General features: G+C 34.4%; 17 protein-coding genes, 2 long non-coding RNA genes and 1 other non-coding gene across 93 annotated transcripts; 10 read left to right on the top strand and 10 right to left on the bottom strand.

Moving 5' to 3' along the window:
* Positions 1-8,066: 8,066 nt before the first annotated feature.
* Positions 8,067-8,654, top strand: LOC18427694 (Integrase-type DNA-binding superfamily protein). Its single transcript, XM_006836743.3, has one exon. The coding sequence runs from the start codon at positions 8,067-8,069 to the stop codon at positions 8,652-8,654; it is 588 nt and encodes a 195-aa protein (XP_006836806.1).
* Positions 8,655-10,854: 2,200 nt separating this feature from the next.
* On the bottom strand, positions 10,855-16,617 carry HSD5 (hydroxysteroid dehydrogenase 5). Its single transcript, XM_088851057.1, has 6 exons — positions 16,410-16,617; positions 15,443-15,635; positions 14,115-14,200; positions 13,609-13,740; positions 13,195-13,359; positions 10,855-11,401 (listed from the first exon to the last, which is right to left on the bottom strand). The coding sequence occupies exons 1-6, from the start codon at positions 16,590-16,592 to the stop codon at positions 11,123-11,125; spliced, it is 1,038 nt and encodes a 345-aa protein (XP_088707183.1). The 5' UTR covers positions 16,593-16,617; the 3' UTR covers positions 10,855-11,122.
* A 13,064-nt stretch (positions 16,618-29,681) lies between these two features.
* LOC18427692 (putative serine/threonine-protein kinase At1g54610) lies at positions 29,682-40,167 on the top strand. 4 transcript variants are annotated; one of them, XM_020663366.2, is made up of 9 exons: positions 29,697-30,050; positions 30,616-31,560; positions 32,773-33,057; positions 33,639-33,956; positions 34,303-34,530; positions 35,491-35,591; positions 36,215-36,320; positions 36,653-37,150; positions 39,133-40,167. In XM_020663366.2, exons 2-9 carry the CDS (start codon positions 31,120-31,122, stop codon positions 39,346-39,348), a joined length of 2,193 nt encoding a protein of 730 aa, XP_020519025.1. In that variant the 5' UTR covers positions 29,697-30,050; positions 30,616-31,119; the 3' UTR covers positions 39,349-40,167. The 4 variants fall into 4 exon arrangements, with proteins under 4 accessions (XP_006836804.1, XP_020519025.1, XP_020519024.1 ...); XM_020663365.2 differs by having other exon boundaries at positions 29,700-30,050; positions 30,494-31,560; XM_006836741.4 differs by having other exon boundaries at positions 29,682-31,560.
* A 3,149-nt stretch (positions 40,168-43,316) lies between these two features.
* Positions 43,317-48,325, bottom strand: LOC18427691 (electron transporter, putative (DUF179)). Its single transcript, XM_011622660.3, has 3 exons — positions 47,933-48,325; positions 45,611-45,729; positions 43,317-44,241 (listed from the first exon to the last, which is right to left on the bottom strand). Exons 1-3 carry the CDS (start codon positions 48,174-48,176, stop codon positions 43,591-43,593), a joined length of 1,014 nt encoding a protein of 337 aa, XP_011620962.1. The 5' UTR covers positions 48,177-48,325; the 3' UTR covers positions 43,317-43,590.
* Positions 48,326-60,616: 12,291 nt separating this feature from the next.
* On the top strand, positions 60,617-76,948 carry LOC18427690 (Thioredoxin family protein). Its single transcript, XM_006836739.4, has 10 exons — positions 60,617-61,424; positions 62,486-62,524; positions 63,233-63,356; positions 64,521-64,582; positions 65,756-65,823; positions 66,104-66,153; positions 67,654-67,723; positions 74,873-74,996; positions 75,541-75,657; positions 76,653-76,948. Exons 1-10 carry the CDS (start codon positions 61,080-61,082, stop codon positions 76,752-76,754), a joined length of 1,101 nt encoding a protein of 366 aa, XP_006836802.1. The 5' UTR covers positions 60,617-61,079; the 3' UTR covers positions 76,755-76,948.
* A 209-nt stretch (positions 76,949-77,157) lies between these two features.
* Positions 77,158-85,468, bottom strand: LOC18427689 (uncharacterized). Of its 10 annotated transcripts, XM_088851054.1 has the most exons (11): positions 85,239-85,468; positions 81,571-81,701; positions 81,287-81,456; positions 80,988-81,146; positions 80,588-80,684; positions 80,256-80,326; positions 79,412-79,463; positions 79,268-79,316; positions 79,005-79,142; positions 77,590-77,709; positions 77,158-77,466 (listed from the first exon to the last, which is right to left on the bottom strand). In XM_088851054.1, the coding sequence occupies exons 4-11, from the start codon at positions 81,126-81,128 to the stop codon at positions 77,334-77,336; spliced, it is 801 nt and encodes a 266-aa protein (XP_088707180.1). In that variant the 5' UTR covers positions 81,129-81,146; positions 81,287-81,456; positions 81,571-81,701; positions 85,239-85,468; the 3' UTR covers positions 77,158-77,333. The 10 variants fall into 10 exon arrangements, 3 of the variants coding, with proteins under 3 accessions (XP_088707180.1, XP_006836801.1, XP_020519013.1); XR_016043736.1 differs by lacking the exon at positions 81,571-81,701 and having other exon boundaries at positions 80,256-80,397; positions 80,516-80,684; positions 81,287-81,461; XR_016043737.1 differs by lacking the exon at positions 81,571-81,701 and having other exon boundaries at positions 77,590-77,768; positions 80,516-80,684; positions 81,287-81,461.
* Positions 85,469-87,134: 1,666 nt separating this feature from the next.
* On the bottom strand, positions 87,135-94,037 carry LOC18427688 (zinc finger/BTB domain protein). Its single transcript, XM_006836737.4, has 3 exons — positions 93,737-94,037; positions 90,135-90,249; positions 87,135-87,447 (listed from the first exon to the last, which is right to left on the bottom strand). The coding sequence occupies exons 1-3, from the start codon at positions 93,950-93,952 to the stop codon at positions 87,374-87,376; spliced, it is 405 nt and encodes a 134-aa protein (XP_006836800.1). The 5' UTR covers positions 93,953-94,037; the 3' UTR covers positions 87,135-87,373.
* A 96-nt stretch (positions 94,038-94,133) lies between these two features.
* LOC110006715 (uncharacterized) lies at positions 94,134-110,618 on the top strand. 14 transcript variants are annotated; one of them, XR_016043729.1, is made up of 9 exons: positions 94,177-94,267; positions 96,171-96,546; positions 96,681-98,609; positions 99,626-99,776; positions 103,232-103,301; positions 103,619-103,687; positions 107,394-107,498; positions 109,998-110,095; positions 110,300-110,618. XR_016043729.1 is itself a non-coding variant. In XM_088851047.1 (8 exons), exons 4-7 carry the CDS (start codon positions 103,628-103,630, stop codon positions 110,017-110,019), a joined length of 306 nt encoding a protein of 101 aa, XP_088707173.1. In that variant the 5' UTR covers positions 94,181-94,267; positions 99,616-99,776; positions 103,232-103,301; positions 103,619-103,627; the 3' UTR covers positions 110,020-110,095; positions 110,300-110,618. The 14 variants fall into 14 exon arrangements, 7 of the variants coding, with proteins under 7 accessions (XP_088707178.1, XP_088707173.1, XP_088707175.1 ...); XR_002279916.2 differs by lacking the exon at positions 109,998-110,095; XR_016043728.1 differs by lacking the exon at positions 109,998-110,095 and having other exon boundaries at positions 99,616-99,776.
* A 3,832-nt stretch (positions 110,619-114,450) lies between these two features.
* LOC18427685 (26S proteasome non-ATPase regulatory subunit 12 homolog A) lies at positions 114,451-129,655 on the top strand. The gene is made up of 11 exons (XM_011622658.3): positions 114,451-114,780; positions 116,921-117,112; positions 122,273-122,380; positions 122,471-122,575; positions 122,756-122,812; positions 122,958-123,154; positions 128,389-128,488; positions 128,570-128,682; positions 128,832-128,985; positions 129,071-129,148; positions 129,363-129,655. Exons 1-11 carry the CDS (start codon positions 114,778-114,780, stop codon positions 129,582-129,584), a joined length of 1,329 nt encoding a protein of 442 aa, XP_011620960.2. The 5' UTR covers positions 114,451-114,777; the 3' UTR covers positions 129,585-129,655.
* Positions 129,656-130,877: 1,222 nt separating this feature from the next.
* On the top strand, positions 130,878-130,979 carry LOC148779956 (U6 spliceosomal RNA). The gene has a single exon (XR_016045115.1). It is a non-coding gene; the product is annotated as a U6 spliceosomal RNA (small nuclear RNA).
* Positions 130,980-131,806: 827 nt separating this feature from the next.
* LOC148779955 (uncharacterized) lies at positions 131,807-134,418 on the bottom strand. The gene is made up of 3 exons (XR_016043727.1): positions 133,501-134,418; positions 132,687-132,812; positions 131,807-132,092 (listed from the first exon to the last, which is right to left on the bottom strand). It is a non-coding gene; the product is annotated as an uncharacterized LOC148779955 (long non-coding RNA).
* A 14,412-nt stretch (positions 134,419-148,830) lies between these two features.
* LOC18427723 (disease resistance protein SUMM2) lies at positions 148,831-151,766 on the bottom strand. The gene is given in 3 exon segments (XM_088850643.1): positions 148,831-149,761; positions 149,797-150,947; positions 150,950-151,766. Coding segments are annotated over 3 exon segments (2,649 nt in total). The 5' UTR covers positions 151,650-151,766; the 3' UTR covers positions 148,831-148,963.
* A 13,752-nt stretch (positions 151,767-165,518) lies between these two features.
* On the bottom strand, positions 165,519-172,330 carry LOC105420155 (protein ABIL3-like). Of its 2 annotated transcripts, none has more exons than XM_011622657.3 (6): positions 172,176-172,330; positions 171,865-171,959; positions 171,186-171,336; positions 169,817-169,919; positions 166,866-166,908; positions 165,519-165,920 (listed from the first exon to the last, which is right to left on the bottom strand). In XM_011622657.3, exons 1-6 carry the CDS (start codon positions 172,251-172,253, stop codon positions 165,653-165,655), a joined length of 738 nt encoding a protein of 245 aa, XP_011620959.3. In that variant the 5' UTR covers positions 172,254-172,330; the 3' UTR covers positions 165,519-165,652. The 2 variants fall into 2 exon arrangements, with proteins under 2 accessions (XP_011620959.3, XP_088707170.1); XM_088851044.1 differs by having other exon boundaries at positions 169,843-169,919.
* A 4,239-nt stretch (positions 172,331-176,569) lies between these two features.
* On the bottom strand, positions 176,570-178,684 carry LOC18427851 (glucuronoxylan 4-O-methyltransferase 1). Its single transcript, XM_006836730.4, has one exon. The coding sequence runs from the start codon at positions 177,821-177,823 to the stop codon at positions 176,891-176,893; it is 933 nt and encodes a 310-aa protein (XP_006836793.1). The 5' UTR covers positions 177,824-178,684; the 3' UTR covers positions 176,570-176,890.
* Positions 178,685-197,804: 19,120 nt separating this feature from the next.
* Positions 197,805-208,475, top strand: LOC110008488 (uncharacterized). The gene is made up of 3 exons (XM_088851043.1): positions 197,805-197,967; positions 200,391-200,623; positions 206,981-208,475. The coding sequence occupies exon 3, from the start codon at positions 207,264-207,266 to the stop codon at positions 208,206-208,208; it is 945 nt and encodes a 314-aa protein (XP_088707169.1). The 5' UTR covers positions 197,805-197,967; positions 200,391-200,623; positions 206,981-207,263; the 3' UTR covers positions 208,209-208,475.
* A 6,055-nt stretch (positions 208,476-214,530) lies between these two features.
* On the top strand, positions 214,531-229,636 carry LOC18448486 (uncharacterized). 36 transcript variants are annotated; one of them, XR_016043721.1, is made up of 21 exons: positions 214,531-215,512; positions 219,961-220,245; positions 220,359-220,424; positions 220,506-220,646; positions 220,724-220,856; positions 220,962-221,041; positions 221,274-221,346; positions 221,506-221,609; positions 221,703-221,898; positions 221,994-222,028; positions 222,126-222,179; positions 223,403-223,591; positions 223,881-223,955; positions 224,247-224,297; positions 225,002-225,044; positions 225,322-225,385; positions 225,470-225,612; positions 225,885-225,992; positions 227,891-227,950; positions 228,106-228,177; positions 229,307-229,636. XR_016043721.1 is itself a non-coding variant. In XM_088851039.1 (21 exons), the coding sequence occupies exons 3-21, from the start codon at positions 220,210-220,212 to the stop codon at positions 229,517-229,519; spliced, it is 1,896 nt and encodes a 631-aa protein (XP_088707165.1). In that variant the 5' UTR covers positions 217,385-217,450; positions 218,787-218,838; positions 219,961-220,209; the 3' UTR covers positions 229,520-229,636. The 36 variants fall into 36 exon arrangements, 20 of the variants coding, with proteins under 20 accessions (XP_088707153.1, XP_011628628.1, XP_020531738.1 ...); XR_016043719.1 differs by having other exon boundaries at positions 227,888-227,950; XR_016043722.1 differs by having other exon boundaries at positions 224,931-225,044.
* Positions 229,637-230,892: 1,256 nt separating this feature from the next.
* LOC18448485 (uncharacterized) lies at positions 230,893-242,623 on the bottom strand. Of its 11 annotated transcripts, XM_020676128.2 has the most exons (8): positions 242,370-242,623; positions 242,158-242,239; positions 241,643-241,722; positions 238,565-238,709; positions 233,959-234,090; positions 231,956-231,968; positions 231,744-231,823; positions 230,893-231,216 (listed from the first exon to the last, which is right to left on the bottom strand). In XM_020676128.2, exons 1-8 carry the CDS (start codon positions 242,405-242,407, stop codon positions 231,073-231,075), a joined length of 714 nt encoding a protein of 237 aa, XP_020531787.1. In that variant the 5' UTR covers positions 242,408-242,623; the 3' UTR covers positions 230,893-231,072. The 11 variants fall into 11 exon arrangements, with proteins under 11 accessions (XP_020531787.1, XP_006858608.1, XP_020531785.1 ...); XM_006858546.4 differs by having other exon boundaries at positions 231,744-231,968; XM_020676126.2 differs by lacking the exon at positions 231,956-231,968 and having other exon boundaries at positions 231,744-231,860.
* Positions 242,624-249,772: 7,149 nt separating this feature from the next.
* Positions 249,773-258,455, top strand: LOC18448484 (ras-related protein RIC1). 2 transcript variants are annotated; one of them, XM_020676144.2, is made up of 8 exons: positions 249,773-250,480; positions 250,568-250,640; positions 250,736-250,783; positions 250,971-251,018; positions 254,055-254,126; positions 256,620-256,775; positions 257,144-257,178; positions 258,036-258,455. In XM_020676144.2, the coding sequence occupies exons 1-8, from the start codon at positions 250,467-250,469 to the stop codon at positions 258,127-258,129; spliced, it is 540 nt and encodes a 179-aa protein (XP_020531803.1). In that variant the 5' UTR covers positions 249,773-250,466; the 3' UTR covers positions 258,130-258,455. The 2 variants fall into 2 exon arrangements, with proteins under 2 accessions (XP_020531803.1, XP_011628625.1); XM_011630323.3 differs by having other exon boundaries at positions 257,075-257,178.
* Positions 258,456-261,282: 2,827 nt separating this feature from the next.
* LOC110008473 (uncharacterized) lies at positions 261,283-263,353 on the top strand. Of its 2 annotated transcripts, none has more exons than XR_016043708.1 (3): positions 261,283-261,562; positions 262,402-262,430; positions 262,972-263,353. It is a non-coding gene; the product is annotated as an uncharacterized LOC110008473 (long non-coding RNA). The 2 variants fall into 2 exon arrangements; XR_016043709.1 differs by having other exon boundaries at positions 261,284-261,562; positions 262,722-263,353.
* A 2,928-nt stretch (positions 263,354-266,281) lies between these two features.
* On the bottom strand, positions 266,282-272,597 carry LOC18448483 (ras-related protein RABA2a). Its single transcript, XM_006858544.4, has 2 exons — positions 272,389-272,597; positions 266,282-266,953 (listed from the first exon to the last, which is right to left on the bottom strand). Exons 1-2 carry the CDS (start codon positions 272,551-272,553, stop codon positions 266,447-266,449), a joined length of 672 nt encoding a protein of 223 aa, XP_006858606.1. The 5' UTR covers positions 272,554-272,597; the 3' UTR covers positions 266,282-266,446.
* Positions 272,598-279,087: the final 6,490 nt, after the last annotated feature.

The raw sequence follows: 279,087 nt of genomic DNA, 5'->3' as shown, positions 1-279,087 counted from the left end.
TTATGAATAATTGGTTCTTATGTTGTACAATGAGTGATGTTTTGATATCCTATTAGTTTTATTTTACTTGTTTGATATTTTTTCATACTTGTAGATGGAATATTTACTAATTTGGACTTATATTTTGTGAAGAGTTAAACTTTAGATGAAATTGACATTTTGTGAATGTATGATATCCAAAATTAAATATTATGGATATTAATTAATGAATAATAATTATATTCTAACTTGTATCTTAATTCCTATGTGAATTCTCCCTATCCATCCCAGTCGACGGCGAGGCCCCCAAAACACATACGTGCTGTCTATGCTTTTTTTTACAATGTTTGAGTCATGGAAGTCACTCTATCTCTCTCTCTCAACATAAATAAAAGGAAAATATCATTTACAAAATTCTTAAAGGGATCAAATATTTGAAGGGTTATTTTTTCTTTTTCATTCTTCTTAGATACCTCTCCTAATAAAATCTTGAAATTTCAAAATTATCTTTATTCAAGATTCGGAAGGAGAAACAATTAGGGGAATTTTAGTAATTTGACTTCCAGGAGGTCCCAACTGAATGTAAAAAATGCCTTAGCTTGTTGAAATAAGAAACACAATGTTTAGGATCAGTAATAAAGAACAAGTTGGAATATTTTTTTAAGGCATTTGGGCGCCAAAAGATAAAAAAGCCGTAGTTGTTCTTCACTATTAATCTTCAAAAGTGCATTTCTTATTTGCAACCTTAAAAAAGTAGAATTTTTTTTGTCATTCAGTTGAGGCTTATTGGGGATTAAATTATTGAAATATCCGTAATTGTTCATCCTTTGCAACTTTGAAAAGGCCAAAGGAGCATTTGACCTCTTCAACCTTAGGCCGCAAATCTTAAGACTCAAATGCCTCCCGACCCTACTCGTTTAATAAATGTTGGGAAAATATCTTTATATCCCTCATTTTTAAGATTTATATCTCAATAAACTCAAGGTTTCAAAACATATATTGATTCATAAAAATTCTAAGCCTTGTATCTTTTAGCCCCTTAAGCTAACTTTATCCCCTTTAAACTTATTGTTTTGTCTCAAACAAATATAATAAAGACATCATTTCTAAACACCATCATTTTTCTCTAATCACGTAATTTTCTCTTAAATCTCTCTCCATAACTTTTCCCAAACTTTTTTTCTCTCTCTCTCTCTCCCTATTTTTCCACTCTCTCTCCATGGTTTATTTTTCTTTATACATTTGCTTGATTTCTATAGATTTTTTCTATTGATTGGTTGGATATTCTTTGCATGGTGATTGACTGTATGTAGATTGTGCCTGTTTTGGAATCCAAAATGAAAGAGAGGGTTTCAAGAAACATGGTGTAGAGAGAGAGAGAGAGCGAAAGACCTAGAGAGAGAAAGTCGGGTAAAATGAAGAGAGAGAAGGGATTTGGGAAAATCTCATAGAAGAGAGAGAAATTTGAGGGGAATATATCACATAAAGAGATTTAAAATGAGCATGTTTTTTTTATATTTGTTAGGGCCAAAACAATAGTTAAAAGTGAGAAAAGTTAGTCAGGGGATTAGGAGATATATTTTAAATTATTGGGTCTATTGAGCTATGAAAACCAAAAATAGGGTGTACGGGAATATTTTTCCATAAATGTTTTATATTTATCCAAAATTATAAATAATATTTTTAGATATTTATATGAAAATAGTTTATATAAGGTTGCAACTTTAAAATATAAAACTAAAGATACACTTAAAAAATCCTTTGAAACATGTTGCTTTAATGTTATAAACACATAGCGAGAAATTCTCTCCCTATTTGTGGATTATTATTTTTATTTTTATTTGAAACAGAGTGGTTTACATAAAGTGTTAACTATACACAATTAAGATATGGTGCACCTCTAGACCCAACCAAAAAAAGGATCAGTTTTTGTGTTAGAAATTCGTATGAAGGCTTAAAAATATGTTTTCACCCTTGCGATGAAATTTAAAACTCTAAATGTAGGGTATATCGAGAGTATCTTTAAACACTTGAAAATCTTGAACATAGACAATCCAAAGGATGTGTTATAATAATTTTCATGACTTGATTTTTTTTTTCATATCCATAAACCTCGAGGTTGAAAGGACCAATTAAAGGATTTCCAAACATTATAATAATGTTACATATGCACTACTTTCATAGTATAAGGTTGACGCCTTATATAACCTTCTTCCTTCTTGAAAACATTATCCTTAATCTTCAAAATTAAAGGACTTTTTTCAAAAAAAAAAAATTTATTTATATGTAAAGAAAAAGTTTATATAAGGTTGCAACCTTAAAATGTAGAACTACGGATGCAACTCAAAAATCCATCGAAAAAGGTTGTCTTAATATTGAAAAACTTTCTAATTGATCATCTTGACATCGAGATGTATGACTATGAAAAAAAAAAAGGATTTTGAGTCCCATAAATAGGACATCTTATAACACATTATCAAGACCATCCATTTTCAGGATTTTCATATTTTTATAGATCTACTTGATTTTAATTATTTTAAAATTTTATCATTAAATAAGAAAATAGATTTTGAGATAATTCTAAAAATATTTTACATGAAAATTATAGGTCAGGACAAATTTTGAAGATGCACCCTAATTGGATTGTTTAAGGTTGCACCCTTATGGAAACCACACCCTCAATAATTGCTTGCTAGTTTATTTTATTTGATAAACTGACAGGGCGGCATCATTGAGTGCTTTCTAAACGACCTTCCGGAGTTGGAACTTTCTGTTTGCTTTTTCATTTCCAAGTTTCAAAGATTTCTGGATCCTACCGGAACATACTGTTTATTTATTCCCTTGGTTGAAACCCCATATAGGAGTAATTGTACTTCTAAATTTTAGAGATAATATGTTTTCAACTCATAGACTAACTTCAATAAAAAGAATTCAAATCACATTCTCTATGCACTTTGAAAAAAAAAAAAAATGTCTCAAAATTGACCAACGACCGCCTATTTTTCTAACAAAAAAGCTTATATAAGGATGCTACCTTATAATGTAGAACTACGGATGCCCCTTAAAAATCCAAAGGAAAAGGTAGTTTTAATGTTGAAAAACTCTTTGATTGATCATCTTGACATTGAGATGTATGACCATGAAAAATAAAAAGAATTTAACTCTAAAAAATAGTGCATTGTACAACATATTATCTACACCGTCCATTTTCAGGATTTTCATGTTTATATATCTACTTGATTTTAATTATTTTTAAAATTGAAAATTTTATAATTAGATATAAAAATAGATTTTGAGATAATCCTAAGAACATTTTACATCCAAATTATATACCATGATAAAATTTGAAAGTGCACCTTACCTCTACACCTACGGATGCATCCATATGCAAAGTGCACCCTTTTTCAAAGATGATATCTAAGTACTAGAAAACTTACAATTCAATTTTTCTTTTAAAAATTAGCATATAGGATTCTTAGGTGGTTCCCAAAATTTTAAATTGAAAATATCCTCCCAAGTCCCAAGGGATTAGTTATATAATATATATGCTCTTTCACTGGTACAGTTCACTTCAAAATACATAACTTTTGTAACAATACCGTCAGTTCAGGAAAACTGGTACATATTTTTTTATCTATTAATACATTTTTTCCTTCACATGAACCCAATGTTTAAAAGTGGGAAGAAAAATAAGTACAGTGAGAATTTCATTCATCGTTGTCGTAAATAGAACAAATAAGGTGAAGTCTTTCACTTCAAATGATCAAATGAAAAAAAGAAAGGAAAGTTTTTTTTTTGGCAACATCCATAAAAAGGAGTTATTAGCTTGTCAAATGGCTGTTCCAATTCTAAGGATCCTTACCTTGATAGGAGAGATATCTACACAAAAAGAATACCAAGCTAACTATCTATATGAAGTGGAAAATTGTGTGCCTTAATCTTAAAGAGGAGGTTCTTGGCATTGGAAATACCCCTGATTTCAACACTGTAGGATTGATGAAGTTTGTGGAAATACTCCTGATTTCAACACTGTAGGATTGATGAAGTTTGCATGGAGGATTTTATATAATCTATTTTCTTTATTAGCACTCTTCTCCAAGCACTGATATTTTAAAAATTGTTCTATATGGAGGGCTAAGAAGAGGAGGTTGTTTTTATGCTTGGAAGGGGATTCTACATGGACTAATTCATTTCAGAAACAATGTCATATGAGTAATTGGCAATTGACGGTTAACGGATTTCTGGGGAAACTCATGGTTATCAAAAAAATCCATTTGGGAATTTTATGATGCAAATGTTCATCAAGACTTTGGATTACTTGCTAAATCTAAGGTATCAGATTATTTAGAAAGCTTCCCTCGGACCCACTCCAATACCGGGTCATTTGATTAATGTGAAGGGTTTCACTTTCCCACTATAACCACAAAGAGATCTTTTATTATGGATTTACCCCTCCAATAGGTTGTTTTCGGTTAAAGCAGTGTGGGATTTTATTTGGCAAAAAGGGACTTCTGAGCTTCAAAATGCAACCTCAGAGCCAAGTGGCTTTCTTTGTTGGCCCTTCATCAACGATTGCCCACTTCATTCCTTCTTCAACACCAAGGACTCTGTATATACCCTTTATGCAGAAATAATGATGACAATATTCGGCATCTATTGTTCCAATGTGCTTTCTAACCGTTTCTAGGGAAATCAATTGTATGGAAGTGCAGTAAGCGTTTCATTTCAGGTGTATCCATTACAATAATGAGGAGTTGGATTGCCTTCATATTCAAATCAAATGGGCTTCTTAATGTCTGGCAATCTTTTTTTTCACCACAATTTGGTATATATGGGAGGAGCACAACCATAGAATTTTTTAGATGAAAGTCTTAAGGAGAGAACATTTGCTGAGAAAGATCATCCATCATGTTTGTGATTGGTTGATTCAAAATCTTGGGGACTTTCACATGTTAGGAAAGACAATAATTGAAAACTTATAGATCCCATGGTGCCAACAAAAATCTAAAACCTCTGTCTTGGTTGCTTGGTCTTTCCCTCACCCTCAAAATTTTAAACTTAATGTTGATTGGGCTTCTTTTCAAAACCCGAGTATGGTAGGTGGTGGCGTTGTCATCAAGGATAACAATGGTGCCTTTATTGTTGCCTTTTGCTACTCCATTTGGTGTTGCATCAAACAATTACGTGGAATTTTAAACTTTGAAGGTGGGCGTTGATCTGGCTATTAAACTTGACTATTTTTCAATCCAAATTGAAAGTGAATCATCATTGTTCATTTTCACATCTATCAAGAGGCCAACATGGTAGCAGATACATTGGCCAAAAAGACAACACCTTTATCTGATGCTACAGTTTGGCACTTTAGACTGCTAAATTTACATTGGCCAAAAAGACAACACCTTTATCTGATGCTACAGTTTGGCACTTTAGACTGCTAAATTTATCTTTACTGCATGATTTGGTACAATTATCTTATTCATAAAGTTATGATCTATATTCCTTCTATTTTTATTAATGAAAGGGGTATGGGCCTTATTAATGAAACCGGTAACGGGCAAACCCCCCCTGCCTGCCCCCTCCCTCAACCCCACCACACCACACCACACCACACCGACTTAACTAAAAAACAAACTTCCCCTTTTCAAGTGGGCCTTCACTCTCTCCCTCTCTCTCAACTTGCACTGTGTGGATTTCAAAATGATACACCAAAGTCATTCATGTATCCGGTTGAGGCGAATAAAAAAGCCTTTCTTTACTCTCAGTCCCCTTTAGGGGTGAGAACGGGTCGGATCGAAGCCAGATCTTATTGGATCTGGATTTAAATCCAAATGGTAAGCATGAGATCTAGGTCAGATTTGGGTGCAAACCGGATCCTAGATGTTTGGAACTAGATCCTAATCTGAATAGTATATATCGGATCCGGATCTAGATCCAGATCGGAATCTGAATAGTTACATTGGATCCAAATCCATATTATATATTATACTATTCTAAAAACCGGTGCGGCTTGTATAGAGCCAAGGCTCTAAACAATCAAATTAGACCCTACCTTCAAATAGTATCAAGAAATGCGGTTTCAATACTAGAAATCTTTGTGATAGCCTTAAAATATATTTTTATTTTTATTTATAAAGTTTAACGCTTCAAAAAAAAATGTAGATCAACATATTTATGAAAACTTGAAAATTTTGAAAATTGAGAGTCCAAAAATACATTATAAAATACACAATTTACAAAACCTGAAATCCATTTTTTTCTCACGTCCATGTATCATGATGTCGAGATGATCAATTCGAAGATATTTGGGCATCAAAACAACCTCTTATAATGAAACATTTTAGGTAGGCTCTAACTTGATTGCTTAGAGCCTGAGCTCTATATAAATTTGTCCCTTTAAAAATTTATATATATATATAATTTACTATTAAAAAAGGTGGATGGATTTGGATTTGGATTTGGATCTGAATGTGGGTTAGATCCATATCGGATCCACTGCACGTGGATCCAATCTAAGTTTTAATTCGGATCTGAATTTTTAATTCAATTTTTAGATCCATACGAGGATCCGAATAGGGTCTAAAATCTTGATTTCATATCCGAATCGGGTCAATTCTCACCCTTGCTCCCGTTCTCTCTACTCCAAGAGAATCAAGAGATGACTTTCTTTAGTCAATCCCCCTCTCTCTCTTGATGACTTTATTTAGTCAATCTCTCTCTCTCTCCCTTTTAAGATATAAGTTGAATTCGGTGCTTAACATCCAATTAGATTCTCTCTCGAATTAACATCTCCACATTAAATTCAACGCTCACGTGAGTAATACTTGGAGCCACATGTTGGTCGTACATCCATTCAACGAAACCTAAACCCAAAAGTTATGGACTTTGGTTTCCGGCATCAAATCCTCACACGCTCAAACTCTTGTGTTTCTATACCAAAATTGTAAACAAAATATATCGCAAAGAAAAAAAAAGGAATCCCAAATTTTTAAAATCACATAATTCAAAATGATAAAAGCTAAACTGTGTGCCCAGCGGGAGCACGACGTGCATTCACTTTGGGTACAACCGACTACATTATCCAACTAGTTGGATTAGGTTTCAAAAAAAAAATAAAAAATAAAAAAATAATTAAATTAAAATAAATACATTAAAAATTTGTCCAACTTTTTTAGCTACTGCCAAAACCGGGGAATCAAACCTGGTTTTTGGTGTGGATCAAACAAACCGACATTTATTTATTATACCAATCGGACCGAACCCGTTCAGTGCTAACCATACTAGGCGGTGTATACGTGCCTGAAAAAAAAAAAAAACTTCTAGAGATCCCACCATAATGACGTGTTTTAAAACCCAAAATCCAACTATTTTATTGAAAGTAACCATCTAGTGATTTAATCACAAATTTATTTCTCAAAAAAAAAAAAAGCTCTATTTTCTTTTAGGAGTAAGTATACAATATGCTCACGGGGGAACAAGCCCTACACACAAAAAGGAAATTTGCTTTGGATTTAAAAAATTTGACCGCGTACTTTTCCAATTCAAAGTAAAGCATAGGTTTCAAAGGACTCCAACTGACCGACATGCACCCCTTCAACGCTGACTTTCCCTTTCTCAAACCCTACAAAACCCTTCACATTTCTCTCCCACTTCCAGCCAAACCTCACTCAAGCCAGCCACCGGAAAACTGACCCACAAAGCCTGCACGTACCGGAAAACTTACCCACATAACCGCCCCTTGTTGAATATTCGACCTGAAAACTGACCCACAAAGCTTCTTGTACCTGGAGACTGATCCACATAACCTCCCCTCGCGACTGGATAACTACTAACATAGCTTCCCCTGCCACAAAGTATCCTACATTGCCTTCCTCTCCCAAAACTGACTCGCAAAGTTTCCATGCAGGAAGTTTGAGCTGAAAACTGACCCACATGACCTTCTCCTGTTAGAAATTTGGTCCGACAACCGACCAATATAACCTTCCGGTGCTGGAAATTGGACAAGGAAAGCGACTTGAAATAGCCTTCCCCTGCTGGGAATTTGGCTGGAAATCACCTGTATAGCTTTTTCATACCAGAATCCAGCGAGCATGGAGCAACCCAATGCGTGCCGGAAAACTCGCCTGCATAGATCGAAATCGGACCCATGTAAACCACGGTACAAGGGTATCAGGCAACGACAATGGGGGAAGTGGGTGTCTGAGGTTCGGATTCCCAAAACAGGAGAGCGACTATGGCTCGGTACTTATAACAATGCAGAGGCTGCAGCCACGGCTCACGACACCGCAATGCTGTGTTTGCGAGGCCCAATAGTGGCCCCCAAGTACTTGAACTTCCCAAATTTCTCGATTGAGGATTCAAATTTACCAAATGGAAGCTCGAACTTTTTGGCGGGAAATTCAAATTTTTCCATGGTGGGTTCCTATATGAACAGGTCCCCAACATCTATAAAAGCGGCTGCAAGGGATGCTGGAGCTGCTGCTGACGCCGAGCTTGAGAGAAGATTGCGAGAAACCGGCATCGGGTGCGCCGTAGATAGTGGGACACATGGGGAGAGAACGCCCCTATCTAACGCACCATTATCTGTTGAGGAAGATTACTTGGAGGATTATTTGAGAAGCAAGGGTGAGGGAGATGGACTGACTTTCTCTATTGATGATATAGAAATCTACATGTAACTCTCATGCTTAGATGAAGTAATACTTAGATGAAGTAATATTAATATTGTAAGACGATCCGAATTAATTTGAAAAAGGCTTTGACCATGATGAGCTAAGTAATGTTGTAATCGTAAGGACAACAAGTGCAGTAATGTTGTAATAAGGACTACGAGTGAAGTAATGTTTGTAATCGTAAGGACAACATGATCCTTAGGGTCATCACCCTTCTAGGAATGATGGACAGGCTTTGACAATGATTAGTGAAGTAATATTGTAATCGTGAGGACTACATGATCCTTAGGGTCATCACCTTTCAAGGAATGGTGGACCGGCGACAGACAGAGTGGGATCCTCCAGGAAAATACATAATTCTAGGATCTACCAACTTTTCATGAGCGTCTATGGACTATGTGGAATATGGTTTCTCCATACTCCTTACGATAGGAAGGCTTTCCTTAATAAATAGATTTACATGTAATCCTTGAAGTTGGTTGTGCCCTCTTGCATCAAGGGCAAACCATAGGCTAATCTTCCTCATTCCTTGAGTTTCCATACATAATAAGCCTTCTAATGTAAGAAACCATAATCCATAGGGACTACAAAAGAGTTGCCAACCTGAGAAATCCATACCCTTCAATAATTAAAGCCTTGTACCAAACCAAAGGAAAACCAACCCTATATTTTCCTTGGACATGATTGCTGGCCTACATATCAAAGAATGCATGGATCCAAATATCCATGTGGTTTGAGCAAGAAACATAGACCAAATGACTTCAACAGTGTAGACTAAATTTAACTATAGGCAAAGCTAGTGCTAACATGTGTTTTGTGAGAGAGAGAGAAAGAGAAGCTCATAGGCTAACCCTTGTGTTTGTACCAATGGTTTAAAAACCGGATCGGTGACCCGGATCGGGCTTTTCAAAAACCGATCCGGATCGGCGAATCGGCGATCCGGATCGGAATCGGGTGAATCGGTCAGAATAAAGCTTCAAAAAAATCCGAAAAAATTATTAAAATTCATTATAAATATTGGTTTTTAGGAATTCAATAAAAAATGAGGGTACTCCATTAAGAATTTTCATGTTTTTGAATGAATATACGAATATTGATATGTTCTTTCCCTGCATGAACCGCCATTCAGCATTTAATTTACAGTATTTCGTGCTCATCCCTACACTATTGCTGTTGGGACTCGATATGTGAATAATATGGCTGGGATAAGGTGGCCTCAAAATCATCATCTCTCTCGTTTTCTCTTTGAATAATATGGATTAAAAAAAAAAAAAACAAATTTTCAAAAAAATCGATCATGGATTAAAAAAAAAATCACAAATTTTCAAAAAATTCTATCATGGATTACAAAAAAAAATTCGATCATGGATTAAACAAAAAAAATCACAAATTTTCAAAAAATTCAATCATGGATTACATAAAATTCGATCATGGATTACATAAAATTCGATCATGGATTACAAAAAAAAACAAACAAAAAAAACAAAAAATTCAATCGTGGATTACAAAAAAAGAAAAAAATAGTTCGATCATGGATTACAAAAAATTCAATCATGGATTACAAAAAACTCTATCATGGGTTACAAAAAAAGCAAAAAACAAAAAATTCAATCATGGATTAAAAAAAAACAAACAAACATTTCGATCATGGATTACAAAAAAAAAACAAACATTTCGATCATATATTACAAAATATTCGATCATGGATTACAAAAAATTCTATCATGGGTTACAAAAAAAAAAAAAAAAACAAAAAAATCGATCATGGATTACAAGAAAAGAAAACAAACATTTCGATCATGGATTACAAAAAATTCTATTATGGGTTACAAAAAACCAAAAAATTCGATCATGGATTACAAAAAAATCTATCATTACCAAAAAAAAAAAAAAAAAAATTCCGTACGGAATCGCCGATTCACTGTTCGGACTCGCCGATTCCGTACAGTGAATCGGCGATTCACTGTACAGAATCGTCCAGTTCTCTCTAGAACCGGACGATTTCCGATTTTTGGGCGATCCGGTTCCTTTTTCACTATTTCCGAGTCGAACCGGGCGAGTCCGGTTCGACTCGGCGTTTTTTAAAACGCTGGTTTGTACACATGATAAACCTTGACTGCAAGAAACCATCATCCATAGGGACTATAAAAGAGCAGCAAATTTGAGAAATTCACTCTTCCATAACTAGAGCCTTGCACTAAACCAATTTCTTTTGAAAAAAAAAAAAACATATATTTACCTTGGACATAGCTCACAAAGTCCTTATTGCTGGTCTACAAATCAAATAATGCATGAAATGCAAATATCCAAGTGGCTTGAAGCAAGAAACATAGAGCAAATGATTTCAACAGAGCAGACTAAATTCTTTAAAAAGCAAAGCCAGTGCAGGCATGTGTTCAGAGAGAGAGAGAGAGAGAGAGAGAGAGAGACAAGGGGGTAAAAGGCATTGAAATAGGGAGTGGAATTAACAGATATTATTGTTGAGAAGAGAAGGATGATAAAGGGCTTGTGAGGAGCTTCCTTGGAGAAGTGGTCTCTAAGAGGGGCCTTCCCCCTCCATAGTGGGAGGCTTTCCTTGTGGGTTGAGTCACAAAGAGGAGGCGAAATGTCCAACCCAGAACATCAGGTGCAAAGACCCTGTACACCAAAAATATGTCATACCAACTTGGGTATTTGGCATATGCATCTCCTCTACAAGCACATGACACTATCAGCCTTGCAAACTCCTCCACCTTTCTACTTGACACTGGTACCTGAAAATGGACACCAGAAATCACCATTACTGCCCTCTCTCTCTCTCTCTCTCTCTCTCTCTCTCTCATTCATAAGTAGAAAAATAACAAATAGGATCATTCATCTTAAGCATAAAGAGATCACAGTAACTTTTTTCTTCAATAGATATATCACAGTAAGTCTTTCTTGATAGATTTGAAATGGGGAAAATATACAAAGATACCATTTGCTTTTTAATACGAGGAAGTTACAATTATTCTTGTCCATCATATTTCAAATTTAAAATCAAGAAATCATGAGTGTGTTATTGACTAGACTCAATTCAAAAAAACATTTCTCAAACTTTTTTTTACACCCCAAGCCATCAAATTTGACGACCTCCTTGTAACAAAGATAAATAGTCTCACAGCATACAATCCCTTTAAAATCATGCAGCTGAAGTGTTCTGACTTGACTACAAAGAATTGTCTCCAACCTTGTGACACACCGTGAGTTGTCTATTTTGATCACCTCTAGCCATTAGATTATATACTCCTTGTACCAGAGGTACGTGGTCCTATAGAATACAGCCCCTTAATAAACATATATTACAACTTATAACTAAAAACGATTATGGGTTCCTGAGGGAGCACATGGTCCATTCACTCTCTGGTAAAATCATAGCTATGATTATTTTAAGACCCCAACTATTGCGGATTAGCCTCCTCAATCTAGCAAAGAATCATAGGACCCATATATGCTTGGAAAAAGTAACGCCTTAGTTTTTATCTTTGGAAGATCATTTCTAAGTGGTTAGGAGCTCAAAATTCTTTTTTTTGTTTGTTTGTTTAAATACTCATCACATGAATCAAAAAGTGGATCCCAAAATTTCAAACGGAAAACTCTTAGTAAGACTTCTGCCCAAGGGAGCAAGTGTATTAAGTGCTCTAGCGGGAGTAAACTAAGGGCACATTTGGTTTGCGAGAAAATATTCACCCGAAGTATTTTTGTCATGTGGTTAGGGGTGGTTAGGGGTGAGTATTTTCCTATCAATTGGCCCCAATGCATTTTTTCAAATCAATTGGCAACTAATTAGTGTAAAAATGCTCCAACACCTAACCACATGTGGGAGTTTTTTCATGTCAAAGCCGCTCATTCTAAAGCCAGAGGGCTGCGCTTGCGCAAAGGTTTGAGCCCAAAAAATAACTAGGCCTTGGGCTACGGTTTGAGCTCAAAAAACAACTAGGCCAGTTGTGCCTTGATGACCTTTTTTAGTCCCATATTAAATTTTTGGCAAAATAATGTGAAACTAAATTCATTTGGAATCAAATTCTAAAACAAGTTTAAAAGAATGAAAAAAGGAACAAGCTTTCATGGCTGGAATAATAAACCGTATAACAAAAGCATTACTTCTCTGGGGGTATATATTTTCTCATTTGGGCTTTTATTTTCTTGAGGCTGTGGAGTGAAATGAAGAGAGTTAGCTTCTAGTTTCGACTTAGATGGAGTTTGATATGTAAAGACATTAGCATTTAATGATTCTAGGCCTAATCTTTAGGGCAAACTAGAAAAGGCAAACACAATAGACAGGGGAAGTATACAATAGAACTATTTACTTTTTGTATAAAGTTGGAAATAGTTAGCTAGGCTCTCAGATGTGAAATCGACCACACTCAAGGTCCGAGATAAAAAAAATTTCACTTCAATAAGAAATCACACAATCTTGGCTGCCCAATTTCACATCCAATGACTAGTGGTGATTGTAACCTTTTTTAGCCGAACCAAAATGGTCTTGTAACATAAATTCTTATTAGATTGTCAAAAAGATACTCACCTCACTCTCTTCCCTCCATTGCATCTCAGCTCCCTCCTCCAACATGAACTTTCCCCTAGTCATTTCACTCCCTATCCAACCATGAGTAGCAATAGTTATCCCCACTACATCCATCACTTCAAACCTTAGTGTCTCATAGAAGTTTAACACTGCTGCCTTTGCTGCCTGAATGAACAACTCAAAACACCGTTAACATAGCAAGTACATGACAATAAACATCAATGCACATAAGCTAAAAGATAAAATGTGACAAACAACATTTGTGATGTTTTGCTCTATAGAGTGTATCCACGGCCAAATGATATGGACTTGTCGCTAAACAGTTATATATTTTTTCACTTCAGCCTCTTCCTTAAACCTTGAACCCTAAACCCTAAGCATAAGAGCCAAGGAAGAAAATATTTTTAAACTTACAGCATAAAGGCTCATTCTAGGCATTGGTAACCAACTCTCGACTGATGCATTAACGACAATCCGACCTTTGCTGCGCCTCAAATGTGGAAGGGCGAAATATGTAGGATAAACATTTCCCCAAAAGTTTATGTCCTAATAGTACAACCAACATAACATCCCAAAACAACACCAAAGAGTTAGAACAAATTTATGTATTCTTCTCTGTGACATTAAGAAGATATGCACATGATGAAATATTTAGTCTAGGAAAGTTATATTTACGAACAGTTATAACCAAAAACTTTTATTTTTTGAACGGTTAAAAGATAAGTTTCATTTACTACCAAAAAGTTATTTGCTAGTGTGTTTGGCTTTTTAATATAATGCAAACCTTAGACATAGGGATTAAAGTAGCATTAGAGAAATCAAAATTTTCTTAAAGGAGAAGTTTTATATTCAACAATGAGTATTCAAAAGCACTGGAGAACTCATGATATCAAATTATTCCACTAGATTCAAATGAATACCATCATATGGGGAAATACAGACGTGTCCGTTGCTTCTTCAAAGAAGAATGTATGCCCCAAGCTTGCAGTGTTCACTAGGTGATTCACTGCAACAAAAAAAGATGAAAACAGGAAAAAAAAAAAAAATCATCAATAATACCAATAGTCAAAAGATTATATTCTTCTATAGGAGCAAATCATCCTCTAGTAAAACTAGTGTTTAAAGAGTCATGGGTCTGGAACAGAAATCGCCGATCCAGATTGGGAATCGCCCAAAAACAAGCATATTATTTGGATGGATCAGTTCAAACCCCACAACATGTAGCGTACTCCTTTTAAAAGAAACTTCTACGATTTTTTTCTTTTAGGACTTTTAAAGATGAAGATCCTGACCCACGACCTAGTACCTCCAAGTGCACAGCCTAGCCAAGCCGACGCTTATGCTTATTTCTTAGAATATTTACATTATATATTATATATTCCTCAATTTTTTATTTTTTCTATTTTTTTCAAAGAATTTTGCTAGAACCAATTCTGCCAATTCCAATCGGGTGGACGATCCGCCCATCGATCCTTTTTTCCAAACAATGGAGTGAAACTCTACTTAGGAGTACTGTTATGAACCAATTTTGGGGATATAAGCTCCTTGACCTAGTGACTAACCTCAAAAAAAAAAAAAAAACCTGCGCTCTAAATGCGCCCCAAATATAAACGTCCCATGATTACATCGAGACTATCCAATTTTTGGATGGTCAGATCTTAGTATTTTGAAACTCATAAACTTTTCATTTCATTCGAGTACATATTTGGTGATTCTAAAGTGAGTCCCAAAACTTCAAGTTGAAAAGGGAGCATATTCATACCAATATATATTTTCCACTAGTTAAAACCATTTGTCTTATTCGTAATAAAAATGATAAATTACATTTTCTTTGTAATTTCCATGAAATATAATTTCAAGATTTATCTTGGACATAGTTTTTAGGCAATAGTGATTAGGAAACCTTGATAACCGAAGCATGTTTGTGATTCTAAGATGCTTTTGTGTGTCCTACTTTACCCTAAATGATAGAAAAAGGCAAATTTATCGAAATACCCTGAAGCTTGAAATATATTTTGCATTTTCTTAGGTATATTTTGATAAATTTAAAAACGACTTTTGATGTGGCATTTAATGAGCAATTTCAAATTTGATCAAAAGAATGATGGATTAAAAATATGGATAAATTGTTAAATAGTTCAAATCTTAGGGCTAGTTTGATAAATTACATAAAAAATGAATTAAAAATAAAAAAGGAAAAACAAAAAAACAAGAAAATGGGTTATTTAGTAATGATAGTGAAACTCACAGTGACCAAATTGATTGATGGTTTCGTCGACGAACCTTCGACAATCCTCTTCCTTGACAACATCTGCAGCCTTGACTGTAACATGCCTCGCACCTAGTGCCCTTGCATTTTCTTCAATTCCCCAAAGCCTATCCTCTTTCCTTGCCACCAATACTAAATTGGCTCCCCTCTTTGCATACTCATATGCTATTTGCTATATTTTTTGACAAAATTAACAACAAATTCACCATTTAAACTCACATAAATACATGCATGCACACAGATTACTTAGATGTGTATACCTAAAATCAAAGTTATGTAATAAGATCAAATTCATAGCAAACACTTTCAAAGTTCAACTCCTATGAGTCATAAAAGCTTGCTTGAAAATTGAAAGAATTAGATGGACTCCAGACATAAAGAACACCAGGTTTAGAAGAACGCTTAAAGAATAATATTAAATGTCAAGAAATTATATGCTCCTGCGGGAACATATCCTAAACAAAGTTTGGGATGTTAATTTATCAACCTAGTAACCAAACTTGACCCCCCAAAAAATTTATATTTATATACCCTATGCCTAAAAGAATGTCCTGCGATTGAACATAAGACTGTTCAATTTTTAGCCAGTTAAATCTGAGTATTTAGGAATTGAAAATCCAGTTTTATTTTATGAAGACCCCATCTGATGATTCTAAACCGGATTCCAAAATTTCAGATCGAGAAAGTTCCTCAATCTCAATCCTATTAAGTGGGTCCTTTTTCTGAGGGAGCAGACGCATAGTATGCTCCCGCGCGAGCAGGTTAAACCTACTCCTATCAAATATCCCAATGCAAGAGAAACAATGGATGAAGAAAGAGATCTGAGTAAAGACCAAAATGAAATAAAAATTTGCAAATTCATGAGAGAAACAAGAGACCATTCAGACCTACACCCAACGAAAAAAAAAAAACAAACTGGAGAAATCATTGGTTGTTGAAGATGTACCTCTCCAATGCCTGAAGAAGCCCCTGTGACAATGACAACCTTGTTATCCATATTCTCACTAAAGAAGTAGTGATAAACTCCCTCACATGCATGGAGGAAAGAGAGAGATGGCCATGCAAAGGCCAGCATAGCCAAGCCAGCAGGTGGTACCACCAAATCTAGCAGAGAGTTCAGCAAATCCATGATCAAGCTCAAGCTCTGCAAGGCCAAGGTCTGGAGAGAGAGAACTGCTATATATGTTTATGGAAGGTGATAAGAATGGAGGGAAGAGGGAGAAAGTAGGGGGAATTCAACCACCAAATGTTTCATGCATGAGGGTGTTTGTGTACACGTCTTGAGGTAGCTTTATGATATGATGACATTTGGAAGAAACTTCTCTAAATTTAGATATGTATTACGTAAAGTTCTTCTGAATTTAGCTTGAGAAAATAGTTAACCTAATGAAATGGTGATAGGATTGTGATTGGGCTGCCTAAAAAGATAAAATAGCTGAATAAACCCCAAACTAAATGCTGTATTAGTATACAAAATACCATGTCAGAATCTTTGTCAATGTAGCTACACTTGTAGGTTAAAGAGAGGAAGCGACAAACAGCCCAGCATGGAAAGTATTTTGTAGGCTTGACACTGCCCCAGTCGGGCCTACTTTTAAAAAAACTAGGGTTTGGGTCGAGTCAGAGGGTCAGGCGGGCCTGGGCTTAGGCTAGGCCTATGATAGGACTGGTCCAATTCTATCCGGCCCCAGCTCAATCTTCTTTTTTTTCCTTATTTTATTGTTTTTGTTTTTTTATTGTAGATGCCTTGGTTTGGCCTTAATAGGGTCAAGGCTGGGCATGGGCCAAGATCTCTAGGCTTGGTTAGGTTCAGGCCAAAGCTAGCCCAGCCCATTGCGTTCCTGATATTTTGCAATGGCACAACTTTATAAACTAAAAAAAGTTTATATTAGGGTGAGGTCATGAACAATCAAATTATGGAGCATCTCAAAAATTCACTAGAAGATTTTTTTTTGATGCCTACAAATTTTCTAATCGATCATTTCGACCTCAAGATGTACGAATATGATTTCAAGTATTGAAAATAACGCATCTTGTAATACATTTTCTAGACCATCAAATTTCAAGATTTTCAAGTGCTTATAGATCTGCTCGATCTACGCTATTTTTGAAGCTTTAAACTTTATAATTGGATATGAAAGTAATTTCTAGGCCATCACAAAGTTTTCCAATACTGAAACAGCATCTTTCGATACTATTTGAAAGTCTACCATACTTTGATTGTTTAGGACCTTTGCCTTATACAAACCTCACCCTTACAAATTTATATCTAAAAATCTGGCATCCAAAACCTGCAAACCGATCATCTTGATGTTGATAAACTCATAATTTTGAATAAAACTAATTTTTTTGGGTAAGTACAAAACATGGAATCCAGACTTAAAAATAGCCTATCTTGTAACGTTTTTAAACTATATATTTTTAAAAAAAATGTTTCTATCCGCGTTTTAAAAAACGCCGAGTCGAACCGGACTCGCCCGGTTCGACTCAGAAATCGTGAAATGGGACCGGATCGCCTAAAAAATCGGAAATCTGTACAGTGAATCGCCGATTCACTATATGGAATCGGCGAGTCCGTACGGAATTTTTTTTTTTTTTTTTTTTTTTTTGTAATCCATGATAGATTTTTTTGTAATACTTGATCGATTTTTTTGTAATCCATGATCGAATTGTTTTTGTTTTTTTGTAATCCATGATCGAATTTTTTGGTTTTTTGTAACCCATAATAGAATTTTTTGTAATCCATGATCGAAATGTTTGTTTTCTTTTCTTGTAATCCATGATCGATTTTTTTGTTTTTTTTTTTTTTTTTGTAACCCATGATAGAATTTTTTGTAATCCATGATCGAATGTTTTGTAATACATGATCGAAATGTTTGTTTTTTTTTTGTAATCTATGATCGAAATGTTTGTTTTTTTTTTTGTAATCCATGATTGAATTTTTTGTTTTTTGCTTTTTTTGTAACCCATGATAGAGTTTTTTGTAATCCATGATTGAATTTTTTGTAATCCATGATCGAACTGTTTTTTTCTTTTTTTGTAATCCACGATTGAATTTTTTGTTTTTTTTTGTTTGTTTTTTTTTGTAATCCATGATCGAATTTTATGTAATCCATGATCGAATTTTATGTAATCCATGATCGAATTTTATGTAATCCATGATTGAATTTTTTGAAAATTTGTGATTTTTTTTTTTTAATCCATGATCGAATTTTTTTTTGTAATCCATGATAGAATTTTTTGAAAATTTGTGATTTTTTTTTTAATCCATGATCGATTTTTTTGAAAATTTGTTTTTTTTTTTTTAATCCATATTATTCAAAGAGAAAATGAGAGAGATGATGATTCTGAGGCCACCCTATCCCAGCCATATTATTCACATATCGAGTCCCAACAGCAACAGTGTAGGGATGAGCATGAAATACTGTAAATTAAATGCTGAATGGCGGTTCATGCAGGGAAAGAACATATCAATATTCGCATATTCATTCAAAAACATGAAAATTCTTAATGGAGTACCCTCATTTTTTATTGAATTCCTAAAAAACAATATTTATAATGAATTTTAATAATTTTTTCGAATTTTTTTTAAACTTTATTATGACCGATTCACCAGATTCTCGATCCGGATCGCCGATTCGCTATCCGGATAGCCGATTCGTCGATACGGATCGGTTTTTTGGAAGCCCGATCTTGGTCACCGATCCGTTTTTTAAACCATTGGTTTCTATACTTCCCCTATTGCATAAAAGATATATATTCCCTTCCCTTTCCCCCACCTAGCCATCCAATTTAGATCAAGTGAGCCACTGACGATTAATCTAGATCCAACACCTCCGAATATTTTATTTTGAGTTTTTTCTGCAATTTATATAAAAATGGAATTTGGTAGGTGTATCATCTCAATGGGGAGTACATAAAAAAAAAATTAAAAATATTTTTTTAATAAAATATAATAACAAAAATACCCCTTAAAACTTTTAGGGGTATTTTGGTTATTTTATTTTATTGAGAATATTTTATTAGATTTTTTACATGTACAAGTTTAAGAGAGGAGTGGACGATCAAATTTTGGTGTAAAATTATTTTATAAAATAATAAAAATAAAAATAAAATAATGTAGAGACATGACATCATAATTGGGGCCATCTCAAAAAGCCTGCCCTATTTTAAATGTTCACAAATCTTACATAAATTTTAGAACATCAAATTTTTGTACTCCAATGATATAACAAAGAGAAATGATCCTATAGGACCCTCCTCCACTCATGTGTATAGGACCCCAAAAGATCACCATTAAATTTGGTACGAATTTATAGAAAAGTCAAGTCCTACACCCATATGATAACTTTTTTAGAGATCTGTATTAACTTTAATTGTGATCTTTTGGAGTCCTATGCACATAGGTGGAGGAGGGTCCCATAAGATCATTACTCTATAACAAATGCAAAAGTCATAAAGTTTCCAAATGCTAGAACTGTATTTTCTAGCAGAATTTTGTGATGGGATTTCGCCAAATATCATAGAACCATGCCCTTAAGAATATGAAGCCCCGACAAATTAGTTGACTAAGAAAAGGGAACACAACAAAATGCACGGTCTAGGAAATGTATATAATATGACTATTTGCTTTTTGGTACAAAGATACACAAAAATGTATATGATGTGGCTATTTCCGTTTGGTACAAGGATATTTCAATTATTATTGACTATTTGATGTAAATAAGGTAGTTGGGGTGTCATTGACTAGGAGTAAAATAAAATTTTTTAAATATTGTGATATACTTCAATATGTTGCATTTCACATCTAATGGCTAAAAATGATTATTCGTTATCCTAAAGTAAATGGGCCTATAATACAGAAAACCTTTAATAAATTATACGACTGATGCAAACTATAAAGCACAATTATGCCAGTGAAAGATATGCTGCCAAAATTATGAATTGGTGCTGCCAAAAGATACGCTGCTCCCGCGAAAGCATACAGTCCATTTGCTCCCTCGAGTAAAACCTAAGTTAGGATTATCATTTGAACCTTAAATTTTGGGAATGTAATCATGAAAACCTAGGGACGAACCTAAAGAAAAGAAATTTCCAAATCTGACACTCTATGTGCTTGAAAAAATTATCATCCCAAAATTAAACAAGGGCCATCCAATTTTTGGAAGACATGATCTTAGTGTTGAAGAACTCAAATTTTATTTAAATTTTTTAAAATAATAATCCAGTAATGTTTAGGTGGATCTCAAAATTTCATATCAAAAAAGTTCTCCCATGTAGCTCTTTTATCCAAGGGAGTTAATATACAATATACTCCTAATATACTCCTGTAGGAGCATTCTATACACACTCATTGTTGTTAATCCAGTGGACGCAAAAATTTGTTGAGGATAAGATGTAGAAGCCTGGCAATGAAATCTGGTGATAAAAAAGACCTGGTGCGCAATCCATCTAAAGCTTCAACGTTACTTTATAAGGATGATTACTATGATACATGTAGCATACTGCTATATGATCTTCGAGACAGATGTAACCGTTAAAATAGCGAAAAAATGTTTCATCTCATCCATCCGTTGTCCCTAAAACGCACTGTACGTTACATGTAACATATGTACACACCTATCATGATATACTTTGTGCTAATATATTATTTTGGGATTGTATATAAAGAGACCATTTACCTTTTATACAAGGTTGTCACAATTCCTTATAACCATTTGATGTGAAATTTGATAGCTTCGATGTGTCACAAATTTCAAAAAAAATTCTTTTGAAGTTTAAGCTTGATCAATGGAATTAATGCAGCCACTCAACTTTACATCTAGTGGTTAAGATTATTGTGACCATTTTGTATAAAAGATAAATAATCTCATTCTACACTTTCCCTATTGTTTATAGTGGAAGTATAGGGTCTTTTCTAAATAAGTCGGTGAATGGATCAAGACCAGGTCCAACAAACCTAACTTTGCAGATGAATTGTGGAGCCAGTTGGGTCTAGGTCGAGGGTACTTAGAACCCATATCAGATCCGTGTTGATGTATGTGAGTGTGGCGAAATGTTTGGTGGGTCAGGGGATGCATCAAATGTTCATCTTTTAAGATTTGTGACAAGAAAGAGAGATCCAGCCAAATTTTAATTTAAAAAAAAAGTGCAAAAATATTTTTAAAAGTACTTTTAAATTTATAAAATTAAAAAAATGACTTTTAACTATTTATTGTTCATGTATTTAGGGAGGATATTACTATCCTATGAAATTCCCTAAAATTTCATCAAAATTAAAAGTAATTTTTGAATTTTTCAAACTCATATTTAAAATTTGAAAGTAACTTAAAATTGCTAATATTCCCTTTTTCAAACAAGTTATTGCTTATGAAAATTTCTTATTTGTAAAATTATTTTATGATAAAAATTTCATGAATAAGAAACTCTAAGTTTAACTCTGCCTTGGCAATCCCAAGCCAAGCATGTCAGTCCCAAGTCCGGATAAAGGAAGAGGATTGTGTTAGGTATGGCAACCAATATAAAACTTTACCACATCTAGTTAATATAAAACTTTGCCACATCTTTTCATAAATCCTAGACTTATTAGGTTGACTAAGGATATGGCCCTTGATAGGTATAATGGTAGAGAAAGATTTGTGTAGCAAACTCCAAATAGTTGGGATAAGGTTTAGATAATGATGATGATGAAAAAATTCCAAGTTCACTATTAGAGTGATGTAACCTTGAATATTCATAGATGTCGATTTTATGTGCCAGTATGCCTATGTTGTAGAGTATACACAACGGCTACATTCATCGACATGACATGTGCATTTTCATCATTTGTTATTTTTTATGATTTTTTGATCTTTTTGGTGTCTAAATACTGTGCATTTCTCCTAAAATTTTATTTCAAAATATGATTTACAAGAAAATTAAATAAAAATACCCACACATCTTGCTCAAATTTCTTCCATCTGCTCTGTCTCTGCATTGGAATAAAAAAGAAAAATATCAAGTGGGAGTAGGACTTGGAGACTCTCTTTCTCTATGGGTGTGCTAAACAATCAAAGTAGGGTGCACCTTCAAATAGTGTGGAAAGTCTTTGTGATGGCCCGTAAATTCATTTTCATCTCTAATCATAAAATTTGAAGCTTAAAAAATAGTGCCTATTGAGCCAATTTCTAAATGCTTGAAATTCTTAAACATTGACTGCCTAAAAAATACGTTACAAGATGCACTATTTCCTATACTTGAAATTTATTTTTTATGATGTCCATACATCAATGGGTCGAGATGATTGATTTGAAGATTTTTGGGAGTCAAAACAATCTCTTTTAGTGAATTTTTGAGGTGCACCTTAATTTGATTGTTTAGGACCTCACCCTTATATAAACCTTTTCATATATATATATATAGGGGAAAGGTTTCTATACTTCACCAAAAACATAGAATATCTATGCTTCGCTTACCATCCAGCTGTCTAATTTTGATCAAGGAGCCACTCAAAGTATTTTATTTTTAATTTTTTTTACAAATTATATGAATATTAAATTTGGTACGTGCCATTTTCTCATTGGTACGCACCTATAAAAATATTAAAAATAATTTTTTTTTGATAAAATATAATGACCAAAATACCTTTTAAAATTTTCAAGGGTATTTTGGTCATTTTATTTTATTGAAAATATTTTTTTAATATTTGTGTTAGTGCGAGTTTAATAAAGGATTGGATGTACAGATTTTGGTGTCAAAATAATTTATAAAAAAAATTACAAATAAAATAGTGTAGAGACGTGACATTGTGATTGGGGCAATCTTAGCCCTCCATTCAGGATAGACGCTTGGATAAGGGGAAGTATACAAGTTTTATGTTATAGGGGAAGCATAGAAAGCTTGGCCTTATAAATAGTAGGTGTAGTTTGTATAAAGCAGAGGCTATAAACAATCAAAGTAAAGTACACCTTCAAATAGTGTCGAAAAATGTGGTTTCAATACTTAGATTCTTTGTGATAGCCTTAAAATATATTTTCATCTTTAATTATAAAATTTGAAGATTCAAACATAGTATACATCGAGCATATCTATAAAAACTTGAAAATATTGAAAATTGATGGCTCAAAAATGTGTTTACAAGATGCACTATTTTCAAAACTTGAAATCCATTTTTCTTTTCTCATGTCCATGCATCTTAATGTCAAGATGATCAATTTGAAGATATTTAGGCATCAAAACAACCTCTTCTAATGAAATTTTTGAGGTGGGGTCTAATTCGATTGTTCATAGCCTCGGCTCTCTATAAACTTTTTCCAAATATATAGAGAGAGTTTTTTTTTTTTTTTTCTTGAATCTCCAACTTTCTTTTTCTTTTAACATGTGAAACTCTCTCTCTCTCTCTCTCTCTCTATAGCCAACCAAACAGAAGGGATGGTGGGACCTAGACCCTCCCACTTAACTAACAACTCAACACTAACTGCCAAGTTCATGATTTTGGCAAAGAGTAGAATGCAAGATAAGCAATGAAGTCCCCACCATAAGAGCCCCTCTCCCCATACACCACCATCAACCAAACCAACAAACTCAAATTCCAAGCCAGAAGATGGAAAGGAATTTCACCCCCTCCATTGCAAATGCCTTCCTCTTTTTCCTCTTTCTATCACTATCTCACCCTCACTTGGCTGTTTCCAAGACCTCAAACAAATGGTCTGCTCTCCCCCCTTGTCCCCCTCCCCCTCCCCCTCAAATTATAAGCACAACATGTGTGACATGCCAGGACACATGTTCGAAAACTCCGCCGTCTCCTCCTCCTTTGTCACCACCGCTACCACCACCACCACCTCCACCATTGCCGCCGTCACCTCCACTTCCTTCCCCAGAATCTGCGCTAAATTGTCCCCCTCCCCCTCTGAATCCTGGCACTGGCATTTATGCCGCGCCTAACACTCCTCTGTATTATTTTTACTCGTACTCGTCTTGTTCAGCACCATATTTCGGATTGCGAGCATTTCTTCTCCTTCTTACGTGTGTGATCCCCTCGTGCTTCAATTGGATTGAGTTTGGATCTTACAGCACTCATTGATCTAGGTTGCAAAGATGTGTAGCAGGCATGGTGCATCAATTAATTCTTTTTTTCCCAAGTTTTAGTTTTTTTTTTTTTTTTCTCTCTTCTTTTTTCCTCTGTTTGTTATGTTAGAGTAGGAGCTCAAAATGGAGAGAGTCATGTGCAGAGAGACCCTTTCTAGTTTACAACATGTTTGGTTGAATCTTCGAAGGAAATCCTTGTTCATCTTATCCTCAAATGCCACTCATATTATGGAAATGGAACTCTCTCTCTCTCTCGCTCATCTCTCTCTCTCTCTCTCTCTCTGCGCGCTTGTAATGCCTCTCATTGGGTCACGAATAGCATGCTCCCACAGGAGCATACTATATATTGACTCCTTACTACATATGCTGTCCAAAAGATGCAAAGCGTCCATCTTAAATATGGATGCAAGTAGGCGCTCTATAAAAAAACAATGGAAACTAACGGTCCAAATGTTTTCTTACTAAAATTATTGTATTTAATTTTAAAAATTTATTTATTTATTCATATTCATGATCTCCATGTTAGAAATTACATGTCCTTAAAAATTAAGTCCCCAAATCCATCAAAAATAGATTTATCAAGAGGCCCACATGTTTACATATGCAGGCTTGGCCACATAGAAACCAGGTCCTTGTGTAGTTGCGTAAAAATAGTTATTTGAAGGGCTTTTCTTATTTAATTTTTTGGGATCCAATTAAGAATAATTATGATTATTTTCAAATTTTTTAAAAAATAATTTTAAATTCTTTAACACCTAGATCTTGCCAACTGAAAATTGAACATTCATTTTTCATTCTTAGGATGCTATTTTTTTTAAATACATAGAACACGCTATTTGAAAATTTTCTTTATTGAGGTTGATCAATACACTTAAGAGGTTACATCACTAAAATTTGGGATATTAAAAATATTCGTACCTTGAAATTTATTCGAGGGAGGAAATGGGCAATTGTTCCCTTAGAGGGCAGGATATCTTTTGGCTGTATTGAGTCGAATGATCATGCTAAAAGATATTCTACCCTCACAAGAGTAGAATGTTTATTTACTCCCTACGGTAAAAACCCACCAACAACTATTTTTATCACTCTAAATTTTGAGGATATAACCTCTTCAACCCATAATTTAACTTTAATAGAAAAATAATTTCTTAAATGGTGAGTTCTAAGTGTTAGAAAACTCAAATTTTAATTTTTTTTTTGAGAAAATCGTCTAGTAATTCTTAAATGGTCCCCAAATTTTCAAATTTAAAAAATCCTACCACACAAATCTTCTGAGGGAGTAGAAGAAAATTTGGCTTCCGAGGGAACATAGTGTACATGCTAATGATCATTATAGAAGGCAAGCCTTCGCTCCATTTTTTTTTTTTTTGGTTCATTTTCCTATTGCAGTGTTTAGTAATGCAGACTCATGCTCGGGCTCAAGGATCCAAAGTCCTAGTTAGTTAGAGAATAGTCGACTATTGGACCGGAGGCCGATTTTCCTATTAAATTTATCAGGAACCTCGGCGCACGAGGTTCATTTGTTTTCATATGACTCCCTCCATAATTGTTTGAATCCTGATCCTGAGCCAACTCAAGCGATTTAGAATCAGCTCCATGATTTCAAATTACTGTTTTATAGAAATCCTTTCACATGACATTTGTTGTAATTTCTCATAGAATGAGTGTAGCTAAGATAAAGATGTTTAGATGGATGAGTGACATGACAAGTAGGGATAGAATCTGAAACGAGTACATTCAAAAGAATTAAAGTGTGATACTAATAGTCGATTAGATGAGAGAAACTAAACTTGGTGGGCTAACCATGTGTAGCAAACCCAGTACATCACTTGTTAGGAGGTGCAAGTTAATTCAAGTAGAAATGATAAGTTCAAAAAGACAAAGGGTAAGCCAAAAAGACATGATTAAAAGTAGTCGAAAAAGATATAGAAATTTATGGCTTCACTCAAGATATGACTCTTCATAAAGCATAATGACATACCAAATTTCTTGTAGCTGGTGATCCCAGCTAGTTAGAAAATAAAATACAACGTTGACATTTGTTGTACTTTGATTACATTATGGTCTCCTTACTTTGCACTTGCTACTAAATGCCTATGTAAATTTGCAAGTTTTGTAGTTAAAATAGATTTTTCATATCGAATGTTAACTTGGGGCTGTGGTAGGAATTGAACGCTCGAGGTCACAATGTGGCGCCCACCACCTTGACTGCCTAAGCCCATTCACCATTCCTACTTGGCATAAATTACATTTTACATCTTTCTCATGCACACGTAAAAACCAAAATATCCTCCTAGCCAAAAGATTTTTATTGTTCTTTTATTCAATCTAAGAGTAATTCTAAGACCCAAAATTTTGGGATATATAAGCTTTTCAACCCATATATATTGATCTTAATAAGAAAAAAGGGGGAGGTTTTATTAGGTTTTTACCTTATACTATATAAGTAGAGCACCTCTACATTTTGTCAAAAGGTGTAGTTCAGGTGTTAGAAACCTTATGACAGTTTCAAAGTCTATGTTCAGCATTAATTATGGAACTTTTCAAAACGGTGCAAATCGAGCATATTTATTAACACTTGAAAATCATCATCATCATCTGAGACTTATCCTAACTATTTGGGATCGGCTATATGAATCATGTTATGTCGATCTGCTCTATCAAGGGCCATAACCTCAATTAGACTATAAGTCACTATATCTCTTCTCACTACTTTTACACATGTTTTTTTAGACTATTCATTTACCCTTTTAAAAGTGTTCTACTTGAACCAAATCGCTCTTTATAACTGGTGTTGTATTAGGTCTATGGTGCACATGACTAACCCACCTAAATCTACATTCTCTCACCTTATTGCCTATTGGAGCAATTATTAAATTATGTTGCATGTATCAATATTCATAAAATGATGTGATAAAGTTTTTCACTAATTGCCCTACTTGATACAACCTTCCTCTTTTATTAAAGCTTGGGACCGACATGACTAGTCATGAAAAGTTACTTGAAAATAAGAAACCCAAAGAGCTTGTTATAAGATGTACTATTTTTAAGACTCAAATTTTTTATTTTTTATTTTCATATCCATACATTTCGATGTTAAGATGATCAAATTGGAAGTTTTCAAACTACGAAACACTCTTTTGTATAGGATTTTTGAGTTGCACCTTACTTCCATAATATAAGATTACAACTTTATATAAACTTTTTCCAAAGAAATGAAGAACTCCAAATCACATTATCTATGCACTTGAAAAAAAACCTAATATCTCAAGATTCAACATGACTGTTCAATTCTTTGAGATGAGATCTGTTAGAAAACTTAAAAAAAAATTTGTGTTTTTTTTTTAAAATGTCTTCTACCAATCTATTCAAAGTAGGGAAATTTATCAAAATACAAGAACTATTTAACAATTTGCGCCATTTACGGCTATTCCAATTTAAGCCCATGTGTTTTTTTTATGTATTTTGAAATTAAATCAGAAGTTATGGATGAAGTGTTAAATTGTCCATTTGTTATGGGTACTGTGCTAAATTTCCAATATTAAAAAAAAAAAAATCTCCCTAGGTAACTCATCTGCCTGAGGCCGGAGCGAGTAGGTGTATGGAATGTCCCAAGGGAGCATAGACACGCTATGTCAAAAACTTTCATGCTCTGAGGGAGCATACTGTCCATTTACTCTCGTAGACAAGATCTAATCTAGAAGTATTTTTAGTACCCAAAATTTGAGTATGTAACTTATTCAACCCATATGCTATACTCTATAAAAAAACAATTTTAAAATTGTACTCTCCATGAGCTTCAAAAACATAGTGACTCGAGAATGAATAGATATTGTCAAGGTGATATCTAAGTGTTAGAAAACTTAAAATTTAAAATTTCTCTTTCGAGTATAATCATCTAGTGATTTTTAAGTAGTCCAAAAATTTCTAACAGAAAAATATGATCCCATCTTCTCCTCGGGGGAGTAAGTGTACAATAATGCTCCCACAGGAGCATAATATACACACTCAATATAACCAAGTGCTCTCTAAATTAAATAATCGATCTTTCTACTTTCCCTCTCTACAAATGGGCTAGATCACTCTCTCTCCTCTAGAATTAATGTAATAATAGTTTTGGAAACGCTGCCATAAACCTCTCAACAAAATCCACAAGTAACATAAAAAAACAAAAAAAAAATGTTTAGAGCCGAGGCTCTAAACAATCAAATTAAAGCCTACCTCAAAAATTTCACTAGAAGAGGTTGTTTTGATGCCCAAGTATCCTCAAACTCATCATGTCGACATCAAGATGCATGAACATGAGAAAACAATAGATCAAGTTTTGGAAATAGTGTATTTTGTAATACATTTTTGGACCGTCAATTTCAAGATTTTCAAATTTTCATAGATCTATTGATCTACACTATTTTTGAAGCTTTAAACTTTATAAATAAAGATGAAAATATATTTTAAGGCTATCACAATTATTTTCAGTATTGAAACCACATTTCTCGATATTATTTGAAGGTAGGCTCTAATCTAATTTGACTGTTTAGCGTCTAGGCTCTATATAAGCCGCACCTTAAAAAAATAAAGGTGCGGTTTGCATAAGGTTGCACCTTTAAAAAACATATTAAGACGCATCTCTAAACTTTGTCATGAGATATGATTTAGGTGCACAAAATATTTGGGATGGGGCACATATCTATATTTATCTCTAATTAAAGAATTTAAGTTAAAAAATAATACAAAAAAGTATGTCATTAAATGCATAAATATCTTAAAAATAGAATATTCAGATAATATGTTATAAGATGTAATAGTTTTAAGACTTGAAATCTCTTTTCTTCTCCATGTCTATCCATCTCGATGTCAAGATGATCATCAAAATAATAGTTTTTGATAGATTTTAGAAGTGCACCTTAATTTTATATTTTAAAGTGTCAACGATAAATTTATTTTTTTAAAAAAAATCAATCAAAGAAAGAGTAAATAAAATTTCTCTCCCTAGGACAAATAGTCTTCACGAATTGGCTTTCAATAGCCTTCATGAATTGGCTTTCTCTTTCCACAAGAATTAATTAAATATTGAATACATTTCCCAAACCAACCCAAATAAAAGGAAAAGTAAATCTCTCAAAAAAGATTATTTGACCTCTTTCCCCCGCCTATCTCTCTCTCTCTCTCTACACGCACGGAACGCGGCCTGCAACTGCCACAAAAATCCACCGCCTACAACAAAGCTCTCTCTCTCTCTCTCTCTCTAGTCAGGCTCCCCCATCTCTCTCTCTCCTCTCTCTTTCTCTCTCTAGTCAGGCTCCCCATCTCTCTCTCCTCTCTCTTTCTCTCTCTAGTCAGACACCCCATCTCTCTCTTTCTCTCTCTAGTCGGCCCCCCTATCTCTCTCTCTCCACCCTGTACCCAACCACCATCCATAAAACCCCGCTTAAAATCCCAAGGCCCCGAGTAGTTCTAGCGCCCTTTCGATCCGACAAATCCTCCTTCCAAACCAAAAACCTCTTTTTCTCTCTCTACACAGGTACTCTCTCTCTCTATCTCTTCCTCTCTCTATCTATCTCTCTCTAAAAGTCTTCCCCTTGTTTTTAAACTGGTAAAAGGGAAAAAATAGTACTAATGGCCGTTATCCATCGACGCACAGTCTGGAAGGTGATGGACCTCCCCCAACCCCTTTGAAGGCCTCTTGCTAGAAGGGGTTGTGGAATTTTTTTTTTCTTTTTCCCAAAACAAGACAATGCTGGCTGTTGGATTTTGATTAGGATCAATTGGTGGGGTTTTGGTTTTTTTTCTAGAGAGAGTGAGATCTTTTAGAGGAAAAAGGGGTGGGGTCTTTGTTTTGCAAGGTTTCTGAAACTTGGGTTTTGTGAAAGGAATCGAATTTGTTACCTTGTGCAGTTTTCGGGGTGTTTTGAGGTTGGGTGTTGATTGACTGATCTCTTTTGGTTGGTCTTTTCTTTATATCAGAGGTAGGGTTGCAAGGTTTCTGAATTTTGGGTTTGAGCTAATTCATCCCAGTAAGAGAGCAGAGAAGCAAAAGAGAAGATAATCGAGGAATGCTGATTAATTAGAGTTTTCTATAATTTCAGGATTTGGGTTTTCAAGAGGAGAGCTGGTTGAATGGCGCTTCTTTAGTTTGCTTTCTGAATTTCAATTTTCAAGAGAGCTCCTGATTTGTTCTGGTTCAAGTATTCATGAAACAAATTCTTGTTACCATTAATTCTAAGAAGAACTAAGAGTTTGGATATTTCAGAGTGTGAAGAGAATGTTGATCGAGAAGTATATTGGAATGCGTGACATGGGTTTCAAAGAACAATGCAGGTTAATCGAGGCCATGAGATTTTCAAAATTGAATTGGTAGATATTGTAGAGGATTTTGGATTTAAGACTCTGGACTGGGCTGATCAAGATCCTCAGACTTTGTCAGTAGAAAATAAGAGAGACTGAGAGAGAATCAGCGTTGAAATCCTTTCTGAATTTAAGTAGGGATGTGGCTTCTATCTTTGCCTACATGCATCGTGCATTGTCGATAGGTCAATATAATAGCGGGATTCTAACAAGAACCTGCACGTTTAAAGGGTGTGTGGAAGATTATGGGCTGTATTTGCTCAAAAGCCTCAACCACGGATGATTATATCGAGAACCGAACTGAGAAAAACTCAAGCAAATCCACTGCAAGGCGCTCATCCACCCCATCAAAGAGAGAGGAAGTAATTGTGGTTGATGATGGTGGTACTGAGAGAGAAAGTAGGGTGAGATTGATTTCAAAACCTGAACCAGTGGTTGTCACCCCTTTGTCTTCTGAGGATGGGGAGAAGAGGGTGGTTGAGGTTCCCCAAAAAGTTCATCAGAGGAGAGCGACTGTTGACTATGGTGTGAATGAAAATCATGAATTAAGGATCACGAATTTGCCTAATCATATCGAGGGGGAGCAAGTTGCTGCAGGATGGCCTTCATGGCTCACGGCGGTGGCAGGGGAAGCAATCAAGGGATGGATACCTCGTCGGGCTGATTCATTTGAGAAACTTCACAAAGTATGTGCCATCTGTATGGTCTTCTTAGTTAAATTATGATTTTCTTTTTCTTTTTTTTTACTTTATATTTATCCAACTTGCCTATTGTCTAGAGACTAGACAATTGTAGTTCGAGGAAGTTCATGAATTCGTTTTGGTTTCTTTTCCTTCATTTGTGTCTCTTTTTCGTTGGTATTTTGATATTTTCACAAATTGCTTAGACAATTTGCAACAATAATGAATGGTAATCTACAATATGAGAGCATTTTCAATAAGTAGTTTTCATGATTAAATAGCTAAGTAGTGCAATCACAATGCTATTCACTTGTGTAAAGTTGTCTGATGCATGTGGGACACATATAAGTTTAACATGTCAATAAACAGCGCCACTTGGAAGACATACACTGAAATTGAAATATGATAAAATAAACTTTTGTTGCTTGTGAGTTGATAGATTTCTTTCTCATTCAGCTACTATTGTTTATCTGAGTATTAGCCTTTGTCTTACTGGTCCGGGGAAAACTGCAGCCCACACTTTAATTCTATCTTTGCTCACCAAGAAAGTTGTTTTTAAGTGAAGTTTGCATGGTCAATTATTAAGAAAGCTGCATTCTTTGCATTGAGGACCAGATTTATAACAACATTTATTAATTTAATGATCAAAATTGTTTCCTATTCTTCTCAGAGCAACCAGATACAAAGCATTTGCATGTGGTAACTCTAAGAGTCAGGGGTGGTGTTTCCCATAGATAGACCTTTTGCTTGCGAGGGTATCTATGTTTCTGTTATTGTCGTTAAGCACACGATGAAGGGCGATGCTATGAGGCACTAACCTCAAAATTCTTCTTGAAGGTTTTTGCATGAATTCAACATTTTTATAGCTACAAGAAATTAACAAAATAAACTTGAAATTACTGTATATAAGTTCTCATCATTTGTGTAGATTGTATCACTACTTTTTGGCTTTTTTTCATAATCAGGAATACTTTCTAACTACTAAAGTAAGATGCGCTCTATTTTCTCACTGGATTATATACTAATGAAACTCATTCATACATATGACCCATACCATAAAAACAAAGGATATGTCCAGATATGGGGCTTTCTGACTCCATTTTGGTTGCCTTGAATGGGTTTCGATGATACACATTGTGCTCGAATAATCCAAACATGCTTGCCAACTTAGAATGTGTACAAAATGTTTGCTTATATATGGTACACACATATTTGCAGATTGGCCAAGGAACGTACAGCAATGTCTATAAAGCCCGTGATCTTGAAACTGGGAAAATTGTCGCCCTGAAGAAAGTGAGATTTGTCAACTTAGACCCTGAAAGTGTCCGTTTCATGGCAAGAGAAATTCATATACTTCGAAGGCTCGATCACCCAAATGTGGTGAAGCTTGAAGGACTAGTTACATCAAGGATGTCTTGTAGTTTGTACCTTGTGCTTGAATATATGGAGCATGATCTTGCTGGGCTTGCAGCTAATCCTGGTCTGAAGTTCACTGAGTCACAGGTAGTTGCTTTAAAGTCTAAGGGAAAGTATACTATATAGTCCAATGGGCTATGGAAAATGATAGTTCATTGGGTCATCGCAGTCTCATGAAATGATGGATGGTTACTAGGGGAGGGGGACTTACCACTGGAGTCCTGTCCTGTTTGGAGAGGTCCCACTTCCTCACTGTCCATCGTTTGATAGAATATTGATGACCCAAATAGCCAAATGGGACTATGGTCTTCACAGCCCTCTGAGTCATAGTTTGCTTAAAAATTTGTCCTCAGGTGATCATCTGTTTTTAGGTTTTTCTCAATAAAAGAGTGTCACAAGATTCGATTGTTTGGCAAATTTGTATCTATGAATTCTGCCTAAAGGTCATACCTTAATCTTGCCAGGTTAATGATGTTTTCCTGAGGAAAATATTAGCAACATTAAACCTCTCTTGTAGCAAGGTTCATTTAGAGTTAACAATTTCAAAGCTTATGTCCAATGACAGGAGCCTTATTTTATAAATTCATGATTGATTTTTCCTTTTCTTTTATTTTTTATTATTTTGAAATTTAGATTCATGAGTGATTTTAGGATATTGGTTTTGGCAGATTAAATGTTATATGCAACAATTGCTACATGGGCTCGAACACTGCCATAGTCGAGGTGTTCTTCACCGAGACATCAAGGGATCTAATCTCCTAATTGACAACAATGGAATTCTAAGGATAGCTGACTTTGGTTTGGCAACAATCTTCCATCCTGACCAGAAACAACCAATGACAAGTCGGGTGGTAACATTGTGGTATCGACCACCCGAGCTTTTACTTGGTGCTACGGAGTATGGGGTTGCTGTGGACCTGTGGAGCACTGGCTGCATCCTTGCTGAATTGCTGGCTGGCAAGCCCATCATGCCAGGAAGAACAGAGGTAACTCTGCTATGTTAAAATGGAGAGAGAGAGAGAGAGAGAGAGAGAGAGAGAGAATGCTTTGGCTTAACGAGAAATATAAAAAAGAAATGAGGTAGAACATCCATTGCATAAATATGCAATATGAAAATGATCATTATCTTTGTCAATTTCATAATAATAAAGGAGTAAGATAAGCTAATGATGCAGATTGCTCACTTTTTCTTTTCTTTTTTAATTCACAAATAAACAATTTTTTTTTTTTTTTTTTTTCAGGGGGGGGGGGGTGGGGGGGGAGAGAGAGAGAGAGATAAGACAGTTCGAATTTGCTGATGGTTGACTGCTTGATGAATTTCCTTGCTTTCAGGTGGAGCAGCTTCATAAGATATTTAAGCTCTGCGGTTCACCATCTGAGGGGTACTGGAGAAAATCAAAATTGCCACATGCGACCATCTTTAAACCGCAACATCCTTATGAGCGTTGTTTTGTGGAGACATTCAAAGAGTTTCCCTCCTCAGCTTTAGTTCTTTTGGATTCTCTTCTCGCCATAGAGCCAGAAGATCGTGGAACTGCATCTTCTGCCCTAAAGAGTGAAGTAAGCTTCTTCTTTTTTTTAATCTTTTTTGTCAGATCTTTCTTTTAATATGTACTGGTTTAGAATATTTATTACTTGATGAATAGTTTCTCTTTCTGGTTTGCTCTCATAGATTGTGGAATTTATCTTGAATCTCAACGATTCTTTTTTATTTTCTTTATTTTCCTCTAGGATAGGTTCCATAATGGCTTCTTCCTGTGCTGGACTTGTAGTAACTCATGGATTTTGGTAGCTGGAATGAGCCTTTTCTACATGATAATCAGAATAACGTTTTTTATAATAAATTGACTAGGAAATTTAAATTATAAAACATGAATTAGTGTGAAAGAAATCATTAATTTATGTTACAAGCTATATATATATATATATATATATATATATATATATATATATATATATATATATATATATATATATGAATGTTTCATTAATAAATAATTTATCACAAGCTATATAAAGCTATGAATTTCCAGTTAGAGCAAGGCTTAATAGTTCTATAAGAGTTGGACCCATGCTTTAAGGGAAGATGATTGTTTTTTTGGAGGGAAAGAAAAGGGCTTATTATGAGTTTCAGCTGGTCTATGCTAGTATGCATGAATGATGTGTGTGTGTGCATGCATTTCAGCTGGTTTATGCTAGCTGCTTAGGCTCGGTCATCTTTTGTGTGCATGAATGATGTGTGTGAGTATGCACCTATGCATACTGCATGCATGTCTGTCTGCATGTTCATGTGCATGTGCTATGAGAGCATAATTAATACATATTCTAAGATCCACAATAATAATTCATTCTCAAAAAAAAAAAAAAAATTGTGGATAATCAATATTTCTACAAGCATGTACTATTCTTCTGCTCTCTCAAGCACACAAGCACATGCATATGAATAGTTAAATGCCATTTTCTTCTTATAACCACTAAGGTTTGAGATCCTTATTTTCGGTGGGCTGTGGCCGTTTTCAGTTTTTTACAACCAAGCCATTTGCTTGTGATCCTTCGAGCTTGCCCAAGTATCCACCAAGTAAGGAGTTCGATGCTAAGCTTCGGGATGAGGAGGCTAGAAGGTAAGTTAATTTAATTTCTGTCCCTTTGTATCCATGCAAATGCAATAAAACAAGTGTTTATTATTTAAAATTTTGCTAGTGGCATGAAAACAATGAAGCAAGTCTAGAGTTCACACCAATCTCATGCAAACCTGCTATGTTTTACAGAAGTAAATCTAAACCCAAAAACAAATACACCTTGTTATACAGAAGTAAACTGATTAGATATATTGAGACTGACACTTTAACTATGTTTTGTGTTTCAATCATTACCTTTATGAGCAAGTGTATGGTACAGTGGACTCTGGGAAACCACAGTCCATTGTGTTATTATTGTTTGTCGAAAGGGAGTGGGACCACCAGAACAGGACATGACCCAATAATTAGGGTCCCACTTTCTCTCCATCACTGTCCATCATGTAAATGGAGGTTACAGACAAATGGATTTTAGTCAATTCATAGTCCATAAGGTTACAGACAAATGGATTTAGTCTTTTCATAGTCCGTAAGATTATAATATACTTGCTCTACTTCTATTGTACCATTTCTCAGGTTGGACTTGGAGTTTCCTCCTTGAAGCAATTAATCATAGTTGTATAGATATGTTTTATAAAAAAATGACAATTGTCTAATATTTTTGTCAGGCAAAGGGCAGCTGGAGAAAAAGCTGACTCTGTGAGCAAGGCTTCAAGAGAATCAAGAGCAGTTCCAGCACCAGATGCCAATGCTGAACTACCTTCCTCTGTACAGGTATCTATTACGTCGACAACATTTTTTTCCTCTCTTGTGGACATTAAATGTGGCATCCAAATGCACATGCCTGTGCTTTATGTGTTATTTTAAAAAATGTCATGACAAATTACCAAAAGTATAATAATCTGCAAAGGCCAATCAATATTGGTAAATGATGAAAAGGTCCACCATATATGGAGAAGGTTGTAAATTCCAGGTGTTAAATGACGACTAAGTTCACCATGTATGGAGAAGGTGGTAAACCCATATACTTTTGCGAAATAAACCATGAATGTACTTGGAATCATGAATGAAATAGTAACCATGAATGTGTCACATTTCTAATGCAGAAGAGACAGGCTAATTCCAAACCTAAAAGCAGCAGCGAGAAGTACAATCCTCAAGCTGACGACGTGGGGTCTGGCTTCCTTATGGAGCCACCAGGAGGGCCTGCAGGAGGGACTGCCCAAAATGGGTTCTCTCACTCAGGTTCATTGATGCACCCCAATGCCTATGGGTCTTCTTGGAGCAAGAAACCAAAAGAAGAGGAGGTTAGATTGGCCCCTAATAGAGAAGGGGGTGGGGCTCGAGATCCCAATTTGAGGACCCAGAGGTCTTATATGCCGCAGCCAGTGAGCAATATGTCGGTCTTTATGGGAAGGAGAAAGACTGCAAAGTCAGATAATCATCGAGAGAGGACCACGAATCAGCATTGGCCTGAGCATAGGAAGTTGAACCAATTGGAGATTGACGGGCCATCAGACAAGTCAGAGTGGACTCACCATTTGCTGGACCAGCCGACCACCTCTAAGAAGGACGAGAGGATGGGCAATAAGGACATGCCAAGCGTAAGATTAGAACCCCTCTTTTCATTCTATTTTATGTTTTTTGGTGTTTTTATAGTGGATTTACCGTGGATGCCATTTTTTTTAATAATTATTATATATCATTTTGGGGAACATATATAATCTGATGGAATGTTGACCTTTCATTTTTGATCTAGGAGTTTAAAAACTCAAAATCATTTTGTTTTTTCTTTTTGCTTTATTGAAATTGTGCATTTGGTTATAATGAGGCCATCTACAAAATGTATTGTCAAACAAATCCCCCTAAGGCCTCAATATAACACCATTTTTTCCTGTTGAAATGGATGGCATGTATTCACTGCATTTTCCCTCTCCTTTAAAAGAAACCATTTTCTTTTCTTTTTTGTTTTCAATTATTTTTCACAAGCTTGTTCACCAGGCGTGATTCGATTGTGTACATTTTGGGATTAAGCAAATTCCCCAATAGTATTTTTTTTTAAGAAGTGTTTTTGGGCTGTGGTCTAATGATGTAATTTTATTTTTTTGAAAGTGTTTTTGGGCTTTGGTCTAATGATGTCGAAGTTATCACATGGCTGTATGCGTGTGTGAAGTCATCATCATCTGAGCCTTATCCCAACTATGTGTGTGTGTGTGAAGACATCACCATCATCCTTCCAAACCTTATTCCAACTATTTTTGTGTGTGTGCACGTGTGTGTGAAGACATTTATAAAATAGATCCTTGTAAGTGCAAAAAGCTGGTGGTTACTGGGGTCTGGAACCTTTAAGAAGTTAGTTATACAAACAGGTCAAATGTACTAGTAGTACAAACACTGAAACATTGAAAGCTAAGATTTGAAATGCGATGTAATATATAATGAACCCATGTATTGTTTGAATATCAAGAAAGGTTGTCATCACCACTAGGTTCTGAATTGTCAAACAAGCACTTTATACTACTGAAGAAGGAAGAAGTTGGTTCCTTTACTCGGACAAAAAGATAAAAAGAAATAAATAACAGTGCTTCTTTTACATTGGATTTTAGACCATGAATTTTGTCATTGTAGCTTGAGTTTCTAAGATATTTAGGCTTGTAATAAGAAGTGCGACACGTGGATATTGCTAAAGTTTACATGTGCAACCCTTAATATTAAAAACCCTTAAAATGTAATGTGCCTTATCTAATCAAACTTGTGTTGGATCTCTAAAACCTTGAACTTGTACTGGTCACTTGGACTATCTGACATAAACATATAAACATGTGAAACATCTGAGTGTTGTTAAAACTGAATCATTCAACCCCTAACCTAATAGCCTGTATGATCACGCTGAATCATTGAACTGGTTTTTGTAACATGGTTTTGCATATTGTCCCCAAAATTTAACGACAAACATTATACTCCAGTCCTTGTATATTGGTTTTTAAACCTTGAATTTTGTTCTGTTGCCCTCATTTTTTTAGATTTGAAAATTCGGAACATCTGGTGGTGCTAAAAGTAACATTAAAACCTGAATCTTAGACCTCAATTAATGCCACAGGCCCTAGCTTTTGAATTAATAAACTGGTCCATGTTACATGGGATTTTAAAATACTAGACTTCGTATCAGTCCCAAACTTCAAATATTTGTAGCACATGAACATGTGAACTTTGTGCCAATGCCAAAACTAATTAATTAAACCCTAAATCTTAAAACCCATTTATTTGCATGAGCTCTAGGTTTTGAATTATTGAACTCGAAAGAGAGCTTTTGAACCTGAAACTTGAAAAGCATTAGAAAGGTTGATGCTCCTTACCATAAATTTCAGATTTTTAACTCACACATCTAGGGTTTTTATGGTGCTGGTATTCAGAATTTACAGATGACTTTGCAAGTAGTGATATGTTGTCTTAACAAAACTTTGAAATGTTAATATTCCGAAATGTCAAGATAAATAATTCAAATTTTATTTCCATGTTTTTGATAAATTTTTCAATTGAAACATGCTCTCTCTCTTTCTCTAACATGCAACTTTAATGGTGGCAGGGTTATGCCCCCAAGAAGAATAGGATCCATTACTCGGGACCTCTCCTACCTCCATCTGGTAACATAGATGATCTGCTCAAAGAGCATGAAAGGCAAATTCAGCATGCTGTGCGTAAAGCCCGGCTTGACAAGGTCAAGACCAAGAAGCATCAGGGAGAGATGACTCAGCTCGAAGCTCTACTTTTTCCTGGAAGGAATGGTAGCTCAGATTATTGAAAGAATTAACAATGATACACAAAAAGCTCAAAGTGCACGAGATAGAAATTTGGAGTGAAAAGACCCACAATTTGGGGAAACATAAGAAATGAAATTTAGAGAAAGAATCACAGTTGAGCATTGAAATTTTGAGAATCAGAGTTGAAAGATGCATGTGAGAGGACATTAGTTCTGGACTTTGTGAGTTCAGGTGAATTCTTATCAGACTGTAGATGAGGTTAGGACATGGTGATCTCGGGTTCTTCAGTTTTGTTTATGGTCTGGTCTGAATTGGTCCAAAATTATCTATGGTGCATAATGCATTTTGGGAACATGGGTTGCTAAAAATTCTTCACCAAGTCTGGTGCAAATTTGAAAATTGGAGACCTTAGGCAATTCCTTTAAGAGGTAATTGCTTATAGGAAGTTGCATTCTCCAAAGCCTCAGAAGGAATCAGCCTAAAGGATTATACATTGTGGATTAGCAAAAGCATGTTATTTCTCTATAGAAGTTGGTAGAATTGGCCATTGGTGGTTACGAGCGGTGATTTTCTTTCATAAATTTATCGGCATCGGACATTTCGGAGGTTGTTGTAGCAGCAGGTTGGGCATCTGCAAAAATTGTTGAACGGGTCTGGAAATGGTACAAGAAGTGATGGTTTTTTTATTTCTGCAAATTTAAAATGACATTGATGTATGGCAAAGCCATCTCTCCCAAATTGTATGAATCTATTGTCTATTCCAGGTTCGGTCTTTTATGTTATGCTAACGAGGTAAATTTATTCATTCATGTAATCGTTAGGGGTTCCTTAAAAAATACAAAATTCATTTTCTATTCTCATATAACCCCCCTTCTCTCTCTCTCTCTCATTCTAACGAGGGGAATAAGTTCATTCGTGTAAAGAAATTTAACCTACTGGGGCTCCCAAAGAGCACAGGTTCTATTTTTTTGATGTACTCTCTCTCTCTTTATATATATATATATATATATGTATATATATAGGAAAAAGCTTGGGTGAGCCCAATAGCTTATGGAATGATGTAAGTCCGATGGTCCAGATTTATCTGATCTGACGAATACAGATATCTAGTAATGTTTGAATTTTAATTTTTTTTTTTTACAAATTCAAATAATTTGAAATTTTAAGCGTGTGTTCTTCTCATCAAGCCGCGGTTAATAAAAATATAAAAAAATAATTCAAAAAAAATAATTGATTAAAATACCTTTTAAAACTTTTTGAGGGGTATTTTGATCAATTTACTTCATGTAAAATATTTTTTTTGATATTTTTTGCAGATTCACTTATTTTTGTATACATACGTTCCAAATTTCAAGTGATTTGAATTTATAGAAAAAAAAATTTAAAATTCAAACACTACTAGACATCTGTGATCATCAGATTGGTTCAGATTCAATCTGAGCTGTTGGGCTCATTTTTTCCTGTGAACTAATAGGCTCACCCTAACATCTTTCATATACTAGCTCATCCGTGTTTATCAGATTATTGGGTTTATACTATTCCATGAGCTAGTGGGCTCACCCAAGTTTTTTCTTTTTTTATAATCTCCAAATATTACAAGTCCTTAAAAATTACGTGCATAAATCCTTCTCAAAAAAAAATTTAATATGCCAGCTTGGACGCAAAGAAACCGGGCGCACACGTTTGTGTCTATAATTAGGTTGTCACCTAAAACGTATAGTTATCTCAGTTATGCTCCCAGGCGTCCGATTATGATCGACTGATTGTACCTTTGTCGATTGAAACTTTAGTTTTTAGTTTTTTTCCAAATCAATTTGAGCTAGAATATTGAACGTAATAACCACTGCACAACAGAATAATTAAGAAAGTATTTATGAAAAATAAAAGGGTGTGGTTTTTATAAGGTTGCAACTTTAAACAATCCAATTAAGGCGTACATCTAAATTTTATCATAATATATAAATTTGGTGTAAAATTTCTTTGGATTATCTTCAAATTTATTTTCATATGTAATTATAAAATTTCAAACTTCAAAAGTGGTTAATCAAGTACATCTATAAACATATGAAAATTTTGAAAATGGACGGTCTAGATAATGTGTTACAAGATATACTATTTTTAGGACTCAAAATCTTTTTTTTTTTCATATCCATATATCTCAATGTTGAGATGATCAATTAGAGCGATTTTCAACACTAAAACAATCTTTTCCAATGGAGTTTTGAGGTGCATAAGTAATTCTACAATTTAAGGTTGCAATCTTATATAAATTTTTCCAAAATAAAATGACCAAAATAATAAAAAAAATTATTACTCTTTTATTTTAAATTTTTTGATATATATTCTTTTAGTTGTGCCTGACATGCACAACCTCAAATTTTAGCTCAACATGATATGTAAAAAAGACATTAAATTCAAATAGCAATGCGTACTCTTGAGTGTCTAATCAAAATCAAACAACAGAGAGCTGAATTGAAAGTACTGCTCACTTTAAGTGACTCCTTTTAATGCTAGCTTTTTTATTTGCAGGATTTAAGTTATGAAGGTTGCCTCCATTTACATGTCATTAACAACGTAGTAAGTTTAAATTGGCAGTTGATTATGGCAAGTTTCACCAGCATTGTTGTGCATGAAACCAAAATATGATGACCAGTGCACAACTCAGGAGCAGGAGGAGACAGTGGTAGTCAAGATTTTTTTGTAAAAAAGAAAATATGTTTATTTTGAGTTGTTTTAGAAGATCACAAGCACTCTTAACTGCTAGATATGAAAACATTCTACAGGGGATAATATTTATTTCAGATAAAAAAAAAATTTACTCAGACTTTATACAAAGAAATGTTATAATGCACAGCTGTCTTGATTTACATCTGATGGTGATTGTATCCTGTTTCACATATGATGGCTTGAGGTGGTTGGGTCCTATTTCACATATGATGGCTTGAAGTGATTGTGATTTTTATGTATGAAAGGTAATATCTAATCCTCTACAATCCATTTCAAAATGCCAAACATTTGGACAAAATAGTAACACTAAAATAATAAATTAAACAAACATCTCGCCCTACAACCCCATACCTCTATGAAAATGTCTAACAAAAAAGAAAATTGAGAGTTAAAGGATCCAAATAAACCATTTGAAAAATTGAGAGTTAAAAGGATCCAAATATAGTATTTGAAATGGCAACAAAGTGTAATCATTAGGTACTTCCTATTTTGCTTATGGAAATCTTGGATAAGTACTGAAATAGTAACTACTCATCGAACGCTTGTGGACTCTTATTTCTAATATTGATTGTTCTTGTTGACTCTTTTCAGTGCTTTAGGGAGGCAATCGCTTAAAATACATAAGAAAACAGTAGCAATCCCATTGATAACATCACATCAAAGTGTGATAATCTCCTCTTTTCACATGTAAAAATTCCACTAAATAGTATCAATAACAAGTGAAACCCTCTTTAACTTCAAATATCCATCAATTTGTGCGCGCGTGTGCATATGCGTGGGCATGCACGTGTGTGAGAGATATAATCTCGACAACCTTGTGTTAATTTCTCTTTTTTTTTGGCAATTAAACCTCACTAAGGGCATGTTTGGTTCGTGTGAAAATATTTATCAAAAAATATTTTCATGTAAAAAAATTCTCTCATGTAGTTAAGTTGTGAAAATATTTTCACATTAAGCAATAAGACTAATTAATGTGAAAATATTTCAACACCTAACCACATAAAGAAGGAAAGTCTTTCATGTAAAAATATTTTCACGCGAAACAATCGTACCCTGAAGCAGCACCTAATAACAACCATAAGGATACCAACGTATTTCAATTCACTTTGTTAACCTTTAGAGAAACCACCACTGATAAGGAATCCATTAGCACTAATGAAATAGGGGTGAGAGCGAGAGAAAGAGAGACAGGGAGAGGAGAGGGAGTACATGACTCCAAAAATCAGGTGATAGTTTCTTATTCCATTAAGACTCTACGTATATAATGTAAAGTCCTCCGATATTCCTCAAATAAGTCACTTTATTTACTTTTAGGAACACAAGCAACTAATAAGAAGTCCATAAGCCACAACTGAATTAAGCAAGAGAGAGCATAAGCCTGTACATTATCTCAATAACGTAGTTGCCTCTTTCCTAACAAATCACAACTTGAAATTCCAATTGCCAGGAACCAGTACAAAGATGGGAGAGCAATCGCTGGCCAGCTTGTCTTGCACAAAAGAAGGCTCCCACCGTAGAAAACCAAAGAAGATGCATCACCACTCCAATGGCTTCATTCATGTATTATCCTTCTTAGGCTTCCTGCTCAGCTCTGAATATTGGCCCCCCATTAGCTGCAATATCTCCTCCCATAATCCAAACAGAGAATCCGATGTGCCCGTTACCAAATTTGAGCTACAAGCCGCCACATGCCAATAGTCCAACTCTATCTCCTCCTTCAATTGCTCAAATTGCCAACCAGAATACCCCAAAAAAAACCTAAAATCCTTTGCATCAAGCACCCCTCTCCTTACCAAATCAGCCGCCTTTTTGAGGTTATGCCGAGCCCCATACCACAGCCCAGGGATGACCCGCTCGAACCCGGCAGCCAATAGGTGCTCGCCACCTGTTGCTAAGAACATGCTCGCCTCGAGCGGCCCACCAAAGTGGAGAGAGCAATCAGAGAAAGTCGTGGCCAAGTCAGGGTTTGAGGGTTTCATGTCTTTGATGGTTTTCCGAAGAGGTCGGTTTATCACGACGCCAAAAGGGCCCTCTCGGGGGTCTGAGGGGGACCCCACACGGAGGAGGAGGACAACAGCTCGCTCGAAGCTGCGGGCCCCATCAAGCTTCTCTGTAGCCACAAGCACACACCCTGGCTCGGGGGAAGGGATCGGGTGGGCCCACTTTGAGCCGAGTGGCTTCGAGGGACCTGCTTCCTCAGCTGGGATCTTGGGAGGAACAAGCCAAAAGGGGGTGGATATTAGTGATAATGGTATCCGATTGGGGCTCTAGAAAGCAAAGATCCCGGGTTCGTAGGGCTTTTGATGCATCTTTTGGAATTAATCAAAAGGCGCACCATTCTTACATGAGCACACATAAATATAAACCTGAGTATCTGTGTGTGTGTAGAGAGAGAGATGCATGTTTGTGCATGGGTTTCTACATATCTATCACTACATTCACACATGCATGCATATATGTGTGTATGTATACATGTATGCAGGAATGTACAAACATATGTTTATAGAAAGATAACAGATAGATATATATATAGAGAGAGAGAGAGATTAAATAGATGAATTCACACGGGATGCATGTACATGAATGGATGTGTGTGTTTTGTATTCATCAGACAAGTGAACCAAACCTTAGAAAAACTTTTGATGTTATGCATGTTTTGACAAAGTTAAGAGAATGAATGACCACCTAAGAAGCCTCTGTGCTGCTGCGACTAAGAACATTGAGAGGATGAGTGACCACCTAAGAAGCCCTTGTGCTGCTGCCACACTTCACATGCGAGTGTAGAAAATACAAGATTCAAGTTTACCAAATTGGCGAAACAGTTAACACATGAGCACATATGTACTTGGCATCTTATTTCTACATTCAAAAGCAGGTTCCTGAACGCCTCTCAAAATCTCCCCAATTTCTACACCAGAATTAATTGTACCCATGATATTCAAAATAATCAAAACTTGCCTGAGGATCTTAGAGAACTACTACAATAATGTGAACTTTTACAAAAACATCAAAGGCAATCCTGATAATATAGAAATAAGAACCATGTTAAATGGAAGAGGAGTTCTAAAGCTAGCAAAAAGAGGACGCCCTGGTGTGAGTCCCTTGGGTTTTAAAATTTAGATACAAGTTTTAAGTCCTTCCACAAAACTTAGACTAGAGCATGCAAGCCAAACCCCATATATTCTAAACCTAGTTCTTTACAATACCTAATTTTCATCCCTACATGTTTCAACCAAAGGAAAAGATTCACATCATTTGCCAACCCTATTACATCCTAAACCATGCCTAACGACCTTAAGTTTCCTAAAACCAAACCCATCTAAATCCATAACACGATTATTCCAATTTCCATATACCCAATCTCAACACCCTATCCCACTATTGTGGGACCATTCTCTCTGTCCTGAATTAATAGGTATCTTGATCATTTTCCAAGAGCAATAATAGTTTTGTCTTTTTATTATTATTATTATAATTAAACAAATGATAGTTTTGTCAATTTTATGAAACAACACGCATCCAGGTTTTATTTTCCAAAACTAATGGCATCATAGAGATTTCCCAAACTGAAAATACCTGTTCACGAGCAACAAGGTTTGCTCGGAAGGTTCGCCAGTCGTCAGGTTGAGTTTTGCCAGAGTCATCTTTGCTTCCCTCTTGCCCATCCTCCTCAGGAATAGACCGACCGCTACTTCCTAAAACAACAACAGTACATAGAAACCTTAGAAAGTAGAGAATACAAATTATTACAAGGTTACAAATTAGAGTCTATAGATTATCGACAAAGGAACAATATTATATGAGAGGGAGAGAGTCAACAGTAAACCACATCTCTCAATGCCAAATACATGCAACAATGACAAAGGAAAATTGAAAAGAGGAAACCATCAGAAAAAGAATGAACTATATACAATGAATAATTAAGGAATGCTCAACATAAAGTTGAAACATTGCTGTTATTCATAAAAGAACAAGAGATACAAACGAAGAGAAAACCAATTATGAACTTATAATAACTGACTACCAGCCCCAGGTCATATTCCCTGTATTAAGAGCTACCCTCCCTCTGTCCCAGTCTCTAGCAAGATGCCAATGCTACCCTCGCCCATGAGTCAGTATCCATCCTCAAAATATACATTTACCAATAGTTCTCCCTTTTGACATGGATCCCCACTATTTCGAGGCCTAAGGCCAGGAAAAACTGGTTCTCCTTTCAAGAATATGAAGTTTCATTAGCTGAATAAATCTATGGAAGTAAGTTAGCACATCCCTTTTTAAACAACTCTTTGCAAGAACAGTAAACCAGCTCTTTACCTGAATTTGAAGGGACCTTGACCAAACTCACATTAATCCCATCCACCACATGCATTAACATGGGCAACCCATGCTACGAGGAATCATCAACATTATGTTGAGACTGGACACTTCCTCGATGAGAAAAACCACATTGTGTCTGCAGTGATGTATTCATTATCCTAACTTCTCAAGCAAACTATAAAATATTTCCAGTTCCAATGCGACCTTGTGGCTCAACATCTTGGAGAGCTGCTCCAGTCAACTCTAGGGCTTGCAACCTAAGACCCAATGAAATAACCGGAGCTTACAAATAGCCTAAGTAACTGAACCAACTTTCTACCACTTTCTATACTCAACCGACAACCTTACCAACAGGACCACCACCATCTATGACAATATACTCCATGGTGTTTTCCATTTAGAGCTACACCCATCAATTGTTCTCTTGCTGATCTAGATGAAACACTTAGTACCTCCAAAGACCAACATTAAAAAGAAGCAAATAAAGACTTATCTCATCAAAGTAATGACAGATTCAACATATAGCTTTTCCAACAACATTAACCACATACACATAAAATGAGACAAATATTGCACATGAGTGTAACTTTTTCTTGTATCTTAATATAGAGTTAGGGGGTCTGCTGAACTTCAGTTCCTGCTTTAGAGATAAGAGAGAGGCTCTCTATTACAGGAGGGGGAGAGAGAGAGGAGCATTGACACTCCTTCATGCTCCCATGGAGGCGTGATCATTTCTATACAATTCAATGTACAATGATGATCAATAATCTGTTCCATGTCCCAAAAATAAATTAACTTTATCTAAAAAACTTCCAAATTAGTTATGATGAATTCTTTTTCAAATGAAACCTAAAAACACCTTTAGTTTCCCTACAAGAGTAATCAAACAAATGCTTCTTATGGATTAGAAAAATCTCAGTGCCCTACTCATGTCGATAAATATACAATCATGCCATTTTACAGCAAACAAAATAAATAATTATAAATCATGCCAATTTCCCTTCAATCAGAACCCATTAAGTATTTTCATTATACCATTCAAACAAATACTTTTTTTTGAAAAATTACTATTGAAACAGATATTTACCAACTATATTTGTCCTATACATTTATTTACCAGAAAAAAATTATCCATGCGTTTCAGACAAACCAGAATCAAATGCAAATATGTGATCGAACCCCAAAAAAATCATATTTTTTGTTAAAGGTCTAGCAGTGTAATGAAAAGGTAATGCATTAGATAAAGAATGACCACTTGCTAACCAACAACTTAAATAACCCAATCACCACACAGATCTAATTAAAACTAAATTTCCAAAATCGAATTTTTTTTTTTTCTGTAGGTAATTTTAAGAATTGAATTTGGAATTAAACCAATAACTCCACACTGGTTTGAGTTAAATTCACAAATCCAATGGTTAAAATTATACTAAAATTCAGATAGATATATAAGGAATAGGAGAAACCCCAGCTCATTGACATTAAAAACCCAAATCAGAAACTATATTACGCCTCAAGCTAGAGAGAGAAAGAGAAAAATCAAACGAACAACAGAATCCTTGCGAATTATAAATGGCTTACCAAGAGAAGACGATCGTCTCTCCATCTTAATACTCTTCCTCTGCTTACTCCTCAATGGAATAGCCCTAATTTCCGAGAATCCACCATGAAACCCGCTTTCCTCACTCCCCCCAAACCCATTCTTTCCAAAATTACAAAAGTTTGGCTTCTCAATTTTGGAGCTCGCATGAACCAGAGGGTATGATCTGGCAGTGCACAAGCCGCCTCCATTAAATCCCTTCAGGTTGAGGGCCCATGCATCCATAGCTCTAGAAATGGATTTTCTCTCTCTAGGAAAAGCCTTGGCTTCTTTCCCCTTTAAAAAAGGCCTGAACTTTATCTCTCCTATCTCTCTCTCTCTCTCTCTCTCTCTCTCTCCTCACTCGACATTTCTCACACTAAAATCAGCGCTCTGCAAAATATGGGAATTTCTGGCGGATTTGAGGAATTTTACCTGAAATCTATATCAAAATAAGTGACAAAACTAGCCTTAGTGATTTCTAAAATGACAGAAATGCCCTGATACATCTTAATTCCATTTATGCACCAAAATAATTGGAATTTGAGCTCTTCCTTTCTTGGCATTACTTCACACTAAACATGGCTCTCTAGTCTGCTATTTGTATCATGGTTTTCCTTCTCTCTCTCTCTCTCTCTCTCTCTCTCTCTACTTCTCTCACTGAACATGGCTCTTTAATCTCCTATTTGTATCATGGTTCTCAGTGAACATGGTTCTTTAATCTCCTATTTGTATCATGGTTTCTCTCTCTCTCTTTCTCTCTCACACATACACAGATTGTATGTTGGTTTCCTTTTCTCTCTCAACTCCCTCTTTCTCTGATCTTCTATGTATATGCTGGTTTCCTTCTCTCTCATAGGGAAACCTTTCATCTCTCTCATTCATGTGAAAACCTTTCATCTCTCCCTCTCCCACAAACACACACACATCCATGTGAAAACCTTTCATTTCTCTCTCTTTCTCACACATCATGTGAAAACCTATCACCTCTCTCTCTCTCAAAATTTAATATGAATCTGTGCTGCTTTTTGTTTTACTTGTCACTGATCATGGCTCTTATGTATACTATTTGTATGTTGGTTTCCTTCTTTTGTATCACCTCTCTCTCTCTCTCATCCATTTGTAACTATTATCTCTTTCTTTCTCTAGCTAATACTCCTTTATTACTAGGAATCTTCCTTTGTGCACTCTGTTTATGGAAGGCAGTTTTCTTTGTCATGCAAGCATCTACTTTTATGGAAACCATTTTCTCTCTCTAAAATTTGATTGTTTTTTTTTGGGTAACTCTGAGATCTATTTTTTTTTACTACTGTGAGAGGATTAACGCTTCTTTTTCATATGTTTATTGGGAATTAAATATGGAGGTTGATGATTTAGCGAAACAAGGAGTCGGAAAGGCGGAGGTGCTTGTGCATATTTCTTGATTTCTTTGTATTTGTTTTGCGAGAGTTCGTTCTAATTATGTTGTTATAATTAAGTTTACTGGGCAGTTACGCTTGATCTCTTCACTTTCTGTTGCCAACAAACATTGACGGTGTGACCTGTAGTGTGTCACGTATCATTCATCGGCTATGGATAATAAATACCCTTCATAAGCCAAATATATCGAGACTTTTATTTTTTTGTACGAGGTCACAATTATTTTCATGCGTTAGATGTCAACTTGGATGGTTTCGGGTGAGTCCTGAAATCCGTGAATGTTTTTTTTTTTTTTGGATATTTATGTCTATTCAATTAATACTCTTACAACCATCCAATTCGAAATTTAAGGGACAATTGTAGAAAATATAAATGGTCTCATAGACAATCTCTAAAGTAAACAAACTTTTGTATACTTTTCCTTTCAATTATAATTTTATATTAGGTGTGTAATTTTGGTGAAAATTCTTAGGATTATCTCAAAATCTATTTTCACATCTAATTATAAAATTTTCAACTCCAAAAATGGTTAAAATCTAGTAGTTCTATAAACATCTTGAAAATGGACACTCTAGATAATATATTGCAAGATGTACTATTTCTAGGATTTAATTTTTAATTTTTTTTTTTCATATTTATATATCTCAATGTCGAGATGATCAATTAGAGGTTTTTTCAACATTAAAACAACCTTTTTGGATGGATTTTTGATGTGCATGTGTAATTCTAAATTTTAAGGTTGCGACCTTATATAATTTTTTTCCTTCCATTAAACGTTTAAAAACTTAGTTCTTATGCTACAATGTCTAGTGCCGCTGACTAGTGCCGCCTTTATACTTCGCCTAATGTATAGTTATGAGCAGGCCTTCTATTCTTCGCCTAATGTATAAAACTTATATACTTCCCCCTATCCAACAGTTCATTCTGAATGGGCGACTGAGATGATCCCAATCACAATATCACATCTTTATACTATTTTATTTTTAATTGTTTTCTAAAAAATATTTTGCCACCAAAATTTGGGCATCCACTCCTCACTTAAACTTGCACATGCAAAAAAATATAAAACAAATATTCCCTATAAAATAAAAAGACCAAAATTTCCCTAAAAGTTTAATGGTCATTTAAGTCATTTTATTTTTATCAAAACATTTTTTAAATATGGAAAAAGTTTGTATAAGGTTGCAACCCTATGCTGTTGAAGAAAGGTGCATCTCAAAAATCCTACAGTGGAGAGTGTTCCCAACTCTCCACATAGGATAACCCTCCAACTGATCATCTAAACTTTGACATGAATGGACATGAAGAAAAAAAAGATTTTTAAGTTCAAAAAATAGTACATCCGGTAAAAAATCATTTAGACGGTCTGTTTTCAAGATTTTTAAGTATTTATTTACCCGCTCGTATTATTTTTTAAATTTTAAATTTTCTAAGTGAGTGTAAAAAGAGATTTTGAAGCCATGATAAGATTTCGACGCTGAAATGATATCTCTAAGTCAATTTTATGTTGCACCTGACCTCTACATTGTAAGGAGGCATCCAGTCATGTATCTCTAATTCAAATAAATACTTTGCAATATTAACAGTATCATGGTCTCTTTGTTTCTCTCTCTAGAAGAAAAGGGTGAATATAATATTCTAAAACGGCACTTTCCAAATATTTAATTACTAAAGTCTGGGGATTAGAAACCTGTTTCGAATGGAGATAATAATATTCAAAATATGAGATAATCTCTATTAATGCAATGTGCATACAAGAGACTACATAAAGATATGGTATTTATTAAGATTTATTTATTTATATTTTTACTAAATTTCTAATTAAAAGAGATAAAGATTGAATTAGAATAAGAGATAAACTACCTTTAACTTTGAGTGTCCAAGTATCCTACTCTAAAATTTTTCCGTGGATTGAATATATATATATATATATATATATATATATATAGAAGATACTACAAAACGCCTATAGGTGAAAATGAGCAGTTAATTTTATATTTTTTAATATAATTTTTGTTTACTTGAGTTGGTACACGAGTATTTCGCTAGACAACTGGTTGAGTTTGAGTTACTCAATAGAGTATGAGTGGACTCGGTTGAGTTTATGAACACAAATTTGATATTTTTCTATTTTTATCTTTTTCACGAAATGAAATAAAGAGATTTAATATAGAGAAGTTATAAAAAAAAGAATGTATTGTTCCAATTTATGGAGTAATGGAGTGAATTATGGATATAGTTATCGGAATGTCTAGTCACAAAATAGCATTACAAGGCAGCTAAAGGTCTAAATAAGGACCTATTGACTTAACTTTTAGGACGGGGTTAGCATGTGGCCAAGTTCGCACATGTAGAAATGCTTTGACATAAAGGAAAAATATATAATAAAATTTTGTAGTATGCTTATTACAAGAATGTCGCAATTATCGTTGAAATAGAGCTTCCCAGCTAGTATCATTGATGAGGCTCAAAAATAAAATCCTAAATGATGTGATAGATATATTGTAATCTCACTTTAAAAACGAAAGGTGGTTGTGGCCTTTTCGAACAAAAAATGAGCCGATCTTCATTTTAAAATCTTTGTTAAAAACATCAATATGAGGGCAATTAGGTTTATTTCAAAGGCCTAGGTGAGTTTGACCTTAAACAAAAGTTACAAAAAATGGCTCACCACATACATGCTCTTATGAGGGAGACGATATATCCCCTCTCTCTCGCTCTCTACTTTTTATTCGTAAAAAATTGTAGGTTTATCGTTAGGAAAAAATATAAGGGACCATTTGCTTTTGATACAAAAAGGTCACAATTACTTTTTCTAGTCATATTTTACGGTACAATGAAGTCACAATCACTTTTTCGAATCAGATTTTTAAATCGGATTTTTACCAGCTAAATTTCAAATTAGATGTTTAAGCTATTCATTTGCACATCTAATGACCAAGAATAATTGTGACCTCCTTCTAATGAAAATAAATAATATGTAAATATGTAAATTTTAATAGCATAACAATTTTTTTTTATTTAAAAATTTTAAAAAATTTGGAATAGGACCTTGGGCATCGCATTACGGCTCCATTGCCTAATCACCCATGGGCAATCCCCGCAAGAATACAGGAACATTTCGAAATATATTTGTATCTCTCTCTCTCACAACATTTTTATTGAGTTTGCTACTCATTACTGCCTTTGGATACATTCACAAACTCACCCACTCACTCTCTTTTTCTTTCCGTTTTTTTGAGTAATTTAGTAGAAAAGACAGTCCCTACCCATTTTTCTCAATAGATTAGGAGTTAAGTTTTTAAAGGTTTTAGTGGAGAAAGTTATTAGTAAAAATGAAAATCACAATATGATGACTAGGTATGGAGATATTAAGATGCAAATAATATTAGAGTTATTTTAACTTTTTATTATTCGTTAGTTTATCTTTTCAGGAATAGGAGAGGACGTGTGCAAGGATGTTTGTGTGCAAGGATGTTTGTGGGCATTGAGTGTGAGTTGATATTTATGGATTTGGGTTAATTAGTTATCAATTGGATTGGGTTCGTTTAAGAGTATAAATAGATAAGGCTAAATTAGGGGAGCTAGTTTAGGAATGTAAAAGGATAAGGTTAAATAAAAAATAGTTTTTAAGCTTTGGATAAAATGGGATGGTACGTGAGGTTAAGGGAAGAGAGAGAAAATAAGGAAGAAACGATAAAATAAGAAAAGTGTAGAGAGAGTTTTTTTTTTTTTATTAATGTTTATTTTATTTTTAGTCTATTTACAGAGAAGTTTCTTTCATTGTAAAAAAGGTAAAAGAGTTCATAGAATTTGAGATTTTTGAAGTGGATTCCCTTGCTGAACTTAAAAGATGGTATATTCTCTCAACTTTTTATTTTTATTTTTATGGTTTTATTTTTTTACATCAATTGGTATCAAAGCAAGTTAGATCAAAGCTAGTCAAATTCAGAGAGCAAGTTAGATCTAGATAAGCTAGATCTATAGAGACCAAGTTAGATCAAAGCAGGTTAGATTTGTTATGGATGATCGTTGGAAACAAGCTAGAAATCATTGGGAAAGAGCTTATAGAAAAGTTTTCCAACATTCTAAAGGATGTTCAAACTAAAATACGTGAGAAAAAACAAGAGATGCAGCAGTTGGAGAATAATTTTCCTCGTGAAGAAGAAATTAACAAGCTAGATCTGCCGTGTTCTATAGAGAAGCCAGATCCGTAACGTCTTATAGAGCGACCCTGAAATTTTGATATTAAAATCGATCTCCCAATTTTAATGTCAAAAAAGAAGTGTATGAATTAATAAAATTTGGTCTCGTGGAGAAATTGTTGGGGTGGATTCCCTTGCAGATCTTGAAAGAGGTATATTCTCTCAACCTTGAAGTGAATTCCCTCTCAGACTTTGAAAAATGGTATATTCTCTCAATTTTTTTTTTAATTTTCATGATATTATTATTTCTTTGTATCAATCGGCGTCATATTACCACCATGATCTCAGCGGCTTTCCTACCCACTCAGTCTCTTAATAGGGAGAAAGAGAGAGATGGAGGGTACCTAATAAAGTAGGTTTTGTTTCATTGCATAAATAGGTCGTGGAAAATGTTTTGATGGAGGGTACTTAATAAAGTAGGTATTTCATGGCAGAAATAGTAATCGGAAAATGTTTTGATGGAGGGTACTTAATAAAGTAGGTATTTCATTGCATAAATAGTTATTGGAAAATGTTTTGATAGGATTGCAACCTTATCAAAATAAGTAATGGCTCACCTCAAAACTCGTCAAAAATTGCGGTTTTGGCATCATGAAATCTTCAATCAATCATCTTTACCTTGATCACTATGGTAGTGAAAAAAGAAAAAAGGGATTTCAAGCCATAAAAATAATAGAGCAGCTTTCTATGCTTCCCCAACAACATCAAGCTTATATACTTCCCCTTATTCAACCGTCCATTCTGAATGGAGGGTTAAGATTGTCCCCATCACAATGTCACGTCTTTACACTATTTTATTTTTAATTTTTTTCTACAAACTATTTTAATACCAAATTTTGTACGTACAATCCTCTATCAAACTCACACTAGTGAAAAATGTAAAAAATAATATTTCCAATAAAAATGACCAAAATACCCCTAAAAATTTCAAGGGGTATTTTGGCCATTATATTTTATCGAACTATTTTTAATATTTTTATAGGTGTAACCCAATGAGAATATGTCACATACAAAATTTCATATTCATACAATTTGTATAAAAAAAACTAAAAATAAAATACTTTGAGATGTCGGATCTAAGATCAAACAGTGAGTGGCTCTCTTGATCAAAATTGAACGGCTGGATGGTAGGGGAAGCATAGATCTTCTATGCTGTAGGAGAAGTATAGAAACATTTTCCAAAATAATATATGCTATAACATATTATCTAGACTGTTCATTTTACATTAAAAATAGTATTCACGCAGGTGTACAATTTTTTGAGCTCCAAATTTCATAGTTTGTAAGAAATTAGTTTTAGAGTTATCATATAAATTTATGATGGCCAAAGTGCTCTTTGGATGAGGACTCTAAGTGAAGCTTTACTTTGTTTTCATAAACCCTAGACGTTATAGAAATTGCATCAATAGTTATTTATATATATATATATATATATATATAGAAAAAATCTTCTCAACGTCTATAGGCAAAAATGAACAATGATTTCGTCTACCTTCATCACCGTCCAAAGTTCATCGTATAGTCACGATTGTCCAGTAGTGTTTCATCTTTCATTTTTTGTCTACAAATCAGAATAACCTAAAATTTGGAACAAGTTTACATTTTAGTGAGACGTGCTTAATTAAAATACAAAAAAAATAATTTACAAAAAATAAATTGACCAAGATGCCTCGAAAATTTTTTAGGGGTATTTTAGTCAATTTTTCATGTAAAATATTTTTTTGATACTTTTCGTAGATTCGCTTATTTTTTATGAACACATTCTCCAAAGTTTAGGTCATTCCGATTTGTAGAAAAAAAAATGAAAAATGAAACACTACCAGACAATTGTGACCGTGCGATAAACTTTGAACGATGATGAGGGTAGGCGAAATTCTTTCCAACGCCTATAGGCGAAAATGAATAGTGATTTCACATACCCTCATCACCGACCAAAGTTCATCACAAGGTCACGATTGTCTGGTAGTATTTTATTTTTTATTTTTTTTACAAATCGGAATGACCTGAAATTTGGAGCATGTGTACATTTTAGTGAGGCGAACCTAATAAAAATATAAATAAAATAATTTGAAAAAATAAATTGACCAAAATACCCTTAAAAATTTTTGGGGGTTTTTTTGTCAATTATTTTTATGTAAAATATTTTTTTAATATTTTTTTGTAGATTTTCCTATTTTTTATGAACACACACTCCAAATTTCAGATCATTTAGATTTGTAAATAAATAAATAAATAAAACACTACAGGACAATCGTGACCGTGTGATAAATTTTGGATGGTGATAATGGTAGGCGAAATCACTATTCATTTTCACCTATAGCCGTTTTATAGTATCTTCCTTTTATAAATATAAAATTATATTTTGGAAAAATATCTCCTTATCCCCTATTTTTAACTTTCATATCTCATGGGACCCAAGAATTGAAAGTATTACTTACAAGCAGAAGGTCTTCATCTTTTCTATGTTACAACCCCCTGGATCCCTTTGATCATAAATTTTTAACCCAAACAAACACTAAAATGATATCTATTCAAACTACATCTCTCTCTCTAAAACTCCATCTCTCTCTTCATTTCTAAGTGAGTTTACCAGCCAAGGGGTTTAGCTTGAGCACGAACACGAGTACACTGTCTTGTGTGTGAGAGAGAGATAGAGTTTTAGAGACCTAAAGATAGAGTTTGAGTTTTAGAGAGAGATGAAGTTTGGGTTTTAGAGAGAGATAGAGTTTGAATTTTAGGGAGACAGATGGAGTTTTGAGAGAGAGACGATGATGTGAGAGATAGATGGAGTTTGGATTTTAGATAGAGATGGAGTTTTGAAAGAGAGAGATGGAGTTTGGGTTTTAGATAGAGCTGGAGTTTTGAGAGAGAGACGATGATATGAGAGAGAGAGATAAAGTCCTTTTATAAGTTGTTGAGGTCAATAATACATAGTCAAAAGGGTTTAGGGGATCAGAAGATAGAAAAGATGGAATCATTTTGCTTACAAGTAATATTTTCAATGATTGGGTCTGATAAGATATAAAAGTTAAAAATAGATAATAATAGGATATTTTTCCTTATATTTTTTTATAAAGAACAATTTATTAATATTATATATATAATTTTGATGTTTCCATGATGATTTATGAGCTTTTATTGGCAACTACTATATTTTTATATTTTTCCTTTATTTAGATTTTTCTAAAATGTTTCCAATCATATAAATGAATATTCTCTAAATTTGTATTTTACATATTGTTTCATCTTAATAAGACTCTTAATGTTGTTTATGATTTATTTTTTATTTTTTCCATTTTTTTTGTTTTCAACAATTTTTTATTTCTTTAATTTTTAGCCCTTTTTAGGCTCAGACACTATTTGGACGAGTCACCTCGAACTCGCCCAAGATACTTGGCTTAGGCAGACCCTAAGCCTTGAGCTGAGTTTTTGAACCATGATCAAAATACATCTAACTCACCAAATGTTTTAACATTTTACTGTTTGACCTGAGTTTGTGAACCTCGACATTTACACCTTACTTATCAGTTGTTTACCATTTTACCTATTTTCGACAAGGATGAGCTTTTTATAAGGCACCTTCTTTATAGCGTAGAAGTAAAGCGTTTTTCTAAAATTTATTTGAAGATATAGTTATGAGGTTGGAAACCTTATGATGTATTGAAAATCTATTTTTCATTTTTAATCATAAAATTTAACATTTCAAAATTGGTACAAATCAAGCAGATCTATGGGCTTTTTGATATTAAATAAAAATAAATAAAATATGAAATAGTTCATCTTTTAGGTATATTTTCATATCTTGTACAAAAATATAAAGTTTTTTTTTTTTTTTACAATAAAATATACAATTATTATGATGCTTGGATATCACCTAAAGCCCTACAGTAAGTGAACTGACTGGGTTGAGTCAAATCATGTAGAATCCATAGCTCGGTACTATCCAGACTGACATAGTTCTAAAGCCCTTTAGGTATAAACAAACTCGAGCGATTCCTAATCAGCTCAATTTATCACTATTTAATGACAATTCTTGTGTTAAAGAATTGTATGCTATCCTCCTACTTGCTTTCCAGACGTGGTAGTTTTCAAAAACAAAATGGTTGCTTCCAAGGGTTTGAAACTTCTTACACAAGGGGAGCACTGAAGTTTACTACAGTACTCGAAGTTTGCTACAGTACTCTAACATTGCCCCAGCCCCTTGTGACACAACTAGAAGTCGTCTTCCTACATTGGACGATCGAAGTAATCTTAAGGTACTGTAGGAAACCTCAGTCTTCACATTGAACAAGCTTTTTATTTTTAATTTAAATTTTATTTCTGTCATTTCAGCAGATGAGAGGGCTGGATTGCTTAATTTCCAGATTTATTGTTAGGGCATGGGATATGCTGTGAATAGAGATTGGCATATGCGGATTCCATGTGAGATGATAATCTGCTAATGGACGGTCCAGATTACTCGAGAAGCATCTCATTATTGGATTTTTAATCCTACATTTCTTTCTTTAGCTTGTATGATGTTCTTGTGGGACTATATTGTACACTAACTTCCTCGGGCCAAAGAGCCACTTCAGAGTATTTTTTTATAAGAAAGATTCAAGATCTATTTAAGAATCGATTATTTTCAGAAAAAAAAAATAAAAAATAAAAATAAAAAGAAAAGAAAAGAAAAAGCTGGATTCTAATGTCTTTAATACTTAGATCTTGCCATTTCTTGAGATTTTATTTTCTGAGGGGCATCAAGCGCCCGATTTTAATTTCTTTTCTTTTTAAGGTTTGTCACTGGGTTATAGAGATTACAAAATATTTATAGGGTCCTAAAATGGCTTTTTGCCCGAGAGGACTAGAAGACAGTATGCTCTCGCATTAGCCAGAGATCAGTCCAGCTCTTTCATAATCCTATCATAGGAAACTTCTCTTGAAAACTTCTTTTTATAACTGGCTTTTCATTCTCTCACCCTCAAGATTACTTTCTATTTTCCTTTAAATGTAGTTTTGTTGTGTAAGATTACTTTTGACTCTTTTATGTATCTCTCTATCTCTCTCTCAAAAATATGAGAGTGAACAAGATGCTCCCAACCATAGATTTCGACACTTGTCGACGTATCAAGAATACCTCACTAGTGAACAGTGCCAACCACAACTTATCGAAACTTGTAGATACCTCACTGGTGAGGGACACTTGAAACTTAGGTCATCTTTTATTAATTTTTATTATGAAAATGTTAATATAAGAGTCCTATTTTTTTAAAAAAAAATCATATTTAGACATTTCATGCTTAAAATGTCAAATTTGATAGAAATATTCAGTCATAAATATAAATAATTTTAAAAAACATTCTTGAAAAGTAGTAAAAGATTATTAAAAATTCATTGGATGTGAGCAAGGGTACAAACCAAAAATTAGATCCTGTGTAAAACAGGGCTGGACCGATCTTCTTGTTTTTATTTGTCATTATTACATAATAATATTTGTCCCCTACTGATGAAATCAAGATTTCTGCCAACTTATTTTTAAGATATCCTAAATCTGAACTATAAAATCATAATGTTTAGTTGTTTCAATGCACTTCAAACAACAAACCATATAGCACTAGGGTTGTCTTTTTATTTTGAGAAGATCATGAATGTTTAGAGAGTTAATCTACGACAATATCACATGATAACAACCATCTCTACTGAAAGAAATCAATATGTATGGAGGATTTCAGACAAATTTGTTCTTGGGATATCTTGAATATGAACACTAAATTATAATCTCTACTATTCTAATGCACTTGCAAAAAGCAAACATAGAGAACAAGTTTGGCTTTTTCTTTTGAAATGAACTTGAATGTGTAGAGAGAAATGTGTCAAAAATTTTGTATAATAGAAAATAGCAGGTAGGGGGGAAGGAATAATAAGGTCGAGACTTTTAGATAAAGAATATTGACATTTGTTGATTTAATAAAGGGCGTCTTAAATGCCCTTACGCCGAAGAATATAATGGTAAAAAGTGGTTTTATATTGTAAAGTCTATTTTGGACCCGTTCGAAACCGGTCATTCACTCTAAAAGCAGGACAAGTGAGCAGGAAGGTCCAAAAATGGGCACTTGTATTTTCTTTAGGGTGAAGAACCAGTTGGAAGTGGAAACTTCAATTGTCTAAACCCTTAACCAGAACTTTAACTTATAAAAACAACAATTGTCTGGTTTCTCTTCTCTTAAGAATGAATTAATGGTTTGGGACTTCGATGTGCAAATCTTAGAACTTGAAGTTCCAAACTTGGGTATTTTGAAAAAATTAAAATTGCGTAACAATGAGACAGCATAAAATATGAAGTCTTTGAGATATTTTTTAAGTTCCACAAAATATAAAAATATAATTTTGAAATATTTTATATTTTTAAAATCTAATCCAAACAATTCGACTAACAAAAATTATATCGATTGCATCCCTCATTGGTTCATGCCGATCTATTCCTTATACCTACTAGGCATTAACAAAAGGATCCGGTTTCTATGCGGGCAAGGCCAGATATATAGAAATACGGGCCTTGTAATAAATCTATTTTTGAGATGGTTTTTAATATTTAATTTTTAGGGATCGTATACTATGAGACCATTTATATTTGGTACAAGAATGTCACAATTTTTTTTAACCGTTGGATATAAAATCAAACATATTAAAATTCGAGAAAAAATGGTTCGGACTTTGTGCTCAATTAGAGAAATATCATCACTCATCCGATTTCACATCCAATGGTTGACAATAATTGTTACCTTCTTGTATAAAAAATAAATGATCTTGTCATATATATTTTTCTAATTTTAAAGGACATATAATTTTTAACATGGAGATCATGAATATGAAAAAATAAATAAAATTTTAAAACTAAAAATAATAATTATAATAAAAAAACATTTGGACGGTTAGTTTCTATTGTTTTTAGACAGAACATGTACTTACATCCATCTTTAAAATGGATGCTTTACACTTTTTGGGCCGTACATGTAGAAATGCGGTCTAGCCCGCGTGAAACAATTTTCCTTATGAAAACACATATTACTTGGGTTGATACTCACAATCATCTCTAGCCATTAGATTTTTTTTGGATAAGTGGCCATTAAATTTGAAATCTAACCACTTGAATACAGGATAAAGTTCGAAAAAAAAAATTTTAACTTTAAATCTAGTCAGAACAAATGAAATCATTCAATTTCACATTCAATAATCAGGATTACTTGTGGCCTTAATATACCAAATATAAATAGTGTCATTTTATGCTCTCCCTTGTAACAGATCAGGCCATTTTATAATCAAATAAGCTAATAAAGTGAAGGTTGAGATTTTTTTCCATCATTTGCTCATATTTAAAATTCATTTGAAATTTTGTGACCATTCTCTCTATACCCTGTGCCCTTCAATTCTCTGTCTTTATTGCTCTCTCTCGAGCTCTGGTTATCCAGTATCAGCTGTCTTCACCTTTTGCACTCATCAATTTTGGATTTTGTACAGAGAAAAACTATATAGTTACAGAGAGCAAATGACATCAATCGCAAGCTCTCATGCTCTCTCTACACCACAATTCTCTCACCGCTTTCACTTCAATCCGCCAATCCATTCTCAATGCTTTACATGCGCCTCTCATTTCAAGGCCAATTACTCATTTGGGTCGTTGAGAAATTTGAATTCTAGAGAAAGAAGGAGCTGGAATTCTAGAGAGAAGGTATTGCATATGAATGGGGTTCGGGTGTTTTGCATTAAAGAAGAGAGAGATTTGGGCCAAGGCATCCAATTTCAGGGTAAAAGTTCTGTTGTTTCAAAGAATGCTGAGAACCCATCCAGCAATTTTCTTACTCTTCTCTGTCCATTGCTCAAGCTCTTCGGTGTAAGTTGAATATGGTTAAATTCTTGTTGATTGGTTTCTATGGATATCTTGTTAATTTCTTATCTCCCACTTAATTTACTGTTTGTTGAAAACCCATTTATCCTAATTATTTAATTTACCTTGGATGTCTTATTGTTGTTTTGATTTAATTTACCTTGCTCTTAAATTTGTTGGTTTTGAGCCAATGTCTTGAAATTGATTCTTGCTTAGTTTCTATGCTTCTTCTTTTTCTTTTCTTTTTTTTTTTTTCTTTTTTTCGTCGTGTATGTAGTGTTCTATGCTTTCATTACCTCTCTGTATGTCCGGAAAAACCATGGCTGTAAAAAGCTTTAAGGGACAAAATCCAAATTTTAGTAAAATAACTGTGAATTTTGGCCTGTACAAGTTGTATTTCCTCGGGTTGATATCAAACAGTAGCTGTTATATGCTCAGTCTAAGTTTGCACCAATTAATGCTTATCTCATTCTAAAAATTCTAGATGATTTTCTTTTTAGCCATGAGAGAGCGAGAGCTGTTGATTAGATTTGAAAATTTTGGGAAGAATTTGACGCCTATATTATCGTTCCTTGTATATCATCTTTCATTGTTCTGTGTTACTGTAGCAGTCCCATAACTAGTTTGAGTGAATCCAGGTTAGTTATCCAAATATGGCCTGTAAATTTCTGTAACTGTCTTTACTCTTAAAAGTTCAGATAGTGTTTAGAAAAGCTCAGTATTTGCAGGTTTGTCAAACTTTTTCTTATGTTCATTTTCAGAATTTTTCTTGTGTCTTTTTTCATATGATTATTTAATTGAAGAAAGGCAGCTTAGTGCAGTCATGATTTTCTGATATCAGTTTAAATTTTAGTTTATATCTTGAATTGTGCTCACGTAAATTACATGTTTTCCTCATTATCAACATATTACGAGTATAAGGGCATCTATGGTATCTACTGCTTCTTAAGTTAAATAATTATCATACTTTCCCTATTTCAAATTTGTATCTATTTCAGAAGATTGGCCTTCAATTAATACAACAAGGCCTTTTGATGTTCATCATGTGTTCTCTTTTTTTATGACAGGGAGGGGATCCATCTTTGCAGCGGAATGAGTTTTTAGAGGTAAGCCAATTTCATAGACATTGTGTATTCCACTTTCTTGCCATGTTTTGTATGAGGTCTGGATAATTGCAAGGGACCTTTGCAAATTGGTCTTACTTTGGTTTCATATTTTAAAAACTGTTATAGGGTTGTGGTATAGTATGGTTTTGTCAAGGTTCTAGTTGTTGGAAAATTCTGTGAAAATACGTGCCATTTGAAGTGTACAAGCAGCTAAGGTTAGTAGAAGAGATGAAATTAAGTTTAGTGATTATTTACCCTTTGGAAATCCTATTTTGAAAATGTATTAATTCATATCAAGATTGATCCTACTTTCATTAGGTGTACTCTGATTGCCCAATCATGTCCATAGCACTAGATTACATATAAATTCTTTCCTTCCACTTCAAGGTTCTCAAAAACAATCGTAATAGAAGACATGGGCGGTTGAGACCTTGAGATAACTTTATATTGTCCAATATTTATGTTGCTTAAGAAATTGATTTATGGATAAGAATTCTTGATCCTTTCTGTGTATTATGTATTGCAGCTATAGGCTCTAGATGTATGTTGCAAGTTGCAACAAACTTTTGCTATATAGCCCTCTGTGGAATGGCGGAATGTTTGTTTTGTTCATAGTATCCTTGTTGACATTTTTTCTTATTTCTGCATGATACGGGGGAGAACTTAACTTTTTGATGCCCTTTGTGACTACTTTTGGTAATCTTGTAGGTGGCAACATCTTCATTGTCAACTGCAGCAAGATTTCCTTGGGGATCAAAATCAGTATTGGAAAGTTCACATGGCTTTGAGACTGGGCAAAAGCCTCCTCAATATTTGAAGCTATTTGAATTTGGTATGTGCATTTTTTGTGTTTCACTTTTTTCTATTGAAGCTTTAGTTTCTGTGATGCACCCCGTACATGGATTTTGATGACACGCTCTTTATATTAGTTCCTATATTTGATTCTTTAGTCTATTTGCTATGATGCTTCCGAATATTGGAAGGATTTTTTGCATGTTAGTTTTCCAAGTCCATTGCCCATGGTTTGTGACTTTTTCAATCAATGAGTTCAGGCTTGAATTCATATTTGACCATTGGAAAAGAAAAGCCCAAATTGAAGACATGTCATTGAAGCTTGGTAGACATGTTGTTAATTGAATGAATGGATAGTAGATATTTAGAATCGTATAATGCATTGAACAAATATGCATTTGATTTACCAATTGTTCTCTAAATTCCTTCATTTGGTTATTGATTAATGCCTCCCTTCTTATGTCAAAACAATAGTTTTTGCCTGAGATCACATCCTAATTTGACAATTAACAACTTAAGGAATCAAGTTAAACTTGAGGAAACTGAGAAACCTAGATCTTCTCTAAACTCTGATTGACATGGTATTCTTTGGATGTATTCAAGTGTGATTTTGTGTAATTACTCCAAATAGCCCGAACATGGATTTAGATGATTGAGACATCTCTTTATATGAGGCTAATGTTATGGAGCTTCATGATAGATTCTTCCAGCCATGCTAATGAGTACCCAAAATGTCTAATTGACTGCATTAAATTTTCATATTTTGTGTCTTGTTATATCTGCCTCAGTATTGCTCAAACTATAAAACTGTATGACGATATTTTTTTTTTTGTTTTGAGTGAAATAATCATGACTGATGTATAATTTAGTCATTGAAATGGTCATATGCTTGTGTGAATTATCAATACAATTGCTTTCATTTATTTACATCAGGTGAAATGTCTTTATTTCAATTGCTGCCAGTCATTCATACTTTATCTTTCTTGAGAAATCTTCTCTAAAGTTGGCAACTTCCTGAGGATTCTTTGTCTCCCCCTGTAACTAGTTACTGTGGTAGAAAGATTGTTTAGTGGGCTCTTGTCAGTATTCTTTTGCTTCTCTGTAGATTTCAATTGTCTGTATTTTTTGGGGGTTTTCTAGTTTTGAGGTTTTCTCCCTTGTGCTCATTCTCTTTTGGCATTTTCTGAATAATAATTGTGAACAGAGGCATGCCCTTTTTGTAGGAGAGTCAGAGAGGCTATGACTGAGCTTAATCTTGCAGTAGAGGTGAGAAGTTGTTGGTACAGGACTTTCCTTGTGTTATTTCAACTAAAGAATTTTTAGATTTCCTAGTGTTCTGAAGTCGAAGCTTGACATAGCCTTACATCCTTGACGAGGCTGTGATGCCATATATTTTTGACTTTCTGATTAGTCTGTGGTTTCGTACCAGAGGCATTAGCTTACAGAGAGAGCAAAAAATTTGGATGAAACGCAAAAATCTGAATAAGAGAGAGAGAGAGGCATTAGCTTACAGAGAGAGCAAAAAATTTGGATGAAACCCAAAAATCTGAGAGAGAGAGAGAGCGAGAGAGAGAGAGAGAGAGAGAGAGAGAGAGAGAGAGAGAGAGAGAGAGAGAGTTATTATTCAATTAAATTCATGTCTGTCTTCATTATTGTTCCCCAAATATTTGGAACAAGAATATGGATGCCATGTTAGTATTATTTCCTAGGCCTATTAAGGTTGATTGATATCATAATGCATGAAGGTTTCCTAAGGATGCTAATTTAGTGATAGTTCATGTAGCCCATATATGGATTCCTAATGAGCGCATTGAATTTCAGAAATTCTATCCAAACATATTTTTGTAAGTTTAACATAGATCCATACATGATGTCATGGACATATAAAATGAGGCTGGTGATCAATACTCAAAACTTGAAATAATAATTTTTTTTTTTTGGAGATTTTCAAATCAAGAGAGAGAAGGAAGTTCAGAGCATTATATTGTGCAATAGATCAGTTTATACTAATTGAATTGTTTCTTGTGTTATTGATTTGCCTCAAATGTTTGTTTGCAATCTGAATGGCTTTCTCTTTATTGATGAACCTCGAGAAGAACTTCACCTCTTCTTGTTGCATAGATTAGTTTAAAGCTTGTTGTATGTTAATTTTCTTCATATAGCAAAATATTGTGGTGGGATTATAATATCTTATATTTCGAGAATATATGGAGAGTGCTTCTGTTCCATTTAAGTAGTTGCTTTGATGAAAGCACTGATAGAAAGGAAACTTAAGAACCAGCATGAAGGTTGTATAACCATACATTGTGTACAAGGATTAAAACTTAAAAAAGGGAATCTGTGGTAACATGGAATGTAAGAGTAAAAGTCTAAAATGACTTTGTTTTACTTGATAATTTTCCTATTATAACTGTCATCTCTTGGGTGAACAAATATTAGGTTTATCCTTGTCCAAAAGGCTCATTGAGACATCGGCAGATGGTGAAAACTCTTGGCGGAAAAGAGCAGTAAGTATTGAATGAGGGTTTTTGAAAGAAAAAGCAAGAAAGAAAACTTTGAGCAAATTGATTTTGTGTGTGCATTGGTGCCAGCATATGTGTGTGCCATGTAGCTGGATATCCACATATGTACTAATTACCATATGAATATAACATGCTTATGTATGTACCTCTACTAACATATGAAAAAGTCGAGAATAAAGTTTACATTTGATGCTTCACTTCCCCCTTTCATCTCTGTGAAAACATAGTGAAATAAAGATATTGAAACAGAGGATTTTTCATGCAGGTTTCCTTACCTTGTCGATCCAAACACTGGTGTCTCAATGTACGAGAGTGGTGAGCCATCAAACTACTATGTGCTGTGGTTTTGTACTTATTTCATGAGTGTAATATTGCTCTTAATGGAGTGCATGATGGAATTCTACTTATCTTGATGGTTTTGTTTATTTTAGTGGTTTCCTCTTACATAATTGACAATTATGCACTATTATAGATGGCAAATACGACCTTATCATTTTCTTGTACTAATATTAAATATTTGAATTTATAATATACATTTATGTAAATACATGAGATGTTAACATTTACACCTTTGCGTGGGAGAGAGAGTAACTTGGAATGAACTGAACAGTTTGCCCTAGTATTTGAGAGAGCCAAGAGGGTATGCAGGTCACAAGGTCATTGTGGTTTATAATTTATAAATTATATTTTTCTTTTATGGCTCATTCAAGATAAATCTCAAGTGCATACTAAGACATGTATAAAGTAAAAGTTCTGACGTGTACTTATTAAAAATTTATTATCGCAACTCTCAAACAAAATTTATTGGGACTATTTATTAGGACTATTGGGACTATTTATTATCGCAACTCTCAAACAAAATTTATTGGGACTATTTATGTGTGTGTGTGTGTGTTTCTTTAGCTTTATTTCCTCACATTTACATATAGGACTTGTTGATGCTTCTCTATCTAAGGACATTGTCTGCATATTGATATCGCCTAGTATATACCTACCATCACCATCTTCATAGAAGATATCCTCACCTAAATAACCCTGAATGAGACCAAATGCTTTTGGCTCATAGTATCCTTGTAGAGAAACAAATAAAATTGAGATGAAGCACTAAGAAAAGAACAAAAAAAAAAAAAAAAAGGAAAGAGAGAGAGAGAGAGAGAGAGAGAGAGAGAGAGAGAGAGACCTCTCTCATCAATGATAAACTATCTAACATTGATATATTTTATATTTGATTGGTGTGCATTTATATATTACTTAATTATCTCGGTACCACAGATTTCAATATGTGTATGCCATCATACTTCTTGAGTAATTGTTAATGAATGCTTTAATATGAAATACTCAAAAGCTTTAATGTGAAATACTCAAGACTAGTCTCTCTCTCTCTCTTTTTCTCTCTCTCTCTTTTTTTTTTTTTCTAATGTAGAAAAGTAGTCATTTTCTCCAATCGGACTCAAGGGAGTACTCCTTTCTTGAATAGAAGCTATAGCTTGTTGTTTGCTGTTAATGCTTTGAACTAAGCACTCATCATGGATGGTATAGTATGGTAGAAAACAGCCTTTTCTTCGTAAAATAAAGAAGATTGCTTTGAAGGAAGGCTTCTTAGTTATCATATGAAGGAAAGTATATTATTTACATTTTCTCGAAGCACTCCTCGTTAGTATAAATTACTCTGAGCTACAGCAGATAATTTTTGGTTTATTACTATTTTATTTGAGCTGATAAGACTTAAGCCTTGCTAATTCGATAGTTACATGCATCTACTCTCAAGGGTTGGAAGGATTAAATCTGCTCATTGGACTTTTTGGTATTGTTTAGGTGATATTGTGAAATACCTGTACAGACAATATGGTCAAGGAAGAAATCCCTCCTTTGGCCTCTTGGAAAGGTAAAGCACTCATTAATTATTTTCTTTTCTGCCTTGGTCTACTATTGTTTTCTAACAATTTGATGTTGAATTTCCCTTTCTATGATTTCTGCCAAGTTATTTTTCAGATATACTTTCCTGATGCTTCTCAAATTTACCCTTACTAAACTATAGCCTGTTGGAATAGAATGGTGAATTAGGGCAGAATTGTGAATGTATGATGGTACTTTAACCCTGTTTTAACACAGGTATTTAAAGATAGTATTTGCCCCTGACCGGGTATGTAACACTCTATAAGCGCAATTGGAGTTAACAAAACCTTTCAGGACACAACGTAATAGGAACAACGGATTCTCTCACTTTTCTTGTATGTGAACAGCGATACTCTATTATCTGAAAACTAGAGAGAGAGAGAGAGAGAGATCATTTTTAGACGAGGATTTACTCCCCTTTATATGGAGGTTCCCATCGGCTCGTCCAGAAGGAAGTGATAGTTGAGAAAGAGACTAACTCATCACAAAAGGGTCATCTCTCTTCACTACTGATATTCACATCAAGTCACCATATCAAGTTTTAGTGATAGTTGAGAAAGAGACTAACTTATCACAGAAGGGTCATCTCTTTTCACTACTGATATTCACATCAATTCACCATATCAAGTTTTGAACAATCACTAACTATATGGTAGTTACTGACACTCAAAATTAAAATTAAAGCAGTAAAAATTTTCCTTTTTACCTTGTTCAATGATTTTGCTATTCATTGAGAAAAAAATTATGCTGCTGTATAAAATGTTGACTTTAATTGCGACCATGTGTCATGTGATATGAGAAGTGCATAGTGCATCGCAGATGCCCTTGGCCCTCAAACACGCAGGCACATAAATGCATGCAGTGCATGCTTCATATGCTTCTGTGGAATTTTTGTCCCTCCCATGTAAAAGAACACAAAGGGGGAATGAACACATACAAACCCACCTCTCTATCGCCATATGAATCAATGTGTGACTAAAAGCCATGTGCATATTTAACTATCTTAAATGAATAATATAAACACAGGAGTTACTTTTTAGGGTGTAATACATAGTAGATAGTACCTATTACTTAGTTTTATACTGTTCTGAAATAACTGGAGCATAAGTTTAGTATTTTGCATGGGGAAATTCTTAGCTGTTGGTAAAGTGCTGCAAATTGGATGTAGAACTCCATGATACACAATGAACATGAAGATGAATATTTACATTAGCTGGAGTAGCAAAATGATGGGTGTCAAAGAAACAAATATGCATCTCCCATTCAATAATGGAGTCAGAGTTCATTGCCTTAGATTTTGCTTGTGAAAGAGCAGAATGCCTGAGCAAAATGTAATATAACCGAGTATTTTGCCAAAGCCAATTCTAGCACCAGCATCCTATTGTGATATTCAATATACAAGGTCTAAAGTTTGTAATGATATATATAATGGGAAGTTGACTAAGGGTCTTGCATGGGCATATACAGCCCATTAAGCAATCGCCAACAACAAGAGCCCAACCTAGTATTTTAACTATGAATTGTAGGTTCAGTAGAAAAGATGAGCTATTTAAATTGCTGACCAAGTTTTTTAGATTGATTACTTGATCACCAGATACAATTATTTATAGAGAGCATTTATAATAGGAGTAATGAACATATCCAAGATAGAGGTGCATGAAATCACAAGTTTGCCAAACACTCCAAACACATGTAAGGGCACAAGTTTTTCACCAAAGAGCTTAACTGGTGGAGCAGGTGGTACCCACCTGCTCTGACTGGTATGCCCCTATCCCCCAATATTTCAGAAGTTTCTCTCTCCAAACCCAACATCACAGCACTTTCACGATGTCTCAAAAGAGAGAGAAATCTCTCTCTCTCTCTCTCTCTCTCTCTCTCTCTCTCTCCTCCAACCCTCTATTCTTTCTTCAAGTTGCCACAGTAGGTACAGTAGAGAGAAAAGTCTTAAAAACTCCAAATCCTATTTCCCTTCCCATTTCTCAGATACCTCCCCAAGCCCATTATTCTCTCTCTATGCTGTAGTGATGGGTACACCTGTACCCTGATTTCTCAAAAGAGAGAAGTTTCTTTCTATAAACCACCTACTCTCTCAAGTCCATTTTTAGAACTCAAGCTTTCTCACTAGCCTTCTTTCAAATGGCTTCTCTCTCTCTCTCTCTCTCTCTTCTTGTTGACTTGTTGAGGCCCTGTTATTTACTCTCTTAGAACCCTCCATCCCCTCTGTTTAAACCCTTTGGGCAATGCCAATTTTCTCTCTGTCACTCTCTTGCCCTTATATTTCTCCTCCAAGGTTGCCTAGAGCTTTCTTGCTCTCTCACTGTTGTTCTCTCTACAAGCTCTTATTCTCATCCTTTTACTTTTTCTCTCTCTCTCTCTCTCTCACTGCCTCTCTCTCTAAAGCCTCTGAGATTCGCAATCTCTGGAAAGAAACATTTGGATGCTACCTAATGTGGCCTGGGTTCACAACCTACAAAATCAATAATACTCTCTTATTTATACGAGTCTCATTCTAGCGGTATCCAAAAGAATGGATAAATCTAGTGATGAAATGTGTGAAAGAAGTAGAGTTAAACTCTCAATGAGTCTATTGCGGACTATTAATATAGGGGTTCTTCTAATTGACTCACCATATAAGTATGGAAGCCCTGCTGCTGCCTATGAGATATAAGCATGTCTTTAGAGCATTTATTACATTGATGTGCAAGCACAAGAACCTGTAGATGCTGATAGATTACAAACACTAAAGACATGTATAATGTTTGTGTAGTATTGCCAATTGTTGTAAATGTTCAAAATTATTGGTTACTAGCAGTAAGCACCTAATCTTATGGTACATAAACTTATTATATAATTTTGGAAAAGTGGAGGATATGTTAGTATTCAGCACAGGAAAATACTTGGCCCAGTTCAAAATATTGTAAACTAAGCATTAAGTAATGTATTATGTCCTATACCTTTTCAAAAACAACTTTTTTATTTTCGTCTTATTCATTTCAAAAGGTAAAAATGTAGGCATTGTTTTTAATCCAACATTGGTTGATTTGGAGAAGAGAGATGGGTATATATGAAGTCATTCTCCATTCCTTTATGGTTTTATGTATGGGAGAGAGAAAGACTCCACATGTGCGTCCTCTTGTGTATGCTAGGTTACAATGGTGTTTGAGACACACTTGCATCATGCAGAGACACTCCAGGCCCAAATACGCAGTTTGTTTTCACAGTTCCAGTTCAAATTTTTAGACCATAGTATCCTTTTTGAGCAGCAGAAAGGCAAAATCATCCAACAAGATAAATTGGAGGTTTATGAGTGCTTTAATTTGAGTTTTAATTGTCATTAACTGCTTAGCAGTTAGTGACCACTGGGAATTCGAAGCAGGGAACTGATTTGACCGTTAACCATGAACTTATGTAGCTGTTAACTATGAAGAGAGATGATTCTTCTCTGAAGGGTTCTCATCAGTCACTTCTTAATGGGCGAGCCCATAGAAACTACATACATGGGTGAGTGAGCACTCACTCTAAAAACTCATACTCTCTCTCTCTCTCTCTCTCTCTCTCTCTCTCTCTCTCTTACAAATTAAGGCAAAATCTGGTGTTCTCAGTGTGTTTCATTGTTATTTGCAAGAAAGTTGGAGAATTTTTTGTTGTCATTATGTTCCCTGATCAGAATGGTAGTTCCCTGAACAGAATTGTAAGTGTTAAGTACTCAATCAGGGGCATATTCTATCTTGTGATAGCACTTACATATCATGCCTCAAAACAATGTCAAAGTGTCATTGTTCATTCACAATTCTGCCCTGTTCCATCATCCTGATCATGCATGGTCACCATGATCTGTTTGTGTGTGTCTCACTTATCAAGTATGCATCAAGTTGTACCAAGTTGTTTAAATGACACTGGTTTGCATATGAATGTTGAAAATATGGCCTATCAAGGCCTAAATTCCAGTAGTCTCTCATTCAGTGGGAGCGATTGAGATATTGAAATCTTGGCGTCTTGCGAAATGGAGCTCATATTCTTTTACCCCGAGTACGCATGAGGAATCGAGAATTTACATGTTGAGAAAGCAATTTTTCAAGGAGGTGTGAGGGTCACCTCCTAGTCAGGATTTATAGGTTAGCTTCATGTTTAGCTGCAAACGGTCAGGGCTTGGAGAATCCAAATGAGAAAAATAGAACCCGATTACTTATTGAGTATTCGCCATGTATGGAATGGTCAAGACTTATGGGACATAAGTCCGTATCCTGACATGAGACTATTACATGGCATGTGCATTTTCATTTTGTACGGGAAGCTACTCTTCCAATGTATTATCCGAGTTTGGAAGAGCCAGTGCACATGTGCCGAATGATCGGAAGTTCTAGCTCAACGGCTTTGATATGGCCAATTATGTGTCCCTGCTTTAGACTGTGGAACATAGGTCTATTGGGTCGATCTGAGACTCGACGGAACATCATTTGGGACTAGGCCAATGGAGTACTCCGATACCTATAGTTATTAGCCTGAGATCTCACTATATCTTTTGTCCGATTTTATAATGATGATAAAAACCTACTAATTGCTCAAAAATAGTTTAAATATTTATTGTGAATTTTAGAGAATTTTTCGGAATTTTATTTGCTAAAAAAAAAAAAAAGGGTTTTCATATTGTTTAGCTTAAATTCCACTTTAGTCCTGACCTGGTAGTGCCATGTGGTATCCTAGTGGCCATAGGGCTGCCACATGACACCCCACACCTCACTCTAAGATCACCGCCCAGCTGGGCACTGATCCCTAAGCGGAGGACTAGATTGGCATTTGTTGCTTGTTTTATAAGGGGTTCTGTTTATGGTGTCTTGTTATATTTTGTTATATAATGTTATAAATTAAATGGGTCATGCATGCATGTCTGAAGTTTAATTAAATTATTTATTTGATATTAAAGAGAAAATACATTTTCAAATTTGAGTTGAAAAATATCTTCACACACATGTGTGAAGGGGACAATATCTTTAAATTGATTGGTTTGAAATTTTAGATCTACAAAGTGATTGGCTTTGATAAAGAAGAATATCTCCACATGTGTGAGCTTTGCCAATTAGTTCTTTACCCTTTAGCCTTTGTGGTTATCTACTCTAATACATTATTAAAAAAACTAAGGGTATTTTTGTAAGGTCATATTGGATACAATTGGAACAAAAACATAGGCCAAGGACCAAATGGTAAAGTGGCATAACTTAGAGTTAGGGTGAGTGATAATGGTGTGAAATCCCATCCCTTCATTCTAGTGGTTGGATGGGGATGGGTGGCTAGGTACATTAGCCTCTCATGTGCCTTTGGATTAGTGCATCAAGGGTGTTGATTGAATCCAAAGTTACACCCATGTTATTAAAGCACATCATGAGATCTCAAACCCTAACTATCTTAACTCTTGAACCATTTTGGAAAATTGTTGCTCCCCTCTTTCTTCTAAGGTTTTGTGAGAGAAAATTGAAGAGAGAGAGCTTTTAGAGCTCCATTAATGGTGATCTTGATGGTGGTCCTCCGTTCTTATGCTTAAGTCCATAGTGTGCATTTATCAAGGTAAACTCCATTGAATTTTTCTTTTCTCATAAGATTATATCCTTGGCATCTATAGTTGCTAGAGTTCTGAATTTAGAAAAGCTTCATTGATCTTAGAATCCCCATTTGATCATCTTTTTCATCATGCTTATTCATAGTGTGGTCCTTCATGAGTTATAGCCTATATGCATGAGAATCCATGATCATGCATAGTATCCATTAATTACTTTGCTTCAAATCCATCAAATAATTTAGTGTCAGAGTGTCGCTCTATTTTCAAAACTTTTTCATCACGTTTTTACCTATGGGGGTTCATAATCTTTTCAAACATGACTGTTTTGGTGGTCCGAAGGACCACTGTGTGTAGTTTGGCCATAACTCTCTTGTTCTTTATCCGATTCGATTCAAACCTTTTGCATTCTGTTTTGGATGATAATGCCAGTATGTTGAGATCTTAAGAAGTGATATTAAGCTGTGTAATTTCTTCCCATTTGGATTAGACACTCTTGTGAGATTGAACCACTTTTGTACAATTCGAAGGGACAAAATTAAGTCCTTATAGGGCCCAATTGTGTGGCCCCGGCACAAGGGATTCAAAACATGGCTTCCCTATTTTAATTTGGCATTCTAATTCTACGTTTAGTTGATTTTATTCTTTAGAATTTTGTTTAGATTAGTTGCATGATGTATTTAAACTTTGGGACATAGTTTATATAATTTGTGCTATGAAAGTGTAATTCATAAGCTAGTATTTCTTTATATGTAATTGCCCCATAAGGGGTTGATATTTGAGTTTATTTACAGTGGTTATACAAGGTTAGAAATGGTTGTAATTGTTATGTAAAAAGATTGTAACTTATTCACTTAGCTTGGTTTTTAGTAAGTGGCTTGTTGAAGGTGTCCATTTTGCCTTGTTTTTCGGCTTGAAAATTTGCTCTAGTCTTTGTATCCTCTTTCAATGAAGGGAGCTCTTAAGATATACATAGTTATATGAGCCTCAAAATAATATTTTATTCCTTTGTCATTCCATCAGCTGAGATTGATAAATCTAATTTATTGGTGATATGTGGACCTTAAGCTTAGAAAATTGAATTTCCAGGGAAAAAATTGAAAGGTTGGGTTAAGCCATGGCTGGGTCTGTGTCTACGAGCAGAATTGTTAATCTCCATTTCAGGCTAATTACGCATACTTATTCTTGAGATGCAATGTTGGGTGCATCATGATTCATGAACATCTAGGATAGTCAAACAACACGTTATTGGAATCTTTTATGGTTCTTTTGTCCCATATTTATGGAAAACATAGTCCGTCGGGGCCTTGCTCATGAGTAAATGATGGATTATGGTCCAGAAAGCACCTAGCTGAACAGGGTACCTGCAATGGTGTTTCCCTTGTTCTTTCCTTCTCTATCATTTCATTGGATGTTCATGACCCCAATGGACCACGGTTTCCTTTTCCATATTCCATTGGACTTTGCTTTCGCATTCTGAACCATGGTTTAATATAAGTATGGCAATTATATATCAAATGTTGTTACCATGTATCAATTCAAAGAAATGACTTTCTGCTATATAATCATTTATTTTTGTTGGTTTAGCACATTATTCACAGGGTGGATGCCAACAATTCTTCGAGCAGGGAGAGGGATGACAATATGGGAAAAAGCTAAACCAGAACCAGCTTCTAGAATGCTGGAACTGTTCTCTTATGAAAACAACCTGGTAAGCTGTATGGAAATATTGTGTTGCTTCTCCACTTCAGAAATTTTGGGTCATTTAGTCATGAGTTTGGTTCTCCAAGATTTAGACACAAGGGCAGTAAATTTCTGTACCTGCTCAGTTTTGCTCAGGTTTTTCATTATCTAATGATAGGAAATTTCCAGGCCTAGTTGAATCATCCTCAATGCATTATTATATGACGCTATTATTGTGACCTCATAGTCACTCTGTTAAAAGTCTAATGATGGAAAAAACCAGTCTCTTTTAAAATTTTCATGACTTTCTTCCCTCCCTTTAATTTTTAAAGTTTAAATGTTCAAATTTCCGAGTGATGGTCATATTGCTCTTTGCATTTCTTATGTTAACAACTCTGTGAGCTGGAGTCATTAGTCTCTCTCTCTCTCTCTCTCTCAATTCTTCTGCTTGCTCTTGCAGTATGCCAGGATCGCTCTCTCTCTCTCTCTCAATTCTTCTGCTTGCTCTTGCAGTATGCCAAGATCTCTCTCTCTCTCTCTCTCTCTCTCAATTCTTCTGCTTGCTCTTGCAGTATGCCAGGATCGTTCGGGAAGCCTTATGTGAAATGGAGCTCCCTTACATCCTCCACAATGTTGGGGAAGGCTCTCCAAAATCCGAATTTTTATTTCAGGTCTCAGGTTCGAAACAGGTGAGTTCTAGTACATTTGTTTTTACTAGGAGGGAACATATTCCAAACGTTGTATGAGTATGGAATAGAGTAGTCAAGCCTAATCTCCACCGTCCATGTTTATGCAAAGATGGTGGGTGATAAGCTGTTATCACATCTTAAGTCACCCAATTTTTTGGTGGAATTAGTTTATCAACTCAATTAAGCATTGGATTGTGGATGCTGGGCATGAGTACTTGAGACGTACAAAATAGAACATCCAGTACCTTAGCATATTACTTGAATAGCACTAACATGAACACAATACCCTTGAATTTGTGGATGCATGAGACGAAGCATCATCAGAGCTTTATCCCAACTAAGGAGAGAATGATGATGAAATGTTTTACAATAATTTTATTATTTCATAGTTTTTCTATACACCCCAGGCACATGTTATCGAAAATCAAGTGAAATGCTAATAAAGGCAGCAAAGGATGCATCGATGCCTGGGGCTAATTTGGTCCTTTGATGAAGCTGAAGACATCTTTGTGATTTTCACCTCCCAATATCCATCACATGAATTTGATATTTCTCTATCCAGAAATTTTTAAGGCTTAAAAATATGAGAAAGTGTACAGTAGGACGTTTTTTCCTTCAATACAGAAATGTCACAATAATTGTAGCTGTTAAATGTGAAATCCGGTTGGAGGTGTGCTACTCACTGCACTCAAAAAGTTTTGGGAAAATTTTCCTTGGGACTTTGTGTGGGTGGTCCAACTGTCTGAAATTACATGCGACGGCTTTGGGTATTCGTGACCTTTGTTTATGAAGTTTATGAAAGGTAACAGTGTCATTGCAGAAGAAAGGAATATAGGATCCAAAACTACAAAGGATATTTAACGAAGAACTTAAGTTTTGGCATTGACATTAGGACCATTTTTCTACGTTGGATTTCCTCCATTTTTCCATTATTTATTATGTTAAGATAGTGCAAAATTTTGATTTTTTTTTTCTTTCTCTTTTCCTTGTGGCAGATACCTTTTCTAGTTGATCCCAACACTGGAGCAAAATTAGGAGACTATAAGAACATCTTATCCTACTTGTTCCAAACATATTCCTCTGCTTGTGAGAATTAGAGCCTTTGGAACTTTGCCTATATGGTACTGAATCTTGACCATGAAATTTTGTGTAAGCTAAGAAAATAATAGCATTTGCTGGGTGTAAAATCCAATATTCCGCTGTTAATGATAATCACTCTGTAATTCTATGGACTCGAAAACTTTTACTTTTACTTTTTTCGTAAATGAAGAAAATAATAGCATTTCGAGGAGATAATCGGCCTCCAAATGAAAAATTTGACAAATTGTTGCAGTTGGTTTTGAGTTTCTAATTTGAAAAGAATAAGAGGATTACTGAGGTTATGACTTAAAGAGAATAAGAGGAACGCCTCATCCCTACACTTCTCTCTCTCTTCCTGACCAAATTTGCCAAAATATATGCATGTCCATATGTGAGAGTCAACATTTCTGCTAAAGGGTGTTCTCAGAATGTTGGTCTCAATGAAACCGAGTAACGATCTTGAATCTGTTCGTGAAACAATGTCAAATTACAAAAAATTTCTCCATGTTGTTTCCATGATTTTAGCAACTTCTCTGTCGCGAATGTGTGTAAAGGAAAACTAAAATATTTTTGGTACAAAATTGCGAGAAATAAAATCAACAGCCTGCATGTGCAACAAGGTAACTCCGCCGCCCCTCGAGAAAGCTCTTTTGGAAGCTCTCGAACTCGTCTCTCTTGATTGCTTCCCTTATCATCCGGAAAAATCCCAAGTAGTGATGTGTGTTATGACTGCAAATCTCACAGAGAGAGAGAGAGAGAGAGAGAGAGAGAGAGAGAGGCCACTCATTACGAAACATGAAGTAGTAATTAACAAGAGAAGGAGAAAGGGAATAGGAAAGAAGAGAAAAGTACATTTCTAAAAGGATTTGGGCAAGCATCTCATGAACATTGAGCAAGTGATTGATGTAAGCTCTTGTGTGATTCTGGCAAGTATAGCAGTCACAGTTGTCGATTATCGGAGATAAATCTTTCCTGAAATGCAGGATTAAGCAAAAATAAATAAGTTGTCAATTATCGGAGATAAATCTTTCCTGATATGCAGGATTAAGCAAAAACAAATAAATAAACAAAAAAAAATGGACAAACAAATAAACACGAGGGAGGAAAAAATTAGCTTAGAAAATAAAGGGGACAATTTTTGTTCAATTATGGCTATTACTTGCGACGTATTAAAAAGATGCAGTAGTGAAATGACACTCAGAAATGGTTTCAGAATGATCACAAAGGCGACAGAACGGTTCAAAAAAAGGTAAAACTAACACGATAATTTTACATGAGAAAACAGTAGAGACAAATCTCTCTCTCTCCCCTGTGTATTTGGAGCATGGCAGGGTCGTTTGAAGGGTGATAACGGGGAGAGAGAGAGAGAGAGAGAGAGAGCTTAAAAAGTATATACTACATTTGTTGTCAGGTTTGCAATATCGATAGTTTAAAAAATTTCAGCAAACCAGGGAATGATTGTTCAGATGAAATTTTAGGTCGTGCCTTCAATAGCTTCAACAAGTGAAACAATAAAACCTCCAAGCACTCACTGATGGGACACCAAAGCTCTAGGTGCTAAACACCTTTCCATAATTCAAAACAGGTCCAGGTTAAAGCTAGCAGAGCTTTTACAAATGGAAAAAGTTTGGGTAACGTAAAAGGCTTTTTTGAAGTTGTAAAACCCTCTAATTGATCATCTCAACATCGCGATGTGTGAATATGACTGAAAAGCTTTTGAAACAAAAAACTAGTGCATCTTGCAACACATTATCTAGACTGTCCATTTTCAAGATTATTATATGTTTCTAGATCTACTTGATTTGAACTATTTTTGGAGTCTAAAATTTTATAATTGGAGATGAATTTGGATTCTCCGGCCATCATAAGAATTCTTTACACCAAAATTGCATTTTATGACAAACACTTGGTGGTGCACCTTACTTGGATTGTTTAAGGTTGCAATCTTATGCAAATCACAACCCTTTACCAATTCCATATATAACACCAACAAAATCACGTCACAACAAGGAGTATTTTCCCCATATTCTCAAAGTAGAGTGGTACGAAAATTTTGTAAATAACCTAAAAATATATATGCATCAATGCATTTACATGTCCATGCTCTTTTTCTTTATCCCTGATTGTTATGTTCCATCCATATTTACCTTTTCTTACTGATGGTTATAATTCATGTATGTTATGAATATACGGACATACATCCACATGTATAGATGTGTGCATGCATTCATATATGCATGTATGTGTGTGGATGGAGGTAAGCTTACCTATAAATGGTTGCCCTTAGATTTATCTTTGTATGGTCATCCCCAGCGTAGCCTAAAACAGAACTGTGGGCATAGTTTTCTTCAGTATCAAGAGCGAAGGTGAGAGCAAAGCCCCCCATCGTCAGATGATAAATATAACTGCAAATAATCATGAGTGGTTTTATTTAATGAATTTACTGAAAAGTATGATGCGTGTGTGTCACAGAGAGAGAGAGAGAGAGAGAGAGAGAGATAGAGAGAGAGATTGAACATGTAAAGCATACGTTGAGTCAAAAAGATCGACACCGGCAGCCACTCCCTGTAAAACTTCTTCTGCGAGATAAAAGAGGATAATAGAAATCTAAAAGATCCGTATGAAAATACAATGGAGGGTTTGAAGGTTCAACAAGTATCAAAATATATAATACCGGGTAATCCAAGCCCACAAATCTGGCGTGGCTTCTCAACTGGTAGATTATCCTGAAAATAAACCAGAACGACTAAATGAGATAAGCAAATTAGCCTCAGAAATTTATTGGCAAAGCCATCCTGGATGCCTGATAGTTACTTATGGTATATGAGAAAACATCATAGCCATAACTAGGAAAAAGTGGGAGCCGAAATAAGACAAGTGGGAAAACTCAAATCCCATCCAAATTATTGCAGCAAAGTTGTACATCATTGTTGGCATTTACCATAAATCTCACTAAATATCACATTACCCAAAAATGAAACTCTACTTAAATATCAGAGAAACATGAGATTCCAGGTCATAGCAAATGCATTGGATATAATTATTAAGCACAAACAAGATGCCGAGGAGGTTATTGTTTCTCAAAGAGAGGTTTAACAACTAGTCAATGTTGTTTCCCTCCACCAATAAGCAGAACTCTCTCCTAAAAGGAGAGACAAATTTACAGGAAAGTGTACAATAAACCAATGGCCCATGGAAAATGAGTCCATTGGGTTATTGCCTCCATTGAAATGATGAAAGATGAGGGAAAAGACTGCGAGACCCACTCACTGGATCATGCTCTGTTCTCATGGATCCCAATCTCTCTCCATCACCATCAATCATTTCAAGTTTCAACGGACAGTTACAACCCAATGTATGTATAATGGGTTTTCATACTTCATTAGTATACTTTACCTAACTTAAATGCTTCTAGTTGTGTTTCATATTGTAATATTGATGAGTAGCTTTATAGCTTCAAAACTAGAAGTTCAACAGCATCATTTTTTCATTTAAGGGCTTGAGGTAAGTGCACATACCGTAACTGCATTAAGAAGAGAAGGCCTTTCATCCAAGCTTTCTCCGAGTCCAAAACCTCCAATCCAATAACCTAAAACATGAGGCCATCAAAAGCACTTCACCAACATTCTTTCGTTGTCTATAGACTCTATAGATTTCATCCTAGAAAGGACAAGAGCTTTTGAAATCATCAACCATAAAGAATACGAAATTTATTGAGAAGAACAAACAACTCACTAGGATATTTATTATAAAAGCTCAACAGATAAAAACAACTAACATGGGTAGACATGTTTTTCCTTTTTTGAGGGGCAGACAAGCGATCGGCAACATCACAAATAGCTAGACCAACCTGCAACATTTCTAGCAGCAGCTTCATGAGCTGAGCGTCTCCGTTCATCTATACTAGATCCGCCAACAATAGCTCCTAGAATAGAGCTCCCGCCTGCCTAAATTCCGAAAACATTTGTCATTATCAAGCAGCTTTTCTTAAAAAAATCCATTCACAAGAACCGAGAGAGAGATGAAAATGAGAAGATCCATTCACAAGAACCTAAAGAGAGATGAAAAGGAGAAGATCCATTCACAAGAACCAATATTAAAATCACACTAATAAAAAAGAAGGATAATCCTATTGGTCTAAAAGGTTCTCCACTTCTTCTTCTTTTTTTTAACGATAGTTTAACAATTCACTGATAGAAAGATTAATGTATATAACCGCATATTAAAGAAAAAAGATGAATATTACATACCGGATCTAATGCGATGCAATCATCGAGCCAACGTATGGTTCGATCAACAGAGCTTCTATTCCTCTTCTCAGTAACCCAAGAAGGCACTTCATCTGCCAAACTAGTCCATAGGTTTGGCTTCAAGGAAGAAATGATCTCCATGTAGTCTCTGGGTTTTACCTGGATAAGATAAAGGACATACAAAACAAATAACAAAAGAGTTCTATACAAAAATTTATTTCTTTCTTGATAAGTCTCTGTGCTACTAAAGTTCAGCCAAATAGAGCTCAAGGGAGTGGAAAGGAGTGTAAGTGTATTACCAATAGGCGACCAGAAGGTGTCTCAAATGAAGCTCCAAATTTATTTGTGCCCTCACTATGAGGAAGGCAAACAATTGAATCCCTTGCAACTCCTATAAAGCTACAATCTTGCAAACCCAACAATTCATGCACCCCTCCAATATCAGATATTGTTTTTTCCGAAGGGCAACCTGCGCTGCAAAAAATACTTGAAATATTATAAAATATCTTGGTGACAAATACTATAGTCCCAGAGCATCAAGATTTCTGATAGGAATATGAATACTACGACCATCCAAACCTACCTTCACTCAAAATTTTCTCAATTCGAATTAATATTCAGTTGACAAAATATTAGTTCTACTTCAGAAACAAAGAATTCCAGCATAAAAGACAGATTTCGTCATTCATTCCTTTATTTTGTTTCATGTCATTCCTGCAAATAAAATATTAGGAGGGTCAAATAACCACATTCTGGATTAGTTAGATAGCTAGCTCAAAGTAAATTCCATTTGTATATCATACTTGAATTCTGAAAAATATTCAGATCCCCATCTCATCAACAGATTGAAGAAAAATATATTCCAGTCACAGGAGCATCTACAATAATAATCTCTTGATATTGCACACTTTTCAATGGTTAAAATGTACTGGATTTCATGAATTCTCTTTCATCTTTAGAACTAGGCATACTGATTTCACTAGCAAGCTATCATATGCTTATAAATTTCTCTCTCCATCCAACTCTCCTTAACCCGACCTTTTCTCTTTTTTTATTAACCGAGTAGATCAATTTCTTTTAAATGATTTACGGTTAGATCACTGTTAAACTATACAAGTATGTAGAATGTACAAAACAGTGGCCGATGAGAGGGCTCTGAGGCTAGGATCCTTAGTTTTCAACAGTGATATATGTGACAACTACGTTACTCCTCAAAAACCCCATCTCTTGCCGAACAATCTGCTAGTTCATAGGTTTCCTCAATGAGTGGTGGAAGAGCGGCTTTAACATAGAACTAAGATAAAAATGTTTGCAAATTGCCAAGGACACTTTGTTTTTCTACTTGCCCATGAAATGACATTGGCAGAATCCGCTTCAGCTAGAATGGGGCTCCAACTAGGATATAGACATCAAATGCCAGTAACTAACGTGAGAGCTTCAGCCTCATTGGAATCACAAGAGGTCAGCGGACCAGAGAAACTAGAAAATCCCTTCCCATAATTGTATAACACCGCCAACCCCAACAGGGTTGAGGTTCCTCATGAACTGCCATCAGAATTGAACTTGGCTGCTCCAGCAGCAGGAGGTATCCAACTTGGCGGACGGTCAACAAATTTGTCTGCCCCATGATATGGCATGCCACGAACTATCAAGGCCAAGAGAAGAGTATCAATTCCCAAAACTTCTTCGTCGCCATGACCCAAGACATGATCATGGACTTAATTTTATCCCACAGCCAAGATGCTGTGTTGTTTGATTGTTAAAAAAATGCCAATTACACTTAAACCAAATGAGGTAAAGAAATAGTGATGATATTGAGTGTCCATAATGTCAAAACAAGGAATTATATGCAGTTGATGCTACAATTTTTTTTTTTGGGGGGAAGGGGGTGGGGGGGAGAGGTGCTATAGACTCCCTTGTTGTGATGGACACCATGTCATACTAACCACCGTACTTGGCGAGAAAAAGAATGGTTTTAATTTTGGAAGCAGGGAGGCTAACTCCCCAATCTCTTCGTCTTTGATGTTATACTGAACAACAGTCCACGTTGCGTGGGTCATACCTTCAACCGACCGTACTACTCTGACAAAAGTGTGGGCAATGTATATGCTAGTGGTTTCGACTTCCAGAAAAAGTCTTTATAAATCTTGTTCTGCTGCCATATCCCACCTGAAACTTCATGTGTTCAATATATTGAACCTGCAGTGAAAATCGTGCCTTGGCCCTAGCTCTCTTGAATATATAGCCAGCTTGCTTAGCTAAAAGAACAATATATAGATGGATTCATGCTTTCCAATTTTTTTTATATCAAATAACCATTTTAATCAACATTTTCTATCCCATCCCACATCTACCCAAGAAGTAAGCGAGTTCATCAACATGGCCATCATAAAACTTATGAAATGGCAATCTAGCTCATAGCGAATAATTTTCTCTTTAAAAGGTTTCACTTTTATACAGAGGATAACATATCTGATGCATATCTGATTCCATGGAAGTGGTCAAGGACTAAAAGCCTTTTAAGGTCACGAGATGAGGATATAGAAAAATAAATTAGCTTCACAACACCATTGGAATCCATACCTTGATCTCCCGGGATATAAAAATACAAGCCCAAAAAGAAACAAGACCCAAAGAAACTAATAGTGGATGTCCTATCATCACAAAATCCCACCCATTTGCATCAAGGTGAGTTAGATCAAGGAAAAATAATCACGTAACAATTGCGAAACTATATTGTTTCTACCATCTCAACATGGCATTTGTAGGAATTTATGGTGAAGTAGTTGAAGAAGGAAGACTAGGCAGAAGTGCTTCTACTATCATCACTGCTATCATTACAAGTAATATGTCTGCAATTTCTGCTATTGGCACAACTACTCCTATTAGTACACACCAACGTTCAATTACACGGCTAGGCTAGGGACTAGGCCCTGTCTGAGAAAAGAGACTCAGACGAGTGCAATGCCCACATCATGTAAGAGCACAAAAAGGGCTAAAAAATTGCAAAAATATTTAAAATATATTATTTTTCAAATTAAACTAATAGTAAAAAACTAAAGAAGTTATGAACTACATTAGATGTCTACAAAAAACAGAAAAAAAATATATAGAAGATGGACTGTGGAAAGAACTGATTTATAGCATAAAACAATGCAGAAAAATCCTACAAAGGGGAAAAGAAAATAGAGTATATATTAAGAATAATGAATAGCCGACACCAATTAATTGGGAAAGGCCATGATGATGATGATTAAGAAAAACGAATATATTAAGAAAAATACATAACTAATCATAAAAACACAAAAATCATATAGAAACAAATTTCATGATGGTCTATTAGTGATTTAGTACAAAATTGTAATTTTTTAAGACCATTAATAAACCCAAGTTTGTCACCCGAACTTGCCTCTAACTTGGGCCAGTTTTGGAACACGGGTTCAACCAACAAGGACCACCAATTTTCCTACTATACAACCACGATACGAGAAACATATAAAGGAAAAAGTTTGTACAAGGTTGCACCCTGTTTGTAGAAGCAAGGTTGCAGTAATAATATATAGATTAGGTTCAAGTTTACACTATCCAACCAAAATGGACGGTGTTGAACATCGCAAGTTTGCTTGTACAAGGAAGGTTGCCGCCTTATGCAAACCGCAACCATAAATAAATAATACAGTTAATGAGATTTAACTCATATCGTTTTCTGTGTTGCTGTCAATATCAATATTTTCCAACTATTTCTAGTACTACTACTAACTTCCACCACTCCTATTACTGTGGAAAGACCCATTATGAGAATGGAAAACATTCACAAACACAGAGAAACATATATTCATATCAGGCTAAACCCAAATGAAGACTTCAAGACTTCATGAAATCATCAAGTAAATTTAAAATTCTGCATTAATAACGAATCGGGGACTGAACCGTAACAGATCGAGAGATTCTCACGCAATAATAAAGGCAATTAAGAGTCGAGACACCCCACAGTGAAAAAAAAAATGAAATTAGCAAATCAATAGTATTGATTCAATACCATTAATCATATGAATCATCAAAAAAAAAAACACACAAGCACACACATTTAAGCATATGATATAAGAAAAAGGAAAAAAGGACACACACATTTAAGCATATGATATAAAAAAAGGGAAAAAATGCAAGAAACTAGGGGCTTACAAATGAAGACGGCTCATTTAAGCATATGATATAAGAAAAGGGAAAAAATGCTAAAACTAGGGGACTTACAAATGAAGGGGGCTAATTTGCAAGAGGTGTGAGTTGTTATGGTTGTTGAGAGAGAGGAGGAGATCAGGAGGAGTGAAGAAGGGAAGCCCTTTTCTGGTTGATAAGAGGAGAGAGGGAGTCTCAATAGGGAGAGGAGAGCTTCCCACGGTAAAGACTCCTGTGCGTGCACCATTGCGTGAAGCTCTCACCATGAACGTCATTCCCTTTGGATAAAACCCCGTCTCTCTCTCTCTCTCTCTCTAGGTTCTCACCATAAACCCCTCCCTCATCTCTCTCTCTAGGTTCTCACCATAAACCCCTGTCTCTCCTCTCTCTCTCTAGCCCTGTCCCGCGGTTGACCTGAAAATGTTGGAGCTCATGGGTTTGGCAAAAATGACGAAAAGACCTCGTAACTTTTAGGGAATGTCAGAAATGATGACATGACAAATGCGGTTCATTACGAGGTGTGGCAATACTATTACCAAGCCCATGATGAGATCCCATTGAATTACTTTTGATAATGGTGACTTTCGGGTTAGTATATACCTAACTCTCATCGGTCTTTCACTCCATTCTCACCAAAAAGGGTTGAAGCCAATCTCACGGACTTATCACTTTTTTTCGAAAATGGTTTCGAAAGCCAATTTCACTGACTTGTCACGTTTTTTTCGAAAATGGCTTGGGCATCAACGGTGGTATTGTAGAACTTGACGAGGCCTTTGTCTCTATTCTTACCAAATTAAAAATAAAAAAACGTATCAGTTCAAATCCCTATTTATTTACTACTTTTAATAAATAAATAAAAGAAAAAAAAAGTGTACTTTATACCAAGCATGACTTTAATAAAAGACTAAAATAATGTGATTAATATATTAAAAATAATAATAAATAATTAAAGCCTCTCCCCCATAACTCAACAAAAATTGTTAGAAAACTCCAAGTTATAACCTCGACCTTATTGTGAAAAAAATAAGATTTTAAATTCTAAAAAATAATGTATATTGCAACGTATTATTTACATTTTTTATTTCTAAACATTCACGTATCCACAAGATATGCACCATTTTTTTAGCTAGAAATTTTATAATTAGTAGTAGAAATAAATTTTACGGTCATCTTAGAAATTTTTCTTACTTGAAAGTAATTTTCGGAGAAAATTTTGATTGAGGCTGCACATTTTTTTGTAAGGCATAGGCCTTATAGAAATGGCATCTGTAACTTTAAACATGTGCGCCTTCAAACCTTATTGAAAGACGTAATATTCATGTAGAGAATCCTTGACATGAATCAAGAAAAGGGTTGGGGTGTGGTGGTAGCATACCACATACAGTTACCAGATTGTTGTATCCATTCTTACCATTGATTTAATTGTTAGTATCAAACCTCCTTGTAACAAAGATAAATGATCTCATCGAGTTTTCTAAAATTGGCTCATAAAATGTTTGCGGACAAGACTCAACAAATTGTTGGCATATCCAGACCGTCCAATGCGATTGAAGGACGGTAATCATGAATTGTCCTGTATGGAAAAAAACAGTTATACGAAAGGCAAACGCTTTTGTTTTGTAGATTGTGTTGATGGCCACTTAGGATCCGTAATGCATTTAGGAGATAAGACCATTGTTATCGCTGTCCATTCAGTATCACAGACGGTACAGATGCTCAAAACTAAAAAGCTGGCCAACGAATTATGCTATGATTCATCACAACCGTTCACCGTACAATCATAAATTTCTCTTTTTTTTTTGCTGATTGGTATCTCTTTTATTATCAATTTCAGAAAATGACCCCAAAAAAAAAATTTCAGAAAAATGTGGTTTTTTTGTTTTTCATCGAAGAGTTTGGTAGAGCTTAAGAAAACATGTAGTTGCAAACTCGCACACATATTTAGCGAGAAGTATGAGAGGGTCCAAAATATGACCAGGTAATCTAACTTCATCATAAAATAATGTCAGTGGAAATTACATGTGCTCCCTGATATAGATAGAGTAGAAAGACTGAACGAGCTGCATGGGTATCATAGAACAGAGAATCATTGAGATAAACTCACACAAAAAAAAAAAGATCAAGCTTCGAACTCATTAAAAATTTCTTTTTACATGAATTAAACAGAAAAAAGATAGTACCGTTCAAAAAAAAAAAAAAAAAGATACTGTTCAACGCACATTGCGGACTTTCTGCTCCTGTCCTAACCCAAGCGATTTTTGCGCATCAGAGATACCTTTTGGATCTGTATCAAAAGAAACACACAAGAACATAACACATATAGCAGTGGTTGAAGTATAAAAATAACTCCATCAACAAATGGTAATGGTATTAAACACAAGGACACCATGAAATAGACAAAGAAACATAAAAAGCTGAAGCCGGAATAGGCTTAAGAAGAATGGAAAATTATCAAAGGTTGAAATGAACCACCCCTTTTCTGGTAGGTAAGTTGGGTCGATGACAAACTAAGGTTGTGACTGCAACTTGACAAGCACCTTGTAATTGAGCAATAGTTCCAGTAATTTGGTTCTTCCACCATTACTTCTTATCTATTGTTTTCATAGAGGTGAAAGGCAAACAAGTTTTCCAAGAGAGAGAGATCAAAATTCTTTTCAGCTTTGATGGAATTCAAAAGTGATGGTATCATATTTGGATTCACTTGTCCATATAGTAGTGTCATGGAGCTTGTCTCAAGCATTATGTTCAGGGTTTGAATCCTAAATGTTATGTTTTGGGTGTGAATCTTCCGCCCCAACCATAGGGGCTGCAAACAGGTTGGGCCTAGGTCAGGTTGGGCCTGGGTCAGGTTCAACCTGACCCAGCAAGGCCCAGTCTAGACCAGACCAGAACTGGGCCGGTTCCAGGTTGATCAAACCAAAACCCCCATCAGTTGTGTCTGGGTCGGGTCATTCCCAATCCACTCACCCCGACCCAACTCCAAAAAACACCCCGACCCAACTCCAAAAAACACAAAAATAAACAAATGCACATATTTTGGCATGTCATCGATGACTAGAGAAATACTACTAAATACTATATATGGATCAAGGTCCTAGTCTTACAAGTTACCCAAGAAAATTCCATTTGTAATGTAACGAGTAACAAATCTCAACAGTATTATTAGTTGCAAGCATTTCTTGAAAGGTGCAATCTTGCTAGTGCAGTGAGCAATGTTAATGAGAGGAATTAAACATGCATCCTGATTAACATGGAAATCTTTTGTTGATACTAGCACTTCTTTACTAACAGCTATGATCCCGTATGTCTCCAGGTTTTGGCAAAAGCAAGATTATACCCACCACTGCTGAATGTTATATGTTGCACAACAGGAGCACCACCGTCCGTTTTGGCTGAAAGATGGAAAAGATTAACCACCCAAGTGAATGTCCATCATTAGAATCAAGGTTAATCTCCACCATCCACCATCGCAAGCTAATGGCGCATGCCCCTGTATCATGTATCGTACACCAATGCTGTATGGTTCGCTTTCTCATTAAGTAAAAATATGTGGGTTAAGGAATAGCGCTCTCCACCATAGTTTCAAATGTCACCAATTTTGTATGAAACTTAATATGTAAATGCTCTAAGCTGAAACTTAATATGGTAAAAGAGGCATTTGCATGTAGTGTTACGATAAAAACAGGAGCTCATCATTGGATACAAACACCCTTTGCAATTTTTCTGGTGGCAGCGAGATACTTTTTTTTGTTTTGTTTGGATGCATATCAGTAAAACCCCGCCATTGACAGCATTTTGCCAATATGGAGGGTTTCATTCTATGAGTTGTGCCCATGAACAATGGCAAGTGAAGGTACACCACCTATTACAGCACAAGTTTATGGGAGTTTTATACCTAACCGGCTAACCCCAAAATAAAGACACTTGAATGGCGCCTTATCACGCAAACCAAGCTAACTAGCCAAATTTGTCTTCAAACTGTTCTTTCTCCTGATATTAATGGCTGAATTTCAGTCATTTCTTCTGAATTTTGCCTTCCTTAGAATGTTGTTTAGTTACTTTTTCAATAATTTATCGTCGTTTACAGATGAAATTCGGCCAAAGTTAAGAACCTAATATGGGATAGCTAATGAGATCTAATATTTTAAACCTCGTAATCAACTATATTGCAGATCTGCATGCCTAGTCAAAGTGGTATCTCACTTGAACACAATAGTAACTTCAAGCAAAAAATTCCCAATAAAGCAAAAAAATACCGATAGAACAATAACAAACCAATTTAAGTTATTGGTTATAAACTCTAAGCAAGATAAAATTCCAAATTTCATGATAGTAGTATTCAGAGTGGCTATTAACCTTGCGTGATACGCTGTTTAATTTGATTAGTGATATTCATAAGTTTTCAATTTATTGTGATTCCATTCTCATCAAATAATTATCTCATAATTTAGATAACCAATATATTTGCATCAAGATAGGTTGATATTGTAACGTACTCGAATGTGAATAAATTTATACATCTAAAATAAACTTATGAATGCACATATATGTTATGGTGCCAGAATTTCAACAGGTCTCAATGTTTGAAAGGTCTCAATGTTCAATATTTATCGAGATCAATACTGGTTATAAGGAAGGGGGACTTACAGCCAAAACAAATAATTTTTTAAAATTTTAAAAATAAAAATATTACCCAACTATTAAATAATTATTTTAAATCCTGTACTCAAAGTTAATGTTCCTATATATCATTTCACCTAAGTTGAAATCACTTTTTCTGCCTTGCACCTTTTTGCACATCAACATAGAGGAGAAAGCACTAAAACACCTCAAGATATACATTCCAGAGGACAATTTTACTTCTTTCCAAACCTGACTACTCTTTTTCTTGGAAAAGCAAAGATTTTGTATCAAAAGCAATCATTTATCATAATCCACAATAATGCAAGAAAACTAAAAGAAATAGCTTACCCAAGAATTGAGTGAAAATGCGAGTGAAGAAGCTCAAATTGCGCGAGACATTGTACGCCAAAGTGGGAGGAAGAGGTTTAACAACGGTATCAATACTAAAGACCCGTCTGAGAAACTGCATCATAAATAGGAATACAATCTTCACGTCACAAAAATTACTAACTCACACATGACATAACTAAATAATAACAATTCCTATGAATACAAGGAAAAATGAAATAATATTGACATACATAAAGAAAAAAGAAACATCATTTCCTTTCTGAAAAATAAAAATATAAGAAACATCATTTCAGAGTTTCATCTGAAAGGGATGCACATGTAGTAAATCAGGTACATGCAGGCACAAGCAAAATAGCAGTGCTAAAAGGAACAGAAATCCCCCACAATCATGTACACCATGGGAGAAACTTTACAAATATATAAAGTAATCCATTTGGAGCGAATTATACATATGAATTAACCTAGAGACCACAGAAAGCTGAAGGCACATAAGATAGGAGTAAATTGAAAAGAAAAACAGTTGTAGCCTTGTGGATCATCTTGAGAAAACCCTTGACACCCCCATATTTACCCACCTTCATGGGAACATTATCAATCAAATAAACATTGGCTTCGCAAGATCCTATTCCCTTATAAATCCATCATCACCTCAGTTGCTGTCCCTTCAACGACCATCTTCACCCAGCAAGATACTTGATCATTTAATGGTATTAGATACCACCAATCAGGCAACCACTTTCTCTATCATCTCTATATGCAGTCAATTCAACTTGATATAATCTACCTAAGGCGGTTGTAATGGAATACAATTTAAGATGGTTAGAAGCAGTTGGCCACGAAGTTATGGATACATCAATGGAGCCGGAAGAAACTTGAAGAAGTCAGCAATACATGTGCGCTCTATCAATTTCCTTAGGAAACCAATCCACGCTCCCGTCACAAAGTCACCCAGCCTTGGAAACTAAAGAAGTTATTATGCACTTAATTCAAGTGACAAGACAATTAAATCACCTAATGAAGCATCCATCACACATGACTTTCTGATTATAGTCTACCACTATTAGACAAGCCTTAACCACTCTCAATATCTTTGCATTCTTAAAGCATCTCCATTTAACCAAATGCACTCATGTTTCATCTACATGGATTGGATGAGGACATAAGTTCAGAATGACACAACTAGACATAATAATATTGTAATGAACCACCTCATGGATTATTTATTTATGTATGTATTTTGATTTGTAGCTCAACTTACACCAAAAGTCAGGCATCTATCATCAGTTTTGCATAAAAAGGTATGCACATCTTTTTCACATCTTTTGAGCCAGTAGTTTGGGTCTTTTTCAAAGATTTGTCGTTTCCCTTCATAATCTAACTTCTTCAAATATTGAATTTTTCCATTTATAACTCGTGAGTTCTCTTATGAAATTTGCAATTATGGGTTTTCTTAAAATAAATCATTTGGAAATTGACATTCCGTACTTTCATTCTCTTTTCCATTCATGATCTAAGAAGAGTGAGGACCTTAAACTTGCCCTTAACCCATCCCAAGCCCAGGTAAAGGAGGTGCGTTGCGTTAGGTAAGCAGCCAGTGTAGAACTTTGCCACATCTTCTCATAGCCGACCCCAATTGATTGGGATAAGACTTGGATGATGATGATTTTGATTTTGTAGCATTGTTCCATTTATTCCGTAAAGATGTACAAAAATGTATATTATTTAAAGAAGAAAAGGGGAAAACAAACGAGTACAAAATGAAAAAGATTAGAAAAAGAAAAAGACAAAGATAAGCAAAAAGAAAAGAATCAGATATCCACTCTTGGCAAAGAATCTGCATGCGTGTTGGATTCATGCCAAACACACATAATTTATACTGAGATAGGCTCATTGCACGTGAATTTCATTTATGATGCTCCTTATGGGCATGTTATTATATTAGCTGAGTCCCCTTCCAATATGAGGGTGCCCCAATATACCTTTTTATGAATGCTACTTAGCCATGACAAGGTCCCGACTCATGGGATTTCAAAAATATAGCAAAAACAGGACATCCAAATGCACTTGATCATTGACTAGATCAAGTAGCTCAAGACAAAGGATATTCAAACAACAATGTGATACTTCATAGATTTCGGAAAGCTATCAAGATATTCGTCCACTTCCTCTTTTTGACAAGGTAACATACGAATGGAACTTGAGATGGTATGCTATGAAAACCCAGTCTCTACCGTCTTGACTTAAGCCCGATTCCTTATTCATCTACTTCCTTAATAACCTCATAAACTTAAAAATCTCCTCCTTTCTCCACTCTTCTCAACCCAACACCACCCAAGTTGTTAAATATGTGGCCTACCTGGCTAGACATAGTAAATTCAATCATTAAACTATCCAGAAATCAATGCCATAATGGCTTGCTCTACAGACTCCCTTATAGAGAGAGCAGTGCTTTAAAAGTGGGCCTTGCCCTAGCCAATTCCATTGTAGTTGATTCTGATTTTTAAAGTTTAAAACTGCTCAACTCACTCTTATACAGTTCTGGCAAATTTCACCAAGCCTTTCAAAGAATCACCGATTCTAATATGTGACTTGGTGCCCAATACATGACTTGGCTGAGTCCAAAGTCTTATCTTAGTCTTGCCTGAGTCTGTCTTAGTTTCGTCAAAAAAAAGTATTTACTCTTAATAACACCAAAGCTTTATAATATAAGACTTGGCCGGTTAAAATGGGACCCTGTGAGTTGACTAGAGTCAAGTTTCAGCTGTGTCTGAGCTTTAAATATTGGACTTAAGGTTACACTCCCTTTACAACCCCTAAAGCCTATATCATAGCGTATTCAAACCCCCTCCGAAAACAAACGAACAATTTGATTTCATAATCTTTTCATCTTGGACCAAATTTATAATTCATACTAGATTGAATCTAATATAGTTTACTAATATATTATCCAATATCCAAGTCAACAACATTTAGCATCACTCCCATTCATGTAAGTAGAACATTGAATTTATCAAGCATTTCCACTTTGTAAGCGGTCACTCTCTTAATAATTCACTTGGAATTGTACAGAAGAAAGAAAGGAAAAATACAGGGGATTTTTGCAGTAATCCAATCAACAATAATTGGGGATATTGTCACTAAAAAAAGAAATAGAGAACCAACAATTTAAATAGGTCAAAAGTAAAAAATATAAGCCATGAAATCACAAAACTTACCATCAGAACAACCGAAATATAGCAAGCACTAGATGCTCTCTAAGAGCAAGTTGTATAACATTTGAGAATAGAGAAACTATGCTTCAGAGGTGATTCATTCAGATAAAATCCTAACAGAGGGAAGCATGACTATATATAAAAATAGAAAAGAGTCAATTGAAGGGAAAATGCAAATGGCTCTTGCATAAAGTTGAACATAAATTTCTCCTCCACAATACAGAAATTCAGAAACTGAAACACCATTTAGTTAAATTAAAGAAAAGGAAGATCTGCATAATGAACAAAATACACCACACTCCTCTTTGGACGCAATTGCATAAGCAGATATCCAGTAAAGGGAGAGAGAAAATGGAAAACTAAGAAGTTGGGTAGAGAGAGAAATACATTGAAATTCCTCTGGAAGCTATATCGGAGCTCGGGATCGATTTCGGTGAGAGAGTCTTTGTCCTGGGGGTTCTTTGAAGAGAGGCTTCTCTTGCGAGGAACGTACATCTTGGCCGTTTCTCCTGGTTGGTTCGTGACCTTCAGCTTCGCATCTTCAAACTTCTCTGATTTTTCCTCGTCTCTCCATGGGGCAGAAGACAAAAGCTTCTTCTTCATCTCCTCTCTCTCTCTCTAGCTCTAGCTCGTTACTCTCTCTCTAAACATCAGATGAATGCTAATAAACTTGGATAAGACTTATCCTACCCTTTACAATTGCTAGAAATACCCACAGCGAAAAAGAAATACCTTAACGTTTTTATGGGTATTTTAGTCAATTATGCAAAAGCCTGAAATTTCTCTGGTCACCCTTGACAAATTAAAAAAAAGAGAAACCCTTGGCTTCCCGCTATAAAATGCTATACAAAATGTCATTATTTCCTTCTTTGTTGCTTCGCTCAAAACCAGAAATCGACTGGAATCCTCATGAAGAAGGTAATCTTTCTCTCACTCTTTCTTTCTCTCTCTCACTTTTTCTCATTCTCTCTCTCACACTTTCTCTCTCTCTCTCTTCAAACTATTCTTACTGAGGTTTTCTTTTTCTTATTAGGGTTTATACTGAATTGCTATGTTCATACGATTCTTGTTAGTTTTCTGCTTCATTGCTAGATGTACAGCTCAAACTGATATTATTTACGGAATATGTTCATTTGGTTCCATTGGATATGAGCTAGAGAGGGAAATGAATGTATTTTGAATTTCAAGTGAGTTTATCTTTGTTTGGCGTCATTCAAACATTCTGCATGGATTCAGACATAGGGAAAATACTACAGTACTTGGGGTTTAGTGTATATTGTGAGTCTAAGAATTATTGGAGTTATCACATAAGTAAACTCTAGCTTTCAGGTTCTTATGGAAATAAACTGGAAAATGGAATCAATACATCAGAGTTTGCATTTTTGTTTTGGTAGAATGAAAGACTGCACTTTATTGGTTTCATATAGAAGGTTAATCCTTTTTTTTTATGGTATAAGTTTATACAAGGTGTCAACATTATACAATTGAACTAAGATGTTCCGATGTAAAAAATCCTCTAAAAGAGAGTGTTCTGATGTTAAAAAACCCTTCAATTTGATCATCTCCACCCCAAGATGTATGGACATGAAAAAGAGTTAATTTCAAATGTATGGACATGAAAAGGAGTTAATCAAATCCAAAAAATAGAATATCTTGTAGCAAATTATCTGGACTGTCTATTTTCAAGATTTTCAGGGATTTATAGTTATGTTCTATTTGTACTTGTTTTTTAAATTTTAAATTTCATAATGATAGATAAAAATAGATTTTCAAGCCATCGTAAGGTTTCTGACACTCGAACTATATCTCCAAACAAAATTTAGATGTGCCTTCTACAATATCGAGAGGGCGCCTTATAGAAACCTTACCCAATAATTATTGGTAAGCATAGTTGTAGACTACACACATTATGCGATGAATATGGTGGAAATAAATTCTGAGATTTTTGGTAGAAGAGAACCTTAAATTTATGGGAGTAATGGGGAAGATAGCCCTATGTTTCTGGGAATGGGCGCAAGGCATAGGTGGTCAGGGTGGTAGGGCAAGAATGTGACCTTTGAGTTCCATTCTTACCATTGCTAGGGAACCTTTTCCAAACTGAACTACCACCCACCCCCCCAGCCCAAAATATAGAAAAAAAATGAGAGTTTATAAACGGTTGGGCTAATCATCAAGAGAATCTCACATGTGTAATGTTATCAAGAAAATCTCACAAATGTGTAATGGTTGCGTATTAATTTGGGGAAAATATGAGTAATGGTGGATTGGGGTATTGGGGCTCAAAAAACCTCATATTTGGATCAGAAAACCACTCTAATGATAAAATATTTATACATTTCGATAGGGCTTTGCTAGTGGAATGAATTAGTCGTATTTTGGAACAAATTTGAAGTTTTTTGTTGAGATTTGAAGTAGAACAAGAAAGGATGGCGGATTGGGGTTTTTTGTGTTTGTTTTATTATTTTTTTGGTATGTGAAATTTCAATCTAATAGTTGGCTTATTTTTTTTATTCTTGTTGTCAATGATAATAATGAAGTATTAATTTAAGAATGAGATGAACTCATGAAATTTGACTAAATAGCCTAGCTTCCTTATTTGCACTCTTACGATAATTAACGTGGATACCAAAATAATTGTATGAGTTGATGACTAATTGTAAATGTATGGATTGCATAAAGTAATCGCTTGTACATGGTATTGAACATGTATTGAACATGTTAATTATTTTTCTTATCATTATTTTTTTTAATGAATATTTGACATGAAGAAAGAAATCTCTACCAATTATGTGGACCTTATTGATGTTATACTCCTCACCAGATTGATTCATGGTCACTAGTGGAGTGAGATTATTGGTTCGTCATGGTGGTTATTTTGAGAGTAACCAGGATGATAGACGGGCATATTACAAAGAGGGCAACTTAAAAGCCACGCTATATAATGGGGACAACTCACTACAACAACTAAAGGCTCATATGGGGTCTATATTGAGCTTTGACCCAAGCTGTTTGAAATTTATGTATCAAGAAGAGGACAAGCCAATGGATTTAGTTGATTTAATAGATGATGGAGATGTAATGTGTATGTTGATGGTGGCCTCCAATGTATATATATGTGTCGCAAACCAGACATCACAACCAAATCTAGTGGAGCATCAACCTTTCAATCATACATCTGCTCCATCAACAAGAGATAGGTGAGTGAGACAAAAGACCTTCAATTATGCATCATATTATTGCAACTATCTGAGTACTTCCTAAATGAATTTGAATTATATTTGAACTACATGTGGATCGATACTTACTAAATGCTCGAAATTTGTTCTGACAGCTGCCCTTCTGTACAAGTGAATGTCCCTACAACGAGTAACATAGCTGCAGAGCATGAGTCTGAATCCGAGGGTGAACCTGTGGCGGAACGTGATGTAGATGACACGACGCCCTTAGAGACCCATTCATATCAACACGTCCACGGGTGGACCTAGTTGTGGGACAGGATTTTGAGACTGTTGTGGAGTTACGTAATCACTTAGTTGATTATGCAATATGTCATAATTTTGTGATGAAGTACCGTAGAAATGATCAAGAAAAAGTGAGTGCATACTGTAAAGGAGCACTGGATTGCACTTGGAGCGTGCGTTGCTCTAGAGTCGGACAGTCAAAATACTTTAGGGTGGGAGAATTTATGAATGAGCACACTTGTATAGGACCAATGGGCAGGGCGCATCAACCATTGGCAAGAAGCCAATGGGTTGCAAAAAGGATTAAACCTCGACTAAAAGACCAGATGACACTCACAACTAAAGATATTGCAAATGGCGTTCAACAAGATCATGGGATCCAATTATCATACATGCAAGCTTGGCGTGGCAAAGAAGTTGCAAGGGCAATGATCCTAGGCTCAGAAGCGCAATCATTCACTGAACTACCTCTGTATCTTGAGAAATTGAATATCACTAACCCTGGAACTATATCAGTCATACAAACCGATGAGCAGAAGAGATTCAAGCATCTCTTTCTTAGCTTTCGTCCATGCCTCAATGGATTTCTACATGGTTGTAGGCCACTGTTAGGGTTAGATGGGACGTTCTTGAAGGGAACATATATGGGGATCTTATTGGCCACAATAGCTGTAGATGCTAATCATGACACGTTTCTTGTTTCGATTGCAGTGGTAGAGAATGAGCACACTGAAAGTTGGACATGGTTCTTAGAGAATTTAAATGGAGCATTTCATTAGCAGGTTGATATGGTTCCTCGTTTGACAATTGTATCGGACTGTCAGAAGGGTTTGCAAACTGCAATTCAGCGTGTATTCCCGGGATCATATCCAGCGCATTGCATGCACCATCTTGTAGATAATTTCAGGAGAAAATGGAAGAACACAGTATTCGTAAAGAAGTTTTGGAATGCGGCGGGCGCATTATCTACTAAGGGGTTCGAGGAAGAGATGTTGAAAATTAAAGAGATAGATGAAGGGGCTTACCAATGGATAATGGAATAGGGAAAAGAATACTGGACGAATGCTTATTTCAAGGGCAAGAGATATGATCATCTTGCATCTAATATATCTGAGCAGTTTAACAATTGGATTTTAGAGGAACATGACAAGCCTCTCATTGCACTGTGCGAAGGCATCAGAATAATGTTAGTGCATAAATTTGCTACACATCAACAGGAAGTTGAAATGTGGACTGGTGTGCTAGTGCCTAAAGCACAAGAAGTCATAGCCGAACAGATTGAGAAGTCAAGTTTTCTGCATACTGTTGTATGGGTCGCAGGCAAAAAATATGAGATCCATGAGGAGATGACGCACATTGTAGATCTAGATGCCCGTAGCTGCACTTGTAGAGTGTGGTGGAATAGCGGGTTGCCATGTACCCATGCAAGTGCAGCTATAGATCACTGTCACCTCCAAATAACAGACTTTTGCGAGCCATATTTCACTGTTCAAGCTTATAGGACTACCTATGCAACTGAATTCTGTCCTGTACCAGACTCAATGCCTCTAACTGGAGAATTGAATAGAACTGTATATCCCCCAAATACCAAGCGACCCAGGCAGGCCGATTAAGAAGTGTAGGCGGATAGAAGCCACAAACACCAAGGGTTATGCTTGTACACGTTGTAGTGACGTAGGCCACAACAGGAGGAGTTGTAGAGAACCAATCAATGGTCCACTTCCTCTGACATCTGACGGGGCAAGTGCTTATGGATCATACGTCCGGCCTTCACTGTCCTAGTGGGCTTGGTTCACTAGGTATTTGCTTGAATGTCTTATGTCTCAATTTTTTGGCTATGTAAATTGGTGTATGTGGTCTAGAAAAATACATTTGTATTTGGATGGTGTTGCTTGGTTTGAGATCAAAACTTATGTACTTGAATACTTTGATGATATATTTTGGCATTTCATTAGAATGTATTTTAATGTTGGGTTCTTGGGTACATGGATGACATATCACAAGTGTATATTTTTTATTCCTCCAAGTGTTTATGGATTGATATAATGATTGGATTCAGGCAATTTTAGAAAACTGTCAGTCCAAAATGTTGTCCGGTAAACTAAGTGTTGGACAACAATACAAAAACTAATGTTGTCCAGCTTTTGGTTTACCGGACAACATTTTGGAAATGCAGCAATTTATTCCAGAATGTTTTCCAGTAAAGCAAGTGGCAAACAATGTTTAATTCTTTTATTGTACACTTGCTTTACCGGACAACATTTTGGAACCGCAGCAAATTATTCAAGAATGTTATCCGTTAAAGCAAGTGTCGGGCACTTGCTTTACCGGACAACATTTTGGAACCACATCAAATATTTCCAAAAGGCTGGCCAATAAAACAAGTGCCAGATAGCAAATGTCTGCGATTGTGGCTTCAGCTCCACAGAGAGAGAGGGCTTTGGGTTGTAGAGAGAGAGAGGAAAGAGAGAGCGTGAGAGAGAAGAGAAATGATGGGAAGAAAGGGTGGACTGGGTTTTGGGGGATTCCAGAGAGGTGTACGGTAATACAAACACCAAACAACAAAGAAGCTAGTTGTCCGGTGATACAAACGCCGGACAACTCTTTGCATTTGAAATTAAAATAGGCCCTCCTGTCTGGTGTTTTCATTGCTGGACAAGAGGGCAACTTAGGAAAAAAAGGCCGCCGGGGGAGGGGGGGTTGGATGCTCATAATATATGGGAACAGTATCACCATATGGTAATGAGGACCTCCAAATAGTGTCTGTACGTAATTTGCTCTCTAATTTTTCAAAATTGCTGATAGAGAATGGCAGGTGACTAAGGAAACGGCAGAATGTGCAAGAGTTGCCAAATAAAAAAGAGAAAAGACCGAGGAAGAGGTGGACGTTATCTTTAGGAAAAGGGTGCTACAATCATTTCATATTTCCTCTTCATACTTCATTGAAAGTAGCGCACCAAAATCATGTAAGCTTTTTTTTGAAGTAGTAGATGAACTAACGTTCATTCTATGGTTTTATTGATTTTAACTTGAAGAAGTAGATGTAAGTTAGTTCATTCTATGGATTTATTGATTTTGGGTTTGTCAAGGAAATTGGGTAGATCAGTTTCTATATTTTTTATTTTAAATACTTAGGCTGTGGAAAGATTTACATGAGAGTTATGCTGTAGTTGATAGAGAAATTTGAAAATCATGCACATTCTTAATTTTGATTGATGTTCATCCTGTTAGTTATAGAAGGTGATCCTGGAACTTTTATCACTTGTAATGATTGTTTATATTTATGTTTGCTATTTTGCTAGAATTAGTTCCTTTTGTTAATGCATTTGAACTCAATTCGTGTTAAGCACTTCTTTTAATTGTTAGAAGAGCTCTTGAAATTACCGATCAAAAAAACAAAAAAAAGGAGCTCTTAAGCACTTCTTTAAATTGTTAGAAGAGCTCTTGAAATTACCGATCAAAAAAAAAAAGAGCTCTTAAAATTGGCAAAATAATCTCCTAAGTAATTGAGTTGATTTATTCCATTGAAATTCTGATAAACTTTTAGAGTTGTTTTGATATAATAGAAAAGATTTGAATCATATGAAGTCTGAAAAAAAATATCTAAGTCATATGAATGGTTTGTGAGTCCCATTTATGCTTCTGCTGGTCTATAATAATTGTTTTTATAGGGTGGATGGTAACTAGTGCTGCAGTATGCTGATGTTTAATCTTGGATAAAATGGGTATTGGAGACATATAATGAACTGTGAGTTGGAGATACCTTGAAATCATTATGATTGCTGTAATAAAGTTGCACAAGTATAAAACCTAAACTCAGCCTTATTGTTGAGCATTTATCATTTTATTCAGCTCGTATGCAAACACATTAGGTTTTTGAACCAGCAGAAGCACCAGGTGACTAATGAATTTATGATGTGAGTCATTGTTTTATTAGGAAGTTTGTGACGTCCATAAAGAAGTGAATTCTTTGGTTGTTATGTTGACAAATTCAGAGGTTGAAAGAGAGCCTTTGTGGCTTGTATTTTGGTCATTGCTCGTCTTTTATAGAACTTTTCTTTTAGTGAATGGATTATAATTTTACTTTATAAAAAAGCCTACAATTAGCTATAGATTATGGGACATAAACTAATTAAGGGCTGTGAAGTTATATTTTGAGAAATTTTGTCAATTATGGTCTTTTTTCTTTTATAAGGAAGTATGGTTTTTTTGTTCTATTACAAATTCCACCCTTATGAACCACACCAGTATGCCTGCTCTCATGACTTAAGAGACAAGTTTGTTCAATCTGTTTATACCTGCATCTTCATTGACTGCTCTGCCTCCATCTAGCAGCAACAGTAAGTGTCACAGATAATTCTTGGAAACTAGGAACAAATGGATAGATTTGGAGACAACAATCTGATTAACCATTGGGAATTATTGATGGAGAAATTTCAACAAGACCATTGACAAAGATTATGCTAATAGTTGCTCACACTAAGGACGAAAATAAGAATTCTGATAGTTTAATGGAATTACTTGAATTTAAGGCGAGAGATGACCGTTCTACATGACGCTCCATGAGAATTGCTTCGTAGATACAATAAGTGCATTCTTCAGTGTTGGTCAAGTCAACGAGCACGATCGTTGTTGGAGAAAGAAAAAGGGATGTACCATCCAAGTCATGTGGAACCGACTATCCTTTCCCCCTCTAACCCATTCATTGGCTGGTGATGACCCTCAAGACCAATTTTCAACTTAACTAGGCACCTGCAAGATGAGCTATCGTAGTATATGTTGTCCGCTGGGGACATAGTTTTGATCGATGAGACATGAGGCGGCGTCAACACAAAGAACTTTGGAGGGATGCTCTAGAATCCAAAGGTATTAAAACTAGCCGGACTAAGACAAAATATATAGAATGCGAGTCTAGTAATAATAGGAGTAGAGATGAGGTAGTAGTTAAGATTGACGACCTAGAAATATCAAAAAGAGTGCATTTTTGATGTCTTGGCCAGAAAAATGGAGAGATCAAGGAGAGGTCGCACATTGAATTAGAGCTGGGAAGGCAAGGTGGAGATGTGCAACTGGAGTTTTATGTGATCACCACATACCAATGAAGCTAAAGGGAAAGTTGTATAGGATATCTGTGAGACGAGCTTTGCTTTATGGGGCGGAATGTTGGGCAATCAAGAAACATCACACCCATATGATGAGTGTAGCGGACATGATGATATTGAAATGGATGAGTGGTAAGACAAGAAGGGATAAAATTCGACATGTATTCATTCGGGAGAACTTAAGTGTGGCTCCAATAGGTGATAAGATGAGAGAAAGTAAATTTAAGTGGGCTGGCCTAGTGCAGTGCAGACCCAATACAAAACCTGTTAGGAGGTGCGCGTTGGTTCGAGTGGAAGGCTCAAAGAAAGCAAGAGGTAGGCCTAAAATGATATGGTTGGAAGTAGTAAGAAAAGATATGAGAAGTTATGGCTTTACTGAGGGTATGACCCTTTATAGAGCAGAATGGCAGACCAGGATTCCTGTGGCCAATCCCAATAAACAAGTTGGGAAAAGGCTCTGATGATGATGATGATGATCTAGAGGGTCCAATGTTTTGTAGATCTAAAAGTATTTGATCTCTAAGTCAACAGAACATCTCCTTTTCCTCCCAATTTGACCACTAACTATAGCATTAAATGCACTCCATGCAGGTCATTAAACATAAGCCATCCTTGTGAATGGACATTTATTCCATTTGCTACTTGAAGAGGAACCTTTGTATGGTAATGAAAAGCAGCCTAGTTGAGCACTTAGGTTCCACCTTGAGGCAAGGCAACCGAAAGGTGCTTCACATAGGACTTCAATTAGGTGGAAATTTCAAGGTGTGAGCGCCAAAGCTTCGTAACCGAATTGAGTCACAGTCACGCAACTAGTACAGTCATTTTGACATTTGGTTCTCCCCAATCATTCTCCCCATTAGGTACCGAAAGGCATTGTTGGAGGGAGTGCACATAAGTAGATGATCAATAACTGGGACTGTTGGTGGTATTGCTAACTAAGAAAAGGTTTGAAGATGCAAGTCTTGCAACATGATTGAAGAAATGGAATTATTTTGCATGGAATGCACACATCCTGTTCTAAGGATGTGAATGGAAGACTCATTAACCTGTGATACACACTCTTTCTTTACCCAGATGCATCAGATCTAATGTAGACAAGTGAGGCTGTACTGTATGCCATAATCTTCTCCCTCCCCCCGCCCCCCCCCCCCCCTCCCCGCAGCACCAACCGAAAATAAAAATACTGTGTGCCTGCATCATGAGTGGGAAATAAAGTTAATCTCTCTAGACTGCTTTTCTTACTTTTTCTCAAGACTGCTGTTTTTTACTCTCTCTCTAGATTTATGTTTTCCCATTTAATTGGTGTTACATGTTAACAGATGACACAAGCAAAGAGATAGAGCGATATGCTGATAAGTTGAAGCCTAAGACCAAGGCATCATGCGGCTGGTCCAAAACGTCTTCGTTCTTTCTTAGGAAAATATACTATAGTCCAATATACTATGAAAAACATGTTCTGTTGGGTTCATACTTCATAAATTTGATGAGATGATGGACAATGATCGAAAGTGAGAGCCACCATTGATGTTATATCCTGTTTTGGTGTGTGGCCCACTCTCTCCTTAAGCTCCATCATTTCATTGGATGTTGGTGGCCTTAATGGACTATGGTTTTTCATAGTTCATTGCAATATGGCATACTTTCCATTAAAGGAATTTTAAATGATATGGAAGATTGCTCAGATAATCATGAGTGCTAATTGACAGGCTTAAAACATGAAAAACTGTACAAGGAGATTTCAGAATCTACATTGCAGCCAGACTCAGCTAAAAATGGTGACTTTCTCTTCACTCTTGCCTATGTTTTTTCTTTTGTTTTTTTTTTTTTTCACATTCGTCTTAATTGGTGGTAGGTACCTCTTTCTTTGAGATGTTTGGATTCAGTCTACCTCTCTATCTATTCTTGAAACTTGAATGACTAACAATAAAAAAAACAAATGAATAAACACTGTTTTGCCTGGACTACCGACCCAAGTCATGCATGTGCTCCAGATGTTTGGAATCTCAAAATAGTGTCTACTCTATGATAAAATGTTTGTTGTGATCATTTCTTCGAAGTTTGTTTTTTACCCCCACTTCCATCAGACAACTGTTGATAATTTTAGTGAAATGATCAAGGCCAAAATGAATTGCCAAATTGGAATGGGCTCAAGGCATAGGTGGCCAGGGTCGTGGGTGCCACAACATAATGTCTTGGGTTCCATTCTTACAACAAGCAGGGGACCCTTTCCCCATAGAATTATCCAAAACAACAAAAATTGCCAGATTCATCTACCATTTTGAGATTTCCAAGTTCTTACACACCTGCATGATTTACGCAGGTGTTCCCAACATTTGCTTTGATAACTTCACACATTTTATTTTTTTACCTTTGCCTCTGCATGTCCAACATCCATATGTCGTTGCGTACCTCTTTTTTTTCTTAAACTTTAGCAATAGGATTTGAAATTGAGATGTAGTATTTTAATCGTCAATACCTTAACCAATCAAACCCAAGCCTGAATCCTTACATCTTCTTCTTTTCATAGATGAAATTTGTGTTTGTTGATGTATGTTTTGTTTTTCAGTTGATATTTGGAAGCTGGAACTTGAAAAGGTGAACCTTATTTGCTAATCAGCTCTTCCTTGAATTTTCTCTTCAACATGATGTATCTTTTTGGAAGTTAGCTATTTTTCTTTCTGAATCTGCAAATTCACCCAAAAAGTCACTGGAGCTGCCCCCTTAGCATCTTTCAGTTTGAACTTGGTGATATTGCACTAATTCATATAATCCTTACTTTTATCAAACCATGTTGTTTCAATCACTATCATTACCATCATCCGAGCCTTATCCTAACTATATGGGGTGGGCTACATTAATCTTGTTCCACCATTATGCTCTTTCAAGGGCCATATCCTTAGTCAGATCATAAGTCACTATATCTTTTCTCACTACTTTCATACATGGGGCCCTTCTCCTTGCCTTGTAGAGCTTTTCTACTTGAACTAAATTGCCCCTCCTAACCAGTATTGTTTGAGGTTGAAGTGACAAATGGCCAACCCACCTGAGTCTATTTTTCCTCATCTTATCGCTTATTGGAGCCGTCCCTATGTTCTCTCAGATGTATTTATTTATTAAATATTGATTCAAACAAAGCCCCAAAGGGTATCATGCCTGATTTTGTTAAATATTCGGTTTTGTTTTTTTTATTTCTCCTCCCCCAATTAAAGTGTCTTTTGCATAATTTTTCCTTTTTTCCTTTTTTTTCATTTTTTGACTTCTGTTTCTTTTGGGATTTTAATCCATTAATTTTGCTCTACATTTTTTTTTATTAAATACTTCTTGTACATTCGAAGGAGTGCGGAGTTGACAAAATACACAATTGCCTACACTAATGGCTTCTTGACCCTAGGGGGTGGTAGGTACGATTAAAGATCATCTGGGGTTTGTCGTTTCCACTCTGCAGGCTGTTGGATGCTTTAATAAGCAGCGCCAAACCTATTTAGAAGACTTATGCCCCTTTATGACCCCAGAAATTGTGGTATTTCCACAATATGATGGCTTACAACATGCCCAAATTCAATGCTCATACCACGCTGGAAGGAATGCTGATTATCCATCCAATGTGTGATTGTGCAAATCTGTGACTCATTAAATGATAATACAAATAATCAATGATGATCATTCTTGGCACTCCATAAGTCATTTGAATGCCACATTGGAAATGCCAAATATTGATTCCCAAGTGTCCTTTTTTCTTTTTTTCTTGAAAATTGACTTAAATCATTAATGTAATCAAAGTGTACAAGTTTGTTTCCTGTACACAAAATTTGGCTCCTAGATTCCATGATCTCATTATGTCTTGACTAAAAGTAATTTGGTCCCATCTGCTATAGCTTGAAGAATCCTCAAAGGACCGGCATATTCAGGTCCAATGCTACTAGAGGAGTGGTTCTCGAGATCCCTTTACTGCAAGCCGGTTTGTTAACTTCCCTTCCTAGGTGGACTTTGACAGTGTTATGTTGCCAGTAAGGTGAAGTATTTCTCCCAATAGTTTCTAATCACTGCAGGGAATTGACGTTTTCCTTTAATCCATGAGGTCACATAATAAAAATATCCTGCAGTTTGTATTTACTTCCATTTTGGTTCAAGATTCCTTACCTCTATCAACGACACCCAAGCTTCCACGTCATTTGAATCCCATCTAGAATGAGAATCTGCCCAAGCTTTCGTCACATTGGAATCCTTCCAAAGTGATTTCGGATTACCCCTCCTGCGTCGGAAAGCCCCAGATTCCCCTTTGAACTTTCATCCAAGTAAAGTTTTACCATTCCTTCCTTGGGTGTTATCCAATTCCAGAACCCCCTTACTTGTATGAGGATTGCTATGTATAATTTCCTTCCAATTCTTTTTGAAATTCAGTGTTGCATGGCCTCAAAGTTAATTTTCATCCTCATCCACGGAATAATCAAAACCTTGATTCAACTATTTAGCCATATAATTCCATGGTATTTCTATGATTATTCCTCTCCTGCCACAATACCCATAAGATTGCCAAAATTGTTAGCACTACCAGCCATAGGTACTGGCAGGATAACCATGATTAACATTCCCTCAACTATAGGGATGTCAGTCTCTCAATACATTATCACAAGTAAGCAATCATAAAGTTATATGACAATTCTCATACTCTGAAGTGAAAAGTGTTCAAAGAGATAAAAATGGCGACTGAAGTACAAAAATATCCAGTGTTCTTTTTAGAAAAAGTAGGTCTCGGTACATTGGGACGTTGGAAGGAGTACCTCTAACCCTTTGTCATCCTTAGAGAGGGAAAAATTATCAAGTACCGTAAAACCGAGTACCATTTCCATCCCTGGGTGACGGAGGACCTAGGCGGGGCATGCTACCTGGGCCATGGTGAGGCAGACTCCAACGCATGGGTCTGCTTTTTAAGGTGACCAGACATATGGTGACCAGTGATATGGCTGACTCAGTGGCATGTGAAGGCATACACAAACAATGCCTCTATGTTGGGCCTAAACTTTCTCCCCTTTGATTTTGCTTTCTTTCTCTCTCCCCTCTTTCTTTTTATGTTTATGTTGGTCTCTTTTATGAAGTGCTACTAGATGCTCATGGTCTGTAACTCTGTATTTATATATCCTTCACCTTCCAAATAGAGAAGTACAGGAAGTCTTTGCAACGCATTGAATACTATACTCTTGGTTCTCCTATCTCTTAGATATTTTCACACTTCAGATTGCCACTACTAGGATCCGTATATTTTTTATTGAATATCGAATTGTGTAATGAATTCATATGGCTTATTGTCAAATCATCATATCACTTCCTGTACTATATATAACTCCTTTAATTTGATGTTAGCTTTGAACCACTCCAACTAAGTCTTCATTATTTGTTATCACATATCTCAAACAATTTCACAGTTTTTAGTATGTTTCTTCCTTATTCTGATAAGTGCACTTCAAATTCTTGGCTACTTAGGTGAAAGAAGGGAAGTCTGAAAAGGAAAAGAAAGAAGATGAGGATGATGAAAATCAGAAAAATGAAGAGGAAGAAGAAGAAATTGGCGAAGATGATTATCATCAGGTTCTCATTTTTGGTTTATTTATTTATGAGTTTTGTCTCTGAACTTAAGCAATGAACAATTTTGTAAAAAAAATCAATGACTTCTGATATCCATCCCCTATTTCCTTCCATTGGTTATGTACACGATTTGTTTGTTCGATCAGTTGTTGCTTTGGTTCTCCATGGAATTTGTATTCTGATAGCAGTATACGGAGACATTATTTATAAACTCAAAATTAGGTCTCAGACTCTCAATTCTGAATCGGTGATTGCATTTGTTCTGTTATTGTTATCATTTGTTTAATTTGCTCACTTTTTTAGCTGTGTTCCTTTAGAATTGAAAATGGCAGTTTATAGATGTCTGGCTCCTCTCGTAAAGAATTGGGAAAAACAATGATATTCAAATGGTCAATGAAAATGCCCATGTCCAATGGGTCATCACCATCCATTGAAATGATGGACAGTGTTGGAGACAAATCGGGGCTCGCCATTGATTCCATCATCTCAGTGGCCATGGATGACCCAACGAATCATGGTTTTTCATAGTCCATTCAGTCATGATATACTTCCCCAGGAAACTTTATGATGGATTCCCCAGAATGATTTGGTATTATTGCCAAGGGACCAAAATGAGAAACCAATTGGTCCAAATAAAATAAGTACCCAACTACCTCATCATTATTGATAGAAATTTTTTATTCTTCTATATGGGGTTTGGCAAAAGCTTGTCTAAGAGTGTGCTCTGTTTTCTTTTGAATGAGCGATTGTAGCCATCAGGTTAGAATAGCACTAACTGGTTATTATGCCTCTTATGCTTATATGTCCAACTCCAAAGTCTGCCTTAGTTTTTATGTGTATAGCAAATACACTACAAAGGAAGGCCCTTTCGTGTTGGTGGTGTTTTGGCCCCTTATGATATTGCTAAACTTAGGATTATGAGAGTTGTTATCTATTAAGGTGCTTTTGGATATCACGTGCATGTATTCTGCAAAAAAAAAAAAACCTTGCTAGCAAGTCTTTGGAAACCATTGTCTAGTCTTTGCAGCTAGCCCGGTTGATTCAATTAATGTAGCCAGGAGTTTTTTTGTTCATATTATTGTGGATTTGATGTTAGCCTCAGTATCTCCAGTAAATGGGGTGCCACTTTCTTGGCTTGGGATTTGTGGTCAAAATAAATAAGTCTGTTCAGAATCGGGTCAGTAATATCTTATTAGTAGTTTCTCTAGCCAACTGGTGGTATGAAAATTATGGTAGGAAAATATGGAGCAAGAACTAGGCTTCATGTTTACTGATTGTTGTGTTTGTAACATGACAAAGGGCTATGCTATGAGAACTGTATAAATTCTAATAGCTTCTCATAGAACAATACCAAAATATGTACATGAGGCTACACGAATATAAATGAAACTATCTTTAAACCTGAAGTATAAAAGTGCACCCAATTGGGAGATCATCTACGTATTACAACTTAAAGATTCTTTGTGCTCTCATGGAAAATTTAATTTGCTGCAATGTGAATATACATCAGGTTTCATTGAACATAGCCTCCACTGGGTTGAATATAATTTCCAAAAGGACAGCTTGACAAATTCCCTAGCATCAATTATGATTGTTCTTATTTTTTACTCTATACTGAGACTTTTGATTATTGTGTTCTTGACTTTTAGTTGCATATGTATGTCAAAATTGCAACCTAAATAAGTCCAGAAAAGTTCTTAAATTTTGTTAGCTTTTAGTATCCTGAAACTTAGGTCATATGATATTAGGAACTTCTAATATCCTGGGCGGCCGGCCAGGCGCCTGGGCGGCTGACATTTTTAACATAATGCCCAAATGTTTCTTGTATATTGTGGTGTCCTCTAAATTGCTATTGGAGTCACTACTCAAACCTTGATGCTGTTCAATAGGTAGTCACATGGATTGCTTCTAAACAATCCAATTTTGGTTATATGCGAAGTATATTTGCTTTGAGAGAGATTGATCTTAATAACAAATATTCACTTTGGGAGAGAAGTTTCATGATCAGGTAATTCAGCTTCAATGCCAATAAAGTAATTTAGCTTTACCTAATTGATCAATTATTCCAAATTCTCTCTTATGCAAGTATCCATGCTCAAGATTACCTCATCATTTTCTCTAGTAACAACAGTATGCTTAATTTGACAATGTAAGGACCAGTACTTCAATCATTTGTTTTTACCATTAGAGTGAACTCATGGAGGACTGGTGAGAAATCGATTACATTCATCTGCCTTGTCAAATCTCTGCAAACTAAGTGCATGGAGACTGTTTCAAAATATATTTGGTCTTTCGTACTCAACAAACTGAGTTCTAGCAGCCTTCAATGCTAGAGCTAGGTGACAGAGATGTGTAAAATTCCTTCTTTAGGTCCACAGAAAGGTGCTTTCCTCACCATCTGGATAAAAAGACATGAATCCGTCCTTTTTTTGTAGTAATGTATGGTATAAATCCATCTTTTTCATAAAGCAGTAAGAATTGAAGGATGGACCATTCTTTCAGGCATCCAAGAACCAGTGACTAGGAAGCAAACAAGATTTAAATTGAAGCTAAGGGGCAGTCTGATGCATATAGATGAATGGCCAGATTTTTAGAGTTGGGTTAGTCCTACTTGAATGCAGTTCTCTGTCATCAAAAAATTTAGACATGATCCATCTCCTTTATTTCATCGTGTTTTGCTTTTGGTTGCATGCCAACTTATATTTATTATCATCTTCATATTTTTATTGGACTTCTTGTTCTTATTTGTTCGCAATTTTTTTTGTTAAGGTGCTGATATTTAGTTCCTTGGGTTGCATTTTCAGAACTTTGAGTTTGCTGATGACGAAGATTATTTGGATATGTCCATGATGGTGGCAATGGCAAGCTTAAATTTGTGTCCATTTAATACTATTTTATTTAATAAAAATATTTATAATAAATTAAATTTGCCAATGTAGCCTTTGCTAATACAGTTTATCACTATCTTAATGGAAGATACCAGTGATCACTTCTAACCATAGCAAGCACAAGCGTTTGATATAGTCTCCAGTTTCAAGTAGGTTTAGCTTAATACCCTCAGGAAATATATCAATGTATAACGACTTTCTTTTTTTTTATGTATTGCATGTTTCATTAGATTTATCTGTCTTCTTCAGTGGTTGTGATGCCTTGTGTTTGTGATTTACTCTTGTGCAATTTTTTCTTTTCTCATTTTTTTTTACGAAGTCACCATCTACATAAAACAAAGTTGCCCGTATCAATATTTAAAGAAAAAGTTTATATAAGGTTGCAACCTTAAAAATGTAGAATTACATATGCACCTCAAAAATCTATTGGAAGGGTTGTTTTAATGTTGAAAAACCCTCTAATTGATCATTTCAACATTGAGATGTATGGAAAAAAAAAACGTTTTTGAGATTCAGAAATAATGCGTCTTGCAACACATTATCTAGATCGTCCATTTTCAAGATTTTCATATTTTTATAGATCTACTTGTTTTTAACCATTTTTAGAGTTTGAAATTTTTTAATTAGATATGAAAATAAATTTAAGATAATCCTAAAAATATTTTACAACAAAATTACATATCATGATAAAATTTGGAGGTGCGCCTTAATTGGATAGTTTAAGGTTGGAATCTTATAGAAACCACGCCCATATTTAAAAGACTTGTTTTCTTTCTTTTCCTTTTCTTTTTTCCACTACACAACAGGAAAACACGTTTTCTTTTCATTTTATTGGGCTCTTTTTCTTTTCCTTTTGGGATATTGAATGTCCACTTTGTATGGATTCAAAGGATTACTATGAAGGACAATTGCACCCTCTACCAGCATTATATCTGTGATGGCTTTGTCAACATAGAATTGTCGGTAACAAACAGAAAAAACAAGGGGGAAATTTATGTACTATATAGGTCATTGTTTTTTAAAAAAGGCAATGTATATAATGAGATCTTTCATGTTTTATACTGGGAGGTTACAATCATTATTAACCATTAGATTTGAAATCTGATGATTGAGAATGTGTCATTGTTTGAACACAAAGTTCAACATAAAATTTTATGAATATTGTGACACTTTCATTTATTTGAATCTTACCTCCAATGGCTAAAAATTATTGGAACCTTGTATAACAAATAAGTGAACTTTTAATATTCAATCCCTTCAAGAAAACTCAGTCTTTTATGAAAATTTCAAGTTCAATCTCACCATTTTATTTTACTTTACAGCAATATTAACACGTTTTTTAAAAAGCTCTTGAACAACAAACTCCTCACGAATTATATTTAAAAAGATCAAATCCTAAAAAAAAATTCTTAGAAAAGAGCAAGACTCTCTCTCTCCACTGCTGTGACACCCAAGGCAAATATATTAGGGAAATTATAGATATTTAAAATATATATATATATATATATATATATATATATATATATATATATATATATATATATATATATATATAACCTTTTTAAAGGGAAATTTAAGTTACTAAAATCGATTTTTTTTTCTCTTTGAGCAGCAAAAATATTTAATGAAGGCTTCGAAAGAGGGAGTTTTGAAGTTTTTATAGATTTTTTTTGTTGGTTTTTTTAAGATTTTTTTACTTTTTACATATCTGTAAAAAGGATATTTTGGTCCAAAACACTCTCAAAAGACCTGCTGAGAGTTTATTGAGAAAATCATTAGGGTTTTATTTGACATTTCCATAGAACATGGGTTTCAAAGGTCTCGTACCTTTGGCTCATGCATAAAGGGACCTTTACACCAAGTAAGGGTAAAAGGCTCGGGTAGGCAGCACAAAAGCGTGCCTTTGAATCCTGAGAATGGCTACTTTATATATAAGCTAAAGGTTAAAAAGCTAAAGATTAGGACCGTTTTCTGTCCACCCCTCCCAAGACCTCCTTAGGCGGACCAATAGTGGGTTACGACCCTTATTATGGTTTTCATATGAGTTTCATTCTATTATATTGAAAATTTTGGGATACATTTTAAAATCACAAATGAGTGTTTTCAAAAAGGAAAAAATAAATAAATTTTGAGCTCCTAAATACTTAGATTTGATTTTTCTAAGAATTAGATGGTCGTTTTTCAATATTAGAACATCGTAATTTTTTTTTCAGACAAGCTTTACATGTTTCCCCTAAAACATAGAAGTTATACTTTCCCCTTTATCGAACCATCCATTCTAAATTAAGGGTTAAAATTGCCCCAATTACAATGTCACATCTCTATACTATTGTATTTTTAATTTTTTTCTATAAACTATTTTGACACCAAATTTTGGACATCCATTCCTCTATTAAACTCGCACTAGCAAAAAATATAAAAAAAATATTTTCAATAAAATAAAATGACCAAAATACTTTTAAAAGTTTCAAGGGGTATTTTGATCATTATATTTTATCGAAAAATTATTTTTAATTTTTTTTATAGGTGCACCCCAATGAAACGATGGTACGTACCAAATTTCATATTCATACAATTTGTATAACAAAAAACTAAAAATAAAATATTTTGAGAAGTCAGATCTAAGATAAAACGGTGAGTGACTCTCTTGGTTAAAATTGGACGGCTGGATGGTAAATGAGGGATAGAACTTCTATGCTATAGGGGAAGCATAGAAACCTCTCCCTTCTTTTTCAAGTGTGCTGGTTCAAACATCCAATTTTTGTACTCATCTTCGACATACACAAAAAATAAAAAAATAAAGTGGGTTACAAGGACAGTTTAATAGTGGCGGCTGTTAGATTGGGCAGCAAGAGTGTGCCATCTTTTTTTACAAAATTTATGAAAAATTTTCTCAAAATTTTAGCGTGGTTAATAATACAAGCCTGACTACATGGTTTTACATTAAATGGCTATAGATGATTGTGAACTTTTTATACCAAAGATAAAAATTTTAATTATATATTTTTTCAAATATTTATTATGTTTTTGGTTCGGTTTATTACCACTAAAAAATGATAGATAAATTACCCGTACTACGTTAATACCTTTTATAGTTATAGGTACATAGAAGTTTTAACTCATGCGAAAATCGTTGCTTCACTTCCAAGTTCCAACTGATCAGAAGTTCCAACTGATCATTGAGCTGCTTAGAAAATTAGCGCGAAAAAAAAACAGTGATTTGCTCAAAACGAAATCGATGTTCAAAATTTAAAGTCATGACCTTAGATTTTTAATATCCCACAGTTCGTAGTAATGGAGGTTCCAAGCAATATCCGATATTCAAAATCCAAAATCTAAGTATAAGTTGGGAATTTGAACATCCGAAATTGCATAATCACTAATATATATATATATATATATATATATATATATATAGTTAGTAGGTTCCTTTTAAATCTCTCAAGTGAGGGTAAAATTGAAAAAAAAAATAAAAAAAATAAACGGTTAAAAAATTATGCATAAATTATAGAAAAATTTGAAAATATTTTGATAATTATAAATTTTAAAGGAAAAAGTTTGATAAGATTGCAGTCTTAAAATGTAAAATTAAAAGTGCACTTAAAAATTCATTATAAAAAGTTCTTTAGATGTTGGAAAAACCTCTAATTGATCATCTCAACATCGAGATGGACGAATACAAAAAGAAAAAACAAGATTTCGAATCCGCAAAATAGTTTATCTTGCAACACATTATTTAGGCCGTCCATTTTCAAAATTTTCATGTATCTTGATAGATTACCAAGCCATCTTAATAATTTTTATATCAAAATTATATTTACAATAAAATTTAGTAGTGCGCTTTAATTGAATTGTTTAAGGTTGCAATCTCATGCAAACTACACCCATTTGTAAATGAGATAGAGGGTAAATTTCTCTATTTATAAAGATTTTATAAAATTAAATAACAATTAAATGAGATAGAGGTAAATTTCTCTATTTATAAAGATTTTCTAAAATTAAATAACAATTAAAAAGTGGAGTATTTATTAACTTTTATGCGCTTCAAATCCCTTCCCTTTTCCTCCGTTGCTTGGCAAGCATCTTCTCTCTGTTCTCTTTCCCCTAAATCCCCTTTCTCTCTCTACAATATCAAACCTCTTTTCTCTCTCTACAAAACCCCTCTCTCTCTCTACAAGATCAAACCCCTCTGACTCTCTCTCTCTCTCTCTTTTTCTCTCTATCTTCTGTTTGCCCCCTTTCCTATAGAAAACATCGTCTCTTCTCGTTGCCCTCTTTACTGTAGAAAAGTTGGTTTCTCTCTCTCTCTCTCTCTCTCTCTCTCTCTCTCTCTCTCTCAGATCTCCTTTACTTGCACAAAGGACATAGCACAAACCGCGACGAGCACAGTTAAAATGGTAAGTTCCAGTCTTATTTGGGGTTTGTTTTCTTTTTCCTCCCTTCTCTTTTCCCTATTTGTAGAAGATCTATTGCTTGGCATTTATAAACAAACTGAATGCGTTGAACTTTTCTTCAGTTTTAGCTTCTAGTATCTATTTCTTTAGGTATTGTCTTAGCTTCAATTGTCTTAATTTTCACCTCATTTTCTTTCTGATTTTGTATCAGGAATTCTTCTCTTTTTTTTCTTTTTCTTTTTTATTTATGGAGGCAAGTGTCCATCTTTACCTATTCTCTAAAGATGGGATAACTTTTGTGCCAAATAATCTTAATATAATGATTAATAACTTGTTTCTCCTATAATGTGAACATAAACCGTAGAAAAATTATAGCATGCTATAACTATAGATGTTAGTATTGGGCTTAGTTGACTTAAAAGATTTTGGGTTTAAGCTCAGTTTCTGCCATAATAATGGTTGTTGGGAGCTAACAGTATGGCATTATTTTGATCTTGCGAAAACCTTCATGGCACAATTTTGAATTTTAAAACCAAAATAAACCTGAAATCTCAGTTGACTGCTTCATCTTAGAATTTAATGTCAATATATATGGTGATTTAGATATAACAGGTTTAAATGAACAAAACAGGCAACTCTACTTCTTCTTCTTCTTCTTTTCCCTTTTTTTTTTTTTTCCTTTTTTGTGGGTTTTGGAGTGGTGGGGAGTGGGGGGGATGACATGAAATTTGGACATTTGAGGATGGTTTTATATATTGTATGAACACGGTTATTGGTGTGAGTGTCAACACAGGTAAGGGTATTCTCCAAGTAGATCAAAGAGACCAAATGCTTTTCACATTTCACTCCTCTCTCTCTCTCTCTCTCTCTCTCTCTCTCTCTCTCTCTCCCTACCTAAAACCCAAAGTTTGCACTCCATCTCTCTATCGATTCTCTTGGACTCCCTTAGTCAATTTCTCCATCTCTCTATCAATTCTCTAGTGACTTGGACTCACTTACTCAATTTTCCCCAGCATTCCAGTATGCAAGTAAGCTCATGATTTACTTATTATTGCTGGAGTTAGTATACTGAAAATATTTAGAAAATTGGCTTTAAAGGGTTTTAAGAAAAGGAAACTTGTGCTCATTTGGCAATCATTGTGATGAATTATTTTATAGATGTTCCAGAGCCTTTATTATGGTGATTTTGTTGGGTTTTTTTTGGGGCAAATTCAAGGCTTTGCGGTGAATTTCATGTTTTTTTATTTGGTGGAGAGTTGGTGATTTGTGGGTTGATTCTTGATGTTTTTTTTTCCCGTAGTGTTGTTTGGTGGATGCTTTGATGGGTTTATTGTGGTGATTGTGTTTGTTCTCTTGGTGGGAGATTGGAACTTTTGGGATGGGTTTTTATCATTGGTAAGTCATTAAGAATCAGCGATTTGATGTTGATTCTTGTTGTGTCAATAAGTTTTTATTTTTTATTTTTTTTCTGATGTTGTTTTTGCTCCTTCTAATTTTTCAGAAATGTATGAAAGTATTTTAACAAAATGTTTTAGAAGTTCTCTATTTTATTTAATTTTAAAAATAATGCTTGACCTGCCTTACTAAGACTCGGATTAATCCAGACAATAGCAAAAAAAATGGAATAATTATGTGTTGAGTGGTTTTCTACTAGTTGCAGCTTGGTAGGGATCTTTTACCTATCATTAAAACAAGAACAAACTTACCAAAGACTAAATAAGAAAAAGGGAACTTGTATTGATCAAAAAGAAGAAGAGATGGCTTGTGTTCGATTGTGCATGCCATGTAAAATAAATAAGGAGAAAAATTTGTTTTTTGTGGAGCTTTTGGTTTCTTTATCTCTTCCTTTTGCACCTTGGAGAAGTTCTCACTTTATTATTTTAGTTTAGGGGTATTGTGATATCTGAAGTATAAAAGATGAACTTTGTGTGGTTTCATTAAATCTCAAGTTATGGTGATGACTTCCTTTTGTTGGTTCACTTTGAGAAACTGTTGTTTCTTCTTTGTTTAGCTGTTAATCAAGTTTGCCTGTACAACTGAGAGACATAAATTTTTCTGAGGTTGGATTACTTTTGAAATAATTGGTTAATCTTTCTTTTAGTACCTGCTTGTGTTAATTTGTTAATATTGCTTGTTATTTCAGGAACACAAAAATTTGGACGCAGCCATAGAATCTCTTCTAAATGTAGAAAAGCAAATGAGGCTTGCTGGCGATGTTGCCGGAACCAAAAAAGCGGTCATTGATATCGTGCAGCTTTGCTACGAGGCCTGTGCATGGAAGACTCTTAATGATCAAATTGTTTTGCTTTCAAAGAGAAGGGGTCAGCTTAAGCAGGTCAATCTTGTTTTCTTTGAGAAAATTAGTGTGCTTTAATAAGTCTTGAGGAAATCGCTCTCTCATCCTCTTTATTGAAATTGAAATACCTCCAAACATTATTTTCGATGATCTCTTGGCATTTTCTGAGATATTGATTCAACCATTTATGTAGTCATTTTTTTTTTAGTTGTTTGATTGTTATCTGACGTTGTCTGCCTTAAATTATTCTACGTGTGTTCCTTTTCTCACTGAAGTTTATTCTATGCATTATGTTTATGTGTTGGAATCTTCTAATAAGACATGCTTCATTTATGATTTCTCCTCGCTCCAAATTATATGATGACTAACATCAGCATTGAAAAAACACTATATTGTACGTGGATATATGTATTAGGAGAAAATGGTCTGTGTGTACGTATGTATATCTTACAGTAGAGTTTCAAACTTTAAGTAGTTTTTTGATGTTTTTGATTGGGTTGACACAATGAAGGGATATTATGTTAATGATTTTCAGGGTTTGTTTTTGTTTATTGCATTTCTGTATGTAGATATTAATGTGTGTTTGCATGTGATTTAGATGCATGTGAATGTGTATAGATATGTCTCCTCTTTTTCCATTCTTGATCAACATGGGGTCACTGAGTTATGCATTAAAATTTTTAGTCCTCAAAAATACTTCTAATCACTAGTCTCTATGAGTGTTTTAAAATTCTGTGAGTTGACTCGGAACTTACCCGATTCAATTCGTCTCGGGGACTCTAGTGAGTACTATGGCAATTCCACTTCACTTGCCTAAGTCTTACAGTTTTTAGCCCTTCAGTGTTTTTTTCCTGAATAGACTCTAGAATCAGTTGAGTTGATCTGCTGATTCAGGCTCAAGACCCTAGTGAGTCTCTACTCGAGTCAGTGCTTCAAAATACTTGTCTCTACATTTGTTTTGGAATGGTATTTAGAAAGATATGCAGGAATTTTGATGATCCTGGTGAGATCTCTTATCTTATGATGTACCCCTATGATTTCTTTCATTCATGCCATTGATTGTCACCCCTTCCATTTTTCTTTTTCTTCTGTTCGACAAAAGTTCCTCTTTATTCTCATCCTTTAAGAAATTCCCTTGTCTCTCATTCCAAATTCATCCGCAACCCAAAAAGAAACATGTGCATATCGCCGTGTTTCTATTCTTTATACAAGAGGTAATTGTCTTGGAAAGAATCTAGCATCCCTTTTTCCTAGCATGCGTATGCGCTCTCATACATGTGCATGGATGTGTATAAAAAAGGAGTAAGCATTGAAGTATGTGATGCAGTGATAAATTGGATGTCTTTTATATCCAGTGTGTTCATCTTTGTTTTACTTTGGAGTGGCAGGTAAGGTTTGTGCAATGAGGGTTGAGGTATGCCATGAATATTGAGAAAGGAGATCATCCCCAAAAAAGAGGGAGGTCATTTTCATCCTCGTACCAGAATTTTCCTTTAAGCATAGTTGTTGGAAGTACGAGTCACATTGAAATGATATAGGGATCTGAAGCATGGAATCGGGATGGCCAGAAGATTTCTGTGTGTAGGATACACCATCTGTAAAATGCCTATTCTAGGGTTACATTCCCGACCTTTTGGGGTCTTGATCCCATCCTTTTGGGGATCACGCTCCCAACCTTTTGGATCATGCAAAAAATTAAGTCCAACATTTAAGTACACAATTGACATTGAGAGCTAGAATTAGATAGTGTAATCTTAAGAAATAGACCTATTTTAAGATTACACTGTTTAATTTTTGAAACATTAAACAATGTAATTTTCATAAGGTTGTGATCACTCCCAGCCTTTTGGGATCTTGATCCCTAATAATGAGATTGAGATCCAAATAAAATCTAAAAATTGAGGTACCTTCAAAACCCTCTCCAAGAACACCGATGTTGCCACTTGGGTTGGACGATCCCGGCAACTATGCTTTTGATTTATTTGGCTGTGAAGACTAATAAAGGTGCTGCAAGAATGTTCACCTCATTTATGGAATACATATTTAAGGTAGATCATCATCATCCGAGCGTTATCCCAACTATTTGGTGTTGGCTACATGAATCCTATTTTGCCATATTGGATGAAGGTTTATTAGATCTATTGGATTTCACTATCTTCTTTGAAGGACCATGTTCAGTGTTGGATGGAAAAGGTGGATATAATATGTGTATCCTCCATGTCTTCGTCATGGTCAATAGATAATGGATCTCCTAAAGGTTCCTTCAGTTTCTTTGGAGGATTGCAATATGGACAGCCCCTCTTCTCCATCTTCCTAATCATAGTTTGGCAATGATTACTAGAGAATTTCATTGTGAAATCAAGAGGCTCATTTATGTCAGATATTGACTTTGCAAGCAGAAGTTTTCTCTTGCTATAATGCTACTCGCATAGGTGGGTAATATAAGATGATGAGGTGATACATAGATGCTATGAGATGGCCTTGCATGGTTGATAAATGTAAATTGATCCTAGGCAATGCAGTACTAAAGCATTGCATGATTGAAATGGCTCTGCCTTAAGAGCTATGTTTTGTGATATGAGTAAGGAATATCATGGGAATCAAGGGGTGGAATGGTCTGAGAGGAGGAAGGCATCAAAATGGCCAGATTAGATTCAACTTGTCATCATCACCGTGTCATATGGGCCATGATTACTCATGTTAACCAACATCATATCATCATATCATTGTTGCTCATCCCTTGTTTAATAGTGGAGAATATGAAAACATTCTTGAGAAAGTTCTTGTGTAGAGGTGGTATTCAGTCACAAGTTCCATTTATTCAAGTGGGAGGAAGTTTGCCAGGCTAAGAAGTCGGGAGATTATGGAAACATTCTAGAGAAAGTTCTTGTGTAGAGGTGTAATTTAGTCTCACAAGTTCAAAATATTCAAGTGGGAGGAAGCTTGCTGGGCTAAGATGGGAGCTTGGGTTACAAATTGTCAGAGTGATGGACAAGGCTCTTATTCTCAAGTCATTGTGAGGATATGGAAGGAATCTTGATGTCTTAGGAGAAGTCACTTTAAGGGTAAAATGGTTGCCTAGAAGCTGGGTCATCTTGATGGATATCTGCAACAAACAAGTATCAGCCATCTTCAACACTAGTGACACTTGTTATTGATCCAAAAAGAAAACCAGGGACTCTAGTTCCTGAACTTTTGGATCCCATTATATGTTTCCTGGGCCTGAGGTAATCTTTGTATGAACCTGTGGAGACTCTTTGGTTTTTCTGTTTCACTTCACAAATGGTTTAGGAGATCAACCATAGTTACTGGGTCGGGACTGGGATCACGACCCGTTCCGGGATCATATCTGGAGTGGGGGATTGTGAAAGGCTAGAAGATCCTAGTTTAGGGGTTGCTGTCTGTATACCTCTAAAATCAGGGATTTGGGGAGCTTGATCCCAACTTCTAAGATCGAATAATAAGTTCTACATGTCTGTGCTCCATCTCGTTAAAAATCGAGGTCCTTGAGTGCACTTAACTAGGGCTCCCTAGGTCGGAGTGCAGTCCATAAATATTTAATGATTTTTTAAATTCAAAATTTTATTAAAATGTAAGAAATTGTATCATTCTATTATAATTTAGTATTTTTGTATTTATGTGAATGTACTTTATATTTTAATCAAGTAACAAATTTTTTTATAGAAATTGAAACTTTATGAAAAACATAAGTATTGAATCATCATATAATATTTTAATTTTTCCATTCTTTGATTGTAGTTTATGACTTTACGTAGCATAATAACAATCATGGCCATTTGTCAAAAAAAAAGCAGTGAAATAAGTATTAAGTTGAAGACCAGGGAGGACAATGTAGTCTACCACCATCGTGAATTATGTGTATGAACAAAATATGCAACTAATATGTTACATAATATTCAAAAGTGTCAGCTAAGTATGCAGAATAGCCATTGCTTAGCATTAAGATGAAGATCAAAACTTGATTTCGTGGCACATTAAAGAGGAAAAGAGGGACAGTAGAGTCTACGGCCTAGGGAATCTTGGTCCCACATTGGTGGAACCTCGGTTCCATTACCTATGAACCCTCAGATTGGCACAAAAGAATTTGGATCCTATGTAACTTAGGATCTCTATCCCTAATAAGAAGGATCGAGATCCCAATGTTTAAGAATTGTAAAGGAGCGAGAGCCCTCCTTGGAGAGCAGGAGCGAGCTTCCGGACTGGAAGTGACCACCTTTGTTGGGAGGTTCTAGTAGCTATGAGGTCAGCTATTTAACTTCCGAAGCTGATGACCACTCTTGGACAACAACGGTTAATACTCAGTCTTGGCATTTAGAGGGAGATTGCAAGAAGAGTTAGTTATAACATACACGTGACGATGAAGCAGTTTATTATTTTTCAATCTATATATCTTTCTTTTTGTCATGGATGAAATTATTAATTCCTTAAGCTTAGGTCCAAAACATGAATCTCATTGTGATTCTTCTTATCGACTGACTGTTTTTACTAGATTTTTCCTTCATTTCTGAAACCTGGCACACCTCTTTACGTGCTTGGGTCTCTTGAATGTGGTTTTTGGTGCTCTTCATGTCTCTTTCTCTGTTAGTCATTAATACTCTTTAACCAATTGATATATATTGTATTTAGTGATGCAACTTCATTGTACGCTTTTGTCCTTGTTTTCTAAATGTTGCTGGCATTTCATGGTTATATTTAGCTATCTACAACAGCATTATATGCAACAAACTTCAGATTCGTGATGAGTCTACATCTCTTATGAGGACAATATCTTTAGTTTGTGGCTTCATGGAGTATAACTGAACTTTTTTATTTGCGAAGTCATATGTGAAATGTTAACATTTCTTGGAGGGATCTGATGTCAACTATATCTTCCCATGTGTAGCTCTCACACTTCTTTTTTTGTATATGGTTGTATTCATTCTAAGCCTTCTGTATTTTATAGTTTTATCTTTGATGCCATGTTATGGAAGTGCTTTGCCATGGTGAGATCCCTCAGTATGTTTTACATTAACCAAAGGAATAGTTCTCTCTCCCTCTCTATATCTCTCTCATTGCCCCAAGAATAATGTGCTACACTGCAAAAATTCATTTCTCATATGAATCCAAAAACATGAAGTATTGGATATGTTAACGGTTGCCCTTCATTTGTTTTTTTGATTTATTATTCTTGGCATCCAGGCAGTAACGGCAATGGTTCAGCAAGCGATGCAATACATAGATGAGACACCTGATATCGAGACACGAGTAGAGTTGATTAAAACATTGAACAATGTCTCTGCTGGGAAGGTGAATAGAAGCCCCTGAGAGCTTGATTTTTTTATGCTTGTGCTTCAGTAATTATCAACTTTTTCTTGAAACTGATGGTCTTTTTTTCAGATTTATGTTGAAATAGAAAGGGCAAGGTTGATTAAAAAACTTGCGAAAATTAAGGAAGAACAGGGCCTTATTGCAGAGGCTGCTGACTTGATGCAGGAAATTGCTGTAAGTGTGATCATTTGAAATGTATTTCCATGGGGATCACTATCAGTTGTTCGTATTTGTGAAGTTGCATGTGAATCAATACGTATTTCTTGTTTTAAAGATGTGAATGAAATGCTGTCATATTTATTAATATTGTTCTGGCCCAAAAGTTTGTTATGAATGAGGAGCATTGTATTGCAGGTGGAGACCTTTGGTGCTATGGCAAAAACTGAGAAAATAGCATTCATCCTGGAACAAGTATGACACATATTTTACTAGACATTTCCAGAAGATCATTCTTTTTCTAGCAGATCATTTATGTACTATGTTGACTAAATGATCATTGTCTTTACTGATCATGCTAATTTATGTGATTTTTCTTTCAATGCTAAAACCTGCACAGGTTCGCCTTTGTTTAGACCGCAAGGATTATGTCCGTGCACAGATTTTATCAAGGAAAATAAGTCCTCGAGTATTTGATGCTGACCCTTTGAAAGAGAAAAAGAAACCAAAGGAAGGGGATAATGTTGTTGAAGAGGCTCCAGCTGATATACCTTCACTACTAGAGTTGAAGCGAATCTACTATGAACTAATGATTCGGTAATCCTTTCTTTTTTCCTTTTTTTTTTTTTTTAACTTTCTGAAGCTTGCTAACTTAATAAGCCTAGAGAATATTCGAGGTTAGTACTATTACATGCTCTCAATCTTGCAAATCAGATTGTGCCCATTCCATAATTGTTGGAGCGGCATTTCTGTCATCATGCACACAGGACTGTGATTTGAGACATGAGATAATGCTATCACATGTCTTCTTGTAGTTATAGTTATATGCTTCCTAAATCTTGTTATGTAGCAAGTATTGCATACGTAGTAGATGTTTTCTTAAAAAACAAAACAAGTTGACATTGGTGGAAGTATGTTTGCTGTTCTTTTTCCATGGCAAAACCTTCTCTAACCTTTTGTGCTAACTAATAAGAATCTCATCTTCAGAGGTGTTATTGCCAGAGATCTACATTGCGGATAACTTTAAAGTTAGTTTTTCACATTTCTATGAAAGACTCGAAAGTTCTTTATGTTTTGTTATTTTTAAATTTGTGAAAAAATAACTATTGATAAAACAAGATATTTTTAAAATAACATGCATTTAAATTACATTTTTTTGATTGATGATATGCAATTGAAGTATTATGAGAAGGTAACAAGGGATTCATAGAGGCTCCTCAATACCACTGGCTGCAAGGCACTTACCTCTCAGATCCATCTTGCAAGAGTCGAAATGACACTCCTCAAAATGTGACTTCCTGAGGACCATAGTATGATGGTTTGACTTTATTGTCAGAACATGGACAGGATGTCAGCCTGCTATGGTTTTATCTTGTTGTCTTCACACACTTCAATCTGCCAGCATGTGTATGTTACCTTTCAATGTCCCAATCTCCCACCTCAAGCATAACTTATTTGGCCGTTAGAGTCCTCCCTAGACCCTTTTATACTCCTCATCTCTTAGTTGAAGTCATCTGCCTTATTTGTGGCAGTGTTCCAAATCGTTAGTAATTTCAATTACCTAGCTTAAATTGAGCATTTTTTCTAGCATGTAGGTGGTAGATACATGATTTGGAAATCAAAAAATCTAAGGCACGGATGCTGAAGTTAGGGGAAGTTGATTGGAGGTCCTTCTAGAGGATATTTTGTGGATGGAAGAATCTGGGGTTGATGAAGGATGGAATTATGCGTGGTTAATGAAATTTAAAAAGAAAATGAAGGCATGCCAAATTCATGTGGCTGGTTATTAGGAGACTGGAGACTCTGCTGGTAGACTGCGTTTTTTCTTATTCTGTTGAAAATGACTGTATTTTACCATATAAGGTTAAAGCCACAGACTGCATGTCCTTGTGAATGCTGTGAAGTGACTTGGGTGTCAGTCTGGAGCAAAAGGGGAGATAGAGAAAGGGGTTGGGGAGTTTATTTATTTATTTTTGGGGGTGAAGGAGAAGAGGGGGTTGGTGTTGGTTGATTAACTAAGAGTTAGAGTAGAGAAGGGAAAGGGATTTACATCCTGCAAGTTGGAACATACTGTTCCCTATGCAAACTTGTGTTGCCTTTCACAACTGAATAGAATTGCAGAGGTGGAGGTCGAGAAGGACAAAGATGGGGGTTGGGGAAGGGGAAGATGAAGGAAGGCAGCACGAAATAGGCCCCCAACAGGGATCTGAGGGAGGATCATCATCCACTGCCAAATATCTTCGATCGAGACATGCCATACTGTGTCAGGGACGCAACGGCGTAGCCTCAGAGGCCTGCCACACCTCACCACCCACATCGGGTACTGTCGGGTAGGTGAAACAGGACTGCATCTAGCTGCCATAGTTGGGCCATATCACGTCTGTGACATGACGGCGCAATGTCGAGACATCCCCACCACCATCACCCAAACGTGAATCATGTCTGGTGCTATGACAAACCGTCATCCACTGCCCCATGTCGTCGATCGGGACATGCCATATTGCGTTAGGGACGCAACGGCGCAGCCTCAGAGGCCTGCCACCACCCACATCGGGTCCTGTCGGCGCGGTGAAGCAGGACTTCATATGGCTACCATAGTTGGGCCATATCACGTCGGTGATGTGAAGACGCAGCGTCGGGACATCCCCACCACCATCACGTAGACGTGAATCATGTTCGAAGGCGAGATAAACCGTCATCCACTACTGAAGGCATGCCATATTGTGACATCCTCACAACTAAATAGTTCAAGCCCAAAAAATTGAACGTATACATGCTGGGAATTGAGAAATGGGTGGGGGAAAAAATAAAAGAGGAGAATTGGGGGGGGGGGGGGGGGGGGGGGGGGGATGTGTGATGTGCATGAGGGAGGGATTAGTGACTAATAACCTGAGAAGGGAGCCCCTTGCAAACCAATTAACAACTTGCACAACCTTGTTGAATGTTGATATTATCCAAAGGGAGTTGGGGATGGATGCAGGAGTGTGATGCTCCTGTTGGAGGGAAACACAAACGAGAAACTCAGTGGTGGATAAAAAATCTGCACGGATGAAACTGAAGTCACGAATGAAGAAAGAACGGTGACAAGTTCTGCAGGGAGGATTTTTGTAGCAGGGATGACCTACTCTAACTAGGAACCTCTTAGGGCTTGCAAACTTTTGGCTCAAGTCAGATTTTGGATTTGGACAAACTGAATAGTTGCTTTATACCTAACTGCAGACTCAAGCGTAACCGATTTAAAGATCCATCTTATGGATTTGCTGATTGGTTATGCAGAATTCCTCTTGGTTATCACACTCAAGGGGTCATGAATTGAGAAGTTGTGACAAGTGTTGGAGATGACATCTTTCTGGTTTGAGAATGCAACTAATTTACTGGGGTGGTGAAATATTGAAGACTGTAGCCTATTATTTGTCCTATATTTTCCGTATCTCAATGTGGGGGTTCTGTGCATATCATATATTCTTATAATTCATGGCAAGATGAAGGATTGACTGAAGAGTTCCGGAGTTTTGTTCTAAAATGAATAGGAGTATAAAATGGCCTTGCAACGGTTCCTTTATTCAAATGTTCTAAAAGTTGATCCCGTTTTGATTACCCAGCAGTGTGATCCACCCCAGGAATAATTAGTCATGGCAACACATGGGGGGACCAACTAATATGAATTAGAAGATATGCTACTACTTCTATACTCTTCCCTTGATGGCTGCAAGCATTGTTAAAAAAATAGGACCGCCCAGCACCTAGGCGGCCATACTGAGCAGTGGTCCTTGGGTGGCTGCCCAGGGCTTGCGCCCCGCCTAGAGGCAGAAAAGTGCTTTTTTTTTTTCAGTTTTTTCAAGATATAAAAGTTTAGAAGGATGGATTTTAGGTTCATTTGAAACCTAAACCCACAAGAATTCATCAGATATAATCATCAAAGTGTTTCTCAAAGTTTGGAGTTCGAGCAATCAATGTAAGTGCATTTTTTAGGTTGCTTATTTTATTTTGAGATGTCTTCTTCAAGAGTTAGTCGGAGTGGAGATCCGGGTTGGAAATATAGATACAACCCGAATCCAAATGACAAATATTGCATTAGATGCAATTTTTGTGAAAAAGATACAAAAGGAGGCATAAACCGGTTTAAGAAACATCTTACTAGTATTAAAGGGGATGTTTTCCCTTGTAAAAATGTTCCTGAAGCTATCAGAGAGGAGATTAAGCAATTTATAAGTTATGTAAAACAAAAACAAGAGCAAACTCCTTGTCATAGATCTATTCTGCTACTCTTAGAAAAAGTGATCCGGGTTGGAAGTATGGGTACAACCCAAAACCAAATGATAAAAATTGTATAAGGTGTAATTTTTGTGAAAAAGATACTAATGGGGGTATTAGCCGATTCAAAAAACACCTTGTTGGTGTTAGAGGTAATGTTGCTTCTTGTACAAGGTTCCTGAAGCAGTTCGGGATGAAATTAGACATCTTCTGAATGTTGAAGAACCAGAAAAAGATGAAAATAAGCTTTGTTTTATGGAAGTATCTTGTCCAGGTTCTAGTCGGAGTGGTGATTTGGGTTGGAAGTATGGTTATAACCCTAATCCAAGTGATAAAAATCGTATTAAATGTAATTATTGTGGAAAGGATACTAATGGGGGCCATTTACCGGTTTAAAAAATACCTTACCAGTATTAAGGGGGATGTTGCTCCTTGTAAAAATGTTCCTGAGGCTACCAAGGAGGAAATTATACAATATTTGAGTTTAGAGAAGCAAAAAAAAAGGGTAGAGTAGCCAAGACTCCTAGGGCCTCATCTGCACAGACTGCACATACTAGTAAGAGGAAGGTAGAAGAAGAGGAGGAAGAGGCAGATTCAAAAGAAATAGAGGAGGACAAGCGTTATATTGAAGAGGGAGATGACTTTGATGATGATGACCTTGACTCTGATGCATATGATGAGGCTTGCATGATGATGATGACGATGACGACGACGATTGAAGACTCTTGGTGCTGAGTGTTGAGTCTGTTGACTGTTGTGTTGAGTCATGAGTGTTGACTTTTGTTAGACTGTATATTTTCTAAAGTTCTGTATATATTTTTTTTTGTTGAATGTTGACTTTTATATCCTACACTTGTATGGTTTCATAGTTTGTTGTTTTAACAATATGGATTATCAAAATTCTCTTCTCGACGTCTATCTTTTTTTTTTTCAACTTGGAATATGATATATTGGTAATTGGTTATGTGTTTACTTTTTTTCAACTGGGCAGTCGCCCAGGTTTTCGGCGCTCGCCTAGGCGTTGGGGGGCCTGGACTCCCCAGGCCGCCTAGGACCCGCCTAGCGCTTTTTGATACACTGGCTGCAAGTTCGTTTCTAAATGGAGGACACATGAACATCATTGGACTGAAATTATTTACCCTTCCAAATCTAAATTCGGGGAAGATTCTTACTGGGCGCTTCTTAAATTTGGAAAAATTTCTGTAAGAGAATTTGATATTTAATACTTTGTCAATATTTCTGATCTGAACTATGGTGTTCCCCATCAAGACAACTCTTAAGTTTGTGATGGTCATTAGATAATTGTTAATGGCATGAGCTCGCTCCATAATTCATATGTAAACCCTTAATCTAGTGTTATAGTGATGAACATATAATAACTGGAATGTTAGTCATTGCAAGTCCTCTTTTTCTCTTTCACAAAGTTTATGTAGCAAAGCCCTTGGTGACCTACAAAGGCTCTCTCTCTCTCTCTCTCTCTCACATACACACATGCACGCAACATGTACAATTACATAATGGATCTCATTGTTGACTTTTTTCCGTGTAGATCTCATTGTTGACTTTTTTCCGTGTAGGTATTACTTTCATCATAATGATTATTTGGAAGTTTGTCGTAGCTATATAGCAATATATGACATCCCATCTGTTAAAGGAGATCCTGCGCAATGGATTCCTGTAAGGGTTCTCTTCTAATTATATCCTCTTTGCTCCTTTTGATCTGAGTTATTAGCCTCTAATTGGTTTATCAAATTGTAGGTGCTGAGGAAAATTTGCTGGTACTTAGCCCTGTCTCCACATGATCCCATGCAATCAAGTCTTCTCAATTCTACCTTGGAAGATAAAAATTTGTCTGAGATCCCTATGTTCCGGTATTTTTCTTTGAAATATTGCCAATGCATCTATTGTTTGTAATTAATTCTCTCCATCTTCAATTGTTAACGCTGTCGTCAAACTCTTCTTTACCCATATGTCATTTGGTTAATCTTCTTAATGGAGTTGGTTGCATTTGCAATTTTAGTTTGCTACTAAAGCAGCTGGTTACAATGGAGGTGATTCAATGGACATCTCTTTGGGAAGCTTACAAAGATGAGTTTGAGTGTGAGAAGGATATGCCCGGAGGTTCTTTGGGTGAAAAGGCAGCGGAGGATTTTCGAGAACGGATTATTGAACATGTAATTGTTTCATGACAGATAATGATGCTATTTGTACTCGAGCCAATTTTCATAATAAGCTAACAAATGTATGTTCAATTTGCAGAATATTCTGGTTGTGTCGAAATATTATTTGAGAATTACACTGAAGAGGTTTGCGGAGCTATTGTGCCTCAGTTTGCAGGTTCCTCTCCTTCATGTCGTCGTACCACCCAAAATTTTAAAATGAACTTACTCATTTACTCATTATGTCGACTCAAATTAACTTTCATTCTTAGATTCATTCTCCTTGAAATATATGTCAATGATTTTTTTGCATTTGGAACTACACTTCTTTTTTTTTAATTGATGTCTGGAAATGCACATTATATTACAATATTTTGCTGTCTTTGTTGTAGGAAACTGAGAAACATCTATCTGAAATGGTTGTCTCAAAATCACTGGTGGCAAAGATTGATAGGCCAGCTGGCATAGTGTGCTTCCAAGCTCCCAAGGACAGCAATGACATTTTGAACTCTTGGGCTATGAACTTAGAGAAGCTGCTAGATCTGGTTGAGAAGAGCTGCCACCAAATCCACAAGGAAACCATGGTTCACAAGGCAGCCCTCAAAGTTCAGTAAACGAGTATCATAAATACTGATGAGTTACATAGCACTTAAAATTTATTTGAAATAGTACATTTTTTGTCTGTTTTTCCTTCTTGATCTTTGGGTTTTCTTCCGAGGTTTAGCAACAATTCCAAGATGACCCGTCTCTTTCATTTGATGGGTCACAAAAGAAAGCTTTGAGAATGATATGTAATGATGGTGATTTGCGGTTTTATGATCTATGGTTTAGAAAATCAAAAAATTGGAGAGATTCTTATGTGGCGCCAGGTATTTGAGGTGACCCATCTTTTGCTATTTGTCTTGATGATATCAGTTGTAACCCTACGCAGGTGCAGATAATCTGTTGCCAGTGCACCGTCAAATGATATTTGAGTTTGAATGGGGAAGCTGGTGTAACTTTTGCTTTCACATAGAAGGTCAATTCTTGTATTTTGAGAAAAATAGTTGAATGGTGAAGCTGGTTTAACTTCCCTTTCACATATAAGGTCAATTCTTGTTTTTTGAGGAAAATAGATTCGAATGCTAAGTACCTGTAGTGACTTATGGGAGATGCTTTTGTTAGATGAGTTAGAGACCATGGTGTGCCAGTGTTGGAAAATGCTGTTAAACTCCCCCTGTTAATTGGCAAGTCATAACTGTAACATGTGAAAGTTTGGAGTGGGGAAAATAGTGATTTCTTTTCTGTTCTTCATATAGTTTTTACTTCGAGATTAGTTGCGATGCCAAATTTAACTATTATATCTGTTAATGGGTAGGATTTAGATGTGTTCGGGACCTTTTGCCTGATTTTTAACTCTTACCTCAGAGATGGATTTTTATCGAAAATGCAATTGTTTGGGTGGTGGTGGGGGTGGGGTGGGGCCGGGGGGGGGGAGGGGGGATTTGAGGCAAAAAGTTGAATTTGCAGTGATTTGAGATGTGTTCTGAGTCTTAAATCCTTTGAGAACTGGTGAATGCTCCAAAAATTTTTTTTTTAATTGTTTTTCTTCAAGCGAGTATTTGGCCACGATGTGGGTTCATTTTTGGATGGTTCAAGCGATTTTCAGGGCTTGGCAAAGAGGTGTTTCTGGACTTTTTCTGGTTCAAACGACGAATGCACTTCCTTTGCATTCCTAATCCTAGTTTTGGAAGTCACTTTCATTTTGTTTAGTTGGTTGCCCGCTCGCTTTAACTGACAGTAGTTTTGATAGAACCAGCACTTGACCTCCAAGTTATCTTATTTCTCAAGTTCGATTGGCGTCACGGAACCCAAAAAAAAAAAAAAGGGATTGGGGAATGTTTGGAAAATATTATGCATTTTGGGGGGTGTTTGACTAATATTAACTCTAGGGTTAGAACTATCTAGAGAAGATTGGCATGGCTTTTGCGCAAGAATTTCACACAAATCAAGAAATGGTCCAAATTTTTCGGGAAGGGGGCCGGGGTCGTAGTAGTAGCACCTCACACTCTATTATAGTTTTCATTCTTGCTACTAACATCACCTTTTGAAAAGCTAACTCTTAATCTACTTGAAAAAACTAATATTTTTGAAAAGCTAACTCCTATTCTACTTGAAAAATGGGTAGGGGCTGTCACCTAAGATAGTGTCATTAAGTAGGGGCTGTCACCTAAGATAGTGTAATTAATTAAGATACTGTCATTAATTTCATATCCTAAATTTCACGTCCTTGGATATAAACCGAACAATTTAGATCTAGGTATTTAAATTTTTTTTTTTTTTTATGAGATCGCTCATCTGACATTTTTAAATTAGACAGAAATGAGCATTGGTGAAGTATTTTGGCATATCTCCAATGCAATTGAATATTGTAATCTCATTGTTCCACCCATAAAGCATGAAGAGCTCGCCATATTGCGGAAGTAACTTAAGCCCAAGCTTTCTTATTTATTTGGATTTAAGTTTCTTTCAATATATTTACAAGACCAAAACTGGAAAGAAAAACTATAGAACGAGACCATTTCCTTTTAGATTTTTAGTACAAGGAGGTCACAATTAATCTTGTTGGTCAACTTTTAAAATCTTATGGTTGTATGTCATTAATTAAACTCACGGTTCAAAAAAGATTCTTGTATTTCATGATAAACCTCAATCTATCAAAGTGACACGGCTAAGAGTGTTTATGACCTCCTTATAACAATATTAAATAGTCACATTGAATACAATCCCAAATGACAATATGGGTACATGGCTCATGAATATGGTAACGGCATGATCACAATAGTAAATAGTCACATTGCATACAATCCCAATTTTTATTAGATTGTAAAATATGTTACAGGGATAATCATAAAACAGCCCTTGAAAAGGGAACACCACCAACATCATATAGAAGAATACATATTAAAAAAATTGGGGAGTGAGCTCTCCGCACAGTCCCTCTTCTTCTAGACATTGATTCCCACGGAATCTGCTGTCATATTCGCCTCTCCATAGGTGTGTAGGATCTACCATTGATGATTTGAAAAATTTTGAGAGTTCACATATGCAGTTCACCGTATAATAGTAGTCTCCATGGAGTCCTGCACCATCGAATCAGATAATCCACCAACAGTTTATAATCACTCTCAATCACCAAATGTACGCAATACGACTTATGTGTCGGATCAATCCCCTTTGATAGTGGGTATAAATTAGAATTAAAAATTTAATGGAAAGATTATGTGCTCCGGATCAATGATTCAAAAGTAAATCTGCTCTTCAGGGTAAAATCACAGTTTCAAGTATTTTCCCAGATGCAATCTACTCAATCTAGCAGTCAACCCAAAATTAAATGAATTATGTAAGCCTGGTTTGCTTGAATTATGTCCTGGGATCACAAATAGGTGTCTAATTTTTGAACAGTTCGATATAGGTAATTATGTATTTAAAACCCATTTCTTTAGATGCTTATGTATTCAAAAATACTTTTTATAAGTTAAGAAAAACAAAATTCTTCTCATAATCCAAAATTGAATCCCAAAACTTAACATACAAAAAATTGGATCCCAAAACTTTATATAAACGAATTCTCCAAGTGGGTCATTTTTCCAAGGGAGTAAATGAATTTTTCATTCTCCAAAAGGAGAATGCTATGAGCATTTTAAATATTGGGTAATAGAAATTTACTCGCATACCTCCTATGTCTTAAGGGTGGGTGCCATATATATATATATATATATATATGGCTTCAACCTTAAACAATCAAAACAATGTGAAACTCCAGAGCCTGTCGAAAGATACAGCTCATACACTAGCGGCCCCTGCAATATCATGAAAAACTTGTAGATTAAAGCTCCAAGAATTGAGCTTGGACATAGGAAGTTCTAGATTATTTGTTATAAAATAGATTATTTTATGACTTAAAATATTTTATTCATAGTTCTATATATTGCGGTCGAGATGATCACCTGGAAACATAAAAAACAACCTATTTGGGTGGGCTCTTGAGATATGACTTACATTTATAATTTATAGGATATGAATATTATGGGTGGCAATGGGTGAGGTAGGGTTCGTGTCAATTGGGGCCCGACCCAGATCTGGAACCTACCTAGCTAGGCATTACATGGCCCCAGACGTGGGTCTAGAAATTCAAAGACATTTAAGTTATATAGTATGTAATATATATGTTTTATTCTAGTCAAAATGACAATAAAATAAATAAATAAAATCTAGTGAGACTATATATGCTTTATATTTGTTATATATTTCATACGAAGTCAACTCAACTTGGTCCGACCGAAATCGATAGGGTCCATGCTTGATCTAGACCCAGATGCGACCCGGATCAGGTCGAAGCATCCAGATTTGAAATGCTGAGTCCAAACCAATCTTAATTGGCGATCAGACAATTCAATACGAGATCAACGGGTGGCCATCTGCCCCACTAATAGGATGTTTCATAGACTGGCCTTCACCATTGTTTTCATGAGAGAGAGAGCTTACAACCTTGGAAGGTCATGTCATGGATGAAGCCCCTTGAGAGTCACTACTGTGTCACCTTGTAATATACGTTTCTGAACAATTCGCAACTTAGAGAGAGGGAGATGTTGCATGTTTGCTAAGAAGGTTTTGTCCCCACAATGGGCCAAGAATCAAAGAGAGAGAAGAGTTGGTAGGCTCATCTTCCCACTCCAATCCCTCCCACCATTAACATTACCATTCTGTTTTTTTGATGAATAGCTCTTAGCATTTGTGCTTCTCAGAGACCTAGAGGTAGCCTTCTCAAATTCCTCCCAAAATGCTTTTCCTTCCATCAATCCACGAGTCCGCTGTCCAGCTTCTCCAAATCCAAACATGACAGCCTTGTTTTATGGATTTAAGATCACGAGTCCCTTATAGGTTCAGAAGCTTTAAGTTGCTCTGCCAATCTTTTGGTAAAGACAAATCCAGCACTTGGAGTTGCTCAAGTCCTCCTACACGAGCAACATCGACTAGGTTGTTGGCACAACCTTGCAGAGAAAGTTAATGGAGATTCTTCAAGTTGAATAACGATTGTGGCAGAGAGTGGATGCCAGTTTCACAGAGATCAAGCACATTTAGAGCTCCTCCGGAATGTCATTCAACTTTTCATTTTCTTTGGGTATTAATGTCGTGAGAGCCTGGCGGATTTGGAAGTCTCTTTAATGCATTACGCATCGGTGATATGCATTGGGCCTCTCCCCATTCTTCTACCCACCCTGCGTGCTTCCTTCACTCTCAATCCTGCATCCACAATAAACCCCCCACCCCGCCCTCTCTTGTGGAGCCAAATTATTCTTTTCAATTTGATAGTCCTCTGGGTATAGTGAGCAATACAAGAAACATTGCCTGATCTTTTCATCTTGTAATTGGTACAAACACAACACTTTCACGTTCCATGCCTTCAATCTCCATTGTTGCCTCCAATAAGGCCCTTAATGCATTCTCCCACACATTCTTTGACGACCTTACGAGCGATACGATCTGCCACATCTTTTGCTTTTTCATGAAACAAGTTCCACACATCTTCCTCTGTTAAAACATCCACTGTAATATTATGGTTAGTTTCCATCCAATTGCACACCATTAATGATCCGGGTGGTTATTACAACCTTGGATTTGTTTTCTTGGACTCCTATTATCATTCAAATCCAACTTCTCCCACAAGTCATCTAAGATGAGCATGAATCCATGTTCCTTTAGAGCAGAAGACAATCTGTCAACAATCATATATTCATCTTAAACTGTCATGCCCAATTTTTTCATGATTTCCTTTTGTATTCTAGTTATACTCACATCTCTTGATACTCACTAGACGATTATGATTTCAGGCATGAGAGTTGTCTTTCCAGCGCCTCCCATACCGTGAATGCCAATCACACCGAATTATCGTTACACGAGCATTCAAGGATCTTATTTACACTTTTATCAAACGGACTGACCTGTGATTGAAGGTGTAGGCATCTTCCTCTCCACTGGTGGTGGTCGATTCATGCTCCAATTCACAGAATTCACTCTATCGATCTGAAACGGATTTGTAATAGTTTCTTTGTTGCGCGTCTGTCCGACTTGTAGTTGGAGGGGCAATTTGGACAGAGCCCTCTAAAGCAACACTTGTTCTGGCTATATCTTTCAACTACTTCATCTGCTTCACGTGTCAATTCTCGCGCCCTATTGAACTACTGTTGTGCTTCACTCATGGCTGCCTGCTCACTTCTTTTTCTTGCTTCATTATTTGCCTCCAAATCAAGAATTCGGACCTTGAGTCATTCATTCTCATTTCTCAGTTCCTCAACCTTCTCCCGGCATTTGAAGAGATATCCGAGCTGCCGAGTGATGGGTTTAAAAAATGTAATCACAATTTCAAGCACAGAGGTAGCAATTTCCATGGTTGCTGGTAGCAAAAGAGAGACAAACACAATGAAATAGTTCACTTACATTTCAAGTGTCAAGTTAGGCACAGGCCTTGGGACACTAAACAAAAGCACCTTGTAGAAAGCCCAACTGGTTGAGAAAACCAAGTAGAAGGAAAGTGTCCTTTTGGCAAAGAAGATTAACAAAACCAAGGTGAACAAAGCAAAGCTCCGTGTTTTGGTGGAGAAGAAGATCAAGAAAACCAAGGTGAACACATGGAAAGCTCTGTGTTTCAGCCAAAAAAAAATATAAAAAAAACAGGGTGAACAGAAGGAACGCTTCTTGATTTAGTCTCTACATATAGAGAGTGCTAAAGAGGAAGAAATAGAGGTAGTGGGTTGGAACCAGCATAAGAAAGAAAGGAGGAGGTGCAGCAAAGAAAAGACGAGGAAGAAGTGGTGGTGTGGTTTTGAAGCATCATTCCACATGCCATTGACATTGTCATTTGAGGGATAGGTTGTGGGGTGCACCGATGAAAGTATTATTTAATTTTTACATTAGTTTGCAACCCTAAAACAATCAAAGTGAGGTGCATCTCCAAACACCGCCTAAAGATGTAAATTTGATTTCAAAAATTTATCAGATGGATTGAAAATACATTTTCATCACTAATTATAAAATTTAAAATTTCAAAAATGGTTAGGATCAAGCAAATCGATAAGCAAGTGAAAATCTTGAAAAACGATGGTCTAGATAATGTGTTTTAAGATGTACTTTTTGATATTTGAAATATATATTTTTTCCATATCCATATATCACGGGGTCGGGATGATCAATTAGAAGGTTTTCTATTGTCAAAACAACCTTGTTTGATGGAGTTTTGAGATATCATTGGAAACATAGGTGAATTTTCAAAAGACGACAATTTTGATGTTCCCACCTAAAACCAATGTGGGAATAGTGAAAATATGGGTGACAATAGCACCGTTCTTGTATGTCTATTTGTTATGTTAGCTGATTGAGCCTTAACTATGATAAGGCTAATTTCTGGACATGGTCAGCATGTGGGCCACAGACTAACATGTGGAAATGCGGACCCTTAATAATTTATTTTTCAACTAGAATTTTTTCTTAATTTTTAGGAAATATATAATCTTTAAATAGAGATTTTTTAATATGTAAAATAAAATAGATTTTAAAACTAGATATGATATTTTTTAGAGAAAATATTTGATCTATTAATTTTACGTTTACTTTAGAAGACTATTACTTAAGAGACCCGGTTTTGGTGGCCCGCATAATAACAGGTGCAGGCTTGGCCGCACCAAACAATCATGCTCAAGAACTCTTTCTCCAATGGAAGGCTAGTCAATAAATTGGTATAATGATACATAGAGTTGATGAACATTATTGATGTGAGACACGAGGTTTCAGTGCGTCAAAAAGCAGAAGATAAATAACAGTGAAATCGTAAAATGCTAGAGTAGGACCTGTGGACCACCATGGTTCAGCGAATAAAGTTGCACGCAAGTGGTCTCGTATACTGGCAGTGCACAAGGAAACCGCTTTAATATTTACCATACTTTGACCATCTTTATTTTCTTTAAAAAAAGATTTTACTTTAATTGGACATCCGCGGATCATCTATATATAGACCATTTACCTTATATACAAGGAGATCACAATCATTTTTGTCTCTTAGAATTCAATATGGATGGATGTAAGAGTGTCGTTGATTAGACACAGTTCCAAAAAAAAATTCCTCGGATTTGGTGATGACTCACTCTAAATCATCCAATTTGATATCTAATGAGTAGAAATAATTGTGAGCTTCTTGTACAAGAGGTACATGGTGTCTTTGTAGACAATCCCATCAACATGACTAACAGCATGTTGTCCCTATGTCATTTGAGGGATGGGTGAACCTGTGAAAATATTATTCAATTTTTTGCCATTCCCCTACCTTGGATGCAACAAATTGCTATGCTCATTGAAAACATGGGTGGAATAATCGAAAGACATCGATTTTGATGTTCCTTACCTATAAACTTTGTGGGAGTAGAGAAAATATGGGTGTCAATTGCACCCACCTTGTGTGTTTATTTGTTATGTAAGCTAATTGAGCCCAGATCGTGATTAGGGTTAAACTTTTGTGCTACTGAATCTAACACAATAAAATATGGATCCAAGATTACAATATGGGCATGAAAAAGTCCAATTGTGAGGGCATTATTTAGATACAATATGGTGAAGAAGAAGATCAAGAAAACCAAGGTTAAAAGCTCAAAAAGAAGATCCAAGGACAAGAAGGTGAAGAGAAGGAAGGCTCCTTGTTTTGGCCAAAGAAAAGATACAAGAAAACGAGGGTGAGCAGAATGAATGCTCCTTGCTTTAAAGAAGATCAAGAAATCTAAGAAGAGGTGGAGGGATAATTAAAGAATTAGATTAAAGTAAGATAGCGTAGTGTTATTAGATGAAGGAAAGCGATAAAAGAAGAAAAATCAAAGGTAGTGGGTAATAATCATCTATCCCATCATCCAAGACCAAATTAATGAAAGGACGAGGTTCAGTTAAAAAAAAAGAAAGAATGTGATATTTGTACTCACAATCCGTTGGGAATAGTAAGAATATAACTGCAAATAGTTTCCTTCTTTTGTGTTAATTTGTTATGTTAGCTAATTGAGCTCTAATCATGATTATGATTATAATTTGGTACCAATGAATCTATTGCGACAAATTTAAATATGGAGGTTGATTACAATATGGGCATGAAGTCTTTCTCCATTGGGAAGCATTATGTGGAGCCAATAGATCGGTATTATAATGCAAAGGATTTGATGGAAATTCTTGATATGTGAAACACATGGTTTCTCATTGTAAAACAGGTTCACAATAAATAAAATTAAAAGTGAAATTGTTGTTGTGTTCAGAAGCTCTAAATCCGATGAGTTAATTTTTAGCAAATAAAGTAAGAAAAATATCGAACAAGCAATAAGCAAGAAAAATAAACTAAGAAAGAAATAATAGTAAAAGAATACCAAAATTTATGTGATTCGTCATAGATGTAATTACATCTATCGATATTTTTCATTAAATCAAAGAAAAAAAATTACAAAAAACCTACTTGAGAGAATCTGATACACGAAATTCAATCTCCCACCAAGCAGAATTAAAAGAGAGCCTTTGGACCACCAACGTAATGTAAATAAAATAGAAGCTGGTCTCCTATTTTTATCTTGGCACTTACCCTCATCTTTATCTATCTATTTGCGAGAGGCAAGGAATGTGTTTTGCTTATCACTTTAGTTCAATGGTTTAAAAACCGGATCGGTGACCCGGATCGGGCTTTTCAAAAACCGATCCGGATCGGCGAATCGGCGATCCGGATCGGAATCGGGTGAATCGGTCAGAATAAAGCTTCAAAAAAATCCGAAAAAATTATTAAAATTCATTATAAATATTGGTTTTTAGGAATTCAATAAAAAATGAGGGTACTCCATTAAGAATTTTCATGTTTTTGAATGAATATGCAAATATTGATATGTTCTTTCCCTGCATGAACCGCCATTCAGCATTTAATTTACAGTATTTCGTGCTCATCCCTACACTGTTGCTGTTGGGACTCGATATGTGAATAATATGGTTGGGATAGGGTGGCCTCAGAATCATCATCTCTCTCGTTTTCTCTTTGAATAATATGGATTAAAAAAAAAAAAAAACAAATTTTCAAAAAAATCTATCATGGATTAAAAAAAAAATCACAAATTTTCAAAAAATTCTATCATGGATTACAAAAAAAAATTCGATCATGGATTAAACAAAAAAAATCACAAATTTTCAAAAAATTCAATCATGGATTACATAAAATTCGATCATGGATTACATAAAATTCGATCATAGATTACAAAAAAAAACAAACAAAAAAAACAAAAAATTCAATCGTGGATTACAAAAAAAGAAAAAAATAGTTCGATCATGGATTACAAAAAATTCAATCATGGATTACAAAAAACTCTATCATGGGTTACAAAAAAAGCAAAAAACAAAAAATTCAATCATGGATTAAAAAAAAACAAACAAACATTTCGATCATGGATTACAAAAAAAAAACAAACATTTCGATCATGTATTACAAAACATTCGATCATGGATTACAAAAAATTCTATCATGGGTTACAAAAAAAAAAAAAAAAACAAAAAAATCGATCATGGATTACAAGAAAAGAAAACAAACATTTCGATCATGGATTACAAAAAATTCTATTATGGGTTACAAAAAACCAAAAAATTCGATCATGGATTACAAAAAAAATCTATCATGGATTACCAAAAAAAAAAAAAAAAAAAAAAAAAAAAAAAAAAAAAAAAAAAAAAAAAAAAAAAAAACCGTACGGAATCGCCGATTCACTGTTCGGACTCGCCGATCTCGTACAGTGAATCGGCGATTCACTGTACAGAATCGTCCGATTCTCTCTAGAACCGGACGATTTCCGATTTTCGGGGCGATCCGGTTCCTTTTTCACTATTTCCGAGTCGAACCGGGCGAGTCCGGTTCGACTCGGCGTTTTTTAAAACGCTGCTTTAGTTGATGCTGTCTTTTTTTTTTTATTTTTTGGCTTGTTTGTTTCTTTCCTTAGAATGATTCTTCTTTAATCGATCCATTACGTGATTTAAGCGTGTTTGTACTCATGGGTCGTTTGGAACCTAGGTAAAATCCTTATGGAGTCCTTTGGATCGTCAGTAAGTTTTTATTTGTTTTGACCAATGTTTAAAGGGCAAGCTTTTTATGTTTGCCCTACAGTGTAAAACTTATATATATCCCCTCATCCAACCGTTCATTATGAATGGAGGGTTAAGATTGCCCCAATCACAATGTCACATCTCTATAATATTTTATTTTTAATTTTTTTTCTATAAACTATTTTGACACCAAATTTTGGTTGTCCAATCCTCAAACTCGCACTAGCAAAAAATATAAAAAAAATATTTTGAATAAATTAAAATGACCAAAATACCCTTGAAAAGTTCAAAGGATATTTTGGTTATTATACTTTATCGAAAAATTATTTTTAATATTTTTTATAGGTGTGCCCCAATGAGAAGCTGGCACATACCTAATTTCATATTCATACAATTTGTATAAAAAAAAACTAAAAATAAAATACTTTAAGACGTCGGATCTAAGATTAAACGATGAGTGACTCTCTTGATCAAAATTGGGCAATTGGATGGTAGGGGGAGGATAGTTCTCGATGTTGTAAGGGAAGTATAGAAACCTTTCCCATGTTTAAAAAATCGACTTGGCGGCCAGAACTTGTCATCTCCACATGTGAAAATATAGAGGCACATTTGGACCAACTCATGGATTTCACTAGAAGTACCAATGAAATTTTTCGCGAAACTTTTTGGCCTATCTAAAATTCAAAAATCGTTTTCCATCTCATTAGTTTCTCTTAGGCACGCGTATAAAGACTTTTTATCTTTTTTAGGAACTTCCCAATGGGCCGTTTAGGTACTTGAAAATCCATTCTGGTGGAACGGATTTTTGGAAAGTCTTTCATTTTAAACGTTTGGATAATTAGCAAATAAACGAGAAATAGATACAGATTACCTGTTATTATCCCAAAAGCATGAAATCTATTTTTTGCTCAAAATGATAAGAACTATATTACGAGCTACGACGGGTAATCTTGTGATCAGCCTAAGAATATTCATTTGCTCTATAACATTGATTTTAGTGTTTGACACCCAAACCTCTTTATTGTTCGAAAGTGAAGCTCTCTTTTTCCCCATCTTTCACTTTATGCATGCATATATTATAAATATTTTTCCCTATCTCTTTACGTCTAATCAAAACTTCAAACAGGTGTTCCAAAACGAAGCTTTTTGTCCCCCTCACTCTCTCTATAGTTTATACATACATATAATATATGGAAAAAATTTATATAAGGTTGCAATCTTATAATGTAGAGCTACCGATGCACCTCAAAAATCCATCGAAAAATGTAGTTTTAATATTGAGAAATATTTTGATTGATCATCTCGACATCGAGATGTATGACTATAAAAAATAAAAAGATTTAAGTTTCAGAAATAGTGTACTTTACATATGTTTATAGATTTTCATATGTTTATAGATCTACTTGATTTTAACCAGTTTTGAAATTTAAAATTTATGATTAGATATAAAAATAGATTTTGAGATAATCCTAAAAATATTTTACATCAAAATTATATACCATAATAAAATTTGAAGGTGCTCTTTACCTCTACAGCTACGGATGCATCCATATGCCAACTGCACCATAATATATACTTATCATTTTTTACTCTCTCTCTTCACGTTTCGTCAAAACCTCCCACATGTGTCACAAAATAAAGCCAATACAACCCTTTAAGTTATGTGCTTTAATTTAATATAAAAATATGCTTGTGAAATACATAATTTTGAGTCGAAATATTAGAAAAAGGGCAAAGTATTTAGTTAAAAATAATGTGTATTATGCTAAATACATAATTTTTAGCTTTTTTTTATAATTAGAATTGAATAGAAGTTATAAAAATATTATTAATATAGCTCCCTCTTCTCTCTATTGCTCAAAATTTCTTCACTTATTTTGGTTGTGGTTGACATTCTAGTTGTGCTCTATGTAGTGATAGTTCATAGGCAAGTGCATCTATTTGATTTCTATATGGTGATAGTTTATAGGCAAGTGCATCTTTTCTATTTGAATGGTGATTGGGAAGATGGTGTTGCCATTCATTTTTTCCTTTCACAAAGTTCAGGTCATATCCACATCAAATTTGTGTTGATTAGTTTTGCCATAGAACATGAATAAATATCTTGGTTTTGGTAGATTTTTTTTAAGGTGACTATTGATCATCATGATATAAATTGAGTCTGTGTTAGGTAGTTTTAATTTCAATCGATATTTTATTTTAAAAAAGGAAAATATTAAAAATATATAAAAAAGCGCATTACTATAGGTAAAATTCATGCAATATTTTCAAGCCAAAATGACGGTAATGTAATATATTTGATAGAGAATATATTTCCAAGCACCCAAACAGCCCCTATGGGATTTTCTTTCTTTTGTATGAAATATTTTTCGCTTTCGGCCAGGGTTGGATTCCCCGTGCAAGCTGCTGGGCTCCATAACTTGGAGTTCGGATTCTCTTTGTTCTATTGCTCGCTAGAATTGTTTGTCAAAAATCTGGTTCACAACTGTTTGTTATTGTATTTGGCAAATCTGATTTCTAAAGAAAGGACCAAGTTGCCGAGACTTGCATTTGCCACAAGACTCCCGCCAGGCCGGGGACGAGTTACTTGACCGAGTCCACAGGACTGATGGTGTCATGCACGGGGCCAAAAAAATAATAATAAATGAGAATGCTAAAAAATAAGGAAAGATTTAAGAAATTTTTGAAAAAATAAACAAATTGTAAAAATAAACTAAATCCAAAATGAACATTACAGAGTTAAAATAAGCTTAAGTGGTTGAGAAAAACGGATTTTTAAAAAAATTGTTTTACAGTTTGAGATATTTAAAAAAAAAAAAAAAAAGGAAATAAAAAAAAAAAAATTATGATTAAAAGAGCTCATCAATCCTAGACAAAAACAATTAAATCATATTAAAACAATTATAAAGCCATCTCACATTTTTTCCAATTTTTTTAGAATTTTTTGAAATTTTTTTATGTTCCTGAGTCGTACACACAATTTTATGTCCCTAAGTTGCACACACAACTCCAATTTAACCTAATTTTTATCCATAGTCACCCTCTCTCTCACACATATTAAAAAAAAGAAAAGAAAATATCTTTTTATCTCCTATTTTTTACTTCTATATCTCACGAGACTCAAGAATTGAAATTATTACTTGTAAGCAAAAAGCCTTTATCTTTTCTATCTTGTAACCACCTAGACCCTTTTGATCATAAATTTTGACTCAAACAAATCCTAAAATGGCATCATATTAAAACTCCATCTCTCTCTCTCTCTAAAACTCTATCTCTCTCTCTTCACTTCTCGATGAGTTTACCAGCCAAGGGATTTAGCTTGAGCTTGACCACGAGCACACCTTCTTATGTGTGAGAAAAAGATGGAGTTTTTAGAGAGAGAGAGAGATGGAGTTTGGGTTTTAGAAAGAGATGAAGTTTTAAAGAGAAAAAGAGATGAAGTTTTAAAGAGAGAAAGAGATGGAGTTTGAGTTTTAAGGAGAGAGATGAAGGTTGGGTTTTAGAGAGAGATGTAGTTTTGATAGAGATGATGAGAGAGATGAAGTTTTAGAGAGAGAGAGATAGAGTCATTTCATAAGTTGTTGAGGTCAATAATACATGGTCAAAAGGGTTTAGAGGGTTGGAAGATTGAAAAGATAGAGTTTTTTTACTTACAAGTAATATTTTCAATTCCTGAGTCTGATGAAATATAGAAGTTAAAAATAAAAGATAATATGATATTTTATTTTAAAAAACCTAAAACCTCCTCCAGCTCGACTTTCTTTTGTCTGGACATCCTTTGATTAGGCCTGGTTAAGGCAAAGAAAAAGGGTTAACGCGAAAGTTTGTAAGGCAAAAATCTCCGAAGATTGGAAACCAACGAGGTGCCCATGACAACTAGAAAGTGAATATACGGTGCATGGTATTTGGGCTGCCACGGGGCGGGCTTTTTAGGTCCAAAATATTGTTGGGTGGTCAGGGCTCAAAAAATGCTTATGAATGGGCCCTGGCCTAATCCGAACTTGAAGGAATAGGGCACGAACGCCTCAATTCACCTTATCCAAAATCGTGCACTTTGTATAGAGCCCAGGCTCTAAACAATCAAATAAAGCGCCCATGTAAATAGTGTCGAGAATATGTTTCAATACTAAAAAGCTTTGTGATAGCTTTAAAAGATATTTTTCTCTCTAATTATAAGATTTAAAGTTTCAAAAATAGTGTAGATCGAGAAGATCTATGAAAATTTGAAAATCTTGAAAATTGACGGTCCAAAAATACATTACAAGATGCACTATTTCTTAAACTTGAAATCCATTTTTTTCTCATGTCCATGCATATTGATGTTGAGATGATCAATTTGATGATTTTTTTAGGATTAAAATAACCCCTTCTTGTGAAATTTTTGAGATGCGCTGTAATCCGATTGTTTAGAGCCTCATATTTATATAAATTTTTCCTATTAAAAAACAACTCATTTGTTTTTTTAGGTAATTCAGTGGTGAATGTGGGCCGTGCTCATTTTTTCATATAATTTAGGAGTTATATTTTTTTGAAGGAGTTCGTGGGGTGGTGTCGGGTGGTGTCAGGGAGTGTGAGGGTGCTACCACTACGACCACAGCCCCTTTTCGCAATGACTTTCCGATAAAACATGGAGGCACTTTGTGGGAGAATTTTCAATGGCTAGTACTGCAAATTTACCTCAAAATTGAAAGAGAGAAACTCAAAATCATGGCTTCTTTCTCCTGAGGAAATAGATTCGTATGCTAAGTAACTGCGTTTGAGTTTGAGAGATGTTTTGGTAGATAAGTTAGAGAGCATGGGGTGCCAGTGTGGGGACAATGTTTTCAAACTCTTTCCGGCAATTAGCAAGTCATAACTCATGACCTATGAAAGGTTGAAGTGGGGAAAATAATCTTTTCTTTTCTATTCTATGTATAGTTTTTATTACCCTTTCTTCGGAATGATGATTTCAATTCTTTAAAGATCGTATGTTGTTTCTGAAGCTCTAAATTCATGAATTTGCAATGATTTGGGATGTGTTTCTGAGTCCTAACGATTTCAATTCTTTAAAGATCGTATGTTGTTTCTGAAGCTCTAAATTCATGAATTTGCAATGATTTGGGATGTGTTCCTGAGTCCTAAATCCTTTGAGAAATAGTGCATGCCCCAAAAGGTCTCTTTTTTTTTTTTTGTTTCTTGTTTTTTTTTTTTGTTTTTTTTTTTTTTTTGTTTTTTTTTTGAGTTAGTATTTGGCCACAATGCGATGGCTCAAGCGATTTTCAGAAAACCTGGCGAAGGGGTGTTCAAAAGACGAGTGCACTTCCTTTGCATTCCTAATCCTAGTTTTGGAAGTTACTTTCATTTTGTTTAGTAAAGTGCATTCCTATTTCCAGTTTTGGAATTTACTTTCATTATGTTTAGTTGATTACCGGCTCAACTTTAACTGGCGGTGATTTGTTTTAACTAGCACTTGACTTCAAGTAATGCTACTTCACAAGTTCGATTCCTACCACTAAATTGAAAGAAAAAAAAAATGTAAAATATTATGCATTTTGGGACTGATATTAGCTCTAGGGTTAGAAGTTCCGACCCAAAATACTGTCATTAACTCATATACTAAATTTCACGTGGGATAAACTGAACAATTTAGATCTAGGTATTAAAAAAACTAGAAGTCCGTCTTTTTTCTATTTTTATGAGATTGTTCATAAATGATAATTTTAAATTGGATAGAAATGAGCATTGGTGAAGTATTTCGGCGTATCTCCAATGCAATTGAATGTCGTGATCTCATTATTCAACCCATAAAGCATGAAGAGCTTGCCATTTTGCCGAAGTAACTTAAGCCCAACCTTTCTTATTTATTTGGATTTAAGTTTCTTTAGATATGCTTACAAGGCATAAAATGGAAAGAAAAAAATATAAAAAGAGACCATTTAGTTTTACTACGATACGAGGAGGTGAGAATAAATCTTGTCTGTCAAATTCTAACTCGGATGGTTGTATGTTATTGACTAAATTCAAGGTTAAAAAAAAAAATAATTGTTATATTTCATGACAAACTCCAAGCCATCCAATTTGACATCTAAGAGCTAAGAATGATTGTGACCGTCTTATAGCAACAGTAAATGGTCATATAGTATACCATCCCAAATGAAAATATAGATATATGGCTCTTTAGTTATGGTAATGGCATAATTACACGCTTCATCACCATCCAATGACTTCAGTTTGAGGGTGATAAGGAAGATTGAATTAATAACAACAGTAATGGAGCCCATTCTGCTTCATCATGGTGCGACCTGTTGATAAGAAGGTGATGACTCTCATGAAATGTTGTTACCATGATCAATCGCATCACATACTATACAAATGCCCTGGTCTTGGTCTTCTGTGGATATGCATACTCAGGTTCTTGTGCACCCCCCTATTTCTTGGTCTACGGAAGGGTTGGGTGCTGGTTTTTCGTAAGAAAGTAAAGCCACAATTAGAAGGAAAAGTTTTATGTGATGACCCACAAGCATCCATCTTTGAGATGGACGGTTTTTAAAAGGGCACCAACCAATACTAATACTATATATGGTGGTGGATCTATAAACATTAAAGAGTTCAGAAAATGTGCTTTAAGGAAATGATTTTCGCATCTTAGAATTTTAGAGGGAGAAACTATATCAAATCTTATGTTTTAGAAAAAAAGTATCTCAAAATTTTAAAGAGAAAAACTATATCAAATCTTATGTTTTAGAGAAAAAGTATCTCAAAATTTTAGAGAGAAAAACTACATTAAATTTTAGAGTGAGGAACAACTTAAATTTTTTTTATAGAGATCTCATAACTTTTAAAGAGAGAAACAATATCAAATTTTATATTTTAAAGAAAGAGTATAGAAAAATTATCTGAAAATTTTTAGAGAGAGAAACTATTGCAAAATTTAAGTCAAATTTTAGAGAGAGAGAGTAACTACAATTTTTAGAGAGAGAAATTATTTCAAAAATTTTAGATAAAAAAGTATTTTAAAATTTAAGTTTTAGAGATAGAAAGTACATTAAAATTTTCGATAAAGATACTACCTGAAAATTTAAAATAGAGAGACTAACTCAAAATTAAAGTTTTTAGAGAGAGAAAGAATCTTAAATTTAAGAGAGAATAATTATATTAACTTTTAGATTGAGAAAGTGCTTAAAGTTTCTTAAAGAGAAAAAGTGTCTCAAAATTTTTAGAATCTCAAAATTTAAATTTTAGACAGAGAAAGTATTTTAAAATTTTAAAGCGAAAAAGTATATCATATTTTAGAGTGATAAACTATTTGAAATTGTTTAGAAAAAAAAACTATCTAAAAAACGAAAGTTAGAGAGAACTATCTCAAGTTTTAATTAGTGGGTATGGTCAAAGAACCGTAGCACTCCTCTTTTTGCACCAAACCGAAGATATTTCTCAAATGAATTTGTCAAACAGTGGGTACGGTCTCTCCCAAGTACTATCACTGTTGTATGGCAAAAAATCTGCCCTATTCCCTAAATTTTTTTATTTTTTTATTTTTTTAAACATTAGAGACCCAAAACCCATATTTTCTTCTAAGAATTCAATTTAGGTAGATTTTCAGTACATGTACCCATTTGCGGACTCAGATTGAAGAAAAAATAACTACATTTCATGGATTTTATAGATCGACAATTTGAGGAAGTTTTTAAGCCCATTTTGACCATTCACAATTTGGTAAAATCAAAGAACCCCTTTTCTTAATTCTGTTACATTTTTTTCAATTATTTATATTTCTGTAACTTTTTTATTACGATATTCTCTATCCTTTGTGGACTTGGTTAGGAGTGGCGCGAGTCCATTCCCAAGTAATGTAAGCTCCTCATGTTTAATCAATCATTGTGAAGATAAAGGTCCTCTGGATAGCCATCCAGCCATGGGATAGAGCAGAGCATTTTTCAAGCAGTTTATAGGGTGACCTTCCAATAACTTTCTCTGTGTTTTTGGGGAGGAATTAGTGGGGATGATGAGCCTCTACCCATTTTTATTAGATTGTAAAATATGTTACAGGGATAATCATAAAAGGGAACACCATTAACATCAGGGATAATCACAATACAACCCTTAAAAGGGAACACAATTAACATTATTTAAAAGAATACATATTAAAAATTTGGGGAGTGAGCTCTACACACAGTCCCTCTACTTCTACTTCTAGACATTGATTCTTTGGCTAAGGAATCTGCTGTCATATTCGCCTCGCCTCTCCGTAGGTGCGTAGGATCTACCATTGATGATTTGAAAAAGTTGAGAGTTTATATAGGCAGTTCACCGTGAATAGTCTCAGTCCTGCACCATTGATTCAGATAATCCACCAACCGTTTAGAATCACTCTCAATGACCAAAAGTACACATTACAACTCATGCGACAGATCGATCCCCTTTGCTAGTTGGTATAAATTAGAATCGAAAACTTAATGGAAATATTATATGCTTCGGGTCGACGATTCAAAAAATTTAATGGAAATATCATATACTATATAATATATATGTTTTATTCTAGTCAAAATGATAATAAAATAAATAAAAAATCTAGTCAAACAATATATTATTTATATATTTCATACCAACCTGGTCCGATAGGGTCCATGCCAGATATAGAACCAGACGCGACCCGGATCAGGTGATCCGATTCAATCAGAGATGAATGGGTGGCCATCTGCCCCACTAATATGGCTTTCACCATTGTTTTTTACGAGAAAAAGAGACAAAAGGCATGAAAGTTGGCTCATTAGGAGAGAGAAGGATTACAAGTTATGGGGTTGAAGGTTAGCTACCTCACGGGGCTCATAAGCAGTAAATGTAATGTAACCACCCCTCACACTACTCCATTTTGCCATCACCATCTACTTGTTCTTTTTACGAACAGACGGAGGAGAGCAGACTTGGTAGGCTCGTCTTCCCACTCCAATCCCTCCCACCATTTCTTTTCTCCATTCAATTCTCTTAGCATTTGTGCTTCTAGGAGACCAAGAGGGAGCCTTCTCAACTTGGGACAATCTCTCACATGTATTCTCTCCAATGAAGGCCATGTCATTGAAATCTCACATATACTCCTCAATTCCACCAAATGATATAAGTACAAGGCTTTTAATTTGGGGAGGGTGATGTTTTGGCCTACCTGCTCCCCACTAATTATCTCTTCTAATCCTCTGCAGTTCCTTATCCTCATTACTTCCAAGCATTGGAGACATTGTACCACATTTGCCAATAACACATTCTTCAATCCATCACAATTTCTAACATGCAAATGTGTGAGATTGAGAAGCTGACGGTCTCCATCACCCTGCCAAATTCTCCTCAAAACTGGCAAATGGCTAAGCCACAAATGATTCAAGCTGGGAGCAACAACATCAAGGGCAACAAAATCCAATTGAGAACATCTTTGAATATTCAGAGAATTCAACCTTTTCATGGGCCGTAGTTGCTCAAGACTAGTCAAACCTTGGCAACCTACTAGCCATAGTCCTTCTATCTTATCAAATATCTTTCCATCCCATTGTCTTTTGTTGGTAAATAGGCCGTTCCCATTGCTGCTTATCCGTAATGAACTTAAGGGCTCCAACTCTTCAAATTCCTCCCCTTCCATCATTTCCCAATCCACGTATCCGCTATACATGATGTCCAGCTCCTCCAGACATTATACTCTTGATATAACCCCATGCTTTATGGATTTAGAAGCTTTAAGTTGACTAGTTCTCCCATCCCCTCTGGCAATCTTTTGATTTTGGTATTGTACAAATCCAGCACTTGGAGTTGCTGAAGTTGTCCTACAGGAGGAATGTCGACTAGGTTCTCACAAGCGTGCAGAGAAAGGAAACGGAGATTCTTCAAGTTGGATAACGATTGTGGCAGCGAGTAGATGCTAGTTCCACGGAGATCAAGCACCTTTAGGGCTTCCATACATTCAAAGAAGCCCTCCGGAATGTTATTCAACTTTTTGTTTCGATTGAGCATCAATGTTGCGAGGGCCAGACACAACGGTGGATTTGGAAGTCTCTCCATTTCATTACGCATCAGCGATATGCGTTGGGCCTCTCCCCATTCTTCAACCCTGCGTGCTTCCTTTAGTCCCAATCCTGCTTCCACAATCAGACCGCCCTCTCTTGTGGAGCCGATACATATGGCAACATCTCGGATCACATCATGAAGCTTCACATATGAATCCAATCCGGGAACTTCCTCTATCATGCATGAGTCAATTAGCTTTTCAATTAGACTGTGGCCTTTGTTTCTAGCATCCTTGAGACTATCCACTCTGCCTAGGAGCCCCTCACACGTCCAACACTCAGCCAAATTATTATTTTCAATTTGATAGTCCTCTGGGTATAATGAACAATACAAGAAACATTGCCTAATGTTTTCATCTTGTAATTGGTCGTAACTATACTTCAATGGCACAAACACTTCACATTCCATGCCTTCAATCTCCATTGTTGCCTCATGTAAGGCCCTTAATGCATTCTCCCACACATGCACATTATACTTTCCTTTCATCGCACAACCGACTACAATGATGGCGAGTGGCAAGCCACCACATTCTTTGACGACCTTATGAGCAGTGGGTTCTATAGAAGGGCGATCTGCCACATTTCTTGCTTTTTCACGAAACAAGATCCACGCTTCCTCTATTAAAACATCCACTTTGATATCATGGTTACTTTCCATCCTATTGCACACCATTAATGATCGGGTGGTTATTACAATCTTGGATTTATTTTGTGGGTTTGGGCGAGGGACTACTATAGCATTCAAATCCAGCTTTTCCCACAAGTCATCTGAGATAAGCACGAATCTATGTTCCTTTAGAGCAGAAAACAATCATTCTCTTCATCTTCAACTGTTATGCCCAGTTTTTTCATGATTTCTTTTTGAATTCTAGATATATTCGCATCTCTTGACACTGTGATCCATATCACTCTATAAACTTCTCGATTTTGTAATAGACGATTGTTGATTTCATGCATGAGAGTTGTCTTTCCAACGCCTCCCATACCATGAATGCCAATCACACCCAATTCATCTTTACTCAAACATTCAAGGATCTTATTTACATTTTTGCCAAATGTTGACTGACCTGTGATTGAATGTGTAGGCACCTCCCTCCCAAATGGCGGTGCTCGATCCATACTCCAATTCACAATATCTGCTCTATCGATGTGAGACGTGATTTGTGATAGTTTCTTTGTTGCGTGTCTACCCAACTTGTAGTTGGAGGGGCAATTGGGGCAGAGCCCTCTAAAGCAACACTTGTTTTGGTTGTATCTTTGAACTACTTCATCCGCTTCATGTTCCAATTCTCGTGCCCTTTTGAACCACTGTTGCGCTTCACTCGTGGCTGCCTTCCCACTTCTCTCTGCTGCTTCAATATTTGCCTCCAAATCAGGAATTCGGGCCTTGAGTCGTTCAATCTCAATTTTCAGATCCTCAACCTTCTCTCGGCATTTGAAGAGATATCCGAGCTGTCGAGTGATAGGTTCCAAAAATGTATTCACTATTTCGAGCACACAGGTAGCAATTTCCATGGTTGCTGGTAGCAAAAGATAGACAAACACAATGAAATAGTTCGCTTACTATGAAGTGTCCTTTTGGCGAAGATGCTTAATAAAACCAAAGTCAACAAAGCAAAGCTCCACCAAAAATAAGACAATGAACAAATGGTGTTAAACTTAAATATATATATATATATATATATATATATATATATATATATATATATAAATCAATTTAGGGTGCTTCATTTCACATGCCCTTGTCAGTGTCAATTGAGGGAAGAGTATTTTCAAGTGATAAAGAGCAAAAAGTCAAGAAGTGGGTAGGAAGCAGCAAGATCAAGACAAAGCAAGGAGAAAGTGTTGCAAAGAAAAGACAATAAACAAGCGGTGTTAAATAAATATTTAGTGAACAAATGGTGTTTAAATCAATTAAGTGTGACTTCATTTCACGTGCCCTTGTCCTTGTCAATTGAGGGAAGGGTTATTCAAATACTAATTTTCCCCATTTTATGCTTTGCTCATTGGAAATATGGGCATGCTTTGCTTATTGGAAACATGGGTTGAATGCTCACAAGAGGCCCATTTTGTTTTTCGCACCCATGATCTGCGTGGGAATAGTGAAAATATGACTGCGAATAGCGTCTGTTAGCTAATTGAGCACTAAGCATGATTAGCATCAAAAATTATAATTGCAATACAGTATGGACGTGTGATTACCACATAGGTATGGACTCCTCTTCAATGGAGAGGTCTACTAGGAGGATTAGTTAAAGCGAACGTGTACACCACCATCATCAGGCAAATAAAATACAAGAAATTAAAAAGAAATAAAAGAAAGTAGAAGTTTAGTGGTTGCCTATTCATTTGCAAGAGGGGAGAATCAGAAGTTTGCTGCTTCAATAATTGCTTGATTTTTAATTATAGGACCCGACTCCTTTTCATAATTGAACGTTTCTATGGAAAAGGTCTATATAACGTTACAAACTTAAAATGAAAAACCCTCTAATTGATTATCTCGACGTCATATATATAAAAAAAAAAAGATTTTTAGTCCCAAAAATAGTGCATCACTATTTAGACCATCCATTTTCAATATTGTCACATGTTTATAAATCTACTTGATTTGAATCATTTTTTGAATTGAAATTTTTATATTTAGAGGTGAAAATAGATTCTTATGCTGTCCTAAAAATATTTGACAACAAATTACATCTTGCAAAAAAAAAAAATTTGGAGGTGAGCCATAACTCGATAACCATCCTGCCATGGGATGATAGAGCATTTTTCATGTAGTCATTGTAATCTTCATTAGGGTGACATGGCAGTAACTTTTATTTTTACATTTTTGGGGTGAATCAGTAGGTCATGAGGAGCCCTTATCTTTTTTTTATTAAATTGTAAAATATGTCACAAGGATAGTCCTTGTACAACCCTTGAAAAGGGATTATCAACCACATGAGATGAGATAGAAGAATACCGTATTAAAAAATTTGGTGGGCAGGCTCGCCACTCCGACACTACTTACCAAGGAATCCGTTGCCATTTTCAAATATAAATTTTCAAAAGGAATTCTAGGAAGAAAATATCAACTTTATTGTCCAAAAAAAAAATGCAGGGTTAAATGCAGTTTCGAAGTGCAGCAACTTTTCCTTAAACTTCATTTCCGAATTCGTAAACTTTACATACCACCTCAAATACTACTGCATTGTCGAATGGGGAAGAGGACATTGACTTGGGCCCATAACCTTAAATAGACAAAACTATACAATTTACAACCCCACCTCAAATAATGCATTGCACCGCGCGAGACAGGGCATTGACTTGACTTGAGCCCATTGGGTCTTTCATGATAAGTTTTTTTGTTTTATGTTGGATTAGGAATAAGGAGTTTTCATTACTTGTTAAAGGAGAATTTAACCGAGGGTTTCCCAAAATCAGTAGGAAGAGCCACATAACTACTAAAACCAGGGTCTAAATTTATCCGATACTAAAAATTTGGAATTTATTCTAGGGTTAAAGTCCCCACTCATGAATTGGTTTTCCAAAAATAAGGAAAATATTCTTTCTAGATATTTTAAACAATAAAAGATGTTAGGTGAGTCAGCGCGGGCACAAGAACCCACGAACATCCATCCTTAGGATGGATGCTGTGGATGGTGCAAGGGACCAAAATTTTATATGGATGTTCCAAAAGTGGAAAAAAGAAGCAGCAAATCTTAAATCTCAATTTTTTTTTTTTTTTTTTTTTTTTTTTGCTTTTTTTCATATTTATGATCAGTGTGGCCTTGATTATGATCCCTTAAAAAATGGATAAGAAATCTTTCTTTAAAACACATACGCTAACCAATTAATCCCCAGCTCGTTTTCCACCCATTTTGTCTTCATCATTATTCCCACCATGGTTAAAAGAAGGAAAGTTCCTTGTTTTCGCCAAGAACATGAAAAGGAGTTGGAGAGATCCTTCAAAAACCTGAAGAGAAGCTTACAATCAAAAGAAAAGAAAAAACTTCAAGGAGTGGTTACATGGAAAGCCAGGGTGAGCGATTATCGTATGAAAAAGTAGATTAGCCTTTATAGATAGTAGATTAATCTTTATAGATAACAAAGACTTAGACACTTTGAAAGGACAGAAAGTGAAAGAGTGGGACTTCATGGTTTGGAAGGACAAGACCCAAGAAAGAGAGGAGAAGTTGCATCAAATAAAAGATAAGCAATGAATGGTTACAAATAATTTGGAATTTGGATGGAAGATAACAAGAGAGGCATCACATCGGGTTTCGATTATTTTGCCCCACAAGGCCCATAGATAGTAACATGTCCTCCGCACCAGCTACCACTTCCTGCTACTTTCAAGGTGAAGAAAAAAAATGAATGAAAAATTTATGAAAGGTGTGAATCTTATACTCTTAAATTAAGACATACCTGAAACCAACCTGGCAAAAGCTATTTTGATGTTGGAGAATCTCCAAGTTCATCATCTCAAACTTGAGGTTTAGATGTTACTAAAAAAAAAGGAAGATTTTAAATCTTAAAAAGAGTGATCTTGTAGCATATTAGCTGAACCGTCGATTTTCAAGTATTTATTGATTGCTTGATCTGTACTATTTGATGAGCGCTAAATTTACAATTAAAGGTAGACTTAAATATTCAGGATATCGTTGGGCACTTGATCTGCATCTCTTGGCATAAGTACAAGGTATGCTTAAATATAACCAACACCCAGAAATAAATTCTCAAAACGAAATCCTACATGGACTTAATTTGCTTGACAAATACATGGTTAAATGCAGTTTTTCCAAAGTTCAACATTTCAATTTGTCGACTTTACACCCCACAACAAATAATACATTGTACAATGGGGGATATGACATTGACTTGGGCCCATAGCCATTATAGACGCTTCTCTACAGACCCCACCTAAAATAATGCATTGCACCGAGCCAGACAGGGCATTGACTTGAGCCCATTGGGTCTTTCATGGTAGAGTTTTGTTGTTTTATGTTGGAGTAGGAATAAGGAGTTTTCATTTCTTGAAAAGGAAAATTTAACCAAAAACCAGTAGGAAGAGCTTTTTAAGTTTAAACCCAAGGATTTGGGAACAGGCACATCTAAACACTAGGAATATGAAAACCTAGGTTATGCCCCATCTAAATGCCACATAACTACCAAACCCTGGGTTTAAATTTATCCGATATTAAACATTTTTAATTTATTCCCCAGTCATGAATTAGTTTTCAAAAAATAAGAAAAATATTATATCTAGATATTTTAAACAATAAAAGGTGTTATGTGAGTAAGCGGGCACAAGAGCCCACTAACCCATGAACATCCATCCTTGAGATGGATGCTGTGGATGGTGCAAGGGACCTATGGATGATCCAAAGTGGAAAAAAAAGAAGCAAAGTTTAAATCTTAAATTTGATTTGCTTTATTTCATATTTATGATCACTGTGGCCTAGATTTTGATCCCTAAAAACATGGATAAAAATTCTTTCTTTAAAATAGATTTAAGAGGGAGGACGTACGTGTACATATGAGTCGGCTGACTCCTAGAAGCCCATCCTTTAAGCCATGCGATACGCATCAAAGTGTACTTGTTGCCGCGTGTACAATAGGGTGTATCAGATTAAAGGCTCGATACATTAAGAAATAGAAAAAGTTTATATGAGGTTGCAATCTTAAAATGTAGAACTACGGATGCACTTCAAAAATCTATTGAAAAAAAATGTTTTAATGTTGAAAACCTTGTGATTCATCATCTCGACATCGAGTTGTATGACAATGAAAAATAAAAAGATTTTGAGTCTCAGAAATAGTGCATCTTACAACATATTATCTACACCGTCCATTTTCAAGATTTTCATATGTTTATAGATCTACCTGATTTTAACTATTTTTGTAATTTAAAATTTTATAATTAGATATAAAAATAGATTTTTGAGATAACCCTAATAACATTTTATATTAAAATTATATATTATGGTAAAATTTGAAGGCGCACCTTAGTTGGATTGTTAAGGTTGCAACTTTTTGTAAACCACACCCTAAAGAAATGGGGCTCGTGCAAATAAAAGGAGGGAGGTTCCGTATCTAGAAAATACCCAAAACTCACATTTTAACGAATAAATGAGTTCATATATGCAACACAAAGCCTGGGTTTTTTTTCTATTTCATTCAAACAACCCATTACCCATAGCCAAGCTGAAAATTACGCCATTTTAAAAGCCATAGGTTTTCGATAGAACCCAGTTATTTTTCCTACCTCCTATGCCCTTAAGTGACTCTGGTTGGGTTAGGCTGGTTGACTTTAGCGGAGATACCCAGTTACAAATCGGGTCTGGCTGGCATTAGGGTTGGGAATGGACCGTTCGGGTCCCGAGTTGACATGGATTCGGACCTGATCCGACCACATTTTGGTTGGACCGATACCCAACTCTAACCCGACCTACATGATAGGATCAGCTCCGGATCTGGAGATCAAAAATAGAAAAAGACATAATATATAATTTAGAAAAAAGTTTATATAAGGTTGCGACCTTAAAATATAGAATTAAAGGTGCACCTTAAAAATCCATCATAAATGGTTGTTTGGATGTTGGAAAACCCTCTAATTGATCATCTCGACATCGAAATGTATGAATACTAAAGAAAAAAGATTTCGAGTCCGCGAAATAGTATATCTTGCAATACATTATTTGGACCGTCCATTTTTTTTATTTCCATTTGTTTATAGATCTACTTGATTTGGACCTTTTTAGAATTGAAAATTTTATAATTAGAGATAAAAATGGATTCTCAAAGCCATCCTAACAAAATTTTATATCAAAATTACATTTATTACAAAATTTAGAAGTGCGTCTTAATAGAATTGTTTAAGGTTGCAACCTTATGCAAATCACACCCTATAATTTTTATATAACACAAAACATATTTTAAAACAATGTTATAATGTGTCTTATATATAGAACTACGGGCTGCGAGTCCCATCAGGTGTGCACCTATCATTTCCCAAGCTTTTTTAATTCAAAAAAAAAAAAAACTACAGGGTGATGGTGGGTCTGGATGCCCTTGAACTGACCCAAGGACTTGGAACAAGACCCCATTGGGTCTCGTCTAGGTTAAGTGGAGTCGGATCTGACCGGTGGGATCCATTTTGTGGGTTCACACCCAGACCTGGTCGAGTCGATCTTCAGGTCCATGGTTCAACCGGACCCCTTTTTACCACCCCTAGTTGGTATTGTTGGAACTGACTTTGAACCGCTCGGGCTCAGGCCCAACTAGAGTAGTGCAGGGTCACGTGGCATCTAGGTCATCTCTTTATTCTTAAAATTTTAAAACAATCGATCTTGAACCTCTCAAATCATATTTAATGATCTCCAACATCATTTTCTTTTTTTAGACTAAGAGAAAAATATAATTTTTGGCTTATCAAAATGCTTCATTTATTGTTGGAGTTTTTACGAGGGCAACATCAGTTTTAGTGTTTTCTTTTCTTTTGAAATTCATCACAAGGTCAGATTCGTTACACTTGAGTCGAAGAGGCCGAAGCCTTCGTATTGTAGGCCTAGACTGAAGCTTAGTGTTGCCTTTCAGTTAGCTTTGGGCTGCTTTGGGCCGAATCAGCCGAAGTAAAGAAATCTACATAAAAGTATTTTTTTAAATTTTAATTTTATATTTTTTCAATATATACCATAAATATATTGTTTAAGAAATATTGACTTTAAAGCCCATCGAAAAAAGTTGTTTTTATATTGAAGATCCATCCAATTCATCATCCCAAATTTGGGACATATAAAGTGACAGAAATGGGATTTTCATGTTTGAATATCAGTAGTGACACATCATGTAGACGGCCTATTTTCAAGAATTTTAGGTATTTGTAAATATGCTTGGTATGACCACTACTTTTGAAATGTTTCCTACAATTTGAAGTACGCCTTACAAAGTTGATGCCTTGTATATAAATCGCACACAGAAATGAATTAAAATAACTAATTAAATAAATCTAGTGTGAAAATGTCGGCAGTGTTTCCATGTGTAGTTTAGCCACAGCTTTTATATATATATATATATATATATATATATATATATATATATATATATATATATATATATATATATATATGACAATGATTTCAATAGCCGTTGTATATTAATATGATGCAACAACTTTAAAAAACCATCTTATAGATATTTGTTTGATCCAAATTTTGAAATATACACTCTTTTATTCTAATGAACAACCACAACAAAAGAAAAAATTGAAAACACAACCTGGAAAGTATTTTTTTAGCCCAATTAATATAGGCCGTTCATTTTGGTGACATGCTTAGATCTAGGCCTTAGAAGGATTTTTTTCATTTCCAATCTTTTTGGATAGCTTTATTATCGTTAGATGAACAATGTTAGAAAATGAAAAACGATTTTAAGTTTATAAAGGATAAGATTTTGAAATTCACAAAATGAATGGTCTAGATTCGTTTTTTGAGGGGACTTATTTTGACCATATCTACCGTCCAAATTGAACTTCTTTTTTTTTTTGGAATTGATTATTGAGATGAAAAGAGTGTGTGTACAAAATTTGGGGTCATACAAATACTACAAACATAGTTTTCTAAAAGTGTCGTTGTATTATACTATGATACAACTGTTGCATTGGATGATTGCTATATATATATATATATATATATATATATATATATATATATATATATATATATATATATATATATATAGCAATGATCCTATGAGACCCTCTCACACTCATGTATGTAGGACCCCAAAGGATCACCATTAAATTTGGCACAGATCTCTAGAAAATTTATCACATAAGTATGGGATTTGACTTTTTTAGAGATATGTGCCAAATTTAATAGTGATCATTTGGGGTCTTATACACATGGGTATGAGAAGGTCTCATAAGATCACTACTTAAATATATATATATATATATATATATATATATATATATATATATATATAGGTAAACCTTACAATAGCTGGTCAGCTATAATGAATAATATATAGATAGAATATGAAATTTTGGATGTATATACCTAACACTACTATGCACCATATGAAAATATAAAAAAAAAAATTTCAATAATTTAAAATGACAAAAATACCCTTATCATTTTTCAAGGGTATTTTCGTCATTTTATTTATTTTTTATTTGTGCGTCCTATTTTTTAGTACACATGCCTAAAATTTCATGATTATCTGATTTATAAAAAAATAATTAAAATTAAAATAGTGATATGCATTTTGAATCGTATGATGAAGATCTGATGGCTCACATTCTACCTATATTACTGTTCATTATAGCTGGCTAGCTATTGTTAGCTTTTTCCTATATATATATATATATATATATATATATATATATATATATATATATATATATATATATATATATTCATCCCCTTTGTTTTGGCAAAAGATCACTTACAAGTGGTCTTATTACAACAACATATACTTCAAAAATAAGATAAACAAAATAACAAATCAAAATCTTGAAACTTGATGCCATTGAAATAACTCTTTCTTATGCTTGAGAATATAAAAATGAAATTACAAGAAATAAAAATAGAGAGTGCCGGAGGTTATCTCAACCAGGCTTATTACACCCCACACCGAGTTACCGTCAAACTTCAATCTCAACCGAAAAAGCAAGGTTTAGGCCAAACTTTTCAATATAACTCTTATGCTTCTCACAAGACCCTTAGGCTCAATACCCTCATACCACTTCAAAAATTTCACCTTCACAAATTTCCCAACCTTAGGCTTAGATCAAATTAGAGAGAGATAGATTAACCCTAAGCTTAGATCAAATTAGAGAGAGATAGATTATCTCTAGGTGGGACGTGCCCATTTAATTTGACTGAGAGAGAGAAGAGAGAAGTGAGAGGGGTGTACAGAGAGAGATGAGAGAGGTGGGGCATGCCCCTATGGAGGGAGAGAGATATGAGAGAGAAGAGACGCTCTCTAGATGTATAGAATAAGGGGGGGTACACCCCCTATTTATACTGAAAATTGGGTATAGGGTTTCTAAGAGTTTTTCCATTGCTTGTCTCTTAAGAGAAATTGAACATCAATCGTCGATCAATGGTGACTTGTGGGGTGGAAAATCTGAGACATCCATTCCATAGATGGGTTATCAACATTATGGAAGGTGCATGAACTTTTATCTCATTTCCTAAACCATTTTCCCACCAATTGTAATTATCTAAACAAAATATTGTGTATTCTATAAAATAGCACACACTTTCTCATACTTTAACAAAATCTTTAAAAATCCTATGAAGTCAATATTTGGTCAAATATCACCATATAGCCACAGGCCACATCTCTTACAAATAAGAGAATCAAGGGTGGGGTGTGCCACCCAAGTACGGCATTCATGGGCCCATGTGTACAATGAGCTCTCATAAAATTTTATATATTTAGAAACAATAAAATAATTTTTAGAATATCATTTGAATATTTAAATCATTGTAAAATCAATATCTTTATATTTATAAACCTAAAAAATATAAATAAAATATCCAGAGGCTTACAAAAAAGGTGCAGTTAGCATACAGATGCATCCGTAGCTATAGAGGTAAGGTGCACCTTCAAATTTTATCATGATATATAATTTTGATGTAAAATGTTCTTAAGATTATCTCAAAATCTATTTTTATATTTAATTATAAAATTTTAAATTTTAAAAATGGTTAAAATCAAGTAGATATATAAACACATGAAAATCTTGAAAATGGACGGTGTAGATAATATGTTGTAAAGTGCACTATTTCTGACATGATCAATCAAAGGTTTTTTAGGATCCATATGATTAATCAATTAAAACTACCTTTTCCGATGGATTGTTTAGGTGCATCCATAGTTTTACATATAAGGTTGCAACTCTATATAAACTTTTTCCTTATAAAAATACAAATAATAATTCTAAAATAATTTTTATCATAAAAAATATATAATTAAATTAATTAGATGAAAAATTTATCCATATAGTTTAGAAATTGAATCAACAATTATGGGATATTCCACCTTCAACTATGGACTACAGGTCACACTTGCTTTATCAGGTCGACATAGTGTTTCCCATGGCCCACAATCTAAGTAGGAGCTAATTAGCAAGTCACCAAAGTTTGGCCAATGAGCCAAGGGGTCGCAATCCTAGTTTGTGGATTACAGGTCTTCCCCTAGAGACATGTCGAGATCATCTAAACATGATGTGACTACAGTTCATATGGTGCATAAGGGTATCTCTCATATATGCATACGCTTCATCCTGAAATGTGGCTTGCTTTTTCGAAACTATCTATTAATATGAATGTCGTGTGATAGTACATGGATGAGGCTTTGGCTTGTGTCTTTGAAAGCTACCAGCACACATAAGGGTCACACAGTCTATTGGCTCACTCATTTGAGCATACTCCGGCATCATCAAGGGATGACCCATTAGAACCCTTAACGGTTTATATTTTATGCACAGGTAACATGAGTTTGTCCCAACCAACTGGGTTAGACCGTCAACCACAGATCGGTATCTGTAAACACTCTTTACATAATAAAGTCCACGAGGGATCACACTCCCACTGAGTTCATGTTTCACTAAATCAAATATTTTTATTACAATCACTCATAAGGCCTTGAAAGGCCACATAAACCCTACACTTTTATAGGCTTTCATTTAAAATGTACAAACGTTACAACCTACATCAAATAATGCATTGTACCATGGGGAACATGATGGTGACTTAGGCCATGACTTCATAAAAGTAGAAACTTTAGACCCCACCTCAAATGATGCACTGCACCACGGGAGACCTGAATTGAGTGCGATTTGTATAGAGCCTAGGCTCTAAACAATCAAAGTAAATCTCACCTTTAAATAGTGTCTAGAAATGTAGTTTCAATAATGGAAACTTTTGTGATAATCTTAAATTATATTTTTATATTTAATTATAAAATTTTAAGAGTGTAAATAGAGCAAATCTATGAAAACAATAAAATTGACAACCCAAAAATGTGTTACAAGATGTACTATTTCCAAAATTTGAAATCTTTTTTTTTCTCATGTCCATGAATCTTTATTTGAGATGATCAATTTGAGGATTTTTGGGCATCAAAACAACCTCTTCTAGCACAATTTTGAGATGGGCTCTAATTTGATTGTTTAGAGTCTCGGTTATATATAAACTTTTTCGTTTGTTTATTTCTAAAAGCAAAACTTAACCAAGAATTTCTAAAATTAAGAGATGTACAAGGGTGAGGCCCTAAACAATGTCGAAAGATGTCGTTTCAGAAAATCTTTATGATGACCTTAAATTTTTTTTCGCGAATTATAAAATGTAAAGCTTAAAAAATAATGTAGATCAAACAAATCTATAAATACTTAAAAATCATGGAAATTGATAGTCTAGATATCTATTAGAAAATGCAATATTTCCGAGGCATGGAAGTCTATCTTTCTTTTTTTTTCGGTCATGTATCTCAAGATTAAGATGATCAGATTTGAGGGTTTTTCAGTATCGAAACAACTTCTTTTAGTGAATTTTTGAGGTTTACCTTTGTTTTCCACCCTCAATCTTTTAGAAACATATATATATATATATATATATATATATATATATATGGGTGGGGTAGGGTTCATGACGATTGGACCCCAACCCGGATTTGGAACCTACCTGGCTAAGCTTTACATGGCTCAAACCCAGGTCTAGAAATTCAAAAACATTAAATTATATATTGTGTAACATATATGTTTTATTCTTGTCAAAATGATAATAAAATAAATAAAAAAATCTAATAAGAATAAATATGTTTTATATTTTTTGGAAAATTACATACATATCCGTCATAGTTTCCGTTATTACAGCTCTACCAAATAGTTTCCGTTATTACCACCATATCCGTTTTTTCATGTCAAAACGAAAATTTTAAAGAGAGATGACTTTACCCTTTTTCGGTTGTTGAACAACCGAATTCAAAGTATTTTCGGTTGTTCAACAACTGAAAATACACAAGTTCTTGAAGAACTGAAAATTTTTGAAAAACCAAAAATTTCAATAACCAAAAAAATGTTTTCTCTCTCTCTTGTGGCGTATTTTCCCTTTTCCTCTACCTCTCTGAAGTCATAGTTATGCAAAAAAATCAAAGAGGAACAACTAGTTTGAGCCCCAAATTTAAGAGAAATTATGAGATTAGAAGATTAGGATAATTCTTGTAGCGTATTCTCTGTCTACCTCTTTGATGTCATGATTATCCGATAAAATCATGAGAACAGCTAGTTTGAGCCCCTAAATTTAGGAAAAACCTCAAGAAATTACACAAAAAAAAAGACGTTGGGTGAAGATCTGCTTATGCTCTCTCTACATTACATAGATAAAAGTGAATTTTTTTTTTTTTTTTAACTCTCTGTCTCCCCTTCACTGAGCATCTTTTTTTTTTGTAAGTTCATAATCCTTGATATTTTTCTAAATTTAAGGGCTCAAACTAGTTGTTCCCCTTTGATTTTATCGGGTAACTATGATTTGAGAGAGGTAGAGAAAATACACCACAAGAGAGAAAACATTTTTCTATTATTAAAGAACCGAGAACAACCAAAAAAGGATAAAATCATCTTCTTCTTTTTTAATTTCCGTTTTGAAGTGAAAGAAACGGACAAGGTGGTAATAACAGAAACTATTCCGTAGAGCTGGAAACTATAACAAATAGGTATGTAATTTTCCCAATACTTTTTATATATTTCATACCAAGTCGACTCAGCCCGGTCCGACCCAACCCAATAGGGTCCATACCGGATCTAGAACCATACGCAACGTGGATCAGGTCCAAGCATGCAGAACTGACACGCTGAGTCCAAACCAATCATTATTGGGCATCTGACAATTCTCTCTCTAAAATTTTAAGATGCTTTCTCTTTCTAAACTTAAATTTTGAGATAGTTTCTCTTTCTAAAAATTTTCGTTAGTTTCTCTTTCTAAAATTTTAATATACTTTCTCTCTTTAAAACTTAATATTTGAGATAGTTGCTCTATCTAAAATTTTTCAAATAGTTTCTCTCTCTAAAAATTTTAGGCACTTTCTCTATCTTAAATTTGATATGGTTTCTCTCTTTAAAGTTTTAAGATATTTTCTCTCTCTAAAATTTTCAAGTAGTTTCTATCTCTAAAATTTTAATATACTTTCTCTCTCTAAAACTTAAAATTTGAGATAGTTTCTCAATCTAAAATTTGATATAATTTCCCTCTCTAAAGTTTTAAGATATTTTCTCTCTCTAAAACTTAAAATTTGAGATAGTTGCTTTCTCTAAAATTTTCTGTAGTTTTTCTATCTAAAATTTATGATTTGAGGTACTTTTTCTCTCTAAAATTTTAATTTGGTCTCCCCAAAACTTTAAGGACCCGGTTTCTATGCGGCTAAGCCCACATATGTAGAAATGTAGGCCCATTAATAAATCTATTTTTGAGATAGATTGTTTGGCTTAATTTTTAAGAAAATGTAATCTTTGACATAGAGACCATGAATACGAAAAAATAAGTAAATTTAAAAGACTAGAAATAATAATGCTAGTAAGAAAACATTTGGATAGTTAGTTTTCATTGTTTTTAGATGGAACACCTACTAACATCCATCTTTAAGATGGGATGCTTTACACTTTTTGGACCGCATATGTAGTCATGCGATCCAGCTCGCATGAACAATTTTTTAAACTTTAAATTTGAGATAGTTTCTCTCTCTAAAAATTTGATATAGTTTTTCTCTCTAAAAAATTGTATATTTTCTCTCTCGAACAAATTTCATATACTTTCTCTCCCTAAAATTTGGTATAGTTTCTCTTCTAAAATTTTTATATGTTTTCTCTTGGTATAGTTTCTCTCTCTAAAATTTTTTTTTTCTTTTTTTGTTTTCAGCACCAAAATGGATCACTTCCGGGAGATATTATTCCATGTATTTTGGTAGAATTGAGATTTTCAAAATTTAGGCTTAAAATGAGTATCAGAAATCCCACTGAAATCTCAATTCCAACGGAAATTTCAATTTTAATGGAACCAAACACGATTGGCCCAGCTTTTTTAGGAAAAGTAACTCTTGGAAATTTGAATCCAATGAGTCAAACGGAGCCTAAAAGAATTTGTTATAGCGATTAAAAGACTTGCTGGCTTGGGCTCGGACACACTTCACTCGGAGAAGGCAAAGTGCCATTTCCGGATGGCTAACCCTAAAAATTGAACAGCAATTCCCTCTTTTACTCGTTGGCCAATTCAGGCAGTCTGACTCCACCCAAGTTGGACATTTACTCAGCCACAGGACCTGGAGAATTCCAACCCAAGTCTGGACTTTCACTTTTGCAAAATTTGCTTCTTCCACTTTTGTTTCACCCACAAAAGCTTTTGAATCACATGGACTCCCTCTTTTATTTTGTTAACAAAGTCAGGCTCAGAGTTTACAATTGATTTTTTCTTCAGTTATACAGTCTTCAATTTCACCAGCATTGATTGCTTCTTAGATGCCAATGAGAAGTACTAGATATACCAGTCATTTTTTGTTTCTGGTTTTTCTTCGCTCGTACATGGAGTCCAAAATAAATTGCAGCAGTAATTCGATAGACGCTTGGAGTTCATCCCACGCATAAGCATGAATGAAGATGTAACATCAACTGTGTAAGCATCATGGCCATGGCTAACAAGAGCATGAGGAGAAGGGGGGCATAATCTTGGTGTGCATGTTCCTGCCTTCTTTGGTAAGTAAAATGTTCCAAGGACCTCAGCTAGAGAAACTGAGTTATTTTTCCTAAGCAAAAAGAAAACCCAGAGTAATCAAGAGGATGAATAAATGAGTATCACGAGCATTTGAAGAATGAGAAGGGGGAACCTACATAAACAAATAGCACTATTATTAGCGTTTTGCACTATTTTTATAGGCTTTATTTTTAATGGATCAAGACTGTTTACCTTATACATTAGTAAGACACAACCACCCATGCTGTTAGATTTGAAATTAGATCTTAAAGTGTGTCATTTTATTGTACAAAGTTCAAGAAACATTTTGTCATATTTCCAGCCCTAATAATGGCGAATGATTTTATATCTTAGAGCTAACGGTGATTGTGGACTACTTGTACGAAACACAAAAGGTGGAAAATTTATCAAAAAGTGCTTTAGGGACAAACTAATTGACATTTTCTCCATTTCTATTTATTTAATTTCAAAAAACCATCAAAGGACACTAATCATGTGTTACTAATTCGGTGCATTTTGATAAATTACAAAATTTTAAATAGTTGAAATCCTAGGTGTATTTCGATAAATTCCCTTATAGAATTTCTCTTATTTTTTACCAGCAGAAGATTATAACGATGTAAAGCTAATTGCATGTAAATTGCTTAAATTTTTTGAAATAACTATAAAGCCACATAATTGATTCTGCTTACATCAGGGAAAATACTAGAATAAATTGTTGTGGAAAACACATTTAACAAGAAAAGGTATTCCATTTTTCTTTCGTTTCTCATAAATTAAGCAGTTCATTTTTTCTTGTTTCCTAAGATTATTAAATATCTCTCTTTTATTTTTTTAAATTTTCAAATTTATGGAAACTTTCCGCCTCCTTTACCAAAATGCAAACAGAAAGGAAAAAAAGCAAAAAGAAAAAGAATCACATAATCTTTCATGTAATGATAATTAAGATTGTTTACATGGGGACCAAAGACGATAAAAGAAATGCTTGCGGAATTACCTGCCAAAATATGCTGACCCTTCCACCGTCCTAGCTCGAGCTCCTATGTTACAAAGCAAAGAGATCAATTACTTTAATCATGCCCATAACTAATAAAATGGAAAAGCAACAACAATGGACCTTAATCCAAATATCTTGTTTGCTAACTCGCCTAACTCGATCCTTGTTAGCTTAAAAGAATGTCATGTTGTAAGAAATATTGATCCATGTTTTTGTCTAAAGTGATTTACGGACTTTAATTTTTTTCCTAAAATAAGAAATACTCCATTTATAGATGAAAATTACAAAGAAGGTCAGTCAACCTATTTTTTTATTTTTTCTAAAATTGCCAGTCAGTTTGAGGATATCCTCGGACCGAATTTTAATTTTTTTAAAAAAAAATTTCCGTTAGTAGGGCACTACCCTAAAGCTTAGGGCATTGCGCTACTAACGAAAAGAAACTAAAAACAAAAGAACAAAAGAACAAAAAAAAAAAAATCAGATAGAGGATTCCATCTCAGACCAAAGGGTAATTTTGAAAAATAAAAAAGTAGGTTGACCGACCTTTCTTTATAATTTCTACTTTTAAACGGAGCATTTTGTATTTTAGAAATAATTTTAACTTCCATATGTAAAGGACTCTTTTGCCTATTGTGTTTTTTTCACCTCAATATTAACAAAAGGACAAGGACAAAGGAGTACATAGTAAACTATAAGAACTCTAGCAAATTTGTGTTGGATGTTGGATTTTGTGCTATCCAAAATCACCCACATAAAGAAATATCATACTATGTATGATTGAAATATTTCCCTTGTGGGATTGAGATTTTCCTATATTATGTGATTTGAGATATTTATCGTATTATGTGGGATTAAGATTGATATTTGATAAGTTTCTTAAAAAAAATAGAAATCCAAAAAAGGATTATGACTCTTGGATATATCTCTTGCTCTTTTAAGATATATATAACATCAATAGGAAGTTTCATATTTAGTGTGGATTCTTAATCTTATATATATGGGATGAAAGTGCAAAAAATTTGTGTCCCTATTTGGATCACCATATGAGAATATTGTTTCCTCTAGAGAGAGGCGAGGGGAGGGAGGGGGTCACCATATGTTTCCTCTAGAGATAAGGGGGGCGAGGGGGAGGGGGGTAGGGGGGGAGGTGGGGGGAGGCGGGGGGTCACCATTGGGACACCATAAGATGCAAGGTTTCCTATTAGAGGGAAGAAAGCTTCCTATGGAGAGAAACATTGCCTCCTTAAGAGAGAAGAAAGCGTCCTATGGATAGAAACATTACCTCATTAAGATTCCTGAAGGTTGAAAGGCTTGTTTCTTAAAGAGAAACGGTTCCCATAGAGATTTTATGTGGTTCCCCTTTTAGTAAACTAAAGTCTCATGTGCTCGCAAAGTTCTTTTTTTAGACATTGGTATAGTTATGGAAAAGAGATGAGAGATCGGCAGTGGTGCCATTTAAGAAAACAAGTTTTAAAGGGTTTGCTCGACTTGGGCATTTATCGAGGTTTAGATAGGTAACTCTAAATTCCAAAATCTTTGATGTAACTTTGATTGGTATAGTTGATTTCTCTTTGCCCATATATGTAGCTCTTTTGGGGAAAACCACGTAAATCTTTGTGTTCTTGTGATATGTGTTTCGTACTTTATTTTTCATACTTTATTTGCCAAAATCAACTCATCGAGTTTAGAGCTTCAATGTGCAACATCAGATTTGTTGGATGGGCAATCTTGGTTAACCCCATAAATCTCCTTGAGTTTACTTTTTCATTATTTTTCACTGATTTTTCGCATGTTCATCCGATAGAGATTTCTAATACGGTCAATTTGTATTGGAACATGGGTAGAGATTCCAAAACTCGATTTCAAGTTCTATAGCACCATATAAAATTTGAAGGAAAGAGTTGGGAACCACTTATCAAGGCCAGTACAACCTCGGTGACCGACTGGGCAAAAGCCATATCAGAATTCAACAAAATTCCTTGAGCATTCTTCTCAAAAAATTTCTTGGGCTTTTAATGATCAAGAGGAAGAGAATTATAAGATCTTCCACTTGAAAACCTCCTATGGATGGGTTATTCAAGTTAAATTTTGATAGGAGTGTGAGAAAAGAGGAATAAATAAATGGACTCTCAGAGAATCCCCATGGACTTATGAAGGAAGGATGCACCCATGTCATATCAATGAGGCTCAACTTTGGGCACTTATAGGAGTAACGAAATTAACTTCTACACAAAAATTGGTAGTTATTGAGGGTGATTCGGTTAATGTGATTAAATGGAGTAAAGAGCCCCGACATGTTCCTCGGCAGTTGGTCCCAATTATAGATGAAGTTCAATTCCTCCTATTCAGAGAGATGTTATCGTCTCCCATGTCAATAAGGAAAGGAATGGAGAGGCAGATCGAATAGCTAAGGAGGCAACCTCATAATCATCTATATATGTGGCCTCTCCTTCCCGGCTTTCCTACTTCTTTTCCTTTCTCACCTCGTATTTCTTCTCTATCTTTTTTCTCTCTTTCTTTCTCATTTCTTCCTCCTTTCTTTTCATCTTTTTTTGGTTTTTTTTATCCCTTTTTTTCCCTTTCTCCTTTCTTTTTCTTTTTCTTTATGTTCTTCACTTGTTATGCTTTCTTGTACTTCTCTCATTTACTCAATGAAACTCTCCTAACATTCAAAAAAATTAAAAATAATAAAGGGGAATTATCAAAATACCTACGTGAGATGAAATATTTAATATTGTACCCGTATTGTTTGATTTAATATCAAGATACCTATACAAAACACATGATGAGTTGGAATGGTACCAAAAGTATAAAGTGCAAAAATTGTGCATCTCTTACAGAAATTGTTATCAATTTCTCAAAAGAAAATAAAATAAAATAAAATAAAAAAAACATATTAGGTTATCCCTTATAGCATTAAGACAAGAGGAAGAATTGAGGACTCTACTTGCCTGGCTTTATGTAAAGTTTATGATACCTCACTTGTTGGGAATTGAAAAAAGCCTGCTCCTTGAGTCCTTCAGTACATGTGTATTCTCCACATGTGTAAAGCCCCTAAAAAAATAAGTAAACCATTGAAGGGCCATTAACAACCTCGAATTTGTTTCTCTTTTTTATTGAAAAATTTAGAAAAAAATCCTATTTTATTTTGGAAGTTTAAAAATAGTCTTATATATTTCAGATTTTATACGTAAAGTCTCACATTTTGAAAGTATGCAATGTATTTTAATTATCTTTTTTTTTTTATATACAGCTCTTTTTTTATATTTTCAACATTCTTACCATTGAACACATGTAAAAACTATCTAATAATAATTTAACTAAATAAAATTACCAAAATAGCCCCAACAATTGAAGGGGTTTTTGGTCATTTCTTTTTTTAATTATTTTTTAATATTTTATAAGAGTGTGATGGTGAGAAATATAAATATACAAAGTTCGAGCTCAATCTAATTTATAAAAGATAAAGTTAAGACAATCTATGCTCAGTAACAGTAAGACGACAATCTATGCTCAGTAACAGTAAGACAATGTATATTATGAAATATATGAGACTAATTTTAAATTCCCCAAATAAAATTGGATTTTTTGTAAACTTCCCTTCTTCTTCTTTTCCTAAACGATAGCAAACTCTAAAATGCTTTAATATTGCAAAAAAAAAAAAAGGGGAAAGCTTTCTATACTTTCCCTACTATACATAAGTTACATACTTGCCCCTATCCAGCTATTCAGTGTGAATGGGCGGCTGAGATGGACCGAATCACAATTTCACTCTTCTATACTGTTTTATCTTTAATTTTTTTCTAGAAAATATTTTGACACCAAATTTTAGGCGTCCACTCCTCTCTTAAAATTGCACCTTCAAAAAATATATTCAAAAAATATTCCTCTTAAAATAAAATGATCAAAATACCTCTAAAAAGTTTCAGGTATTTTGATCATTTTATTTTTTGAAAATATGTTTAAAATATTTGTTTTAGATGTGCCCCATTGAGATGATGTCACGTACCAAATTTCATATTCATTAGATTTGTGAAAAAAATTCAAAATAAAATACTCTAAGACATTGATCTAGATCAAATGGTCATTGGCTCACTTGATCTAAATTGGATCAAGGGAAAGTATAGCTATGGAAGTATAGAAAGCTTTTCCAAACTTATAGGTATCATCAATTGTACTTTCTTTTAAGGTTATAGATGTTCCCAAACTTATAAGTATCATCAATAGTACTTTCATTTCATTTAAGGTTATAGATGAGAAACAACACATAACGAATCGGAGATAACAAAAGGAGTGATGATTTATGGAGTTCAGCAGTACCTGTTGCAAGCAACCGATCCGAATCTGTGTAGCCATAAGCTCATGTTGCTTTTCACTGATAGCGTCATTTAGTTTGATGATTAGGGAGCCGATGTGATCCACAGTGTTAACCAGAGCTTTGGAAACATACGCCTTCAAAGTTTCCAACACCCTAATTCTCACAAACAAGGCAAGTTGTGAACTCAAATTTTCAAATATTACTATCCAATTATCTAAATCAGGGTCCCTTAGGATAACAAGCAACCATATCAGATATCCACAAAAAAATAAAAACAAAAAAACAAAGCAAAACAAAACTTAATGGATGCAGTTTTTATAACGCCTAGTTATCACATACTGCTGATTATAAAATTTGTAGCTCAAAAAACGGTAGAGATCTTTTAGATTTGTGAACACTTGGAAAATCGATAATGTTGCAATATAGGCTATATCTTAAGGCTTGAAATCTATCTTTTCCTTTTTTTTTTTTTTACATCCATAATTATTAAGATCGAGACGATCGATTTGAAAGTACTCTAACACAAGAATTATAATTTTCGATAAGTTTTTAGGTGAGGCTTCATTTTTTTTCCATAAAACCTTGGCCTTATTTTAACCTTTTCCAAAACTAATAATTACTGCATGAGAGACAGTTAAAGAGGAGAGAGAGAAGGGGTTGGAGAGAGAGAGAGAATCATACATTTCCCTATCTTGGGCATGATGAGAATAGAAAGAGAAAGATGATTCGAAACTCTCAGCTGCAGTATACAATTGGCACCTGAGATCCCTTAGCTCCTGCATTCATGCATCCACAATGCAATTGATATTACATCTATAAATCCAATCCATTGTAAGTTACTATTAACAATCCAACCTATAATAAAAGTGCTATTTAGAGAGAAAAATAGAGGTTAAATGAAAAGGTCAGTTCTAGAGAGAGATATTCTAGCTGAAATTATCTTTTAGAGAGAGAGAAGAATATAACATTCAAGAGAGAGAGAGAGTGTATACTAGAAGGGATTGTGTGAAATGGAGAGCCTGGTCCATGGAGGTCTCATCGTAATTGGAAGAGTGTAGAGCTTCTTGCATAGCTGAAAACAGAGGAGAACTTCTTCCTCTTCTTTTCTTGAAAAGGGTTGCAGCCTTAGTTTAAGATGGCCATGCAATTGCATTCAATTGACTCACATGATGAGCAGAGGAGGGAGATGAGGATAAGTTATCACAGACTGCATGTGAGAATGGAGCTTTATTTATTACAAGGAGAGGGTAAAGATGATCGCTTAATCGGTGGTCACGCCTCCTTGAGAGAGAGAGTCTTGTATGTGTAGTTGCTGAAAGGGATAAGTTTTCTATAAAGTTGCAACCTTAAAATGTAGAATTAAAGAAGCACCTATAAAATCCATCGAGAAATGTTGTCGATGTATAAATATGAAAAAAATAAAAAAATTGAGCTTTAGAAATAAGGCATCTTGCAACACATTATCTAGACCGTCTATTTTTAAGATTTTCATATGTTTATATATCTACTTGATTTTAACCATTTTTTGAGTTTGAAATTTTATAATTAGATATAAATATAGATTTTCGGATAATCTTAATAATGTTTTACACCAAAATTACATGTTATGGTAAAATTTGGAGGTGCAACTTAATTGGATTGTTTAAGGTTGCAACATTTTAAAAACCTCGCCCCTTGCTGAAATTCATATGTTAATAGCTAAAAATACTTGAAAGTTGTATGAAATCATTAGTGATTTGTATAAGGCTGAGGCTCTAAAGAATCAAAGTAAAGCTCACCTTCAAATAGTGTCGAAAGATGTTTTTTTCGTACTAGAAATTTTTGGGATGGCCTGAAAATTTATTTTCATCTCGAATTATAAAATTTAAAGTTCCAAAAATAGTGTAGATCGAGCAGATCAAAGAAAACTTGAAAATCTAGAAAATTGACGATCCAAAAATGTCTTATAAGATACACTATTTTCAAAACTTGAAACACAATTTTTCTCCTGTCTGTACACCTTGAGCTCGAGATGATCAATTTGAAGATTTTTTGACATCGAAAAAACCTCTTCTAGTGAGATTTTGTGGTGCACAGTAATTTGATTATTTAAAACCTCGCATTTATATAAATGGTTTTTATAATAAAATAAAATTATAGATAATTCAATATATGTTTTGTCTGCGAGGATGTTTTGTCTGCGAGGACTGCATATGACTACAATGGTGTTGCAGGCAATGTCAAAGGCAAAACAGAGAGGCATGAAGAGCAACAATTGTCACCCATTTTATCAAGTGATGAAACTTCCACGAACAGGACGGTAAGACCGTGGAAGACGTGCGTTGCCAATGTCGCAACGCAGCTAAAAGATCTCAAAGAAAGTGATATCCCCAAAATTATTGTATATTTTAAGGTTGGTAACAAGATCTTCAAAAAGTTGCGATCACGATTCCAAAACGTCCGGATCAAGAACTTCAAAAGGTTGGAATCTTGATCTATAACATTTGGGAATCTCCATCCCTAACATGTACATTGTATGGATGGTATTTCCAACCATAGAGATCTTCTAGCATTTCTCGTTCCCTCGCTCTTGATTCTGGTATAGTTCCTGCTCGTGATCCCAACAACTATAGTTAGGAGATCCTAATTAGGATTAGCTCAATATGTTATAAGTTTTCCAAGAAGATAAATTAGAAGTCTTAATTAATATTAGCTATGGAGCTTATAAGTATTATTAAGTATTATTTAAGAGTCCTAATTAGACTAATTAGCGTCGAGAGCAAGAGAGAGTATTTTGTAAAATAGTCATAGGTGGAGAGCTAGAGAGAGGTTTTAGTGCTTCACCGTTTGAAACCAAGGAGATATGTTTGTATCTATGAGTGTATTTCGTACATTATTTATATGTTAATGAATTAAGCGAGTGTGAACGACCAAGTCAATGTCTATATATATATATATATGAAAAATGATCATATGAGCCGGACAAGAAAAATGAGCTCAACAGTCTTGATTGAATTTGGGTCGATCTGACGATCATAGATGTCAGGTAGTATTTGAATTTTTTTTTTTTTTTCTACAAATCCAAAGCACTTGAAATTTTAGGCGCGTCTTCTTCTCATCGAGCCACACCTAATAAAAATATAAAAAAATAATCCGTAAAAACAAATTGAACAAAATAACCACAAAACTTTATGGGGGTATTTTGGTCAATTTTTTCATGAAAACTATTTTTTAAAAAATTCACCTATTTTTCATGAACACGCGCCTGAAATTTCAAGTGATTTGGATTTGTAGAAAAAAATTAAAATTCGAACACTATCGGACATCCGTGATCATCAGATCTGCTTAGATTCAATATGGGCCGTTGGGCTTATTTTTAATTGTAAGCTCACTGGCTCACAGGATAATTTTTTTATATGTGTTTTATATATATTTTTATATTTAATATCGGATCTGCTCTACCTGATCCGACCTAACCCCATAGGGTCCATGCTAGATCTAGACCTAGACGTGGCTCAGGTCAAGTCCAAGCATCCAGAATTGACCAACTGAGTCCAAAACATAGACTTGAACTCGGAACCACTACAGGTCAACCCACCAGGTGTGCCGACCCGATTGCCACCTTACGATTGTATAGTAATATGATGCAATAACATTCAAAAACTATGTTATGGTCATTTGTTTGATCCAAATTTTGAAATATACACTCTTTTCATTTTAATGAATAATAAAAAAAAAGAAAAAATTGAAAACACAGCTTAGAAAGTATTTTTTAACCCAATTAACATAGGCCATTCATTTTAGTGACATGCTTAGATCTAGAACTTAAAAGTATTTTTTCATTTCTAATTGTTTTGGATGGCTTTATTATCATTAGATGAACAATGTTAAAAAACAATAAAATGATTTTTAGTTTATAAAGGCTAAGATCTTGAAATTCAAGGGTCTAGATTCGTTTTTGGATGAGACTCATTTTGACAATATCTAGAGTTCAAATTGAATTTTTATTTTTATTTTTTTTATGATTGATTATTGAGATGAAGAGAGTGTGTAAAATTTTAGATCATAAAAATATTTTTTTATTTTTTTTATGATTGATTATTGACATGAAAAGAATGAATGTAAAATGTTAAATCATATAAATACCATAAATATGATTTTTTAGAAGTGCGGATGCACGGCGCAATCGTCGCATCAAATCATACCCAAACTTAAGGGCATTCGAGGGTATAATCGTCCTTAGCGTGGTTATGTCTGTCCCTTTTAAGGTCGATCTATGAAACTTCACAGAAGATGAGGCCTCTTTGCAAAAATACAAAACGCCACGCGACTAATCCGTATCGATTTATGGTAGATGGGCACGTGGCATCTGTGGATGCCGTGCACGGTGACGATTAACTATCACTATCAGTAACAAGCTCGGTTCTTAATCAGAGCCGTCCATCATTGAGAAAATACAGCCGATCAGCGTACCATCCCGCATGATGCACAATTGGCGGGAGTGGGGTCTCCAAGGAAATAAGGCGTGGGTTTGTACCCAACAGAGACAAAAAGCTTATCCTTTAAATGATAAGCCTTTCAAGTGATTATCAAAAAAAAGAATTAAAAGAATTTTTAGTATTAAATTAATATATTTTATAACAATTTATTTGGACAGCCTACTTTCTAAAATTTTCCAAGCATTTATAGTTAAACTCGTTTTGAACGATTTTTAATACTTTATATTTCACACTTACGATTGAACAAGAATTTTGAAGTCATCTCAAAGCTTACCACACCATAAATCTATCTTCCGTTAGGTACAGAGAAGCTATTTACAAATGTAACCAACCGTTAGATAGAGAGAATGAAATAGATATTGTTTCATATCATCCAAAATCAGAATTGAATAAAGGGACAAAACCTCAGCGTATGAATAATTTCTGCGCGGACCGACTCCGGACTCGCCCGAGCCGAATCACAACGCAATTGTGGGCTAGAGACCCCCAAATTGCCAAGTATTTATTAACTTTATAATTTTCAAATATTTCATAAGAAATTCCCTATTCGACTCGGACTCATCCGAGTTAAACAGGTCAGACTCCTGCTTGGGCCCTCAGGGAGCCGGAACCTGAATCCAATTTCTTAAACACTGGCATAAATTATACAGTAGCAACTGTCTACACAAATCATTTTGTTAGGCATCTCACCCTTCCTCATAAATGAGAATTGATTAAGAGCACAAATTTCCTCAATTGCAAATTGGGGAGGAATTATATAACCTATCCAATTGTTTGCTAGCCCCCAGTCTCATTATGAGACGGTTTAATAAGGAAATTAAGCCCACTAGATAGTATTTATAGGCACTCAACCTTCATAATAAATTAGAATTAAACCAAACCAATATAGAAAGAACAAAGTCTCCACAGTTGAAAGTTGGGGAGGGACCCCATTCTCATAAACCATGAATAAATGAATCAATAAGACAGTGCCCAAACTTAAAAAATGTAAAGTTGGGTAGGTGATTATATCTCAAAAAATAGAGATCTATCATCCCAACCTCAACATACATAACCATCCCCATACATTGACTCAAAAATGAAAATGCTTCCTAAATTTGCAAATTTGGGAAGGAATGGCAAGATCTCTAGACAAAAGCTTGGTACTTGACATAAGCCATCCAACCCTAAACATTTCATGAAAAATAAAGTTTATCCAAGTCGAGGGAAAAAAATAAACCATACCCAAATCAAGGGCAAAAGCTTCCTGGATTAGAGAGCTGGCTTGGAATAAGGAAGTGCCTCAACCTCCCTTCCGCATTTTTCATATACCCTTCACATAAGAAACTCATTGAATACTTGTCCTCAACAGGTCTGTCACAGTCATGAACAAAAACATCAGTTTCTCCCCCATCTCTCCTACTCCGTGCTATCATCCCTGCTGTGTATATCGCAGTCATCCTCCCTGGTGCTCCACTAAAATACCCAGTTGGAGCATCAACCATTATAAGGTCCCAATTCACCTCATATAACTCATCAGGCATTCCTTTAATGGAAAGTCTACAGTCTGAGTCTCTTGGGTTTTGAACTCTTCTGCATTCCTCTGTTTCTCCATATTTTAGGAGCTCATCAGCTTCACTGACTCTGGTAGTGTATTGGAGGTGGTAGGCTTCTAGGTTTGGGATCTTCTGGGTTATTTGTTGAATCCAGGCTTTGTCTTCCTCTAAGAAGACCGTTCTTCCATTGTAGTTGAGGGAGCTCCACAGGAGGCTGTCATGGCCAAGGCCAAAGATGAGGAAATTGCATGGGGATTTTTGGAGGAGGACACTGGAGGTGATGGAGATTTCCTTTATGGTTTGTTGGGGTGTTGTGTTTGAGGTTGCATAGTGGATCAAGGACTGGACTATTGCTTCAGGGAGCTTTGTGCATGATGATGATGGTTTGCACAGAGTTGGTGATGGGGATGATGATGATGCCTCTAATGGGGATGATGACGATTGGACTGAAGTGGATGAGGAGGACAGTTTTGAAGATGATGATGGTGATGAAGGAGATAGTGGGGATGAGAGATTTGATCTCAGAATGAAGAGGAGGAGGAAAACAAGGGAAAATACTAAGAGGAGGAGCTTAAGGGTGGAAGATTGATGGGTTTTGGACCTGATGGAGGACTGGAAAAACCCCATGATGAAAGATGGGATTTTCCCTTTGGGTTTTGAGGGGAGATGTATATATGTTTGAAGAGGGTCAAGAGAGAGGACAGATTGGGATCTTGTGAGTGAAGAAGAGAATTGGACAGGTGTTGTGGGAGGAGTTATTCCTCCTATTTGAGATAGGTTTTGAGGAAAGATGTATATAATAAGGCTGGATTAAAGAGGAAAAATAAGAGGAGAGAGAAAATTGGTAGCTTTTGAATGAAGAGAGAGAATTACAAGGGGGTTGCTGATAAACTGTCATTGGATGATTGGGTGTTGATTTCTTGTACACCCAGCAACGAAGATCTGATGATTGATATGGAGGGTGTAACTACTATGGTTTTGGATGGTGGTTTTATGCATGGTGTGGAAAGAAGTAAAAAGCGGTTTCAGAGTGAGGATGAGTGGTATTCATGGGAATAAGGAAAACATTAGTTCAGTAAATTGCGGTGGTTGGCTGTTCCCTTTCTAATTGTTTTCATTTTTGCAAAGAAAGCAAGGGTTGGTGAGAGAGGTGTGGTGAGGGGAATCTTGCATATGCATGAATTTGATTATATATTTTCCAGAAAATGAGGAGAGATTTAGAAAGATGCATAGGTTTTTTTTTAAAAAAAGTTCAAAGCTACCATTGAGTATGTCCATATTGACCTAAATAGCCCTCTCTTTTCTCTCTCGAAGTATGTGCATATTGAACTAAATACACCCTCTCTCGGTTTCTATATATATATATATATATATATAGGGATATGCCCATAGTCACTTAAAAAGAGTAAATTCTATGCTTGTCCTAATTTATAGAACTTCTTATACTTTCTTTCCATCGAGCTTTCAATTTTTTCTTTACCTATTTTTTCAATAGATTGGGGAGTTGCATTTTGAAAGTATTAATTGGGGGTGTCAGTGATAGGAATGGATAGATCCAATGGGTAATTGGGATGCTATCATCATGGCCCTGCCTCTTTCTTAGCTTTCCAATTTATATCAAATAAGTCATTTACAGTTTGACTCAAATCTGACATCATATAATTTTTTTTTTTATTGTACAAATTATATGAATATGACATATCATCATCTCAGTAGGGTGCCCCTAAAAATATATAAATAATATAATTTTAATAAAAAATGATAAAAATACCCTTGAATTTTTCTAGGGTATTTTGATTATTGTATTTTATTTTGAACATTTTTTTTTTATATTTTTTGAAAATGCAAGTTTAAGAGAAGAGTGGAGGACCACAATTTGGTATCATAATATTTTGTAGAAATAAATAAAAATAAAGCAGTGTAGAGGCAGTGTAGAAATAAATAAAAATAAAGCAATGTAATTAGATCCATCTCAATCGTTCATTCAGATCTGATGGTTAGATAAGGAGAAGTATGGGGTTGGGGGCGTGGTGGTAATATTATTTGTGCCCCAGCTAAAGTCTAGGCTTTCATTCTCACCTAACGCATTCAAAAAGCACTAACAAATTCAAAAAAAAAAAAAACATGTAGGGCCTCGTCATTCCCACTTAATTATCCAAAAAAACCAATTATGTAACTATTGTATATTAAGGGAGGTATAGAAAGCTTGCCCAATAGTAAATGCCTTCCCCCTAGTAAAAGAAAAGAAAAAGTAAAATCACCCATAAATATGCCTTAATTATGTCTATATTAACCAAAATAACCCCCACCCCCCTATTTCTCTCACACAATCCTTAAAATTTTCAAAATTGAATTCCCGTGGCAAGAATGACAAAATCCTCTCTCCCACACATAGTTAGCAAGTCGGATTATCAATAAAACGGCTCACCATGAAATCGAAAACTATTCTTTTTTATTTTAAAAAGTTGGATAAAAAAATCGGGTAAAAAATATGGATCGGTAAAAATACTTCATGTAAAGAGATCGCGAGTATATCGGACTAGGCTCAAAAAATCGGAGTTAAAAAAAATCTGATATATTTAAAGTATTAGGAATTTTAAAACTATATATATATATATATATATATATATATATATATATATATATATATATATATATATATATATATATATATATATATATAATACATTATAGAAAAAATTAATAGTAGTGAGGAGTATATAATTAATACAGTATAAAAAAATTTAATAGTAGTGAGGAGTAATGCTTTTACTCTATATATATCACCCAGTATAACGATGACCTCCTTATAAATATAAATTTCAAATATTCAATGTGATATGTCTCTAAATCATAAGATAGTTATCTATTCTATTCGTCAAGATAAGTATTGGGCAAATGAGTTCAATTTTCATCTTTCTAGAGAGAAATAGTCCCCCCATACTTGCTATCTATAGTTTACCCTTACCCACCCAAAAAAATATGCACCATATCCATAGCAAAGAATGAGAGAAAGTTTCAGGAGAATAGAAATAGAAATTTCATAAACCAGGGAAAAGATATTGAACTTTCCAAAAAAAAATTAGAGTATATTAATAGAAAAGTTTTTTGAAATAAATTTTTAAAAAATCATATTTTAAACTTCTTCTTAAAAAGATGGGATATTTTTACCAATCTATTGAAAAAGTCGTTAATTAAATGCTTTTTCAAAAAAGCACTGATTTTTTTAAAAAGTCGCCATTAAATCTGCGACTTGCTAACTATGCTCCCACATAACTTTTGGAGTCATACTTGCAGCATATCTAGAGCAACTCAATTTCTCTCTCTCTAAAAAAAATATTACATGGTGCCTAAATACCTTCCCCTTCAAAAACAAAAAAAAGTCACTCTTGAATATATCCGTAGTTTAAACTCCCCTAAGTTCATAATAACAAAATCCTCTCTCCCACAAAAATTTGTGACCTATACTTCCAACACATATAGAGCGACTAAAAACTCCAAGAAAAACAGGGGTATTATGGTCCCTTGGCCACATGAGTAAGGATTTTTAGATTTTCTTTAATTAGTTAATGTGCGAGAAAGGAAAATGCAAGCTATTATAATGTCAATGGCCTACCTAAACCCTTAACCAATCTGTCATATATTTTTTTATTACACTAAAGTCAAAAGTATAGAAAAAATTATTACTATTGTTATTGTTATTGTGATAATTATTATTTGTTGAATGGTTCCTGCAAGGTGGTGATGATAATAATTGATATTTTAAAATACTTGTCGATTAGAATTTTAGAGCAGATGGGTCAAGCAACAACTCATAAACAAGAATTATAGCTAAATTCAATTATTATCTAAAGCTTGTTGAAGTCTAACCCATTGTAATCACGGTTATAAAAATAATAGGTATTGGGTGATACGAAAAGAATGAATAGCAAGTACTACATTTGCCTTTTCTTTTATAGAGAGAGAGAAAAATTAACAAAGAAAGTGTCTTTGGGTTGTGACTGTTTTTTTTTTCTAACATTAACATAAAGCTTTCATTAACCATAGAAAAATACAAGATATACGATAAAAACAAAATTTTACAATCAAAGAAGGGGAGAGGACTCCTCCTTTGGCAAGAGCATTGGCTTCTTCATTAGCCTCTCGGAACAATGCTGAAGAACAACATTTGAACCTGATAAAATATTTCTAATCTCATAAAAATAACCCTTAACCTCCATGGAATATTGGCTTCACCTTTGCTCTATACAATGACATTTACCGAATGTCCTTTTATAATCCTATCCCCTTCCAATCTAAAAATCAACTCAGTTCTTCCAATAAGCCACGAACATCAGCCTCATTTGCTATTATAATACCGCAAAGACGAGTAAATGATATGTGACCCAAATTAATTCTAATAAGTCTACCAAAACCAGGTGTTTTCATATAAATGTAGGACTAAGTTCTAGGCATCTCTCCTCACGACAATAAACATTGTAAATATTATAGTATGAAATGATATTATTTTAAAAAAAAATTACTATTTTTAAAATTAAAATATTAACAACAATCATCGAGAGAGAGCAATTGATCTTGCAACATGATACAAATGTGTACAACTTTGAAAACGAGAAAGCAGGTGTTCACTTTTGGAAAAAGAGAAAAGTTGTAGTTTGAGAGAGGGAGAGAAAGGAAGTTGCCCCTTGTTTTTATTTAATCTTACCCGGTCCAACCATGTCCTCATAGGACCAGGGCTGGGCCTGGATCAGCCATCAGGGGAACTGGGATACGGCTAGGACTGGCCCAGCCCATTGCCAGCACTGATGAAACCCATAAATATAGCTTTTCAATTAATATTAGGTACAATAGGTTGCATGCTTATGTGGGTGCAAAATGTACATATACGCCTTAGGGCAAAAACAATTCCCAAGAGTAATTTTGAAAGCGCATCTTGCGAATGGGATGTACTCATCCCAACAACTACTCTGATAGGAGAAAAAAAAAAACTGAAATCGTAATAGCTTAAAAATCGCATCACACGAGTTGGAAAAAAGAAAAATTTATGTGGGTGTTTGGTTACATGTCTAAAAAAAATGGAGAACTTGTTTATTTTGACGAATAAATTATGCTTATAATATTGAACCACCATAGTGCCATTTTAGAAAGAAAAAAGGTTTATGTAAGGTGTCAATCATGTATTGTAAAATTAAGGCGCACCTCAAAAATCAACCAAAACGTATTATTTTAACACTACAAAAACCTTTAATCAATCAACTCGACCTCGAGAAGTTTGGATATGGAAAAAAAAATGATCTCGAGTCTTGAAAATAGTGTATATCATGCACATTATTTGGACGGTTCATTTTCAAGATTTTTAATTGTCAATTCCTTCGGAACTCCGATCTCTATGGCTACAAGTCCTAGATATTTCAGCTTACTCGCACATTTCTTTCTCCCATGTTTTTCGGGAGGCTAATGGGATTGCTTATGCTTTGGCTAAAAGCGGTGTTGGCCTAGACTCTCCTATTGTCTCTTCGGATGTAATCTCTTTTTAGAATATCAATAAAGTTCTGAACATTGGTAAAAAAAAAAAAAGTGTTTATAAATCTACTCCATTGCATCACTTTTAGAGATTTAAATTTCACCAATAGTAACAAAATAATTTTTAGCCCATCACAAAGTTTGTCGGTACCAAAACTACATCTTCTAGTATAATTTGGAGGCACGCCTTATTTGAGGCCTTATACAAACTGCACCCATTTGGAAAGGCTAGATCGTTAGTTGTGAATTGAGATCCTAGTTATGTGACATGATACTTCGACTCTATACAATGACCAAATACGACAATTGCATTAAATTTTTCTTTTGGAAAATTGTTTCCCCCAGGCCGGACCGTATTTCGGCATATGTGGTCAAGAAAGTGTAAAGCATCCATTCTTAAAGATGGATGCATATAGGGGTCGTTCCATCTAAAAACAATGTACACTAGCAGTTCAAATGTTTTTTTTATTAGAATTATTATTTTTAATTTTTAAAATTTACTTGTTTTTCATATTCATGATCTTCATGTTAGATATACATGCCCTTAAAAATTATGTCTTAAAATCCATCTCAAAAATAGATTTATTAAGAGGCCTGCATTTCTACATATGCAGGCTTGGCCGTATAGAACCGGATCCTTTTTTTTTTTGGTGCGGTTCTTTAAATGAATATTTAATGTATACCTATGTTGATGATGAAAATATTTGCAGCTATCGCAGGAGCATACTGTCCGTTTGCTTCCTCAGGTGAAACTCATGCTTAAAATCTTCTTAGGATAATAAATTTTAGGGATATAACATCTAGACCGTACATACCGACCTCGCATAAAAAAAATTTCATTCCCATTCTCTGTGCATTAGAAAAAGTGATGTATGAGACTGTACAAGAATCGGCCAATTTTTGGAGGGCAAAATCCAGTAATTCAAGAACTCAAAGACTTTTGGATGAAAAGAAATTCAAGTAGCTCGTTTGCTTGAAAGAGTTGTTGTACATTATGCTCCCATGGGAGAATGCCAGACGTGCTCCTTGATAATTATTTCAATGTGTTTGAGAATCTTTTGATATCATTATCTTTGAGATAAAAGTTTTTCGTTCAAAAGGTAAAGTTTTTTATTCTACTTTTTTATATATTTGTAAGAAAATTAATGCTCAAAATTAATTAAAATTTTATAAAAGAAGTGCTGAGTTCTTAATTTATCAAAGAAATATAGCTTTTTTAAATACAGGGCAATCGTAAACTAAAAGAAAAGCAACTATTTTTCATTATATTATCATGTTGTTTTATTTATCAAGGAGATTGTTGGAGAAAAACGCCAGAACAAGAAACTTTACAACGTATAAAAATACAACTTTAAAAGAACGGGGTCCAGAGTCGTCACTATAATGTGACATCTTAAATTTCATTCTTACTACGAGTAGGGACACTTTTCCTGTAGAACTACCTAAAAAAATATTTATTTAACTTTAGAGGTTACAAGTTGTGGGGTAACTTGGTAAATTTAAAGGGCGAGTAAGTATCAAGAGTATTTACCTCTACTCCAATACCCTTAGTTGTCAAGATGTAGAATCAAGTAGGCGTCTCATTGACTACGCTCAAAGTCCCACTAATTTTGTCTCATAATTTATGCATATGTGTGACACAACGGTAGCCACCCAATTTAATATTCAACCGTCAATAATCATATTGGACCTGTGGTATATTGTGGGTTACACAAGAGGTAAACTTTAAAAAATCAAAGTAAGGTGCACCTTCAACTCTTGATATAAAATTTGTTAAACAATATTTCCAATTTATGGTCTAATGATAACTATATAAGAGTAATATTATCCACAATTTAAGTGAGTCGATTATCCAATATTAAGATAAAGATTAGTGATAATCATCCCCCGCTCTCTCTTAAAGATAACTACCTATGATGGGTTAAGATAAAATAAATAAACATAATAAGGAAATGATATAAGGTGACGGTCCCAAGTCTCCATTAGAAAGTTTTCCATCAAGCTTGGAGGATAAAATATCTGAAGGCCATTCAGATATCAGTTTCATTGCTGGATCAAGGAAGGTATGTTTACATCTACTGTTTTATTCTTATTTTTTGATAATCATGAACAACGATAAAAAAAGATTTACATGTTTTTCAGGTTCTTAAATCTGTAAATCCGTAGTTTATTTTTACATGTGGTATCAGAGCCATGATTGGCTTATTCATGGATATTGGAAACGATAATAATTCTCTCTGGAAGGCTATGGCTGCTTCGTTCATTTGTTTCTTTCTCGTTTATTTGTTTATTAGTTTTAAGTCTAATACACCATACTTCAGCATAAGATTTGGTCTTGCTTTCTCTCAAAATTTTGATGCATATGATATATGAATTTAGAGTTTCATGAGCAAGATACATGAATAATTTATAAGTCCCACTAAAGCCCTGGCAAACACCATTATGACAAAGCTACTGACCACGAGGTATGATGATCACTATTAGGGACCATATTATGCAAATGATTGATATCACAAATCAGTTAAAATCAATCGACATGGAGATCTCATAAGGTTTTCTGATGTTGTTCATTCTCAATCATTTTCCTGCACAGTATGATAAGCTCAAGCTTGCTTATAAAACTCATAAGGAAAAGTGAAGTTTGAATGAAATTCAAATTATATGTATTCAAGAAGAAGAAAAATTAAATCAAAATAAGCTAGAAATTTCTCATTTAGCAGAAACTAGCTCAGACAGAAAAAGAACTTTTAGAGCATCAAAAAATAAAGGTTATGTGACCTATGCAAATTATCAATTAAAGGGGACTACTCAAATTTAGAAACAAAATGACTAGAAGGAAAGAAAGTGCTTCTTTTGCAGGAAGAGGGATATTTGAAGAGAGATTGCCTCAAATATAAGAAGTGGTAGGAAAATAAATGTACCATCAACAGTCAAGAGACTCAATAATGGAGAATGTAGGCTTGTAATGATAAATAGAGTTGAAGAAGAAATAAAGACAATAGGAGTAGTTAGGTCAACTCTATATGGTAGTTTTGTAGTAGGCCTAAAAGATACTCCTTATGTGCCAAATGTTGGGCATAATCTTATATTAGTATAAAATTTAGATATTTATAGTTTTAATCTAATTTTGGCTATAAAATGTTTTCTTATTTCATAGTAAGTGTATTGTGGGTTTTGCAATATTATGTGATGGTCTCTATAAATTCAATTTGGATTATGTTTTTTAAATATCTTTTATCCCTTCATGTGTTAATGTGAAACATGAAATATGAATTATAATATTTTATGTTGTGGCATAGAAGGCTACGGCACATACCAAACGAAAGGCTGTAGAGATTAGTCAAGTAAAGAGCATAGTTTGTAACTCAAATTTACATGTTTCTTTATGTCGAGCCCTGAAGTCTATTGTTTATATACTGAATCTTGTTCCTAGTAAAGCTATACTAAAAGACCCTATTTGAAAATATGGGTTGGTAGGAAGCCTAGTTTAAAACATTTGTATTTATGGATATGCCTTGCCAAAGCCAAATGTTATAACTTTTTTGAAAAGAAATTAGATTTAAGGTCTATAAGTTGTTACTTTTAGGTACTATGGGTTTGTGGAGAATCTTGTAGATAAATGCATTTACCTCAAGTCCAATATGAATAGATTTACTATTTTAGTTCTATATGTAGATGACATTCTAATACTAACAGTAACATTTATATGTTGCATGAAATAAATATTTTTATCTTTGATATGAAGGACTTAGGTGTAGCTTCATGTGTAATTAGCATAGAAATTCATCAAGACAGATCTCAAGTGATTATGGGACTATCACAAAATGTATATATTGAGAGAGTATTCAAAAGTTATAATATGCATAATTGTTTTTCAAGTATAGCACCTCTTACTAAGGGTGATAAAGTCAAAAATTTACAATATCACAAAAACAACTTATTAAGGAAAAATATTCCTCATGTATTAGTTGTGAGAAGTTTAATGTATACTCAGAACTGCACCTGTCCAAATATAGCTTTTGCGATCAGTATATTTGCTAAATATCAGAATAACTAATTGCTAGAACATTGGAAAGCGGCTAAGAAAATAATCCCATATATGTTGAGGACAAAGAACATTATGCTCACATAAAGTAAATATGATCATCTTGATGTGATTGGATATTCAGTTAGGTTATATCTTTACGATGGCTGGTGTAGTTGTACCATGGTAGATTCGTTGATTGCGGTAGCAAAATTTGTAGCTTGCTATAAAGCTATCAAGCAAGCTTTGTAGTTGCATAATTTCATCTCGGGGCTTTGGGTTATAGATTTTATTTCCAAGCCACTACGATTTTTTTGTGATGATTCCATTGCAGTTTTCTTCTCTTAAAACAACAAGAGCTTGAACTTATCCAAGCATATAGAAATTAAATATCTTGTTGTAAGGGAGAAGGTAAGAGTACTTGTAGTGTCCATTGAGCACATCAGTAGAAATTGATGATCGTTGTTAACTTGACCAAGGGTTTGAGTCTCAAATGGTTTGTAGAGCATGTTGCTCATATGAATTTAACTAACATGTAGGATGCGCTTGATCAGTGGGAGATATATTACTAGCATTCAATATGTAACACTCGTTCAGTTTGACTTATGCATATTGGATGTGCATCAAAGTTCTTATTTTATGTAACAGGATATAAAGTTTTGGAATGTTCTTTTGGTGGGATATGGATTTTACCATATCATAAAAATTTTATCCACTAAAGGTTAAATGTTAGACTATAGAGAGTGTTGGCACCAATACTATAACCATGGAACGGCAATGTGTTCTTTATATAATACATTTAGCCTTCATGATTTGGTATTAGTAGTTTCACTTATCAAAGTCTTGATTTAGAGAGAGTATTTTGCATTTGCTTAAATTGAGGATTTTTTTTAGTTATAATTATTGTTAGCCTACTTGGGAGAATGTTAGAAAATATCCCCAATTTATTGTCTAACGAGAATTATATAAGGGTAATATTATTCACAATTTAAGTGAGTCGATTATCCCATTTCCCCCGCTCTTTCTTACAGATAACTACATGTCATGGGTTAGAATAAAGGAAAAAAGCATAATAAGGAAGGGATATAAGGTGACGGTCCCAGCTCTTACTCACTCTCCATTATGAAGTTTCCCATCAAGCTTGGAGGAGAAAAGAGGTGAAGGTCGATTTCTCATTCAGATATTAGAATGACACACTCTTTTCTCTCATTATTGGATCATGGAAGGTATGTTTACATTTACCGTTTTATTCTTGTTTTTCGGCAATCATGAACAATGATCCAAGAAATATTCCCATGTTTTTCAGGTTCTTAAATCTGTAAATCTGTAGTTTATTTTTACAAGATGCAGTTATAGTATCAGAAACTCCTATAATGATCTAAAAATCCCTTCACAACTCTCATTATGACATTTAAAGTTTCAAAAACAATGCAGATCCAACAAATCTATAAATACGTTAAAATATTAAAATGTACAGTCCGGATCATATGCTAAAAAATTTTAGCATCTTCTTTTTTTTTTTTCATTTCTATTTATCTCAAGGTCAAGATAATCAATTGGAGGATCCAAACAAAATTTTCACAAATGCCCAACTCATGACTCATCCGAGTCAAGTGTGATAGGGAGTCTTGGTAATTCCAAGCATATTTCACCCTTTCATTAGAAAACTATTTTTCTTATCTACGATGAAAATCAAGACTCGCCCAAGTTGAACGAGGACTCCAATACCCCCAACTAGGAGGACATCATTTCTATTTTTCTTAACACTAGTTCAGCTCCAATGCTTTCAAACTTGTCTTTGGCCTCAGACTCGGCCCTAGTTCGAGCCAACTAACTTGGCCGGTACTCCCTCGTATATATTTCTTATGGGAAATTTCATACAAACCTCTAATACTTCATTTTATTTCATGGTAGACCCTCATTCTTTGTTTTTTTCAAGCCGCATAAAAAAACCTTCAAGTATTTCACCGTAGCCCATCATCTCTTCTCTCCCACGTTTATTCACTTTTGGTCACAAAAACTAACCCCAACAAATTGTTTTATTTCATCTCATTTATTCCCAACACTTTTATTTCTAATAGGGTTAAAAAAGCTTTTGGATTGTGATGGAATAAACAATTTGCTGGGGCTAGTTCCTATGGCCAAAAGTGAATTAACGTGGGAGAGAAGAGATGAGGGGGTACGATGAATTACTTGGGGTTTCTTTATGCCACTTGAAAGAAAAATAGAAAGAATGTATACCGTGAAATAAGATGGGGAATTAGGGGTATGTACGATATTTTCTCATTTATTATCAAGTCGATATAGCATTTGGATAATCCTTTATTTTTCAATGCCTACCAAATTAAATCTTGAGAAACTTTATTATAAGCATTCTCCAAATCAATAATGACCATGTAGAATTATGGGCTCAATCTCAAGACCACAAGGGAAAAAGCGTTACACTCGACTGACCAAGCGATTGTGTTACTTGAAAGGGCAATCACTAAAGCAAATTAATAGCCTGGCATTAATAGCCTAACCGACCAGCTAACCGGCTAGTTTGCGATCACCTGATTGGTTTGAATAATATCCAACCAATTCGCAATAAAAAAAGACCGGTTCAGCCCCTAGCAATTGGATCCCTTGAACCGGTGAGAACTGGGCTCGCCCAATCAGGGAGTTTGGGTAACTCGGCTGGGTCTCGTTCGCCCTAGCCAAGTTTCAAAAAATGCAAACAATAACAATAACAATAACAATGGTACATAATAATAATAATTGTAGTGTTACATAGCATAAATTTATGCAGAAAACGAGCACTCATGCACTCTTAGAAACACATAAATGCAATTACGCATACACTAGAAAAAACGCACACACCGAGTCAAGAGAGAGAAAATTCAATGAATTATAAAAATACCAAAGTACAAACAATCTTTAGATGATATATTATTCCTTGGCAATTAAATATGGAAAAAGTTTATATAAGGTTGCAACTTTAAAATTTAAAACTACGAATGCACCTCAAAAATCCATTGGAAAAGGTTGTTTTAATGTTGAAAAACAAACTAATTGAGCATCTTGACATTGAGATGCATGATTATGTAATAAAAAAAGATTTTGAGTCCTAGAAATAGTGCATCTTACAACACATTATCTAGACCGTCCATTTTAATAATTTTCATATATTTATAGATCTACTTGATTTTAACCATTTTTGGAGTTTAAAATTTTTATAATTAAATACGAAAATAGATTTTGAGATAATCCTCAGAATATTTTACATCAAATTATATGTTATGATCAAATTTAAAGGTACGCCTTAATTGGATTGTTGAAGGTTGCAACCTTATGGAAACCACACCCATTAAATATTGTGCTTGAGTATTTTATTGATTCATCTTTAATTTTATCCTGTAGGACCAGTTTGGATGTCAAATAAAAAGGAATTGTTATCCAATAAAATTACAGTTTTTCAAATACCAGTTGCAAAAAATACCAAGCCTTTTTTTCTTTTCTTATAAAATCGTTTGGGTGTTAAAGTCCATTTTCTCTTTACGATTTTCTCCCTCAACAAGAAAGGGATTTACAAGTAAAGGAGGCGCAAGCTCAATGAAAACTCCTCGAATATCTCTTTCAACAAGGAGGGGATTTATAAGTAGAAGCCATGTGTTTAACTCTGAAAGTTGCAGGGAGAGAAAAGGCAGACATTGAAGAAAATGGTGAGCAAAATTAGGTTTTATGGAGAGAAATTGGTTTTATTGGGGTTTCCACATATGGAAGAGTTAGCATTTTAGCTACTATATGTTCAAGCGACAATGTTCACTACAACTATAAAAATGGAAGCTTAACCCCCATAAACTCTTCTAACTATGGTCTATTGGAGTTGTATAGAGCTCTGAAATCCTAGAAAACTATAAACCTATAAATTCACCCAATGAGGTATGTCATTAGAGCTTTAATAAGAGATTTGAAACCCTAAAATATTTCTTTCAAAGATCCACCATGTAGAAAGAGCTCTGAGGCTGCAACTCTCTGGCAAAAAAAATCGATAACGCAGGGCAAGACAAAAATGCCATAACTAGAAAGAGCAAAATGCCAGTCATGGATGGCTTCATTGAAGCTCAAAGCAATGTTTTTACAATGCTTTGATTGTAAAATTGTGAAGCCCTCAGGCTTTGATTCTTCACAAGACTTTGCCCTAAAAATCCCCTAAGACATTGAGACACAAGATACCTAGAAACCCTAGCATGTTTCTCCCATTCATGTGGCAAGTTAGAATGCAATATTTTTTTATGTCATTATAGAGAGAGAAAGAAGAGTACTCAAGACACTGGTTTTAGAGAGAGGAAGAGGAGCTATTGATACACTGGTTCTAGAGAGAGAAATAAGAGCTCTCGTGATATTGGTTCTAGAGAGAGAAAGAGGAGCTCAATAACTGCTTTTGCAGAGAGAAAGATGAGCTCTCTTACTAGCAGTAGTTCAGAGAGAGAGAATAGATTTCAGGTTGAAGTAGAGGGAGAGAGTAGATTTGAGGTTTCTAAGATTTCACGGTGTGCGTTGTTGGGTCACAAGGTGGGTTTGTACGGGGTGAGAGAGCTGCACTTTCATAAATAAAAAAAATTCAGGTCTGACTTGAATTTTTTTTTTACTATAACTTTTGCCTTGATACTGCAGTATTTTTTATTTCAATCTAAAAATCTAGTAAAATCTTGTGGTTGTCCAATGGTTCAAATCTCTTTCACAAGAGTTTTGCATTGCAATCTAAAAATATTGCAATTGTGGGTACATCCAAACTAGCACTTAATTATATTTATGAATCTGAGAATTATTTGCTAACCTAGGTATAATTTGGATTTTTATCAATAAATATAAAGTTTAAATATATCTCGTGTTTTGAGTAAAATCTTGATTTCCAACTATACAATAAAAATAAATATGTAAAAATAATAATTTCAACAAATTATGACTATTTTTAATTACAATTATAATTTTAAATTTATTGTTTATCTCTTCTCACTAGTTTTTTTATGAATTTTTTTACTTATAATAAAACGATAGAACTTTCTAGAGTGGACATCCATTTTATGCATGAAAACATAAGAAAGTACTCCTGGGGCCTGTTTGATAACTGGAAGCAAGTTCATGAGGTATGTTTGATAATGGGAAGTGTCTTCCTCGAAGTTTAGAACTTTTTAATATTATTCAAGTTTCGTGTTTGATAAAAAAAATTGAACTTCAAACAAAACTTCAAGGAACTGTTCAAGCTCCAATCTTGCTTTAAAAAAAGTTCCAACCCAAGGGTTGGAACTTAAACTTGGAACTTTTTTTTTTATGACCTCCCCCAACCCCGCCCCCCCTCCCCTTCATCCCATATATAAAATGTATATATTTTATTGTATCATATACAATATAATTTATTAAATAATATATAATATATTTTATTTTATTTATATAATAGATACATAAAAAATACATTATTATGTTATATATATTATACATTTATGTAATACAATATATTTCATTATATAATATATAATATATAATAAAATAAATATAAAATACAGTATATTATATATTATACTATGTTATATATATATATATATATATATATATATATATATATATATATATATATATATATATATATATATACTAAAAATAAATATAAAATACAGTATATTATATATTATAGTATGTTATAAATATTATAAAATATAATAAATATATATATTAATGGAATAAATATAAAATACAATGTACAATATACTATATTATTTTATGTAAATATATAATAATAAGATAAATAAAAAGTAAATTATTATGTTATATATATTATAAATTTATATAATATAATATATTTTATTATATAATATATAATAAAATAAATATAAAATACACTATATTATATATTATACTATGTTATATATATTATATAAACTATATATTTATATATTATATATTTATGTAATATAAGATATTTTCATATTACATATATAAACTATATATTTATATTATATAGTGAATCTTTGAAAAATATCACAAAAATATTTTATATTAAATAAATTGACCAAAATACCCTTGAAAGACTTTGGGGGCTATTCTTATCATTTTATTTTTTGCGAATAATTTTTTTATATTTTTATTAGGTGCGCTTTGATGAGAAGAAAACACATTTAAAATTTCAAGTAATTTGGATGCTTAGAAAAATAAATAAAATTCAAGTACTACTGGACATCTGTGATCGTCAGATCGGCCCAGATTCAATTTGAGCCGTTGGGCTTATATGTTCATATGAGCTAGTGGGTTAATCCCATCTTTTCATATATATATATATATATATATATATATATATATATATATATATATATATATATATATATATATATATATATATATATATATATATGGCAATGATTTCATGCAATCGTTGTATAGTAATATAATGCAACAATCCTAAAAAACCATCTTATGGCCATTTATTTGATCCAATTTTTGAAATATACACTCTTTTCATTCTAATGAAAAATCATAAAAAAATAAAAAATAGAAAACACAATTTAGAAAGTATTTTTTTAGCCCAATTAACATGGACCATTCATTTTGTGAATTTCAAGATCTTAGCCTTTATAAACTCAAAATAATTTTTTTCTTTTTTAACATTGTTCATCTAATGATAATAAAGCCATCCAAAAATATTGGAAATGAAAATATTCTTCTAAGGCCTAGATCTAAGCATCTCACCAAAATGAACGGCCCATGTTAATTGAGCTAAAAAAATACTTTCTAGGTTGTGTTTTCAAATTTTCCTTTTTGTAATTATTCATTAGAATGAAAAGAGTGTATATTTCAAAATTTGGATCAAACAAATGGCCATAAGATAGGTTTTTAATGTTGTTGCATCATATTACTATATAACGGTTGCATGATATCATTGCTATATATATATATATATAAAGTATTTTTTTCAGTCCAATTAACATAGGCCATTTATTTTGGTGAGATGCTTAGATCTAGGCCTTAGAAAGATTATTTCATTACCAAATTGTTTTTTATGGCTTTATTATCATTAGATGAACTATGTTAAAAAAGAAAAAATTATTTTGAGTTTATAAATGCTAAGATCTTAAAATTCACAAAATGAATGGTCTAGATTCGTTTTTGCAGGGACTCACGTTGACGATATCTAGGGTTCAAATTGAATTTTTTATTTTGGCAGATTGATTATTGAGATGAAAAGAGCGTGTGTGCAAAATTTGAGGTCATACAAAATGCCCCAAACATGGTTTTCTAGAATTTTCATTGCATTAGATAATTGCTATATATATATATATATATATATAATGATTTTATGAGACCCTCCCACACCCTTGTGAGTAGGACCCCAAGGCATCACCATTAAATTTTGATACAGATATCTAGAAAAGTTATCAATAAACTCATTCACCCAAGTTCCACACCCATGTGATAACGTTTTTAGAAATCTATGTCAAAATTTAATCGTGATGCTTTGGGGTCCTACTCACATGGGTGTGGGAGGGTCTCATAGTATCATTACTTATATGATCCGAAATTTTTAGGTTACTACTTCATAAACTGTAAGTTGGAAGTTCCTGAAGAACTCTAAATTAGAAGTTACCTAAAAAGTTCATGGTTTTAGTGTTCGATAATCTCCCTAGGAAGTTAAGAAGTTCATAGTTTCTATATTTGATAACTCCTAGAATATATGGTAAACATCTTATATATTTACATTGATAATATTTTAACTATAAATATATAATATTTATAAAACTCCTAGGATATATGGTAAACATCTTATATATTTACATTATTAATATTTTAAATATAAATATATAATATTTATAACATACTATAATATATGATACACTGTATTTTATATTTATTTTTAATATATATCTATATATATATATATATATATAGAGAGAGAGAGAGAGAGAGAGAGAGAAAAGATGGGATTAGTCCACTAGCTCATATGAACATATGAGCCCAACGGCCTAGATTGAATCTAGGTCGATCTGACGATCACGGATGTCCTATTTTTTAGTTTTTTTTCTACAAATTCAAATCATTTGAAATTTTAAGTATGTGTTCTTCTCATCATGGCGCACCTAATAAAAATATAAAAAAAATTATTCGTGAAAAAAAAACCAAAATACCCCCCCAAAACTTTTCGGGGGTTTTCATGTAAAATATTTTTTTGATTTTTTTTTTAATATTCACCTATTTTTTATGAACACACGTCTAAAATTTCAGATAATTTAGATTTGTTGAAGAAGAAAACTAAAATTCAAATGCTATCGGACATCCGTGATCGTCAGATCGGCCCAGATTCAATCTGGAACGTTGGCTCATATATTCATATGAGCTAATGGGCTAATCCCATCTTTTCCCATATATAAATAAGTATGCTATTACTTAGACCAATACAGTGTGTTATATTTGTGTCATGAGTTTAGATTATATATATATATATATATAGACCAATACAGTGCATTATGTTTGTGTCATGAGTTTAGGTGTCAACTCTAAGTGGCATTAATGTTTAAAGCTACTTATAGATTTTAATTTTTTTTGTATATTAATATTAATGATAATATTATTAATTATACTTTTATTTTATAGCAGTTAAAATGTAGATTTATTAATTAAAATTTTTAAAGTAAGTTATTTAAATTATTCCTATCGAACAAAATTAATTTAATTATGCATTATTTTTTCAAGAATTAACCCTTTCTACAAATTTCTAGCCTTTAAAATAAAATGAATGTAATTTTTTTATAAATTGAGTCTTTTATTATTATCATAATACAAATCAAATTCTTTTCATAATCTGTCACTTTTAAATAAAATATAGGCATTAGTAGTACTAGTAGATTTACCTGCCTTGCAGGTGTAACTGTAATGGCATATAGAAGGATAGCTACAATAATTATGTGAACAAAAGAAATTAATGATACAATTTTAATATTGACGTAAGTACAAATAGATGAAACTAAATAAAAATCAAAGAGAAAAAGAAATCAATAATATCATTTTAGAGAAATTCATCAAAATACAGCTAACATTTTAAGTATTTTATATTTTATATGTTAGGAATATTTTAATCAATTCCAAATACCATTTTGATTTATCAATTAATGGGTTTTTTGAAATTTGATCAGAAGAATGATGGGAAATTTATCTCAAAATAGAAAGGTATAGGTAAGATGTTAAATAGTTCAAATCATATATATGTACTATATTAAGCAATAATTAAGGGATGGACAAGTATCAGAAGAATAAAAAGGGGCCATATACCTTGTGTATATATATATATATATATATAATAAAGTGAGAGTTTTATTTTGGGTAATTAAGTGAATATGATGAGCAAGCCCCTACCCATTTTTATGAATCTTTTAGGTGAGAATAGAAGCATAGACGTTAGATGGAGACATATAAGACAGGATGTAGGATGTGACTTTATAGGAAGGTATATTTCTATTATTTTAGAACAGAGAGACTTTATAGGAACGTGTATTTCTATTATTTTGAAAAAAATCTATGAGATAAAAGATACTCTTGCAAAAGATAATCGTGTATAGTAGACCCAAAAAAAAGAGTTACGATAGGTGTGAAAATTTCTAATTAGAATATTAATTGTGGGTAGTAGACCAAAAAATGAAGACATGTGAGAGAATTTCTAGTTAGAATATGGTAATTGGTAAGGGTATGTTTGACGACCATGCAATATCTAAATATTTCAAGATATCGCAAAATCTATAACGATCTTGATCTTAAAATATAGTAAGGAATAGATAGAAGAGGAAGGCGTGCCTACCTAAATCTTGGGAGACAAATATTACATTGAAATAGAGCAACTTTAGGGTACGCTTATTGTCTACCATTTGAAAAAAATAAATAAATAAATCTATGAGAGAAAGACACTCTTGCAAAAGATAGCCGTGGGCAGTAGACCTTCAAAAATATTATAAAGAAAATACGTTTCAATTTTTTTTAAAATGAACCTAAACTTTCTTAAACTTCACGAAAGGGATAGAATACCTGCACGTGAATACTGGACAAAAAATTTGATTATGAATTGACATATAAATTATTAAAAAATATTTATGAATCATTTTTAAAAAAGTAAAATAAATAAAAAAGAAGTTCTCTCTTCTCAAATCAATCATCCTCTCCATCCATCACTCTCCCTCTCTCTGCCATCTTCTCTCTCTCTCTCTTCCTCCATAGACCCACTCTCTCCCACATGGCGCTTCTCTCTCCCTCCTCGCCGTGCTCTCCCCTCTATCGTCCACTCTCCCTCTTCTCTCTCCCTCGTAATACATTGAGAGAGAGAATAAGAGTTGCTTACTTTCTTTTTATAATTTTGATTTTTTTTATGATTCACTAAATTCTCTTTCTCTAAATATTGCCTTTCCATTAATTTTGGTTTTGTAACTGTAGAAGAAAAAAAGTGAATCAGGTTGAACTTTTCTTTTTTTTTTCTTTTTTTTTATGAATAATCAAATCTCTTTCTAAGGATTATCTTTCTTATAATATTGGGAGATTTAGAGGAGAGAGATAAGAGGGTTATACATGGGAGGATTTTAGAAAGAGATGGAAATTTAACTTTAAAAATTTAGGGAATGTGTCGTATTGTATTTATCCTATATTTTCTTATCTCTCAATATATCTTTTTTAGTAAATGGCATCTTATCAATATATTTTGGTTTATCACTTTCCAAAAATCAAAAAAACTGTTATATATATATATATATATATATATATATATATATATATATATATATATATATCTCTTAATCTTCACGTACCTCTCTATTTCAATCTCAAAAATCAAAAGAAACTTTTAATATATCTCTCTCAATCTTCACGTACTCTATATCTCCCTCTATCACGTTTTTAGAAAATGATATTACCTAAGTATATCTATTTAGGTTGAATCCAAATAAATTTCTTAATAAATACGGGATATCCCTTGTTTTACCCTTAAATATAAGTGGATAAGGGAATACATTTCCAAAGATACATGCATTTCCTATCCCCTAAATAAACACGTGTCCTCCCTTCCTTGGATAAGTTTTTCCAACTCTTTTTCGCCTCATCTTGTTTTTTTCTATATATATGTCATACAATTTCATGTAAGTTTTATTGGACTTCTACTTCATTCTCAAGCTTATTGATTCAAAGCTTTCCTTCTCAAGCCTCTCTCACACCTCGCGAGGTAAGGTTTTTTTTTTCCCTTCTTTTTTATGTTCTTTCTTATACTTCATGCAATTTCATCTGCAACTTGATACAAGGGCTTAAAATTATTTTTTTGACAAATTCATTTTTTTTTTGTTTTTTGTTTTTGGTTCGAGAACATAAAAATATTCAAATAGAAAAACAGAATATCATCTAATTATTTCTAATTTCCAGAAATTTTATAATTATTTTTTGTTAATTTGTATTTATTATGTTGTATTTCTATATTGTACTTAGAGCTTTTATCCATTGAATTATTAATCTCTGTGCTTTAAAAAACTATTTATGACTAATTTTCAAACTTTCTATTTAATATTTCAAAAGAAAATTTTCTTTTCAATAAAAGTTGGATACAAGCTTTCTTTCTTTTCTTGAATTTGTTTTAAGAAAACGTTTTAGCTATAAAATTTTATGTTTTTAAAATATAAAAAAAAACTAAATTTTACATATTCTAATTACAGAGCTTCAAATATTTAAAAGGTGTTGTCCTATTGTTTTTAGAAAATAGAACACTAGCTTCGTATCTTCTTTTTTTTCTTTTTTTTTTTTAAATGACCTTTATATATTTAATTATTAGTGTTGCTATCTTGAAAATATATTTTAGATTTTTAATATTGTGGTCACGAGAGAGAGAATATCAAGCACAGTATTAGGTTCTATGAAAGACATCAAGTAGTAGACATTTATTTTATTGATGTGTTATTTATTTTTGGAATTTCTATGGTTTCTCTAAAGTTGCAACCTTAAACAATCCAATTAAGGAGCACCTTAAAATTTTATCATAATATGCAATTTTGTTGTAAAAAATTCTTAGTATTATCTTAAAATCTATTTTTATACCTAATAAGAAAATTTTAAATTCTAAAAATATTTAAAATTAAGTAGATCTATAAATATATGAGAATCTTGAAAATAGATGGTCTAGATAATGTGTAGCAAGATGCACTATTTTTGGGACAAATACTTTTTTTTTTCATATTCATACATCCCGATATTGAGATGATCGATTAGAGTGTTTTGTCAAAATTAAAACCAGATTTCCAATAGATTTTTGGAGTACATCCTTAATTCTACATTTTAAAGTTGCAACATTATATAAACTTTTCCCATATATATATATAATTTTTTTCATACAATTTCATAAGTGATATTGCACTTCTATGTCATTCTTTCAAAAGCTTTCCTCTCAAGCTTCTCTCACACCTCACAAGGTATATATATATATATAATTTTTTTCATACAATTTCATAAGTGGTATTGCACTTCTATGTCATTCTTTCAAAAGCTTTCCTCTCAAGCTTCTCTCACACCTCACAAGGTATATATATATATATATATATATATATATATATATATATATATATATATATATATATATATATATATATATATATATATATATATATATATATATATATATATATATATATATATATATATATATATATATATATATATATATATAATTTTTTTCATACAAGTTCATAAGTGGTATTGCACTTCTATGTCATTCTTTCAAAAGCTTTCCTCTCAAGCTTCTCTCACACCTCACAAGGTACTTTTTTTTTTTTTCCTTTCTTTTTATGTCTTTTTCTTATGCTTCATGAAATTTCATCGACTTGTCAAAAAAATTTATGCGTTTGAAATAACTGATTACCAATTTCAAGAATTTTTATAGTAAACTTCTAAGTTACTTTATATTTACTAAAATATTCATTATAATTTTAAAATTTAATTACAACTAATTTTCATTTTTCTTAACTGCAGGAATTTTTTTTATAAATTATTTTCTCGACTACATAAATGGAACACCAATTTTTAAAACTTTTGTGCTTTTAAACTATATTTTTTATGATGTAAAGTTATAACTATGGCTATATTTATTTTTACATATGAATTTTTAACATTTTAAATTTGCATTCGCGGCAACTTGTCCATTCTTAAATATTTTAAAAATCAATATAAGAAATTAACATTGCATACTTGCGTGCTATCTATCTAAGCCTCATCCTCAATGATAATTATGTTAATGTTGTCGAAATCATATGGTGATTGAGAACTAATTTTGTTCCTAAACTTAAAATAAGAATCTTGAAATGCCCAAATGAATTTTTGTATCTTTGAATAAGGTTAACTCTAAAGCCCCTCTAGAAGTTGAAAAGCAAACACATTAGGAAATACGATTAGCATTCCATTATATATATTCATTTGCTTGAATTGAAACAGGTTCTCTTGCTCCAGTACTGAAATCAATTATATATATTCATTTGCTTGAATTGAAACAGGTTCTCTTGCTCCAGTACTGAAATCAATTATATATTTTTATTTGCTTGAATTGAAACATGTTCTCTTGCTTCAGTACTGAAATCAATTATATATTTTCATTTGCTTGAATTGAAACAGGTTCTCTTGTTCGAGTACTGAAATCAATGGGCTCAACGGTTTCTCTTGCTCCAATTTTCTCTTTCTTGAAATTGACAGGTTCTCTTGCTCGAATTTTTTCGGCCATGAAATCCAATTGTTTTCTTGTTCAAATTTTATCCATCATGACATGGATGCGTTCAAGGTTCTCTCAAGCCAATGAAACTTCAATACAAGAAGAAGTTTCTCTATCTCCACTCTTACCGGATGATCTGGTAATTGAAATCCTCTTGCACTTTCCTTTAGAATTCTTAATGGATTTCAAATGCCTAAACAAGACATGGAAAGAACTCCTACTTTCTCCTTATTTGCAAGAATTCACTACCTTTCTCCCAGTAATACTTCCCAGTATTTTTCCATCTGTCTCTCTAGAATGCCCGATTTTATGAACCGGTTAACCTTCTTATGCAACAATGGTTCTCAAGTAGTACAACGCTACTCTAAGTTTAAGATAGACAATCTAGAGGGTATAGAGTGCTCTCAAGGCATGCTGTGCTGCTTGTGCCAAACAAATGACTTAGACTACACATACTTCGACTACACATTCATCATAATAAACCCGGTCACTAGCATATGCACAACCATCTCTGAATCCTTGCCCAATGTCAATCTGTTTGGGTTTTATTTCGATCCAAGTTCATGTGATTTTAAGATTTTAGCTCAAACATCAAAGGGCTGGACTGAGATGGGCAAATATCATATCTTCGATTCAAGAATTGGTAATTGGAGAATAATAAAACTTCATCCAAGTTTCGAACGAAAAAATCCATGCCTTCGAATGCTATCTCTCAATTCAAAGTCTTATCTAACAGAAGAAGACGATAGTTTGATAGTTTTTGATATGGAGAATGAATGTTGGTCTCAAATTTCCTTGCCGCCACGTGAATGTTTATGTTCACTTATAGCATTCGGGGACAGCGCTTGTTTTATCGGAATAACCGATGATCAGAAATTGGTGGGTTGGATTTTGAAGAAGGAAGACAGAGGGTGGGAGTGGGAGGAACTAATAAATCAGCATGATCATAACTTGGAATCTTGGTTTTACCCGGTTTTCTTTTATGATGAAGACAAGCTATTCCTTCAAAATCGAGTGAGTTTAGATATATTTATTTATCATATAAATCAAAAACAGTTGGAGCCAGTTGAAGGACACCGTCATCGGTGCAAAACCTATTCTCTTTATAAACCAACTCTATTTGCAATGAAGTAGATTGCTTGGGTTAGTTTTTGTAAAAGATTGCTTTAGGTTGCGTTAGTTTTGTTTAGAGTGGGTTAGTTTGGTAAAAGATTGCTTTAGGGTGGGTTAATTTTGTATAATTTCTTATGAAAAGAGAAGGTTTTTTTAATTATAATAATTTTTGTTCTTCATCGTAGAATTTTCAATTAATGTGATTGGTTTTCTATATGGAGAATTTTAAGTTAATGTGATTGGTTTTCTATATGGGCAATAATGTTTTTTTGGATTATTCTATATATAAAAGCAAAAATTTCCACAAGAGTTTGGCCAAATTTTGATAGGATACGTTAAATTCCATTTGCGTTACTCTAAAATTCGTGTAAAAAATCAGTATCCTTTAAAGACCTCAGGTATATTTTATATGAATCAATCGCTGAATGCTTGGTTTTTTAATGTTGCGTAAGGTTTTGTACAAGGTTGCTTCCTTGTACTATAGAAATAAGGTGTGGTTCGGGTGCAGTGCCAGAATCCTTATGCATTATTGAATATCTATTTTCATCACTAGTTATAAAATTTAAAATAGTAAAAATTGAGCAAATCAAGAAATACTTGAACATGTTGAAATTAGATCATCCAAGTAACTTTTACAATATACACTATTTTTTGGATTTGAAATTCTTGTTTTTCTCCATATCCACCCATCTCGAGATCAAGATGAACAATTAGAGGGTTCTTTAATGCCGGATCACTCTCTTTTATAAGATTTTTTAGGTGCATCTTGCTTACAACTCTCTTTAATGTTGGAACTTGTGCCGGGGATGTAACTCTACATATATGTCACCTGTCCCCTGACTTATCTAACATCCATCGTAAATATGGATATAAAAAGGTGGTGATACCACCTGAATCCAAAAATAAAAAAGGTGGTGATACCAAAAATAAAAAAAGGTGGTGATACAACCTGAACCCAAAAATCAAGAGTGCAGAAAATACATCAATAAAAATTATTTTTACATTTATGTCTCGTATTCATGTTCACCATGTTATAGACTGTTAACCCCTAATATGATTGGATCCAAAAATCCCTAAGATGGATTCAAAATTTATCTCTACTTCTTTTTTTTTTAACAAGAGCACAAACTATTCTTCATAAAGCATCGAGTGGTACATTTTAAAATTTTTTGATAGTTTTTCTCTATTCTTTGAGTCACGAATTAACCCTTATTCTCGTTCTATAAGAATGCAAAATTCCTACTCCGTGTTCTATCTCAAACATCCATTATGAGATTATAGGACAGAGTTTGTCCCCAGACTCATATGTAGGAATGCGTTCCCTCTTAATTGAAATGGGTTTTGGCCCTAATTTTTTAGGAATATATAATATCTGACATAGAGATCATTAATATATATAAATAAATAAATTCGAAGGGTTAAAAACAGTGATTTTTTAATCTTTAAAATGGATGGTTTATGCCAGGGGCTAAATGTAGGAATGCATCCCCCAATGCGTATAAATTTTTTCGTGTTTATAACTATTGCAAATTTGCAATTACTAATGTCTTTGACTTGTAAAACGAACCGATTTGCATTCACTATTCATACAAAACTAGTCGATTTATATACATTGGATGTATATATATGAAAAGTAACAAAATATTAAATTTTAAAAGAATATATCAAATGGAAGCCGGTGTAGTTTACGTGACGTCCAGTATGAACAAAGTTTGGTAAAAAATTTCCCTAGAAGAGGTAATTTTGATGCCCAAATATCATCAAATTGATCATCTCGACATCAAAATGCATGGACATAAGAAAAAAATAGATTTCAAGTTTTGGAACTAGTGTATCTTGTAACGCATTTTTCGACTATCAATTTTCAAGTTTTCATAGATCTGCTCAATCTACACTATTTTTTAAGCTTTAAATTTTAGAATTAAAGATGGAAATATACTTTAAGGCTATCACAAAGATTTCCAGTATTGAAACCATAGTTTGCGACATTATTTGAATGTACACTTTATTTTGATTGTTTATAGCCTTGGCTCTATACAAACCGTACCCCAGTAAGTATATAAAGAGAAAATCAAAAGGCATAAATACGAAAAATTTGGGATACTCATCATAAACAATTTAAATTTTAGTAATTAAATAAATTTAAACCATGAAAAACTCATGATAAAGTTACTTGGATATTTATATTCAAAATCTCTCTAAAAAATTTCAAAAAGAGTCACGAGTGAAAAAAGCATTAAAATTTCAAGAAACCAATTATATATTCTAATATTATACTTAAAAAATAAATCCCAAAATACTGGTATGGAAAATAGAATGGACATAATTTTTAGTATAAACTACAAGTTAGTTAAAAACCATTTTAAAGAATAAAACTCATATAAAATCATTAAATTTTCCAGACTTTTAAAAATAAGTTATAAAGATGAATTCTCCTCTCTTTGGTCAGGGTAAAAAAATTATTTTCAAGTGCTTGAAAATTGTACTAAAAAATTAAAAATCAATTAGAGATTTTTAGGATACCAAGGATAGATATATTTAAAAGTTGTACTTTCTCAATGAAATAAAAAAGTTATGCAATAAATAAATTTAGGAAAGATGAAAGCACAAAAATGATTTTCTTAGATAATTCAGAAATTTTAATTATAAAGAAAAATCCATTAACAACAATTCTTAAAAAGTATGAATTTATTGGATATTAAAGATAATGTATTTTATTTTTCCCGATTCTTTCTTTCTTTCTTTTTTTTTGGGGGTATTTCGATGAGGTCTTAGGACCCTAGATTTGATCCTCAAATTCATTTGGCACATTTTTTGAGCTCAAATTATTTTCTTGACTTTTGTTAAAAAAAAAATAAAACTAATCTTAGAGTTGAATTAAGATGATTTGAAAGTCTTGAAGGTCAATCAAATTCCCCTAGCAAGTTGTTTTGGCTGTAGAATGAAAGGTAAGCTTTGGTCTAGCTCCATTAGACCATCAACCATTTTCCTTTAATTGTTTACGGCATGCGCATATTGATATTATCAATAGTGGGCTTCAATTGAGTATGGCAATTAATTAATTATTTATAGATATAGAGCTTAAGTTTTAATTAAAAGGAGAAGTGGGTGAACATTTTGAAGGTACTGCTTGAATCAATTTGAGGATCCCGCTATTATATTTCCTCTCTCGAGCTCGGTGGGCCTTTTGCTTTTGGCCAAAGTAGGGGTGGCAACGGGTAGGGTCGGGTCGGGTTCGGGTCCGTCCGGACCTAGACCCAATCAGATGCAAAGTTATTGGACCTAAGACCCGGACCGGATAGGACCAACCTAAAAATGAAAAAATTTATATTTCAATATGTTTAAATATTATGTTAAATACATAATGTATTATTTAATATTACAACTTAAAATATATGATTATATTCATTTAAATATTATCTAAATACTATTAAGTATTATTTAAATAATGACTCTATTCAAGTTGGGTCTGGGTTCGGGTCCAACCCAAACCTGACCTGCTGGGTCCAATTTTTGGACACATACCTAGACCTGGGTCGGGTCCGGGTCCGGGTCCATTGCCACCCCTTTATATATTTAATTATTAGTGTTGCTATCTTGAAAATATATTTTAGATTTTTAATATTGTGGTCACGAGAGAGAGAATATCAAGCACAGTATTAGGTTCTATGAAAGACATCAAGTAGTAGACATTTATTTTATTGATGTGTTATTTATTTTTGGAATTTCTATGGTTTCTCTAAAGTTGCAACCTTAAACAATCCAATTAAGGAGCACCTTAAAATTTTATCATAATATGCAATTTTGTTGTAAAAAATTCTTAGTATTATCTTAAAATCTATTTTTATACCTAATAAGAAAATTTTAAATTCTAAAAATATTTAAAATTAAGTAGATCTATAAATATATGAGAATCTTGAAAATAGATGGTCTAGATAATGTGTAGCAAGATGCACTATTTTTGGGACAAATACTTTTTTTTTTCATATTCATACATCCCGATATTGAGATGATCGATTAGAGTGTTTTGTCAAAATTAAAACCAGATTTCCAATAGATTTTTGGAGTACATCCTTAATTCTACATTTTAAAGTTGCAACATTATATAAACTTTTCCCATATATATATATAATTTTTTTCATACAATTTCATAAGTGATATTGCACTTCTATGTCATTCTTTCAAAAGCTTTCCTCTCAAGCTTCTCTCACACCTCACAAGGTATATATATATATATAATTTTTTTCATACAATTTCATAAGTGGTATTGCACTTCTATGTCATTCTTTCAAAAGCTTTCCTCTCAAGCTTCTCTCACACCTCACAAGGTATATATATATATATATATATATATATATATATATATATATATATATATATATATATATATATATATATATATATATATATATATATATATATATATATATATATATATATATATAATTTTTTTCATACAAGTTCATAAGTGGTATTGCACTTCTATGTCATTCTTTCAAAAGCTTTCCTCTCAAGCTTCTCTCACACCTCACAAGGTACTTTTTTTTTTTTTCCTTTCTTTTTATGTCTTTTTCTTATGCTTCATGAAATTTCATCGACTTGTCAAAAAAATTTATGCGTTTGAAATAACTGATTACCAATTTCAAGAATTTTTATAGTAAACTTCTAAGTTACTTTATATTTACTAAAATATTCATTATAATTTTAAAATTTAATTACAACTAATTTTCATTTTTCTTAACTGCAGGAATTTTTTTTATAAATTATTTTCTCGACTACATAAATGGAACACCAATTTTTAAAACTTTTGTGCTTTTAAACTATATTTTTTATGATGTAAAGTTATAACTATGGCTATATTTATTTTTACATATGAATTTTTAACATTTTAAATTTGCATTCGCGGCAACTTGTCCATTCTTAAATATTTTAAAAATCAATATAAGAAATTAACATTGCATACTTGCGTGCTATCTATCTAAGCCTCATCCTCAATGATAATTATGTTAATGTTGTCGAAATCATATGGTGATTGAGAACTAATTTTGTTCCTAAACTTAAAATAAGAATCTTGAAATGCCCAAATGAATTTTTGTATCTTTGAATAAGGTTAACTCTAAAGCCCCTCTAGAAGTTGAAAAGCAAACACATTAGGAAATACGATTAGCATTCCATTATATATATTCATTTGCTTGAATTGAAACAGGTTCTCTTGCTCCAGTACTGAAATCAATTATATATATTCATTTGCTTGAATTGAAACAGGTTCTCTTGCTCCAGTACTGAAATCAATTATATATTTTTATTTGCTTGAATTGAAACATGTTCTCTTGCTTCAGTACTGAAATCAATTATATATTTTCATTTGCTTGAATTGAAACAGGTTCTCTTGTTCGAGTACTGAAATCAATGGGCTCAACGGTTTCTCTTGCTCCAATTTTCTCTTTCTTGAAATTGACAGGTTCTCTTGCTCGAATTTTTTCGGCCATGAAATCCAATTGTTTTCTTGTTCAAATTTTATCCATCATGACATGGATGCGTTCAAGGTTCTCTCAAGCCAATGAAACTTCAATACAAGAAGAAGTTTCTCTATCTCCACTCTTACCGGATGATCTGGTAATTGAAATCCTCTTGCACTTTCCTTTAGAATTCTTAATGGATTTCAAATGCCTAAACAAGACATGGAAAGAACTCCTACTTTCTCCTTATTTGCAAGAATTCACTACCTTTCTCCCAGTAATACTTCCCAGTATTTTTCCATCTGTCTCTCTAGAATGCCCGATTTTATGAACCGGTTAACCTTCTTATGCAACAATGGTTCTCAAGTAGTACAACGCTACTCTAAGTTTAAGATAGACAATCTAGAGGGTATAGAGTGCTCTCAAGGCATGCTGTGCTGCTTGTGCCAAACAAATGACTTAGACTACACATACTTCGACTACACATTCATCATAATAAACCCGGTCACTAGCATATGCACAACCATCTCTGAATCCTTGCCCAATGTCAATCTGTTTGGGTTTTATTTCGATCCAAGTTCATGTGATTTTAAGATTTTAGCTCAAACATCAAAGGGCTGGACTGAGATGGGCAAATATCATATCTTCGATTCAAGAATTGGTAATTGGAGAATAATAAAACTTCATCCAAGTTTCGAACGAAAAAATCCATGCCTTCGAATGCTATCTCTCAATTCAAAGTCTTATCTAACAGAAGAAGACGATAGTTTGATAGTTTTTGATATGGAGAATGAATGTTGGTCTCAAATTTCCTTGCCGCCACGTGAATGTTTATGTTCACTTATAGCATTCGGGGACAGCGCTTGTTTTATCGGAATAACCGATGATCAGAAATTGGTGGGTTGGATTTTGAAGAAGGAAGACAGAGGGTGGGAGTGGGAGGAACTAATAAATCAGCATGATCATAACTTGGAATCTTGGTTTTACCCGGTTTTCTTTTATGATGAAGACAAGCTATTCCTTCAAAATCGAGTGAGTTTAGATATATTTATTTATCATATAAATCAAAAACAGTTGGAGCCAGTTGAAGGACACCGTCATCGGTGCAAAACCTATTCTCTTTATAAACCAACTCTATTTGCAATGAAGTAGATTGCTTGGGTTAGTTTTTGTAAAAGATTGCTTTAGGTTGCGTTAGTTTTGTTTAGAGTGGGTTAGTTTGGTAAAAGATTGCTTTAGGGTGGGTTAATTTTGTATAATTTCTTATGAAAAGAGAAGGTTTTTTTAATTATAATAATTTTTGTTCTTCATCGTAGAATTTTCAATTAATGTGATTGGTTTTCTATATGGAGAATTTTAAGTTAATGTGATTGGTTTTCTATATGGGCAATAATGTTTTTTTGGATTATTCTATATATAAAAGCAAAAATTTCCACAAGAGTTTGGCCAAATTTTGATAGGATACGTTAAATTCCATTTGCGTTACTCTAAAATTCGTGTAAAAAATCAGTATCCTTTAAAGACCTCAGGTATATTTTATATGAATCAATCGCTGAATGCTTGGTTTTTTAATGTTGCGTAAGGTTTTGTACAAGGTTGCTTCCTTGTACTATAGAAATAAGGTGTGGTTCGGGTGCAGTGCCAGAATCCTTATGCATTATTGAATATCTATTTTCATCACTAGTTATAAAATTTAAAATAGTAAAAATTGAGCAAATCAAGAAATACTTGAACATGTTGAAATTAGATCATCCAAGTAACTTTTACAATATACACTATTTTTTGGATTTGAAATTCTTGTTTTTCTCCATATCCACCCATCTCGAGATCAAGATGAACAATTAGAGGGTTCTTTAATGCCGGATCACTCTCTTTTATAAGATTTTTTAGGTGCATCTTGCTTACAACTCTCTTTAATGTTGGAACTTGTGCCGGGGATGTAACTCTACATATATGTCACCTGTCCCCTGACTTATCTAACATCCATCGTAAATATGGATATAAAAAGGTGGTGATACCACCTGAATCCAAAAATAAAAAAGGTGGTGATACCAAAAATAAAAAAAGGTGGTGATACAACCTGAACCCAAAAATCAAGAGTGCAGAAAATACATCAATAAAAATTATTTTTACATTTATGTCTCGTATTCATGTTCACCATGTTATAGACTGTTAACCCCTAATATGATTGGATCCAAAAATCCCTAAGATGGATTCAAAATTTATCTCTACTTCTTTTTTTTTTAACAAGAGCACAAACTATTCTTCATAAAGCATCGAGTGGTACATTTTAAAATTTTTTGATAGTTTTTCTCTATTCTTTGAGTCACGAATTAACCCTTATTCTCGTTCTATAAGAATGCAAAATTCCTACTCCGTGTTCTATCTCAAACATCCATTATGAGATTATAGGACAGAGTTTGTCCCCAGACTCATATGTAGGAATGCGTTCCCTCTTAATTGAAATGGGTTTTGGCCCTAATTTTTTAGGAATATATAATATCTGACATAGAGATCATTAATATATATAAATAAATAAATTCGAAGGGTTAAAAACAGTGATTTTTTAATCTTTAAAATGGATGGTTTATGCCAGGGGCTAAATGTAGGAATGCATCCCCCAATGCGTATAAATTTTTTCGTGTTTATAACTATTGCAAATTTGCAATTACTAATGTCTTTGACTTGTAAAACGAACCGATTTGCATTCACTATTCATACAAAACTAGTCGATTTATATACATTGGATGTATATATATGAAAAGTAACAAAATATTAAATTTTAAAAGAATATATCAAATGGAAGCCGGTGTAGTTTACGTGACGTCCAGTATGAACAAAGTTTGGTAAAAAATTTCCCTAGAAGAGGTAATTTTGATGCCCAAATATCATCAAATTGATCATCTCGACATCAAAATGCATGGACATAAGAAAAAAATAGATTTCAAGTTTTGGAACTAGTGTATCTTGTAACGCATTTTTCGACTATCAATTTTCAAGTTTTCATAGATCTGCTCAATCTACACTATTTTTTAAGCTTTAAATTTTAGAATTAAAGATGGAAATATACTTTAAGGCTATCACAAAGATTTCCAGTATTGAAACCATAGTTTGCGACATTATTTGAATGTACACTTTATTTTGATTGTTTATAGCCTTGGCTCTATACAAACCGTACCCCAGTAAGTATATAAAGAGAAAATCAAAAGGCATAAATACGAAAAATTTGGGATACTCATCATAAACAATTTAAATTTTAGTAATTAAATAAATTTAAACCATGAAAAACTCATGATAAAGTTACTTGGATATTTATATTCAAAATCTCTCTAAAAAATTTCAAAAAGAGTCACGAGTGAAAAAAGCATTAAAATTTCAAGAAACCAATTATATATTCTAATATTATACTTAAAAAATAAATCCCAAAATACTGGTATGGAAAATAGAATGGACATAATTTTTAGTATAAACTACAAGTTAGTTAAAAACCATTTTAAAGAATAAAACTCATATAAAATCATTAAATTTTCCAGACTTTTAAAAATAAGTTATAAAGATGAATTCTCCTCTCTTTGGTCAGGGTAAAAAAATTATTTTCAAGTGCTTGAAAATTGTACTAAAAAATTAAAAATCAATTAGAGATTTTTAGGATACCAAGGATAGATATATTTAAAAGTTGTACTTTCTCAATGAAATAAAAAAGTTATGCAATAAATAAATTTAGGAAAGATGAAAGCACAAAAATGATTTTCTTAGATAATTCAGAAATTTTAATTATAAAGAAAAATCCATTAACAACAATTCTTAAAAAGTATGAATTTATTGGATATTAAAGATAATGTATTTTATTTTTCCCGATTCTTTCTTTCTTTCTTTTTTTTTGGGGGTATTTCGATGAGGTCTTAGGACCCTAGATTTGATCCTCAAATTCATTTGGCACATTTTTTGAGCTCAAATTATTTTCTTGACTTTTGTTAAAAAAAAAATAAAACTAATCTTAGAGTTGAATTAAGATGATTTGAAAGTCTTGAAGGTCAATCAAATTCCCCTAGCAAGTTGTTTTGGCTGTAGAATGAAAGGTAAGCTTTGGTCTAGCTCCATTAGACCATCAACCATTTTCCTTTAATTGTTTACGGCATGCGCATATTGATATTATCAATAGTGGGCTTCAATTGAGTATGGCAATTAATTAATTATTTATAGATATAGAGCTTAAGTTTTAATTAAAAGGAGAAGTGGGTGAACATTTTGAAGGTACTGCTTGAATCAATTTGAGGATCCCGCTATTATATTTCCTCTCTCGAGCTCGGTGGGCCTTTTGCTTTTGGCCAAAGTAGGGGTGGCAACGGGTAGGGTCGGGTCGGGTTCGGGTCCGTCCGGACCTAGACCCAATCAGATGCAAAGTTATTGGACCTAAGACCCGGACCGGATAGGACCAACCTAAAAATGAAAAAATTTATATTTCAATATGTTTAAATATTATGTTAAATACATAATGTATTATTTAATATTACAACTTAAAATATATGATTATATTCATTTAAATATTATCTAAATACTATTAAGTATTATTTAAATAATGACTCTATTCAAGTTGGGTCTGGGTTCGGGTCCAACCCAAACCTGACCTGCTGGGTCCAATTTTTGGACACATACCTAGACCTGGGTCGGGTCCGGGTCCGGGTCCATTGCCACCCCTAGGACAAAGGATGGGTAAGATGCCTATGAGGTGCTCTTATGGAAGCACATTATACACTTCTTCTAAATGCCTAATCAAGGGCCTTCAAGAGGTGAAAATGTCCAATGTGATACTAAAAACTTTGATCAAATTATCCATCAAATCTTCAGTAGCGTCAATTTTGTAGTGGGCATTTATTTTGAAAAATTTTTAAGCTCTTTCTTTCAAATGTTAGTCTTATATATGAATAAAAATGATTTGGGAATTTGGAGGTCAAGTAATTCTCTTAACACGGTGTTTTGCCACTTGAGATTCTTTCATACTCATTCAATTCCAGAGTCTATAATGAGAACGGATGTCTCTTAGTATGTTAAAGTAAAAATCTATATTTGACGAGCCAAATAGCTGCCAAGCACCTAAAAAGCCCCAAAAGAGTCTCTTCAAACAAATGAAATACCCCCAAAACATAAAAAATAAAAGGAAAGAAACATGAATATTTACTTTTGGTTTAAGGAAGTTATAATTATTATCGACCATTACATGTAATTTTAAGTGGTTGGGATTGTGTTATTAGCTAGACACAGAATCCAGAATAAAATTTATCAAACTATGAGACATATTTTATGCTATTGCATTCTACATCTTATGGCTAAGTGTGATTATGACCTTCTTATACTAAAATCGAACAGTCTTATCGTATACAATCCCTAACACATATGTGGTTATTTTTTGTAATTTTTTATTTTAGAAATTCGCATTGGGCCAGGTATTGAAAGAAAAAGAGAACCAAAAAATATTAAAATAAAATAAAGGTATTAAAAATTAAATAAACCCAAAAACAAAGTAAAATAGGTCCAAATACGCCTAGAAAATAATAGAAATATAGATGTACAAAACATGATTTATAGTTGGGGTATTTTAAAATATCCAAAAGAAGAAATATAAAAATTAGAGACTTTGGAAAAAATCACCACTATTTACATAAAAAATTCCAAATTATGTATAAGAAATTTATAAAACAATCCCTTTTTTTGGGGGGAAGTTTAAAAATTCCATGTGCCCCGAGTTATATACCAAATTGAAGAAATTCGGCCACCCAATGGGCAAGGGCGAGTAACTTGGCCGAGTCCACAAGTCCATGTCTCGTAACACTGGTAATTTTTATCATTTGAAATATTTTTTCGTATTTTTCTTAGGTGCACCAATAAGAGGGGTACATACCCACAAAATTTGAAGTCAGTTTGATTATTTCAAAAATATTAATGTCTAAACAATTCGAAAAATAAAAAACTCAAACAAAAAAAATCAACAATATAGTTTGAGCACACTTATACATCCTAGGAAATTAAATTATTGTACTAGAATCCAAAAATATTGAAAATGAATAATGACATGAAATTTGATAATATTAAAAATTATTATTAAAATTTAGAAAAGTAGAAATAAACGTTTTGAAGTGTAAACCTTTGTAAAAAAGATGTCATCATGTATTAAAAATAATCCATCGCATGTTTCCTATTCATATATTTGTAGAAAAATAAAAATATTTTTTAAGCATGGAGATGGCATTAAACTAATTTTGAGGGATGAAAATTTTTCAAGCATGGTTTAATATCCCTAATTTTGAGGGATGAAAATTTTGTAAAACCCTTTTTTCATCCCTCAAAATTGTGGCGCACCTTCAAAATTTCAAATTTTTATAAAAGATAAGGTGCACCTTCAAATAGTATTGAAAGATATTATTACAGTACCAATGTGATGATTTAAAAAATTATTTTCATGATGACTTAAAATTTTATTTTCATATCTAATTATAATATTTAAAGTTTCGAAAATGGAATAGATCAAATAGATACGTGAACACTTAAAAATCAAAAAAATAAAATTGTTTCACGTGGGCTCGCCCGCATTTCTACATATACGGCCCAGAAAGTGTAAAGCATCCATATTAAAGAGGGATGCAGGTAGGCATTCCATCTGAAAACAATGGAAACTAACGGTCCAAATGTTTTCTTACTAACCCTTTCTATTTTTCAGTAGGCTTGTACTCTCCAAAAATGACCTCCCCAATTGGAGAACGTATTAGATATTTACCTAAACCGGTGGGTCTTTGAGTAGATCCTACATTAGCCCCAAGGTTTCTAACTAGAAAAGTAAATGCTTGAGCTTAAAAAGCGAATACAAAGACGAAGCAAAGAGCAAGGACACCAATTAGTAGTTTGAAAAAGCTACTTGACTATTTCATAGAATTCTAACAATTTCTTCGGCTCTTCTAGCCGCTTCTTGTATGGGTGGTCGACCTTTATTTCTTTTTCTATAGGTAATCGGTGAAACATTTAGAAATAATTGAATTGATCGATCCAAATTCTTACGTCCTGAAATCTGAATATGAATACTATACTAAAACTAAACTATTTTAGGGACCCGGTTTTTATGCGGCAAGACCACATATGTAGAAATGTGGGCCCCTTGATAAATTTATTTTTGAGATGGATTTTAAAACTTAATTTTAAGGACATATAATTTTTAACATGGAGATCATGAATATGAACAAATAAATAAATTTTAAAAATTTGAAATAATAATTCTAATAAAAAAACATTTGATCGGTTTTAGATGATGAAACACCTACTTGCATTTATATTTAAAATAGATGTTTTACACTTTCTGGGCCACATATGTAGAACCGCGGTCCAGCGTACAAGAATTAAAATCCATTTTTCTCGTGTCCGGGAGGTAGGAGTGGAATTTTGAGATGCACCCCTATCTAAACTTTTTCCCTATCTCGACTATTGAGGAATCAGTGTATTGGTATCGGTTTCCGTCGCGCTAGGGTTTTGTCTCTCTGTCCTTTTGTCCTGCGAAAACACGAACCCTAACCCTAGAAAACGCTATCCCGTAGAGCCCCAGAATGGCGGAATCAGACCACACAAGATCTCCTCCGGCTATCGAACAAAACTTGGCTGGCCAAAAATCGACTGAAAATGCTATTTCTGATGACCTCAATGGACATTCCGGCGAAGAAAACCGGGAAGTCTTGCCTGAAACAGTGAGCGATTCCTTAATGAACGATTTGGATCCAGTCGAGAAGGTCGATGGAGAGGACTCTCGGGTTTTGTCTGAGGTAGATGAAGACGAAGCCATGACTGGTGGATTGATTGGGGGCAACAAGTGTTTGGATGTTGAATCTCGGTTTAATGAGGAGGGTTCTACCGTGAAGGATTCTTTGGATGGAGATGAAAATGTTAAGTTACCTGATGAGGTTCTTGATGAGAAGGATGGCTTAGTGACAGAAGATGATAGCTTGGAACACGAAAACATGGCAAATGAAGTTGAGAGAGAGATCGAAAATGGCAACAAAATCAACGAGGAGATGGATACCTTTAACAATAAGGAACCTGGGAAGGAAGATGGCAGTATGGGTATGGGGGTTGATAAGCAAAATGATAAGGCGTTTGGTATAGGGAATGGACTCAATGAAAGAGAGATCGAAAATGAAGGTGATAAGGATATTAATGAAGAAAATGGTGAAGGGGATGATGTGGGCCTTGGTGTTAAAGAAGCACCAGAGAAGGGAGATGACGAGAAGGAGATTGGTAAAGAAACTGATGAAAATTTGAACGAAGAAAGTGATAATAGAGGTGTTGTCAAAGAAGATGGAGCAAGAACTGAAGAGGAGGAGCAATTTCCTGAAGTTAAAACAGTGGAGATTCTTTCCCATTGGCTCCCAAAGCCTTGTGTTCGTGTGACCATTACTGGTGGGTCTGCTACTGAAGAGGTATGCTCATCCTCGACACCTTGAGATTTTTCTTTGAAAATAATAAATTGCAAGTTGTTTTCTATATGCATTTGAAGCACAGTAACATAGTATACCCTGAAAAACAGATACAAAGAAGCACATTGTGCAATATGGGCTTTCGTAGACCAGTCTGATATTATTTGGTGGAAAGGATGTAAAAATTGCCAAGTCTTGAGAACTTAGGTTTTACCTACGTGTTATTTACTACGGAAATTATTTTATCCAGATACCAATAGAAGGAACTTATGTGACATGGTATAAAAAGCAAGCATCTCATGAGTTCAGGAGCCATCATGGATTACCACATTGAGAAACTTCTTTTATTGCTAACAGTATTTCGTCGATCAGTAAATTGGATTGTGAAAGTCAATGTTCTGGTTTTTTTAATTCAAAGAGGAGAAAGAGATGCCAAAATGGTTTGGGATGAATTTGTCTGTGAACAATGGAAATTGTGGTTGGTGATTAAAAAATGAGGGATGAGTGACCCCTTACTTTTTCAAGGTTGTCACAGCAACTGTCTTTGCTTCCCTCCTGATGCGATGAAAATTTGCATTAATTGTTTAAATTAATTTGACTAGAAGTAGTGTGATTCATCTAATTCTCTATAACTCATAGCCCTTTACAACTGGCCATGCTTATTGGCATAATTTCCTTCTCTTCACCAGTCACCTTAGGTTCGACTTCCTCCACCCCTGGAATGCCAGTCTAGCTTGAGATGTTTTAGCATTTAATACAATTTCTAGGATCTTTGTTGTACTCCTTTCTTTCTTTTTTTTTTGATAAGGAATCAGGTGGAAGTCTAGCTTTATGTACAGTTGCACTACAAGGTGCAGAATGCAGACATATGGGGATGGGTTCTAAAATATATGGAAGGTAGGAAGGATGGAAGGGTTAGAGGTAGAACTAAGATCACCCCTTGCTGAAGGAGTCAAACGTAAGTCTCCTCCAAGAAAGGGCATTTGCATTTGAATGGCATTCTCCAGGTGTATGTTGAGATATAGGTGTGATGTAGTATATCTCGAGGATTTCATGAAAGATGAACTATTTTCAGCCTACCCAAACAAATTTAAGGGAATGCCCAGCATGGTCACTATGCAATTTTTCTCTCAGTTGATACATCCACTGAAAAGGATTTGGCCTTGCTCAATACTTACTGGAAAAATATCGGGCTTCTGGTTAGAAGTTCTAGGCATTGTATTGAATTATAATAATATGGATGTTTCAAATATTGATTCAATAGTAGATATTCAACATGTCATGGAAGCTTTCTTATTTGTTTATTTTTTGAATTGAAAGAAAACTGAGAATGGAAGAAGTTGTTTTCTGTTCGCTCATTTGTACACGTAACTTTTTTTTTTTCTAATTTTCTGCTCCAGAGCTCATATTCTGTTGAAACTTGAAAAAACAGATGTTACAGTATCTTCTATTTGTTTTCTTTCCTTTCCCTTATCCTGTCAGAGTCCTCTTGTTGTGGAAAGTTATAGGTTTCCATGGGCACATAACATAACTTTTACTCAAGTAGAAGAGAATAAGTGGATAACTTCAATAGATCTTCCTTTAAGGGTCAGCAGAGTTTTTGCTGCTATTAAAGATGAAATTAATTATCAGAAACCAAAAAGATGGTGTCTGTGTTGTTTGTTTCTCATTGTTTACATACACCTCTAAAATACAGATGTAACAAGCATGAAACAGCTTGATGATATTTTCTGGGAAAAAGTTGTAATGAGAGTTTTGGGTGAACATGTTCTTGTATTGAGACTGAAATAAGAAAAGCTTCATATTCAAATTTTCAAACTGATGTAAAAGACATCAAGACATGTGTGAATGGAACTGCCATGTGCCATGCACCAGGATGGAGGATGGGAAGGCAGCAGCATGCAGTTTTGTATGGTCTACTGAAGGTTGGATAATATCATTGTAAGTGCAACTTGACCAACCGTTCAAATTCATGGTATTATAATTTTCTTAGCTAATCATAGTTTGTTGGAATTTGGAGAATGAAAGGTTCATCATAGAAAGGAAATGTCATTTATGTTAAGGAAAGGAATAGCTGATTCCTATTTAAAAAAAAAGAAAAGAAACAGATATAATTGATTCCTGAGTTCCTATCAAATATAAGCGTTCTGGATTAAAGGAAACAACTAACAGATTCCTAAGTTTTGCAATTGGAAAATGCATTTATATTTTAACAATTGGAAATGCCTGTAAAAGTTGAAAGGGTAATCCTTATGTTTTAAAATATGGGAAAGCATTTCTTGCTGGAATCTTCTTAATGAATTGGAGAAATGCCTTAAATGATATAAGGACTGGCTGGAAATTTTAGTTTTATGTACATAAAATATCCTATAAATTCTATGATCGTAGAATGCTTATTGCATTTATCCCCAAAGATTTGTAGCACCTGCGTTACATGGATCATCAATATTAATTTTTTATGCAGTAAGTCGCCATTGTAATCTTCTATGCATATGGTCAATAAGATTAGTACTACTGAAAAATATAGGGTTCAGATATCTGAGTTGGAACTGGAGTTGCAACATAAATCCATCCAATCACTGAAAAAGATACAAATATAATGATCATAACTTCTGAATATGGTTTTTTTTCATTTAGTAAGGCAAAAACTGACTTGAGGAATGCATATATTGCATGCATTTCTTTTTTTGTGACCTAACAACATTTAATTATAGGGTTATATGATATATCATGCTATGTATGGATTCATTTAAACTTAGTGTTTGACATAAAGTTTTGTCATTCAACTTATAGAATATACAAACTATCTATTTGCGTACTTCTAATATGGCATGAACTCTTTTGTGCGTTATAACATGATGTTGAAGTCATCATAAAAAATTCATCTTGTTGCAAATCGATTTGATAAGATTATAGAAATGGTGTCTTGTTACAAACAAATTTTGTAAGTCACAAAAGTTGTGTCAACCACACTTGGAAAAAAAAGGTTACAAAAAGCTGTCTTGTTGCCAACAAATTTGGAAACAGTATTTTTAATTCAACAAGTTGGTGGCAAATGCAAATTGGCTTTAAGCGCTAGGTGACCTTTGGATGTTCGGGTATGGGCGATCAAGGATATGGGTCTTTTGGTGAATCTTTTCTTCTCTTCTTGGTTGAGACTTGGAACTAACACCCATGGTACACTCTAGCATGTTTTTTTCCTGATATGCAGCCAGTTTGTTACTCTTGGATAGAAGCATGCCGATAATTGATTTTGCTGTCTTCTTCCACCACACAGAAAGCACGTTGGTGCCTGAGTGTAAGATTCTACATCTTGGTCGCTCTTTCAGGTAAGAACTCAAGGGTATGTTAGGATATGTCAAGGGCGAGCAGAAGCGTGATGTTTTTATTCTCTAAGAAAAAATCTAAACGAGTGCTCATTTATTTATTTTTTTTTGTTTTTGCTTTTGTTTTTTTGTTTTCTGTTTTGTTTTGTTTTGTTTTTTTATTTTTTTTATTTTTTTTTATAGTTGGTTCTGCTTTAGTTTATCAAGAGAAAATAAAACCATGCCCAAATATCTTTACTTTGGTGGTCTTTCTGAAATCCTTCTAGATTCTTGATGTGTAGGAAGTTGCGTTGATTTTAGGACTTTGTACTATAAAATGCTTTGTAATTTTATGATGTGTAACTGAGTTATTGGTATATCCAAGAGTTTGCACGAAGTGTCGTTTCTCCCCTTAAGTCACAAAGCTTCCCAAGCCTTTAGTCCTTTTGCTATTTCTTTGTACATTTTTGATAGGCCAATTTTTTTATTTATTTTTTAAATAATCGCCTAACTGAAAATTTGTGGAACTTAACAAATGCATTTTATTGATTTTAACCTTGTCGTGTGGTTATGCCCTTTATTTTGTTGCCTTGGTGTTTTTTTTGGCTTTTTGCTTTGTATTTTTTCCTTCATTGGCTATTAAATTAGATAAAGCTTTAATTGTATAAAAGTGGGAGATTTATGAGAAGAAGAATAAGAAACAACTTATGATTATGCCAGCTGTAGTATAAAAACACCACTTCCAGCACGAAAATAATATTATATCTTGCTTGCGGAATATCTGTCATGGAATTTGGCAATGTATGCATACCTTCATTACAACAATCCATTTTCTTTATGGCACTGTTTTTGTTGCATGTTATTTCCTGGTGCTACTATGTCCTGAACTTGATTAAGCATAGCATATGCTTAGTTTTTGTGAAGCTGTTCCTCATAAAATGGTATCATATCTGATACTCCTCTTTTTATAGTGCTTGATATTTTTTGAACTCAGCTGTATTACTGGGTCCAGATCAGCTTGATTTGTCTACATTCAAAGCTGCTGGTTGAATTATTATTTTGATGATTTCATTGGTGACCTCAGGGTATTATCAGTTCAGTCTCACTTAATTGGTATGTTGCTAATTAGAGGGTTACTCTTATTAGGAGTTGTTACCACTTTTTACTGAACATGGAAAAGTCTCAAGCATTGCATTTGAAAACGAAAAAAGAGATGCCACAGTTGTCCGATTTGATTCTGCACCTGGAGATAACCAGCTAGCTGCTACTGTCCAAGAAAAACTCCATAATACACAACTTGGTGTACGGACATTGCTTGTTGAGGCATTTCGTGCTGACTCATTGTTATTTGTTGGAAATCTCACCCCTGATATTGATGACTCATCATTGAGGACAATGTTTGAACCACATGGAAAGGTCGAACGAGCATTTGTAAGTTCTGCTGCTCTATCTTGGTTATTAAATTACTAGGTAAATTAAAAATTACTTTGAAAAAGGAAATTATTTAACCATGTTTGTGCTGAAGGATATTTTTAATTTTTCAGGTTCTACGCAATGCTGCAGGTCAGAGTAAAGGATACGGATTTATTGAATATAGCCTGAAATCCCAGGTTTGCCCAACAATATAGCCTGAAAATAAGCGTATGCCATATTTTCTTCTTCTTGGGTACTAGTTTTGTCGCTTTTTGTAGGCAATTGCTGCAAAGACAACAATGGGCGTGGTGAACATGGATGGGCGGGTTTTACGTGTTGAGTGGTCAGATTGCAAAAATATTGAGGATATGTTCTCGACTGTGCTGTTTGTGGATCGCATATCAAAGCATATGCCTAATGTATGTATAGATCCATAGGATTTTACTTTCCTGTCTATTTTCCCTTGCTAACTGCCTTTCTGATGGATGTATGACAGCCTGAATTAGCTTTGAGATCACTCTTTGGACAGTATGGGAAAGTTAAAGACTGTTTCTTACCCATTGGTATCAATGGGAATATCCGTGGATTTGGCTTCATTGACTTCTTTCACTCTGCTTGTGCTGACAAGGGTACCCTGTTCATGGACCTGGAATTTTTGTCTTTCTTGGTTGTACTTAAAATTAATTTGGGAATCTTGAATATTTCCACTTACTAAAAAAACTCAATCTTTCCAGCGCATATTGCATTGGATGGTCATGAGTTGGGAGGGCTCAATATACGAGTTAGCTTTGCAAATCCATCTAAGTCAGCTCAGGTATGATCACTACATTATATTTGAGGATTCTCTAAGGTATTACTGTTTGAACACAACTTGTGCCCCCTCATTCGCTGCTACTTCCCTTTGCATTTGTGCCTCCTCCATTGTTTTTTATCCTTCTTTGTGGAGCATCTGCTCTGTAGTTTCAGTCCATGCATGTATTCACTTTTTACCTTCTTCGTACCGTTTATCATCAAGGATTTAACACTGTTATCCATATTGATTGAAGTCATACAAGCAACGCCTTGGAAATCAAGGTCCTGCTCAAGCATTTGGTGGTATGGGTAGAGGAGCCATTCCAGGTGGTCTACTTTATCCTGTTTGATAAGTTTTACTTTTCTTACTGGTGATCCTATTGGTTTTGCTCTTGATAGTACACTTTTAATGACCGGCTTGTTTCTGGGGTTAGATTAACAGTAATGGTTGTGCTGTAACCTTTATATATATATATATTTAAATAGGTATGACTGCTGCTTCAAGAGGAAATGGATACATGCCTTTCATGGCAAATCAGTTTGTTGGAGCTGTTGCTAGATCCAGTGTTCTAGGAGTGGGCGCTGGAATGGTATCTGTGGAAGTCTTGGTGTCATTCACACATCTTAGATTAATCTGTTAATATCTAAGTAATTAATAGTAATAGGATCACCTTTTTATGCAGGCATATAATCGTGGAACTCCTATGGGTCCTAGAATCCTTGAGCAGAATGTTATGGATAGAGGAAATGGCATTCTTTCTGCAGGTGCACCTATGGCGGGGGTGATGGGGCGACCCCCCTTTATGGGTAATATATCACAAAGGCAAGGAATGTCCGGTCTTGGAAATTTGGCATCTGCCCAACATTTTATAAATCAAGGTGGAGTTGCCTTCAAGTTTCAATTGTCAAATCTTGTTGTATTATTAATTGAGGGACATGATTTTATGTGTCATATTTCATGTAATTCCTTGCAGGTACTTATCCTTCCAACTTAGCTGCTGCTGCCCAGGTATGCTCACAAATAATGTCTTCCCATTTCAAGTTAGGCAGCTAGTTCTTTTCTATGTAGGCATGGGGATTTAAGTAAATCCTTTTCTGGAGTGCAGATGGCACTTCTACAAGGCAAAGTGTATCAAGACAGTGGCAAATTTAGAGCTCAGGTATTGTTCTTAGACTTTAACACCATAGTACTCTTCTCATTTTGAAGAACATTGGATTTTTCTGTTTATGGACGACTCTTGTTCATTTTTATCTCAGTAAGAAAACATGCTACCAATTGTAAAGAAATTTTTTTTTCCTTCACTGATGGACAATGGGAATTGTTAGGACACACTGTCTTGGTTTGCTTCCTATTTCCCTATTAAATTATTGTTCATCATCACTACTACTGCTACCAATACCTCCACCACCACCACCTTTTCTATCAATACCAATATGACTACTGTGATTACCTTTACTGCTACTGCCACTATTGATACTACAACCACTACCACTACCACCACTATTATGGCCAACATGACTACTCTAACAATATCACTACCACCAGTACTATTGTATCAACTACTACTACCCGTACAATTATGACTACAGCACTATCAATACTATGACTACGGCCACCACTATGACAAGTATTAGTGAACCACTATCACAAGTATTAGTGACACTATCGTCACCACTATTACCATAATTATACTCTTACTACTTACTAATACTAGGTACGTACATAGTTTGGCAAAATCGATAATAGGGAACAAGGGGTTTCATATTCCTGGTTTTTTCCCCTGTACATCTACCGCTCTTGCTGAAGCACTTGACACCTACTGAACCCTAACTGTGTCCTAGAAGTTGGGAACATCTTTGATCGTCTAAATGTATCCATTAAGGAGAAACACAGCATGTATCATATGTGCCCTGGTTTTTATTTATTTATGTTTTTCGAATATCCAACATTATTTGCTAAAAAAGACTATCCAACATTTTTTTTAGTAGATTTAGAGTTGGCACTTACTCATACTAATGGCGTGTTAGGAGGCCTTTTTATTGCCAGCATGGTATTGGAAGTTCTGACCTTTGTCACTTTTAAAAAATAAGGAAGTATCGATCTTACCTAACTTGATCTTTTTTGCAACATTATATCTCCTAGATATGGCCATCTATGGAAAAACCAAGCATATAACCATATTCCACTAGTTTTGTTCTGACTTTTATTTTCAAATGTGTTTAATAAAGTATGACAAAACCTTTTATAAACCTGCTAGGTGTTTGGAAAATTGAAATGACTGTAACATATGCAAAATGATCTTTTGTTATATTTGTCTTGTAGCTAATCGCGGAAGCTAGGTTTAGTTATTGGAGTGCATTAATTTCCTTTATATGCTATCAGGATCTCTACAAGCAAGTACCTCAGCAGGCCAAGCAAGGCCATTCACAATATCCTTATCAACCACATCAGCACCAAACTCAACAATCTTATCAGCAGCATGCACTGCCACAGCCTCACCATTCAACCCAGGAGCTGTCCTATGCTCAATCTCAACAATATCTGCTAGCTGCTCAACAAGCCCAATATCAGGTGGGGGGTTTAAATGCCCTGTTAAACTTTTAGGCATTTCACCAATTGCTGGTTAACATTATAGGGGACATTTTTTTGCATACTTATGATTTGGTGTTGCTCTCTAACACATTCCCTTCTCTTTTCCTTTTTTCCTTTTTTTGAAGCTTCTTCCTCTAAATCTTAAAAACAGAAAGAAGAATTACATGTATAATTACTTAACAACAAATAAAAAGAAAAAAAAGAAATTGCACATACCCTCGTGATTTGCTTTCAACCTGAAGTACCTAACTCTTATGAATAACTGCAGGTTCAACAGCAACATTCTCAGAATTATACACAGCAAACAGAAATCCATACTCAGCCACCACAACAAACCCAGCATGTATGTGCCTTAATCTGCGTGTGTGCATGCACGTATAAGCTGATTCAAATTTTCGTAGTGTTCTGATGAGAGCTGGATCCTTGGGCCTATTGCATATCAAGTTTTTGTGCATGCTTGTTTTTGAAATGTGGAGGAATTCAAGGATTCATTTAGACAGATTTTTTCAGTGATACTCGCTCATAATTATTGAATTGATACTTGTGTTTAGTAAGTAAACATACCAATTAGAAAAGGAATAAGTATGCCTGTATTCTTAATGATGGATGGTGCATGTCTATGAATATTTGGCAGTATCCTCAAGGCACAAGTTATTACAACCAACAAAATTCTGTGCAAGCTCAGGTTAATGCAAGTTTTTTTCTCATTCCAGAAAATGCTTATTTTTTATATCATGCTTTTTTTTTTTCCTTTTTTTTTTTTTGCAGTTTCTTATCTCATAGATCTCTTCTAACGGTTTTTTTCTTGCTGCAATTCAGTGAGTTTCAGTGGTAGTTATTCTTCTATAATAAACATCTATTGATGCGTAATAATGTGGTATGCTGGTTAGTATACTTGTAAAGATGGGATCAACATCTCGGATAACTTCTTATGTGGGAAATGAAGCAGTTATAAAATCGCCCTCAGTCGGCCTCCAATTTTATTTTATTTTTGAAAATGTTTACTGTATTATATATGTAGTTGCAACTTGTAAAAGTTGCTATATGTACAAAAATGGGCTAAAAAGCCTGCTGAATACAACAAAAAAGAGCAATTAGTTGCTGAAAAGATGGTTCATTAAAAGGAACCTTTATAATTATGCTTTGCACTCCTCCTGCAAAACTTGTATTCTGTCTTTGCATAGAATGATTCCAATTTTCAAGTCTCTACCCTTCCTACCACATGCCCCCTCCCCAACCACAAATGGCTCTTTCCTTTCCCTACATTATCTGTGGCCTCTCTGGTTTTTGAGATCATAGACTGTTTATTTAAAAGCAGGGAAACTATATCAGAATTTAAATGGAGTATGGTATGTGCCACTCCTAAGTTCATTCACTGTCCATTTCCAGTGCGCAGACAAAGGAGACTAACTGTACCTGGATGGAAGTCCTGGTGAGCCTCGCTACGATTAATCTCCACCTTCCATAATCAAGAACAGATTGTAGATGATCCTTTTGGATTACTATAAAAAACTATCTGATATGGAGTGCTTTCTGCTAACAGTATACCTATTTTCACTCGAGAATATTTCTACAAAAATTGAAAAAAGAGTAATAGATTGTAATTTTTCATGTGCATGTAGCAATAGATCAGTTTAATAGTCTTATTTGATTGTGATTACTGTTTCGTTTTCTGAGAGCATGGATGTTGCATTTGGTTGGATGTGCAGTCATATGGCACTAGTCAGCAGCAATACCAACAGGCATATGGACAGGCACCCGTGAACCAATATGGTTAGTTACTAACTCAGCTGTCTGAGCATTGCTCAATTATATTGGAAACTCGCACTCAAAAACTGAGACACCCTATGCATCCAGATCAATATGCACAGCAGCCGAGCCATGATCATTTTCCTCAGACTACGGTAGCTACCACCACAAACCAGGCAGTTAGTTACCCTGCCCAGTTTCAAGATGGTGCTCAGCAACAAGCCTATGCTTCATACCATGGGCTGCAGCAGGTGCAGTCTCTCTCTCTCTCTCTCTCTCTCTCTCTCTCACACACACACACACACACACACACACACACACACACACATACACACACAAACACGGATATGTTTGCTGTCTCCCTCATAGAGTATGGAGTCTTGCTATCAGAATCTCTTTATATCTCTCTCACTCTCTGTAGCTTTGCCAGTTCATTGAGTTCTGATGTTGGGTTGAGAAATGTAGAAAAAACTGATTTAATTCGGTTTTCCTGTTGTTTGTTAAATTTGTAACATCTTGACAGCAAGCTGGTCTGCTTGCAACACCTACCAGTGGGGCCCAACAGACTCAGAGCACCGATGCCCAGTATGCCGCATATTATGCAGCCCAAGCCTTGTACTTGCAACAAACTGTATGTACTTATTTTTATCTATGTAAATTTTTTGATGTAGTGTTTTTTTGGTTATCAATTTGGTTAAAATATAAAACTTTCTTTGTAAGCATGACAGATGTAGTGTGGATAAAAACGGCAGGAAGTTGCTGAGGAATTTGTACAAAAGATTAGATATCCAAAATCTCTTCCACATTGGTTGGTCTGAAAATGTTCATATCTGTCCTGGATGCTCCTTTAGCCAGGATGTCAGACCTGACATGTTGTGTTGCAGTCCCCTTCTTTAGCCAATTGATTCTTGTCCCTTGAAACCAGAAGACTTGCCCTTGTTTTAGGATAGCCTGTAGCTCTGATTTCATTACCCCTCTTCCTGTTTGCTCATCCTCATTAAGGGCTTGGTTTTCTTCCTTGAGGTCAAGGTTGGAGATTTCGGCTAGAAGCGCCTTGCTTTTTTGGGGACAGATGATTCTCATGGTTCCAAAGCTTCAGACCTTTGAGTTTCATGCCTATTCTTGCAGACAGCCTAACCTTGAGTGTTGAAGTCCCCCATTGGGAACTTAATCGAAAGAGTTATTCTTCAAGCCACATGACGTCGAACTTAAACAGTCTGGGTCCGGCTGATGGGGGTTAAGTATCGAGGAAGATTGGGGTGTGGGAAGGAGCTTTTGGGGGTGTACATGCACGTGAGTGGGTACTTTGGAACTTCTCCCAGATGGGGGAGATTAGGAATCTATCGATTCTTGTGAGGATAAGGTTTGCCAAATGGATGGACCAAGGATGCTTTGTTCCAGATATATTATTTTGGTTGTTTTTGAAAAGTCAACAGAACTTGGCTGGGCTGGCTATTGATTCTCCTTCTCCTATGCTTCTCGTAGGAGCACCTGGTGGCATTGAAGTCACTTAGATGCGCCATGGAAGTGAACATCAGATTAGGGTGTCTTCTAGTTCCTCGTTAAACCACTTTAAAAGATATGGTGAACCATTGATGTAAATTTCCACTGGAAGTTGTCAAAGTTCTTGCAAACTTGATGTAGATGGAATATTGACCAATGAAGGACAAGATTTTGGTGAACCCCAGATGTCCCATGCAAGGATCATTTTGGAGTGGTTAGGGGGGTTTGCTGGTACCTGGAGGACCGTCTTTGGTGTCAGTGCTATACCTTCTATGGTGCTTAGATCTGTTGACTGGGGATCTTGGTCAAGTGAGTCGTCGTAGTTGACCTTAAGAGTTGAGGTTCTTCTCTGTGGCCTTTGGAACCGGATTTGGGAGGTTTGGTGGCAGTTCTAAAGGTTTCGGCGATGTCGTCAATGGGACCATCCTGGGTGAAAGCCATGATTCTAAGCATTTCATCAATGTTGCCCTCCACCTTATGTATTTGCTCTTCTTCTTTGAAATCCACTGAAAAGTATTTGTTATCAGAATCTGTTGGGTTTTCAGTGATGGTTTCAAGCTTGACTGGGAAGCCAGCGTTGGCAATTAAGAGGTCCATTGAAGACAAGGCTGGGGTGCGAGGGATTTGTTGGGGTGGGGTTGAAAATGTATCTCGCAACTTGGGGGGAGTGTTCTTTACGACCAATGTTTGTTCATTTCTCTCTTAACAATTTGCCAATACCTTTTGGTTTCTTATTTGTTTAGTATTATTATTCAGTACTAATTTGGCTACCCATATTCTTAATGACCTGCCTAAATTAGTGGAAAACAGTGGATGACTAATCAAGAGCTCTTGTGGCTACTAATGATACCCATGTTTTGGCTGGCGGAATGGAAAACATGTGCATTACTGAAAAGATTGTTGTTGGCCAAACTAGTCCCCTATTAATTTCTTGATAAAGTGACCGGTTCCTTTTTATTATTATCAATACTATTGTGTAGTTGTTGTGATAATTGATTTTTTTATCACTGTGGAACTACTCAGCAGCAGCAACAACAACAAGGGCAGGCACAAGGACTTCAGAGTGCTGGTGCTGCTTACCAGGAGGTAAGGGCTTTCCGTCGGTCGTTCAGTTTTTTTTTTCTTGATGCTTTTCTTATGTTATTTTTTGCCTCTGATTATCAAGTGTTGGTCTGTGTAAAACTGAGGTGTTCTTATTAACTCGGCTATTTATGCTTCTATTTCTTTTTTTCTCATAATAGCAAACTGCGGCTGATTATGGGCAGAAACGAGCATTCGATCAAATGGAGAATGATCAACATGGCATGGCTCAGGTTAGAAGCCTACCCTTAGTTACAGGACACCATTGTTGTCTTTTTTTTTTCTAGTTCCTTTTGATAATTTACATGAAACCAATGATATGTCACTCGTTATGGCAGCTAGGCGACATTGCTTGCAGTTTAACTGTTTTGACCAGCTTGATGGGTGTTACTTTTTAAAATGGACAAGGTTTCTACGAGTCTTAGGACTCACATGTAGATATGCGGCCCCTCCTTTTGATCTATTTTTCAGATGGAATTTGGCCCTTGATTGAGCCGAATGGTGGACTAGGATTCGTGTAGCCGCCCCAAATAGTTGGGAAAAGGCTCGAATGATGACGAGTCTCTAACATGAAGATCATTAATATGTTAAAAAGATCAATAACTTAAAAGCTAATAATAATAATTTTTTGGAGATAATTTTTTGGATTGTTGGATTTTGTTCTTTTAAGAGTGACCACAACTTTTTATCCATCTTAAAGATGGATGCTTGATACCTTGGGGGACACAAATGTAGAAATGTGTCCCCCCTGACTCATAGGCTACTTTTCATTTAAATTTCACCCATTATTTGTGATATGTGCAATGCGTCCCCTGACTCGTAGAGTACTTTCATTTAAATGTCCCCCATGATTGGTGATATTTGCTGTTAGGGCCAAGGCCTCTCTGATATTTGCTGCAAGGGCCAATGCATCTTAGCATCAATAATGTCAATCACTCAGTTTTAATCATGACAATAAATTTATAACCTTGCATGAAATTTCCCTGTAAGGAATATCCTGTTGCCTATAAACCTCTAATGAACACCAGGGTAAATTGTATCCGTTGAGGCCCGTTATTATTTGGAAACTTGTATTTCTTTCTTTTATTACCTGATTTTATGGACAATATTTTCATTATTAGGCTTAGAGGTGTTGCCTGCTTCTCTTTCTTAGGTTCCTTGTCTTTTATGGGTCTGCTTGCTTCTCTCTTGTTGTAGTCACTGACTGCACTCGATGTGCCTATTAGGACCTACAACTAAAACTCTCTCTCTCTCCCCTTTCAAAATGAGCTCTCTTGCCATTCGAAATGAGTATATTGCCCCTTCGAGTAAATTTAATGAATAATTTATATGTATATTAATATTCTATTGTGTCTGATGCAGCAAACTCAGTATGGTGGGTACCCATCAGGTTATGCTCAGCCGCAGCCGCAGTCGCAGCCGGCAATTCTAGGTGCTTACCAACAGCAACAGCAGCAGCAGCAGCAGCCAGTTGCAGCGGCAGCTGATGGTTACCACCAACAGCAACCGCAGCAGCAGGTATACCAGGCTGCCTCAACTGTAGCAGCTACTGATGCGAAGAGGCCTAGGTTCTGAACTGATTGTCCACTCTCTCGGGCTGTCTTTTCATGAGAAATGTAGAGAAGTTTATGAACCATCATCCATTGTATCTCTTGTTTTTAACTTTGATCAAAATGAGTCTTTGTTGAGAAAGTTCACTCTCTCTTGCTCTCCAATGTTATCAAGATCGGACTAGTTATTGAACCAACGAGGGAACTCGTTCATTCAAAACTACAAACTACTTCAACCATTGGTAGAACCGGAGTAAGGAAAAAGTTTATATAAGGATGGTAGAACTGGAGTAAGGAAAAAGTTTATATAAGGATGGTACTTTATAATGTAGAACTACGGATGCCTCTCAAAAATCCATCGGAAAAGATAGTTTTAATGTTTAAAAACCCTTTGATTGATCATCGCAACATTGAGATGTATGACTATGAAAAATAAAAAAATTTCAAGTCTCATAAATAATGCATTTTATAACATATTATCTACACCGTCCATTTTCAAGATTTTCATATTTTTATAGATCTACTTGATTTTTTTAAATTTAAAATTTTATAATTGGGTATAAAAATAGATTTTGAGATAATCCTAAGAATGCTTTACATCAAAATTATGTCATAAATTTGTAGGTGTACTTTACCTCTACCCTTACGGATGCATCAGTATGCCAACTGCACCTTCAGATTAATTAGATTTAAAAAATACAACAAAAATTATATAAATTATAGTTTAAAATATGTAATATCTTAAAAAATAGGTACTCGACTTTGTTTGGCCAATTGAAACAGTGGAAGCTCGTTGGTCAGATAAGTTGAATAGACCTTTTTTTCTCAAACTGGTTTTTTAATATTTGTAAGGCATCGACTGTCCAACCAATTGGACCGCTGGTTCAGTCCCGTTTTGAAAACTATATTTCTTTCTTTCATGGTGATGTTGGCGCATCACTATTGACGAGTGGGAATGAAACCTTGCTTATTGGCAAAATATTGTCAGGGATGGTGTTTTCGGAATTGCCATAAGCGAAAAAGAATGTAATTTTGCCTCCGTGATGGCAGTTGGTGATCATATGACAAGAAGCAGGTAGAGATAGGACGTGAGTGCTATGAATGAGATGTGCTTTGGGGAGGTTTCCATTCAATAATGTATTGGTTTAGAACCTTCTCATGCGCAACTTGATTTCCCCAGTTCGAAATTTTTGATTTCCATCTGACTCTTTCATGGCACTCTTGCAGCACATATTTTTCGTCTTAGCTTTTACTTCTGGTTATTTTTTTTCCGCTTTCCCCACCTTTCAATTCCTTATGAGGGGGGTCATATACATATCAAGGTATAAAGATTTGAAGAGATAAATATGTCATTTAAATTTTTACCAACATTAATCCACTAAGTCAAATGAGTACTGCTTGATGAAACAAATTTGTCATCTCATTGTTTTACCAATAGTTATTTACAAAGACAAATGAAGCCAACAAGGGTAAATGGTAGTATAGCAAGTGACACAAATTGCTAATATACACTGCCGCCCAAGGCAAGGGGGATATCTACACGTATAAATTTTGGCATTAGCATTGTGCTAAACGAATTTAACCATGAGGAGAGCCGCCTCGCCAGTACCCCCATTTGCTCATTCCGCATTCTGAAAGGAATTTTTGATAGGCGGGTTCGAGTTTGGTGTAGGCTTCGGCCACCTCTTCTAGAGAGTCCAGTTCTTGGTCTTGACTATCTCCCTATGAAAATGTAGAAAAGGAATATGATTATATGAGAGAGAGAGAGAGAGAGAGAGAGATTTATCGATCTATAGCAAACCATGCCAAGAAGATTTAAGATTTAAGCGGAGAACCCATGCTAAGTTTTATGAATTGGAAAACTTTGGGTCTCTGATGCGGCCCTTGACTGAACACCTAGGATTTGAATAAAAAAGGAAATGAATTGCTTTTCTACCACTGATTTTCAGAAAATACTAGCTTTCCGTGAAACTGGTTTATGACACGACCAATTCCACACCTGCCTCTCGAATCACTGTGAAACTGGTAAATGGAATCATGCGAAAAACCAGTTTTGCAGAATTTCTTTAAACTATAAGAAAGAAACAAGCACAAAAGAGCATCAAAATACTGACCGAGCATGTCTATGATAATATTGAATCACCAAAGACCACTTCATTCCTAGTCCTAAATGTCAGTTAGCAAAACAGAATTAAGGCATTCTAGCAAGGGAATTAGTTGACTGAAGTAAGTCGATATCTGATACTTACATCGGGGTTCTCCCTAGATTCAGCATCCACAATACCCATCTCTCTAATCTCACTGAGAGCAAATTTCCAACGCATGCTTCCTGATCCATCATGAGGCACCTTCAAGTCATTCTGTGCCTGATGTTTCAATTTATTGGCAAATCTGTGATGGAACTCACTAAAAATGTATCTGAAGCAAAATGCTACAAGAGTAGCCACAAGAAGGAAATAACCTGTGCCTTTAGCCTGAAGATAAAATAGAGCACCATAATCTGTCACTATAATGTCTTCCATAACTCTGGAATAAGTACTAAGGCCATTAAAAATTTCAAATCCCTAGAGAACTTTTCAAACAGTATAACATAGGGTAAGTATACACATGCCTAAGGTTTCAAATATGGCACCACACCGTTATATACTAGTGTAAACCCACTGTAGCAAGCAGGATGGCCACTTCTTAAAACCAGGTGGAGGGTTTACAATGACAGTTTCAAAATAGAGCCATGTTAGCTTCAAAATAGAGCCAAGATCCATCACCCATAAAGATGGCTATTACAAGGCCCTATATGACCCTGCCATTGTATGGCATAGTTATCCAAATTTAACAACATAAAGGAAAACTTCGATAATTAGGAAAACTGCGATAATAGCAGCCCCGAAAGCAAGCTACCCATAGGTCAAGGCAATTGTAGTACAACATTTGGAAAATTATGAGTTGTGAATTATGATACAACAGCTCTTTTACAAACATGACCTTTGTCTGTGCGTGTGTGTTGACAACCGAAATTTGATTGGTTTATAGTAAAGATCACAAAATCCTATGCCAGATTACCCTCAATAACGACTGTACTCACCCTAGGACCAAATTATCAAAATACAAAATCAGGCCAAAACCTTAGCCTTGCCAAACCCACACCCAAATAGCCTAAAGACTAGACCATTGTGTAAGAAATCAAACAAGCTTTCCAGCGTTCAAGTCTTATGTCAATGTGATGCACTATTTCGGACTAATATGCCTTTTTCTAAACTAATTGCTAACTGACAAATTGATCCAACAGATCCAATACACTATGCACTAGATCCATCACACCTAGTACTAGGAGTCATGTCGCCCTCAGAAGCTTTCTGGAAGCTTAAAAAGGTGTTATAAGGTGGTCGTGCATGATTCAGTAAATTTTGATCAGGAAATCTAGGTTGTTCAATTGAATCCCGAATTCCCAGTCCACAGCCTATAAATAACCCCTCTTAGAGAAGGTTCATGGTCTCTGATAGTGTTGCTTTTCCATTATCCTAATAATTACAACATAAACGTTAATACCTTATCCAATTTTGCATTATAGCCCATATACATTGCTCCCATACCCTCTCATGCACTTAGCTTATTCCCAGTTCCAATCATATTCACCCTGATCTGTTCAAGACATATAATCATCTTGGGGATCATTGTTCATCCATAGTTTGATCCAGTTTCCCTCCCCTTTGGGTGCCCCAATGGGCCCGGCAAGGAGTTTAGTTCTTTCCACTCTACTTTATGTTTATTTCAATTAGATCTAGGTTCAATTTCAGTTTATTCCATTCCAAAACCTTTAGTTTTTTCCTACGATTTTAGATAGCAAGTGGTTTACATTTATTCATTGATTCCCCAAAAATAGTTTAGTCATTTAGTACATGGTATAAGAATATTCAGGTATACACTTTTAGCTGGACTTCCTCTCCCTGAGTTTCACATATTTCAGAATCACATTTAGTGACCCTGATAGATCAACTAGAATTTTCTTGTAAACTGTACGGATGTTGGTTAGGAATTGTATACCACACAGTCATATATAGTTTGTATTCTACACACAATCTCCAAATGCTATCCCCAGAGGTAAGTGGTAGAGACCTACATGTAGTGTACATATGGTGTACTGCCTGTAGTGGACACACACACACACACAGGGGGGGGGGGGGCAGTAGGGCATGCAACCATCCCCAACCAGAATTGCATCGAGAAGTAATTACAATGGAGGCAGCTTTGCTCAACCCTAACAAGTTGTAGATGCAAATAAGATGGTTAGACTCTGCTGGGTTAAAGTGATAGCTTTGCAAATTATTTTAGACAACAGTGGGGGGCAGAGTACCAATGTTCTTAATTTTTGCAAGACAACTGCTTCTTTGGCAACATTTCTGAAACCCACCCTATTTTCATAGCTTATCTTATACTACAACATTTACAGTATAATATAGTACTTACAAGTTGTAAATAATGAGGGGACAACATCCTCGAAAGATTGTAGTTTGCTTGAGCCACTAAGGTATTCACATGAGAATATTGAAATATTTCCTTCGCATCACCTTGAATGGCATGATTTTCTCTTGGTGAAACCTGAAAGTGAATTACAAATATTTCATCTTAGAAACCAAGTTATACTGAACTCACGAAAAGAGCCACATGGTCATATGCATAGGCACAGCTATTTATTGGTTTTAAAAATATCTGGCATAAAATTCTTATACAGCTTATAGTAGGTTCATAGCTTGAAAATAATTGATGTCTCACATCATGATCAAGGCTTGTAAACTGTTGTGCCTCCTTGTCGATTCTAATTCTCTAGAAACTGGCCTAAGCACCCCACTGGGATGAGACCTTCTCCATCTTTCAACATAACATTTATTACATATTTGTAAATGCACAATGTATAAAATCTCTTGATATACACGTCCATCTCGTACACTGTAAACATGAATTGGCAGGTAGTAACCTAAAAAGAAAAGGGAATGAACATGAATCAAATAAAAGCATTATCAGATGCTGCATAATCGAAAGAAGGAAAGAGCTCGATTCCTCATTTTCCAAGTGGTGGAAGGAAATGTGTTGCTTACAACAGCGTCTTCCATAACTCTTGCAACTTTAAAATGACCACATATAGTGTCACCTAAACTAAGCCTGGAGTCCCTTTAAACAAGAGAAGAACTAGGAAATGAAAATCAACAACCAATATGGAACAATAACATAGAGGCGACCTTACTCAACACTGCATGGGCATGCAAAACTGCCTGAAAGAACCAACTCTGTACACACCCAAATTTTTGGATGGTTAGTGGCAGAAATACTAGAACACGATATTAGTTCATACTTAGCACCCAAACCTAGGAAAACAACCTCTCATAGATATCCTAGCCCGGTAGGACCAATTTACTAAATTGCCCTACAAACAAAGCAAATAGGCAATCCTCAGTCACTTTATAAACCCTAAAGTCACACTTTAAATCCCCAACACCATTATTCCATTAAAAAACAATTCTATAGGGGATTTGATAAATATTCCAGCATTCAAGTCCCGCATCAGAGGTACCGTTTGGGTGATACAGCTAATTGACTGCACAATTGCTCAAATGACAAATTGATCCCTGCAATCTGGGGCACTATGTACCAGATCAGGTATGAGGTGCACTGGACCCCTTGCACCTTGTATCCGAATGCAATTTCTTGAGCTATATGCAAACAGGACATGTTTTAAGAAGCTTCTAGAGGTTCCTAAGGTAGTTTACCATGTAACTTGGAGGGTTAATCATGGTTGTGCATTGAAAACCCTAAGTCCACTCATAGAATTTTATAATACCCATCTCTAGCAAGAGCTCAGACAAAAATAATTGGCGTCCAATTTGTAGCACCTGAAGCTCTGACTCTAAAACTTTTTACTCAGAAAAACCCCAATCTTTTCATCCATCCTGTCCCCAGCCCTGGTCTAAAAACCTTCAACTATTCTCGTAGAAGCCCTAGATCTAGGACCTTTAAGTCACATACAACCACTCAAACCCTCTTTGGCATTATTACAGAAATCCTAATTTGTTCAATAGGGTTGTTGGCATGGCTATTGTCCCAGGGTGAGAGGAGAGAAGGCCTTCCACCTTTAGTTTACAGATGACCTGTGCCATAGAGATATCTCTTTTACTTGCTCATGCATTGGATCTAGAGTTTGTGCTTTGATAATTTGGGACATTTTTGGATTGGATTCATTAGAAAGTGAATTGCAACAATACAAGACTGATGTGCAGCATGCAGAGCAAAGGTGGTGGGAACAAAGAAAGGAGCTTGAGAAGTCCTGAATGCCTAGAAGCAACTTTGGAACCACTTCTGGGAAGGATGGAAAGAGAAGGTGATATTAAGAGGGTCCAGTTATGCTTATGAACTAATCTAATGTCTCGCTCTACTATACATTTCCATTTCAGATGTGGTGGTTGGTGGCTGATAAAATAGAAACGACAAAAGATTAGCCAATAGAGGGAAGGTCCAATGGGGTTCAGTTTAACTCATCCAACGGAACGAAAAGTGTGAACCTAAATATCAGGACGGATTAGGCATCAACAAGATTAACACAGTGGTGTTCCATTTCAGAGGGGGATTTGAAATTTGAAGTCTGAAAAGTAAGACAGGGATTATCAAACCATAGTGTTTTAGTATATGAGCCTCAAATAGTAGTAGTTTCTCAGACATTAAGTTAACATCAAGGAAAGAGTCCCTAATTCCACATCATAATCATTTCTTTGTCGAAGCATAGACGCAGATTAGGCTGGCTTCCCAATAAACAGAAGGCTGACCGCAGGGCATTGCATCATGATTGGAGTTTACTCACATGGAAGGGCAAGAAACAATCCGAAGTCTCAATATCAAAGTGCCAAGGCTCAAGTATAGAGCAACAGCCTCAATCACATGTCAATAGATGTGCCTCAAGCGTGTATGGCAATAAACAATCATACATATGATTTTATCGAGTCAACTTTGCCATGAATGTAGAATCAAAATCAAAGTTGATTTGTCAAGAAAAGGTAATGATTAAGGTTTTATGGACGCATTATATCAAGATTAAGTATCAGATCAAAGTTGATTTGTCAAGAAAAGGTAATGATTAAGGTTTTATGGACGCATTATATCAAGATTAAGTATCAGATCAGAACATCCTAGGCTCCATTTCACTGTTAACACTTCCAAAAAAAAAGGATAGAGTATCGGATCATCATCATCATAAGAGCCTTTTCCTAATTATTTGGGGGTCAGCTACACGAACCCTGGTCAACCATTCTGCTCTAAGGGCCATACCATCAATGAGGCCATAAGTCGCCATATCTTTTCTCACTAAGTCCAACCATGTCTTTTTGGGCCTTCCCTTGCCCTTTTGTAGCCTTCCATTTGAACCAACTCGCACCTCCTAACAGGTGTTGTATTGGGTTTGCACTAAACATGGCAAGCCCACCTAAGTCTACTTTCTCTCATCTTATCACCTATTGGAGCCACACCTAAGTTCTCTCGAATGTATTCATTTTGAATTCTATCCCTTCGTGTCTTGCTACTCATCCATCTCAACATCATCATCTTCATTTTGAATTCTATCCCTACTTGTCTTGCTAGTCATCCATCTCAACATCATCATCTCAGCTATACTCATCCCATAGGTATTTGTTTATTGACCGCCCAACATTCCGCCCCATAAAGCAAAGCTAGTCTCACAGCCGTCCTATAAAACTTCCCTTTTAGCTTCATTGGTATGTGGCGATCACATAAAACTCCTGTTGTACATCTCCACTTCGCCCACCCAGCTCTAATTTTATGTGCGACATCTTCCTCAATCTCTCTATTTTCCTGAATTATCAACCCAAGATATTGGAAGTGCGCTCCTTTTAGCATTTCTTGGCCCTCAATCTTAACTACTTCCTCATCTTTATTCCTATTATTATTAAACTTGCATTTCATATACTTTTGTCTTAGTCCGGCTAATTTGAAAATGGATCAAGTATCAGATCAGTTTACATATATCTTGATGAGAGTCATGGCAAAATAAGGCGTGATGTCTTTTGGGCATGTAAGGGATATTCATGAAAAAACTTGAGGGCGAATGATTGTTCAAGATACATATCATGGGTGGGTGTGACTTGAGTGTCGATCATTATCCCATGATCATACCATATTTGGTGTGTGGCCACTAATACATAACCAAAACCCAAGGACATTATGTATGATCATACCATATTTGGTGTGTGGCCACTAATACATAAACCAAAACCCAAGGACATTATTTATGATCATACCATATTTGGTGTGTGGCCACTAATACATAAACCAAAACCCAAGGACATTATGGTAATACCGTATTTGTATTTTGAAAGAATATGTGCAAAAAGCATTCTACAGATATTTCTTCAAAACTATATGCATCTTCTAGGATTTCAGGTATTTTTTATGGTGGAAAGCATACCATACCAGGCATATCATACAAGTGCAACATCCAACATCTGCTCTCAAGACAAACGATGGAGACAAACCATAACTCTGTTGGACCTTTGGTCACTGGGACCATGGTTCAACTCCATGATCAGCTTTTGTGAGTAAATTGTGGATGGCATACCATGTGTAAAGTACAATTTACCCCTTCCATAGATACCATTTTCCATTTAACTAAGCCTTTCCCAAGTTCCAAGTTAGTTGCTTAAATTAGTTTTTTTGACAATCAAGGAAACAGTTATATGCTCATACAATCTGTTTACTTCACAAAAGATTCCCCAAATTACCTGTACATATTGTGGTGTTTGAAGAAACAAATGGAAAATTGAACCTGGTCACTAAGAAACTTTTCGATTCAACTACCAATAAGGAATATAATTGCCGATTCAGGCAGGAAATGTCACCAAAGATAAAGCAGACAGTGTAAGAGAACTTCCTACGAAAGGCAAACATAGAAACAGAATATAAATGAATGACAAGAAACAACAAATGAAATGACATGGAAAAACCATTTATTTTTTGAAATAGAGAAGACGGCTAGCTGATGAGATACATGGCAAAGTACAGATTTGAATCTCACCCCCTGAATTTCTTTGGAGACGATAGGAACATTCAGGCTTCGGCCTTCCAGTACAAAATCAACATTAGTTATGTCAGTATTAGCTGCTGCAATTAGCTCTATTGAAACCCTATACTTTCTGGAAATCGAAGTCAAAGTCTCACCCCTGCAAGCATAAGTTCAAGTAAGATGCTTCATAAAACTAGAATGAAATGGTTACCAGATATTCCAGTGAAAAAAAGGATATAGAAAAAATATAGTGGTATGATCATACTAGTAGAATATAGGACTTGTTAGATCTGCAGTACCTAAATATCATGCTATCACAATTTGAGATGGGGTAAGTTATGTTAAGGACTTGACCTAGGAGAAATCGTATAACAGACGTGCGTTTGAACTTTTAATGATGTGGAAACTGAAAATAACCATTCAAATGGTGAAAATATTGAGCGAAATTGCATTAATAGAGAGCAACACTGTAAAGGTAACTCCACCACTTGAGGTAGACAGTTCTACCCACAATAGAAAAGGTTTGAGGACATAAACCACCACATATCAAAAGTTTAACTGTCATAAAACATAAAAAAGTAGACCACTCTATGCCACAACAATAATGCACCACACCATTATCAGAATTTAAATATATTGATGGAATAATAAACAATAAGGACATATTGATGGACATGGCCCCTTCACTCAGCTGATTGAACTTCCATTTCCACTCCATTATTTGATGTTTAATTCCTCAAAGCAATAGGGAAGAATTAGAAATATTCTCTAACTGGTAGTTACTTTCATGAAAAAAATACTGACAACTTACCAAAAGAACTTAAAGGATGAAAGAGAAAAAATGAACTTTAGAAAACTTATGAAATGAGCTCAAAGAGTACTGCATCAACCAACTCACCCAAGTTCCCCTATCAAAAGAAAAATGAAAATAGATAAAAAATAGAAAACTTTCAATAATATTTTAGGGGCAAGTGATCCAAGGGTGCCTAGCGAATTTGCCTTGGATCCTAGGCAGACACAAGTATTAACCTTAGCAGGCCTAGATTCAACAATGGACATTTGTGAGACCGGTTTTGCTTTATGGGGCGGAATGTTAGGTACTCAAGAAACAACATATTCATAGGATAAATGTAGCAGAGATGAAGATATTGAGATGGATGAGTGGCAAGACAAGAAGGGATAGATTCGAAATGAATACATTCGGGAGAAGTAAGGTGTGGCTGCAATAAATGATAAGATGAGAGAAAGTAAACTTTGGTAGAATAGGTTCAAGTGGAAGACTCAAAAAAGGCAAGGGGTAGGCCCAAAAGGATATGGTTGAAAGTAGTGAGAAAAGATGTGAGGACTTATGGCCTCACTGAGGGTATGGCCTTTGATAGAGCAACAATCAATGCCTACTTTGTTACAAACAGGTGCCAGATGAAGGGGATAATCGTAACCCATTTAATATTACTATTTCTTCAATATTTCTTGATCACAATCTCGTGAACTTTACTAGGCACACGGGGCCTTCATATGGAAATATCAATGAGAATCAACAAAATATGTACTCCTAAGAAAAGCGAGAAATGGAAGTCCTTGATTCATGTCCAATACCACATTAGTCCATGAAATGGAAGTTCTTTAGAGGAGCTGCCAAAGGTAAACAAGCAGGCCTTCAATTAAGCATCATCGATACCAATGAATCATCTATATCCTTGAACTTGAAAAATTAATTCACCAGTCCTCCCTCTATGGATCCTTGTTTTCTAATAAAAATGATTTTTGTCCTCTTTAATAAATGCCTCATTATCGCTAATTTGAATTACATCTAGAAGCTCACTTGGCTCTCACTAATTTGAATTACATCTAGAAGCTCACTTGGCTCTCACTACTATAAACCTAAACCAACATAAACCAGTTCTAGTCCAACAAACTAAAATTGGTGCAGTTTGTAGAGGTCCAAGGCTCTAAACAATCAAAGTAACACCCACCTTCAAATAGTGTTAAGAAATGTGATTTCAATACTGAAAATTTTTGTGATAGCCTTAAAATATATTTTCATCTTTAATTATAAAATTTAAAGCTTAAAACATAGTGTAAATCGAACAGATATATGAAAACTTGAAAATTGACGGTCAAAAAAAGCGTTACAAGATGCACTATTTGCAAAACTTGAAATCCATTTTTTTTCTCATGTCCATGCATCTAATGTCCAGATGATCAATTTGAGGATATTTGGGCATCAAAACAACCTCTTTTAGTGGAAGTTTTGAGGTGGGCTCTAATTTGATTGTTTAGAGCGTTGGCTCAATATAAAATTTTTTCTACTAAAATATCTTCTTTCCAAATGCCATTGAATTGTCCGTCACAAAAGGAAAAGATAGTGTTAGGAAAATCACTGAAGATAATGGTTCTAGCTTCACTCTTTCTTATTGAAAATTCTTGAATATCTACATTTCTTTTACTTGTCATTTGAGGGCCTTGTAGACATATAACCTTTTAATCGATAAAAGTTGAACATTGACAAGAAGAATCATTTTTAAACTCTACACAAAGGTTTCCTTTGGCATGATCATTGTGGCCTGGTAACCTCTGAAGAAGTCATTGTGCCACCACCCACTTATGAACCAAAGGGACCAAAAGGAAAAGAGAGAGGAACAATCCCAAAAGGAGATAAGAAAGAAACAACCCCAACATTTTTGCAGAACCACCTTTTCCCTCTCAACTCCAACTTCCATCAAAACACATCAATCTCCAAATTATATATGCTAATGAAATCAAAGAATGCAAACACAAAAGAGGGCAAACAATACATGGAATACGTATCGTCTCGAATGATAATGCATATTTAATTTAACCATGAAGCACTAAAAATTAAATATAGAGATACTTTTTTTAGAGGAATAATTAAATATAGAGATATTGTCAACTATATGTTAAAAAACCAAACACTTGCGAAATGATAGATGGGGATCTCTAGCCTTATGGGATAACACTATAGTTCTTCATTCTATACAATTTGGAAACTGTATCGGTTTCTATTTGTGAAATCAATATAACATCGTGAAATGTGACTGTTAAATAGGAATGGCTAAAATTGGAACATACTCCTTCACAACATGAACTAAAAGCTTCTTGGCAATATCCTGAGCAGTGGATTGCCCATGCGATTGAATTGAACTGCATCTCTGTACCCATACAACAAGAACAAATAAATTGTCATTGCAGAGCATGAGCAATTGCCATGTGAGCTTTCAAGAACTATAATTTAAAACAAAACCAACCCAAAGCGCGCGCTCGCTCGCTCACACACACAAGACCTTTTTCTTATATAATAAATGGAATCTGTTTTGAAAACCCAGCAAAATGAAATGATCAAACCCTATCAAGAAAAAGGAAAATAAAAATGCTGATGCAGAAGAAGACAGGGAAAATCAAACAAGTGACAGCAATAAGGTAAAAACAAGAAAGCTAGATGGCCACAAAATATCACAAATTAAAATTATATTTCCAATTATAACATAGATAAGGGAAAATAACCGTGCTGAATTCAAATCAATTACAAAACGTAACAATTTATCGTACCTGAATGCTAAAAAAACATAAAAGGCAATTTAACGTACCTCTGACACTCTAGAAAGCTGAGACAAGTTTTTAATGAAGCGGGAGCTAACAACTGAACCCAATTTATTATTCTTCCTGAAACTGCCAAAAAGTAATGACAAATATCACAAATATATAAATAAAAGTGGAACAAAGGGGGGAAATGTGGAATTGGACGTTGATATTTATTTATCAGGACAATCGAGATTAATGGCGGAATATAAATAATTACCAGGGGGAAGAGGGCCGATGAACTGAGTTTGTCGCCATGGAAATACCATTACTATCAAAGGAGTAGTTTTATTCTTTCTCTCTCTACCATTACAATCGAATGAGTAGTTTATTCTCTCTCTCTCTCTACCATTATAATCAAATATGAAGTTTTATTTTCTCCCCTTCCCTCTCATCAAAAGAGTAATATCTCTGTCTCATCAAAGGAGTAATATCTCTGTCTCATCAAAGGAGCTCTCTCTCTCTCTCTCTCTCTCTCTCTCTCTCTCTCTCTCTATATATATATATATCTTTCTTTCTTGCTCATCTCACTGCTTATCTGTTTGTATTCCTGTTTTTGATTTGGGATCGTGCAGTATATAAGACCTTTTATTTTTGTTGAAAAGGACGTGTCGGTAACTCCCAACCATTAGATATGAAATTGGATGGTCAAGAATGTTTTTTAAGACATTTTTTTTTAAGTTTGAGTGTACTCTCATAACACACCTATTTAAAATTGGAGAAAAATTCTTATACTAATGATAATTGTAAAAATTTATAAGCAAAATATTTTTTTTAACTAAAAGTAAATTATCTCTTTTCGTACTTTTCCTTTTTATAGTTTACCCGGGTGTTTTTCCCTTCGTTTCTCTCCCATTTTGCCTCATCTAGGGCTTCAAAATCTACATCAATGGAGGGATTGTTCATAGCTGTTGTCAAAGGTTGGATCGGCCATTTCGATCAATTTTAGTGGTTATATTAGAAAATTATTAAAATAAAAATAAAAATAATTATGAATTTTATTGCCCTTAAAAGGCACGTCAAAATTATGAAAATCCTATGGCATTAAAATTTATTACCATCCCTAATTATGAATTTTAAAGTTAAAAAAATAATGTCAATCAAACAGATTTATAAACACTTGAAAATTTTGAAAATGGGCGGTCCAAATGATATGTTAGAACTTAAAAATCTTTTATTGATTTACCCAAAAAAAAAAAAAAAGGATTTGAAATCTTTTTTTTTTTTTTTGTGAATCTCTAGGTCAAGATGTGCAATATGGGGGTTTTTTTGAAACAACCTTCCTTAATAAATTTTTTAAGTGCACTTTATTTCTAAATTATAAGGTTGACACCCTATAAAACTTATTCATTTAATTTTTTTTTTCAATATTTTCTATTACACGAACCACCCATATCTAGATGTGACTTAATTGTGTGACTCAGGGTAGGGTTTTGGTGTCTCAGTCAACACGGGTGCAACATCCATCGAATTACTAAAATCCATCTTAGAAATGTAATCTAAAGTTTCAATAATGGGTGACGTTTGTATGATGTGCCCACATTATACCATGCAAGTAACGCACATATCTAAAATTATATAAACTTTTTCCTTCAATATTTGATAATAACGACCGCTACAATCTTGAAAATTGAGGAAAAGTGAAAATTTTGAATTATTCCTCCAAACTATTCATTTTTTCTGATTTATTCAAATATCATCGGAGTTGCATTATTTTTTGAGCTATAAATTTATGGATTATAGATGAAACCAGTGTTTAAAAAAATGCCGAGTCGAACCGGACTCGCCCGGTTCGACTCGAGAATCGCCGTGGACGGATCGAATCAGCGAAAAAAACGGGAATCGTCCGGTTCTCTCTAGAACCGGACGATTCTGCACAGTGACTCGCCGATTCACTGTACGGAATCGATGAGTCCGGTACAGTGAATCGGCGAGTCCCGTACGGATTTTTTTTTTTTGTTTGTTTGTTTGTTTGTAATCCATGATAGATTTTTTTATAATACTTGATCGATTTTTTTGTAATCCATGATCGAACTTTTTTTTGTAATCCATGATCGAACTTTTTTTTTTTTTTTTTTAACCCATGATAGAATTTTTTGTAATCCATGATCGAATTTTTTGTAATCCATGATCGAAATGTTTGCTTTTTTTTCTTGTAATCCATGATCGAATTTTTTGTTTTTTTTTTTTTTTTTGTAACCCATGATAGAATTTTTTGTAATCCATGATTGAAATGTTTGTTTTTTTTTTGTAATCCATGATCGAAATGTTTGTTTTTTTTTTTTTTAATCCATGATCGAATTTTTTGTTTTTTGTTTTTTTTGTAACCCATGAGAGAGTTTTTTGTAATCCATGATTGAATTTTTTGTAATCCATGATCAAATTATTTTTTTCTTTTTTTGTAATCCACGATCGAATTTTTTGTTTTTTTTTTTTTGTTTTTTTTTGTAATCCATGATCGAATTTTATGTAATCCATGATCGAATTTTATGTAATCCATGATCGAATTTTTTGTAATCCATGATAGAATTTTTTGTAATCCATGATCGAAATTTTTGTAATCCATGATCGAAATGTTTGTTTTTTTTTCTTGTAATCCATGATCGAATTTTTTGTTTTTTTTTTGTTTTTGTAACCCGTGATCGAATTTTTTGTAATCTATGATTGAATTTTTTGTAATCCATGATCGAATTGTTTTTTTCTTTTTTTGTAATCCACGATGGAATCTTTTGTTTTTTAATGTTTTTTTTTTTTTGTAATCCATGATCGAATTTTATGTAATCCATGATCGAATTTTATGTAATCCATGATCGAATTTTTTGTAATCCATGATCAAATTTTTTATAATCCATGATTGAATTTTTTGAAAATTTGTGATTTTTTTTTTTAATCCATGATCGAATTTTTTTTTTGTAATCCATGATAGAATTTTTTGAAAATTTGTACTTTTTTTTTTTTTAATCCACGACCGAATTTTTTTTTGTAATCCATGATAGAATTTTTTGAAAATTTGTGATTTTTTTTTTTTAATCCATGATCGATTTTTTTGAAAATTTGTTTTTTTTTTTTTTTAATCCATATTATTCAAAGAGAAAATGAGAGAGATGATGATTCTGAGGCCACCCTATCCCAACCATATTATTCACATATCGAGTCCCAACAGTAACAGTGTAGGGATGAGCACGACAGTGCAGGTGAGCATGAAAGATAGACAAGTTTCGGGGATTTTAGATTGAGAACACAACAAAACACTAACACTCAGGGATTTGGGAATAGTCAGACGCCTGCTAATATCGATGATTCGTTTTTAGATCGAATCAATGAATTGTTAAACGAATTCAATCAATGGGACCAACGTGACCAAGAAGAACAATAACGTCGTCTATCGTTTTATTTTTAAATCATATGTTACTAATTGTATGTTTTATTGTAGTCCATGTATGTTGATATACTTATTCCATGATAATTCTATGTTTATGCTTTTGTGTGATGTAAATTAAATGCTGAATGGCTGTTCATGCAGGAAAAGAACATATCAATATTCGCATATTCATTCAAAAACATAAAAATTCTTAATGGAGTACCCTCATTTCTTATTGAATTCCTAAAAATCAATATTTATAATGAATTTTAATAATTTTTTCGGATTTTTTTAAGCTTTATTCTGACCGATTCACCCGATTCTCGATTCGGATCGCCGATTCGCCGATCCAAATCGGTTTTTTTGGTGCCCGATCCGAGTCACCGATCCGTTTTTTAAACCATTGGATGAAACATTTACAGTGATCAAAAAAACCCTAGATCCATGAAAATTTAAGCAGGACTCATGCATCCACTACCTATAAGGTATACATGCATCAGGGCCCCATATATGTATCATATGATTACTTCTCTCCTTATTCCACACACAAATGCCAAAGAACATGTAAACATCCTCCCCTTAAGCCACATTAATCTGTCTATTGATTCATCTATTTATTTATAGTAACAATAGAGAAACATTGGAGTGTAAATTTTGAAGTTTTTACTCTTTCTTCCCTCCTCTTTTATTAAAATCTCTCCACGAGACGGGAAGTTTAGAATTCCTAGATTTAGAATTCCAAGATTTAGAATTCCTAGATCATCTATCTTCAAATGTTCAATGTCCTCTCTCTATATATAAGCACATTATGTAAATTTATTTCTATCTCCAATTCCAACCACTTCATAAACTCTCCAAATCTTAGGTAAATACATCATTGATTATTTTGACCACCTCAAAAGAACATTAAGGTGGTTTAGTCATCCCTTTCAAGATTAAAATGTATGACTTATAAGTTTCATTTTACTTAAGTAATTCATCAGAAAAATTATTTGAAAATACCAAAATTATGAGTGTTTAGTTTTGCAAATGGATTTGGGAATTTAAGAGATATCTTCCCCATGACTTTAAATTAAAGAAAAACGAAAACAATATATCAATGTTTAGTGTAGATTAAATATAAAATGTGTTGAGAGTTTGCTAAAATGTTTCATGTTTATCTTTGCATAAAATTAGATCTACACTGAACATTTTATATTTAATCTACATTTTAAAAAATATAAAATATAAAATATAATCTACATTATATTTAATCACATTATAATCTACATTATATTTAATATATCAATGTTTAGTGTAGATTAAATATAATCTACATTTTAAAAAATCCTCCATTATAAGTTGCATATAGAAACTCCTTTTTTTTGGGTAAATAAATAAAGGAATATTTTTAATATAAATAAATAAAGGAACTATTACTGAAATTAAAATTTTAAAAAATAAACAGATATCTCTTCCTCTATAAAATAGGTAATGATTCGACTTTAAGAAATAAATTTAAACATAAAAATTGAAGATGTAAAATTAAATAATGTGAATTGATTTAACAATAATATCTATTGTTTTTTGTTTTGCATTTGACAAATTAAAGCTCCAACGCACACACATGCAACTTAGCTGGTCTATACAATGAATAGGAAAATATGTGTAGCATTCAAGAGAAAAAAAAATACACGCTTCGGTTTTATTCAAAAGAAAAAAAAAAAAGGATAATATACAAACTTTAGTTTTTTTTTCTGAGGGTTGTAGGAAAGTGTAACATGTCTCAAAATTTTGCTAAAAATTAAGTGATTTTTTTTTCTTCTTTTGGGTAAGTCAGTTGGGATTTAGGCGCCTACATATTTAATTAATAATGAAAGAATGAAAGGAATATAGAGTTTATATTACAATATTTTCTTATTTTGTCCTTACCATATCAGAAGAAATCAGAGAAAAAAGGAAGTCCAATATCTGGGCTCGCCAAACGGAAGCGTGTTAGGGGAATATATATTGTTTTTTTTTTCCAAATTTTTTTTTTTTCCCCAAAAATTTACAATTCGTGATTAAATTAATTAAAATGCATGCTTAGTAAACACTTTCTCTCTCATTATTATTTTTGCTTAAAGATGAACCAAGATGGAGGTATAATTTATCTACTAACTTTGCCAGCTTGACACCTTTCCTTTAGAATTTCATACGTGACTCCCCAAATATCCATATCCATAGGAAAAATTTCGTAATTGCCACCACGTTAACAAACTTCGGTGAAAAATCCATTTAAATTAAGAGAAAAATGTACCACACACAAGTGGTGCATGTTTTGGAGGTGAAGCATTTGTCACTGGAAAAACGTTTTTATAGAGCTGAGGTTCTAAAAATCAAATTAGAGCTCACGTCAAAAATTTCACTACAAGAGGTTGTTTTGATGCTCAAATTGATCATCTCGATATCAAGATGCATGAACATAGAATAAAATAGATTTAAGTTTTACAAATAGTGCATCTTGTAATGTATTTTTAGATTGTCAATTTTCAAAATTTTCAAGTTTTTATAGATTTGTTCGATCTACATTATTTTTGAAGCTTTAAATTTTATAATTAAATATAAAAATATATTTTAAAGATATCATAAAGATTTTCAGTATTGAAACAACCTTTCGCGATACTATTTGAAAGTGCGCTTTATTTTGATTTTTTAGAGCCTCAGCTCTATACAAACTGCGCCCTTGTTAATAGCAGCATATGTTGGATCTAACTAGGGCTGCGAATGCACCGGACCGTGCGAGAAAATATCTCTCATCGTGAAGAACTATAATTTTCACTATAAATTCACAAAGCAAGCATGTTCAGTTGCACTTTGCATTGTCAATTGCTTGTGGCCAAGATTCGAACAAACATTATTATGTTTTTGGTCTTATGTTTTAAGATATTTGTGTTATAGAATTTGTTTGAAATCCTGATTTCTACCAGTAAGAAGTGGATATTATCTCAAAATTATATCATTAATGCAACTCGGATTAAGAAGATCTTTTTTTTTTCTTTTTTTTCACCCATCATAGATAGCAAGTGCAATCAAATATTTGCCTTAAAACCTTTTTAAAACATCAAATCATGCTTGAGGCATCGGATATTAATTAAAGGGTGTGGTCTGTATAAGGCTTAGGCCCTAAACAATCAAAGTAAGGTGCACCTTTAAATAGTGTCAAAAGATGTTTCACTATTAAAAATCTTTTTGATGGCCTGAAAATTAATTTTCATCTTTAACTATAAAATTTAAAGCTTAAAAAATAGTGCATATCGAACCAATTGATGAACACTTGAAAATCAACGGTCTAAAAAATGCATTACTAGATGCACTATTTTCGAGATTTGAAATCAAAATTTTCTTATATCTATACATCTTGATGTCGAGTTGATCAATTTGAGTAGTTTTGAACATCAAAATGAATTTTTGAGGCACGCCTTTAGGGTCTCACCTTATATATATATATATTTTTAATTAAAAAATCACTCTGAACCAAAAGATCCTTGTATATGATCTATGTTGAAATGGAGAAAATTTGATTTTGAGTACTTTTTGAGCTCCGAATCTGTAACTACTGAGATAAACATAATTTGAGAGCTTCAGTCACTAGATGTTGGACCTAAGGATCTAAATAAACAATGTCGACTCATGGGAACACCTACTTTGTTTCTTCTGATTTCTTGCACATTAAATATCACTGATGAACTACCAATAAAATAATATTGCAAAGTCCAATTTATCGTTGAACTCCATTATCTATCCTTTTTCATTTGATCTTGACTCGAGAGTGACATTCTCAAATAATAAATGCATATAATTGAAGGTAAATTATAGTGTGCTTTTGCCATATCACTAAAAATTGTGGTCCGCTGACTAGAAAAATAATGTTTAAGATATCGGACAATAAATATAACATTTTCTCACGACCCAAAAAATATATGAGATCATATACCACAGCACTATTTTTTTTGTACAAAGGAGGCCCAGTCTTTAAAGACCATTAAATGTGAAATCTGACAATTTTAGATACGTAAGGTTCAAATATTTTTTTTTTGTTTGCGAGCGTGGCCATTGGAACACCCTATCCGACAATCAAGACTGCTCCTTGTAGAAGATGGTATAATTTTATACTTTTGCCATATTGATGGTGAAAAGGAATTGAGATCCCCACAACTTATTCAAATTTATTGGAATTTCAATTGTACTTTGGACCATACATTTTTATATACAATAAATTGATTTGATATGGAAGTTTTTTTGAGCTCCAAATTGGTGTTTGAAAAAATGATCATATGATCTCGATAGGAAATTAGTGGGAACGGATCCAAATCTCGATCGGAACAGAGAATCGGCCAGTTTCCCTTGGAATTAGTTAGTTTTGCTAAAGAACCAATCAGTTCTATCATAGAACCGGACTTCTTATTTTTTTATTATCTAAAGTTTTTTCAAATTTTTATTTTTATTTTTAATTAGTTTATTTTTATTGATCAATTCTCTTGACTAGATCATTGATCCGGATCGATTTCCTTGATAAAGATATTTTATATCGACAAATTGTATTTTACAACACATTATTTAAATGGTCCATGTTCAAGATTTTTATGCAATTTATTTGTTTTGATCCATTTTTAAAGTTTAAAATGGTCCCATCAGAGGTAAGAATAGATCCTCTGGCCATCGTAAGAATTTTTTATTAATAAAATTTAGAGGTGGACTTTTTTTGTAGTCCTTCGTCCTTAAATCTAGGCACAGTCTCGATATTCTGAGGAAAAACAGGGTTAATGAACTTCACTGACCAGTCCATTTTAGCAATAGGACACGCATTTGAGTGGCAATAGTTCCTTTAATACTTTTAATGGTGGGGATCCTTTTCCCCACTATACAACAACACCAGGCTTCCTCAACAGATTTCTACAGGGAAAAGAAGGAAAGAACCCCCATTTTTCCAGAAAAATGAGCAATGAATAGTAATGATGTCCATTATTCTTTTTCCACTCTTTTCTTTTCTAGTTTGAAGTTAAATGTATTAATCGATGATTTTCCATTGTTTGCAGTGATTATCTGTTCAAGCTCCTGTTGATTGGTGACTCTGCTGTTGGAAAATCATGCCTTCTACTTCGTTTTGCGGTAAATGATAATATTTTGAATATTTTTTTCATTGAGAGAGAGAGGGAACACGGATATTGGGTTTTATTAATGAGAGTGAGTTTAACAATTTTCAGGATGATTCTTATGTGGACAGCTACATTAGTACCATTGGAGTGGATTTTGTGAGTGCCCATTTTGTTCTTTTATTCAGTTTTTTTGATTATATATTTTGGTACTAAATGTCTAGTTTGAGGTTTTATATTGTCTGTAACTTTGAGGAAAGCTACCATTTTTCTTTGTTGCCGCATATTATTTGTTAAATATTTTAGCATTGGTTTCAAGTTTCTAATATTAAGGGAGTTATCACAGAAAATCAGAACAGTGGAGCTGGATGGCAAGACTGTTAAGCTACAAATTGTGAGTCTATTCAATTGTTTTACGTACACACATGCATAGGTTCATTTTATTGTTCTCATTTTGGTTAGGGATGTACACTTACATCTGTGTGTGTGTCATGTACAAAGATGCATATATTTTAGAGTAGTTCGACTATACAAATTCATTGCCTTAGAATGGATTAGAAGCATGAAAAGTACAACTATAATCTCATTAGCACACACATACAGAGAGTGGCCTAAAGCAACATTTATATTTAATATTTTTTCCTTCATAGTTTATCTTGTCTTTGTGGTTCTTTTCACTGGAGAACAAATATTTTTCTTATCTAAGCCCTTATAAGAAGGATTTTGGGAGGGGCTGATAGATTGTATCATGGATTGGTTGTGGCTCCAAGGTCAATTTAATAATATTTGGACGAGGGGAAATAAAACCAGTATGAGTGAAAGGGGTTATGAAATTGTAGGGTAGGAAATATATTAATGAATCTTCATCCATCGGGAACTTGCTTCACTCCTAGATATAAGTGGGATGATTTAGTTATGTCAGAGCTCGTTTAGTTTGTCTCCTTAGAGTCGGATTGAGGTTAATAGAAATGGTGTAGTAAGTGCTAGTTACCATTCCCATTTCAAATGTAAATTCGTTATGGATGTTAAACTTATAGAGATGGAAAAATGGGCCCATTCTCATAGATTACACAAATGAGAGAGATGGTTAACTTTTTGGAAGCGCGCTTGTAATAAAAGCTATATTTTCAGTAAAAACGTTCGGTGGTAGTAAAATGTTTGAACCAAGGCTATCAAGACTGGACTGGTCATTGAATCATTGAGGGCACTGGCCCTGTCCAAACCAGTCGGACTGGCCAACTCACTAGTCAAAAAGGTATGGAAAATATAAGAATGTACGAAGCTGGTAAAAAACTTGTATGATTTGATCAATCCGGTTTTAGACTGGTTTTGACCAATTGTTGGTCAATGATTAGACTAGACCAATTCCAGCCTAGGTCTTGGTCAGACCAGCTGGTCCAGTTTATGATGTAGTTATTAAGAAGAAAAAAGATAATGCGGTTATTAAGAAGAAAAATAAGTTATGATAAATTTTAAAAATTATGACACTTAAGCTTCAAATATATTAATTGAAATATTGCATGTTTCTAATTTGTAATTAATGTGATTATTTAGAAGGAGCTTTTTTTTTTCCTAAGAAGTCTAAGAGGGGTCTTCACCTTAAACTTTCCCTAGCCTGTCCCATGCTCCGGTAAAGGCGTGGTTGTGTTAGGTAGGCAGCCAAAATAAAATCTTGCTAAAACTTATCATGAAAGTAGCCAACCCCAATTAAGTGGGGAAAGGCTATGATGATGATGATGATGATCTAGAGATCAATTAATGGAATTAGGTTGACGATTGGGACGCATTGTAACGTAAGGTTTTGCATTGAGGCAAGTCGGGTCGTAAGGAGTCACTCAGAACTTTTTTCTCGTCTAATGGGATTGGCATCTGGGCTTAATTCTATGGTCGTGAATCATTTCATGTGGATGGTAGTTAGGGTAGTATAGTATCCTCACGTTATAGGGGTTCTAAGGACTGTTGAGTTTGTGAAATTTAGTCATTTGTTGTGTAGGTTAGAGGAGATCATCGTTCTATGTTGGAATAGAGAAGATGGTTTGGTTGTGGACTAGGTTGGTCTTCTTTTTCAGTTCATTTTTAATTTATGCATTAGTGCATTGTGGTTGATTCTTCTCCTTGTCGTTTAATAGGTGTCCTACTTTGACCATAACTGTGGCCATTCCTTAATGGAAAGAGTTTATATAAGGTTGCAACCTTAAAATCTGAAATTAGGGTGCACCTCAAAAATCCATCATAAAAGGTTGTTCTGATGTTGATAAACCCTCTAATTGATCATCTCGACATCCAGATGTATGAATACGAAAAGAAAAAAAAGATTTTTGAGTCCTAAAAATAGTGTATCTTGCAACACATTATCTAGACCATCCATTTTCAAGAGTTTTAAGTGTTTATAGATCTACTTGATTTGAATCATTTTTGGAGTTTAAGATTTTATTATTAGAGATGAAAATAAATTCTCAAACCATCCTAAGAATTTTTGACACCAAAATTATATTTATGACAATTTGAAGGTGCGCCTTAATTTGATTGTTTAAGGTTGCAACCTTATACCAATCACACCCTTTTAATTTCTGAAACTGGCATAAATCCAAATTTTATGGGACTCAACTAGTTGGTTTATTCTCCATTCAAGACAAAGGTTCAGATTAAGTTTGATTGGGAGAACCAGCATGGATCAAATTGAGACAAGTTGGTTTGCAAGGAGTTTCCTTGACAGAAGGAACAAGGCAGCAGAACAGCAGATCTTTCACTTTATTCTGTCACTTTATTTTGAACGAATTAGAATATATAATCCTAGCTTTATCAATAGATAATCTGGTCTTATTTTGTATTCTTACGAGTGCATCATGGACCCTTACTTTGACCTATCGTTGTCACTAGTAGGTGCCATATCTATCTTAAAAGTGATGCTTTTTTGCTAACTAATGAACATGTCCTCTTTGTGTTGTTTCTTCTTTTCAACTTTTATCTTGCCAAATGGCAAGGATTGAGAGGGAGCAGCTGGGATGGTTTTATTTTATTATATATCTTAAGTTTCCTTGATAGAATGAAAAAGGAAGCAGAACAGCATATTTTTCACTTTATTCTGTGACTTTATTTTGAACGAATTAGAATATATAATCCTTGTTTTATCAATAGATAATATGGTGTTATTTTGCATTCTTACGAGTGCATCATGGACCTTTACTTTGACCTATTGTTATCACTAGTAGGTGCCATATATATTTTAAAAGTGATACTTTTTTGCTAACTAATGAACATGACCTTTTTGTGTTGTTTCTTTTATCTTGCCAAGGATTGAGAGGGAGCAGCTGTGATGGTTGTATGTTATCATATATCTTGAGTTTGTGTCATGATTCGTTTTTGCAATGCTGAATTTATTAATGAGCATACAATAACTTTTCACGCATCAATTTGTATTTGTGAGTAGTGGGATACTGCAGGACAGGAGCGGTTCAGGACCATTACCAGCAGTTATTATAGAGGAGCTCATGGAATAATTGTAAGTATATTTTCAAATCCATTTATTTAACAATTTTTTGAGAATGCAGTTATTGAACAATTGGGCCATCTGTTCTTGTTTTGGCTTCATATTAATAGTATTTGTTACCTTTACCTTGTTATCTGTAAGTGGACTGAATCACAGCACTGAATTTCAATGACCCGTAACTTTTTAAAATCATATTATATAATTATTTATGTATAGAACTAGTAAATCATGGTTGAAAAATATCAGTGTGGCACTGATATATGGTAATCATTAATAAATTGTCCCTCATTTTGAGTTATAGATATGGTCTGAATTCTTAAAGATGAAGAAAAAGTCGTTCCTTCTGGGGAGGGGTGAGTCCCATATAAGTACCGGTTATTCTTTTGATGAACTGCATGGATATTTTTATCATGGTGCATATCAAGGGGGAGCATCTGGTTGATATTTATAAATAGTAAATGATACATCAATCGTTTATGATGTATAGTGCACACCAATCGTTTATAATGTATAGTGTTCTATGGGAGCAGCCTTGATACATTCCCAATAGTGGAATGTGAATATTAAATATAGTTCCAATAGAATGTTACCCCTCTCCCTCCAAACCATTCTTTATTATCAATGGTACATGGAAACTAACCTGCGCATCAAAGATTGGACAGAACGACTCTGACTCATTCCCATCGATGGATGGTGGATATTAACCATTTTGTCTCTTTCGCACCAACCCATTCTTTATCATCAATATTACATGGATGCCAACACAATATTGGTGGTCTGACATACAACCCAATAATTGCCTATAGGGCAACATAGCCAAATGATAGTGAATTATAGAAGAACAAATATAATTTCTAAGATATCATTAATAAAGAGAAATCTAATGCAAAAAATATTGTAATAATATGAGCTCCATAGAAGGTACATAGACAAGATACTATGATATGTAATAAACTCCAAAATAATTATAGAAATTGATAAATAATATTAATAAATAAAAATACATAAAGTTTCAGCTAATATGAACAAGTTTCTTGCAGCACTGAAGGTTCAAGCACCAGTCACTGACATGTCGAGCTAAATGACCACATTAGGGTAAACACTGTTTCATCCTAGGAGCGAACATCAAAATAGACTAAGGCACCATGCTAGCAGAGTTAAAACAAATCCAGCACTCCTCACCCAAGTTTCCTTGCTCCAAACATCAAAACAGAATATATGGCATAACCCAAGCACTATAAAAGAAATCCAACATACCTGACCAGACTATCCATGCAACAAACCAACAAATGGTTTACCATAAACAAATCTATGAGGCAATATTTTTTGTACCTTTTCTGTTGGAAATGATTACCTTGCCCCAAAAAAAAAAAATTGAGATGAATAATAGTTAGAATTTTATATTGATGTAATTGGATTGTCTACAAAGAGACCATTTACCTTTTGTACTAGGAGGTCACAACTATTATCACTCATTAGATGTCAAATTGGAGGGCTTGGGGTGACTCACGAAGTCCGAGAATTTTTTTTCTGAAACTGTGTCTAATCATTGACACTTACAACCACCCATTTTGAAATCCAAGGGACAAGAATGATTGTGACCTCCTTATACACAAGGTAAATGGTCTCTTTATAGATAATCCCTTATGTAATAGTCATGCGAAAACAAGTATCTTTGGGTTTGGAGTCTCCTATCATAGAATCTTTCAAGGAAAGGCAAACTGCATTTTGTCTCATACTTTATAAAATGTGGAGTTAACCAGGAATAAATATATAAATTAGGAAAAATTACACAGATAACCGTTATATTTTGTGTTATTACAGATGTACCGAATAGTTTCCGTCATTACATGTCTGTCCATTTTTTACCTTTCATAACGCAATTTTTTTAAAAAGACGACTTTACCCTTTTTTGGGTGTTCTACATCCGAATTGAAGGGTTTTGCAGATGTTCAACATCCGAAAATAGCCGAAAGTTTAACGTTCATAGTTATATTTTCTGATGTTGAACAAAAAAAATAGCACATTTTCAGATGTTGAACATCCGAAAATGTGCCTACAGCATGTGAATGTTAAACTTTCGGCCTATTTTTGGATGTTGAACATCTGAAAAACCCTTCAATTCGGATGTTGAACAGCCGAAAATGGGTAAAACCGTCTTTTTAAAAACTTACGTTATGAAAGGTAAAAAACAGACAGACATGTAATAACGAAAACTTTTTGGTACATTTGTAATAATGCAAAATATAATGGATATGTATGTAATTTTCTCAATAAATTAAATAGATAAATTAATAAATAAATAAAATCAAATAAATAAATCAATAATAAATAAAAATAAAATCAAACATTTCTTATTTGATATTTTTTAAACAAAACCTTATAATAAAATCAATGGAGTTAGATAAATATTTCACACTTGCGTGTTCTTTTGTTTTGTTCTTGGGTTTTGTGGAATTGCATGGCCAGCTTTAAGAGCTAGTACTAATGTTCCTGTTGCTATAGATTGTTTATGATGTCACTGAGATGGAGAGCTTCAACAATGTCAAGCAATGGTTGAATGAAATTGATAGATATGCAAGTGACAATGTTAGCAAGCTTCTTGTTGGGAATAAATGTGATCTGGTTGAGAATAAAGTCGTGGACACCGAGAAGGCGAAGGTAATGTTCCTTCATATATATTTTTAGTGGGTGCAAATATTCCTCGATATGTTCTAGTTAATAGATGTCCATTGTGATCATTCATGATTATTCTTCAACTTGGGGGAGAAACCACATATTTCAGAAAGAAATAGAGAGATCGGAATTGTCTAATTGAAGGGAATACTCATGTGTCTTCTTTGTGCTTATTACTCATACATTATGAATGCTCGATTTTCTCATAAATTGCCAAGTTAGGTTATATTAATCACTTAATCATGAATCCATAGCTCCCTTTCCCCGTTCTATTTGAATCTTAGGCATTCGCTGATGAGTTGGGCATCCCTTTTCTTGAGACAAGTGCTAAGGACTCGATCAATGTTGAGCAGGCCTTCTTAACCATGGCTGCAGAGATAAAAAAGAGGTAATGATTGTTGTTGTTTTCTTAATTTATATTGAAAACTAAAGAATATGTTGTTTATCTACTTCTGATTAAAAGCTTCAGTACCTATGTTTGGGCATGAGAGAGAGAGAGAGAGAGAGAGAGAGAGAGAGAGGGGTTGTCTTTGATGTCTCATTTATAGATAGCATGAGTAACATGTGTTATTGGGACCTGAAATAGTTGTCGTCGTCATCATCATCATCAAAGCCTTTTCCAACTATTTGGGGTCAACTATACGAATTCTGATCCGCCATTCTACTCTATCAAAGAGAATACCTTCAGTGATGCCATAAGTCTTTATATCTTTTCTCACTACTTCCAACCATGTCCTTTTGACCATACACTTTGCCTTTTTTGAGCCTTCCAGTTAAACGAACTTGTACCCCCTAACAGGTGTTGTATTGGGTCTCCGTTGCACATGACTAACTCACCCAAGTCTATTTTTTAGTTTTGGTATGTGTTCACAAAAGTTGTACTTTCTTTCTCTCAAAAAAATTCAAAACTTTTCAGTTACACAACATATATGTATTTTGTCCGATCCTCACTTTCTCTCTTGGTATATTCTCTGATTTCTCTTCCTCTCTCTGTCTCTCTCTCTCTCTCTGTCTCTCCCTCTCTCTCCAATGAGTGCTGCATGCTGTAGCTGATAATGGGTTGCCATCGACCTGAGAAAATGGTTACAACCGTCTCATCATGTTTCCTCGGCCATCTTCCATCATAATTCTATCAAAATACTAAATTTCTCGTCTCTGTTCTCTCCTTACTGATTTCAACTTTTTACTTTTACTGATATAAACTTTTGAAATTTTGAGTGTCACTTCTGGGTCTGTGTTTTGCAGAATGGGGAACCAGCCCACTTCAAACAGGAAAGCGGCAACGACTGTTCCATTGAAAGGGCAGCCTATTCAACAGAAAAGCAACTGCTGTGGTTAGCAGTAAGCCTCTTTTCTCCGCACGTTTCAAGGCTAAGAAACTAAATTTCATGTGGGTTTGGGCCTGATTTTCTTATCAATTTCTTCCCATGGACTGCAGAAAAACTAACTAACTGGTAATGCAAGTACAAAGGATTTGTTTTTCCATGATATTTCTGTAAATTCCTTGATTTAAATTTCTGTCGTTCTCATCTTTGCTGTGTATTTTGTTCCATGAACGTTGTGATTTCTGCGTAGATAATGCTGTACTCTGTAAAGGATATCTAGTGGGTTGGCATTTTGAATTGCAAAAAACAGGTGACTGTAAATAAGTTTGGTACCTGAGAATCTCTCTCTCTGCGTGTACGTGTGTAAAAAGTGCCTGCAAGTTTTGTGGTTTATTTAACATTGGTAATCATGTTATGTATGGTTTTTATAATCCTTAATCCAGTTTAATAATTAATTTGAACAGTGTTGGGACAGGGGTTAAATTTAGAACACCAGGGCGTGTTTGTTTGTGGAGGGGGCTGCCACAAAGTAAGCATGGAAGGGGCGGCTTCTATAAAACAACGACAAAAGATGTTGTTTTCGTACTCTCATGAAAGCCGTGCTTTCCTTCACGCGTCCTCCACAAGCATACAACAACAAACTTGGGCATCTGTCTGGTGGAACTTGGGTCTCCCGATACGATACCCAAACGTTCCATCAAAACGAACACCCCATCGAAGCCTATTATACTCCACATGAGGACATGGGACAAGGTCATTGTTAGCGTTCGATTTGATTGTTTGAATGGTGATTATTAGAGTTTGGTTAGTAAGTACTATTTCTTCATCACAATCCAACCAATTTGATTGGACGGTGATGACACACAAGGCCATATATTTGATGTAGTCGTCTAACATAATGCACTTCTCCACAATTTGGGCTGTTGATGTTCCTTCTTGGAGGCTTTTTTTTTTTTTTCTTCTTCTTCTTTTAGTGTTGGTAGTGTTTAGAAAAAAATAAAAAAATAAAATAAAAAAATAAATAAAAATTGGATGCAGTTTGTATAGAGCCGAGGCTCTAAACAATCGAGAAGTAACTCCTTCGAGTAGTGTCAAGAAATGACGTTTCACTATTGAAACTCTTTGTGATAGCTTTAAAATGTATTTTTATCTTTAATTATAAAATTTAAAGCTTAAAAATAGTGTAAATCAAGCAGATCAATGAAAATCTTGAAAATTGATGGTTTAAAAATGCATTACAAGATGTACTATTTTCAAAATTTGAAATCTATTTTTTTTTTTCATGTCTATACATCTTGATGTCAAGATGATCAATTTGAATATATTTGGGCATCAAAACAGTCTCTTCTAGTGAAATATTTGAGGTGATAGATATATATAAATTTTTTTTTTTTTGGGTAATTCAGTGGGGAAGACAGCTCCTGCTCATTTTTTTCAAATAGATTAGGGAGTTTGATTAGGCATATATTAAGTGCAAAAGATTTTTGAGTGACGGTCATCGATTTTCACTACTATTCAAAAATTGCAAGTCCAGGTCGAGAATTATGTGAGACAGTAGGAATTTATACTAGTTTTCGAGGAGAAGATTTTGGTCAATCAAACTTGACTTAGGCGCTAAAAGGATCATGATTATCATAAATCTTATATTATTTTGAAATATTAGGGTAATAGGTAGTTGTTAAACATACCATTAGGATGTAAAACATAAATGACTTTAGGTGCATTATCGCTTTGGACCCCTAATATTGTCGACTCCAAAAAAGTGAATATGCGATAATTTGTGAAGAATTTAAGTGAGTGGTCCATATACTTAAAAAGAAGTTATTTCTAATGTTCAAGAAGACTTTGTTTTTTCGAAGTCGTCATTATCATCGGGTTCGAGTTTGCCTACCTTTAATATTTTTTAGTCCAAAATGCATCTTTGAGGTGAAAGTTTGAAAAAAAACATTTGAATAGGTGTGCTAGCTGAACTGCCAAGACTCCATCTATTAATTGGGTCCGGTAGTTATGCACCTGCCAAGACTCCATCTAATTTTAGTTGGGTCCAGTAGTTATGCACCAAATGCAGTTACTGAATTGCATCACTTGACCATCTCCTGTTCACTTACAATATGATTGAAATCATTACCCAAAAATCAAACCTGTTCATTTACAATATGATTGAAATCATTACCCAAAAATCAAAATTCAAATCATAACCCCCTATTATAAATAGAAGATGGATATGTGAAGGGTTACAGTACGAACTGGAATCCACTATCGTTTCAATTCAATTTCAAGACGAAACTCCAAAGAGAATTCCATATCGAACGGAATGCCCAAAGCCAAAAGATTTGATTTTATACTCTTTTGGAAGTATACTGTCTATTTACTCCTTTAGATAAATATCAAAATAGGACCTAAATTTTGGGGACGTAATTTCTTGACTTCATAAAAAATAATATCCGAAATGAGCTCTCTATACTCTAAAAAAGACATAAGATTGAACAGGCCTCTCCTATTTTTGAATGGCGAGATCTGAGTGTAAAAAAAAGTAAAAATTCAAATTTAAAACTAAAAATTCAAATTTATTTATTTTGAAAATAATGATTCAGTAATTCATAGGTGATTTCCAGAATTTTATACTAAAAAATTTCTCTAAAAGTAAATACAGTGTATGCTCCCGCGGGAACACAGAATACACTTTCATTCCAAAATAAGTCGACACCTCCAACCTAATCGCGAGGCTCCCTAGCACGGACGGGACCCACTCGTCACTTGAAGGGTTGCGTCAAACATTGACTCGATGGACGGCTTTCGTTCTCATTCGAAAAATTTAAGAGTCTTAAAGAGAGAGAGAGAGAGGACGATGACGCAGTGTGTTTCAGAGAGAGAATGAAGAGAGACAGGTCGATGCCCCGCCATGTGGTTGTGTTTGAGAGATAGAAAGATAATGCCCCACGGTCTGTGTTTGAGAGAGATAGATGATGCCCTGGTCGTGTTAGAGAGCGAGAGGGGGGCTCCATTTGTTGTGTAGTGAATATGACCTATAAGGAAAGAATCCATCTTTTTCCTTGAAAATTAATTATGCATGGCCTTCATGGCAGAGTAGGTGAGAAAGCCATTAAAGTCTTCCACCCTATGCATTCCAAATGGCTAATAAATAGAAATTCCATTTTTGTTATTTATAGACACAGTCGTTTATTTTTGGAGTAAATTAGGAATGGCCATCGTCGTGGCCTTTAATGTCTGCTTCACCCCAATCCCTTAAAAATACAACAGAGAGAGAGAGAGAGATGGTCTGGTTTTGTGCTCGTGTGAGTGTTTTGGGGGGAAGGGTTGTCTGGATCGAGGCCGCAGTAGAGAGAGATGACTGTGGCTTCGGACCAGGCTTCGTCCCTCTCAAATTTCACACGTGCGAATCATCCCCCACACCCCATGTCAACCCTTGTTTTCAACGCCCAAATGGTACGTTTCTTTTTACTTGTAAAAATTTCTCTGATTATTGGCTTGCCTTAATTTTTATTCATCTTTGTATTTTGTATAAATTACCTCTTCATACTTACATTTCTTCCTTTCTTAACGATAGAAAATATTCAATTATTTCTTTTTCTTCTTCCATTTTTTTTTCTTGATAACGAATAGTAAGCACTATTTTCAAGAGATTGATATTCAATTATTTCTTTCTCTTCTTCCTTTTTTTTTTTTTTTTTTGACAATGAATCATAAGCATTAATTTCAAGAGATTGTTTTGCCTGGTGACAGTCTTGATATGTAGAATTCAACACCAAATAGTAATTTTGGTCCCAAATTCTCTTGAATTTCATCTAAATTACACAAAAACAAGGGCAATGTATCTTTCCACTCCCTCTTTCGTCTGTGCACGCGCATACGCTCGTGTTTTTAGTTCAGCATATCTGGGAATTCCACGTATGATTTTTTGTGTGTCCTGTTTAATTCAGTGTATCTGGTAATTCTCTCTGTTGTGCACGCCTGCGTCTTTGTGTGTATGTGGTGTTCGTCCAGTGTATCTATGTGTGTGTTTAGTTCAGCGCTCATGGGAATTTTGTGTGTTTTTAATCTGAAAATTCTGTTAGCACGCTAGTATGTGTGGGTTTAGTTCAATATATCTGTGAACTGTGTGTGTGTTTAGTTCAGTGTATCCGGGAATTCTGTGTCTGTTTTATTTTGTTTTTCGTTGGTAGGATTGTGTGTCTTTATGGGTGATTTCTACTTTCAACTGGTACCATACTCTTTCTTTGTTCTTCATTGGGTATGTTGAAGCTCTGTAAGTTTTTCTTTTGCAGTGGATATGTGGCGTTGCTTATGCAGTTGGGTATGTTGGATCTCTCTCTCTAAGTAATTTAGAATTCTCTTTCTCAAAAAGAAAGAAAAGAAAAAAAAAAAAAAAAAGACAAATAATGCCGTTTAATTAACTGTCGACGGCTTTTTTAGCAGAGAAAAAATATTGAATGGCATTGGCTTGACTTGGGGATGACCTATAAATTTAAAAAATAAAAAAGGCCTCGACAAAATCAGATTTATTGAAATGTGGGCATTTTTCTTTGTTAATCCCAAGCATCCATTACAAGGCATAATGACTGATGGCCATTGGACCGCTGCACAGGATGCTCCATTGAATTGTGGTAGTACTGGCCCTTCAATCTTTTTAGGAGAAGTGTTTGGTGGATCAGCCGACTCACCTGTAGATGTCCAGTCTCCCTTCAAAAATCATCTCAAATTTTGGGATTTGTAAACGGCAACCATGAAGATAATTATGAATTTCGATTTTTAATTAAAAATATTTTTTAATGTATTTTTCCACCATCCATTTTGAAGTATAGTGAAAGCACCATTGACGTCCATCTATAAGACAGGTACCTGCTGCATGAGGAGACGCACATGTTTTGGCGAGCAGGCGAACTCACCAAAACCTTGTCCATGTGTTTAATGGATAAATATTTCATACAAAAAGTATAACATGTTCCGTATGACCACTGTTAGATGGGGTCTTAAGTGCCATCACCTTCCAATAAATGAATGGACGATGATGGAGAAGTCCACTCCTCTTTCCATCCATTGAAATATTGGCCATAGTCTCTCTCTCCATGATCGTGTGGATCATAAAATGTTACTCTGCATCTAAAAAAGAAATAGTAATTGTTTGTTGTTTTTATAATTTCTATTGGTATGTGGTAGCATGGACTTCAAACCTTTATAGGTCTCTTTTTATACAATGAAACCTACATTTAGTGCAAAGAGGTTACAATTATTTATAACTATCCGATGTGAAAGTTGATAGCTTGGGTGTGTCGCAAAGTTTGAAATTTTTTTTTTTTTAACTTTGAATTTGTTCAATGAAACAAATGCAACTACCCAATTTCATATCTAGTGAAGGAGATTAATTATGACCACTTTGTACTAAAAAATAAACAATCTCATAATAGCCAAATTAATCATAATTTATATGTCAAACCTTCAAAATGCTTTTGTTTTTTTTCGTTTTTCTTTTATCTGTAACCACTCATGAGTCTTTGAAATAGCCAAATCAATCGATTTTTCGATAAATCAACAAAGTACTTTTAAAATAAATGTTTCACTCAACACATCATCGATTTTGTCATGAATAAGCAAAATGGCCTTTGGGCCGTTTGGACCATTCAAGGCTATTAGAGACCATGTGAATGAGCTGAGTTTATGGCACTTAAATATTGCAATTTAAAGCTGAAGGAACAATATCAGAAGGCGACTTTACTTATTAAATGATACAAAGATCCCCTAAGCATCCCGAGGATGTTAAGCACTATCAAGGAGGAGAAGCGGTTTTACTTGAGGGTAGGGGGAGGAGGGGAGATTATCTTTTCATATGCTAATGGCCAGAGGAACCTTGATGTTGATGCTCTAGCAAAGGCAGCTATTGTGTTGTAATTTTTCTTTTCTTATTTTTTTTGGGGCTTGCCCCAAGTGTCACTGTGTACTTACTAAATTTCGTTAGCATTCGAAGATAAAAAAAAAAAAAAGAAAAAAGAAAAAAGAAAAAAACAGAAGTAAATACCTTGGATTTAAGTTAGATGGATACGAAAGTATAATTATGGCCTCACTCAAGGTGTGACTTTTAATAGAACAGAATGATAGACCATGATTCATATAACCGACTTTGATTAGTTGAAAAAACATTCTGACGATAATAATGATGATGCCAAAAAATAAAATAAATAATATTATAGGCTCCAAACTTGGAGCATGTTTTGTTCATTTAAAGTCTCTCATTCCAAGTTTAGAACCCAGCAAGGAATTTTTCACCAGGAGTGTGTTGAACCTGCGGGTGCGCATTATACACTTTACTCCCTCAACTAAAATACCTGGGAGTATTTTATCAATTTCGCGACCACTTTCAAAGCCAAAAGAAAAGAGCTCTGATTTTCTGAACACATGAGTTTGACCATGCAAAAATTGGCGCGACCACTTTCAAAGCCAAAAGAAAAGAGCTCTGATTTTCTGAACACAAGTTTGACCATGCAAAAATTGAATTCTCTATTTCATCTGAGGATATTTTTTTCAAGCACTAGTACATATCCTTTTTTTTATTTTCTTCATTTCTTTGAGGTTGTTAGGAAACCAGACTTCCAATTCCCAAAATTTGATATCCTAAAAGAACTCCTACGATGGGGTTTTTACCAGGTATAAGTGAGTAAATAATTTTTTTTTTTTTTTCCGGGGGTAATTCAACGGGGAAGACAAGCCCCTACTTTTTTTTTTTATATAGATTACGGAGTTAGCTTTTTTGAAGGTGGTAGTAGGCAGTGTTAGACTTACCTAGTCTAAACGACATGATGAACCTTGTCCCTTGCTCCGGGTTCCAAACCTAAAACATGCAGATCTTTCACCATAACTTCTTTCTTAATTTAAAATCCAAAACAATGAGGAGCATTTGGTAATTGCCCATAGACAACGTTACTGAGACATCTTTGTCTAGTCGTTATTCCAAACCTCGGAGGAGGGCCTTTCAATATTTTTAATAAAATAGTTAAATAGAAATTAACTTTTTTTATTAAGGGTGAGATTTGTGTAAGGGTGCAACATTAAATAATTATAGTAAAGGGCATTTCCAATCTTTGTCATAAGATGCAATTTTTGTCATAGGATGCAATTTTGGTGTAGAAAATTTTTAGAATGATTCTATTTTAACCTCCAATCATAGTTCAAATCAAACAAATATATAAACGCATGAAAATCTTGAAAATGGACTGTCCAAATAACATGTTGCAAGATATGTTATTTTTAGACTTCAAATCTCGATGTCGATGATCAATTAAATGGTTTTCCAATATTAAAATTACATTTTCTGATAAAGTTTTGAGCTGCAACTTAATTCCACAATTTAAGGTGCCAACCTTATCTACTTTCTATAATTGGTTGATCTGAATTTCTCTTCCCTTTGTATTATTAATTTCTTGCGAATTCCAGCTAGTAAAATTTCCCATGAGCGTGTGAACGGAAAACAGAGCCTAAAATTTCATCGTGTAGAAAACATGAAGAGTTTCCATCCCTTGGACTATTTTACCCTTGACATTGTACCTCTTGACTAAGGCTGTGAATGCCTTGGCCCTAGTCCCTACAAGCTCAGCCTAGCCCGGACCCCACCAAAGAGGCCCTGGCCCTATCAGAGCTGGGCTGGCCTAGCCCTGACATAGCCAAAGAAGCCCTGCCCCCTATTAGGCCTAGGTCGGGACCCCGCCAAAGGGGCCCTGGCCTACTCTTGACCCTTGAGAAAAGACGACCACAAACCATTTGGCCCTCATCTCCTCTCTCGATGAAGAACAAGATTCTAATCTATTGATCCAAGGGTTTTCTTTCCATCGAAGCTTAAGTCTACCGTCATTCTGTCGGCTAAACCCAGAAAAGAATTCTCTACTTATGGTGGCCTCTAAGAATGCCACCTCGCTCCCCTGCTAAAAGAAAAGCCCAGTGAATGGCTTCCTCCATCACATGCTAAGCTCAAAGCTTAATTTTGATGGTAGCTCAATAGGTAATCATGACCATATGGGTGTGGAGGCCTCGAGACAGGTAAGAGCAACCATTTTATCATCAAAGGCAATTCCACAAACATTGTTCCATGGGGTGCAAGTGGTAATTCCTCCCATTTGAAGATATCTAATTCCTGCAAATGGGAGCTGCAAAAAATTGTTTGTGAAGATCTGGATAATACTGATAAACACAGTTAAACCCAAGAGAAGAAACAGTATAGAAAAGAAAAAAGAGTTTCCACACCAGAAGCCTACTACCTCCACAACATTTAAAGAAAAAAAAACAGAAAAATAGTAAGGAAAAAGTTGACACACACTTAAGAGATTAGGAAGATGAACAACATGCTCTCTTCGTGTTTGCCTCTGGTCCGGCCCCACCAACCAATATGGTCTTCCCCTCTTTCATCTCCACACCAACATTCTCGTCCTTGGCCCCCGACGATGAAGACAGAGGCGACTTCTTACTAATAATCCTATAAATTTCCCCAAGAATGGACTGAAATGCTCTCTCTACATTAGTTGATTCGAGGGCTGAGGTTTCTAGGAAAGAGAGTCCCTCTCTCTCCGCAAAGCCTTGTGCATCTTCTGTGGCCACCCCTCTCAAATGGCGTAGATCTGTTTTGTTACCAACTAACATTACTACTATGTTTGAATCTGCATGGTCTCTAAGTTCTTTGAGCCAACGTGATGCATTCTCAAAGGTCTGGGGTTTGGTTACGTCATACACTAAGAGGGCACCGAGGGCACCTCGGTAATATGCGCTGGTGATGGCACGGTAGCGCTCTTGACCGGCTGTGTCCCATATTTGGGCCTTCACTGTCTTGCCCTCCACCTGAAAGTCGAGCACATGTTAAGTGTTGTTTCTGTGTCAAAAAATTTCTTCCTCTCTTTCACACACAGTAGGCTGAATTCTACCTGCAACCTTTCTAAGCGGTTATTTGCCAGTTTGCCAGCAATAGCATTCTCTTGAGCCTGACTTCACTTACTCTCTCTCTCTCTCTCTCTCTCTCTCTCTCTCTCCCTCTCACACTTTTGCGAATATTAAACTTTAGGCATGATACCAACTAGGTGTTGTGAATAAAATTCATCCACAACAACCAAGAAATTACAACCTACTCTGGATTCAGTGAGGAGGAATGAACGATAACCAAATCTACTCTCCCTTCTCCACTCTATGCCAAGCAGCAGAAGCACTATGAGAGATGGGACTATCCATGCTTCCGGGGAAGCTTGACTCTCTCTCTCTCTATACTCTCTCCCTTCTCCACTCAATGCTGAGCAGCAGAAGCACTATGAGAGATGGGACTATACCGTGCTTCCCAGGACACTTGACTCTCTCTCTCTCTCTCTCTCTCTTCCCCCCCTCCCCCACTCCCCCAAAAAAAAAAATAAGCCGCCTTAGCCCTCTAATAATTCATGTAGTACTTTTCCAGAAAAGCTACATGATATTAGGAATATGACATTCACTTTCAATTACTTTAAAGGCACTTCTCTACTATCTAATTCAACTCTTACTTCCAATTTACCTACGCTATTTGTTGTTAATGGATCTGCTTTGTTTACAAAGAGCTAAGGATCTGTTTTCTTTCCCAAATCAAAATTCTCAAATGTTTATCGAAAGTTATCTTCCTAATTGACTATGAAACTTGTTTCAGTTCATCTAAGTAAAACTCTAATATCACTATATTTGTGATGTGTCCGTTGTTTGTAATCTATCAATATGAAAACCTTATTGCTAGATGCCACAGAGTGGTAACCGTTCAATCTCGATAACTGCTTGAAGTTGAAACCTTCAAAGTTTACCTCTGGTAGACGACATGAACACTCTTGTGATGTGCAAACTTGGCAATGTTCATTTTCGTCATCCAAACCATTTTCTTCTTCTAGCAAAAATCACGATAATGTTTCCAACTGTGCGACTTAACATCAAACACTGCCATTTGACCCTTTTGAAGATGATAGCATAAAATACATCATCCCTTAGGCTTCAGCCTACTGGTAAACATCGTGGCTTGGTTTGCAGTTTTTCCAAGAAAGACCAAACAAGCTGACCCACCCTTTTGGGATTCAGGCTTCTGCTTGATTGGTTAATGTGTTGAATCATTGATGATTCCAGCACTATGTCTCAAGTTAGAATCCTACCATTGATCTACCAAAGGAAAATAGCACAGCATGTTTATCTTTTTTTCTATTTTAATAATAATCTCTGTTAATAATGCAAAAGAATATCATGACATGTTATTATACTGTGCATTCTAATGTCTAGGGACCACTTGAGAATTGGGTCCTCATATTGTCTCATGTACTGATAATGTTTTCACACACACATGGGTATTATAGTTACTCATATATGTAGTAAAACTATGACTTGATACATTTAACAAGGTCCTTAACTGATCATGACTTCTAGTATGAGGAATATGCACAGTTTGTATGTTTATGTAGTACGAGGGGCATTCTTTTAACATGTGGGTACCTAGCATGTTATTCACAGGTTTATTACGGTAATTTTGCACAAATGTACTTAAAGAGATTTACATTTCTTGAGTTGTCTCAATTCTCAAATTAATACTCTGGACTAGCTCTAAGTCAAATAAGCGACCACATGACAATATCTATGTTAAAATCTATTGTCCATAAGTCACTCCCTATATATTTTCATGAAACAGGTGAAGAAAAGAATCATATTCTATCACAATAAGGCCACATGTAGACTGAAAAACAGACATCAAGGGCATGGTTTCAAAGAACTAAGAAAGTGGTTGCTGATATAGGCTACAAAGAAAGCAGATACGATCAATTAAGAATTGCTTTCTAATGAGCTATAGTTGAGAAGAACAGACAGCAAGATGACATTATCCTATTTTCATGTGAACGGGACAGGGTAGACAGAGAGATGACTAAGAATGTATTGACATCGTAATTAGACATATTTCAATATTAAAATTCTTCATAAGCTAAATATACACCCCTGACATTGAAAGGGCTAGATCATGGAAGGGCATCCTTGCAAAAGCATGCTAGTAATTTCTTTTTCTATTGCTAACATAAGAGAAAAACAATAATTTGATGTTAGATAAAATTCGTCGAAGTAGATAGAATAGAAAAATAAAAAATATAATATAGGAAATGATAAAACCACAAAAAGAAAATCAATTATATAAATTTAAATTGAAACAATGAAAGTCACCCAAAATTTCAAAGACGATCTTCCAATAGTTGCGCTGGTTGTGAATCAATCCCTCCAATCTTTTGAAAGCATCCTTAAACACCCAAAATTGAAAACCCCAAATAATATCTGAGATTCGAGTTTGCCATGCTCTGGAAAATTATGAGTGAATAGTATATCCTAACACAAATCTCACAAATCCAAGATTTTTAGTCTTTTTTTTATGAGAAACAAGCCCATGATTAGATAAAGAATGCAAAAATAGGCCTAACTAATAATTATCATTCAAATCGAACAATGGCCGCAAAGAAATGGCAATTTCTCAAATTTGGCCAATACCCAGGTTGAAATCTTTGATATGTCAAATCCATAAATCTATTTTTATTTTCTCAAATCCGATATATTCAGTTGATAGATCACGCAAAAATGACTGTAAGGCTGAAATTTGGGGTCGATTGGAAGCTTCAATGGAGAGAACTAGGAAAAAGGGGGTTTGGATTTCTAGTCTCCCTTTTTTATTTCAGGAAAAAGTGTTGAACTTGGCAAAGTTCTAACAGACTTGCCGAGTTCCAAGTTCTACAATAACTTAGGTGAGTTGCTACAACAACTTGATTGAGTAATGTACCAGTACACTACGCCCCCAAGTTGTTTTCTTTTTATTTTATTTTTTTGGTTTCTTTTTTGTTCTTTTTTTGTGGGGGGGAGGAGGAATTGAATTGTTTGAGTCCAAGTGCACTTGGACAGTTGGACGAGTTTGCTAACACCGATCTCGACACCATTCACATATTTCAGGTGAATTATCAGATAGCACGAAAATAACAAAATGTTTTCATATTAGCCTGCAATCCATTCACAGATAGGCTTTATCAAGTAAAGTGTAATAGCATGTCACTAGGATGACCACTATAAAGCCAAATGCATACCCAAAATACTGGGAAAGGATAGACTGCATAATATCTTAGCCAAGCAAGACATGATAATACCAGTTCATCAGCATGATAGTAACTAGTAAGTGTAAAAGTTCTATGTAAAAAGGGTATTATATAATTTGCACGAAGTTGCACTGCCACCTATATGACAGCAATTTTAATCCATTAACAATACTAGAAGAAAAATACACACCTTATCCTGGAGAGGATATTATGTGACTTCCTATTAAAAGAAAAACTTATCTCATATTTTAAAAATTTTTTCGACAAGGAAAGGGAAAGATGTTCAATCCTCAATGAGATACACACCACCCCCAAATTCAGGGTCATCAGAAACATGATCAAATGGATATAATACTCACACCCAATGCCACCACAAGCACATCAGAGAAAGATGAAGATAACTTGATTTATAAAAGGTATCTGAAACATGATCAAATGGATATAATACTCACACCCAATGCCACTACACGCACATCAGAGAAAGATGAAGATAACTTGATTTATAAAAGGTATCTGAACCATGCTCAAATGGATATAATAATCACACCCAATGCCACTACAAGCACATCAGAGAAAGATGAAGATAACTTGATTTATAAAAGGTATCCTAATATTCACGAATATAAGTAGCATGCAACCAATTTAAAGATAAAATAAGAAGACAAGCAATCATCCTTCAAAGAGAACAAATCGTGAGGAAGCCATAAGAACACTATTGGACAAGCAAGTTGTATCTAGAGAAAATTAAATACTTTCAATGTCATAGCCAAAAATGCAGCATTGCAGTGATAGAAAATGTAGGCCCCCGCTTTCTTCTGAACATGAAAGTGTAGCCCAATCAACATAAGAAAATTAATTGGGAATCCAAAGGATACCAGAAAAGCTACTAACAAAATAAACATTGCAACTTCGTTCTGAAAGCATCGCTACATGATCAAAGCCGGTCCAAGAATCCCAAACAGAAAAACAAATAGAAAAAAAAAGGGAAATAGATAATGCAACCCATACTAAAAGAATAATTTTTCTCATTTAGAACTTAAAAAAACAAGCAACTAGAAGGAAAAACCAAATAAAATGATAGAAAAAAAAAAAAAACAAACAAACAACTAGAAGGGAAAACCACATAAAATGATAAAATAAAAAAAAAACAAGAAGACCGCCACCTCCACAAACCTAATCAACCAAAGCTAAGACAAACAACTCACCATAAAAGCCAAATATTGCCAATGTCATATCACTAAAAGAAATCCTCTTACCACAACGTAAATCCCAAACGGAGAAGAGATATCATTCGAATTCAAGCGCCAACAAAAAGAACCACAAAACTCTGGGAAAGATTTGAGTCTCAGGAAACTCAAGGATATCTCATTATACGTAAGAAACTGATTCTACCAAGTTGGGTTAATCAACACAATTATCACATGGAAGAATAACCACATTTCCCACACACGAGGACCCATAGTGTGATTTCATCCTAGTACACGTTTAGAGTTAGAAATTGGTACCTGAAATCTCCATAACCCAGAGAAGCACATAACAAATCCACAAATAAACAATCGGAAATTGGGCAGAAAACCCCATAAGAATAACGGCGCACGATGACTACAACTCCACATCAGAAAAAAGAAAAAAGGAGAAAAAAAACAAACATAAAAATGAAAACCCAACAATGGTTAAAGCTCCAAAGAGTAAAAATAATTAAAAAGCAAAAGAGAAAACGGAAAAACCTTCAATAATTCCCAAAAACACAAGAAAAATGGGGTAATTCAATAAAAATGAAAACCCATCATTCATGCCTACCACAAATATTTCAGATAGGCAACAAACAATTCCCAAACAAACAACCAGAAAATGAGGAAATAACCCATAGAAATCAAATTCCATCAATGTTAGAAAAAACCATCTCTAATTCAACCTCCAAAGCACATTTATCAACAAGAAGTAATTCCCAAAAAACCCATCAATATAGCAAAAAAACCCCACAAAAATAAAAACCCAGATACCAGTAAAATAGCAAAACACCCATAAAAATGAAACCCATCTCTGTATCTGACTCTACAACATCTATATCAGCAAGAAATAAAAAAAAAGTGGAAAGATTAACTATAAATCAAGACACACACAAAAAGAAAAAAGAAAAAGAAAAAGAAAAATCCTGGTACTAACCAGCAAAGTACGAGTAGCGAATTCTACGCCAATAGTGGACTTGGATTCGAGGCAAAACTCGTTTCTCGTGAACCTGCTCAGTAAATTGGACTTGCCCACTCCTGAATCGCCGATCAATACGATCTTGAACAAATAATCGTACTCCTCGTCCGGTTTCCTCGCCATCAAATTCAATTAATAATCACCAAGCCAAACCAGGCACAAGCGTCGGTTAATATGTTCAGGTTTTTTACAAATATATTTGACCTTAAATTCTCATTTAAGAGGTAGTAAGTGTACAGTGCACTCCAATGGAAATATATATATATATAAATGAAAAATAATTCTATAGAGCCATCTTCCATCCATATGTGTCGGACCCCAAAGGATCACCATTAAATTTGACATATATATCTAAAAAAGTCAAGTCTCACATTTATGTGATAACTTTTTTAGAGATCCATGTCAAATTTAATGGTGATGTTTTGGTTACTACACATGAGTGGGAGAGGGTCATATAGGATCATTAATATATATATATATATATATATATATATATATATATATATATATATATATATATATATATATATATATATATATATATATATATAAAAGTAATGATCTTATAAGACCCTTCTCACCCATATGTGTAGATCTCAAAAAATCACTATTAAAGTTGGCACGAATCTCTAAAAAAGTTATCAAATAGATGTGAGACTTGATTTTTTCAAATGTTTACGTCAACTTTAATGGTGAACCTTTGAAGGACTTACACACATGGGTATAAGAGGGTCCTATAGGATCATATATATATATATATATATATATATATATATATATATATATATGGGTGTGGTTTAAACAATTCATTTAAAGTGTACCTTCAAATTTTATCATAACATATAATTTTGATGTAAAATATTCTTAAGTTTATCTCAAAATATTTTTTTTATATCTAATTATAAAATTTTAAACTCTAAAAATAATTACAATCAAATAGATCTATAAGTATTTGAAAATCTTGAAAATGGACAGTCTAGATAATGTGCTGTAAGATGCACCATTTTTGGGACTCAAAATCCTTTTTTTTTTCATAGTCATTCATTTTGATGTGGATATGATCACTTAGAGGGTTTTTCAATATTAAAACAACCTTTTCCAATAGCTTTTTGAGGTGCATCCGTAGTTCTACGTCTTAAGGTTTCAACCTTATCTAAACTTTTCTATATATATATATATCATCTCCTTCTTTTTTTAAACCATTGAGAAGTATTTTTTTATTGCAAAATTTATAGAAAATTTACCATTTGAGAATAATTTTATATATTTCATATTTTTTACTCAGGTCTCATTTTTTTAGAGCATAATATGCATTTTAATTTTATCTATTCTTCTATACATTAAATTAAGCTCAAATTTGATATGTCCATACTTTTCTATATCATATAACTCTTATAAACAAAGAGATTTATCGAAATATACATGGGAGATGGCCATTTGATAGTTTTATACATTTGTCCCTGTTCCAACTCATGATTTGTATTTTGATGGGCACTTTAAAATTAAATCAATTCATATGGTAAAATGTTAAATAGTTCATATTTTAAGTATTTTGATACATTTTTTAAAAAAATATTTTAAAAAAGTTTAGGTAAATAACCAAAATATCCCAAAAATTATAAGGCCATTTTGGTTATTTTTTTAAATAATTTTTTATATATTTTCATAAGTTTTTGATGGTCAAAGTATGGATATATCAAATTTGAGTTTAATCTGATTTATAAAAAAATAGATAAAGTTAAAATAATATTATGATATTAAAAGTGGGACTTAATTATAAAATATAAGATATAAGAGGCTACTTCCAAATTTCAAAACAAAACTAAATTTCCTTTTGGTTTTTGAGGATCCCAAAATTTGGGATATAACCTCAACTTATTAAACTCTGAACTAAAGATAAAAAAATTTCATCTATGGCTTATTAAAAAATGGAAAAAGTTTATATAGAGCTGAACCCTAAACAATCAAATTGGAGCCTACATCAAAATTTTCACTAAAAGATGTTGTTTTGATGCCCAACTATTCTCAAATTGATTATCTCGATATCAAGATGCATAGATATGAAAAAAATAAAAAAAGGATTTCAACTTTTGGAAATAGTGCACCTTGTGACACATTTTTTTACCGTCAATTTTCAAGCTTTTAAAGTTCTCATTGATTTGCTCGATCTACGCTATTTTTTAATATTTAAATTTTATAATTAGAGATGAAAATATATTTTAAGGCTATCACAAAGATTCCCAGTATTGAAACCACATTTCTTGATACTATCTAAAGTTATGCTCTAATTTGATTGTTTAGAGCCTCGGCTCTATACAAACTGCACCCTTAAAAAAATGATGTGCTAAGATTGAACAAACACAGTCCAAGTTTAATCTCAATATTTAGGAACTAAAATTTTTTTGCATTTTTTTTTAGAATATCCATGTAGTGATTATAAAGATGATTTCAAATTTTCAATTGATAGTACTAAGCATATCTTTTAGGGAAAATATCTTATTATCCTTTTTTTTTAACTTCTATTTCTCATCAAAACCAAAAATTAAAAATATTACTCGTAAGCAAAAGAACTTCATCTTTTCTATCTTCCAACCCCTTAAACCTTTTTGACCGTATATTATTGACCTCAACAACTTATGAAATGATTCTATATCTCTCTCTCTAAAACTCCATCTCTCTCTTACATCATCGTCTCTCTCAATCAAAACTTCATCTCTCTCTAAAACTATATCTCTCTCTCACATCATCATCTCTCTCTCACTCAAAACTCCATCTCTCTCCCTAAAACTCAAACTCTATGTCTCTCTCTAAATCCAAACTCCATCTCTCCCTCTAAAACTCCATCTCTCTTTCACACATAAGAAAGTGTGCTCATGTTCGAGCTCAAGCTAAACCCCTTGACTGGTAAGCTCACCGAGAATCGAAGAGAAAGAGATGGATTTTTAGAGAGAGAGAGATGGAGTTTGAATAGAGTGTCGTTTTAGTGTTTGTTTGGGTCAAAAATTTATGATCAAAGGGGTCCAAGGGGTAGTATGATAGAAAAGATGGAGACATTTTGCTTACAAGTAATATTTTCAATTCTTGAGTCTTATCAGATATGGAAGTTAAAAATAAGGGATAAAGCGATATTATCCATATCTTTACTCGAGTGAGATATTATCCCTATACTCGCTCTTTATGACAAAATATCATGTGCTCTAGAGCCTATGATGCATTCATTCCCTCGGCTAAAACCCTAGTTAGAAGCATTTTTAAGACCCTAAACTTTGGGGATGCTACCTTCAAAAAAAAAAGAGAGAAAAAATTACATACATATCCGTTATAGTTTCCGTTATTACGGCTCTACCGAATAGTTTCCGTTATTACCACCGTGTTTGTTTTTTTTATGTCAAAACGAAAAAAATATTTAAAAAATGAATTTACTCTTTTGCGATTGTTGAACTGACATCATAAAAACTGACATCATAATAGTTTCCTTATTACATACATATCCCTAAATTTATGAGAAATATTAGAGATTATGAGATGAGAAGATTAGGAGAAATCTAGTGACGTATTCTCTCTCTACCTTTATGAAGTCAGCTAGTTTGAGCTCCTAAATTTAGGAGAATCTCAGGAATTATGAACTTACCCAAAAAAAGACGCTAGGTGAAGCGGAGAAAGAGAGTTTAAAAAAAAATAGAGTGAGAGGTGGAGAGAGGATACGTAGACTCATAAGAAAGAAAAAAAAATTCGGTTCTTGAAAAACCGAAAATTTCGGTCATTCAAAAACCAAAATTAGCCCCATTTTAGGTTGTTTAAGAGAGAAAAAAAAATTCGGTTCTTTAAAATTTTCTGTTATTTAAAAACCGAAATTGACCCCGTTTTCAGTTGTTGAACAACTGAAAATACTTTGAATTTGGTTGTTCAACAATCGAAAAAGGGTAAAGTTGTCTTTTTTTAAAATTTCCGTTTTGATATAAAAAAAACGGACACGGTGGTAATAACTGAAACTATTTGATAAAACCGTAATAATGGAACTATAACAGATATGTATGTAATTTTTTCAAAAAAAAAAAAATACCAACCGCCATAATAATAACTTTAGCAATGACAATATCTAACCTAATAACTAACATTTTAAAATTGAAGATAGAACTTAAGAACTGACATCATAAGATTGAAAAGAGATCACCGAGTTTTCGCATTGTCACATCGAAGTGTTAAGAATTCAAAATCCAGGTTTTGTTTTTTAAAACACCCATTCCAAAATGGATATCAATATTTTAGTTCATAAAAATCCTTTTAATGAGTTATTTAGTATAGGAAATAAAAAGTTCAGGATTGTATATAATGAGATCATTTATCTTTGATACAAGGTGGTCATCATTACTTACAACCATCTGGAGTGAATTTGATAGCTTGGATGTGTTACAAAGTTGGAAAAGATTTCTTTCAAAGTTTGAGCTTGGTCAATGGAATAATTATAGCCATCCAAATTCACATCCAATGGTTAAGATTAATGTGACTATTTTGTACCAAAGGTAAAATGTCTCATTCTATATTTTCCCATAAAGTTATTTCCTTAGGAGTATGCTACACGTGCTCACATTTTAGTGCTCTTACCTCTTATATCGCCAAAAATAAAGAAAAAAAAAGTAAAGAGACGCTTTATCTAGGTATGTTAATGGGACAAAGTTTTGGTTTCGTATGCTTATTATTATGATTATCATTATTACGATTAAAAAACTTTATAGAATTGCACCTATAATGTGAATGATTTAATATGTTCCAAATTTTTTTGTGTGATATCAAATTGCCCATTATTGTTTCGATCAAATTTCAAAGGGTGAGTTTTGGTGTAAGACACCCTCCTTAGATGGTAGAAGTAAGGCTAAGGTGCATCTCAAAAATTTGCTTAGAGATGGAGTTTCGGTACAGGAAATTTTATGGTGACTCAACAATCTTTTTCTATCCCTAGTTTTGAAATTTAAAATTTAAAAAATGGCACAAATCTAGCAGATCTAGAGGGTCTAGATAATTTGTTAGAAAATAACTTTGACATTTTTTTTTTCTTCATATGCACACTTCTCGTGGTCGAGATGATCAATTGGAGGGTTCTCTAGCGTTGGAGCACTCTCTTCTAGGGATTTTCGAGGTGTACCTTACTTCAATAATATTAAACTTCAACCTTATCTAAACTTTTTCCAATTTTAAATCGCTGATCTTATATAAACTTTTTCCAATTTCAAATTGCTGATCAACTAACGCATCAAACTGTATCTTGAAATTCATGATGTTAAATGGTTCAAGTGTTAGGTACATTGGACAAAGCTATCATTCTTTTTGTCCTTTCCATGTTGCACCTTTTATTTTACCTACAATGCTCAACTTCTCTCTTTGTTGCAATAACCAACTTCTAACCTACCAAAATATACCCACCCCAACATAGGGAAAATTTCTATCCCTCTCACTTGTTAATGAAATTAGGAATTATTTATAGGCAAAAAGCCTGGGTATAAAGCGGGCAGCATGATGGAAGATGAAATTCGTGGTGCTAGATCCTAGGATCGAGTCCTATTGAAGAAAAAAAAAAAAAAAACTTTTTACAAATTAGGAATTATTTATGCTTTCCGTCATTTAATTCATTTATTATTTTAAACAAGTTCTAAGCTTTGACATCGTTAAGTCGCCCTTCATGAGTAACCAAATCTTGACTCTCTACGCACAATAGCTTCTCCAACTATGCTATGTGGAATTAGGCCTATAAATCATGTATTAAAGTCTCTAATTTACACAATGCGAAATCCTTTAGGATTTTGGCAAACTCGCTCGTGTCCTTGCCCATTATGTCACAAATTTAGGAAACAAAATACTTATAAATAAGTATTAATCATAATTTGATAGTGCTTTTCACAATTTACTCAATGAACAACATGTATTAGGGCTGTTTATTTTTAGTACGAAGCGGTCGGTCGTAATCATTTATAGCCATCAGATGTGAAATTATGCAGACGAAAAATCAGCATTGAGCTCAACATCTGCAGAAATTTTACTCAAACTTTGTGCAAAGAAGGACGTAGCTCAACCATCCAAGTTCGCTCGAACCTTTGGGGTGTTTGTGACTTTTGTGTATGAAAGGTAGCGATTCCAATGTATATAACCCCTTAAAAACTTGTATAAAAAGCCAAAATTCATTGCATTAGGCAAATGTTTTATGGAAGAGTGGGCTACCAAAGCCCCGTCTTCCACATACTTTAGAAGGTATGGCTTCCAATGGGTTAGCATGGAAGCCACGGCTTTCCAAAGTCATGTTTGCAATTACGGCTGGCAACAGGTTTCAGGGCAGCGTTACTTGGATCTAGTCCTTAATTGGGCCAAAAGGGCTATGGTCCAAGGGCGGCCCTAGTTTGTTTGGGATAGCTAGGCTTGACCCGTGCTGGTAGTCCCTATAGTGTCGGCCCTAGCTCAAGTCGATTCGGCCAAAGAGGTCATAGCCCATGTCCGGGTATGATCGGGCTAAAGGGGACCATGGCCCAAGCCTAGCCTTGGCCTGTTCAGACTGGGCTGATTTAGACTAGGCTTAATACCCTAAAAAAAGATATAGGGAAAAAAACTAAAGAAAAAGCCAGGCCAGTGGGCTACCAAAGCCCCGTCTTCCACATACTTTAGAAGGTA

Source organism: Amborella trichopoda, chromosome 11, assembly GCF_054954075.1.
Source record: "Amborella trichopoda isolate Santa Cruz 75 chromosome 11, AtrichopodaSantaCruz75HAP2 v2.0, whole genome shotgun sequence".
Lineage (NCBI taxonomy): Eukaryota > Viridiplantae > Streptophyta > Magnoliopsida > Amborellales > Amborellaceae > Amborella > Amborella trichopoda.
The sequence above is the reverse complement of the archived record's forward strand: the minus strand, read 5'-3'. Positions and strand labels throughout refer to the sequence as shown.

What these genes read in the sequence shown, in the direction of transcription:
- LOC105420155 (XM_011622657.3), bottom strand. Translation starts at nt 172,253, where the DNA reads ATGCAAGAAGCTCTACACTCTTCCAATTACGATGAGACCTCCATGGAC. An exon ending in GGATCGGTTGCTTGCAACAG is followed by an intron (nt 169,920 to 171,185) that starts GTACTGCTGAAC and finishes TTATTTTTTTAG; the next exon opens with GGGCTTTACACATGTGGAGA. An exon ending in GGGTCAGCATATTTTGGCAG is followed by an intron (nt 165,921 to 166,865) that starts GTAATTCCGCAA and finishes CTTTTTGCTTAG; the next exon opens with GAAAAATAACTCAGTTTCTC.
- LOC18427689 (XM_006836738.4), bottom strand. Translation starts at nt 85,438, where the DNA reads ATGACGTTCATGGTGAGAGCTTCACGCAATGGTGCACGCACAGGAGTC. An exon ending in ATTGCATCGCATTAGATCCG is followed by an intron (nt 80,685 to 80,987) that starts GTATGTAATATT and finishes TTCGGAATTTAG; the next exon opens with GCAGGCGGGAGCTCTATTCT. An exon ending in CTAAGGGCAACCATTTATAG is followed by an intron (nt 77,710 to 79,004) that starts GTAAGCTTACCT and finishes CCTGCATTTCAG; the next exon opens with GAAAGATTTATCTCCGATAA.
- LOC18427688 (XM_006836737.4), bottom strand. Translation starts at nt 93,952, where the DNA reads ATGAAGAAGAAGCTTTTGTCTTCTGCCCCATGGAGAGACGAGGAAAAA. An exon ending in GCTTCCAGAGGAATTTCAAT is followed by an intron (nt 90,250 to 93,736) that starts GTATTTCTCTCT and finishes TTTATGATGCAG; the next exon opens with TTTCTCAGACGGGTCTTTAG. An exon ending in CATTTTCACTCAATTCTTGG is followed by an intron (nt 87,448 to 90,134) that starts GTAAGCTATTTC and finishes CTTTTGATACAG; the next exon opens with ATCCAAAAGGTATCTCTGAT.
- LOC18448483 (XM_006858544.4), bottom strand. Translation starts at nt 272,553, where the DNA reads ATGGCGAGGAAACCGGACGAGGAGTACGATTATTTGTTCAAGATCGTA. An exon ending in TCGCTACTCGTACTTTGCTG is followed by an intron (nt 266,954 to 272,388) that starts GTTAGTACCAGG and finishes CTCGACTTTCAG; the next exon opens with GTGGAGGGCAAGACAGTGAA.
- LOC18427692 (XM_006836741.4), top strand. Translation starts at nt 31,120, where the DNA reads ATGGGCTGTATTTGCTCAAAAGCCTCAACCACGGATGATTATATCGAG. An exon ending in CATTTGAGAAACTTCACAAA is followed by an intron (nt 31,561 to 32,772) that starts GTATGTGCCATC and finishes ACATATTTGCAG; the next exon opens with ATTGGCCAAGGAACGTACAG. An exon ending in CTTCTGCCCTAAAGAGTGAA is followed by an intron (nt 34,531 to 35,490) that starts GTAAGCTTCTTC and finishes GGCCGTTTTCAG; the next exon opens with TTTTTTACAACCAAGCCATT.
- LOC18427685 (XM_011622658.3), top strand. An exon ending in ACAATGTCTCTGCTGGGAAG is followed by an intron (nt 122,381 to 122,470) that starts GTGAATAGAAGC and finishes TCTTTTTTTCAG; the next exon opens with ATTTATGTTGAAATAGAAAG. An exon ending in ATCCTGCGCAATGGATTCCT is followed by an intron (nt 128,489 to 128,569) that starts GTAAGGGTTCTC and finishes ATCAAATTGTAG; the next exon opens with GTGCTGAGGAAAATTTGCTG.
- HSD5 (XM_088851057.1), bottom strand. Translation starts at nt 16,592, where the DNA reads ATGGATTTGCTGAACTCTCTGCTAGATTTGGTGGTACCACCTGCTGGC. An exon ending in CTTCTTCAGGCATTGGAGAG is followed by an intron (nt 15,636 to 16,409) that starts GTACATCTTCAA and finishes CAAAAAATATAG; the next exon opens with CAAATAGCATATGAGTATGC. An exon ending in CTGTATTTCCCCATATGATG is followed by an intron (nt 13,741 to 14,114) that starts GTATTCATTTGA and finishes TTGTACTATTAG; the next exon opens with GACATAAACTTTTGGGGAAA.
- LOC18448485 (XM_006858546.4), bottom strand. Translation starts at nt 242,407, where the DNA reads ATGGCGACAAACTCAGTTCATCGGCCCTCTTCCCCCTG. An exon ending in CATCGGCCCTCTTCCCCCTG is followed by an intron (nt 242,240 to 242,369) that starts GTAATTATTTAT and finishes ACTTTTTGGCAG; the next exon opens with TTTCAGGAAGAATAATAAAT. An exon ending in TCTCCAAAGAAATTCAGGGG is followed by an intron (nt 234,091 to 238,564) that starts GTGAGATTCAAA and finishes ATTCACTTTCAG; the next exon opens with GTTTCACCAAGAGAAAATCA.
- LOC110006715 (XM_088851047.1), top strand. Translation starts at nt 103,628, where the DNA reads ATGAAAAACTGTACAAGGAGATTTCAGAATCTACATTGCAGCCAGACT. An exon ending in GCGAAGATGATTATCATCAG is followed by an intron (nt 107,499 to 109,384) that starts GTTCTCATTTTT and finishes GCTGTTCAATAG; the next exon opens with GTAGTCACATGGATTGCTTC. An exon ending in GAGAGAAGTTTCATGATCAG is followed by an intron (nt 109,504 to 109,997) that starts GTAATTCAGCTT and finishes CCATTCTTTCAG; the next exon opens with GCATCCAAGAACCAGTGACT.
- LOC18427694 (XM_006836743.3), top strand. Translation starts at nt 8,067, where the DNA reads ATGGAGCAACCCAATGCGTGCCGGAAAACTCGCCTGCATAGATCGAAA.
- LOC18427690 (XM_006836739.4), top strand. Translation starts at nt 61,080, where the DNA reads ATGACATCAATCGCAAGCTCTCATGCTCTCTCTACACCACAATTCTCT. An exon ending in TTTGAAGCTATTTGAATTTG is followed by an intron (nt 63,357 to 64,520) that starts GTATGTGCATTT and finishes AATTGTGAACAG; the next exon opens with AGGCATGCCCTTTTTGTAGG. An exon ending in AGGTCTCAGGTTCGAAACAG is followed by an intron (nt 75,658 to 76,652) that starts GTGAGTTCTAGT and finishes TCCTTGTGGCAG; the next exon opens with ATACCTTTTCTAGTTGATCC.
- LOC18448486 (XM_088851023.1), top strand. Translation starts at nt 214,646, where the DNA reads ATGGCGGAATCAGACCACACAAGATCTCCTCCGGCTATCGAACAAAAC. An exon ending in GAAAGGTCGAACGAGCATTT is followed by an intron (nt 220,246 to 220,358) that starts GTAAGTTCTGCT and finishes TTAATTTTTCAG; the next exon opens with GTTCTACGCAATGCTGCAGG. An exon ending in ATCCATCTAAGTCAGCTCAG is followed by an intron (nt 221,042 to 221,273) that starts GTATGATCACTA and finishes TATTGATTGAAG; the next exon opens with TCATACAAGCAACGCCTTGG.
- LOC18448484 (XM_011630323.3), top strand. An exon ending in AGACTGTTAAGCTACAAATT is followed by an intron (nt 251,019 to 254,054) that starts GTGAGTCTATTC and finishes ATTTGTGAGTAG; the next exon opens with TGGGATACTGCAGGACAGGA. An exon ending in GCTGCAGAGATAAAAAAGAG is followed by an intron (nt 257,179 to 258,035) that starts GTAATGATTGTT and finishes TGTGTTTTGCAG; the next exon opens with AATGGGGAACCAGCCCACTT.
- LOC18427851 (XM_006836730.4), bottom strand. Translation starts at nt 177,823, where the DNA reads ATGGGGTTTTTCCAGTCCTCCATCAGGTCCAAAACCCATCAATCTTCC.
- LOC110008488 (XM_088851043.1), top strand. Translation starts at nt 207,264, where the DNA reads ATGCCTAAACAAGACATGGAAAGAACTCCTACTTTCTCCTTATTTGCA.
- LOC18427691 (XM_011622660.3), bottom strand. Translation starts at nt 48,176, where the DNA reads ATGGATGCATGGGCCCTCAACCTGAAGGGATTTAATGGAGGCGGCTTG. An exon ending in GAGACGATCGTCTTCTCTTG is followed by an intron (nt 45,730 to 47,932) that starts GTAAGCCATTTA and finishes TTGTTGTTTTAG; the next exon opens with GAAGTAGCGGTCGGTCTATT. An exon ending in ACCTTGTTGCTCGTGAACAG is followed by an intron (nt 44,242 to 45,610) that starts GTATTTTCAGTT and finishes GTTCCTCCCAAG; the next exon opens with ATCCCAGCTGAGGAAGCAGG.